Here is a 288,358-nt window from a genome sequence, read left to right as displayed (position 1 = left end):
TTATTGTCAAAATATGTATAAATTATCTAACCTTGAGATTGTCATAAGGGTGGTGGCTGGGAATGGACCCAAGTGCAAGACACAGACACTGAAGTACTAGCGACAGGACTAGGATACAGGGCAATGGCAAGGACATGGACAGGAAAACCAGGAAGCTGGAACAGGACTGAACAAGAGATCTGGGAGCCCGAGCCTGGACTCCGAGCCAGAGACTGGACAAGGACCCAGTACCTGGGTCTTGCCTCTGGCTCGGATCCCAGAACTGGGCAAGGACGAGGCTTGGCAGGCAGGCAGGACGAGGCTGGAGTCTTCAGGCTAGAAACTAGAGGCTAGAGACTTGGCTTGGCTTGGCAAGAGGCTTGAGACTGGAGACTTGAGGCGAGGCGAGGCTGGAGGCTGGAGACTTGAGGCGAGGCTGGAGGCTGGAGACTTGAGGTGAGGCTGGAGGCTGGAGGCTGGAGACTTGAGGTGAGGCTGGAGGCTGGAGACAAGACAAGGTGAGGCTGGAGACTTGAAGCAAGGCTGGAGGTTGGAGGCAGGAGACTTGAGGCGAGGCGAGAGTTACCAGCAAGACAAGGCAGGGCTTCAGGCGAGGAAACAGAAGGCAGGGGAAGGGATACAAGGAGTAAGGACAAGAACAATCCAGCAGCCACGCCCTGGTCTCTGGAGGTATTTATGCAGCCAGCCCCAATGAGCATCAGCTGCCTCAATGAGCTCAACAAGAACAGAAACAGGGTACATAGGAAAACCTGGAGCAAGGGTCGATGGACCGGACCGTGAACCAGAATATAGACTTCACAGACCGGACTATGACAGAGATTCGTCTGCTTATAGGCAGCCACGAAGCAAGAAACCCAAAAGAACCCAATTTTTAAAAAAAGAGGCCAACAACCAATGTGCATCAAAAGAGAAAAAAAAAGTACAATAAAGCAAGCAACAGCATTCCCAACCAGACCGAGTTCTTGTGCTGGAACAACAGCTGGAAGTAATGGTATATATTGGTACCAATGAAGTAGGTAGGCAAAGGGAAGAGGTCCTGAAGGGGAGAATATAGAGAGTTGGGTAGAAAGCTGAAAAGCAGTTTCTCCATGGTAGTAATTGGACCACACACCAGTGAGGGTAAGGACAGGATGATTTAGTAGATAAATGCATTGCTGAGGAATTGGTGTATGGAGTTGGATTTCAGATTTCTGCATCATTGGGATCTCTTCTGGGGAAAGTAAGACCTGCACAAAAAGGATGGGTTAAACTTGAACTCAAGAGGACTAATATCCTTGCAGACAAGTTTTCTAGAATTGTTGAGGAGGGTTTAAACTAATTTGGCCAGGGGTTGGGAACCAGAGTGATAGGGCTGAAGATGAGGCTTTTGGTGTACAAGTAGATGTAGTGTGTAGTGAGACTGAGAGGAAGCACAGGTAGATGATAGGGCAAAATTGCAGTCACTGGGGTGAGTTGGAGTATAACACGGGAGCAAAATCAAAAAGGGTGATGAATACAGGACTGAAGGTGTTATACTTGAATTAACGCTATATATGGAATAAGGTAAGATTGTCTTGCTGCATAGTTAGAGATTGGCAGGTAAGACGTTGTGGGTATCACTGAGTCGTGTCTGAAAGAAGGTCATTGTTGGGAGCTTAGCATCCAAGAATACACTTTGTATCAAAAGGATAAGCAGGTAGGCAGAGGGGTGTGGTGGCTCTGTATGTAAAAAATGAAAACAGGTGATATAGGATCGGAAGGTGTAGGATCCTTGTGGATACAGTTAACAAACTCTAAACAGACCCTGTTTAGGCTAAACAGACCCTGATGGAAGTTTTATACTGGCCTCCAAACAGTAGCCAGGATATGGGGTACAAATTACAATGGGAGATAGAAAAGGCATGCAAAAAGAGCAAGGTTATGATAATGATGGGGGATTTTAACATGCAGGTAGATTGGGAAAATGAGGTTGGTACTGGATCCCAAGAGAGAGAATTTCAGGAATGCCTATGAGATGGCTTTTTAGAGCAGCTCATGGTTGAGCGTACTAGGGAAAACTACGATTGGTTGTTCGGTAATGGAACAGATTTGATTACAGAGCTTAAGGTAAAGGAACCCTAAGGAGGCGGTGATCATAATATGATAGAATTCACCCTGCAGTTTGAGAGGAAGAAGCTAAAATCAGATATATCAGTATTACAGTGGAGTAAAGGGAATTATGACAGAGACATGAGTGAAGAGCTGGCCGAAGTTGATTGTAAGAGGACACTAGCAGGAATGACAGCAGAACAACAAAGGTTGGATTTTCTGTGAGCAATTTGGAAGGCGCAAGATAGATACATGCTAAAGAAGAAGAAATATTCTAAAAGGAGGTTGACACAACCACAGCTACCAAAAGAAGTCAAAGACAGCATAAAAGCAAAAGAGAGAGCATATACAGTAATATAACAAAAATTAGTGGGAAATTAGAAGTTTGGGAAGCTTTCAAAACCAATAGAAGGCAACTAAAAAGGACATAAGAAAAGAAAGGATGAAATATGCAGGTAAGCTAGCCAATAATATAAAAGAGGGCACAAAAAGTTTTTCAGTTGTATAATGCTAAAAGGGTAAAACAGAGGCGAGAGTGGATATTGGACCACTGGAAAATGATGCTAGAGAGGTAGCAAAATGGGAAACAGATGTGGATGAACTTAGTAAGTGTTTTGTGTCAGCCTTCACTGTGGAAGACACTAGAAATATGCCAGAAATTCGAAAGTGTCGGAGGTTAGAAGTGAGTGTAGTTTCTATTACTAAGGAGAAGGTGCTTGAGAAGCTGAAGAGTCTCAAGGTAGATAATCGGATGGACTACACCCCAGGGTTCTGAAAGAGGTAGCTGAAGAGATTGAAGAGACATTACTAATAATCTTTCAAGATCACTAGATTCTGAAATGGTTCCAGAGGGCTGGAAAATCACAAATGTCATTCCACTCTTTTAAGAAGGAAGGGAGGCAGAAGAAAGGAAATTATAGGCTGGTTAGCCTAACCTCAATGGTTGGAAAGATGTTGGAGTCTGTTATTAAGGATGAGGTTTCGGGGTACTTGGAGGCATATGATAAAAATAGGCCGATCAGTATGGTTTCCTTAAGGCTAACCTTGCCTGACAAATCTGTTGGAATTCTAGGAGGAAATAATAGGCAGGATAGACAGAGGGGAGTCAGTGGATGTTACTTACTTGGACTTTCAGAAGGCCTTTGACATAGTGCTGCACATGAGGTTGCTTAACAGGATCAAAGCCCATGGTATTACAGGAAAGACACTAGCATGGATAGATTGGCTGACTGGCAGGAAGCAAATAGCGAGAATAAAAGGGGCTTTTCTGGTCGGCTGCCTATGACTAGTGGTGTTTTTCAGGGTCGGCATTGGGACCACTTCTTTTTATGTTATATGTCAATGATCTTGATGACAGAATTGATGACTTTGTGGCCAACTTAGTGAAAGATATGAAGAAAGGTAGAGGAGCAGATAGTGTTGAGGAAGCAGGGAGTAGCAGAAGGACTTAGACAGATTAGGAGAATGCGCAAACAAGTGGCTAGTGTAGGGAAGTGTTTGATCGCGCACTTTGGGAGAAAGAATAAACATAGAATATTTTCAAAATGGGGAGAAAATTCAATAAATCTAAGGTACAAACTGACTTAGGAGTCCTTGTACAGATTTCCTAAAGCTTAACTTGTAGGTTCAATCAGTGGGGAAAAAAAAGGCAAATGCATTGTTAGTATTCATCTTGAGAGGTCTAGAATATAAGATCAAGGATGTAATGCTAAAACTTTATAAGGCATTGATCAGACTGCACATGAAGCACTGTGAGCAGATTTGGGCCTCTTATCTAAGAAAAGATGTGCTGGCTTTGCAGAAGGTTCATTAGAGGTTTATGAGTATGATTCTGGGAATGAAAGGGGTAACATGAGGAGCACTTGACTTTTGGCTTGTACTCATGTGTGTTCAGAAAAATGAAGAGAGATCTCATTGAAACTAATCGAATATTGAAAGGCCTAGATCGAGTGAATGTGGAGAAGATGTTTCCTGTGGTAGGGGAGTCTAGGACCCGAGGGCACAATCCATCTAGAACAGAGATGAAGAGAAATTCCTTTAGCCAGAGGATGGTGAAACTGGAATTCTTGTCACAGATGGCTGCCAAGGCCATATGTATGGGTATATCTGAAGCTGAGTTTGATAGGTTCTTGATTAGTCAGGGCATCAAAAATTACAGGGAGAAGACAGGAGAATAGGGTTCAGAGGGATAATAAGATCAGCCATGGTGGAATGGTGGAGCAGATTCGATGGGCCGAATGGCTTAATTCTGCTCCTACGTCTATGGACTAATTAATATATATTAATATATATTGAATGGTCATTTACATAATGGATGTTATCATTGCAATGAGCTCATATCTCAACAGCTTTCCCTAGCCTGGAGACATCCCCATAGGCACAAGCTACTGGCTACCAGAATGAGGAAACTATGCAGGAAAAACAAAGAGACAGCAGCTTACATCACTTCCAACAGAAGGCGATAAGGGACAACTAAGATCCATGTGGTCTGTCAACACAAAGAAGAGGTGCTGTCAGTTCCCAGCAAAGGCCCACTCACGCTGAGATGCAAGACTTTATTGCTAAATTTGTGCAAGGTTTTTTGCACGGCATCGTGCTACAGTAAGGAGGGTAGGTTCTCAGCACAGCAGCATTCTCAGTAACCCATTGAATATGACCCATATATAACTTCGTAAGTGGTCTAGTTCCCATTCTTTTAATCCAAGGTAACAACTTTTTAATTCATTCTTTAAGAACATAAAAGCATAAGAAATAGGAGCAGGAGTAGGCGATCTGGCCTGTTGAACCTACACTGCCACTAAATAAGATCATGGCTGATCTGGCCATGGGCTCATCTCCATCTACCTGCCTTTCCCCCATAACCCTAATTACTGTTGCCCGGTATCACTCACATCGACAGTGATGAAATGCTTTGAGAGGTTGGTCATGACTAGACTGAACTCCTGCCTCAGTAAGGACCTGGCCCTGTTGCAATTTGCCTATCGCCACAATAGGTCAATGGCAGATGCAATCAATGGCTCTCCACGTAGCTTTAGACCACGTGGACAACACAAACACTTATGTCGGGATGCTGTTCATCGACTCTAGCTCAGCAGTTAATACCATCATTCCCACAATCCTGATTGAGAAGTTGCAGAACCTGGGCCTCTGTACCTTCCTCTGCAATTGGATACTTGACTTCCTAACTGGAAGACCACAACCTGTGCGAATTGATGATAACATCTCCTCCTCGCTGACGATCAATACTGGTACACCTCAGGGATGTGTGCTTAGCCCACTGCTCTACTGTATATATACCCATGACTGTGTGGCTAGGCATAGCTCAAATACCATCTATGAACTTGCTGAGGATACAACCATCATTGGTAGAATCTCCAATGGAGATGAGAGAGCATACAGGACTGGGATATGCCAACTAATGGAGTGGTGCCGCAGCAACAACCTGGCACTCAATGTGTTACGTACCCCGTAACTGGGTTGCCAAACCAGCAGAAATGGATCACTCAGTTGGAGTCTGGACTACTAGAACTAAGAAAGTTTTATTAAAGAAACAAGCAACACAGTAGTCTAATCAAAAGGATAATAAATGCAACAGTTCAGCAATGATAAACACACATGTACACAGAATTAAGATAACAGGATCAATCAAGCTGTATCGTTGTCTAGGGGTAAATGACCAGTTTCAAAGTGACGCAAAGTTCAGTTCAATTGAATTCAGTTCAGTTCGCAGTAATCACTGCCGTGGGAGATGGACAGTGTGGGGGAAGGAGAGAGAGAGCAAAACGAATGAATATTCAAACGGCTTCCACACAGACCTTCGATATTCTTCGCAGTCAGCTTTCGGGCGAGCCCTTTGTGATGTCTTCTGAGGTCACTGACCGTGACCCCTCCATTTCCAGATACGATCGTTTCTCTGCGGTGAACCTAGCACCCAGGCAAGGGCGGACACACACCAGGTTCCCGCTGATCGTGCCTTTCCAACCTGTGCGTCTATGGCTTGGTCCCATGACCAGCCTTCCAAAACTTCCCACCGACTTATGGGAGGCGCACCGCTTCCAGGGTCTCGTTACCTCGGGGTGTCGTGTGTGTCCTGCCTTAGCGAACCTGTCCCTTTTTATCCCCCTGCTGGGGTATCGCCTGTCCATCACTTCAAACAGTTCGGGGTTCAAAGGGGGAGCCGATCTTGACAGCTCTCCTTCCGTTAAACACTCCTGTCCCTTCATTAACATCTCCAAATGCTGCTCCGTTGTTTTCCTTATCTCTCTTTCTCCTGAAGACAGGTGGCAGACCAACTGCTGATCCCACTGGTGCCAGCACAGGACAGCTAACATCTTAATCTATGTGTATTCTCGTCATAAATGTCAGTAAGACGAAAGAGCTGATTGTGGACCTCAGGAGGGGTAAGACCAAGGAACATATACCAATCCTCATATGGGGATCAGAAGTAAAGAGAGTGTGCAGTTTCAGGTTCCTCGGTCTCAAGATCTCTGAGGATCTAACCTGGTCTCAAGATATCGATGCAGTTATAAAGAAGGAAAGACAGTGGCTATACTTTATTAGGAGTTTGAAGAGATTTGGTATCTCAATAAATGCATTCTGACAAGCTGCATCACTGTCTGGTATGGGTAGGGGCTGGGGCTACTGCACAGGGCTGAAAGAAGCTGCAGAGGGTTGTAAATTTAATCAGCTCCATCCTGGGTACTAGCCCATAAAGTACCCAGGACATCTTCAAGGAGCGGTGTCTCAGAAGGCAGTGTCCATTATTAAGGACCTCCAGCACCCAGGGCATGCCCTTTTCTCACTGTTACCATCAGGTAGGAGATACAGAAGCCTGAAGGCACACACTCAGCGATTCAGAAACAGCTTCTTCCCCTCTGCCATCTGATTCCTAAATGGACATTGAACCTTTGGACACTACCTCACTTTTTTTTAATACATAGTATTTCTGTTTTTTGCGCAATTTTTATCTATTCAATATACGTATACTGTATAAAGTATATGGAATAAAATTTATTTATTTATTATTTTTTTTCTTCTATTTTATGTATTCCATTGAACTACTGCTGCTATGTTAACAAATTTCACATCACATACCAGTGATAATAATTCTGATTCTGATTCTGAATTCCCCTACCATGCAAAAATCTGTCCATCCTTGTCTTGAATATATTTACTGAGGTAGCCTCCACAGCTTCATTGGGCAGAGAATTCCACAGATTCACCACTCTCTGGGAAAAACAGTTCCTCCTCATCTCCATCCTAAATCTACTCCCATGAATTTTGAGGCTATGTCCCCTAGTTCTAGTCTCACCTACCAGTGAAAACAACTTTGCTGCCTCTATTTTATCTATTCCTTTCATAGTTTAATATGTTTCCATAAGATCTCCTCTCATTCTTCTGAATTCCAGCAAGTACAGTCCCAGACGACTTAATCTCTCCTCATAGTCTAACCCTTTCATCTCTAGAATCAACCTGGTTAACCTCCTTTGCACCGCCTCCAAAGCCAGTACTGTATATTCTTCCTCAAGTAAGGTGACCAGAACTGCACGCAGCACTCCAGGTGCGGCATCACCAGTTCCCTGTACAGTTGCGGCATAACCCCCCTGCTTTTAAATTCAATCCCTCTAGCAACGAAGGCCAATTTTCCATTTGCCTTCTTGATAGTCTGCTGCACCTGCAAATCAGCCTTTTGTGATTCATGAGCAAGCACTCACAAGTCCCTTTGCACAGCAGCATGCTGCAATCTTTTACCAGTTAAATAACAACCTTCTTTTTCATTTATCCTTCCAAAGTGGATGACCTTGCATTTACCAACATTGTGCTCCAAGGCCAGACCCTTGCCCACTCAATTAACCTCCCTACAGTATATGTCTCTGCAGACTTTCCATATCTTTTGCATAATTTGCTTTCCCACTCAATTTAGTATCATCAGCAGACTTGGATGCTCTACACTCGGCCCCTTCTTCCAGATTGTTAATGTATATCATGAACAGTTGTGGGCCCAGCACCGACCCCTGAGGCACACCGCTCACCACTGATTGCCAACCAGCGTAACAGCCATGTATTCCAACTCTCTGCTTTCTATTAGCTAACCACTCCTCTATCCATACTAATACATCACCCACAATTCTATACATCCTTATCTTATGGATTTTTTTTATGTGGCACCTTATCGAATGCCTTCTGGAATGCCGCCTTTATTTTCAGAGTTACTAACAACATCCTTCACCTACCCCTGAACTCTTAGGCTCTTATCCATTTTGCCTGTCAGTTATCCCTGAAAAAAGTAAATCCCAACTTCAATCAGCATGGAACCATATTACTGAAATAATCATTTGGTTTAATGCATTTACAGTATCTTTCTTCTGGCAAATAACTTGTTTACTTTATCAATAATGCTATGTTCATTCAAATAGACTGCCTTTGATTTTAACACTTCATCATTGTTGCTTGATTTGACTTTGTTCATTGGCAAACTATAGCCATAAATTCCCAGTCCCTATCTGTCAGACTGCTTATCATTATCAAACTTGGCTTCGAAGTGTATTTTCTGCCATAACAGAGAAAACAGTATAGATAATTTGCATCTTGAAAGCTGGCTGTAGACAATAATGTCGAAAGAGCAGATTATGATTTATTTATGCTGGTTTGGAGGCAACTTTTGACCAGTACATCAGGAACAATAACAGGAGCAAGATTAGGCTGCTTGACCCTGCAGGCCTTTTCTGATACTTAGTAAGGTCGTAGCTGGACTGTAATTCAGTCTATTCCTTCCATGTCATCTCCAGGTGTTAACCCATGCTACTGAGGTGAAGAAGAAAATCATTATTGTAAATGTGTGATGGTAATTGTTGGACTGTGTCTGAGGTGGAAGCCAATTAAAGAATCAGACCAGGGGAATCTTTTCTCAGGGCCATAATTAGGAAATTGTATATAGCAGTTCCAAATTTTACAGTACAATTGGGCCATAATTTGAATTTCTTTCTGTTACTATTTTTTAAAATTCTAGAATAGAATTTATTCTTAAAAATATATCTTTTGAGAATAGAATTTACTTTAAAAATGCATAGCTCTTTACATTTGTAGTGTCCTGCAGTCTATACATTCATGGTGTTAGTGGTTCTATATGTTCACATTGTCTGCACATCTGTAGACCATTGCTGTTCATGGGACCTCCTGGAATGATCATATATTGGAGGGACTTCTAACCCAGACTTGCCCCCTTTCGGTTGACCAGTGAAAATTGACTACACTGCTTTGTGTTCAGTTCAGGGATGATTGGGCTTCCCATTTACAAAGCACATCTCACTTACAGCCAAACCAACCCACAAACATGAAACTGCTGCAAGTATTTTGGAAATCAGTGCTGTCATATCCTTTGGCTAAGCTAGCTATCAATGTGGTCTCAATATGGTCAATGATTCTGCATGTTCCTGGCATTTGGAAACATTGAAAAGTATGCCAAATCAGTTTTTTAAAAAATGATTTAAATAAATTGAAAAGTTATCAATAAATGTATAAAAGAATTTGAAGTCAGTCAAGTGCTCTCTCATCATATCTAATTGGCTCAAGTTCTTTGAATGGATTATTCAGTATAAGTACTGGTGAACTGGTGTAACCTTGTTCTTCACTGCTGGACTCCAGGATGAGTCTAGTTGGGCAGTCACTGTTGACTGATTGGCCAGAGAGGCCACTGTTTCTGTACTTGCATATACATGCAGAAATCCTGGACAATGCACACACTCTGGGAATCTGTGCTTTAAATATAGCCAACCAATGAGCATAGTAATTTAAAATGAGGGGAAGATGGATGGTGTTTTTACAAATAGCAGGGTGGGATGAGGTGTAGTCCAGGTAGTTGTGAGAGTCCATGGGTTTGTAATAGACATCGGTGGATAAGCTGTCTCCAGAGAGAGACAGTAAGATGGAGAAAGGGAAGGGAGATGTTGGAAATGGTCCAGGTGAATCTGAGGACAGGGTAGAAGCTGGGTGGAAAATTAATGTGTTTTCAGTGAATGAGGTACCATCTGGTAGAACAGAACAGTTTACATAGGATAGTGGATACAGCCCAGTCTGTCACTGGAAAAGCCTACTCCACCTCAGAGCACATCTACACAGAGCACTGCCGCAAGAAAACAACATCCATCATCAAGGATCCCCACCATCCAGGTCATGCTCTCTTCTCACTGCTGCCATTGAGAAGGAGGTACAGGAACCTTGAACCCCACACCACCAGGTTCAGGATCAGTTACTACCCTTCAGCCATCAGGCTTCATTCACTTCAACACTGAACTGATTCCACAACCTCTGGGCTCAACTTCAAGGACTCTACAATTCAAGTTCTCAGCATTATTTATTCCTCTCCTTCTTATTTTTTGTACTTGCACAGTTTGTGTTCTTTTGCACAATGATTGTCAGTCTTTGCGTGTAGTTTTTCATTGATTCTGCTGTCTTGCTTTGTTCTGTGAATGCATGCAGGAAAGTTGAATCTCAGGGTAGTTATGGTGACATACACGTACTTTGATAACACATTTACTTTGGCCTTTGAACCTCTATCCTTGTGCTATGCAGCAAAACAGGGGAGGAGAGCTAATTCTCTTAATTATATGTGGAGTTACTTTCTTCCATCTTCCCACTGAATACTTAAGTAGTGGGAGAAAGGATTCTGAATTATTTATGAATCACTTCCTCCAAGACAAAGACAACTCTCTGGGATTATATTACTACAGAAAGTGCTGGAAATTAGCACTTGAGAAAAGAACTAGTAGGTAAGGGTATGCCCGTCGCCACTGCATTACAAGGGTTTAATTGGAAATGGCATTCCAACAACTGTTCATGAAACCTATTTAAATATTGTTCCATCTTGTCTATTCTGCAGAGGTCAGAACTACAGTCTAGTGTTATCAAGCAGCATTCCACATGAAAATGCACTTCATAACAAGGCTGTTCTGTACACAGTAAAAAACTACAAGATCAGAGTGCTAATTTCCTTATGCCAGATGGATTTGCACAATGTCTGTGACTAAGGTTATTGACTCATTGCTTTCTCAATGATACTGTGATGTCCTTGATCCCCGAACATAAGTGAAGATATTTCTGTTTTAATTTATATTAAGTGTCTTTTTTCGTCTTACAGGTGTAGCCAGAAAATGTTACTTGGAAAAGAATCACAATGAAATCACTGTTGTCACATAAACATAGTCGCCAGGGGAATGTAGCTGGTTGATCTGAAGTAGTCTATTCAACAAAATGAGACAGCAGGCATCATATGGAGATTCTTTTGGAGGTAGAGGCCTGCTCGTCCCAACATTATATGACATTTTATACTGTATGCTAAAGATCAAAGGACAATTCTATATTTACAAGTATGTACAATGCTTTCCTTTGAAAGACCTATAACTTTCACACCTTCTTCTTCACGTCCACACTACTAACACCCAAATAAATTTTAAATCAGCATTGTCTGGTCTTCCAATTAACTGTAGTTCATGACTCTAAGGAACCCATTGTCCAGAGTTGCATTTTAAATTTAATCTACAGTCCATATTCAGATTTGAAGATTGGTGGCTGAAGTTAGTTGCTGAAGTTAATGTTTTACTACACACCCTAAATCCCGAATATGCGCTAATAGTCACATTCTATGATTAGAGTGAATAAAGGACCAGAACATCATGGAAATGTAAAATCACAAAGCACAGAAGCAGACTCTTTGCCCCACCAGGTCTAAACCTGCCAGCAAGCAACTATTTACATTAATGACTAATCCTCTTTTTTTCAATTCCCCTAAGATTTCTCTGCGAGAGAATAAGGGCAAATTTAAGTGGCCAGTTAATGCCCTAACTTGCATGTCTTTGAGACTTGAGAGGAAACAGAAGGGCCCAGAGAAAATTCATTTAGTCACAAAAAGAACATGCAAACTCCACATCATCAGTACATGAGGCCAGGATCGAATTTGGGTCACTGGAACTAGGAATCACTTTTGTCTTTTAATAATTTATTTCATTGTAATAGAAAATGTCACTTGAATCACATTTCCATCTCTTCCATGCCTTTTAACTTTGACCATGTATTTGCACTATAAGTTAAACCAAAAGGTCACTATTAATTACTTGCCCTACTGTTAACTATTGAATTAAATAATTATAGTAAAAAAATGATCTGTGACATTTCTGGTAATATTACCCAACATTATCTAAGAAACCTTTTCAATTTTAATCAAATATAAAAAAAAAAGCAAAACTTCAAGATGTTACAAAGAGTGAATGAGAATACTTCCAACTTCAACAAAATCAGAAAATAATAAATTCTGGTCTTGCGTATCAAAAAATATTAATGAACAGCATAGAAATGTATATTTATTTAAGAGGATTGCTCTCATAAACCTTCCCAAATGCCATTGTGTACAATATAATCAAAGTTATTTACGTTATGAAATGTAATTCTTTTAAAATAATTTCCTTTATAATCTTATTGAAGCTATTAAATTCAAGTTACTGTGTTACATGTATTTAAATTTTCTAAATATAATCGGCACTTTCAAATTCCCAGACAAATCAATATTCCATTGTGTAAACCTACATTTGGAGCTATCGTTTAATGATTAATGCCATGGTAACTATTTGCCCAGACTGTATGTATTCTGTGCCTGCTATGGAAACACCAATGCCTTTGAACGGAAAATTCTACAAGAAGTAGTGGATCTGGCCCAGTCCATCAAGGGTAAAGCCCTCCCAACTGTTAAGCATGAAATGCTGTTGCAGGAAAACAGCACCCATCATCAGTGACCCCTATCACCCAGGACATGCTCTCTTCTCACTGCTGCAATCAATAAGGTGGTACAAGAGCCTTAGGATTTACACCACAAGGTTTAGGAAGTTACTACCCTTCAAACTTCAGACACTGGGAGGGGATAATTTCATTCAACTTTACTTCTTTGAAATGTTCCCACAACCAATGGCCTTACTTTCTTCCTTTTTAAATCTTTTTATTAAATAAGTATACAAAAGGTAAACCATATAAGCACTAATACACTGTTAGAAATTACAGGAGATATTAATACAGAAAAAAATTGATACAAACAGTGCAGTTTAAACATAAAATAATAAGGTAAATTAATAGTATACTAATTTTATATATATATATCAATAGAGAAAAGGAAAAAAAAACACCAAAAAAAACCCACCGTGCAACTAAACTAAAAGCAAAGCAAAACAATGGGCTAACTTGGAAACAGGTAGAGTTAAAAAACTTAAAATCACGTCCTCAAACCCGACCTCCATTAAAAACAGTTAAAAAAAGCAAGAAGGGAATATAAATATGAAACAAAAGAGAAAAAAAAATTACATTAAATGAAAATATTGAATAAAAGATCTCCAGGTCTGTTCAAATTTAAATGAGGAATCATAAAGATTGCTTCTAATTTTCTCCAAATTTAAGCATAATATCGTCTGGGAGAACCAAAAAAAGGTAGTTGGAGCATTAGGCTCTTTCCAATGTTGTAAGATACATCTTTTCGCCATTAAAGGAAGAAATGCAATCATTCTACGGGCTGAAGGGGAAAGATTACTGGAAATTTTAGGTAATCCAAAGATAGCAGTAATAGGATGAGGAGAGATATCTATATTCAATACCTTTCAGATAATATTAAAAATTTCTCTCCAAAAAGTTTCCAGAGTAGGACAAGACCAAAACATATGAGTTAAGGAAGCTATCTGCCCCGGACATCTATCACAAAAAGGATTAATATGAGAATAAAAACGAGCTAATTTATCTTTGGACATATGTGCTCTATGAACAACTTTAAATTGAATTAAGGAATGTTTAGCACAGATAGAGGAAGTATTGACTAATTGTAAAATCTGCCCCCGGTCATCCACGGAAATAATAGAACCCAATTCTTGTTCCCAATCTGACCTAATCTTATCAAATGGAGTTTTCCTAAGTTTCATAATAATATTATAAATAATAGTCATTGCACCTTTCTGACATGGATTAAAGTTAATTATAGTATCTAAAATATATGTAGGAGGAAGCATTGGAAAGGAAGAAAGTATAGTACTTAGGAAATTTCTAACTTGAAGATATCTAAAAATATGTATTCTTGGTAAATTATATTTATTAGATAATTGTTCAAAAGACATAAGGGAACCATCTAAAAATAAATCCAAAAACCGTGAAATACCCTTAGTCTTCCAAATTTGAAACGCACGATCCGTGAAACAGGGAGGAAAAAATATGTTACCTAAAATAGGATCGCTAGCCCAAATTGGTTAAGATCGAAAAATTTTCTGAATTGAAACCAGTTTGAGGCGTTTCAAATCAAAAGGGAGAGAGGAACCTAAAATAGAGCCAAGTGCATAGCCCTGAGCAGATTGTAATTCCAAAACTACCCATTTAGGGATGGATAGTGTATCTTGGTCAAGTAACCAAAATTTCATATGTCGAATATTAATTGCCCAGTAATAGAATCTAAAGTTAGGTAATGCTAAATCTCCATCTCTCTTAGCTTTCTGTAAATGTATTTTACCCAGTCTCGAGTTTTTATTTTGCCAAATAAATGAAGAAATTTTAGAGTCAACTTTATCAAAAAAAGGATTTTGGAACAAAAATCGGTAATGCCTGAAATATATATAAAAATTTTGGCAGAATAAACATCTTAACTGCATTAATACGACCAATCAAAGTTAAATATAATGGAAACCATTTAGATGAAAGTTGAGTAATATGATCAATTAAGGGTAAAAAATTAGTCTTAAATAAATCTTTTGTGTTTATAAGTAAATTTAATCCCAAGATATGAAAAATAATTATTAATCAATTTAAATGGAAAGTTATGATACAAGGGAAGTTGTTTATTAATCGGAAAAAGTTCACTCTTACTAAGATTTAATTTATAACCTGAAAAAAGACTGAATTGTGCTGATAAATCTAAAACAGCAGGGATAGATTTTTGAGGATTAGAAATAAATAAAAGTAAGTCATCAGCATAGAGTGATATTTTATGGGACTTTAAGCCCCGAGTTATCCCAATAATATTTGGAGATTCTCGAATGGCAATTGCAAGAGGTTCTAATGCAATATCAAATAATAAAGGACTAAGAGGACAACCTTGTCGAGTACCTTGAAAAAGAGGGATAATGGCCTTACTTTCAAGGATTCTTCATCTCATATTCTTGATATTTATTGCTTATTTATTTATGTTATTGCTTCTTCTCTTTGCATTTCCAATTTGTTGTCTTCTGCACTCTGGTTGAATAACTAGTTGGCTGGTCGTTCATTGATTCTGTTATAGTTGCTATTCTATAGATTTGTTGAGTATCCCCACAAGAAAGTGAACCTTAGGGTTGAAAATGGAGGCATATATGTACTTTGATAATAAAATTTATTTTGAACTTACTTTGAACTTGTGATTATTCTCTGAACCAATAAGAACAATAAAGGCATTGTAACATCATAAAGCATTCAACCTTGTAAAATCTAGTGTGTGTACTAATCATGATCTTGCTCTAAGCCTTTTAGGGCTCCTCTTTAAAATCATTAAACTCAAGGATTTGATGAACAATGCAGATCATGAAGCTCCATTTCCTTCACTGCTGGTTTCACAGATCTCAGTTGTTGGATTAAGGTTATGGGAATCAAAGTCAGTGCGGTTGTGTTAGAGGAGAAAACTGATGTAGTTTATTAATATAAAGCATTTTCCTCTGAGCCCTGTTAGAGAACAGTACTGTACAGAAGTCTTAGGCACATGTAAAAAAATTCTGTAAGGTGAAGGTACTTTCAAAATAATGAAATGTAATGTTTCTAAATATTAAAAAAATTACTATAAAGAGCAGGAAACAATGAACTAAACTAAATCAAATCAATAGTTAGTGTGACCAGACATTGCCTGCATTAATTTTCTTAGGTACTCTGTCATGCAGTTTTATTAAAAAAAAATCTGCTGGTAGGTTGTTCCAAGCATCTTGGAAAACTTGTCATAGATTCTCTCAGTGATGTTGAGAACAGGATTATGTGGAGGCCATATCATCTGAAACCATATAAAGAAATCTAGGTTGCCTAAGACTTTTGCACAGTATTGTGTTAGGTATCAGACTAAGTCAAAGACTTGTCCTAGACTGGTAATAGATGTTGTGACTGTCAACAAAAACCACCAGAGAGACACACTGCTGGTAATATAAAAGTATTTATTCAGTACACTTAAACCTACAGCATTTGAAGTCATTCTGGAGAGAAGCTCCCTGACCTAACATTACATCACATTTTTATATGCTAAAGAACAAGGGTAATAGCATTATAATTTATACAGTTATAATGCATTCATTATACTTCTTTTGAGTTGCATATAATTTTCAAATACCTAGATCTGAAAACCAACACACCCAAAATGAGTGCGAATCACCACTGTCTCTGAGTTGCATTCATGCATATTCAGACATTTCAGGTCAATGAGGTGTTTCCTGTTTGCAATCAACCCCAGTCTGCAGCTCTGGGAAGACCATTTTTCTGAGCTGCATTTTAATTTCAATCTACAATCCACATTCAGATATGAAGACTGGTTTTATTTGAAATTAATATAAGCTACTGTACATTCCAACCCCAGAATATGTCCTAACACTAGACTTTTGTTTCAGAACGACCCCTACCATCAACAGTCTATCAATACCGGGTCCAAATTTAGATGATTAATGCTCACATTTTTGATTGTTCATTGTACTGCCTAGAATACTGATAGGGCATATTCTGGAGTTGGTGTATATAGCAATATTAATTTCACCAGCAACCAATCTTCAGACATGGATGTGGATTGTAGATTGAATTTTAAATGCAGCCCTAAACTATATTTTTTCTGGAATTGTAGACTGGAGATGATTGCAAACCAGACAATGACGATTAACTTTCATTTTGGGTGCCTGGAGTGGTGCAAAGAAGGAGGTGTGTGAAAACTATATGTAATTCAAAGGAAGCATTGTAGATACATTGTAACTATAGAATTGTCCTGCTGTTACCTTTGACCTTTAGCATATAAAAATGTCACGTAATGTTGGGTCAGGAGGTCTCTTCCTCCAAGACTGTCTCAATATGATGCCTGCTATTGTTTTTGTTAAATAAAACACACATGTATCCACTAGCTTCAGTGGCTCTCTGGTGACTTTGTTCATGCTCCAAAATTTGGAGTCAAGTCTGGAATACACTCGTGACCCATCATGTGGCCAGTGATCTCAGCAGTCTAAGAGGGAGAGTATTTTCAGAATTAGCATTCACACTTAGTTCTGTTCAGGTCAGTAACCATGGGATCATGAAATATCATGAACACGATGAAGAGCTGAACTGGCCGAGGTACAAGTAGTGTGGTGTGTGTGCATATGTGTAAGAGACTAGACACTTTTATGTTAACTTGGTGAGATAGGCCTAGTAGTTGCAAAGGATGTATAGCAGCAGACTCATTTGTAAGTGTGTTTGTGTATCTTAAGAATAAGGCTGTAACCTTGGTGCAACAGTTTTTAAATGCAAAGGAATACAACAGGCATTATGAATTCAGACACATATAAGTGGCAGATTACAAAATACGTACTCTGTTGTTTTAAATACGTGGTTTAATTTTTATCCATCATTTATATTTTGCGTAGTGTGAGAATTAGTGTGGAGTTATTTAAGGGAGAGGTTACACCCAGATATATCTGTTGGGATGGAGCTGAATGTGGTTAGCCAACATCAGGTCGAGAAGCCTGGTGACCCGAGCCGCCCTTGACTTTGATTATGACCATCCATAAGCCCTTCACTCCTGGGGAGAAGCAGACCATTTTGTCAGAGTTGCCCTCACTTAAGGTCGCCTACAGGAAGGCAGAATTAGACTGTAAGAGCATAAGACATAGGAGCAAAATTAGGCCATTCAGCCCATTGAGTCTTTATGTAACTGAAAAACTTTAGGCAGCCTGCTTTATATTATTGGCTAGTTTACCCTTATATTTCATCTTTTCCCTTCTTAAAGCTTTTTCAGTCGCCTTTTGTTGGATTTTAAAAGCTTCCCAGTCTTCCATCTTCGCACTCACTTTTGCTACATTACATGCCCTTTCCTTGGCTTTTATGCAGTCCTTAACTTCCCCTGTCAGCCACGATTGCTGACCCCTGCCATTTGAGAACAACTTCTTCTGAGGGACATATCTACCCTGCACCTTGTGAACTATTCCCAAAAACTTCAGGTACCTCTCCTCCGCTGTCATCCCCACCAGTATCTTCCTCCAATCCACCTAGGCAAGCTCCTCTCTCATGCCTGTACAATTCCCTTTATTTCATTGCGATACTGATACATGTGATGTATGCTTCTCCCTCTCAAATTGCAGTATGAATTCAATCATATTATGATCACTGCCTCCTAGGGGTTCCTTTATATTAAGCTCCCTAATAATATTTGGGTTATTACACAACACCCAATCTAAAATAGCCTTTCCCTGAGTAGGCTCAAGCACAAGCTGCTCTAAAAAACCATCTTGTGGGCATTCAACAAATTCCCTCTCTTATGACCTGATTTTTCTTATTGCATATTGCAAATTGAAGTCCCCCATTACAATTGTGTCATTACCCTTATTACATGCCTTTTCCAGCTCCCTTTGCAAACTCAACCCCATATCTTGGCTATTATTTGGAGGCCTATATATGATTTGCATAATGTTCTTTTTTACCCTTGTGGTTTCTTAACTTCACCCACAAAGATTCAACATTCTCTGACCACAATGTCACCTCTTCCTAAAGATGTAATCTTATCTCTTACCTATAGAGCCACACCACTGCCTGTGCTTTCCTGCCAGCCCTTTTGATACAAAGTATATCCTTTGATGTTAACTCCCAACTATGGCCTTCTTTCAGCCAAGACTCAGTGAGGCAGCAACTGGGAGAGGTGAGAGTACTGGGGAACAATAAAGTCAGTGATTCAAAGAGCCTATGAGCAAGCCATGGAATATGCAGAATGAAAGCATTGAGCATATGAGGAGTATTCAGGGTTGGATAATCCGGAGAGGGATAACCCAGTCTTCCTGAAAATGCAGAAGCAAGGCATGAGCTCAGCCCACCAGGAAGTTTTAGATTTTGGATAGCAAAGGGATTAACCTAATCCACGATAGTGTCATGGACTGGTGTGACAGAACAGAGGAGGGGGAAGAGAAGTTGTAAAGTGGCTGTAGTGAATATAGCTGCTGTGGTATCACAGAGGACTTGCTTTGTGTGCCAGCAGCTGGGGCAGGTAGCAAGGAACTGCTGGAATAAATGTGGAAGGGTAAAGGAGATGATTTGTTACAGCTGTGGCTTCTTAGGCCATGGTTGGAGGCAGTGTCCTGAAAAGAGAGGAAAGTGTGAAAATCACTCACCAAAGCAGGCAGATTCCTCTTTCTGATTGGCCTGCTGACTGGATTGTAGAGCTGGTGAGGTCAGACAAGCAGCTGACGGCAGCCTCTATTGCCAGTGATGGTCATCTATGGATGTACACAAGAGTTTTATTAGGGGGCCAACAATATGAAATTACGCAGTTATCAGTGTTGATAACTGATCTACCCTCCCCCACGACTGGAGAGGCAATTTACATTACCACGACTGGAGAGGCAACTTACATCACCAGTGCAGGTGAAACAATGAGAGCAGAGACCAGTCAGCCCCAGGTACTTGAGATTGAGTGAGTGCAGCTTCCTGTAGATTTTTGGGTGTACCTAAACAATGAAGTTAATGTCCTGCGGATAGACACAGTGAGTAAAGCAGGTGCTATCATTGATTAGATTAGATTATGAGGACGCACAGTCCTCTTTTATCGTCATTTAGTAATGCATGCATTAAGAAATGATACAATTTATTCCTCCAGAATGATATCACAGAAACACAAGACAAACCAAGACTAAAAAAAACTGACAAAAACCACATGATTATAACATATAGTTACATCAGCGCAAAGCAATACAGTAATTTGATGAAGAACAGACCGTGAGCACGGTAAAAAGAAAGTATCAAAGTCTTTCAAAAGTCCCATCATTTCACGCAGATGGTTGAAGGGAGAAACTCTCCCTGCCATGAGCTTCCAGCGCCGCAAACTTGCCGATGCAGCATCCTGGAAGCACCCAACCACAGTCCGACTCTGAGTCCGTCCGAAAACTTCGAGCCTCCAACCAGCCCTCCCACACCGAGCACCATCTCTGCCGAGCGCTTTGACCCCAGCCCCGGGAATAGCAATAGGCAAAGCCGAGGATTTTGGGCCTTCCCCTCTGGAGATCCTCGATCGCACAGTAGCAGCGGCAGCCAAGCAGGCATTTCAGAAGTTTCTCCAGATGTTCCTCCGTGCTTCTCACATCTGTCTCCATCAAATCAGGATTGTGCACGGCCCCTATTTAACAAATACGATACCAATTCGGAGTGGCCGCGCACGCTGCGTCGCGCCGCCATCTTCTCCTCCCCTCTCAGGAAAAGGAGAAATAACATGGATAGGACTGGAATAGTGAACATGTATGACCCTCAGTGCAGCTAACATTGCTCACAGAGAGGCAACAGACCCATGCAGGGAGGAGAGACAGGGCGATGTTTGAGAATCATATCAGGAAGTCCCAAGGGTAGGGTCGAAGCACAGTCAGGAGTTGTTAGAGGTAGTGCAGCTGCCTGAGGAGGGAGCAATGATTAAAGAAAAGCTCACCATAAAGGGAACGAGTGGGCAGACATCAGTGCAAGCAGGGCAGTGGAAGAAAAAGGAGCAACTGAAATTAGAAGTGCACAGAAAGAAACTACAACTGCCATTTTAGTAAGATTAAATGGAGACATGAAGGACCACTGTAACTAGGGTAACACATTGAGGGATTGAGTAAAGGAGCAGTGACATATTGCAGATCAGAGAGATCCAGACAGAGAGAAAATAGTTCTCCCAGGGCCAGGTGACTAAGTCATGGTAAGGGAGCTGGTTGAAAAGGACAATTTTCACTCCCTGGTGGTTAGAACCACAGGTGGTATTCCAGGCGAATGACGCCGTGCATTGGCGTGTAGTCCCGGCGAGGCAGCCAGTGGAAACATTGGGCTCAGGTTAAACCGCATGATGCACCTTCTTGTTGCCCTCACAGACAGAGCAAGAGATCAAGTGTCATTGCAGAGATGCCAAGTGATGAACACCAGCCGGCTGCATCAGTTCTGATCACACCGGATGGGAGCAGACCCACAGCAAAAGCAAGGGCAGAAGAAACCGAGAGAGCATGACCGCAAGCTGTGAATAGCATGTTAAAGTTCAGCGGTAACTGTACTCTAATGAAGGCTGGTTGCTGAAGGTAAATGATTAGTTGTATAGATCAGAATGGAGACAAATATTGGGGAAAATGGGAAGGGATCTGAGATGTCAGGTTCTACAACTTCGATGGCAAGGCAGACCAAGAAAGAAAAGAAAATACATGCAGTGTCTGAAGGGAGTCACCCCAGCCTTTTTGGGGAATGACTACAAATGAGCTGGGCCCTTTCAGTGGTTGGGCCAGTGATCGACTGGACAGTCCGGAAAGGAGTGCCACCAGGGTGTGATCCTTGCTGTCATTCAAATAGAGACCATCCCAACCTCTCCTGCTTGTGGATGAAAGGTCTTTGTGCAATGTTTGGTCAATAAGATGTGATCTTCTGCATTAGCCAAAGAAAGGATGGTGAGTCAGAAACATTCCAGGTTATAAAACCTGGTGGAGAGAACCTCAGCCAAAAATTCTCAGCCTCTTCACCCATATCTGAGGCACATTGTGGATTCTGTCTATCGTGAGGTGACAATGGAAATTACCTTCCCTGAACAGCAGCTCCTAAATGTGCAGGGAGTAGCATCAACCAAAATGCAAGGCCTTTTTTGACTTTATAGAAGCTGTTGAATCTGTCAGCTGAGGCTGACTGTGAAGAATCCTTTTTAATTTCGGCTGTTCAAAGAAATTCTCCTCTGTTCTAAAGTCAAGTCAAAGTCAAAGTAAATTTATTATCAAAGTACATCATTGAAATTTATGATGAGATTCATTTTCTTGTAGGCATTCACAGGAAAATGAAGAAATACATTAGAATTTATGAAAACTGTACATAAACGAAATTTGGCAAACAACCATGTGCTAAAGAAGACAAATTGTGCAAATAAAATAATAAATAAATAAATAATACTGAGAATTTAAGTTGTAGAGTCCTTGAAAGTGAGTCTGTAGGTTGTGGACTCAGTTCAGAGTTGAGGTGAGTGAAGTTATCCACGCCTGTTCAGGGACCTGATGGTGGAAGGTACTTGTACCTGGAGGTGTGGGACCCACATGGCTCCTGTACTCCCTGCCCAATGGTTGCCGTGAGAAGAGAGAATAGCCTGGATGGTGATGATGGATGATGTTTTCCTGTGGCAGTACTCCTTATTGATGTGCTCAATGGTGGGGAGAGCTTTGTCTCTGATGGTCTAGGCCCTGTCCACCACTTTCTCAACATCAATTGCTCAAGATTCTGGTAATGCCCCCCACCCCCACTCCTTCACCATTTCTCATATCCCCTTTTCCCTCTCTCACCTTATCTCCTTGCCCGCCTATCGCCTCCCTCTGGTGCTCCTCCCCACCCACTTTTCTTTCTTCCATGGCCTTCTGTCTCTTTCACCAATCAACTTCCCAGCTCTTTACTTCATCCCTCCCCCTCTCAGTTTCTCTTTCCCCTCCCCCCACCTTTAAAATCTATTCCTCAGCTTTTTATCTCCAGTCTTGCCAAAGGGTTTCAGCCTGAAATGTCGACTGTACTGTTTTCCATAGATACTGCCTGGCATGCTGAGTTCCTCCAGTGTTTTGTGTGTGTTGCTGGGATTTCCAGCATCTGCAGATTTTCTCTTGTTTGTGATTTGATACCACCATTTTTTGTAGGCTTCTCCATCCTTGGGCATTGATATTATCATATCAGGCCAAGACACCAACCAGTCAGGATATTCTCCATTGTGCATCTACAGAAGTATGTCAAAGGTTTGGATGACATGCTGTGTCTGTGCAAATTTCTAAGAAAGTTGAGGTGCTGTCGTGCCTTCATTGTGGTGGCATTTGCATGCTACACAGATCCTCTGATATGATAATGCCAAGGAATTTAAAGTTGCTGACTCTGTCCATCTCCAATCCCCCAATGAGGTCTGCTCATGGACCTCCAGCTTCTTCCTCCTGTAGTTGATAATCAGCTCTTTCATTTTGCTGATGGTGAGTGAGAGGTTGTTGTTGTGGCACCACTCAACCAGATATTTAATCTCCCTCCCAACACGCTGGAGGAACTCAGCAGGACTGATTGTTTCCACGGATGCCGCCCGACCTGCAGAGTTCCTCCAGCATGTTGTGAGTATTCGATCTCCCTTCTATATGCTGATTCGTCACCGAGTTTGATTTGGCCAACAACAGTGGTGTCATCAGCAAACTTAAATAATGCATTAGAGCTGTGCTTAGCCGCGCAATCAATGGCATAAAGTGAGTAAAGCAAGGGGGCCTTGAGGGGCACCTGTGCTGATGGAGATTGTGGAGGAGATGGTGTTATCAGAAAATGTTCATTCAAATAACATCAGTGATAACTTTCCCAGTAATTTGAAGTCAAGCTCAGTTTAGTTTCTTCATTCTCGCATTATGTGGCAATACACAGACGTATTAGAATCTCACATATAAACAAAAGCTTAGCCAGTACATTTTCACTCCGAACTGAAATTCCTGAGGATTTTTTTTTCTCTCGGAAGTTTATTCCACCATTGGGCCAAATTCCCACATGGATTTTCAGTTGTATCTCATTTCCTCCAAGATTTTCCATTGAACCTCTAATTTCCTGCATTAATGTTCTGTAATCATATAATTTCCCAGAACATTGTCTAATGATTCATTTATAACTAGTTTAATTTCTTGCCCCAGTGATTCTTTCCCCTGCTGTCTCTGCGAAGTAATTTAATTGTCTCCCATTACCATTTGCTGTCTTTCAGACTCTGTGTTTTGTGAAAAAAACAAGACGAGCTTCACCATGTGTAAATTTCTTTAGAGAGTCCACTTGTTTAATTCTGACTCTGAAACCCTGAACCAGCTCCCGCAATTCAATTTTCTAAATGTCAGCCCCCTGGCCCACAGGAACGTGGTCTTAGTTGTGAAATAACAGGACCAGAGTTGGTTGAGTAAGTGCAGAAAATATGTAGAGTACAACAAAAGAGTACACTGAGGACAAAAGCAAGGAAGTGACGTGATCATCTATAAAACGCAGGCTCATCCATGAGTGAAGAACTACAAACAATTCTGGGCATTGTGTTTTAGAATGTGAAGGATAAAGAGAGGGCACAGAAAATATTTATGAGAATAGTTCCAAAGATGAGATACTTAAGGCTTGCATTCTCTGCTTCAAACATAGAAGACTGGGAAGAAATTCAAAAGTGTTCTAAAACATGATTGATGTAGACAAATACAGGGAAACGGGTCATTAATGAAAGGGTCAAGAAACACTGAGCACGGATTTAAATTGATTGGCTGAGAGAGAGCAAACAAAGAAGACATCACAAAATGTTTTCAAGCCTTGAGTAATTATGATCTGGAAGGCATTGCCTGAAACATTGGTGAAAATAAATTTAATTGTCACTTTTAAAATGGGATTTCGTGGAAAAAAAAGCCACAGTTATTTTGTGTGAGACTGTAAAGGTGATTAAAATTGAAGGGCTCTTACATAAAGCAGTATTTAGCTCAAATGTCCATTTCTCTATGTTGTAGTATTTCTTAGATTTTAAGAATTAACCACAATACTCTTGTGCTAGTTACTGCAGTACACTTGTAACAGAGGGACACTTGACATCACTTGCCCATTCTGAGGTTTGAGACTGGTTAGTTAGCTAGTTAGTTAGTTAGAGCTTTATTGTCATTGATGAGGACAATGAAATTACAGTGCTACTCCATTCAGTGCAAAACAGCACACTGACAATTCAATTACTAAAAACACAGTAACGCCTGAGCTATTTAGAATAGCATCGAAGTTACAACTGAATTAAAAACGAGCAACTCTAAAATTAAAAGAAATAGTGGCTGCCCCATTCAAGCGTTGCACTTGCCCATGTTATAAAATACAATGATTAAATATTAAGTAGCATCAAAAATTAAGGCTGAGATTTTTTAAAAAAGAACTTTGAATTCAAAGGAAGGTGCCTGCCCCATTTAAGCCCAAATATTGCACATGCCAATGTACTTCACTTCGAGATTGTCCATTGTGCCTATGGATTATGGATGGGTGGGGAGGGGCATTGTTTAGCTGCAAGACGGCCCTGGAGAGAAAGCTACTTTTCAGCCTGGATGTCCATGCAGAGACATCCCTGTAGCTCCTGCTGGATGGTAGGAGATTGAACAGGTGATTACTGAGGTGGGATGAGACCACCACAATGTTGCAAGCCTGCTGTAGACAGCGAGAGTTGGAGATGGTTTCTATATCTGGTAATTGTGTCCCAATGATGTTATGTGAAGTCCTGATCACTTCACAAATTTCTTTGTGGTCAATCTTGTTGCAGCTAGTGTACCATACTATCATGCACTAGGTCAGTATGCTCTCAATTGCACATCGATAAATGTTTACTAGCAGCTTTTGGGGCAGATTTGCTCTCTTTGAATTCCGAAGGTAGCATAGGAACTACTGAACCTTCCTACTATCACGGAGGTGTTGTTGGTCCAAGGGAGCTCCTCTGTCATGTACACTCCCTCAAACTTAAAGTTGGAGACCCTTTCCACTGCTCCAGAACTTCTGAGTAGTAGAGCTCGTCCATGTCTTCTTAATTTTCTAAAGTTGATAATCGTTTGATTTTTTTTGTTGTTGAGTGAAAGGTTATGATTATTGCACCATTTCCACAGTTTCTGCATCTTCTCTCTCTATGCTGTTTCGTTGTTATTTGTAATTAATCCAGTCACGGAGGTGTTGTCTGTAAATTTGCTGGTGGAATTGGCGGCATAGGCGGGGGGCGTTGGGGAGGGTCACAGTCATGGGTGAAGAGAGTGTAAAGGAGAGGACTCAGTACACATCCCTGCCATGCCCCGGTGTTCAGGGTCAGGGAGGTGGATGTGTACTTGCCTCGTCTGACTGCTTGGTTGCAATTGGTAAGACAGTCCAGAATCCAGTTGCAAATTGATGTACTGAGTCCCAGATTGTGCAGTTTAACGGTCAACTGATTGGGGGGTATGGTGTTGAAGGGAGCATTGTAGTTGATAAGCATTCTGGCGTAGGCGTCCTTATGCTCCAGGTGTTCCAGTATGATGTGGGGAGCAATGGAGATGACGTGCGTGGTCGATCTTATAGACAAACTGGTGCTGGTCCAGAAGAGCAGGGATGGCTTTCTTAAAATGGAAATAACTAGTCTGTCTAGGTACTTGGCAGCTACAGGGGTGAGTGCAACCAGTCTGTATTCATTGAGGCATGTTACTGCTGACTGCTTTGGGAGTGGTATGATGGTTGATGTTTTGAAGCATGAAGGGACCACAGTAACGGACAGAGAGATGTTTAGGTTTCAGTAAAAACCTCTGCCAGTTGGTTTCAGTATGATACCGGTAAATTCTCATAATATAATTTCTTCAACATTTTTCTTCCTTTTTGCCACTGATTTCCATTTTCAGGCCCATATTTACTCTTCTGTTTCCCAAATTATTTCCCAGATGCTTATATGTTGTCGTTCTGGTTAAAGTTTCATAGGTGAGCACCTCTCTAATAAATACCACAAGTAAACTGATGCAGCGAAGAAGGCATTCTTTATCTGTTTGTTTTTACCTGGGGTCACCTTGATCAACTGAGGTCCACACAGCAGCATTTCCAGATCAGGGTATTAAACTGCAAAGAAAGAAGACCGGTTGATTTTTCTTTTTATTTGAACGTTAATATTTAGTACAGATCTGGAATGTACTCTTGAGGGAATGTACTCTTTTTTTTGATTTGAACTTTAATATTTAGTACCGATCTGGAATGTGCTTTTGCCTCTTTCAGAGATTTGTAGCAGCTCTTTCACATCCTCCATTGGTTTGCTGCAGGATTCCATCCATATCTTACTTTACCAGAAATTTCTCATTTGATATTCTTGCTCAAAGTTCAAAGTGAACTTATTATCAGTAATGGGAGCAGCAAGCAGGGAGCATGACCGGGGTTGTGGGGGTCCCTGATGATGGAAGTTGCTTTACAAAGGCAATGCTTCCTGTAGATGTGCTCAGTCATGGGGAAGACTTTACCCATGATGGACCTGTGATGAGCCAAATCCAGTACTTTTTGTAGGATTTTCCATTCAAGGGCATTGGTGTTTCCATACCAGGCTGTGATGCAGCCAGTCAGTAAACTCTCTAACACACATCTATAGAAGTTTGTCAAAGTTTTAGATGTCATGCCGAATCTCAGAATCAGATTTAATATCACCAGAATTTGTCGTGAAGTATGTTAGCTTTACGGCAGCAGTACATTGAAATGCTTGATAAATATAGTGAAAAGCACAGAGTTACATCAAGTATATATGTGTGTTAGATAGTTAAGTTAAAGTAAGCAGTGCCCAATAACAGAAATAGAAAGGTAGTGAGGTGGTGTTCATGGGTTCAATGTCCATTTAGAAACTGGATGGCAGAGGGGAAGAAGCTGTTCCTGAATTGCTGAGTGTGTACCTTCAGGCTTCTGTAGCTCCTTCCCAGGGGTGACAGAGAGGAGAGGGCATGTCCTGGGTAGTGGGGGACCTTAATGATGGCCTCCACCTTCCTAAGGCACCGCACCTTGGAGATGTACAAGAAGGGACAGAGCTGACTATACTTCCTGAGGAGGCTCCGGTCATTCAACGTCTGCAGTGCTATGCTGCAGGTGTCCTATGACTCAGTGGTGGCCAGCATTGTATTCCACACTGCAGTCTGCTGGGGCAGCAGGGTGAGAGTAGCTAACGCTGAAGACCGATAAGTTCCTCAGGAAGGCTGGTTCTTTTCTGGGGGTGGAACTTGATTCCCTGGTGGTTGTGTCTGAGAGAAAGATGCTGCAGAAGCTACAAAGCATTAAGGACAATCCTCACACCCCCTCCCTGACATACTGGGCAAACAAAGGAGCAACTTTAGTAACCGACTGATTCCACGGAGGTGCAGCACTGAACGCCACAGGAGATCCTTTCTCCCTGTGACTATAGGACTCTGCAACTCCTCCTCCTTAAGTATATAAATATATGCTTGAGGATTGGTTTGTCTTCTCTCATCTTACCCTTCTTGAAGTGCACAGTTAGCTCTTTGGTCTTGCTGATGTTGAGTGTAAGCTTGTTGCTGCAATACCACTCCACTAACTGGTATATCTCACTCCTGTATGCCCTCTCGTCACCATCTGAAATTCTGCCCACAAGGGTCATACCATCAGCAAATTTATGGATGCTGCTTGAACTACGTCTATCCATACAGTCATGGATGTAGAGAGAGTAGAGCAGTGGGCAAAGCACACATCCTTGTGGAGTGCCAGAATTAACTGTCAGCGAGTTGGAGGTGTTAATTCCAATCCGTACAGATTGTGATCCCCAACAGATCACAGACTGTGAGGTATTGATCGTGTGGATAGTCAGAGGCTTTTTCCCAGGGCTGAAATGGCTAACGTGAGAGGACACAGTTTTAAGGTGCTTGGAAGTAGTTACAGAGGAGATGTCAGGGGTAAGTTTTTTATGCAGAGAGGTGAGTGCGTGGAATGGGCTGCCGGCGACGGTGGTGGAGGCGGATACGATAGGGTCTTTTAAGAGACTCCTGGATGGATACATGGAGCTTAGAAAAATAGAGGGCTATGGGTAACCCGAGGTAATATCTAAAGTAAGTACATGTTCGGCACAGCATTGTGGGCCAAAGGGCCTGTATTGTGCGGTAGGTTTTCTATGTTTCAATATTTCACATGCTTCTAAGGAAGTAGAGGCAATGCTGTGCTTTCTTCATAATTGCAATTACTTGCTGGGCCCAGAACAGGTCTTCCAAAATAATAACACCGAAGAATTTAAAGTTGCTGACCCTCTCTACCTCTGATCCTCCGATGAGGATTGGCTCATGGACCTCCAGTTTCTTCCAGCTGAAGTCGAAAATCAGCTCCTTGGTCTTGCTGACATTGAGTAAAATGTTGATGTTGGGACAACGGTCAGCCAGGTCTTCATCTCCCTCCTATATGCTGACATGTCACCACCTTTGACAGTGGTGTCATTAGCAAATGTGAAAATGGCAATGGAGCTGTGCTTAACCACACAATCATAAGTGTAAAACGAGTCGAGCAGGGGGCTAAGCACACAGCCTTGTGGTGCACCTGTGTTGATGGGGCTTGTGGAGAAGATGTTGCTGCCAATCCAAACTGATTAGGGTCTACAAGTGGGGAAATCAATGATCCAGTTGCACAAGGAGGCCATGGCTGAAGATTGGAGTGACATTTTGTTCTTTATAAGGTGTACAGTCCTTTATCTTAGCCTATCTCTCAAGAATAATTCATATTAGAAATATGACTGTCAGTTTTTTGATGGATTAGGGATTAAGGCAGTATCCATCAGTACACTCTTGTCAGTTATTGATTTGCCAAATAAAAGTGTCCTGATAGATTGCTACCCTATTTGAAGATCATAAGTGCAACAAAACATACCAATCTGAAATGGGCTGAACGTTCTTGCTCTGTACTGTTGGGAGACTGTGTGCAGAAGAACCATTTTGGCTTGTTCAGTTTTTATTACTTGTTTCCTAATAATCTTGTGTGAATATGATTGACAATAAATTAGATTTAAAGCTGTTTAGAAAGTATTGTGTCAGTTTAAAATTCCTCAACTGGCTCTAATCTTTGAACAAGGACAAATGGGTCTATTATTAACTTAAATTGCAGTTACTTGAAAATATACAAAGTTGCATTTACAATAATTTTGCAATTGCTTATCAGAGTTATGGGATCAAATGCCATCTGTTCAGTTTTTTTTTGTGAGTTTAAATCAGCAGGTTAGCTGTTATAAGCAGAGAAACTGTTAAAGTTTGAGAGGTGCTCTAGCCCGGGTGAGTAACTTCAAAGCCGAGCTTTTTGTAGACAGTACACTATGCAGGGCGAGGGGAATGAGGGTGAACCATCTTCTGAATGCCCACTGGAAGCTACTACTATAACAGTAGGTACTTTCACCTTTCCTGTTTATAAGTTTTTTGAATGGCTTCTGTTTGCCCTTTTACTCCTGAATCCTCTGTGCCATTTGCTCAGCGATTCTGTTCAGCTTCCCCCAGTATACCCTATTCAGCTTCCTCCAGTGTGTCTCATATCAGCCTTCCCTCCTTCAGCTTCCCATCTTCCTTAGTTCCGTAGACTCTGAGCCCTCCTGATCTCTAGCCTCTCCTTTCTCATCTAATCACAAGCCTTCCCACAATCTTCTCTTCTGGTATCAGTCCAACTAGACAGGGTAGACATCTATCAATCATTTGCCAATCTGTTAGGCTGCATGTTCCCGATTTCAGATGACCTACGAGCTTGATCAGTTTACTGGCCGTCAGTAGATTTGATTTAATGTTTTGGCTTCAACAGGAAAGGGAAAATTCAGATGTTTTCATCTCAATGCCTCCCTCTGTAACTGGGTGCTGGACATCTTAACAGAAGGGCAAGAGTCAGTCCATGTGTGCAGCAATGCCTCTATTCCCATTACACTGAGCGCTGGTGCTCCCCTGGGCCGTGTGCTCAGCCCGCTGATGTTCACACTGCTGCTGCATGACTGTCACAGGATTCAGCTCAAACCATATCACCAAGTTTGCAGCTGACACAGCAGTGGTTGGCCTCATCAACAACAATGATGAGCTGGAGTATAGAGAGGAAGTGGAGCAGCTGGTGGACTGGTGTGAGAAACACATCCGAAGTCTGAATGTGAGGAAGACCAAGGAAATGATTGTGGACTTCAGGCAGGTACAGATGAACCATCCTCCTCTGCAAATATATGGCTCCTCCACAGAAAGAGTTAAGTTCACCAAGTTCCTGGACGTTCACATCACAGATGACCTCACCTGGTCCCTTATTATCACCTCTCTGAATAAGAAGGTAGAAGGAGATGAGTTATACAGCTCTCGTTACATGCACGTGCAGTTCAACTCTTTGAGTGATTATGCAGAAAGTTTGAAATTAATAACTCATCTCCTTCCACCTTAGTCCACAAACTTATCAATCATCCCTGCTGTGGACCACTTTCTGGAGGTCCAAGACACCGACTTCTACAAAGAAGGGATCTGTATGCTTCACAACCACTGGACTAAGTGTGTAAATGTAGGAGGGGACTATGTTGAAAAATAAATGTGCCAGGTTTTCTAAAATTGACTCCTTCTACCCCAGGCCACGAACCTATCAATCATCTCTCGTAAGAACATAAGAAATAGGAGCAGGAGTAGGCCATCTGGCCCATTGAACATGCTCCACCATTCAATAAGATCATGGCTGATCTGACCATGGACTCATCTCCACCTACCTGCCTTTTCCCTATAACCCTTAATTCCCCTTCTATGCAAAAATCTATCCAATCTTGTTTTAAATATATTTACTGAGGTAGCCTCCACTGATTCATTGGGCAGAGAATTCCACAGATTCACCACTCTCTGGGAAAAGCAGTTCCTCCTCATCTCCATCCTAAATCTACTCCCCCAAATCTTGAGGCTATGTCCCCTAGTACTAGTCTCACCTACCATTGAAAACAACTTTCTTGCCTCTATCTTATCTATTCCTTTCATAGTTGTATATGTTTCTATAAGAGCTCCTCTCATTCTTCTGAATTCCAGCAAGTACAGTCCCAGGTGACTCAATCTGTCCCCATAGTCTAAGCCCCTCATCTATGGAATCAACCTGGTGAACCTCCTCTGCACCGCCTCCAAAGCCAGTATATCCTTCCTCAAGTAAGGTGACCAGAACTGCATGCAGTACTCTAGGTGCAGCCTCCCAGTACCCTGTATAGTTGCAGTATAACCTCCCTGCTCTTAAATTCAGTCCCTCTAGCAATGAAGGCCAACTTTCCATTTGCCTTCTTGATAGCCTGCTGCACCTGCAAACCAACCTTCTGTGATTCATGCACAAGCACTCCCAAGTCCCTCTGCATAGCAGCATGCTGAAATTTTTACTATTTAAATAATGATCTGCTCTTTTATTTTCCCTTCCAAAGTGAATGACCTTGCATTTACCAATATTGTACTCCATTTGCCAGACCTTTGCCCACTCACTTAACCTATCTAATCACTGCAGACTCTCTGTATCTTCTGTGCAATTTGCTTTTCCACTCAATTTAGTATTATCAGTATGTATATAGTTGAATGACAATAAACTTAACTACTGCTGAAAATTATCGGTGGATTAAGATCAGCTGAGTAAAGGAAATAGTTCATTTCTCTTGACAAGATTTCCGTCTCTCACCCATTGAGTTTGTAGCCTTTTCTGCCATTTGAATTTCACATGTTTGTCATAGCCTAGATATAAACTTGCCAGATTCACTAAGTTAATTACTAAAGACATACTAAATAGATATCAGTCTTTACTGACTCAGTTAGGTATACTGTAATTTTTTTTGGCTGTGAGAGTATACAACGAAACTGAGTATAAACATCTAAGATCCCACATGAAGGATGCCGTTTGAATGTGTTAATAATGCTAAAAACTTTTGAGACATAACCTGAGACATTGCCTTTGGAAAAGCAGGGGAGAGAAATGTAAATTAAAAGAAAAGGAACACACACAAAATGCTGGAGGAGCTCAGCAGGACAGGCAGCATTTATGGAAAAGAGTAAACAGTCGACAACTTAGGCCAAGACCCTTAAGTGTGATTTACGCTTGTGCGTCAACTCGACGCCATACCTACGGCGTCGTCACAAACCCTAATCAGAGCCTACGCGGATCCCTACGCTGTAGCCAGACGCGCACCTCTCCCAAAATGTAACTGCGCGTCTCAGCAACGCAGACCGCAACAACTGTGATTGGTCCACTTGGTAGTATCGCATTTCCTCCTACGCTGCAATAGCTTCCCATTGGCTGACTGGAGGGCAGGGAAGGAACTCTGGCTGCAATGCTTTCCATAAAGCTTTACAGACCTCCGAAATTATGGAGGACACATTTCGCTTTTACAAAAAAAGACGCTTGCTTCTTGTTTACCCTGAGAAAGACTGCCGTGACCATGAAGCCTCGCATGGGCAGGTGTGTGCACATGCGTGACATGTGTGAATTGCAGAGCGACGCAGACACACCAACGCACAGGTATAAATGCTCACAACGCGCGTAGGCCACTTGCATAGGTTACGGCGTCGAGTTGACACACGTATAAATCAGCCTTTAGTGTTGCTTGGATTTCCAGCATCTGCAGATTTTCTCTTTATAAAGTAAATCAGCTTTGATTTCAACTCTAAAACTATTTGTATCTGTGTGCTTTGAAGTTTTAATTAATTCTATTTTTAATATTTTGATATTACAGCGACTTGTCCCTTTGAGAGGAAACCCATGGTTTACTTGTTGTCATATACATAGATTGAAAGGAATCCACCCATTCATTAAAACATCCTAACTGGCTGCATCACTGCGTGGTATGGGAACTGTACTTCCCCCAATCACAGGACTCAGCAGAGAGTGATGCGGATAACCCAACGCATCTGTAGATATGAACTTCCCACTATTCAGGACATTTATAGATGCGTCAAAAGGGCTTGAAGGATCATTGGGGACCCACGTCACCCCAGCCACAAACTGTTCCACATGCTACCATCCAGGAAGCAGTACCACAAAATAAAAGCCAGGACCAACAGGCTCCAAGACAGCCTCTTCCACCAGGGCATCAGACTGATTCACACTGACACTTCTATGTTATATTGACTGTCCTGTTGTATGTACTATTAATTCAAATTACTATCAATTGCACATTGCACATTTAGATGGAGATGTAACATAAAGATGTTTTACTCCTCATGTATGTGAAGGATGTAAGGAATAAAGTCAATTCAATTCAATTAAAATCAGTTGTTAAAAAACGATTTTCAAATTGAAACACTTGCTGAACAACTAGGGAAAATGGGTCCGTTATTACTATTTTTACAGAGCTCAGTGTGGTGAAAGGCCTCTAATTTTAAGTGTTAATTAGTGGCACACATTTTCAGTGCATTGGATTACAGGGCAGCAGAGTAGCTGATAAATAATGTAAATCCTCATGCAAGCCTGATTTGTTGCCAGCCCAGGCTAATGGGATTGTGTCAATTAAATTAAAATACGTGACTAGTTATTGCACGGGGCAGTGACTCAAGATGCATTGGAGAATTGATTACTATGACTATTTCTAAGAGACCCATTCAAAACTGGTGCTCAAAGGCAAAATGGCAAAAGTCTGATATTGCAATGAGCCCTAACACACAGGGCAAAATGTGGTTATTATATAATGGAAGATCTTACAAGGGCAGATTTTACCCTGCCATTATAAGACTATTGAATAGTCTCTTCTCTGATAAGATGGACTCTTGATATCACAATCTACCACATAATGATCTTGCACCTTATTGTCCACCTGCATTGTACATCTCATTTTTAAGGTAACCTTCTTTTATTCTTTCTTACTTCTCCTCTGATGTTTGTATATCTGTTCACTTGTAATGCTACTGAAACCTTTGGGATCAATAATCTATCTATCTTTATTGCCGTTGCACTTTATTCTGCATTCTGCTATTTTTTGTTACCTTTGATGTGCTATGCAATGGTTTGATCTGTATGAAGAGCACGCAGTACGTGTAACAATAATAAGCCATCCAAGCAATGGCATTAGCCATCAGACACTCCTTTCTCTCTTTCAGTGTACTGAAATATTGAAAATGAATTGATTCCCAGCCTGCGATTTTGCATCATCTTCTCTTGCACGAGGACGAATACTACTAAGTACAGGCAGCATGTGTAGGGGAGGTGCTTGCCATAATCGAAGATACATGTATAAGAGTTAAAGTAGTGTTGTTTGTAGGGGTTCTTCCTCTCTTGCCCATCACGCCACCAGCGTTCAGGGCAGCAATGAAGGTCCTCCGTCTCTGGCAGCATTCACGGCTTCCTGCATAGTGTCAGCAGCTTCCTCTCAGCTTATCGTCAGTCACCCAAGTCCCAGGTGGAGACTCAGGAATACTGTCACACAGATGTAGAAGAATTCTTTGTTGCTGTTTCTGTAACAGTTTTGTTTGATCAGTCAGCACTGTCATCCGTGAGTTGAAGCCCTGGACCTGGAGGACCGGTGGGCCACTCTCAGTCTGGCCTCTATCCTTTCACCTGTTTGGCGTGGGTGACCCGACTAAGAGCCAAAGCATCAAGCCGATTCCAACCAACATTGCTCTCCAGTTCATTGAGGTATACAGTCCTCCAACCCCAACGACAAGATTGTGGTCCGCTTGGAAGTTTGTAGGGATAAACTGGGAGATATGCATGTTTTTTCCTGCATACTGCTTAATAGTTGTTTTGCAAATACACTGCATTGTGTTGAGTTGGAACCAAGTTGTTCATTTGGTGGGAAGATAGATTAACTTAATTTCAATGGCCTGTACCATTATTGTGATGTCATAAACATATTTCTTGCACTGTCTGGGTTTGAAGGTTTATCCTTAGACTTGCTCTGTGACCCATTCCCACAAGTGCTTTATTTTACTTTGAGAGCCTCTGTGAAAGAGGGTATATTTCTCTGTCTCTGCCTCATTCATTAACGCTTCAACAAGTACTGCCTCAGAGAAAAGCAGCCTTGTTCTCTTCCATGATGCGCTGTTCCTCGCTCAAATGAGTTGCATTCTATCAACTAATTCCCCTTTAAAAGAGTTCTGATAGCTGCAAAAGGTGTCAGCCATTCCTGAAGGTAAAGTGCACATATTAGTTCCAAGAGCTGGAAGAACCCTATTCACACGAGCTGATGACCACCATGATGTTAAGGTCAATCACTCGGATGATTGAACGACTGATTGTACTTTATATATTTCACTTATTTTTCTGCTATTCTCCCAAAATACAAATGCAAGAACTAATCACTCTGAAGCAGAACCTCATGCGTTAGATCTTTAATCTCTGAGAATGAATAATACAGTACAACATTGCAAATTTGTGAATATATTGTTGTTAATAGTTGCATGGTATAGGATTAGAACTCACTGTATGGTTCACAGTTTAATTCTCCTGCATAGCTGGTGCCTGTAGCTGCTTTCTTACAATGCATTTATTGTACACTGTCATTGGAATCTGAGAGCTACTGTAAGTCAAATGACATATAATGTATAGCTAGTTCTAATGCTACAAAAAGAGAAATAAATGCACAGGGAATCAAACGGTATGTTAAAAAAGAAATATGTTTTCTGTTTCCTTCTAAAACCTAACAGCACTTGCTGCATTTATTCAAGTAGACATGTAAAAAGGACTTGGGCAGAGTTGAAGATGTGGGTAAACAAAAAAAAAAGAATATTTCCATCCTGTCAGGCAACCGGCAACCAAGTATCAGTTGTGGAATTTCAAGGCTGCCCTGGTGAAATATTAGTATCAGAAAGAATTTGCCTTTATGCTGCGTCGTAACATTTACTTGCCACCAACCATTGCTGTACTTGTTTCCAGATAAATCCTAGCTTATATCCTGAAAAATCCCACAATCAGCAGATCAACAAATAATTGAATAATCTGTTCTTGAAGGAGTTGACTGAGGAAAGAGGTTATTTTCATGGAAATATTTATGTTAAAAGTGTCATACAAGAGAAAATTGTTACGCTGTAGAAAGAGGTAAAGTCCTGGTTGACATTAAATGTCAGCAGGATAATAAACTGTAAAAATATGCTGTGTATAAGAAAGGTTTTGCATTTGCCCTCTATCAACAATTTCCATAAGTCTAAGTAAGTTGCAATATGTGGAAAACTTTATGATATTTGAACTATGATATGATACGGCATTCTATAATATTTATTAATGATTCTATATATGTTGAAAATTATTTCCTTCCAGAAAAAGAGATATCCACTTAATTTTTTGAATAATATTTTAATACATCATTTTCACATGGGACTAAGTATTTGAAATTTTAGCCACACACATCAAAGTTGCTGGTGAACACAGCAGGCCAGGCAGCATCTCTAGGAAGAGGTACAGTCGATGTTTCGGACGAAGGGTCTCGGCCCGAAACGTCGACTGTACCTCTTCCTAGAGATGCTGCCTGGCCTGCTGCGTTCACCAGCAACTTTGATGTGTGTTGCTTGAATTTCCAGCATCTGCAGAATTCCTCGTGTTTGCGATTTGAAATTTTAATTGGCTTTTGGGGTAGTTTGTTTGCTATCTCTATATAGTTTTATAAATAATCCTACTTTCCAAAAATCTTGCAATTATAAGTACACTGCTTTGACCAATTTCACATATCTATACAATAAATTGAGCTTATTTTTAATAGTGACATTTAAAATTGTTTCATTGTCAAACAACATGAGATAATGGGGAAGTTTCATAATTAGCTGAATTGTTTGACGAAAGAACTTCTTACTTTATTTTGTACACCAACTCACTTGTAATAGAATTCACTGTCATTACTTTCTAGCCATTCTTCACATCAAAGGATTCTCTGTGATAAATCATGTGGCTTCACACAGAACATCCCTAAGGCTACAATTGGCTCACCATTGTACAGGCTATTTACTTATTCAGCACTAATGGCAATAAAACCTTGTTCTCGGAGATGAATGCTCATATTTATTCATCACGAGTAAATCCATAGACAAGTTCAATACTTGCACAGGGACCATTTATGGAGCAAGCAGAAACTCATGCTGGATAAAATCAATGCACGTGGTACCTGCGTGGTGAGTGAGTAAGTGATCAGAATGGAAACACCTAGAGATTATGCAATGCAGTGAAAATGTTTTATAAACTTGAATTGGCACTCCTAGCTCTCAATCCTTTGCAATTTAAGTAGAAGCTTCTCCATAGAACTATCCCACACAGAAAATTAACTTTTTTTTTTAGCCAATTAATGACCAAACAGAATTCAAAATATGTGACCAATCCTGTGCCCTGCCTTTGCTTGAGTTATGAATTCTTACCGAAATCAACAGCTCTTCAAATTATTGGTAGCTGATCACAGAAATCGAAAGCTACCAGATTTAATCACGTCTATATCGAGTAACTAATCTCATCGTGGGTGGCCACAGTTGAGAGAAGAAAATTGCATGGGTTCTTATTTATGGTTATGATCCAGACATCTGCTGGAATTTACTATGATTAAAGCCAGATATGGCTCTTCAGACAATGCTTGAAGTAACACCTGACTGTTAGAAGAAGAGAGAAACTGTCATACTCACCTCAATAATAAGCAAATGCTTCGAATAGCTGGTCAAGGATTACATCTGCAGCTTGCTACAACCCAAACTGGACCCTCAACAATTCACCTACCGACACAACCGATTGACAGATGATGCAATAACCACACACCGTCCTTACAAATCTGGAGAAGAAGGATGCTTATGTGAGGATGGTGTTCAGCATTCCATCCAAGCTCAGAGACCTCGGTCTTCACTCTGCCTTATGCAGCTGGATCATGGACTTCCTGTCAGATCGCTGGCAGGTGGTAAGAGTGGGCTCCGTCACCTCCACCCCTCTGACTTTCAACACAGGAGCCCCTCAGGGCTGTGTACTAAGTCCCCTCCTTTACTCTCTGTATACCCATGACTGTGTCGCCACCCACAACTCTAATCTGCTAATTAAATTTCCAGATGACACTGCATCGATTGGCCTAATCTCAAACAATAACGAGGTGGCCTACACAGTGGTGTCAAGAAAACAACCTCTCCCTTAATGTCGCAAAAACAAAGGAGCTGGTTGTGGATTACAGGAGGAATGGAGATGGGCTAAACCCTATTGACATCAATGGATCTGGAGTTGAGAGGGTAAACAGCTTAAGGTCTCGGCATCCACATCACCCAAGGATCTCACGTGATCTGTACACACCAGCTGTGTGGTGAAAAAGGCACAACAATGCCTCTTTCACTTCAGACAGTTGAGGAAGTTTGGAATGGTCCCCTAAATTCTAAGAACTTTCTACAGGGGCGCAATTGAGAGCATCTTGACTGGCTGCATCATTGCCTGGTATGGGAACTGTACTTCCCTCAATCACAGGACTCTGCAGAGAGTGGTGCGGACAGCCCAGCGCATCTGTAGTTGTGAACTTCCCATGATTCAGGACATTTACAAAGACACATGTGAAAAACGGGCCCAAAGGACCATTGGGAACCCGAGTCACCCCAGCCAGAATCTATTCCAGCTGCTACCTTCTGGGAAACGGTACCACAGCATAAAAGTCAGGACCATCAGGCTCCAGGACAGCTTCTTCCACCAGGCCATCAGACTGATTAACTCACACTGATTTGGGTGTATTTCTATGTTACATTAACTGTTCTACTTATTATAAGTTATTATAAATTACTATGATTGCACATTTAGCTGGAAACGTAACATAAAGATTTTTACTCTTCATGTATGTGAAGGATGTAAGAATTAAAGTCAATTCATTCTAATTCTAGTTCCTAACTTGTTGAAATGGTGAAATCATTTCATTTTCATTTCTGGCCATTTCTGACATCTCCAGGGCTGAATGCTTGAAACTGCAGTGAGCAAAACAGTTCTGAGTTGTCTTACCACTTATTTCTCAGCAATTATCTGTGACAAAAACGAATGCTTTTGACACTATTTAAAACAGTTCACTTTAAGCACAGCATAATGTTTAATGGCCACGCAAGTGCATGCGACTGACGCTAGTTAGAAACTTCAGCAAAAGTCTTCTGTCTCAATTAAGTGGTACAGTGTCCCAAATAAACAAAGGGAATCTTGGCTATTTGCTCGATTAGTTTTTGGTTTTAAGACTTGTCTCAAATATGCAGCGGGCCCAATTCTCTAGAATCGACTGTGTTTGTAACTCATCCAAACTCAAGCATTTAATAAAGAATTAATATTTCTCTTCTGCCAGATTTTAAGGAAATTATTTGAAAATTTTGCAGATTATGCATGGACTGCTGGACACAAGGAATGGAACACAAAATCAAACTATTATCCAAAACATTGCTTCTTTTGTTCTTAATTTGCTAGTATTGTATGTAAAACACCAAATCTTATTTGCCTGCACCATAACATTCTACAGATCGATAGAGATTTAAGATTTAAATATTCAGTAGTTAGCTTTATTTGTCACATACATATTGAAAAACACAGTGAGCTGTGTTGTTTGCGTCAATGACTAACACAGTCCAAGGATGTGCTGAGGGCAGACCGCAAGTGTTGCCATGCTTCCAGAGCCATGCTCACAACTTGTACAGTACCTGACTTCTACAGTAGGTCTTTGGAATGTGGGAGAAAATGGGAGCTCCCAGAGGAAACTCATGCAGTCGGGAGAAAGTACAGATCGTGGTGGAATTGAGCCTGGGTCACTGACACTATAATAATGTTATACTAACTACTATGGCACTGTGCCACAATTGGTCCCAGATTAATTTGGATGATGGAGGGCCACAGTTTGAGTCATTCCTAGTATTTATTCTACACAATCCAACTCCATCATCTGGGAGAAATAGCACTCAAGTCTCAGTTCCAAAAAAATTAGGTTGTGGGACTTTTGTGTGCAAATCGGCTGTCATGTAACAGCAGTGACTATCTCATTGGCTGTGAATCATTAGTAGCTGCTGTATAAATGTGGATTTATTCTCTGATGGGGTGAATCAATAACATGAAGCCATAAATTAACACTGTAACATGTAATAATTGATGGGATAGAAACATCTAGGAAGACAATCAGGCAGCTTAATAACAGTTGGCATTGAAGTGTGTAGGCTGAAATAAAAATAACGAGCTAATGTATGATTAAGTTGAAGAGGTCACCCAAAACTGAGCTTCTTAGTGACTAACAACAATAGATTCAAACTCCACAAGGAGTAATGAGATTTGATGATGATGATGACAGTAATAACAAAATCACAAGGTTGAACAGAAATACTTTCATATAAGAGGTGATTCAAACATGAACACAGTACCAAAGGTGGCTATTGAAGTCAAATCAATTGGAACCTTTAAGAGAAAATAGGCAAAGAATTTGAAGAGAAGTACTTAAAGGTTGCAGCAAATCAGAAAATTAATGTTTAAATGGAAAGATTTATAATGAGGAATTAAATAATTGGTTCTATATTGAAAATTCTATAATTTAATGAAATATACACCAAGCAATATTTTACATTTTCCTAGGGAATTGCAGGCTTTTTTTTTACAAAATAATTGTTGTTTGTTTTGAATTGCTCCATGCATTATGTTTACAAAATACAAAAATGATTTCTATTACCTCATTATATGGAATACTCAGAGGAAGACAGGAGAAAATCTCCTTTTCTTCTTAAGGTACAAATTGTGTAGCAGTATGACAGTGCAATTCAAAATTATTTTCTTCATCTATTCTTATTCTAAAATGTTAACGCACATATATATATACGTATACTAAAAATCAGAGCCACATAGATTTCCCTGTGACACCTGATATTGGAGTGCTAATGTCTACAGAAGAGCCAAAGGGGAAACATCAAATTGATCAGACATTTTCCCACAGACAAAGAAGGATCTCAATATCACCTAGTATCTGGTTACAAGGCTGACAAGAGCTCTGTAGGGATTAAAGAAAAGCTATCAATCCTGCCGAGGTGGTGGGAGCTGAATAGAATGTGTAAGGTAGAAAAACTACTTTGTACAAGAACAAAAAAAATGACTCTAGTTAGTATCAATTTACTAAAAGAGTACAATGAAAATTCAGGTATCCATCTTCACTGTCAACTTTTAGCTTGATGAATAAATTGGTCCCATGAAAATATTCCTTTTAAATTACACTTATTCAAATACATAGTAATTAGTAGTTATACAAATCCCTACATTACTATTTCCTTACTAATTTCATTTCCTCCTTGTCTGAAGCCTGGTACCTGGGAGAATTAGCAAGTCACTCAAGTGTAGGCGGAATCACAATTCCAAATCAATTCTCAATCTGCAATCTCATTCACAATTTCCTGCATGGATCAATGATAAGTGTCTTTCATCCAAAGAAATCAGTTGTAGCCTAACTAATTCAGCCCAGGAAATATAACTGGAGTATTTTGATTTGTACAACTTAGTGGAGTGATCACATCATGTGCTCCCCGCTAACCCAATAATGGAACTGTTTTCAGTCAATCTCATCGCTATGCTGTGCTGTGCTTTTACTTTTGCTGCCAGATTGTTAGAATGGTAAAAGATGTCAAATCAGATAATTTAAAAACGCAAACACGAGGAATTCTGCAGATGCTGGAAATTCAAGTCAACACACTTCAAAGTTGCTCAAATCAGATAATGTCAGATTCCTTTTTGGCTCAAGTTATTCCTTTGCATTCCTTCATTCCACATCTTGGCAATGAAACAATAATATTTATTTATTGAGATACTGCGCATAATAGGCCGTTCCACAGCAAATCCCCTGATTTAATCCAAGCCTAAACACGCGACAATTTACAATGACCAATTAATCTACCAACCGATATGTCTGTGGATTGTGGGAGGAAACTGGAGCACCTGGAGGAAACCCACGTGGTCATGGTGAGAATGTAGAAACTCCTTACAGGCAGTGGTGGATATTGAACCTGGGTCACTCGTACTGTACAGTGTTGTGCTAACTGTGCTAAGTAATCTTACTTATTATGCCAAGTTAAATTCTAGAAGTATACATTGATAAATATTTTCTGTTATCCAATGAAATAGTAAGGTAAATGTCATCCCAAAGTACTCTTCCTAGCTCATTAAAAAGAGGTGACATAGGGTCAGAAGGTATTGAATCACAGTGAGTAGAGCTAAGGAACTGCAAGGATAAAAAGGCCTTATATACAGACCCCCAAACAGTAGTAAGGATGTGGTCTACAAATTACAATAGTTATGGGAGAGTTCAATATGCAGGTAGATCAGGAAAATCAGGTTGGCGATGGATTCCAAGAGGGGGAGTTTCTAGAATGCCCATGAGATGGCTTTTTAGAGCAGCTCATGGTTGAGCCTACTAGAGGATCGGCTATTCGGGATTGGGTGTTATACAATGAACCAGAATTGATCAGAGAGCTTAATGTAGAAGAACACTTCGGGACATGTGATCATAATATGATCAGATTCACCCTGAAATTGGAGAAGGAGAAGCTAAAGTTAGATGTATCAGTATTACGGTGAATTAAAGGGAATTACAGCGGCATTAGAGAGGAGTTGGCCAGAATTGATTGGAAAAGAACACCAGCAGAAATGACTGGAATTTCTGGAAGCAATTCGGAAGGCACGGGATATATGCATCCCAAAGAGGAAGAAGTATTCTAAAGGCAAAATGACACAACCATGGCTAACAAGAGAGTCAAAGGCAACATAAAAGCCAAAGAGAGCGAAAATTAGTAGGAAATTAGATGATTAAGAAACTTTTATAAACCAACAGAAGGGAACTAAACAAGTCATTAAGAAGGTAAAGATTGAATACGTATATCAGCTAGCCCTTAATATTATAGAGGATACCAAAAGTTTCTTCAGGTACATGAAGTGTAAAAGAGAGGTGAGAGTGGAAATTGGACCACTAGAAAACAATCCAGGAGAGGTAGTAATGGGGGACAAGGAAATGGCAGAGGAACTGAATAAGTATTTTGTATCATTCTTAACCGTGGAAGACACTAGCAGTATGGTGGAAATTCCAGGCATCAGGAGTCATGAAGTGTGTGAAGTTACCATTACTAGAGAGAAGGTTCTCGGAAAGCTGTAAGGTCTGAAGGTAGATAAGTCTCCTGGACTAGATGGTGTACACCCCAGGGTTTGTAAAGAGGTGGCTGAAGAGATTGTGGAGGCATTAGTGATGCTCTTTTGAAGAATCACTAGATTCTGGAATAGTTCTGAAAGTCTGAAAAATTGCAAATGTCACACCACTTTTCTAGAAGGGAAAGAGGCAGAAGAAAGGAAACTATAGGTTAGTTAGTCTGATCTCAGTGGATGAGAAGATGTTGGAATCGATTATTAAAAATGAGGTCTCATGTTACTTGGAGGCAAGATAAAATAGGCCATGGTCAGCATGGTTTCCTCAAGGGAAAATTATTCCTGACAAATCTGTTGGAATTCTTTGAAGAAATAATAAGCAGGATAGACAAAGGAGAATCTGTTCATGTTGCATACTTGGATTTTCAGAAGGCCTTTGACAAGGTGCCACACTTGACGCTGCTTAACAAGCTACGAGCCCAGGGTACTACAGGTAAGATTCTAGTAAGGAAAAAGCAGTGGCTGAAAGGCAGGAGGCAAAGAGTGGGAATAAAGGGAGCCTTTCCTTGTTGGTGGCCGGTGACTATAAAGTACTGGTGAAGCCTTACTTGGAGTATTGTGAGCCGAGTTGGGCCCCTTATTTTAGAAAGGATGTGCTGAAACTGGAGAGTGTTCAAAGGAGGATCCCGAAAGTGATTCCAGGATTAAATGGCATGTCATATGAAGGGCATTTGATGGCTTTGGGCCTGTATTCACAATAATTCAGAAGAATGAGTGGTGACCTCATTGAAACCTATTGTATGCTGAAAGGCCTTGATAGAGTGGATGTGGAGAGGATGTTTCCTATGGTGGGAGAGTCTAGAGGACCCACATCAGAAAAGAGGAGCTAGAGAGTGGTGAATCTGTGGAATTCTTTGTCATAGGCAGCTGTGGAGGCCAAGTCTTTATGTATATTTAAGACAAAGGTTGATGGATTCTTGATTGGTCGGCCCATGAAGAAGTGGTCGGCCCACAATCTTGTGCCTATCGTGATGTGCTGAGCTATGCCCGGAACTCTCTGCAGATTCTTGCGATCACGTGTAGAGCAGTTGCATATCAAGCCATTATGCATCCAGAAAGGTTGCTTTCTATGGTGCATTGATAAAAAGTTGGTAAGGGGTGACAGGGCGTACAAAAGTTTCTCTAGTCTTTTGAGAAGGTAGAGGTGTTGGTGATCTTCTTTGGCTGTGGTGTCTACAGGGTCGGACAAGGACAGGCTATTGATGATGCTCACTCCTTAGAACCTGAAGCTCTCAACCCTCTCAACTTCAACACTGTCAATGTAGACAGGAGCGATGGCATTGTCCCCCACTCCTGAAGTCAATTGATCAGCATAGTGGGAAGACAAAATGGATGATTGGCATGCATGTGGTAAGCCAAATAGTCTTTACCGTATCCGATGACTCTATGACTTTATATAACTTTGTTGATTTATTGTCAAATTCTATCTTCTTTGAACTTTGAAATACCTCCTCAAGAGTTCTTTTGCTGCTTATCTATTGCCTTACCCTTAAATCTATTTTCCAGAACATTTTAGTCATTACAGTCCTCATACCATTGTAATGTCATTGTTAACACTTTAGATATTTTATCTATTCAAGGAATGTAGACTTCACAGGCTGAACCAACATTTAATTGTCCTTGAGAAGGATACCGGTGATCTACCTTTTTGAAGCTGTGTAGTCCTTGAAACCCAAGTTTTTGAACCTCAAACTGAATTTAAAATTCTCTAAATGTTCCTCTGTTGAGGATCCTGTGCTATGAAATCAATTAATTAATTTTATCCCATTTTGCACCATATCCAAAATAGCCTGCAAGCATAAATTCCTCAAATCATCAATTAGAAATACACTGTATGAATTCATCCCAAGCTATACTTGCTGGTTCGATCAGTCCAGTGTGTATGATGGTAAGTCTATGATTATTCTCGTACTTTTCTACAAACACCTATTATTTCTTGATTTGTTCACTGTCCTACAATATTGCTGTTGTTAAGGGTTCCATAAGCCTTTCAGCTGCTCTAAAAAAAGGTATTTCAGGTAGATATTTTGATCTGTTATTTCGTGGTTGCTGAAAGTATTCAATGCACAGAGCAAGACAGGTAACGAACCCCTTGCCTATGTTGTGTGGGAGGATAAACAGGATGCAGTGCTAGGTGGAAACATGATGAAACAACACCTAGTCGTTGTGTATTTAATATTTCAGTAATCTTGTGTGTATACAGTTTAAGCATTCTTGTTCATTTAAATAATCCATTATGGGTTTTATGTAAAAATACATGAATTGCATGTCATCACACTACCACATGACACATGCACACCTTGCTTAAAAGTAAACACGAAGTTAGACCTGCATTTCAGACTCTTGTGTCCATAAGACATAGGAGCAGAATTAGGCCATTCAGCCCATCGAGTCTGTTCTGCCATTCCATCATGGCTGATCCTGGATCCCACTCAACCCCATACACCTGCCTTCTCGCCATATCCTTTGATGCCCTGCCTGATCAGGAAACATCAACTTCCGCCTTAAATACATGTACTGACTTGGCCTCCACCACAATTTGTGGTAGAGCATTCCAGAGATTCGCTACACTATAGCTAAAAATTCCTCCTCTAAAAGGTCATCTCTCAATTTTGAGACTGTGCCCTCTCAGAAGGCTGTGTCTTCTTTGAATTAATTTAATGTTTTGAAGTTACAAAATATAACACCAGTGAATGAAGCTGCTGACAAAAATAGATATTCGTGGTCTACCTGTAGCAACCACAGATGTAGAGGGTTTGTTTCAGCAGACTGATATCATGAGCACTGCCATTTGATTGAAGAACGCCTGAGGACTAGAATCTTAAGCCTTCACCGCTGTCCTGTATTTAAATACTATAGTGAAACTTAAATAGCTGTAACTGTGCTCTTTGAGCTAAAAGGGATGTAACTTCCATCAGCCAGTCTGTGGTCACAGATACATTAAAAATGTCATTGATGGACTATTTCAGAGAGAAGAACTGTTGCCCCCTTATATCATGAGATCACAAGGACCATAGAGGAAGTATTCTGAAAATGTTCGCAAAGCCTCCTTGTAACATCCTCTCTGGCTCATAGGAATCACTGATCATTCAAAATGGAGTTGAAGCATCTGGGACAGTGCTGAGAACCTCATGTCTCTATGCATAGAAATCCAACAAAAGTCCTGAAGTGCGCCTCCTCCCAATCTATACAGGGAGCCCCATTCAGCTCCTCACACCACACAAATGATAGTTTGTGAATTAGCCGTTTCATTATTCCAGAAATGGATTGGAAGCTTATTAATCCACAATCCCCAGAAGAAGATTATTATGATGTTGTAATGCTTTGCTTCATTACACTTCATCCAAAGGTTATTTCTAAATTAAAAGTTAAACACAATGTGAAGAAAGTAAGACTTCTTTTACTATTTGACAATTTAATAACCACCTTAATATAGCGCAGGAAAGCTATTTTGGTGACTTTAAAATATGATGGGAAGTACTGTAAGCAACATGACACGTATAGAGAAACACAGATTCTGGGGGAGCTCAATAGGTCAGGCAGCATCAATAGAAAAAAAAGAAGAGTCGCTGTTTCAGGCCTTGACCCCTCATTAGGACTGCTCAACTCGAAATGTTGACTGTCCATTCCCCTCCCAAGATGCTGTCTGACTTGCGGAGTTCCTCCAGCATTTTATGTGCGTGTGTTGCTCAAGATTTTCAGCATCTTGTCTTTGTGAGAGGTATTATAAAGCCAATTTTCTTTCTACATGCACGGACAGTTTACCTGAAGGCAGGTTTGGGTGGGGCATAATTTCTCCCATGATGATGCAATTTCCTGCAAGAATGGATAGGATACAATTCTCTTGCCTTAGGTTATTAAATTTTACTGATCCAATATTAAATAAGCATGATCTAGTTACTAATTTTTTGTCCTATCCCAAGATTTGTTTATTTAATACTTGTTGAGCTTGTTTTCTCTCACCTCCTGATTGTGTTCATTTTCCTGAATATAGTTTGCTGGGGGCTAGCAGCCATTCCACCGAAGCTACAGTTTTAGTGTATATTTCAGCAGGTTTGTTTATCCAGGAATAGTCACTGCTATCCTTGATCATGCTTTCTTCAACTTCTGCACAACCCCTTCCAGGAGGGATCAGTAAATAATGAGTAGGAGCCAAAACTTTGCCTTTTTTCTTAACCCAGATTACTTTGATACTCAGCCCAATTTTATGCTTCTTTCACTCACTACATTGGGATCAACCATCCATTAGATTCCAAAGACTGCATGTAAGCAATGGACACTGTTTACAGCTCAGTTACTTTCTAGTAGTTTGTATTAATTTTGGAATTTTATATTTGTATTTCATCAAGTAGTGTAATAACAAGTAAGACTATGATATAAGGAATATGCAGAAACACAGGAGAAATAATTTACAATATATTTCTAGTCTCTACAGCCCTTCCTCTAGCAATACAGCTAAAATTTGTGGAAATTGTGCATCTTTTTGCTTGCATTTTTATACCATCCATAATTAAATCAACTTTTGATTACAATATTAAAGTGAGATGGATGTAAAAGGTGCTGTGGTAGAACAGCAAGAGAGTGGCTTGTTCCTTTGAGGTACAAATTGCTCTATGACTTGTACTGTATTCAAAACTGCCAAATCAGAACGTAATGGGATTTGCACATATTCAGTTAAATGGACTGGTTATCATTTCAGGATCATCAGAAACATTTGAACACCTAATTTGTTGATTATGAAAAGGCTCTTAACAAAATGTTTTATACCAGTATTTAACTCTCAGTTCTCCAATGGAAGGGGTGGAAAATTAAGCTGCTTTATTCATCATGGAATTGCTGAGTGCCACTTGCATCTTTATTTGGGATTATTTGCAATGATGATCTGGTAAAGCTAGAATGAAAATCAGTTTGGTCTCTGTTCACTCTGTTCATCTTGTTTGCATATTACCATTGTATTCTTAGTTAACCAACTGACCCAGTGATGAAATCATAATAAAAGTGAATGGCTGCAAGGATGAGAAATAAAAATTGCACAATTAGTTAGACTCAAGGTCTCAGGAACTGCTTCTTCCCCTCTGCCATCATCAGATCTCTGAATGACATTGAACGCATGAACACTACCTCACTGCTTTTTTTTTGCACTGCTTATTTGAATTTAATTTAACATATAAATATATATAATGTTTTATATAAATAATTTCTTATGTAATTGAGCCTATATATTTCATAGTTTTTATTATTATGTATTGCAATATACTGCTGCCGCATAACAACAAATTTCATGACATATGCCAGTGATATTAAACTGGATTCTGAAATAAATATATACTGTGTTTAAATAAATTAGCCTTTTCAAAATATCGAAATTTGTAAATAAGTATTAATAATAACCAGTACTTTTCATCTTCACCATTATCAAATATCTTAACACCTGGTTTTACTTTGACAAGTGTTCAATCAAATTACTTTAAAAGATCATAAATTTACAGGCGTCACCTATCCTAAGATTACGTAGTTGTAAAACAAAACAGTTTAATTTCATATGATACTTGCATGGTCAAAGTTACTTAGATCACATGACTTAGATCATGGTGATATTTGATCTGAACCTCCTAACCATGTCTGCATGCTTCTCTGCACTGAGTTGATGCCACATGATTGGCTGCCACATTGATGGAGCCTCAATAGAGTGGATGGAGAGAGCATGTTTCCGATGGTGGGAGAGTCTAAGACCAGAGAATACAGCCTCAGAGTAGAAGTGTGTCCTTTTAGGATGGAGATGAGGAGGAATTTCTTTAGCCAGAGGGTGGTAAATGAGTGGAATTCTTTGCCACAGGCAGCTGTAGAGGCCAAGTTTTTACGTATATTTAAGGCAGAGGTTGATGGATTCTTGATTGGTCAGGGCATGAAGGGATATGGGGAGAAAGCAGGAGGTTGGGGCTGAGAGAAAAATTGGATCAGCAATGATGAAATGGTGAAGCAGACTTGATTGGCCAAATGGCCTAATTCTGCTCCTATATTTTATGGTCTTAACAAGCAGGTGTATAGGTGTACCTAATTTAGTAGCCACTGAGTGTATGTGAGTAATTTGAGGCTGCCACTGAAGAAATTCAGACCAAATTCAATGCAAAATTGTTGAGTTCTTGTGTTAGAGCTAGAATACATCCATCATACTGCTTGCTACCAACTTAACATTTTGTACGTCTGAATTACTTTATTTTAAACTCTCATTCAGTTGATCACTAACACCAAAGTTATGCCCCTATAATAGTCTTGTGTTAACATATACCAAGGTTTGCGTGAGTTTCTCTCCATAAATTCCTCTAAATTTACTCAAAGGATACATGAAGCAACATCAGTGACTTCTCCCAGGACAACATTCCAGCATTGGGATCCTAATTATACTCAGCCAGCCCCAAAGGGCAAGCCATTTTGTTGACATGATCCAGTCTACCACAACAGATGCTCTCTTGGAAGCATTGTCACTGGAAGAGATTAATGAGGTGGAGATGGAATGGTTCAAAGCCTAAACATAAAAGATTCTGCAGATTCTGGAAATACAGGGTAACACATACAAAATTCTGGAGGAACCCACCAGGTCAGGCAGCATGTGTGGAAAGGAATAAACAGTCAATGTTTTGGGCCAAGCCCCTTCATCGGTCCTGATAAGGAAACAGACCATTAAGTTAGAAAGAGTGCGGAGGAGATTTATGTGGATATTGCCAGGACTTGAAGATCTGAGTTTTGGAAAGAAGTTGAACATCTTAGGACTTTTTCCAATGAAGTGTAAGAGAATGAAGGGTGATTTTATAGAGGGGCATGGGCATACCCAATCACACAGTCTTTCTCCAAGAATCGAGAACTAGAGTGCAAAAGTTTAAGGTAAGGGGGGAGAGATTTAAGAGGAACCAGAAAGGCAATTTTTTCCGCCCAGAGAGTGGTATGTATATGGAATGAGTTGCCAGAGGAAGTGATTCAGGTAGGCACATTTAAAAGATACCTGGATAGATGCATGAATAGGAAAGGTCTGGGATAGGGGCCACACAATGAGACCAGATTAGATGGGAATCTTGCTTGGCTGAAGGGCCCATTTTCATGCTGACTCTATTAGCAAACGGATGCCCTGCATAAATAAGACAAAGAAGCAGGATTAGGCCATTTGGCCTATTCAGTCTGCTCCGCCATTCCATCATGGCTGATTTATTATCCCATTCTCCTGCTTGACTCCCTGACTAATCGGGAACCTATCAACCTCCGCTTTAAATATACTCAATGATTTGGTCTCCACAGCCATCTGCGGCAATTAATTCCCAAATCCACTACACTCTGGCTAAAGGAATTCCTTCTCAACTCTGTTCTTAATGGATGTCCCTCTACTCTGAGGCTGTGCCCTCTGGTCCTATACTCAGCCACTACAGGAGACATGGGCTTATCTTGTTAAGCAGCCTCATGTGCAGCACCTTATCAAAAACCTTCTGAAAATCCAAATAAACAACATGCATTGACTCTCCTTTGTCTATCCTGCCTGTTATATCCTCAAAGAATTCTAACAGATTTGTCAGGCAAAAGTTCCTCTTAAGGAAACCATACTGACTTTGGCCTATTATATCATGTGCCTCCAAGTAATCTGAAACCTCATCCCTAATAATTGACTCCAACAACTTCCCAACCACTGAAGTCAGGCTAACTGGCTTACAGTTTCCTATCTTCTGACTTCCTCCCTTCCTAAAGAGTGGACAGACATTTTCAAATTTCCAGTCATCCAGAACCATTCTAGAATCTAATTATTCTTGAAAGATCATTACCGGTGCCTCCACAATCTCTTCAGCTACCTCTTTCAGAACCTTGGGATGTAGTCCTACTGACTCATTTACCTTCACAGCTTTCAGCTCCAAAGCACGTTCTCCTTAGTAATAGCTCTACCTCTACACTTACTTCTGGTGGATGAAGTACACTACCACAAGAAGTACCCACACCTAGCTCTATGTATGCAGCTTCACATAAACATTTTAGTGGCTCAGTTATTTCTTTGGTTCCCACCTGCCACCCAGCTCTCAGCCGTGGCTCCAGGTAACTGTCTGCATGCAACAGTGGCCACACCCCGCTACATCACTTTGGGAGGCAGGATAAACCAGCTGGGGGTTGCCGGAAACCTCCAACCACAGTGAGATAGGGACATGCCTACCCCTGGAGCCAGTTCTGACTGACTGGGTGGATGAGATCCACTACAAGGTCCAATGGCCAAGAAGCTGGTGTTGCAACTCTCCATGGAGAGCGAAGGGCACGACAAGGCACAGAAGGCGTCATGGCGATCCACTGCAACTGAGGAAGTCTCCGGTCATGCCAATTTTTTGACATTGGTCCAAGATGTTTAAGCTGAGAGATTGGAACTGCTCTAGTGCAATAGATTGTTCACTGCAAAACTCTGCCCACACAGGTTTTTCTCTGTGCAACTCTTTACCACATTCACACAATTGATGAGCTCCACAGACAAACGTCATCGTCGGAAACGACGGACAACTAACCTATTTCTTTAAGGACTTTTTTATTCCTTTAGAGATTGTGAATGGAATGGGACACATCCAGAAGTAGGACTGAAATTGTATAACTATGCACTTTTTGTCGAGTTCAGTAATGTTGTCAATGTTCCTCATGATTGCATTATCATGCACTATTTTTATTAACTGCTCTTCATCATCCTCCCTTTCACTTTGAAGTGAATGGACAAATTGCATATCATATTTCCATGATCAGCATTCTCTGATGCCTCACATTCACTCCTGCAAGCTTCAACACAAATTTAAGGTTCGTCCATTGTCATCGATGAAGACCTCGACACCATTAGTACTTTTTACAAGGTCAATTTACTAGCTCAATACTCAACCCGTAAGGAAAGCGTGCCCGGGAGTGGCCCGACTGGATTCGAACTCGGGAACCTTCGCTCCGGAGTCCGGCGCTGATGTCATTGTGCCACCAGCTGGCTGATGGTGTTGAGTCTAGCGCTTGATTTGGATTTAAGTGAGGGACAGTTGCACAGCATCAGCCTCACTCTCTCTTCTCAATTCCCATCTGGATCCAGTGGCAAGACAAGAGTCGAGACGGCTGGAGATGGGACTAGGAGCAGTGGATGACCAGGACGTCTTCTGTGTCTTGTCCTGCTCTACACGTTCCACAACACTTGCAGAGACTGCCTTCTTGACCGTTGGACCTTCCATTGGTCTCATTCGCTCAATCAGCCGGAGTCTGTCTTCACATGCTGGGATAGACAACTCCCTATCTCACCGAGGGTTTGAGACCCGTCGGCTACCCTCATCTGGTTTAGCTGGCTTGTTGAAGCCGTTGCCCGGAGTGTGGTCGCTGTCGCATGCAAACAGCTACGGGGAGCCACAGGTGAGAGCTGAGTGCCAGGTGGGGACCAGAGGTGGACTAACCGCCTTGAAAAGGACACGACAAGTTCCCCCGCCAGAGGTGCTACCCCTCCCTGACACCCCATACACTCCCCAACACAAATTTAGTAAGTAATTCAACTACAGGGTGGGAGATAATAAAACAAGTCCAATTTGCCATATACTTTGGATTAAGGGTTTAACATAATCCTAATCTAAAATTTCTAGATGTACCGTAGAGAGAATTCTAACTTGCTGCATCACCATCTGGTAATTGGGGTGGTTGGGGCGGGGGCTACTGCACAGGCTCAAAGTAAGCTGAGAAGAGTTGTAAACTTAATCAGCTCCAACATGGGCACTCGCCTCCTTAGTAACCAGGACATCTTCAAGGAGCGATGCCTCAAAAAGGTGGCATCCATCATTAAGGGCCCCCATCACGGTCATGCTTTATTCTCATTGTTACCATCAGGAAGGAGGTACAGAAGCCTGAAGGCACACACTCAACGATTCAGGAACAGTTTCTTCCCCTCTGCCATCAGATTTCTGAATGGACATTGAACCCATGAACACTACCTCACTATTTTTTAATTTTTATTTTGGCATACTTATTTAACTTAACTATTCAATATCTATATACTTACTATTGTTCACTTTATTTCTATTATTATGTATTGCATTGTACTGCTGCTGCAAAAACAACAAATTTCAAGACATATGCCTTGATATTAAACCAAACTCTGATTCTGATATATTTATGATTAAACTACCTATTTAATTTTCTATTTTTACTCCATCAGCTAGGATCCTAAATATAATATCAACCCCAGCTGGGAATATTTCGCAGAGACAGATAAATGAAACTGACCTTAGGAAACTTCCAACCAGCTTGCATTTCAATAGCATCCTTAATGTAGGAAAATGTTTCAAGATGTTTTTCAGAAACATAAATCAATAATGAGATAAAGAAAGATATATTAAATTGATTACTGCAATGCACATCAAAGTTGCTGGTGAACGCAACATTAGTCCTGATGAAGGGTCTCGGCCCGAAACGTCGACTGTACCTCTTCCTAGAGATGCTGCCTGGGCCTGCTGTGTTCACCAGCAATTTTGATGTGTGTTGCTTGAATTTCCAGCATCTGCAGATTTCCTTGTGTTTGCGTTTTTAAATTGATTACTGAAAGCTTAGTTGACAAGGGGAACTTTAAAGATGACCTTAATGGAGGAAAGAAAGTGAAGCAGTGAACAGATTTAGGGAAGAAGTGACCAAACCAGCTGAAAACATAACATTAATGGTTGGTCAAAGGCAGTGGAATTTATGTGAGAGGTTCAGAGCTGGGAGAGTTCAGGGTTCTTGGAGGCTTGCAAAGCTGAAAAAGGTAAAAGTAAAACGAAGGGTTCCGGCCCGAAATGTCGACCGATCTTTTCCACAGATGCTGCCCGACCTGCTGAGTTCCTACAGCTTGTTGTGAGTGTTGCTTTGACCCCAGCATCTGCAGATTATTTTATGCTTAAAAGTAAGCGACTTTGTGGAATGAAAAAAGACAGGTTTATGTGTCACAATCTCAAGACATTCCAACATTTTAAATAGGTGTGAAGTAGTACTTAAAGTGTTGATATCAGAGGATTTTGCAGTCAGTTTGCAAATAGTGTACAAAACAATGAGCCAGTGATCTGCATGGTTTGAAATTTATTAACATTTGTCTCAGAGATTGTACTAATGTTATGTAATTAAATATTCTTCAAACACTCAGTAGGTCAGTTATGTAAAGAGAAACATGAGAAAGTCTGCGGAGTCTGGAAATCCAAAGCAATGCAATCCACTCAGCAGGTCAGGCAGTATCCATGGAAAACAGTCAACGTGCTGTAACTCTTCTTCAGGACTGAGAAGGAAGGGGGAAGAAGCAAGAATAAAAAGGTGCGGGGGGGGAGGAGAAAGAGGCTAACTGGAAGGTGGTATGTGAACCGAGGTGGATGGACAAGGTCAAGGGCTAGAGAAGAAGGAATCTGATAGGAGAGGTGAGTGGACTATAGAAGAAAGGGAAGGAGGAGGGGACCCAGGGGGAAGTAACAGGCAGGTGAGAGGAAGTGAAAGGTCAGAGTGGGGCAATATCTATGTAAAGAGAAACATAGTTAATGTCAGAATAGTTCATTTACAGAGTCACTAACCTGAAGGCTTCTCTTTCCATACGTACTAGTTACTGGCTAAGTGTTTTAAACACCTTCTGTTTTCATTTCAGATTTCCAGAATTTGAAGTTTTTTATTATTTTCGGTGCTGCTCCATGTTCATTGAACAGAAATCATTCCCATTCTCCAGTACATTTTCGGTGATGGTCACTTGACCATGGGCACTTCAAAAGCATTGGATGGCTACCATAAATTACACTCTGTGCCCACTTTGTTAAGTACTCCTGTATTCCTTGTTGTTAATGTAACCGGGTGACCGTCTGATCTTATTCAGTATCGTTAAAAGTGTACTTAGGCATCCATCTGGGTAATGTTAGAATAGTTGCCTGTGCCTTTAAGGGAGACGATGATGTCATTATGCAAGCACGGGATAGTGGGGAGACCATTTTGCTTTCTGCTGAAGACGTGGTAAGGCGTTGGAATTGGGTTCCTCCCGAGGCTGGGCATGGTGAGGAAAGGTGAGCATTAATTGACAACATCCATGTGAATTTGCTTATGCTTGTTGGTGGATCGAGAATATCGGTAACTTGACATGTTTTACATGTGGATGCTTTAGAGTTCCACGGGTGACGAAATCAACGCTGGGTAGCGTGGCTTATACCAAGTTCCTCACCATCCAAGGAGGTCAGTCTTCCTGTAATTTAACTACCAGGTAATACCTTGTAAAAGTTGTGCCAAAGTGTACCTTTTGTCTAACTTTATTGTATCAGGACTGATTGTGCATGTAACCGCGTAACGTGAATGTTTAGTCTCTGTTCAGAAGTTCAACATGTGTGTACGTCTTAGATGAGATGTATTCACTTACCTTTTTCACTGTTATGTATAAGATGCAGGGTGGGTGGGATTCTAATGTTGTTTGTATTGTGTTCCTTCAGGATTGCCACTACCGTATTTGTACCGTATCGGTACCGTATTACTTCTGGTAATTTTTATACTGCATACGCAATTCTGTCCATACACAAGGGTGTGAATTGAAAGTTAAACTGAGATTGTAACGACAAGAACTGGTTGTAAGTTCATTGGTTTTGTTTCGCGACCCTCTTCTGGCAGTTAAACATCGAAAACCGATAAAGGAATTAAAACCCGAAAAAGTCTTTGTTGTCCTGAGTGCGTACTTTTCCCCAGGCTACATTAATACAAATATGTCTCAGCCAATCATCTGGCATGCAGACATGGTTCAAGGGGTTCAGTTGCTGTTCAGACCAAATATCAGAATGAGGAAAGAAATGCTGGTGCCAAATTGGTTGATTTATGTATTTCAGAAACTACTGATCTCCTAGGGTTTTCACACACAAGTCTCTAGAGTTTACAGGGAATAGTGTGAAAAAACAAAAAAACAGCATCCAGTGAGTGGCAGTTCTGTGGACAAAAATGCCTTGTTAATGAGAGAAGTCAGAGGAAAATGGCAGACTGGATAACGCCGACAGGAAGGTGACAGTAACTCAAATAACCACACATTACAACAGTGGTGTGCAGAAGAGCACCTCTGAACACACAACATATCAAACCTTGAAGCAGGTTGACAACAGCAGCGGTAGATGACCATGAACATATGCTCAATGGCCACTTTATTACGTACAGGAGGCATCCGATAAAGTGGCCATTGAGTGTATGTTTCCACGACAGGAGTGTGCAGAAATCATGTACTTAAAGCAGAATGAATGTACAACTTGCTTCCATTGTGGCAGAGTTTGCAAAGTTGAAGAAGTTGAACAAAAAGACAACTATATAGAAAGAGAAAAGACCGACTAATATAGCATCTATCTATCATGACATCAAAATATTTCAAGATTTGTTAACAGTAAAGAACCCAAGAAGAATCCATGGCGTGGAAGCAAGTCATTCTCAACCTGAAGAAGAAGCCTTCCTCTGTTTACACTGGAATGCCAATTTCCATTTTGGTCATCATCTTGTTGGGTACTGAATGTATAATCGTCTCAGTGTTACCAGAAGAACACAGTGAAGGAGGATGACTAATGAGAGTAACAGAATAAAAACAGAAAATGTCAAAAACACTCAGGGCAGATAGCAACATTGGAAAGAGAAACAGAATTAACGTTTCAGTTTGAAGACTCTTCTATTTTTATTCTGGATTTCCCAAATCTTAATATTTGTTTTACTTTCAGAGTGTTAGAAGATCTTATTACCACTGTCTTATGTGACTTGAAGTTCATTGTTTTATGTGAGCAGTACAGTGAAAAAAAAATAACATTACTATAACTTACTAAATAAATAAGATAGTGTAAAATGAAATGAATAATTAGGTAGTGTTCATGGGTTCATGAACTGTTCAAAATTCTGAAGACAGGGGAAGAATTTGTTCCTGTATGTGTCTTCAGGCTTCTGTACTTCCTCTCTGATAGTAGTAATGAGAAGAGAGGGCTTGTTCCCGATGGTGTGGGTCCTTAATAATGGACACTGTCTTCTTGATACACCATCAGTTGAAGGGTGCAATAGTTGGAGTTCAGAATTCAATTCGAAAGTCATCTGTAAGGAATTTACATGTCTTCCCAGTGAACATATGGGTTTGCTCTGAATGTTCTGGTTTCCTCCTACAGTGCAAAGACATCCCGGTTGGTAGGTTAATTGGTCGTTGTAAAAATGGACCCATGATTAGGCTAGGTTTAAATCAGTGGGTTGCTGGCAGCGTGGCTGAAAGAGCTGTTCCACTCTGAATCGCAAAACAAATAAACAGATGTCCTCTTTGGTGGGGAGGACTGTATCCATGACACAGGAGAGCGTAAGATCTGAGATAGGGACTGACTCCATTGAGAATAAAACAGCAGACATCCTCTTTAGGAGAGGGGATGGAAGGAGGGAAAATTGATAATGTTGAAGATAATCAGATTCAACAAACCTAGGTAAGGTGATTGCTTTACTGGTGAGTGAGTGAAGGGTCTGCCAGTGAACACAAATATTTGATAAACTCCAATAAGATGGCAGTGTATTTGGACACAGCAGCCTCTCCATGTCCAACTAAAGGTACTATTATCTTTTTAAAATGTCTTTTTTATGATCGCAAGACCCTGTTGGATATTAAGAATTTCAAGTACAGCAGATCTTCCCCACCAGCAGAGGAGCTGGACTTAGTGCTGACTGTGTTGCTGCCTGCTACAGAAAGGCATCGGAGTCAGAGTGTGAAACTAGCGCTGTATAGTCTAACAGCAAGCGATTGTCTTAGATGTTTTTCTTGTGAGCACAAGACCCTGTTGAACGTTGGTAATGAAGAATACTGCAGGTCCAGTTCATTGGTTAATCAGCGTGACCCATGGTGGGCAGATTGCATGGCCTTGGTTGCAGTGCAGACTAGGCCTCACGCTGCGGCATCACCTGTTGCAGCCACTCAGGAGAGGAGATGCCAGAGACAGTGTGGCGCGGGTGTCCATGCTGGGTTGAAGGCTGGCCCCTCCTATCAGTGCTGCCCTCTAGTGTCCTCTGTGGAGGAGAGGACAAGCTGGATTCTGTTTGTCTGGGGAATGCTGCGGCCTTGCTTTTGCCCTCAAAATCTATGCACCACCAACCTACAGGACATGACACTGAGGGACTTGGTCAGTATTATATTTTTTGTGTAACTGTATGTTTACTGCCAGTTATGTGTGCTATTGGTGCCTTGTGCTGTGTATGATTGTTGGTACTATGTTTTGCACCTTGGCCTAGGAGGAACACTGTTTTGTTTGGCTGTATTCATGTATGGCTTGAATGACAACTGAATTTGAATTATTTCGAAGAAGTTGCATTTTATCCAAAACTTGAGCAAGCAAGTTGAAAATACAGAGGTAGTGTAAGTGTTAAACGAGTTGATATTTTGGTTCGGCCCCTTTAAAAGAAGGGCACTTATTTCATATGTATTTTAATTTTATTGATGTCACCAGTGCCAATCTGTTTACCATGAATATGGATGAGGAAGAAGTGTGGCAACACATTTTGAAGATACCTTCCTCAATAACATCTCCAGGCTTGCCCTTTGCTCTGACCAACATTATCTTCTCCATGCACATCTGCTCATACCCCCTGTTTCTTTGCTACTGCATGCAGTTATTCTCCATCCCATACTGGAAGAAAAAATAAAATGTATTTGTAATTGTCCTCAAATATGTCTGGGAGGTCAAGTTACTGCTGTGTATCATGGATGCAAGGAAATCAACAGAGCTCACGAGTTAAGGTGAACTAAAGAGCGTAAATTTTAGGATTCGGTACTGATTGAGAGGAATAGGGCTGCAATCTTGATGATTCTTGGTTTCGACTGCTCAATTTTCCACTAACAGTACATCCGGCAGAATATTCCACTTTAAGATGAATTGAGTCTCCAATTGATATTTTTTCTTGTGCTGCATTCATGTTTTTAGACTAAAGTTCCTGACACTGATTTCCATCACTGTTTGTTTCAACAGTCAATGAGGCATGACTTGGAAGTAAGGAACAATCTACCACGTCACATGTGGTTACATCTATATCTCCTCCCTCAGCACCACTCAGAGCCCCAAACAATCAACCGGGTGATGCTGTGCTTCACTTATGAATGCATTGTTCTCAATTGTTTCATCTGGTGCTCCTGGTGCAGCCTATTTACATCAGTGAGACCCAACACAGACTGTGGGAATCACTTTGTCAGGCAATTTCATTCTGTCCACCTTTACTGCCAAGATCTCCCAGTCCCCAGACCTTTTACTTACTTGATAGGGTGGAGCTACGTTGGTGCTTAACACTGACCCCTTCGAGCTCATCTGCGGAAACAGCTTAATTTCTACCTTTACTGTCTCTCTTTTTTCTTTACAAGGTGGATAGGGCTCTGTTGGAGACTCTTCCCTCGAGCTGCACTTGGACTTCGGTTCTTTGTGATGGTGGGGCCCATTTCTGAGGTGGTGATCATGACCAGCCACTTTTTGGATGCGGCCTGGAAGACAAGCGCACCACTGGGGTTCCGAGGCTTCGCGGCCCTCTGGGCAAGCCGACTGACTCTATGCTGGTGCCACTGACTGAAGTGTCGCAGGAGAAAACAGAACATGGGGAACAGCGGATCGGCTGTCAGGGGCTCTGTACTTGGCAAATTTCTCTCTCTTTCTTGTTAGTGGGGTCGAGTTTGTTGCCCATTCTCAAGTCGGAGAACTCAGAAAAAAAAGGCGACATGGCAGACTTTATCAATGCAAATCAGCAAGTTGTTTTGTTACATTTCCCCTGTTGCTGTGAAAGGGTGATACCTCTCTGTCCCTTTATTGGGGAGAAAGAGAGCCTGTGTGGTATGTCGAATTATTGGGTGAACGATGAGTTTTTGTTGCACTGCAGATCATGGTCTTTTCTGGGGGCTTGGTGGGTGGAGAGTACTGATGCCTTTTTTTGCAGAAGTAAGTGGGGGAGGAAGAGGGTTGGCTGCTTTGCTGCTGCTAGTGGATGGGAAGGGGTAGTAGGGGGCTTTGGGGTTTTAATGTTTTTACTGTCACTCAACCTTTGGGACACTCTTCTGTTTTTGTAGATGTCTGTGAAGAACAAAGATTTCAGGTTGTATGTTATATGCATTTTTCTGATATTAAGTGGAACTATTACACATGTATAGAATTTTCACCTAAAGTTAGGTTCTTTTTTTTTGTTCATTTCCCTTTAATAATCTCTACCCATCTTTCTCTCCCTAATCTTACCTTAAAAGATGTGAAGAACATAATGATCTCAGATTTTAAACTAAAAGGACATGGTTTGATTGGTATCTTAATGAAATACTCAAAACTGTGGAAAGTCTAAAGAAGGGTTTGTTTTGTTCATCTAGAAAATAAAGCAATTTGTAAGAAAGTTTGGCCATGTCTTTCCCCATCATCTCCTTTTTAAGTTTCAACTAAAAAAAGTTCAATTATTTATGACATATTTGCAAATATTGTATATCTGATATGATACAGTTATCGACATGATTAGGAGTAGGGGGTGATTATTGAACGGTATAAGTTCCCAACGCTAACGCAAACATTTTCACAGAATACTTCACAATGACAAGGTAAATCACTTAAAATATCCATGGGCATGTTCTTCGTGATTGAAATATCTGCAGTCATTAGACGTCCATGTTTCGTTGAAATGGGACAAGTTTGAGCGACGCGTAGTACTGGAAAGAAGAAAGTCAAGTTGGATTGGGATGGGGTGGAGGGATTGGTGCTGTGGACTGGGGTCGGTTTAACTTTATTGAAGCGAGTGAGGCATCGATAGTGGCAGAGATGGGCGGGGCAAAGCGAGGCTTTATAATGTGATTTGCAACACAACGCGGCTACTCGGAATAAGAATCAGACAGGGAACTTAACGTTAGGAGCACTTTCACAGGGGTTAGAAGACTTTGCTGATATGGCGGCCGCAGAGCAGTGGCTTCTTATCTACCTGTCTTTGTTTTCCCTCAAGGAGTGGACTTCAGCTTTTAATTTGGATACGGAAAATGTCATCAAGAAAACCGGAGATCCCTCCAGCCTGTTTGGTTTTTCCCTTGCTTTGCACCGGCAGCTAAAACCGTTAGATAAAATAATGTAAGTATCTGTACAATTGAATTCGCTTGATTGGAGAAGATAGTTGGTACTTTCAGAATCTAGAGAGGAATGTAAGTGGAAAGTCTGCGCTTTGTGGTCTAAGCCGGGATACCCTCGCACACTTTAACTGAAGTTACTCCGTTCGAACAGGTTTATCGGATCTTAAGCTTGTGCTCAAGATTGAACTAAGTGCAGCGAGGAGTTTCCGCCGGCAGTCGCAGTACCTGTACACGGCCGGCGCTCGGTGCAGAGGTTGTCCTCGCCACTCCAGAGCGTCGCTCGTTAAACCCGTAGTGACGCTGCTCAGGGCCCGGGTGCCCGAAAACGGTCTTTGATTCACTTTGATTTATGTTGGGCTTGTAGTATTAACTGCGGGGCTTCTTGATATTAAAAAAATATTAGTAATGTGAACCTTGGGGATTTCTTTTATTGAAGAATGCAACAGGATGGCCCTGCATCGTTTAAAGAAAGCATACTGGTTGAAGGTGAAGCGATCATTGATACGCAGGGCAGCGCCGACTACCTCCCCCCACATACACCACCACTAAGTCACAAAATCTTCTAAAGTTGCACTGGAGCTGAGATGTGACCCCAAACAATTGTCTTCAGTGCAAGGGTCAGAAACTTTATCCTAACTGCTGTGTTTTAATTGCAGAAGCGTTAAAAGTTGCTCTCGGAGTAAAATGTTCCACTGAAGCCTTTAGCGTTGTCACTGGCCGGGTTTTTGTTGTAAACTTCATTTTTCTTTCTCGCTCTAAAATAGTTGGCACTCCTGATCCGCTGCGCTGCAGCGACAGTTTGATGATAGCAGCTTTCATGAGCAGGGATCGGCTCGGAGCATGCCGACTTGAATTAAATGGCGGGGTGGTGTCGGGGAGGAGTTGGCTGAGGTGAAGATGAGGGGCGGTGGCAGGGAGGAGCTGTGAGTTCCGACTCGCCCGCCCGGGCGGCGGAATCCCGTTGCTATGGCGCTGCGGAGAGTCGCGGGCCATGACGTCAGCCCACACCCACAGCAATTCCTTCAGTCGGTGCGGTGGCGGGCGGCGGCGCCGGTGCCTTCCTCTGAAAGCAAAAGCTGCTGAATGCGTTCCTTTTCCTTCGAATTAACGACCCTGCGACAAATCGCGGAGGTCTGAGAATCCCTTCAGCACTTACTCTGCATTAAACTCGATTTTTCTGTTTAATCCCTTGTATCCTCGATTTTTTAAAAGTTTCTGGATTATTTGGAAAATTGTGTCACATCTGTCGCAACCAGATTGTTTTGAAAGATTAGGTTCTGCCGGAGTCACTCAGCCCCTGATCTTACTTACAGCCAAGGTACAAACATTGAGAAAAAAAGCTGAACTCCAGAGGTGATTGGAGTGTAACTGCCCTTGACGTCAAAGCAGCCTTTGATTGAGTGGCTTCAAATAGCCCAAAAATCCTCAGTTTCTTGGGGGTCATACAACATAGGAAGATGGTTGTGGTGGTTGGACGTCAATCATTTCAGCTGCAGAGGTTCCTCCCGGTAGCGCCCCACACCCAAGATCTTCAATTATTGCATGAATGATTTTCCTCCAGTCATGCTGTCTGGAGGTACTAGGTTGTTTATTTATAATTGCAGAATGTTCAGCATCATTTGTGATTCCTTGGAAAAGGGGGTAGCCTAGATCGAAACGCAGCAAGACTTGGACTAGATCCCATCTGGGCTGATGATTGACAAAGTAACATTCAGACCACACAAATACCAGGCAATGACAACATCCAACCATTAACCTCGAATGTCCAATGGTATTTCCATTACTGAACTCCATCTACAGGTCCACATCAAGACTCCTTGGACAAGACCTTCCAAACTCTGACCTATCAATTAGAAGGTCAAGGGCATGGGAACACCACTACCTAGGAGTTGCTTTCCAAACCACGCAGCATCTATTGCCCTTTGTTCATCCTGGAGCTCCCTCACAGCATTGAGGGTACACCCACATCTCAAGGAATGCAACAGTTCAATATGATGGGCTCACCCTTCACTTTATCAAGGGCAACTAGGGAAGGGCAATTAAATGCTGGCTCTGCCTTTGAATCCAGTATTCCTTAAAATGAATATAGCTAATAAAAGGTGAAGTGCAATATACATGAGATCGTGCAGATGCTGTGGAAATCCAGGCACACAAAATGCTGGAGGAACTCTGCAGGCCAGGCAGCATCCATGGAAAAGAGTGCAGTCAATGTTTCGGGCCGAAACATTTTGGCAGGAAACAATCAGTTTAGAAAGGAACAAACAGTTAATATTTCAGGCTGAGACCTTTGGCCCAAAATGCTGAATGTTCCTCACCATGGGCGCTGCCCGACCTGAATTTCTTCAGCATTTTGTGTAGCGGAGCATAGTTGGTTCTGACGTGTTCGTGATAGAACAAGTTGGAACTGGTCCCTGCTCACTTTGAAGCAGGGACACCTCTTTTTCCCTTATTGGGGAGAGAGAGCCTCCTGTGGTATGTCAAATATCAGGTGAATGAGTAGTCTTTGGGGTACTGCAAGTTTGTGTCTTTATTGATGCTTTGCTGCATGCTTGAGTGCTTGGTGGGGGGATGATGCTTTTTTTGATAGTGGGGGGGTCGTTACCTTGCTGCTGCTTATGTGTGGGGGGGAAGCTGGGGGTGCTTTGGGGTTCTAACGTGTAACTGTCATTCATTCTTTGGGGGCACTCCTCTGTTTTTGTGGATGTTTGCAAAGAAAAAGAATTTCAGGATGTATATTGTATACATCTGTCTGACCTTATATGAACTTGTTATTGTCACATATACTAAAGTACACTGAAATGCTTGACTTGCATATTGCTTGATTTATTTTCATAAGATCCACAAGTTACAACAATGCAAAGGGTGCCTTTTTAAATGGAGAGTGTAGCCTAAGGTGATACTTAAATAAAGTTAGATGGCAAGAAGTAGATAAAGAGTTAGACCAGGTTTACTGCAGAAAGGTCTTGGTGAAAGGCACGGAAGTGAGTAATGAGGGGAAACTGTTGGAAGAGTTTTGCGGAGGGATCTGAACAAGTAAATCTCTGCAAACTAGTGCAGATTGAATACATTATAGGCCAAAGTGCGAAGACTGAAGGATGCAAGTTCAAAGATTTGCTACTTCAGTTCAGTGTTATGAGAACTGGAGTTTTAAGGTTTAAAATACACTTATTATCAAAGTACATTTATTATGTGTACCATATACAACGCTAAGATTTATCTTGCAGGCAGCCACCTCCTGCTGCTGCCTGCAAGGAGTTTGTACATTCTCACTGTGATTCCTCCAGGTGCTCTGGTTTCCTCCCACAGTCCAAAGATGTACCGATTGGTAGGTTAATTGGTCAATGTAAATTGTCCTGCGATTAGCGTAGGATTAAATCGGTGGATTGCCGGGCAGTGTGGCTCAAGGAGCCTGTTCTGCACCGCATCTCAATAAATAACCAAACAAACAAAGAATTCGCAAAAAAAACCCACACCACAATGACACCACAATCCAGTGTGTGAAGAAAGAAAGAACAAATCGTGCAAACAATATAAAAAGGTAAATAAATAAAACATCAAACATGAACCACAGTCTCCGAACCTAAGTTCACAGCCAGTTCAGCGCTGACAATAGTCCGGGAGCTCGATGGCTATAAGCCGCAAAGCCAGGTTCAACGCTGACAATAGTCCGGGAGCTCGATGGCTATAAGCCGCAAAGCCAGGTTCAACGCTGACAATAGTCCGGGAGCTCGATGGCTATAAGCCGCAAAGCCAGGTTCGGCGCTGACAATAGTCCAGGAGCTCGATGGCTATAAGCCGCAAAGCCAGGTTCGGCGCTGACAATAGTCCAGGAGCTCGATGGCTATAAGCCGCAAAGCCAGGTTCAGCGCTGAGTGTCGCATGGAATTGTGAGCTGAACACTAGTTTGTCCTTAGCCTTTGGCCTCCATGCCTTAATCCTTTTAATCTAACTCCGTTTAAATTGGTTTACCACTGGTTTTCTGCTGTTGGGCCCAGGCCCTGCTGTGTCAATCTGGCCCAAACTTTCAGTTTGGCCCCAAGTCCACTTTACCAATGGTTGCTGCGGTCATATCTGCATTCTTGAGATTCCGTACCACAAAAATCCCAGGTCACATGGATAGTTCAAAAGCAGTGCTCCCAAAGGGAAATTGCAGGTTGTCGATTGCAGTGATCATAGTGCAGAAAAAGTATATTTAGTAGTTTTGTTAGCTGCCTGTAAAACATGGCTGTGTCTGGCCCTTGCCTGCACCATCTTGGAAGCTCTTGGAGCTTGATGGGGGGATGGTGAGGGCAGGTCTAATGGGTTACATGGGTCACACAGCTAAGTGAATGGATACTGTCTATATTGGGTAGAGGTTAGGCAGCTGCAAGGAGAGTGTTGAGGCTATAGAGGCAGTTGACGAGAAGCACAGAAGCCTGCTCAACAGTGGGATAAAGTTGTCTTGGAAAATTTCAGTTTAGCAGCCATTAACTTTCTCTGGTTTTGTCAAAGTGAGCGATGGCAATATTAACTTGCTTGTAGGATCGAACATGACTAGAGATAGTGAAGGAGGAGACTGTCTGAGAGATACTATTATGTGAATGTGACTGTCAGATTGTTAGTTAACTAGTTAACTAGTTAACTAACGGTCCTTCCACAATGGGTTCAAGTTCCAAGATATTTGTGAGGAAGAACACATTTAATATTTAGGATGTACAGGTATGTTTCTGGAAACTCTTGACAAATTTTTTGAGACAGGGATTTTTTTAACAAGTTGGCTTTCAAAGAAAGAAATACATTGCTATTCATGAAAAATGAAATGGTGTAACTTTATAAGGGAGAAATTTAAATTCATTTTTATTTAAACCATAGACTTTTTTTTCCCCCTTCTCTGGTCCAGTCAAGGATTTTGATGATTTGAACCAGAAATAGTTGGGTGAAAATTGACTTTTGTGTGTGTCTCATGAGTAATAGAAATCATGATTGATTTAGAAACATAGAAACATAGAAAATAGGTGCAGGAGTAGGCCATTCGGCCCTTCGAGCCTGCACCGCCATTTATTATGATCATGGCTGATCATCCAACTCAGAACCCAGCCTTCCCTCCATACCCCCTGACCCCTGTAGCCACAAGGGCCATATCTAACTTCCTTTTAAACATAGCTAATGAACTGGCCTCAACAGTTTGCTGTGGCAGAGAATTCCACAGATTCACCACTCTCTGTGTGAAGAAGTTTTTCCTAATCTCAGTCCTAAAAGGCTTCCCCTCTATCCTCAAACTGTGACCCCTCGTTCTGGACCTCCCCAACATCGGGAACAATCTTCCCGCATCCAGCCTGTCCAATCCCTTTAGGATCTTATACGTTTCAATCAGATCCCCCCTCAATCTTCTAAATTCCAACGAGTACAAGCCCAGTTCATCCAGTCTTTCTTCATATGAAAGACCTGCCATCCCAGGAATCAATCTGGTGAACCTTCTTTGTACTCCCTCTATGGCAAAGATGTCTTTCCTCAGATTAGGGGACCAAAACTGCACACAATACTCCAGGTGTGGTCTCACCAAGGCCTTGTACAACTGCAGTAGTACCTCCCTGCTCCTGTTCTCGAATCCTCTCGCTATAAATGCCAGCATACCGTTCGCCTTTTTCACCGCCTGCTGTACCTGCATGCCCACTTTCAATGACCGGTGTATAATGACACCCAGGTCTCGTTGCACCTCCCCTTTTCCTAATCGGCCACCATTCAGATAATAATCTGTTTTCCTATTTTTGCCACCAAAGTGGATAACTTCACATTTATCCACATTAAATTGCATCTGCCATGAGTTTGCCCACTCACCCAACCTATCCAAGTCACCCTGCATCCTCTTGGCATCCTCCTCACTGCTAACACTGCCACCCAGCTTCGTGTCATCCGCAAACTTGGAGATGCTGCATTTAATTCCCTCATCCAAGTCATTAATATATATTGTAAACAACTGGGGTCCCAGCACTGAGCCTTGCGGTACCCCACTAGTCACCGCCTGCCATTCTGAAAAGGTCCCGTTTATTCCCACTCTTTGCTTCCTGTCTGCTAACCAATTCTCCACCCACACCAATACCTTACCCCCAATACCGTGTGCTTTAAGTTTGCACACTAATCTCCTGTGTGGGACCTTGTCAAAAGCCTTTTGAAAATCCAAATATACCACATCCACTGGTTCTCCCCTATCCACTCTACTAGTTACATCCTCAAAAAATTCTATGAGATTCGTCAGACATGATTTTCCTTTCACAAATCCATGCTGACTTTGTCCAATCATTTCACCGCTTTCCAAATGTGCTGTTATCACATCCTTGATAACTGACTCCAGCAGTTTCCCCACCACCGACGTTAGGCTAACCGGCCTATAATTCCCCGGTTTCTCTCTCCCTCCTTTTTTAAAAAGTGGGGTTACATTAGCCACCCTCCAATCCTCAGGAACTAGTCCAGAATCTAACGAGTTTTGAAAAATTATCACTAATGCATCCACTATTTCTTGGGCTACTTCCTTAAGCACTCTGGGATGCAGACCATCTGGCCCTGGGGATTTATCTGCCTTCAATCCCTTCAATTTACCTAACACCACTTCCCTACTAACATGTATTTCGCTCAGTTCCTCCATCTCACTGGACCCTCTGTCCCTTACTATTTCTGGAAGATTATTTATGTCCTCCTTAGTGAAGACAGAACCAAAGTAATTATTCAATTGGTCTGCCATGTCCTTGCTCCCCATAATCAATTCACCTGTTTCTGTTTGCAGGGGACCTACATTTGTCTTTATCAGTCTTTTCCTTTTTACATATCTATAAAAGCTTTTACAGTCCGTTTTTATGTTCTCTGCCAGTTTTCTCTCATAATCTTTTTTCCCCTTCCTAATTAAGCCCTTTGTCCTCCTCTGCTGAACTCTGAATTTCTCCCAGTCCTCAGGTGAGCCACTTTCTCTGGCTAATTTGTATGCTACTTCTTTGGAATTGATACTATCCCTAATTTCTCTTGTCAGCCACGGGTGCACTACCTTCCTTGATTTATTCTTTTGCCAAACTGGGATGAACAATTGTTGTAGTTCATCCATGCAACCTTTAAATGCCTGCCATTGCATATCCACCGTCAATCCTTTAAGTGTCATTTGCCAGTCTATCTTAGCTAATTCACGACTCATACCTTCAAAGTTACCCCTCTTTAAGTTCAGAACCTTTGTTTCTGAATTAACTACGTCACTCTCCATGTTAATGAAGAATTCCACCATATTATGGTCACTCTTACCCAAGGGGCCTCTCACGACAAGATCGCTAATTAACCCTTCCTCATTGCTCAAAACCCAGTCCAGAATAGCCTGCTCTCTAGTCGGTTCCTCGACATGTTGGTTCAAAAAACCATCCCGCATACATTCCAAGAAATCCTCTTCCTCAGCACCTTTACCAATTTGGTTCACCCAGTCTACATGTAGATTGAAGTCACCCATTATAACTGCTGTTCCTTTATTGCACACATTTCTAATTTCCTGTTTAATACCATCTCCGACCTCACTACTACTGTTAGGTGGCCTGTACACAACTCCCACCAGCGTCTTCTGCCCCTTAGTGTTACGCAGCTCTACCCATATCGATTCCACATCTTCCCGGCTTATGTCCTTCCTTTCTATTGCGTTAATCTCTTTTTTAACCAGCAACGCCACCCCACCTCCCCTTCCTTCATGTCTATCCCTCCTGAATATTGAATTTAGGATTGTTATTGGTAGTTGCAGACATCCCACCTCTCTTGGAAGTTCTGGGAGTCTCCTGCATATTGATAGCAGCTCCCTGATGCCCGCAAATTATATACAATATCCCGGAAATCGATTTTTTTTTTCGAGCGAGAGGAGAGAGGGAGAGAGAGAGTGACAGAGAGAGCATCCTGATTTGTGCTAAGTAGACCTATCAGTTTTCTGTGGGTCGGCTTTACAGTCGGCCTCTCTTTCTTTCATTGTTCAGTTCAGTGTCCTGCAGCACCATGGCAGTGTTCCAAAAAAAAATATAAAACGTACTTCACCCCTACACTAAAGTCCAAAGTAAAATCTGTGAGCACAGGGCAGTTGAGATTCAAAGAGTTCTGCCAGTTGATGAAGCTGCTTGTGGTGCTGCCAAATTCTAATTGTGTAGAAAGGGCATTCAGCATGGTGCGTCACATTAAGACAGAATTCAGAAATCAGCTGTCTCACAAAACACTTGTGAATCTGATGTCTTGCAAAATTAACAAATTCTTTGACACAGACTGCTATGAGGTTGAGACTTCTGCCAAAATGCTCAAATCTGCCAAGCAAGTCACATCACAGTACAAGGAAAGTTTGAAAAAGAAATGGAAAAGCTATTTGCATTGAGACTGCCAACAAAATACTCAACACAGTGTGTGTGTGTGTGTGTGTATATAAATAAAAGAAGTTTCAATATGTGATCAAATGAATTTTTGTCTTCTTTCATAATCAAATGTTCTGTATACATACACCCTTGGAGGTCGACGGGGGGGATATGGGGTTGCGGGAGATGGGGGTGGTGGTGCTACCTCCCTGAAATGAGTTTTTGCAGGGTGTAGTTGATTCTGGATGATTTGTAATTCTAGACTTGCAGAACCCCGAGTCTCCTGAGAGGCCTTGGGCAACTCTGATTGAGCCAGTCTTCTGGGCACAATTAAAACAAATTGAAAGGTCAATATTGTTTGTTCTTTTATATTGATGACTGAATTATAATGCAAGTTTCATGTTCAAGTTTATTGTCATTCAAGCATACACGGTACGTGCATCGCAAACAGCACATAAGATGATATTAACACAATAGTATTAACAGATAATAAAAATATTCTGTAGGTGAAAAAGTTGGCTGACCTATAGTTAAATATGCGACAGTATAATGCTACAGGCACTATCATAAATAATGTGTACTGGGTGGCAGCAGGCTGTTCAGAGGTCTCACAGCCTGGGGGAAGAAGCTGATAACAATCCTTGTTCTTGTGCTGCGGTGTCTTCTGCCTGATGATAGGAAGTCAATGAGATTGTGTCATTCTCTTGCTTTTTTCAGTCATCGTGCTCCTTTTACGTTCATCTGTGGAGACTCTCTGAACTAAATATTGACATTTACATGAAGTACACCAGCCCAAAAACACAGCTAATTTTGGACTTGCAAAATCGCAGTGTTGATGTTTGGTTTCACGTTCAAGGTAAAGCCAGCAGTGATGAGGTTGATGTTTACTTGTGGAATGAGAAACCTGTAGTCATATACAACTACAGCGCACAAAACAGGCCCTTCAGCCCATCTAGTCCATGCTGAACCATTTAAACCTACATCAACCTACACCTGGACCATACCCCTCCTATCCAAACTTCTCTTAAATGTTGAAAATGAAGTGACATCCACCACTTGTTCAGGCAGCTCGTTCCAGACTCTCACCACCCTCTGAGTGAAGAGTGCTGGGAGTGTTAATGTATCTGTAACATTATGAAACACCAGTCACAGATCTGGCCATTTCAGAATGATTAACGGTCAACAACCATGACAGGCTTCGTGTAAAGGCAATTTGAAAAAGACTTTTGTGATGGTGGCTGAGGGATTACCGTTGACGAGAACACCTGATTCAGAGGCAGGAATGCTTCTACTTAGCCCACAATAGAAGAGTCCTATCAAGCATCAATACTAAATGTGCCCTGAGAAAGATTGTAAAGTAGTATTTTATTGTTTGCAAGGATACCAACTAGGCACTTTTTTGAATTGCTGATTTAAAATCTTGTGATGAAGCCCTTGTCAATATCATTCCTTCGAAGTGCCTCCATAGACCTCTGTTGCCTCACCATATGCCATCAATCATTTGTCGGCCCAGTTAAGGGAATAGGAGGCTGTATGTTATAAAGGCGGTGAGGATATATTTATGCAGATTTATAAAGAAAGCTTTCAGTTTATACATACTGGATTCCAGTTAATTGGACCATCGGTTATTTGGGGCAGCCACTTACTCGGGTCAACTCCTAAAGAACAAAAGCTCATTGGGAAAATAGCTGGGATTTCCTTCATTTATTTGGGATGCTTCCATTTAATTGGGACAGGAGACTGTTGCTGAACAGTTTCTAACTAGTGTCAGTCGTGTGCACTTGTGTGGCTAATTAGACACTACACTGTGCTTGGAGTGAACAGTTTTTTAAATAGTGTGAGTTGCATACGCTTGTGTTATGTTGTACATTTGGGCCAACCAACGCCGAATTAAAAGGCGGTGAAAAGAGCACGGTAGCATAACCTGTATGATTTCCTTTGTCGATAACTACTAGGAACTAACACACAGTTTTATAGTACTGTAGTAATATTGGTAGTGTTCTAATTTGTTCTGTATTTCACTTAAAAACATAACTTGTTACTTGTTTTACGTAGTTTGTCTTTTTTTTTAAAAGTATTTCCATGAAAGTTTGGCAAACTTTTGGGTCAGTTAATTGGCCCAAAATGTACTTGTCCTGATATGTTCCAGATAACTGAAATCCACTGTAATTTTTGTTACCCGTAATATTTTAAGGTGCATGCTTGCCTATGCTAGTGCACGTTTGTGCATGTGTTTATGGCAGGAGATGGAAGACAGTCACTACTGCTCTGTTAATTGTTGCCCATCTAGGTCTCCTTCTGGCAGAAAGAGTTATAATTGATCTTTTGGTTTGTCCAGTGGCAGTATGTCTCCTCTGGAGATAAATCAACTTGAATTCAAAAATGTGACATGTATTCAATGAAAACTGGAAAAGTGAGTGTTTGTAGATCTTAGACAGTCAGAAAGGCCTTTTGTCCTGTTGATTTGTTTACGGCATCGATGAAATTTATTCAGCTGCGTGCCATCCTTGCTGGGTCAGTTAACTTTTTGACGCCATGGAAAAATGGTCATTTGAGTTGGATTCTGGAAGAGGGTTGTTCATGTTGCTGGTGCTTTTGGGAATGGAGGAGTGAAAATTCCTGTAAGTTCATTTCTAGCTCCTAGATATAGATCTTTGGTTGCTGGATTAAATTTCTGTCCTGTGTGCTATGTTACGTGTTCCCAAACCAGTTCCTGGTACCCGCACACCTTCAGTTAAAAAAGGACAAATGGTGAAAATCTTTGATATGCTAACAGACATATCACGTTGTTAGAATTGCGAAGTCTGTTCTGAGGTAGAGGATGCTGCTTGGATTCAGTGTTGTGTCTAAAAGAGAAATTTTAGTTTACTAATTCATTAGGTAACTGAAGAGTGAATGAAAAATTGAAGAATTGTATTTTCAATGGTGGCACTGGTTACATAAATTGAAAAATATCACTCCAAGTAATAAATATGGTGTAGTTGTGAGCTGAATTTAGAATTTGATATAATAAACATCTTCAGTGTTTTGTTAATAGTTCATTGTTTAAATATTTACTCAGCTAATATGGTGAAGGGGAAAGTGTTGTTAGGCAAGGCATGAGCAAAAGAGTACTTTTTGTTTCTTGATGCCACTATTAAGTAATTAGAACAACTATAAAATTGAATAAACACTGAGACAGGACAGTGGAATCACTATTTCTTAGATATGAAAACAAGATACTTAATTGCAACCCACACAAAATGCTGGAGGAACTCAGCAGGCCAGGCAGCATCTATGGAAATAAATAAACAGCTGATATTTCGGGCTGAAACACTACTTTGGGAGTGAGAGGGAAGGGGGAAGATGCTAGAATAAAAAGTTGGGAGGAGGGGAAAGAGGCTTGCTGGAAGGTGATGGGTGAAGCCAGATGTGTGGGTAAGGTCAAAGGCTGGAGAAGAAGGAATCTGATTGGAGAGGAGAGTGGACCATAGCAGAAAGGGAATAAGGAGGGGACCCGGGGGAAGTAATAAGCAGGTAGTAGAGTTTAAAAAGTCAGAATAGGGATTAGACTGGGCTGGAAAGTAACTTATAATGAAATGTATATACTGGCTTTAGTAGTTGCATAGCTGCCATCTTTGCTCTAATGTGTTTCCTATCAATTCCATTTGATAGGAAACAGATTATAGCAAATGTAGTATGACATTTATTGTAATAAAAATGTATAGATCCATTTTTTGTGTCCTTTCATGGACCTCACTTCCATAAATGCTCATGTAGGCAAGTAATCATAGAAGTTTGTGAACTATGAATAAATTGGATTCTGCTATTGCACGAACAAAATCCAACCCTCCCTCCCCCCTAGTGGAACTATTTGTAAGTGGTTCACAGAAGTGCTAGCAAACTTCTTATGGCTAACAGTCAAATTAAGGAAAGTGCATTTTTAACTATTTTAAAGGTGGAAAGAAAGGCAAAGTAATTCAAGGAGCAAATTCCAGAGCCTAAGTCCATGGCATTTGAAGGTACACTTGCCGATTACCAAGCAGTTTAAAATCTAGGATGACTGGGTTGATCAAGCAACCAGAACTGGGGGAATGTAAAAATCTTAGTGGCTGGGAGAGATTCAAGTGATGGAGAAGGGTGATGCCTTGAATGCATTTGAAAACAGTGATGATGAGGATTATAAGATGGAGTTGCTGTTTAACAAGGAGCGTTTGCACCAGACAAACGCATAGGTGATGAGTGAATGGAATTTTATCTGTGCTGGAACTTGGGCAACAGGGTTTTAAACCTCTAGTTCATACAAGATGGAGCATGAGACACCAAGGAGTGTTTATGGATGGTAACTCTAAAGGTAAAGGAGTGCACGAGGGATAATTATCCAGTCACATTCTTTGTTTTGATCTAAATCTACTCAAGTTTGTGTCCCTTTATATTGTAGTGCAGGTGAAGTTGTGATATTCTTTTTCACTTTTGTCTCTTTGTCAGTAACCCTAAATGTACTTACGCATATTTTCTGGTAGTTTTCCTCTTTGCTGATTTCGGAAGATTTAACTGTTCCTTTATTTATGCAAGGAGATTAGCTCACTAAGCAATTAGTTTCATAACTAGCCAATTGTACAATTGTCGTTTACCAAAGCCTAATTGAATGAATTGTTTGTTTTGAAATTTTGAAGCTCAATCTTGTACAGTGATCTTTTCAAGCTGTGGCCACTTTGACAAATATCCTGCAATATAAGAGTTCCATTAACTACTAAATAAACTCATTGCTTAGATGTAATTGTTTTAGAGTGATTTGTTTAAAACAGTTTGTGCAATAAAAATATTCTTTATTTAAACTGTTAGCAATGCAAATAAGCTTTTCAAGAATGATGGCATTGCCATTTTACAATTGACATATTTAGATTTACTTACTTGCACATAAACCCTCCTTAATCTCTACCCCTATAGAGCTCGATTTCCTGTAAAGCTCCACATGGAATTTCCCCACAGAAATCATTCTGAGCTTCTCTTGTCCTGCATGTTTGCTGATGTTCAGAGCTATGTGTTGTAAAAAATGCAATGAAGGTATAGTGCTAGATTGGGAAATATAGAAGCTTGCTCCTGTGTAAGGAGGAAAAGGTTAGCAAATGTTAATGTGGACCTTTTCCATTAACAATTATATTGGTAAATAAGGTGAGAAACTGAGCAGACACTTCGTTTGTCCTCGCAGATAAATATTGTACCTCCTGGAAATAGTACAGTTCAGTCGAGTGAAAGAAGGCTCAAGAGCAATTAGCATTAGTAACAAAATAGTTGGGTTGAGTTGTTGTCCGATCTTGGGAATTTTGTCACCATGCAAGGAGACATCGTCAGTGCGCTGTTGATTGTGGTGTGTCATCCCAATGCCTGGCCTTTATGTACTTTTTAATCAGCTGATTCAACGTCATTTTGGAAACTCAATTGTGGTGTGGGATAGAAGTGCAGTTTTCCCCAAGCAATTCTGTAAATAAACATGTAGACCTCGATTCTGTATGAGCTGATACAGGGAAAATTCCATATCACAATGCACAAAGTTCATCACACACCCATCAGCAACGAGGCTTCTTCCCCACATCACAATTGATTTTCTGAAATGACGTCAAATCAGCTAATTGAAAGGTCTATAAAGGCCAAGCATTCAAAGGACACACCATATTCAACGGTACACTGATAACGACTTCTCACATGGTGACAAAACACTTGCAAGTAGATTGCCAATTTCAGAGAACAACTCAATCCAGCCATCAACCACATGAAAGCACATCTGAATTGTCTCTCTCAAAATAGTATTGGAGAAATTAATATGACTAAAAACCAGTTAAACCATAGGGCTTCATGACCTACATCAGAGGATTTTGAATGCACTCGTCATTTTCTAAAATTCCATAGACTCTAGAACAGTTCCTAAAGATTGGAAGCTAACAGTCCCTGCTGTTTAAGGAAGAGTAGATAGACAAAGTGGTTATTGCAAACCAGTTAGCCCGACAGCATTAGTAGAGGAAATTCTGGAATATTAAGGAAATAGTAAGGAGTACTTAGAATAATAGTCAATATAATTTATCAAAGGGAAATCATATTTACAAATCTTAGTCTTGTCTATTAGAATAGGACCAGTGGATATGGATTATTTGCATATTCAAATAAGGAGTCAAACAAGTGATTTATAAAAATGAGAACACATGGAATTGAATTCTAATTAATGGGCAGTGAACAGAGAAGAGGAATGAATGAGTTGTTTTGGGATTTGGAGACTGTTTAGTGTTTTGCTGTGGAAGTTAGTGAGGTTGCTCCAGATGTTTGCCATATCAGAGATTCAGATAAGGAAACAACCTGTGGCTTATCCAAACTTGATACAGAAGTGTGCTCCAGTGAGGAGTTTGCAGAGACACTTTAAAGGGCTACAGATGGACAATGAGTAGGTGAGGAAGTAGCAAGTGGAACATAATGGAGAAAAAGGTGAGGATGTTCCAGCTTGGTAGAATGAAGGCAGGTAAGAGGTTAAAACATTATAGTTTTAGAATGGTCTTGGGTATATTTGTACATGAGTCACTAAAAGTTGAAGTGCAGTTACAGAAAGTACTTAGGAAGACATATAGGCCTTTGTTGCAGGATGATGACCTTACTTGAAATATGCAGAGTCCTAGTGATACCACATCTGGAATATTATTCCAGATCTTAACTCTTCATCCTGAGGAAAGATGTACTTACAATAATAGTGCAAGTAAGCTTCACAGACTGGTTCTCACAAACAAACTTGTCATACAAGGAGAGATTAAGCAGTCTGGGTCAAAATTTACAACATTTTGTTTGGGTTTGAGAAGGTAGATGAAGCTTGTTGCTTCTCCTGGCTGGAGTGTCTTGAACCAATAGTTACAGTCTCAGTTCTAAAAAAACAATGTTGGTCACTCAAATCAGAAGAAATTTCTTCACCTTAAGGGTACTGAATCTTGAAACTTTCTAATCTAAAGGGTTACGGATGCTCAGTTGCTGAATATATTTCAAGACTGGGATTGCTAAACCTTTGGATATTAAGGAACCTTGGGGTGGCCTGGTGATATTGCATTACACTCCATCACTGATCTAGGTTCAGTCCTGACCTCGGTAGAAGGCTTTCCCCTAACAGCTCTGGTTTCCTTCTGCATCCCAAATAATATGGGTTGTTAGTTTAATGGGCCACTGTGAATTGCCCCTTTTGTGCAGGTGGGTGGTAGAATCTGGTCGGAGGAGGGCCAGTGGAAATGGGAGATAGGATGGGATTGCTGTTGATGGCTTTTTTAAGATCAGGAACTCCCAACCTTTTTAGTGATCATGGCAGAGCTTTAATGAATTATTGATACTGGTCCTCCTTGTTTTAATGATCTGGAGAATAACTTGGCTAGATGTTATTCTGTGCCTTCTCTTTGTACATCTGAGGGTTCTGCTAATGGACTTGTTTTTCTAAAAACAGTAAAGACACTTTTTTTCATGTGAATCTTGTAAACTTTTCTGGGTCTCCATTTAATGACAATCGAGATCCTGAGGCTTTATTGTTCAGCAAGAGATCAACTTGGAATGCAGTACACAAACATTATGGAATTCTATTTCAACCCTTGTCACCCCAGTAACTGGCAGATTTTAAAGTAGAGCGAATTCTGGTTAATTGGGACATATCGGGAAGAGTACATTTTGGCCCAAATAAGTGGAAGTTTCATGGTATTACATTAGTTAAAAAGGTATATTTAAAAAAGACAACTAACATTTAATTGAGTAACAAATTGTATATTTAAATGAAATACAAAATGAACTAGAACTCTATCAATACTACCACAGTACTATGAAACTGAATTAGTTTGTAATTGTTATCGATGGAAAAATTTAACCACGTAGACTGGCGCGTTCTTTTGATCACTGTAAATGAACAACATCAGTGCAAACACCTGGTGTAGATAATGGACTGCCTTCATACAATGCTGTATTTTCCAAATACCTTCAGGATATCTTCAGATTCTTCATTGTTCCTAAATGTGCTGAAATAGTGAAATCATTTCATTTTCACTCCTGGCCATTTCTGGCATCTTCAAGCCTAAATGCTTGAACTATAGTGAGCAAAACAGTTCTGAATTGCATTACTGCTTGCTTCTAGCCAACTGTCAGTGACAAAAATCACTGCTTTTTGAACACAATCGCATGCAATTGACACCATTTAAAAACTGTTTGCACTAAGCACGGTATAGCGTTTTAACAGCCACGGTAAGTGCACACGTCTGACGCTAGTTGGAAACTATTTGGTAACAGTCTCCTGTCCCATTTAAGAAGCATCATGCCCCAAATAAAGGGAATCATAGCTATTTTCTCGATTAGGTTCTGTTCTTTAAGAGTTGACCCAAAAAAGCGGCTGCCCCATTAACCGATGGCTCAATTAACTTGAATCCACTGCACTTGAAGCTGCCTCAGTCAAGGGAAGGAGTGATGATTAAATAAATGGCAAATTATACTTCTTGTGAGAGAGCAGTGCAAGCACCCCTAGCAGACAAGCTCTGTGCAATAGAGCTGGGCAGGGAAAGCAAATGTTTGAATTCAGTAAATAAACTACTTAATATTTAAGGCAGTAAATTGTGTTTCTTTACTGATTTTTTACGACTGAGGACAAAATTCTTGCCCTTCATTTATTAAAAGCTGATAAAAATATTGTTTCTTTTCCACTTCCTTTTCAAACACAGCATTATTGTGAAAACAGCCAAATACTTTATTTGTTACAGTCATTATTAACTTGCATGGTTTTTAATATTTTTCATTTCTACAGTAACTTAAATTTCCATCTGTTGTATGAATTAAGTTCTTTAAATATCCAGATTTATTTTAGCTATAAGCCGAATCTTGCAAGAAACATCTACTCAGATATTACATTACCGAGCCCTGATCTTGAGTGTGGTTTATGCAGTAGGCTGAGAATTTGCTCTGTTGTGTTGCCAAAAGGTGCAGCAGAACAAAAGTTTAGGAATTCCTTGCAGCCTATTCTATACTTGTATACTTGAATTTGTAAAAACGCAGAAAACCACTGGATCCGTGCAAGCTCCTGGGGAGGAATTCCTATTAGTCCTATTTCCTGGGAGTCTGGAGCTGATTCTCTCTCACATGTCTGCCAACTCCGTTTTTGATTCTCTTAGTCATTTACTAAGAAACCCTTTTCTACCAGGTGTCTCTAGAGATGTGGCTTGTTAGCCCCTCGCTACAGCCACTGGACTCAGCTGTGAGAAAACCACCCTTCTCAAACTCTGAACGTCTAGGGTCATTATGCCTTGGGTCCCACCAAAACCGGGAAGTTGGGTTGTCTCAACCTCTTGAACCCTGATCTGTGCGAATAATGTGTAAATTCTGCCCCCACGCTGTTAGCTGTCAAAAAGAAATAACTGATCATCTACTGCTTGCAGTTATAAAGAAAGTATATTTACAAATTTCAGCTTTATGGAGTGGTTAGTAGGAAAAAGAAAAAAAAATAAGAGGCCCATTACAGTTAACCCAGTCCAAATGTGCACATAAAGTTGGAGCTCATCTTGAAGTTGTATTTAACTCTCACTGGACCCGAGATCTATGTGAAAGCACACCCCACCTTCCGAATGTCGCTTGAAGTCCATCTTGAACAAATGGGCTCCCCCGTGGGAGTATTGGGCCTTCCTCCTTGAAGCCATTCATCTGCACAAAGCACCTTGTGCAACAGGGATGGCATCCTCGGCCATCTTCCCTCCTCTCTTCCGGCTTCCGCAAAAAGACCTTAACCCACACCAGCGTTCGTCACTGAAACTTCTCCATACAGCATTCTCTAGAATCTTTTCCCAATTTCACCCATCCTGATTGGCTGACACAACACTGCTAAGTTGAACAACACCCCTTATCTTTAGCTCAAACCCAAACATGCTAAAATCAGAACAGACTGCTCTTACAGAACTACTAAAATGAAATACCTACAGTATAGCAGTAAAAATCTTAACCAGGGCATTACACCTGCACTAGATGGTGATATTAAATAGACAATTAACCTTAAATATGTGTTTGAGCTGTTCGATGGAAGTTTCTATCATACCTGTTTTAAATATGGAAATTGGCAGGTTTGGATTCGCCTTCAACCGAAGCAGAAAACTTAAGAACACTCAGCAAATTCAGCGGTGTGCTTGGAAGGAGAAAACAGAGTTAATCTGTTTGGCCAAAGATCTTTTGATGCCGTTTTATACAAATGTTGCTTTTTGGAAGTTTTCAACATTTTCCCTGTATGTTTCAGATTTGCAGCGTTTTCAGTTTCTTTGATGTTTGCTTTGGATTGGTCTATGTGAATTTAACCCCACACCTGCTACAAAATCCAGTAGCTCGCTCTAAGAAGCTAAACTTTCCCTGAAATATCCTGCACATTTGCAGTAATGCACCATTAAGCTGGATGCCAACCGCTGTAAAACAAGATACAGGCTGTGCGTATCTTCAAGATAGACTTTGGAATGAATAAAAGTAGTTTCAAAAGAGGCTTAAGTCTTCCTTGCCGATGATTAACTTTTTCTCATGAGATAGTGACACTTCCAAAGGTGACATTTTCACAAGTGTGTGCAAATATACCATTTGTGCCTCTCCACTTTGTGAGTGCCGTGACCATAGAAGGGAATTTCAGTCGTCCTATGAGAAGGGAAGCCATTATGGAGGACCTTAACCAGTTTTTATCTAATAATCCTACACAGACAGTTCAGGGACTGTGGGCTTTCTACTTTAATGTTGGTAAATGGAAAAATATTTTGCAATGTTAATGATCTGATTCTATATTACCATGTATCTTGGAGCTAATGATTCGAACTAAGGTACAATTTGAATGCTGGGTCACCTTGTGGACCTTATTTAATTGGCTACCTTTTAACATAAAAATTTCATGACTGGTTTGGTATGAACTATCCAATGAACCTTTATTAGTGTCAGGTGTTTTTTGTATTGGGATCTACAGAGTGTGTAACCGAGATTCACTTGGAAGCTGTCTGAAAATTCAGCTATAAGGAAAGACTTAAAAAATGTAAGCAAGATTGACCAGGGAGTGTGGGATTGATTAGGTCTGTGGGGTGAGGTTTTCATGTGGTCAGTGATAACATCCTTCAGAGAGGGAGTGGGCTAGAATCAGGTTGCTGGGAATGACAATTGGAGGATTAAAGCCATTGGCTAACTGGAGCATTGTGAGAGCAATCACTGGAACAAACACTGTACTAGAGCTCATTCTGAAAGGAAGATGCAGGCTTCTCTTTAACCCTTTAACTGATACTCTCGCAGGCTTCAAGCCTTTGATTAAGGCTCAGTTCACTGGCCGAAGCAAGTGCATGTTTTTAGATCACATGCATGTAGAGCATCGTGTAAGCACTATCATACGTGCATCACATACCTGTTCACATCACCAGATGTGTGCAGTGGCTCGATGCAAGTGTCAGGACCTGAAATGAGAAGTTGTGATGCAGCAAGTACAATTTTGGGTTTTGATGAATTCCATCCAGTAGGGCAGTAAAATGTTGTACCAGGCAATTAAATTTCTAGGTCTGTAATAACACAACCTGGATTATTGGTTTATAAAGTAGATAATGTGATTTTAGAACTGCTTGCTTGAGTACAGAGGAGAGGACAAATGAATTAATTGGACTAGCAGGGTCTTGAGTACTTGCTGCGATTTCTATGTATTTCTGTATTTTGCTTGTATTCTTTCACAGAAAGTGTAGGCTATTGCGCAACACTGGATACTGCAGGCAGTTTTTCCCTTCCTTTTCTAATCTAGACACTGAGGCTTCTGCATATTAGTTCAAAAACAATTAAACCAAGGAATTTAAAAAAGAATTGCAAACTGCTTACTGCAATAGTTTCTTTAATTCTGCCATTTATATTTATCATTGACTTTTGTACAGCTGCTAAACATATCTCTTTTGTAGCTACAAAGAGATAATGCCTTTAATAGTAATACTGGCACGCTATGGGTTCTGCGAGAGCTTGGAATAGTTACAGATGACTACTGTATCCAGAAGCTGGAGGCCAGTTATGGAAAAAACCCCCACAATACTGATGATGAGGTAGATACTGTAAAAGGGAAGCCTCTGAAGGAGCTGGTAAGTTTGAAGCCTAGAAATCCCTATAGCTAAATAAAGTGCAGCAGCAAATCCGATTGTGATGAGCGCTACTGCCTTAAAATAAGCTGAATAATTTTTGAGCCTAATTGAGGCTTGGTTTTAATAAAGGAGCACAAATTCTTACTTTGTCCTTGGAAATAGTACAATACAATGGATTTTTGCACATAGACACAATTGATGGTATTCATCGACCTGCAGAATTTCGCAGTCATTATTGAAAACAGCCCACTTGTTGTCTGTGATGGACATAGAGGTCTGAATTAATACAAAGAATTTATTATTGTTGGTTGGAAGTGGAAGTTAACAGGGTGATCTATAATCAAGCAAAAAAAATTGCAGTTTGCTGCCACTGCATTGCTACTGGGAATGAAAGTAACAAGAACGCTCAAGAAAGTAACACGTTTTTGACCTCCAGAAAGATCAATACAATTAGTTTCTGATGTCATGTTTGCTAAAGCTAGTTCATTCATACTATTCCTTCAGGCATCCTGGAACCAGTTGAAAAGGTCTCTGGACTTTGTACTTTTCTCATAGACCTAGCCATCAGAGCTTTTGCTCCTGACTCGGCAACCATCATGTTCTGAAGGGAAAGGCGTAAAAAAAGAAATTGCAGATGCTAGAAATCAGAAGTAAAAATAGGAAATTCTAGAAACACTCAATGGGTCAGGCAGCATCTTGGAAATATTTTAGTGTCAGAGGGTTTCTTTTTTAAATGGATGAATGACTGGCAGAAATGGTCAGTTCTGACACAGACGAAAGAAAGAGCAAGTTACTTAAAAGTTGAAGAATCTGATATTGAGTCCTGAAGGCTGCGATGTGCCAGAGGAAGTGTTCCTCGAGTTTATATTGGGCCTCATTATTGAAGTGCAGGTAGCCACAAACGGGCCTTTCATCCCTTAATGTTCAATTGTGTGATCGCTACAAGGATCAGATTCTGTAATCTGTTGGTATTTCGGGCAACAGTCGTAAAGAATTTGTGAGTCAGTTCTTTGGACACAGCACCAGTTCCACAATTGTTATTTCTCTACTTGTTCACTAAAATGATTCCAGTTATGGAGGAGTTGCCCTACTAGTAAAGGTTAAGTAGATTGATACTAAACACATTTGACATCGAGAACGATGGAAAATTGTATTGAAATACATACAAAATTCCTTAGGGAGCTGGATAGATGAAATTATGAAAGGATGATTCCTGTGATGGGACAATACAAAATCTTTGTACTGCCCTTGATGTGCTAGAGATTCTCCCCATCATCCAGCAGAAGCCTTCATTCTTTGTACACTGCACCTGCCCAGTGGACAGGAAATTGAAGAAAACTTGAATGAAAAAAATGGAAGACTTTCCATTTGGTTTGCAGGTGACATGAAGGTTGGTGGTGTTGTGGACAGTTTATAAAAGGTTGTCGTAGGTTCTAATGGGACATTGACAAGATGTAGAGCTGGACTGAGATGGTAAATGGTGTTCAATCCAGAATAATGACCATAAGACTATGAGATAAAGGAGCAGAATTAGGCCATTTGGCCCATTGAGTCTACTCCACCATTCAATCATGGCTGAACTATTAACTCTCTCAACCCCATTCTCCTTCTCCCTGTAACCTTTGACACCCTTACTAATCAAGAACCTATCAACCTCCGCTTTGTGCATACCCATGACTTGTCCTCCACTGTTGAATTGATTCACTTTGGAACATTGAACGTGAAGGCAGAATACAGAATTATTGGCAGGATTCTTAGCACTGTGAAGGAGCAGAGGGATCTTGGGGTCCATGCCGTCACAGTTGCCACACAAGTTGATAGGGAGGCTTAGCAGGTGTTTGGTGTGTTGCTCTTCATTATTCAGCAGATTTGAGTTGAAGAGCTATGAGGTAACTCCACTGTTGAGTATCATGTTGTTCTGGTCACCTCATGCTCATGGTAGAAAGGGTGGTGATGCATTAAGAGTGAGCACAGAGGAGATTTGTCAGGATACTGCCTGGATCAGAGAGCGTGTTTTATGAGGATAGGTTGAGCGAGCTTGCCTACTCCTCTTTGGAGTGAAGGAGGATGAGCGGTGACTTAATAGAGATGTACAAGATAAGAAGCACAGATAGAGTGGACAGCCAAAATTTTTTTTCTCAGGGCTGAAATGGCTAATACGAGGGGTGGGGGGCACAATTTTAAGGAGTTGGGGGGATGTCAGAGGTAGGTTTATTTGGTTTTTTTTTAACCCAGATTGGTGAATTAAACTCTGCCTTCAGCAGTCAGCTAAGACAGGTTCCCTGGTTTGCAGAGAGACAGTGAGAGATTGATAACATTGTACATTGTACCCTCGGTTGAGTAGGGGGAGGAGGGCACACCGATAAGGACAGGAATGAACATCCATCTGTAATTAAGTCAGGGCCAAGCAAAGGGAATAACTGATAAGGACTGGACAGCACATCAATCTGTAATTAAGCCTTGATCTAGCAGATTCTCTTATCTGTAATTAAGTTTCGCACCAACAGACTTGGTGAGTGTACCAGTTCAAATAACATCTTGCAGCAGTAATGTATGGGGCTTGCTATGTATAAATATACGGCTGTAACCAGAGAGAGTGGGCCCACTTGTCGGATGGTGGCAGTATTTGCGTGCCTTCCCTCTGACAACTGGGTCTCAAGCTCCTGCAGGAGGGTGCGCAATAAACTGTGGTAACTGTAAGAAGCTGGTCTCCCGAGTTTTATTCAGATTCGACTTTTAACATGGGGATTGAGGGTTATGCATGAAGATTGAAGGTGAGTTATTTTGCTAAATGGTAGCATTCCGTCTCTCACGACAATTCCAACAGATGTCACAGGTGACAGAGTGTCATTCAGGAGGGAAGCTGATCTTTCAAGCCACAAATCCACACTGAATATCAAGCATCTATTGTACTCTCGTAAATGTACAATTCTGCAGATGCTAGAAATCCAAGGCGCAACACACAATACTGGAGGATCTCAGCAGGTCAGGCAGCATTCGTGGAAATGAACAAAACAGTTGATGTTTCAACTTCTGACCCACCTGGCTTCACCTATCGCTTTCTAGCTATCCTCCTTCCCCTTCCTCACCTTTTTATTCAGGGGTCTTCCCCTTCCTTTCTAGTTCTGAAGAAGGGGCTCGGCCAGAAATGTCGACTCTTCATTTCCATGGATTGCTGCCTGACCTGCTGAATTCCTCCAGCTTTTTTGTGTCTGTTGTACATTGATCCCATTTTATTCTTCCCACACTCCAAGTAGCTTTTCCCAAATTACACCATTTATTCACACTATATTAATTTATTTTGGCCAGTTAACCCACCAATCTGCATGTCTTTGGAATGTGAGTGAAAATCAAAGCATCAAAGGAAACCCTTTGATAGGGAGAATGTACAAAGTCCTCACAGGCAGTACTCATGGTGAGGATTGAACTCAGGCCACTAGTGCTGTGAGGAATCAGCTCTACTGGCAGCCTGTGACTGCCTGAAATGACTGACATGACCGTAGTTGTTGCTTTCCTATCTGCTGTCAGTGACTGGTGGAAAGTGAAATTTCACATCTTTACTATAGATTGTGTTGACTGTATTTGCTTAGAGATGCTGGGGGAGAGGGAGACATGGTTAATTTATGGGCACGTTTTCTTCAAGTGCTGTCTGCCTCATTTGTTTTTTAATTACATTTGAAAGAATGCCCACTAAGGCTGCCACACTTCTAAGAAGCCTTTCTCATAGTACTTGACCATAATGATCACAATTTCCTTCTGGCTCCTCATGCTCGCAACCATTATGGTGTTCTGTCATCAGAATGATTGTTTTTTTTAAAAAAAACACTCCAAGTTGGATTGATTCAAAACTAGTCATAAAAAGTTTTCATTAGCAGTTGTCTCAGCTGATCTTAGTTTTGGACACCTGAAGCAAGTAAAATCCAGTAAATTTAGACTTGCTCATCGAAATCTGTCATAAATTGTTTATCGTACCCAGGCCTGCCTGGGCACTTGACTGCATCTCGAAGAGCAGAATGCCCCTTGAGCATCTATAGAGTTGAATAAACTCTTCTCGGGCTTCCAGCAGGGTACAGGTATTGATTATAACCAGTGTTTTGATGACAAACTCTGCCATCGTCAGGGATGGTTATAATTGATACCTGTACCCGGCTGGAAGCCCAAGAAAAGTTTATTCATCACATACACTTGGAAAACACTAGATCCTTTTTCATCTATAAAGTTATTTGGGAGAGTTGAATTTTGGACTGGATATCAGCAAAGGCTGCCTTTATGCCATTTGCTTTTTTGGTTTTATGCAGAATAAATTGATAATTATGATTATGAAGACACGTAGTCCTCTTTTATTGTCATTTAGTAATGCATGCATTAAGAAATGATACATTATTTCCTCCGGTGTGATATCACAAAATACGGGACAAACCAAGACTGAAAAAACTGACAAAACCACATAATTATAACATATAGTTACAACAGTGAACAATACCATAACTTGATGAAGAAGTCCGTGAGCACAGTAAAGTTCAAAGTTTCTCAAATGTCCCACATCTCACGCAGACGGGAGAAGGAAGAAAAACTCTCCCTGCCATGCCGACCACAATCCAACTCTGAGTCATCCGAAAACTTTGAGCTCTGATCAGCTCTCCGACACCAACGATTGAGCGCCATCTCTGCCCGAACAATTCGAGCTCCTTCTCGGTCACCAAAAACAGGCAAGGCCGGGGATTTTGAGGCCTACCCTCCGAAAGATTCACAACCACACAGTCACAACAGCAGCGAACGGGCGTTTCAGAAATTTCTCCAGATGTTCCTCTATGCTTTCACGTCCATTCTCCATCAAATCAGAATTGTCCACAGCCCCTATTTAACAGATACGATATCATTTTCACCGGAGAGCTGCACACGCATGGCATGCTGCCATCTTCTCCTCCAGCCGTAACTGTATGGATGTTCAGAGCCTACAGTCGTGTTCACTTGATTCCTTCTTGTGTGGCATCATTTGCGAAGGTGATAAGTATTCTTGGAAAGTTTCAGAAGTATGAATGAGAATCCTGGAACTGTATGGTGATTCTTTTAAGCATGTGCTTGTTTCTTTAATTCTAAAAACTATTTGGGACTCTTTAAAACTGCAGTATGAGGGAGGGGGAAATTGCATTTGAAGCGGAAATTTCAGATGGCGACAGTGAGCCTTTATCTGTTCTGCTATTGTTGTGAAGTTCCGCAGCCCTTGCATTTTAGCCGCTGAAAGGATCTTTGTACTTTACTTCTCAGAAGTTTTCAAGCTTCTCATAAATCTTTTGTCTTTTGTTCAAGTTCATGGCTGCTGATATCATTTATGTCATGCACAGGCATCTAATAATGGCCTGTAGCTACTGCTGTTTGACACCATGCTTCATGAAATGAAAGCTGGTATCTGTTCTTTATAACAAAAAGAGGGAAGACAGACAACTGTGGAGTAAGCAGTTCCTTGCTTTGAGAATGCACCCAACTCTGCTAAAGTAGAAAATTGATTGAAACAGTATTCAATATGTACCTTCCGAATGTTGAATAAAGCAGTTTAGAAAAAAAGCATGAAGTCAGCTTTGTATTCTTCTGACTGTAGTGTTTAATTCTTAATTAATATAATGCCTTAAAATTTACAGTGATTAATAAATGCCATACTGGATTCATTTGCTGGTGCTTAGCAACATTTTTGTGGTTTTGTTTCCCATTGAATGTTTTTTTTCTGAGGTTTTGGCCAAGATGCTGACATTCATCACAAAAATTTATTTTTTTTTGGAAAACCATTGAATCCTCTTGCAGGGTATTTGAATTTTACAATATATACAGGTTAAGGCTTTGGAATAAGTACTCTTTTCAAATGTCTTATCCAGTATACGATGATTGGGCTCTTTGGAAAGAACGAGATATTTGTAGAAATCAGCCAAGAACAAGAAAGTACCAGGATTTGTCCTGTAATGAAGGCTGATCTCATTTGCTCGGTGATACAGCGGTTAGTACTGCTGCCTCAGCTCCAGCGATTCAGGTTCAGCCCTGACCTTGGGTATTTTCTGTGCAGGGGTGGCACATTCTGTATGTGACGACGTGATTTTCCTCCGGGTGCTCCAGTTTACCCCACATTTCGATGGCGAGCTGGGAAGGTGAATTGGCTAATGTCAATTCTCCCTTACCACAGTTTAATGGCAAACAGATTTTAAAAAAACAAGGCTGAGCTGATGGCCATATGGGAGAGAGAGTAAGTTGCAGATATGAAGAAGGAGATGGGACAAATGGGATTGTTCTGGAGCTAGTATCGATTGAATGGTCTCCTGTGCGGTGATTGTATAAATAGCTGGAACACTTGTTTAGGCCAGCTCAGTGCCATTGTGCAAGTGAATGTTCTACACCCTGACCCCTGCAGCAAAGATCTCTACCTTGGTCTGCCCAACATGGTAAGAATTTACTTTGTGCCGTGGTATTATCTCACATCTAATGTTTTGATACCATTTCGAACAGGTTACTGGTTGGTGCTCCAAAAGCAAAAGGATTTCCAGAGCAGAAAGCTAATGTAGCAGGAGGATTATACAAATGCCCTATTACAGTTCAAGAGCATGACTGTCGACGAGTCATTTTTGACAACAATGGTAAGTGTTCTGTTACTTGAAGGTCAGAATAACAAACAATATAAAAGTTTTACTGAGAAGGATTAACAAAATATAATACTGCACTTACTGCTAATGATTTTTTATGCTATTAGAGCTGGAAATATATTTTGGAATTTATCCTCTAGTTGCAGCAGACATAATATGTAAATTTATGTTGAAAGCTCCCAAATCTTGGAAAAGTTTACAGTGATTTGCAAACCGTTTAAGCCCAAATGATGGTTGCCAGGGGCTGATTTTTGCAGTCAGACTCATTGGCCATTTACATCACTTAGAGGGTTTATAAAATAGTACAGTGGAGGAACAAGTGCTTTGGCTTATGATGTCTGTAACAATCACGATGCCATCTTAGGCGTCACATCTGCCTGCAAGTGGTGTGTATTCATAAATTCTCTGCCTGTTGTGCCTGGATGGATTACTCCGAGATGTCGCTCTTGTATCTGCTTCCACCACCTCTCCTGACGGCAACTTTTTTTTAAAACATAGTGCCTGGAAATCGCTAAGTTAACTTACCCCTCTCACGTTTTCTATGACCTCTAATATTTGAACATTCCATTGCTGGGGGAGGGGAAGAGAGAAAGCCTGACTATCTACCCTGTCTATGTGTCTCATAACTTGCAGTTGACAGGTGGTACAACGTTATCAAAAGTTACAGGGGACATTGTTCAGCTGGGTAGGTGCACTGGGGATGGCAGATTTTATTCCGATCTGCAGGATCTTGGGGATGGTGGTGGGTGGGAGAGAAGAAGATAAGAAATGAGAGGGACACATGAAGGGACAGGGGAGGGGTTACTGGAAGTTAGAGAAATCTATGTTAATGCCATCGGCTTGGAGACCACTCAGATGGATTGAGATGTTGCTCCTCCAACCTGCATACAGCCTCATTGTGGCAGTAGAGGAGGTCATAGGTCATGGACAGACATGTTGATATGGGTTGAGTTGAAGTGGGTCGCTGCCAGGAGATCCCCACTTCCTTCCCTTTATTCCATTGTCCTCTCCTATCAGATTCCTTCTTCAGCTCTTTACCTCTTCCATCTATCATCTCCCAGCTTCTCACATCATTCCCTTCCCCCTCCACCACCTCACCTTGTCTCACCTATCACCTATTACCTGTCAGCCTGTACTGTTCTCCCACCCCCACCTTCTTATTCTGCCTTTTGCCTCTTTCCTTTCCAAGTGAAGGTCTTGGCCTGAAACATAGTACCATAAGATACAGGAGCAGAATTAAACCATTTGGCTGATTGAGTCTTCTCTGCTGTCGCAAGGGTTGGTACAGAAATATTTTTCCTGCCAAATGCAATAGGCATATACAAAAGTTCATCTCTGTGCGACAGAAGAACACACATCTTGGTACAATAATCTCTGCTTTATTATTTCCTATGTTATTATTGCACATTGGTAAATTGTGTATATTATTCTGTACTTGTTATTAGTTAATATTATTATTGTTATTACTAAGCATGTTTTTAAATGTTGCTTTAACAAAATAATTTCCCAATCCGGATCAATAAAGAACGTGTCCGTGTGTGTGTCCTCGTCCGTGTCCGTGTCCTTAAAGTATTGTGTGCACTTTTGGGCTCCTTATTTTAGAAAGGGTATACTGACTTTGGAGAGAAGATTCACAAGAATGATTCCAGGAATGAAAGGGTTACCATATAAGGAACGTCTGGCAGCTCTTGGGCTGTATTCCCTGGAGTTCAGAAGAATGAGAAGGGATCTCATAGAAACATTCCAAATGTTAAAAGGCCTGAACAGATTAGATATGGCAAAGTTAGTTCCCATGGTAGGGGAATCTTGGACAAGAGGGCACGACTTCAGGATTGAAGGATGTTTATTTAGAACAGAGTTGTGGAGAAATTACCTTAGTCAGAGGGTGGTAAATCTGTGGAATTCGTTGCCATGAGCTGCTGTGGAGGCCAAGTCACTGGGTGTATTTAAGGCAGAGATAGATAGCTTGATTAGGCAAGGCATGAAAGGGTATGGGGTGAAGGCAGGGGAGTAGGGATGACTGGAAGAATTGGATCAGCCCATGATTGAATGGTGGAGCAGACTCGATGGGCCGAATGGCCTACTTCTACTCCTATATCTTATGACGTTATGATCTAAAACTGCTCACAGTACACCAACTGTGGTCTGACCAATGCCTAGTAAAGTCCCAGCATCACATCTTTGCTCTTGTATGACGAGTTAATCTTCAGGGAATTACTGACTGTTTATTTCCCTCCATGCATGCCAGTTTTGAATCCAGTCTGCCAAGTCTCCATGTGTCTAAATGTGTTTCAGTGTTTTTGGGACCTTAACTTGTTCCATTGATCCGCAAAAACCAATGTTGATCTGTTGATGTCAACTTGTGACAAATACAAGCTTTTAACAGATGGCTGGTGTGCAAAATGTGGTTGACTTTAAAAAAAGGAAATCTGGTCAGTAGAATGGAAGGCCATGGAATAAAGAGAATTGCAGCTACAATGATAGAAAATAGATTAAGCAACAGGAAATGTGGTACTAGTGGAAATCGCTTCTTTGGATGAAGTGGTGGTGGTGGTGGCGGGGGGGTGGGGGGAGAGACAAGGGCAAAGAGCATGGGATTCACCAGGAGTTAGTACTAGGGTCAAAGCTTTTCTGAATATATCAGTGATTTGGATGGGTGTTTGGGGCGTAGTTTCCAAATTTTCTGTTGTCTCAAAAGCCAGAGGACTACAGAAGGGACAGTAATAAACTGCTGAAATGAAGGGACTGACAGTAGATGACTATTAATGTTTAAAAAATGTGAAATACTGTAATTGGTAGGAAAAATAAGAGGCAAAATAAGAGATCCACAGGTATTTGTAGATAATTTGTTGAAAATAGCAGAGCTGTTTGGTTACTGCTGGACAGCACAATATTAGAATGAGCAGGCACTGCGGAGATTACATAATGCTTGTATTCCTTTCAATGGGGATTTCTGATGTGGAAGATGACCCTTAAAAGCTTCAGTCAGCACAATTTTATGGAGACACAAGAGACTGCAGATACTAGAGAGGCCTTCTTTGCTTTCCCACTCTTGTCTCTCCTATCTATGCCATCTGCCAATCATCCATCCTTGCATGGATCCACTGCTGACGAGCTCTTGCCCCACCTCTTTGCCTTGACGCATGATGTCAGCTATCTCCCCTCTACACTCTGTCCAGATAACGGGTCTTGACCTGATGGCATGAGTGAAGTTGCCCTGTCTGACCTGCTGAGTTCCTCCAGCAGCATGTTCTTTGGCTCAATTAAAGGTTCATCTATCAAGCTGAAATGTCTTCATCTTCCATCGCAAGATCCTGCCTATATTTGGTATTTATGAATCCTGCCTTTGTGGCATTTATTTTAAATCTGAAGTGATTGTGTTAGTATTTTGATTTTTCCATTATTTTGTATTATTATCTGGCTTTGTTCTGAAACAAAAAACAATAATTTTCAGCCATTCTTGGCAATCTCTTAGTGAGAGTATAATGCTTAGATAATACAGTACATGTAATCCCTTTGAAATAATTTTCTATAGCAACCAAGGACTGCTGAGACGGTCATTAATTGTGCCGTAGTCTGCAACTAAACTACTGATTTTTTTTTAACTAGAGAAAAGCAGTCAACATGTGTTGAAAAATTTACTCGCGGAATAAAATAGGAATGAAGAAGAATGGAAATAGGACTTTAAAAAAAAATATATTTTTGTAAGCATGGATACGCTTGATCGAGAGATCATAGGTTTAGAGTGAGAGGGAGAGATTTAACAGGGACTTGTGGGGTAGCTTTTTCACACAAAGCATGGCCAATGTATGGAATGGGTTGCCAGAGCAACTGGTTGAAGCAGGTGCATGAACAACATTTAAGGTTTATGGATAAGTTCAAAGTAAATGTTATTATCAAAGTACATCTATGTTACCGTATACAACCCTGAGATTCATTTTCTTACAGGCAATAAATAATAAATATTATTTTCAATAAATCCAATAACCATAATAGAATCAATGAAAGACTACACTCAACAGAGCAGACAACCTGTGTGCAAAAGACAGCAGGCTGTGCAAATACAAAAAGGGGGAAAAAAAGCAATAAATATCAAGAACATGAGGTGAAGAGTCCTTGAAAGTGAGTTCATTGGTTATGGGGACGGTTCAGTGATGTTATCCCCTCTGGTTCAAGAGCTTGATGGTTGAAACTGTTCCTGAACCTGGTGGTGGGGGTCTTGAGGCTCCTATACCATCTTCCTGATGGCAGCAGTGATACGAAAGCACGACCTGGCTGGTGGGGATTCTTAGTGATGGATGCTCCTTTCTTGTCATAGCACTCCATGTAGATGTGCTAAATGATTGGGGGGGGGGCTTTACCCACAATGGACTGAGCCATATCCACTACTTTTAAGTTTTTACTTGGAATGGTTCCGAGGGATATGGGCTAAACATGGGCAAATGGGACTGCTTTGGATAGATATGTTGTTTGGCACGGACCATTTGGGTCAAAAGACTTGTTTTCATGCTGTATGACTGTGGAGATTAATATATTTAGGAAATAAGCAAATAAAGAATATAAAATTAATTTCCATTTCTAACAAGGGAAGTTCGAACCTGAAAAGAGTGAACTTGAAGTTGGAGTACAAGGTTCACAGCAGGATTCTGTGTAGAACTAAATGAAGTTTTGTTTCCATGAATCATTGTATTGCTTTGCAATCCATCAGCAGAGGTTTCAGAGGATGCCCTGGGTCCAGTATGTAAGTGGCAGTACAAAAAAGGCATAGCAGTGCCTTTACTTTCTTAAAAGTTTGCAAAGATTTGGCATGTCATATAAAACTTTGATAAACTTCTACAGATGCATGATGGAGAGTATACTGACTGGCTACATCATGGCCTGATATGAAAACACCAATGCCCTTAAACAAAAAAATCCTACAAAAAGTAGTAGATATAGCACAGTCTATCACAGATATCATTAAGCACATCTGCATGGAGTGCTGTCATGCCCCCCCCCCCCACATCCTCTAGGCATGCTCGCTCCTCACTGCCACCATTAGCAATTAGGCATAGGAACCTCAAGACCTAGATCACCAAGCTCAGGAACAATTATCTTCCCTCAACCATCAGGCTCTTGAACCAGAGGGGATAACTTCACTCAACTGGACAGGTTACACCTGAGCCCGAAGGGGACCAATATCCTGGCAGGAAGGTTTAATAGAGCTGTTAGGGAGGGTTTAAACTAATTTGGCAGGGGGATGGGAACCAGAATGACAGAGTGGAGGAAGGGGAAAACAGAAATAAATCTAAGATAGTGAGCAGTAAAGATGTCAGGAAAGACAGGCAGGTGATGGGGCAAATTTGTAGCCATTGGGATGAGTTGCAGTGCAATCAAAGCGAAAATTACCAAATACTGGCCTTAAGGTGTTATATTTAAATGCACGCAGCATAGGGAATAAAGTGGATGATCTTGTTGTACAGCTACAGGTTGGCAGGTATGATATTGTGGCCATCACTGAGACGTGGCTAAAGGATGCATAACTCTGGGAGCTGAACGTCCAAGGATACACGGTGTATCGGAAGGATAGGAAGGTAGGCAGAGGGGGAGGCGTGGCTTTATTGGTAAGAAATGATATCAAATCATTAGAAAGAGGTGACATAGAATCGGAAGGTGCAGAATCTTTATGGGTTGAGCTAAGAAATCGCAGGGGTAAAAGGACCCTGATGGCAGTTATATACGGGCCTCCAAACAGCTGCAGGGATGTGGACTACAAATTACAACAGGAAATAGAAAAGGCTTGTCAGAAGGGCAGTGTTATGATAATTGTGGGGGATTTTAACATGCAAGTGGATTGGGAAAATCAGGTTGGCACTGGATCTCAAGAGAGGGAATTTGTAGAATGTCTGCGAGATGGCTTTTTAGAACAGCTTGTTGTTGAGCCCACTAGGGGATCGGCTGTACTGGATTGGGTATTGTGTAATGAACCGGAGGTGATTAGAGAGATTGAGGTGAAGGAACCCTTAGGAGACAGTGATCATAACATGATTGAGTTAATTGTGAAATTTGAAAAAGAGAAGCCGAAATCTGATGTGTCGGTATTTCAGTGGAGTAAAGGAAATTACAGTGGCATGAGAGAGGAACGGGCCAAAGTTGACTGGAAATGGACACTGGCGGGAAAGGCGGCAGAGCAGCAGTGGCTGGAGTTTATGCGAGAAGTGAGGAAGGTGCAAGACAAGTATATTCCAAAAAAGAAGAAATTTTCGAATGGAAAAAGGATGCAACTGTGGCTGACAAGAGAAGTCAAAGCTAAAGTTAAAGCAAAAGAGAGGGCATACAAGGAAGCAAAAATTAGTGGGACGACAGAGGATTAGGAAGTTTTTAAAAGCTTACAGAAGGAAACTCAGAAGGTCATTAAGAGGGAAAAGATGAACTATGAAAGGAAGCTAGCAAATAATATCAAAGAGGATACTAAAAGCTTTTTCAAGTATATAAAGAGTAAAAGACAGGTGAGAGCAGATATAGGACCGATAGAAAATGATGCTGGAGAAATTGTAATGGGAGATAAGGAGATGGCAGAGGAACTGAATGAGTATTTTGCATCAGTCTTCACTGAGGAAGACATCAGCAGTATACCGGACACTCAAGGGTGTCAGGGAAGAGAAGTGTGCGCAGTCACAATTACGACGGAGAAAGTACTCAGAAAGTTAATAGTCTAAAGATAAATCTCCCGGACCAGATGGAATGCACCCTCTTGTTCTGAAGGAAGTAGCTGTGGAGATTGCGGAGGCATTAGCAATGATCTTTCAAAAGTCGATAGATTCTGGCATGGTTCCGGAGGACTGGAAGATTGCAAATGTCACTCTGCTATTTAATAAGGGGACAAGGAAGCAAAAAGGAAATTATAGACCTGTTTGCTTGACATCCGTGGTTGGGAAGTTGTTGGAGTCTATTATCAAGGATGAGGTTACAGAGTACCTGGAGGCAATTGACAAGATAGGCAGAACTCAGCATGGTTCCCTTAAAGGAAAATTCTGCCTGACAAACCTATTACAAATTTTTTGAGGAAATTACAAGTAGGCTAGACAAGGGAGATGCAGTGGATGTTGTATATTTGGATTTTCAGAAGGCCTTTGACAAGGTGCCACACATGAGGCTACTTAACAAGATAAGAGCCCCTGGAATTACGGAAAGTTACATACGTGGATAGGGCATTGGCTGATTGGCAGGAAACAGAGAGTGGGAATAAAGGGATCCTATTCTGGTTGGCTGCCGGTTACCAGTGGTGTTCCATGGGGGTCCGTGCTGGGGCCGCTTCTTTTTACGTTGTACATCAATGATTTGTATTATGGATAGATTTCTTTGTGGTTAAGTTTGCTGATGATACGAAGATAGGTGGAGGGGCCGGTAGTGCTGAGGAAACAGAGTCTGCAGAGAGACTTGGACAGATTGGAAAAATGGGCAAAGAAGTAGCAAATGAAATACAATGTTGGAAAGTGTACGGTTATGCACTTTGGTAGAACAAAGAAAACGGGCAGACTATTATTTAAATGGGGAGAGAATTCGAAGTTCTGAGATGCAACGGGACTTGTGAGTCCTTGTACAGGATACCCTTAAGGTTAACCTCCAGGTTGAGTCGGTAGCGAAGAAGGCGAATGCAATGTTGGCATTCATGTCTAGAGGAATAGAGTATAGGAGCAGGGATGTGATGTTGAGGCTCTATAAGGCGCTGGTGAGACCTCACTTGGAGTACTGTGTGCAGTTTTGGGCTCCTTATTTAAGAAAGGATGTGCTGACATTGGAGAGGGTACAGAGAAGATTCACTAGAATGATTCCGGGAATGAGAGGGTTAACATATGAGGAACGTTTGTCTGCTCTTGGACTGTATCCCTTGGAGTTTAGAAGAATGAGGGGGGACCTCATAGCAACATTTCGAATGTTGAAAGGCATGGACAGAGTGGATGTGGCAAAGTTGTTTCCCATGATGGAGGAGTCAAGTACGAGAGGGCATGACTTAATGATTGAAGGGCGCCCATTCAGGACATAGAACCATAGAAACTACAGCACTGAAACAGGCCCTTTGGCCCTTCTTGGCTGTGCCGAACCATTTTCTGCCTAGTCCCACTGACCTGCACACGGACCATATCCCTCCATACACCTCCCATCCATGTATCTGTCCAATTTATTCTTAAATGTTAAAAAAGAACCCGCATTTACCACCTCGTCTGGCAGCTCATTCCATACTCCCACCACTCTCTGTGTGAAGAAGCCCCCCCTAATGTTCCCTTTAAACTTTTCCCCCCTCACCCTTAACCCATGTCCTCTGGTTTTTTTCTCCCCTTGCCTCAGTGGAAAAAGCCTGCTTGCGTTCACTCTATCTATACCCATCATAATTTTATATACCTCTATCAAATCTCCCCTCATTCTTCTACGTTCCAGGGAATAAAGTCCTAACCTATTCAACCTTTCTCTGTAACTGAGTTTCTCAAGTCCTGGCAACATCCTTGTAAACCTTCTCTGCACTCTTTCAACCTTATTTATATCCTTCCTGTAATTTGGTGACCAAAACTGAACACAATACTCCAGATTCGGCCTCACCAATGCCTTATACAACCTCATCATAACGTTCCAGCTCTTATACTCAATACTTTGATTAATAAAGGCCAATGTACCAAAAGCTCTCTTTCGACCCTATCTACCTGTGACGACACTTTTAGGGAATTTCGTATCTGTATTCCCAGATCCCTCTGTTCCACTGCACTCCTCAGTGCCTTACCATTAACCCTGTATGTTCTACGTTGGTTTGTCCTTCCAACGTGCAATACCTCACATTTGTCAGTATTAAACTCTATCTGCCATTTTTCAGCCCATTTTTCCAGCTGGTCCAAGTCCCTCTGCAGGCTCTGAAAACCTTCCTCACTGTCTACTACACCTCCAATCTTCGTATCATCAGCAAACTTGCTGATCCAATTTACCACATTATCATCCAGATCATTGATATAGATGACAAATAACAATGGACCCAGCACTGATCCCTGTGGCACACCACTAGTCACAGGCCTCCACTCAGAGAAGCAATTCTCTACCACCACTCTCTGGCTTCTTCCTTCAAGCCAATGTCTAATCCAATTTACCACCTCTCCATGTATACCTAGCGACTGAATTTTCCTAACTAACCTCCCATGCGGGACCTTGTCAAAGGCCTTACTGAAGTCCATGTAGACAATATCCACTGCCTTCCCTTCATCCACTTTCCTGGTAACCTCCTCGAAAAACTCCAACAGATTGGTCAAACATGACCTACCACGCACAAAGCCATGTTGACTCTCCCTAATAAGCCCCTGTCTATCCAAATGCTTGTAGATTCTGTCTCTTAGTACTCCCTCTAATAACTTATCTACTACTGACGTTAAACTCACCGACCTATAGTTTCCTGGATTACTTTTCGATCCTTTTTTAAACAACGGAACAACATGAGCCACTCTCCAATCCTCCGGCACTTCACCCGTAGACAGCGACATTTTAAATATTTCTGCCAGGACCCCCGCAGTTTCAACACTAGTCTCCTTCAAGGTCCGAGGGAACACTCTGTCAGGTCCCGGGGATTTATCCACTTTAATTTTCCTCAAGACAGCAAGCACCTCCTCCTTTTCAATCTGTACAGTTTCCATGGTCTCACTACTTGATTCCCTCAATTCCATAGATTTCATGCCAGCTTCCTTGGTAAATACAGATGCAAAAAACCTATTTAAGACCTCCCCCATTTCCTTTGGTTCCGCACAAAGCCGACCACTCTGATCTTCAAGAGGACCAATTTTATCCCTTACAATCCTTTTGCTCTTAATATACTTGTAAAAGCTCTTTGGATTATCCTTCACTTTGACTGCCAAGGCAACCTCATGTCTTCTTTTAGCCCTCCTGATTTCTTTCTTAAGTATTTTCTTGCACTTCTTATACTCCTCAAGCACCTGATTTACCCCCTGTTTCCTATACATTTCATACAACTCCCTCTTCTTCTTTATCAGAGTTGCAATATCCCTTGAGAACCAAGGTTCCTTATTCCTATTCAATTTGCCTTTAATCCTGACAGGAACATACAAACTCTGCACTCTCAAAATTTCCCCTTTGAAGGCTTCCCACCTACCAATCACATCTTTGCCAGAGAACAACCTGTCCCAATCCACGCTTTTTAGATCCTTTCTCATTTCTTCAAATTTGGCCTTCTTCCAGTTTAGAACCTCAACCCTAGGACCAGATCTATCCTTGTCCATGATCAAATTGAAACTAATGGTGTTATGATCACTGGAACCAAAGTGCTCCCATACACAGACTTCTGTCACTTGCCCTAATTCGTTTCCTAACAGGAGATCCAATATTGCATCCCCTCTAGTTGGTCCCTCTATATATTGATTTAGAAAACTTTCCTGAACACATTTTACAAACTCTAAACCATCTAGACCCCTAACAGTATGGGTGTCCCAATCAATGTATGGAAAATTAAAATCCCCTACCACCACAACTTTGTTTCCTGCAGTTGCCTGCTATCTCTCTGCAGATTTGCTCTTCCAAGTCTCGTTGACTATTGGGTGGTCTGTAATACAATCCCACTAATGTGGCCATATCTTTCCTGTTTCTCAGCTCCACCCATAAGGACTCAGTAGACAAGCCCTCTAATCTGTCCTGCCTGAGCACTGCTGTAATATTTTCCCTAACAAGCAATGCTACTCCTCCACCTTTCATTCCTCTGCCTCTATCACATCTGAAACATCGGAACCCTGGAATATTAAGCTGCCAGTCCTGCCCCTCAGAGATGCAAAGAAATTTTTTTAGCCAGAGGGTGGTGAACCTATGGAATTTGTTGCCACGGGCGGCAGTGGAGGCCAAGTCATTGGGTGTATTTTTTTTTAATATAATTTTTATTGAGTCTTCAAAGTGATTACATAGAAAAATAATGTCTACCCTTCCCCCCGATATATACCCCTACCTGAAAAAAAAAGTAAAAAAAGAAAAAGAAAGAAGAACTGCCTGGATATTGGAAGGTTTCCACACGCTCCATGGGATTCAAAATAAATTTAGTATACTTATTTATTACTTTCCCCAAGGGACCAACATCTTTATCATCAGAGCAACTAAATATGCCATCCTATCTTTTGTAAATAAGGGTGCCAAATATTCAAAAATGTATCATATTTATCTTCTAAATTATAAGTAATTTTTTCGAGTGGAATACAAGCGGACATTCCATTGTTCCAACAATTCATACTTAAAAACGAATCCGATTTCCAAGTAACTGCTATAGCCTTCTTAGCTACTGCCAATGCAATTTTTATAAATTCTTTCTGATATTTATTCAGTTTAAGTTTAGGTTTTATCCCTTCAATATCACCTAATAGAAATAATACAGGGTTATGTGGAAGTTCAGTTCCAGTAATTTGTTCCAATAAGACTCTTAAATTTATCCAAAAAGGTTGAATGTTAGAACAAGACCAAGTAGAATGTAAGAAAGTACTAATTTCTTGATTACACCAAAAGCATTGATCAGATAAGTTTGAATTTAATCTATTTATTTTTTGCAGTGTAATATATAATTGGTGTAAACAATTATATTGTACTTATCTAAGTCGAACGCTTATTGTATTTGTCATACTGTCAAGACACAGTCTTGACCAATTTGTTTCATCAATATTAATATTCAGATCCATTTCCCATTTTTGTTTTGACTTGTGGATTCCTTGTTTAATTGTTTTTGAATCAAATTAAACATACAAGAAACAATTTTTTAAATTTTTCCTTTTTGAATTAAAATTTCAATTTCATTAGGTTTTGGCAAAAACATTGTTTGACCCAGTTTGCCTTTTAAGTAAGCCCTTAATTGAAGGTAACAAAAGAAAGTGTTATTTGATATTTTATATTTATTCTTTAGTTGCTCAAATGACATCAATATACCTCATTCATAACAGTCTCCTATAGACTTAATCCCTTTTTGGTACCAATTATATAAAAGTTGATTATCCATTGTAAAAGGAATAAGTCTGTTTTGGAACAAAAATAAATAAATAAATAAATAAAAATAAAAGGTTTCTTTATTTCATTATCAACATTTATCTTATTCCATAGATCAATTCATTATCAAAATTTATCTTATTCTGTAGATCAATCAAATGTTTTAATATGGGAGATTCTTTCTTTTCCCGTATCCATTTAGATTCCCATTTATATATAAAATCTTCGGGTGTATTTTCTCCTATCTTAGCTAATTCTATTCTAATCCATGTCGGTTTTCGTTCATCAAAGAAAGATGCAATAAATCTAAATTGATTTGCTTTATAATAATTCTTAAAGTTTGGAAGTTGTAACCCTCCGAACTCAAATTTCCATGTCAATTTTTCCAATGATATTCTTGACATCTTACCTTTCCAAAGAAATTTTCTCACACATTTATTTAACTCTTGAAAAAATTGGGTGTATTTAAGGCAGAGATGGATAGGTATCTGAGTAGCCAGGGCATCAAAGGTTATGGTGAGAAGGCGGGGGAGTGGGACTAAATGGGAGAATGGATCAGCTCATAATAAAATGGCGGAGTAGACTCGATGGGCTGAATGGCCAACTTCTGCTCCTTTGCCTTATGGTCTTATGGTCAACTTCAGTCACTCTACACCTATACATTAACTTTCAAGGACTCAACACCTCGTGTTCTAGATATTTATTACTTATTTATTATTATTTTGCTTTTTTTCTGTGTATTTGTACAGTTTGTTGACTTTTGCAGGTGGGAATCCCTGTTAGGGTAGTATATGGTGACATATATGTACTTTAAACACGGAAAATTCTTTTATTCCTCATCTGCTGTCATTAGCTATTGTGTACAATGGAGCGGCGATACAATAAAGCCTGTTGTTCTTCAGTTGTAATACTTCAGTGCAGTACCCCAGATAAGACTGTGCCAAATTCTCTGGCACAATGTGCTTGCGGTCAGATTCATTGGGTCCTCGCCTAGGCTGGACTTTGGGTGTCTCACCTGTTCCAAAAATAGCCATTGTAGGTGGAGCTTTCCACTTTGAGAAGATCCTAAGTACTGGATGTTGTTCTGTTCAACCTGATAACCTTGAGGTGATATGCCAGGACAGAGCAGAGAAATTCCACCGTTGTCTGGGCTATATAGACATTGTTAATGAATTCTCAGAAGGGAAGAGGATATTTATTTAAAAGGCTCTCGTGAGGTAACTGGTGGAGGCAGGTTGCGGGATGACCTTTGTCTGGCAGGTGCTGAGTGTAACACCCATTCTCTCGTGCTCCAGTGAATGAATTGTCAAATTAAGTTTGGTCTCACAATTTGTGGAGTTGCAGGTTTCATCAGTGCTTTGCAGTTCAGTGGCCGAGGTCAGAATGCCCTTGGTTCTGGTATGGAAATCACATAAGCTGTACTTGATCTGATTTATCCTATTCCACTACGGTAGGTCACTGTTGGAGATGACATGCAGCATGGTGGTGAGGAAAATTGAAGGATGGCGATGTAGCCTTGCTTGATAATTGTATGCACCGAGATTAGCCTGTGGGTTAACTCCCCAGCATGTATATTGTTACGCCAGATGGAGATGCGTTTCTGTCAGTCACCATGTTTGAAAAGGATGCTCAACAATCCCTCTTTGACTAAGTCAAAGGCTTTTGTGAGGCTTTAAGAAAAAGCCAGATAATCTGGTTGATGCTCCTTTCTGCATTGTCAGTGGAGTTGTTGCATCATGAAGATTCTGTCCACCGTGCATCTTGAACAGGGGATCCCAACCTTTTTTATGCCATGGACCAATACCGTTAAGCAAGATGTCTGTAGACCTCAAGTTGGGGTCCCATGATCTAGAAGGATATAATTCTCCCTACAATTTGGGAAGCATTTATTTTGTATTGGGCACGTGGCCAAGTGGTTAAGGCGTTTGTCTAGTTACCTCAAGGTCGCTAGTTCGAGCCTCAGCTGTGGCAGCGTGCTTGTGCCCTTGAGCAAGGCACTTAATCACATTGCTCTAGTCTGTGCGAGGAGTGGCGCCTCACACAGACGTCTAATTTGCGCCTTGTAAGGCATGAAAATGCCCGACGCAGGCCTCTCGACGTTCCCTCCCTAATTTAGTTCCTCCCAACTCCCCCGCCCAGTGAGAGCGAACCAGGATGATTGTTAGCAAATGGATGGTGATTCCTCTGTAGTTACCACAAATGGACCCGGCCCCTTTCTTGAATATGATCACAACTACATAGAAGATGAGGACATGCGTAAGACATGTAAGTGAATTTATGACTGAAAGTCCTGACCACCAAGAATTAGAATTTTGGCAGCACTACTGACAGCTCCAGTGGATTGGGAACATGAAGATGTGATGCATATAGGAACAGACTACTGTATATCAATAGGATACAAGATGAAGATCTTTTAAAGGTACCAGCTGGGATTTAAAAAAAAAATGAAACTACAAAGGTAATAATATCTGAATTACTACCGGAGTCACATACAGATCAATGGTCAATATGATCAGAGAGCTAAAAGTATTGTTTAATCATGGCGTGGAATAAAGTGGGTTCCTATTCATTGGATGCCAGCATAATTTCTGGAGAAAGAAGCAGGTTCCATTGGGACCAATTTCTTTGTTATAGAGCAAAATCAATAACAAGAATTGTAGATGGCCCTGTAAGGCGATGGATCTCAAGGTTGTATAATGTGTAAGTACTTTGAACTTCGAAGTGACTAACAATTTGAGGGGTGCTGGTGATGGCAAAGTGGGAGAAGGATTTCAGTGGAAACTTGGTGAATTAAGGTGAAAGGTTCAGGCAGTAATGCCAGATAGCAGAATGGATAATGGGTCTGTCAGGAAGGAATAGAACATAGAAATATGCGAGCATACCTCCAATTAAGAGTCAAAGTTAGGAAAAATGGTACAAAGAGAAAATTTGACGTTTCATTATTTGAGTGCAGTATTTATGGCAAGCAGATGGATTGAGGGCACATGAAGAAACAATGCCTAGTATATTGTTTCCATTTGTGGATGTGACAATATTAACAGTATTCTAATATTCCAGGATATTTAACATCTAGAATAAATAGGTAAATTTATACTGAGGCGGGGAAGCCCTGATGACAAAAGATAAGACGATGCCAGTACAAAAGAGGATTTTAGCTTGGAATCAATAATTGGTATTCGTTTGAATGGAACTAGCAAGGAGTCAAAAATATTGAGATGGAAGTTTGTGAGTAGCTCCCAAACTAGAAATTCTGTTCTGTACTGGCGATGTACAGTACAGAATAAATCTGGAAATTGGAGGCCGTACAACAAAGGTTCTATGTGGGTCTTTAATATATGTAGTGTGCGCTTTTTCCTTCCTCTTTCCAGCTATCTTGGAGTCCGTGACTGAATTGTAGAATTAAACTTGACTCCCAAAGGGCATATTCAAATGGATGAAGGAAGAATGCTTAATTTTACTTGTTATTATTTTCACCCTCTTCACAGTTGACATAACGCAGGAAAGCAAAGAGGATCAGTGGATGGGTGTGTCTGTGGAAAGCCAGGGTCCAGGAGGAAAAGTTATGGTAAGTTTGAACACTTCACGCATGTTCTTTGCTTTGTACCTTCCCCTGAATTGGGGACCCCAACCAATTCTGTCATTGACTTTACTGCGCTTCTTTCACAGTAGCATATTGTATTTATTGCTGAAAGGCAGCTCATCTACACTGGGGAGACTAAGCATAATGAGTTTGAACTACCTTTTGGAACATGACGCAAGTTTCTCAACCTCAACTTTGACTTTGCTGTCCTTGACCGGCCAACTGTTCCAATGGCATTCAAATGAGCTTGAAGAATAGCAGCTGATGACCAAATACACTATTTCCTTCTGAGCGAAACAATTCCAGAGTCTAACCATTGCTCTGTTTTATTTCAGCCAGCTGGCGATACTAATTTTGTCCCTACTACTTACACTTCTATTAAACCTGTTTTTTTGTTTCTTGTCCCATTTTAAAACCCCAGTTATTCTATTTTTCTATGAAAGACGTATGAAAGTTTTCCTTCTGCTATTGTACCTACAGTAAAGTGACAAAGAAATTATTCATATACTCCTTTGTGACCAATGTTTTGTACCTGATGCTGCTGTTCTCCAGCAGGGAAATTGGCTAGGAGAGGCAAAAGAAAGGTAATTATAGGAACAGATAGGTAGGTTTTATTCATTGTTATTAATTGGGAGTGGAGAATGTATGGGGGGGGGTGGAATGTCTGAGTATAACAAAATAATCTCTGAAGTAGGGCATAGCCAAAAATGTTCAGAACTGCTGACTTGCAGGACATGGATTTTTCTGGGCAAAGTCCATCCCTAATTGTCCTTGTGAAGAGTTCAGTGAAATGTTGTTTGCAACCAGAGCTGTCCATCTGGTGTATCAGCTCCCAATATGGTGTTTGAGAGTTCTAGTACTTGGAGCTAGCAATAATGAAGTGTGTGCAGCATCTGGTGATGTCTGTGTATGCCTTCTGCCTTCACACAGCAGGCTCTGGGCTTGGCAGGTACTGCTGCAGGAGTCCGGACAGGATGCTGAGGGACTGCGTAGTCTAGTTAACAGGGATTCTAACAGACTTCTTCAATATCTCCCTGGAATAATCCACTGTACCCGCAGACCCCAGGCAGCCACTATTATCCCATTCAGATAATCTGCCTGAGTGGTGCTGACCTCAACAATTATGAAGTGCTTTGAGTGGCTGGTTATGGACTGCATTGCTTCCTATCTTCCTGCTATATTGGAGCCTTTCCGGTTCACTTGACACTGAGATCTGTCCACTGACGATGCCATAGACTTTGCCCCCCCACTCCATCCTGTCCCAGCTAGAAAATGGTGCCTCATATGCCAGGATGCAGCTTATCGGCTTCAGCTCAGTGTTTAACATGCTCCCCTCAGGGCTGCATGCTCAGCTCACTGCTGTTCACGCTACTGATGCATGACTGTACTGCTAGATACAGTTCAAACCAAATTACCAAGTTCACTGCTGACACAACTGTGGTTGGCCTAATCAACAATGATGCCAAGATGGTGTACAGAGAATAGGTAAACCAGCCTGTAGAATGATGTGAGCAAAACAACTTGAGCTTCAACGCGGTCAAGATTGAAGAGATGATCGTGGACTTTAGGAAGGTGCAGGCTGACCACTCGTCATTGCACAGAAACAGCTCTTCCTGGGAGTGCACATAATGGATTATCTCACCTGGTCTCTCAAAACCAGACCTTTACTTAACAAACCACAGCAGAGCAACACACATAAAAGTTGCTGGTGAACGCAGCAGGCCAGGCAGCATCTCTAGGAAGAGGTGCAGTCGATGTTTCAGGCCGAGACCCTTTGTCAGGACTAACCACAGCAGAGTCTCACTTCCTGCGGAGATTGAGGTGAGCGCGTCTCCTCCCCACATCTCCCACCCCCCCATTCTAACCAATTTTTACAGAAGCACCATTGAAAGTGTCCTGACCAGATGCATCACTGTCTGGTATGGGAATAGCAAGGCATCTGACTGCGAAGCCCTACAAAACTCTACGAGCATGGCTGAGAAGATCATAGGAGTCTCTCTTCCACCCATCTGAGATATTTGTCAGGAGCACTACGTATGTAGGGCCTTTAGATTTGTCATGGATCTGTCCCACGATCTTTTTGACCCCCTACCATCAGGCAGGAGGTACTGTAGCGTTAGGCCAAGGACTGTTAGGGTGGGACTACTGAACTCACTGGCTGTGAGACTATTGAACTCCCACCACCACCCCGGGATCAATAAAGTATGACTATGACTATGAACTTCAACTAGAAGTTGCTGTCGTGGATTTTGTAGAGGGCGCACACGTCAACGAGAGTGCACCGGAGTAAAGGGAATGAGTGTTTAGGGTGGTGGATGGAATGTCCTGGGTTGTGTCAAGGTTGTGTGTTGAAGGAGCTCCACGACCAAGGAAATAGAAAGAAGACAGTTTCACTCCTATGTTGTACCCTGAAGGTGGTAGAAATGATTTGAAGTGTCATAAGGCAAGCCTTTTGCTACAGCCAACTCAGCAACTGACCTACTCTTGTCACAGTATTTATAGGGCTGGTCCAGTTAAATTTCTGGCTAATATTAACCAACAAGGCATTGATGATGGGGAGCTTGGTCTTTGTAAAGCCATTGAAGAATAAGGGGAGGCGGTTAGGCTGTAACTGGAGATGGAAATTGTATGGTGTGAATATTATTTTTAATTTATTAGAACATGCCTGTATGCTGTCTAGATGTGCCTGCATGCATAGACTGCATTTCCTGAGGAGTGTTGCGTAATCATCAACGTCAAATTAATTACTAGTCTAAGATGGAAAGGCGCTCATTGATGAAGCAGGTGAAGGTGGTTGCAATGCTTATCCCTGTAGAATAGGTTCCTGTTTAATGGTGGGTGTGTAGGCCAATTTATGGAACATTATTATTCCTATTCCTAACTCTTCATCTCAATATGTAAAGTGTTTCATTATTTCAGGTTTGCGCGCATCGATACGAGCTAAGGCAACACGTGAATAAGCCAGAGGAGTCTCGTGCTGTGACCGGACAGTGCTATATTTTGAGCCAGGATCTAGAAAAAGAAGTTGATACAAATGTGAGACTTTGTGCTGGGCGGCCACAAAGTCATGAAAAGTTTGGTATGTGTCAACAAGGCGTAGCTAGTGCTTTCACCAAGGGTGCTAATTATTCTGTGTATGGAGCTCCTGGTGCCTACAACTGGAAAGGTAATGTACCTTAGAACAAGACATTCTCATAATCGTTTTCTTGTAATATGTTATATCTGTAAGATAAGCATATCAAGTTGGCAGAAGTGTTTCACCTTATAAAAATTGCAGTGTACATGAAAAATCTGCGGTTAACACCTATAGCAGTATATTATTGTATGTAAAGCTAGATGCATTAATTTACTCAATCTCTTGAGTTTGTGGCCATATACAGGTTTACATATTAAACTTTTTCAGGTTAATTCTCAGTCATCAGACCAAATTTTCCTACTGTGTGAACATGCTGATTCTGCCCAGTCACAGTAGTTATTGAAGTGCTATTTTCAGATCCCACATAATAGTCAAACATTTTCTTAAGCATTCTTTTACTTTTCTCCCCAATTGGAAGTTAACGGCTTAAATTGTTCAAATCATAAACAAAGGTTTTTGAAATGTGATCTTAAATGTAAACATGTTCTGATTTTATGCTCACAGCAGGTTGGGGCATACCTACTATGATGTAACTTAAACCTGAACTTTTGGGGTTGCTTATGCAGATTATTACCTATTTTGTTTTTTCAGGAATTGTGCATGTAGAATCCAGAGATACTGAGGAACCGAGTCTTGATATTGCGGACAGTAATTTTGATGATGGACCGTATGAAGTTGGTGATGAAAATAGGAGAGATGAAAAACTGGTTCCTGTTCCTGCAAACAGCTATTTAGGTATGCACAATATAATTGTGTAAAGGAATAAATGTTTTAAAAATAAAAAAAAATTAAGAGGAATTTTGGCGGGCAAAAGTTTGTGGTAATTGGACACCTCATTCAAATTTGACAAAGTAAATTTGGCTTGAATGGTTTGTTTTTTTGTGCATCTGTAGTTCATTATATTCAAGGTTATTGTCATAGGCATTCATAGAAATTCTGCAGATGCTGGAAATCCCAAAGCAATGCACACAAAATGCTGAAGGACTCAGCAGGTCAGGCAGCATCTATGGAAATGAATAAACAGTTGACGTTTTGGATCGAGACCCTTCTTCTGAACTGGAAAGGAAGAGGGAGATGCCAGAATAAAAAGGTGGGAGAGGGGAAAGAGGATAACTAGAAGGTGATGGGTGAAGCCAGGTAGGCAGAAAAGGGTAAAAGGCTGGAGAAGAAGGAATCTGATGGGAGAGGTGATTGGACCATATGGGAAAGGGAAGGGGGGGGGCAGGGAGGGGATAGGCAGGTGAAAAGTGTTAAGAGGCCAGAGTGGGGAAACAGAGAAGAGGGGAAGGAGAGGGAATTTTTATTTAAAACTGGGGAAAGAGAAATTAATATTCATGTCATCAGGCGGAGGGTATCAAGATGGAATATAGGGTATTGCTCCTCCACCCTGAGGGTGGCTTCATCCTGACACTAATAAAAGGCCATGGATCAACATGTCGGAATGGGAATTGGAATTAAGATGTTTGGTGGATATAGCGGAGGTGCTCAACGAGGCGGTCCCCCGATTTACAATGGGGAAGGAAACCCAGGTGGCGGGAAGATGGGGTGAGTGCAGATGTTTGGGTAAAGGAGGAGATGTGGGTGAGAGTAACATCAATGGTGGAGGAAGAGGAACCCCAGGTGGCAGGATGATGGGATGAGCACGATATGAATCCCGAGGGGTTTCCCTTCTTCCACCAATGATGCTGTCCTCACCCGTATCTCCTCCTTTTTCTGAACATCCACGTTCACCCCCTCTTCCCACCACCTGAGCAGTGATAGAGTTCCTCTTGTCTGTGCCTACCACCCCATGAGCCTCCGCATCCAACATATCATTTTCTGCAGTTTTCACGATCGGTCTGGTATGCATGCATCTCCGGACGCCATATATGGCAAGGAGCAAAATCAGGGGTGAAAAATTGACTGAGTAGCTGTTCAATCACTCTAGCTAAAAAGCCATCTCTCCTCTCACCATTCTTCCAGATATTTCTGCTTGTTGACTAAAGATGGACATCAGAGGAAAGAGCAATTTTCCTCTGAAAGAAAACTTACAACTATAGCACCAATAATCCCACAAAATATTCCTTTTATTTGGAAAGATGTGTAATGCACTGTATTTTTCTAAGCCACTGTCATGCATTTTTATTGGTGGTCTGTCTTTTTTTTTTAAGTACTGAAACCACAAGAAGGAAATATCTGCTGATAAAGTGTTTGCCAGAACTGAAAGACTGATTGTGCTCTTTATGATGGCTTTTCATCCATTCTAATTAAACAATGCAGCATTATAAATATAGAAAATGTTAACTCATGTAGTTCTCTAAATAAAGACTACAGTAACTGTATTCCACACACGGGGTTTTGTCCTATGCGGCCATGCTCTGAGATTGCTGGGGGACCTGCTGAAGTACAGGGGACCCCCAGACCCTGGAGTGAAGTTGAGTTCTCATCCCTGTTCACGGGGGGTGTTCCTGTTTCTCTAATTGGAGAGAGTTGTAGAACTACTTGGGGTGTGTTCCGTATCACACATTCCAGAAAAGTTCAGTGTTGTTCAGTTCCGGGGTGCCCCCCAGTGAGTGTGGACTAAAAGAAAAAAATGTCAAAAAATAGGTTTTGTTCCCTGGAGCCTTTTGTCCCTGCTGGCTAAGATGACAGATCTGCTGCTGATTTTATTGCTTTGGTAATGAAAGATTTAGGGCCTTTGTAAAGGTCAAATTTGGACGCATGCCAGGTTTCAGCTGGCATGAATTCCACCGGGGCTTACCAAAGACATAATGAGCAGAATTTTCCCAGGGAAGATTTGGAACTGACCCAGTCATAGTCCTTCAACACTGGAATAAATGGAAAATATGCACCACAGTGATGTTCCTCCTCCTCTCCCCCCCTTAATAAACTCCATTTGTAAACAACACTCGGTAGAGTTATGATCCAGGGGCAGATTTTCTTTCACTTTCACCAGCCCATCAGCCTTGAGAAATTTTAGAATCCTTGTATGTCATTATGTGCATAATTAACTTCACCTACTCTTGAATGAGGTCTCCATTGGTCTTCGACCAGGGGTGCCACATCCTGGCTGTCTAGGTACACAAGCCTAGGCAGTACAAAATGGAGAGCAAGCTGTTGTTATGTAGCAAGCTCCCCATCTCCATGAACCCAAAAGAATAGCAGGGACTGATACAGTTTCTTTCCCCTTGATGAGCTGCCAACCGTGGCTGATGAGCCCTGTCTGCCTGGTGACTGATTTTAAGGTGCCAGTGACCCACCTTTGAACCTTCACCTGTCAGTAGAAACATTTCTGCTCGCCTTAGTGGCTAAGCCACACATGAAGGCCAGGAGTTGGACTTGGTTATCAGAGGCTATTTGAGGTGCATGCCCTTGAAAGCATTTAACAGGTAGTGGGAGCTTGTCCCCATTACCACCCCCGGCTGTAACAACCTGAAGGAACCTACTGTTACAAAATACAATTCCTCACTGTGAGGAATTGCACAGGTGCACGAGGCATTGACTCGCACGTTTATGTCATCAGAACTTCTGATGGCAACACCTTGTCGCTAAACGCAAACAACTCAGTAGGAGCCTTGATTTATTACTCCAAAGTTCAACTGATGTGCTAATAGTCCTCAAAACATAACAGGAATCGTGTTGATTTAATAGGTTGGACATGTACCACAATTACATCATCTTTGTGATGCCTTTCCCTGTTGGATTGTGCATAAGTTTAATAAAATATTTAGAAAGTGTGCTTTGATTCTGCTGTTCTATGTTAGGCTTCTCCCTGGACTCGGGCAAGGGAATCACTTCACAGGACACATTAACCATTGTATCGGGGGCACCAAGAGCCAACCACACTGGAGCTGTTCTTTTTCTAAAGATGGAGAAACCAACGCGAAATCTAAAGACTGAATACATCCTGGATGGAGAAGGGCTGGCTTCGTCTTTTGGATACGATGTTGCGGTGGTAGACCTTAACAGAGACAGGTTAGTCCGTGGGGCCGGGTGCAAGTGATAACTCCATTGTTCTGCAGGATGTGTGCTGACAGGGTTGGATGTTGCAGAACCTTTTTATTTTGTGGATTATAAGAACATTATGATTTCTGCATAAAGAGCAGAATCGTTGGTGGGGAGGCTCACAGTACAGCTTCAGGTTTCCTTTTACTGTGGTGCTGAAGCTGATGTGGCTTGCCTTGTTTTCACAACTAGCCCAGCAGGTGTTAGTTTCACAGTCAGCTCTTAAAAGGGCAACCTGGAAAATGCGGCTCAGTTGTCAGTGTGGAGTTTGCACATTCTCCTTGTGACTGCATGGGATTCTTTTGGATGCCCCAGTTTCTTCTCACTTTCCCAAAATAAATACTGCAAGTTGGAAAGTTAATTGGTCATTGTAAAATGCCCTTGGTGTGTAGGTGAATGATGGCCTCTGGGAAGTGTTGATTCGAATTTGGAGAAAACAAAATGAGTTTGGTTAGGATGACTTGTGTTGGTATTTCTTGCCATGAATTCACCACACAGCAAAGTAATATTGAACCTCTTTTTCTTTAAAGTGTTAGAAACTCCTTCATCCAACAGTTTAGGAAGTATTCTGGAGTTGTATGAATATAGAAGATGTTAATTCAAGCAAGAACCAGTCTTCAGTTCTAATTGTAAATTGCAAGCAGTAAATTGAAGTTAAAAATACAAGGCTGAGCCACTGACTAAGAGATATGGTTTGCAAAATGGTGACCATGAGACATTTCCACGTGCATCAACCAAACGTTAAGACAATGGGGTTGTGTTATTGGCCTGCATCAATGCAGGGAACTATATAGGATTAAGTAATTTGTACTGTTGTAAATTACTTAAGGGAAGTCTCCCAGCCAAGGTATTTTAACATTAGGAAGTCTCTCTCACAATTCAAACAAATCACTTGCCAACCCAAAGTATTGAAGCAAACAATGTCATTGTAACTCTTGAAATTTTATTTAATCACCTACTGTTACCATTGATCTTAATTCTAGAAAAATGTGATGTACTTTGAGTTTGTAATAATTTACCGAGAGTGTCTCCAGAATGATTCTGCTTGTTGTGATGAATAAAGACTTCTAATCACTAGCTTCAGTGTCTCTCTGGTGACTTCAGTCACAGTCACAACAGTAGCATCGCCATTGTCGCTCTGCACCACTACTGTGAGCAAGTACTGCAGAGAAACACTCCTACCATTCTGTAACTATCTATAACCTGTTAGTTCCCAAAAGCTGAAATTATATTTCAAAGTAAAGTTTTAAAACCCAAGTATTCTGTAAAGAAAGTGTGATTGTCAAATTTTGCTTGATAATCCTTCTTTGAAATAGCTTCTAGATATTTTATAAGTGTTGCAAATGCTCTAAAGAAACAATTTGTTATTGTCAGTCATTTATTTAGCTGTGGTTGTTATGACAACTAAGCTCAGTTGTGTCCTCATCTGGTGATCTCGTACAAAAGTTTGTTTAACAGGATACTGACCCAAACAACAGATCTTGATTGATCTCATTTTCCCTTTTCTGGTTTTCTTCATAACAGAGACTAAAACAAGGTTGGTGGTAGACGGAAATGTAGATGTCTTCTGAAAATTAATTTCCATTGGTTTACTGGTGGGGGTCAATAAGACATCAAATGCTGGAGCCAGAACGATAATTGGATAAGGATCCAGGCTTGTTAGAATGTCACAAAGTATTATGTATCCTGCTAATCTCTCATGCTTAAAAGAAAGTAATAAAACTGGCTGACTTTTCTCCAGCCATGACGCCATGTCTACAACTCTCTTCGGTGCCTTCAGATCCTTCCTGTAATCTGATGACCAGAGCCATACACGGCATATGCACTATAGGGTAAATAGTCTTGTGCAGTTCTCATGTAATCTCCCAGGTCCTGTACTCTGAACTTCAACTATGTACCTTCTCAAACACTTTCAAGGTGGAATACTTAATTGCCACAATAAACCAATTGCAGTCTCTGCAACTTACAGACTTTATTTGCTTAGCAAATTGTAGTACTGGCATTCATTGCCTTTGAAAGCAAATGGATATTCACTAACAAATTCTTATGAGAATACAGTACAGAGTTACCAATTAACACAATCACAGACATTTTAATATTAAAAACTTAAGCATGGCGCCATCTACTGACACATCAGTGAGAGCAGATAAATGTTCATTCTTTAGAATAATTTTTGCTACAGATGGGGGTAAAAAAGATGGCATTTATATATAAGACATAAGCAAAATACTCCAGTTAATAAAATACTTATGAAAATGTAGGCACTATTGTATGATAGGGTGTGAGACTGCATTAGATGCATTTTGAGGTGGACTTTTTCAACTCAGTCACAGGCAATCTAAACGCAGGCGGGTGGGACCACTGGGCCTCATGGTCAACATGGATGAGTTGGGCCGAAGGGCCTATTCCCATTTCTGTAACTATGGCTACGGTTATTTGTAATGTCATATTAGTTGATTACGATACCTAGCAGCTTAGGAAATTGCCACTTTTGTATATCAACAATAAGAGAAAGACCACTCAGATTCCTAGGACACATCATGCGGAAAGATGAACTGGAAAAACTCATACTCCCTGGAAAGATTGAGGGGAGCAAACCTAGTGGAAGACCTCGGCTTATGTACATCAAAAGCATAGCCAGGTGGCTACATGTCAAGGAAATGGAAGTCATCCAAAAAACAAAGGATAGATCTATATGGAAAACCATGGTCACCAAAGTCCGCATCGGATATGGTACCTAGACAGACAGATATATCTTTCTTTTTAAATCTTTTTATTGAATAAGTATACAAAAAGGTAAGCCATATAAACACTAATACACTGTTAGAATGTAATAAAATTACAGAAGATATTAATGCAAAAAAATACTACAAACAATGTAATTTAAACATAACATACCAAGATAACCTAATAGTATACTAATTTTATATATATATATATATATATATCAATAGAGAAAAGGAAAACCCCCCCCCCAAAAAAAACCCCACCGTGCAACTAACTAAAAGCAATGCAAAGCAATGGGCTAACTAGAAACCAAACAGAGTTAAACTTAAAATCACGTCCTCAATCCCGACCTCCATTAAAAACAGTAAAAAAAAAACAAGAAGGGTATATATTACATTAAATGAAAATATTGAATAAAAGATCTCCAAGTCTGTTCAAATTTAAATGAGGAGTCATAAAGATTGCTTCTAATTTTCTCCAGATTCAAGCATAATATCGTCTGAGAAAACCAAAAAAAGGTAGTTGGAGCATTAAGCTCTTTCCAATGTTGTAAGATACATCTTTTCGCCATTAAAGTAAGAAATACAATCATTCTATGGGCTGAAGGGGAAAGATTACTGGAAATTTTAGGTAGTCCAAAGATAGCAGTAATAGGGTGAGGGGAGATATCTATATTCAATACCTTGGAGATAATATTAAAAATGTCTCTCCAAGAAGTTTCCAAAGTAGGGCAAGACCAAAACACATGAGTTAAAGAGGCTATCTGCCCCGGACATCTATCACAAAAAGGATTAATATGAGAATAAAAGCGCGCTAACTTATCTTTGGACATATGTGCTCTATGAACAACTTTAAATTGAATTAGGGAATGTTTAGCACAGATAGAGGAAGTATTGACTAATTGTAAAATCTGCCTCCAGTCATCTACGGAAATGGTAAACCCCAATTCCTGTTCCCAATCTACCCTAATCTTATCAAATGGAGCTTTCCTAAGTTTCATAATAATATTATAAATCATAGCCGATGCACCTTTCTGACATGGATTAAGGTTGATTATAGTATCTAAAATGTATGTAGGAGGAAGCATTGGAAAGGAAGAAAGTATAGTACTTAGGAAATTTCTAACTTGTAGATATCTAAAAAAATGTATTCTTGATAAATTATATTTATTAGATAATTGTTCAAAAGACATAAGGGAACCATCTAAAAATAAATCCAAAAACCGTGAAATACCCTTAGTCTTCCAAATTTGAAAAGCACGATCCGTAAAGGAGGGAGGAAAAAATATGTTACCTAAAATAGGAATCGCTAACCCAAATTGATTAAGATCAAAAAATTTTCTGAATTGAAACCAAATACGTAAGGTATATTTAACTATCGGGTTAGACACCTGTTTAAGGCGTTTCAAATCAAAAGGAAGAGAGAAACCTAAAATAGAACCAAGTGTAAAACCCTGTACAGATTGTAATTCCAATGCTACCCATTTAGGAATGGATAGTATATTCTGGTCAAGTAACCAGAATTTCATATGTCAAATATTAATTGCCCAATAATAAAATCTAAAGTTAGGTAATGCTAAGCCTCCATCTCTCTTAGCTTTCTATAAATGTATCTTACCCAGTCTCGGGTTTTTATTCTGCCAAATAAATGAAGAAATTTTAGAGTCAACTTTGTCAAAAAAAGATTTTGGAACAAAGATTGGTAATGCCTGAAATATATATTAAAATTTTGGCAAAAAAAACATCTTAACTGCATTAATACGACCAATCAAAGTTAAATATAAAGGAAACCATTTAGATGAAAGTTGAATAATATGGTCTATTAATGGTAAAAGTTAGTCTTAAATAAATCTTTGTATTTACAAGTAATTTTAGTCCCAAGATATGAAAAATAATTATTAATCAATTTAAATGGAAATTTATAATATAAGGGAAGTTGTTTATTAATCGGAAAGAGTTCACTCTTACTAAGATTTAATTTATAACCTGAAAAAAGACCAAATTGTGCTAATAGCTCTAAAACAGCCAGGATGGATTTCTGAGGATTGGAAATATATAAAAGTAAATCATCAGCATAAAGTGATAATTTATGGGACTTTAAGCCCCGAGTTATCCCAGTAATATTTGGAGATTCTCGAATGGCAATTGCAAGAGGTTCTAATGCAATATCAAATAATAAGGGACTAAGAGGACAACCTTGTCGATACCTCGAAAAAGAGGGAAAAAAGGTGAACTTAAAGAGTTAGTACGGACCAAGGCCACAGGAGAATGATATAACAGTTTAATCCAGGATATAAATTTCGAGCTAAAATTAAACATTTCAAGCACCTTAAATAAATAAGGCCATTCTACTCTATCAAAAGCTTTCTCAGCATCTAAAGAGATAACACACTCAGGAACATTTTGTGATGGAGTATAAACAATATTTAACAGTGTGCGAATATTATAAAAAGAGTAACGACCTTTAATAAAACCCGTTTGGTCTTCCGAAATAATAAAAGGAAGTACTTTTTCTAATCTATTTGCTAATAACTTAGAAAAAACTTTAGAATCAACATTTAATAAAGATATTGGTCTATAAGATGCACATTGAGCAGGATCTTTATCCTTCTTTAATATTAGAGAAATTGATGCTCTATTGAAAGATTCAGGAAGTTTACCAAGTTTCAATGAAGCCTCAAAAACCCTACAGAGCCAAGGGATTAATGAAGGAGCAAAACATATATAAAATTCTACGGTAAACCCATCAGGGCCAGGAGCTTTCCCCAAATTCATAGAGAGAATAACATTCTTAATCTCATCCATGGTAATGGGAGTATCTAACATAGAAGACATATCCTGTGAAATCTCAGGGAAGTCTATATTATCTAAAAAATCATTCATATATTTAGAATCTCCAGGAGACTCTAAATGAAGGAAGAGTAAAAATCACAGCAAGTTTGATTAATCCCCACATGATCAAGTATCAGTCGATCATTTTGGTTATAAATCTGATTAATTTGAGATTTAGCATAATTAGACTTCAATTGATTAGCCAACAGTTTGCCAATTTTGTCACTGTGTACATAAAATTCACTTCTTGTTTTCTTTAATTGGTTTACAATCGAGGATGAGAGTAATAAACTGTTCCATTTGAAGTTCAGTTCTTTGTTTATATAACTCCTCAGAAGGAGCTATAACATATTTCTTATCAATTTCCTTAATCTTGTCCACAATTACCAACTCCTCCTGCTTCAGCTTCTTCCTCAAAGCAGCAGAATACGAGATAATCTGACCACGAATATAAGCTTTAAAAGTGTCCCAAAGAATGTTGACAGAAATATCCTCTGTATAGTTAATTGTAAAAAAAAAAGATCAATCTGTTCATTCATAAACTTAACAAAGTCCGAGTCCTGAAGCAACAGCGAATTAAAACGCCATTGTCTATTATTTTGTATATTGGCCAGAATTTTAATAGAAAGCTTAAGTGGAGCATGATCCGAAATGGTTATAGAGTCATAATCACATTTAATCACTGAGGAAATAAGATGAGAATCAATAAAGAAATAATCAATTCTTGAATAGGAATGATGAACATGTGAAAAAAAAGAAAAATCTTTTTCCTGAGGATGCAAAAAACGCCAAATGTCCGTCGACCCAGAATCAGAAAGAAATGAATTAATCAAAGTTGCAGATTTATTAGGTAAGGTCCGTAAAGGAGCCGAACAGTCCAAAGCTGGAGACAAACAGGTATTAAGATCTCCGCCCCAGATCAATGAAAACTCATTCAAATTCGGAAACTGATTAAACAATGATTTATAAAATTCTGGACAGTCCATATTAGGAGCATAAACATTAACCAAAACTACTTTTTTATTAAATAGTAAACCACTAACCAATAGAAATCTACCATTCGGATCAGAGATAATATCATGTTGTATAAAAGTAACTGAGGAGTCTATAAAAATAGAGACGCCTCGAATCTTAGCATTGGAGTTCGAGTGAAACTGTTGTTCCTTCCAGAATTTAAAAATACGTAGTCTGTCCCCCCTCCGCACATGGGTCTCTTGTAAAAATAAAATTTGTGCTTTAAGTCTCCGGAACACTTTAAAAACTTTTTTCCTTTTAATAGGATGATTAAGACCATTAGTATTCCAGGAGACAAAATTAATAATAGACTCCATAAACCCTAACGTCAACCCGCAACAAGGAGGATTGACGATAGGCTCGACCCACGAACCCGGAAAGGGAACAGAACATACAAGAGATACCGGGAAGAAGAACGCAACCAATACTTCAATAATATATATAGCCCAAGAAGAAAAAAACTAAAACGTGAAGCCCATCCCACCACCCTCCACCCCATGATCCCACGGCTAAATCTAACGCAGACCAGCCCGAAAGAAGCAAGCACTAAAACTAACCCCATGACTTCCGGTATACGCTCCCTAAAAAAAAAGTGTAAATATAAAAAAGATCAGCTGATTATAAAACAGTAAAAGAATAAAAAAAAGATAACTCAATTAAAATAAACACATAACAGAATAAAAGCCAGAAAATATTAAAAAAACCGCAATAAACCCCAGACCCACGAGTAAACAAAACAACAAAAAATAGAGATTATTAACATAAACTAGTTATAAAAACCTACAAAACAAAATAAATTTAAAAAAAACTACAAAATTTAAGACCACCAAGGAAATACGTAAAATGACGATAAGGAAGTAACCACCCAGAATCCCCTGGGAAAAAGAAAGAAATGACGCAGTTAAAAAGAAAGTTTAGCAACCATATTAAGTAATGAAAAATAAACTTTTCTGCCCAAATAGGGCAAAAAAGAACTAAGACCAACAAATTCACAGCCTCCGATCAACGGAGATAGTTAAAATATTACGATTAAGATGTTGAAGATGAAAATTGATCCAGATAACTCTGGGCATCCGATGGAGATTCAAAAAAACGGAGGGCTCCATCCAACGTACGAATTTTTAAACGTGCTGGGTAAAGCAGCGCTGGTTTTAAATCCATCTTGTAGAGTTCCGACATCACAGATCTGTAACGAACCCGTTGATCCCGGATTGGTTTACTGAAATCCTCCACAAATCGGAACTTAAGATCCAGAAAATCAATGAAACCTTTAGATCGAACGAAACAAAACAGTTTCTCCTTATCTTGAAAGTAATGAAAACGTAAAATGACATGTCTAGGTTTATCTGACCTAGACGAGTATGATGGAACTCTATGGACACGATCCAATAACGGTGGTTGGTCAGGAAATACAGTAGGAAATGCATCTTTTAAAAGTTGAGAAAAATACTTCATAGGGTTACCGGATTCAACAGCTTCACGCACCCCAATCATTCGAAGATTCTGCCGTCGCATTCTAGATTCTAAGTCAGAGTTTTTAAAGGTCAGAAAGACGAGTTTCTTCTTCATTACATTAATTGTTTCTTCGATTTTCTCCATCTTGAGCTCACTTTGTTGCGTGGATTTTTGAAGATCAGATATAGCCAACCGATGTTCCGTAATAGATATTTGTATCTTCTCAATTGAATCGGCAATTTTCTGGAGACTAGTTGAAATTTCCTCCCGAATTAGCTCCGATATAGCTTTCAAAGTCACCAGTGGTTCAGCCGGAGGGAAATCAGTACCTTTCGGTTTAACCGGAGGTTTGCCATCCTTCCCATTTTTTTCCATTCTTAGACATAGCAGACCTTAAACGCATCCAATTATCGGAGAGCCCAATTTATTTCAAAGTATTGTAAAAGTTGATGCCTTAATGATTAATTAAAATATAGCTGATCATAAGAAAAAAGCTCAGAGGTAATGGAGCGAGTCAAGAACGCGACTTCACTCCATGAGCGCTACCGGAAGTCTCCCCGACAGACAGATATATCTGGTGGACATTTTATTTAATAGCCAAGTGGAAAGGGTCACCTGTCCTCCCCAGAGCCTGGTGGGGCCATGAAAACATTTTTAAGGATAAATTGAATACTGATTTGATAGAATGAATGAAAAGGCCGACATTACATTGAGTGGCTCATAATGGATGAAGCTACTAGTAGGCCAGATAGTCAGTTTCATAGTGTAATTCTATAAGCATTTCTATCATAAAATAAGCTGTGTTAGTAATTAAGTTCATCTCAGGAATGTATGCCTGAAATTAAGTCTTCCTGACCTCATTGATGACACTTAATTTTCTGAATAAATTTTCTTTCCCCTTGAGGGATCCTTCCAACATATTTAAATCACAACCGCTAGAAAGTAAACTAATACAACAATAGTATAGAATGTGTAACAGTTGGTCTATGCAGCTGAAAGAGCCGAAGAGCTACAGATGTGTGCATTGTTATTATGGTGGATGGCATGTGGAGAAATTTTCCAGAAACAATCTCACTTTGTTTCAGCACTGAAATGAGAATGATTTTCTCCCCAGGTGGTTGGATCTTGTTGTTGGAGCACCGCAGTTCTTTGATAGAGAAGCAGAAATTGGTGGTGCTGTATATGTTTACATCAATGATAAAGGGAATTGGAATAACGCCAATCGTATTCGATTGAATGGTACTAAAGATTCCATGTTCGGATTGGCTGTTGAGAATATAGGCGACATTAACCAGGATGGGTATCCAGGTAAGATCACAACTATAATCCATAAGTAATAGCTTGTATTTAATTGAATTTTTATGTTTTTACATGGATATAGACAAATATAGTTGCCCTAGAAGTGACTTGCATCATATATTCAATTGTTCCATTTAATTGTAGAGAATGTATACAGGCTGAATTTCTTGTTCTTCACAGACATCCACAAAAACAGAAAACCCCAAAGAACGTGTGGCAGTAAAATGTTAGAGCCCCTAAGCTTCCTTGTTTGTCAATCAGAAACGAGAGAAAATCTGCAGATGCTAGAATCCAAGCAAAACACACAAATTGCTGCAGGAACTCATCAGGCCAGGTAGCATCTATGAAGAGTACTGTCGACATTTTGGGCTGAGAGCCTTCGGCAGGACCCTTCAGTACTGATAAAGGGTCTCGGCCCAAAACGTTGACTGTACTCTTTTCCGTAGGTGCTGCTTGGCTTGCTGAGGTCATCTAGCATTTTGTGTGCTGCTCCTTTGTACTTGTTACATTTAAGAATGTGAATATAAAGCTGTGTTAAAGAAACTAACAATCTTAATAGAAATTTTGTATATAAACAAAATGCGAGTATTTATTTAATTATTTCAAAGTGGATGCGCAGTAAGTGTTCAGACAATTTGCTATTGGAAAGATATTTCCTTGATTAAAATTGCTTTGTTTTCCTTTGACCCAAATTATTTGAAGGGTTTAAAAATATTTTGCTGTAATATGGGAAATTGTTGGTGTTTTAAAACTTATTTTTAGTAAACCATTTCTGTGACGATCTTGCCTTTCTTGAAAACATGGCCTTTGAATTGGTAGTTTTATCCTCAATCTAACCTTGTAGTACTCACGGTTCCTAAGGTTGTTTTAGGACTCTTTTATCAATTGATGGATCTTAGAGAATGAAAATGAAATATTTTATTGTTTCATGTTTGGATGTTTTTATTAAATTTACAGGTTATGATTAGACTACAATTTTAGGAAATATATTTGATTAAGGGATGCGAATGGATTTTTGTCTTCACTGTCTAGGTGGTGTTGAAGTTGTATAGAGAACCTGAGCAGTTTTTATTGTCTTGTATTTCCCAAGTACAGTTGAAGCATACTGTCAAAACAATGCCCATTTGTTGAAGCTGACTGTCTACCTTAGTTCTTTTAGATAATGTTTTCAAATCAGTACTGCTTCAATTGCAAATAAATCACACAATCATATCCCATTCTGCCTTAAAGCAGGAGTCGATGTTCTTGGGTTTAAGTTCCTGCCACATATATCCACAATAAAAATGTGATCCCAGTCTATGTTCCACTAGACCTGCTAGGCCACTTGGTTCATAGGAAGTCAAAGAAACTTGCATTTGACGTGTTTCAAAAAGGAATAAAAATCTTTGCAAATGTGTTTAAAACTTTAAAGATTAAATTGCATACATAGATGCCAAAGATTTGCCTTGATCCAGTGACGTATGAGTTGGGGTTAGTAAGTTGTGAATATGTTATTTTGGTGATGCAAGCGTAGCAAGTCTTGCATGCTGCCCTTGGCAACCTTTGGAGTTGAGTTTTTCCAAATGTCTGAATTTTCCCACGAGCACACCCAAAATGAATTTTAATTACTGTGGTCTCGAAGTCGTATTCATGCAAAGGGGTATTGATTGTATTCATGCATATGCAGACATCTCGGTCAACTGGATGTTTCTTCTTCTAACCTGCGTTTCCCACCAGAACTGCATTTTAAATTTAATCTACAATCAATATTCAGATCTGAAGATTGGTCGTTGAAGGTTAATATTTGCTGTATTGCATCTCCAAAATACGTCCTAACAGTAGATAGACCCAAAACTTTTTGTTTACTTTTCATATAACTTTGAAGTCACGGATTTCAGTAAAACCAGAACCCAACATTGAATCAATATAAACTATGTCATGATGTTATCCACTAGATGGCATAGACAACTTTTATTTTTGTAAAGTTGAATATTCTTTAATTCTTTGTGAAGACCTTTTGGCTGTTATAGATCTGTTCAGAAAATAGATGCTAACCAGTTCTATTGGTCCACCTTCAGATATTGCTGTTGGAGTGCCATATGATGGTAACGGCAAAGTTTACATATACCATGGGTCTGTTACTGGAATAAATACAAAACCGGCCCAGGTAAGAGATTTTACCAAATGTTTACAATTGTAAAGGTTTCTGATCTGAAAATTAAATTCTATTGCTGGTTAGAAATACAATTATCTTAATCTAAAGTTAAAAGTAAATTTATTATTGAAGAACACATGTCACCATATACAACCCTGAGATTCATTTTCTGCAAACAGTCTCAGTAAATGCATGAAACACAATAGAATCAGTGAAACACCACACCCAACAGGATGGTTAACAACCAATGTGCAAAAACAAAACTCTGCAAATACAAAAAGAAAGGGGAAAAAGTACTAATACTGAAATAAGTATCAAGAAAATGAGATGAAGAATCCTTGAAGAGTCCAAAGGTTGAGGGAACAGTTTAGTGATGGGGCAAATAAAGTTAAATCCTCTGGTTCAAGAGCCTGGTGGATGAACAGCAATAACTGTTCCTGAACCTGTTAGTGTGGGTTCTGAGGCTCCTGAATGAACTTCCTGATGGCAACAACGAGAAGACAGCTTGGCCAGGAATGTTGGGGTCCTTGATGATGGATGCTGCTTTCCTGCAACAGTGCTCCATGCTGGGGAGGGCTTTACGCACGATGGACTGGGCCATATCCGCTACTTTTTGTAGGCTTTTCCATACAAAGGCATTGGTGTTTCCATACCAGGTCATGATGTAACTAGTCACTATACTCTCCACCACACTCCTGTAGGGGTTTTAGTTGACATGCCAAATCTTTGCAAACTTCTAAGGAAGTCGAGGTGCTGCCATCCTTTCTTCATAATGCCACCTGAGTGTTGAACCCAGGTCAGATCCTCTGGAATGATTACACAGGGGAATTTAAAGTTGCTGACTCGCCACCTCTGATTCCCCCGATGAGGACTGGCTCATGGACCTTCGGTTTCCTCCTCCTGAAGTCAATAATCAGCTCTTTGGTCTTGCTGACATTGAGTGAGAGGTGGTTGTTGTGGCTCCACTCAGCCAGATGTTCAATCTCCTCCTATGTGCTGATCCATCACCACCTCTGATTCAGCCAACAGCAGTGGTGTTGTTGGCAAACTTAAATATGGCATTGGAGCTGTGCTTAGCCTTACAGTCATTAGTATAAAGTGAGTAGAGCATGGGGCTAAGCTCAGCCTTGTGGTGCACCTGTGCTGAGGGAGATAGTGGAGGAAATGTTGTGGCTAATCTGTGTGTCCGACAGAGTGAGCAGCAGCACTGGGGCTCCACAGGGGACTGTCTTGTCTCCCTTTCTCTTCACCATTTACACCTCGGACTTCAACTACTGCACAGAGTCTTGTCATCTTCAGAAGTTTTTGGATGACTCTGCCATAGTTGGATGCATCAGCAAGGGAGATGAGGCTGAGTACAGGGCTACGGTAGGAAACTTTGTCACATGGTGTAAGCAGAATTATCTGCAGCTTAATGTGAAGAAGACTAAGGAGCTGGTGGTAGACCTGAGGAGAGCTAAGGTACCGGTGACCCCTGTTTCCATCCAGGGGGTCAGTGTGGACATGGTGGAGGATTACAAATACCTGGGGATACGAGTTGACAATAAACTGGACTGGTCAAAGAACACTGAGGCTGTCTACAAGAAGGGTCAGAGCCGTCTCTATTTCCTGAGGAGACTGAGGTCCTTCAACATCTGCCTGACAATGCTGAGGATGTTCTACGAGTCTGTGGTGGCCAGTGCGATCATGTTTGCTGTTGTGTGCTGGGGCAGGAGGCTGAGGATGGCAGACACCAACAGAATCAACAAACTCATTCGTAAGGCCAGTGATGTTGTGGGGATGGAACTGGACTCTCTGACGGTGGTGTCTGAAAAGAGGATGCTGTCTAAGCTGCATGCCATCTTGGTCAATGTCTCCCATCCACTACATAATGTACTGGGTGGGTACAGGAGTACATTCAGCCAGAGACTCATTCCTCCAAGATGCAGCACAGAGCATCATAGGAAGTCATTCCTGCCTGTGGCCATCAAACTTTACAACTCCTCCCTTGGAGGGTCAGACATCCTGAGCCAATAGGCTGGTCCTGGACTTATTTTATAATTTACTGGCATAATTTACATATTACTATTCAACTATTTATGGTTCTATTACTATTTATTATTTATGGAGCAACTGTAACGAAAACCAATTTCCCCCGGGATCAATAAAGTATGACTATGAATTGAATGGGGTCTGCAAGTGAGGTTGCACAAGGAGGTATTGAGGCCAACGTCTTGAAGCTTATTGATTAGTTGTGAGGGGATGATGGTATTGATTGCAGGGCTGAAGTCATTGAAGAGCACTACTATCCAGATGTTCCAGGGTTGAGTGAAGAGCCAATGAAATTACATCTGCTGTGGGCCTACTGTTATGGTAGGCAAATTGGAGTGGTTCCAAGTCACTTCTTAGGCAGGACTTGATGTGTTTCATCACCAACCTCTCAATGCACTTCATCACAGTAGATTGAAGTGCTACTGGATGATAGTCACTGAGGCAGGTTATCATGTTCTTCTTGGGCACCAGTATAATTGAAGCTTGGTATCTCAGTTTGCTGAAATGAGAGGTTAAAGATGTCGATAAATACTCCAGCCAGTTGATGAACACAGGTCTTTAATACCCAGGCAGGTACCCATTCAGGGCCAGATGCTTTCCAAAGGCTCACCCTCCTGAAGGATGTTGTCGTGTCAGCCTCAGACTGAAGTCACAGGGCCATTGGGGGCTGTGGGAGATCATGAAGGTGCTCTATGTTTTGATGGTCAAAGCGAACATAAAAGACATTGAGCTGATCTGGGAGTGAATGTGTGCTGTCACCTATGCCACTTGGTTTCACTTTGTAGAAGGTGAGAACATTCAAGCCCTGCCACAGTTGTTCAGCTTCCTTCAGCCATTTAAGTTTGGTCCAGAATTGCCATTCCGTACATGAGATGGCTTTCCAGAGATCACATCAGGACCTCTTGTATTTAACTTGGTCACCAGACCTGAATGCCACTGATCTGGCCCTCAGCAGATTGCAGATCTCATGGTTCATCTCGGGCTTCTGGTTGGAGAAGACAATGATTTTATGGAGACACACTCGTCTAAGACCGTACAATAAAATTGTAATTGCACAACAAAATTATGATGCTTGTAATTTTACTCTGTTGATTTTTAAATTCAGTTGTTAATCCTTTCAAGTGCTATTTACAGTGAAGTGATATAGCTGCAACCAAGCAATTTGGCTGCATTAACTGCTGTTTAAATCATGTAACCAAAGTAAAATGTTGGCCTAGCATTTACTGTGAATTGCAATTATAACTATCTTTGCTTTTGACTGCAGATGAATAATGAGAGGTGTAATTGTTGTCTGCTTTTATTTGACTATGACTGCACTGGTGGACCTGCTTCAAATTTATTTCAGACTCTGGTACTGTTCTGCTTGGTAGCAGCCATTTCTAATAAGCCAATTGCCGCTGCTGGTGACCTAGCACGGGTTGTTATCCCTGTATGATGCACCCTCCAATCTCTCCAGTAGTGATGTTCCACAAAGTTGAAGAACTGTATTCAAATCTTTATTTGCAACTAGCAAAGTGAACAATCTTGAAGTGATGCAATTAAACGGTCAACAAAAGATATGACACCCGGCAGTCAGCAGAACTAAACTAAACCGGCTAGAACAAAGTACGAATACGCAACTCGTTCCCTTCACTTTTACCGCCACCCCCCCACCCCATGTGACTAGTTACGGCAGTAAACTGGCAACACAGAATACAATACAGATAGAAAACAGATGCATGGCTCCCACACTGCAATGATGGATTGTGGTTGGTTGCTGTATTTCAGTGGTCTCCAACCTCCGGGCCGCGGACCGATACATTGCCGCGAAGAATGCAGCGGTGCAGCGGTAGCCGGAACACACCCAGCACAAAAAAGCCGAAATAAACAAGCTAATTAATTAGGTGCCGCTCGGCACGTAAATGTCGGCCCAGATCAGAGGCGACACATTAAGGATGTATTTTGCATACTCGCAAAGTTAAGCGAATAATATGGTTATATTTTGAGCATTTTAGTGGAGAATTTGAAGAGATAGCATTTTATTGTAAACCATGGATCTCCCATTATAAGCTTGGCTTATAATGTCTGTTTCCAGGAATAACTAGTCACATGGAATTAAAATAAGGCCTAGAAATATGACAGGATTCATGATATTATTACTGAATTACATTCTCATTAGAGTTTGACAAGTTTGCTGGCAGTGTTAAGTTTAAAAACCACTTTACAGAGCCACATTTTATTTTATTTTAGTATTTTATTGACATACAGCATGGAATAGGCCCTTCCAGGCCTTCAAGCTGTGCCACCCAGCGACTGATTTCCTCCCCTCCCCCCTGCACCCAAATTTAATCCTAGCCTAATCACAGGACAATTTACAATAGCCAATTAATCTATTGACTGGTTTGGCTTTGGACTGTGGGAGGAAACCGGAGCACCTGGAAGAAACCCATGCAGTCACAGGGAGAATGTTACAGGCAGCGGCAGGAATTGAACCCAAGTCGCTGATACTGTTAAATGTTGTTCTAACCACTGTGCTACCGTGATGCCCACACAAGAAACTCTAGTTGATTTCTTTTCATATATATATATTGACTTTGTAGCTAAAAAAGCAAAATACTTGTATTAGAAATCCTCCTTGGTGTCAAGTTAACTTCTGTGTTTACACAGCACAGAAATGGGTCTTTTGGCTCATCATGTCTATAGCAACCATTAATCAACCATCTAAACTAATCTCATTTGCAGCACTTGGTTCATAACCTTCTCTGTCTTCGTGATTCAATGATCATTGAAATACCTCTGAAATGTTGTAAGAATCCCTGCCTACAGCACCCTCTCATATTGTGCATTCCAGATTTCTATGACCTGTCTGGGTGAGAAAATTCTTCCTCAGATCTCCTCTAAACTTACCACTTGCTATAAGCCTGGGGCCTCTTGTGTTTAAGAGGGAGTTAGATATGGCTCTTGTGGCTACAGGGGTCAGGGGGTATGGAGGGAAGGCTGGGGCAGGGTTCTGAGTTGGATGATCAGCCATGATCATAATAAATGGCGGTGCAGGCTCGAAGGGCCGAATGGCCTACTCCTGCACCTATTTTCTATGTTATATACATTTACAACAGGGAAATACTTGCTGCCATCCGTACTTCTGCTAATTTTGTGCACCTCTGTCAGGCCTCTCTCATCCTTTTCTTGACCAAGAAGAACAAAGCCAACCTATCCAATCTCCCCAAACTGGAATTCTCCGGCCCAGGCAACATCTGAGTGAATCTTCTCTGCAGCCTCTTCAAGGCAATCAATATGTTTCTGCAATGTGGCAACCAGAAATGTACACGGTTCTTCAGAAGTGACCTAACTGCAGTATCTCTGCATTCATCTTCTATTCCCTGTCTAATGAAGAAAACTATCATGTATGTCATCTTTACCAACTTATCTACCTGCATCATGGATCCTTGGATTTATACACCACTACATTTTTACCCTCAGTGTTCCCAAGAGCCCCACCATGCATTGTGTATGACCCACTCTGTTTAGTCTTCATGTGCATCACCTCGCGTTTATCAGGATTAAATTCCATCTGCTATTGCTTTGTCCATTTTAACAACTGGTCAATATCACCCTGCAGTCTACAACTGTCCTCCTCACTGTTTTTAGCACCTTTGGATGTAGTGTCATGTAATTCATTAGAGGAAGTCTTGCATTTTAAAAAAAAGTACCTTTCATGGCCCTAGGACATTTCAAAGAGCTTTTTTACAATGAAGTATATTTTAAAATAGAGTTAATTTTGAAATTTACGTAACAGAAATCTAGCTCGTAGCACTTTTTTTTTGGAGCTTAGCTATCACAGGTCTAGATGCATGCTTTAACTGCTTAAACTAATAGTAAAATGTAATTATTTCAAATTCTCTAGATCCTTGAGGTGAAAGATTCTTCTGTCAGTCACTTTGGCTACTCTCTTGCGGGCAACATGGATCTAGATGGGAACGGCTATCCTGACATGGCTGTTGGATCACTTAGTGATGCGGTCTTTATGTACAGGTGAGCCCTTCAGCAATATTTTTTAAGGATTCCACAACACTTTCAACTTTGAGAACCAAGGAAGAGAAAGCAACTTAGTTTTAAGATGAAAACAGTGTTGTGGAGAGTTGGATGAGACAGCCGGAATGTTGTTGGTGGGTGAGGCCGGAGTAGCCATAGAGATAAGCTGTGAAGAGATCTGGTTGAAAGGCTAATAAGGACACAAGGGAGCATAAAAACGGTGAAAGAAAGGCAAATAGAGTAGAAGGCGAAACTAAACCAAAAATTTACAGGCTGAGAAATGCAGAGCTGTTGGAAATGCCCAGACTTTGAGGGCAGGCCATGCTGAAGGGGAGCTTCTGGAATGTACTATACTACCTCTTCCCCTGGGGTCTGTGGTGTCCATGAATTGGGATGTCTCCCTCTTCCAGCATTGCTGTCTTTGCAGTGAATGCTCCCAAGTAAGGGAGGGACTTGAAGTCATCGCCTCGTCGTTAAGAAATGGCCGTGTGAATTTGGTCATCACTTTCATTTTCTGCACAGGACTCCTGCAAGTAATGGTTTAATATTTCTTGAGGAGGAAGACTTGGTTCTTTGTATCTCATGTTAGTCTGCAACTCCCCTGCACAAAAATCACTAACTACACTGATGTAGCCCCCTGCTCCGTGCCTTTGACATGTTTTCATGGACTAGTGCAGGGTCTCCCAACCTGGGGACTGGGGCCCATGGACCCCTTGCTGAATGGCATTGGTCCATGGTATAACAAAGGTTGGGAACCCCTGGACTAATGAAGTTTAAGCCAGCTTGTTGTTACTGAGCTATTTATTTTGTTCTTCCTCAGGGCTCGGCCTGTTATAACAATTGAGAAAGAAGTTGTTACTGATCCCAAGGATATTGATATTAATAAAAAGAATTGCCAGAATAACGAGAGAATTTGGTAAGTAACTTAAAGCAACAGCAAGCACCTACATTAATGTAAGGTTTCCAACTCTGTTAATCACAGTTGTCAAATGTTTTGTTGTAGTATAAAATCTAACTGAGCAGCAGGATTTTTTGGGTGGGGAGAGTTGGTGGAAGTTGGTGGACAAGGGAGGGGTCATAGCACACAGTGAATGGAATGGTATATCTCAGGAGCAAACACTTCAACCCATGATGAAGGAAATCTCTGGGAGATACCAGATCAGTACAGCACAGAAATAGGCCCTTTGGTTTGCTGTGTTGTAATAAACTATTTATAGTAGTTAAATACATAACTAGGCTCTTCAGCCTAGACAATATCCATATCCCTTCATTCTTTGCGTATCACTGTGCCTATCTAAGAGCATCTTAACCTCCACCACCACCCCTAGCCATACATTCCAGGTACTACTGCCACTCTCTGCTGTAAACTTGCCCCTCACATCTTCCTTGAATTTATCCCCATTCACCTTAAGCCCATTGCCCTCCACAATTAGACATTTTGACCCTAGGACAATTATACCGACTTTCCACTCTATTGATGCCTCTAATAATCATATAAACCTCAATCACATGTCTCCTGAGCCTTTACTGCTTCAGAGAAAAGAACCAAAGTTCGACTGATTTCTCATAGCATTGCCCTGTAAGCTAGGCAATATTCTGGTAAACCTCTTCTGTACTCTCTCCAAAGCCTCCACATCCTTCCTATTAAGTAGTGAGCAGAGTATTCCAGGTGTGACCTAAGTAGTTTTATAAAGCTGCAACAAAACTTCCCGACTTTTGAATTCAATGCCTTGACTAATCAAGGCCAGCATACCATCTGCATTCTTTCTCACCCTAACAATTTATGTAGCCACTTAGATTTGGAGCCTGAGATCCCTCTGTACATTCACACCATTAAGGGTCCTGCCGTTAGCTATATACCGTTCCTTTACATTTGATCTCCCAAACCTCAGATGGCCAGATTAAATTCCACCTGCCATTTTTTTAGATCTATATCTGCATCTGTTGCATCCTTTGACAATGTTCTATGCTAGCCTTTCTCAACCTTTTTGCTCTGGAGGAACCCTTGAAATAATTTTCACGTCTCAGGGAACCCTCTGCGTTTATTTTTTAAAAAATTGTTCTGTTCTCAACTTGCGGTATGTTAGTGTGATCTGTAAGTTGTAGATAAAATAATCCAAAAATAATTGTGAATGATCTTTTGAGTAGAGAATGAATTTTTAGCCAATCTTACTTGGAAGAAAAAAAAGTAGTTAAGCTTAGCCCGCCTTTCTTGAAATTAATATCTTTCATAGATTTAAAAAAACTCAGAAGGCCAAAATGCATTTACGTCACAGGTTTTAAAAAGTAAACTGTGTAATGCCATTGGCGGTTCATATGTGGTGATACCTGGGTGGTGGCAGGGAGTTCCGTAGTCTCATGGCCTGGGGAAATAAACTTTTTCCCATCCTAATATTCTTTGTTCTAATGCTGTGGTATCTCCTGCCTGATGGTAGGGGGTCAAAGAGTTTGTTGGACAGATGGGAGGGATCATTGACAATGCTAAGGGTCCTGCATACGCAGCGTTCCTGGTAAGTATCTTGGATAGGTGGAAGAGAGACTGCAGTGATCCTCTCTGGGGGTCTTGCGGTCAGATGCCTTGCGATTGCCGTACCAGATGGTGATACAGCTGGTCAGGGCATTACTATTGTTGCTTTTGTAAATATTGGCTAGAAAGAGGTGGGAGGAGCCTCAGTCACCTCGACCTTCTCAAAAAATGGAGATTGTTCTGTGCTTTCTTGACTAAAGGGGTAGTGTTGAAGGGAAGAGGAAAGGGCAGGCAGAGCAGGGTTCCCCTGTGGCCATTCCCCTCAACAACAAGTATACCGCATTGAATACTGTTGAGGGGATGACTTACCTGGGACTAGCCGCAGTAGCCGGATCTCTGGCACTGAGTCTGGCTCTGCAGTGCAGAAGGGAGGGGGAGAAAGAGGAGAGCAGTAGTGATAGGGGACTCGATAGTTAGAGGTGTAGATAGAAGGTTCTGTGGTCGTTTCAGAGAATCCAGGATGGTTTGTTGCCTCCCAGGTGCCAGGGTCAAGGATGTCTCTGATCGATTGCATGACATTCTGAAGTGGGAGGGTGACCAGCCAGATGTCGTGGTGCACATCGGTACCAATGACATAGCAAGGAAGAGTGAAGAGGTCCTGGACAGTGAGTATAGAGAGCTTGGTAGGAAGTTGAAAAGCAGGACCTCAAGGGTGGTAATCTCAGGATTGCTACCTGTGCTAGGTGCCAGTGAGAGTAGGAATAGGATGCTCTGGAGGAGGAACAAGTGGCTGAGGAACTGGTGTAGGGGGCAGGGTTTCAGATTTCAGGATCATTGGGACTTCTTCTGGGGCAGGTGGGACCTGTACAAGAGAGACGGGTTACACTTGAACCACAGGGGGACCAATATCCTTTCAGGGAGGTTTGTTAGTGCTATTGGGGAGGCTTTAAACTAGATTTGCAGGGGGATGGGAACCAGAGTGCCAGAGCTGACAGTGTGGCTGGGGTGAAAATAAATGATGTTGAAAGTTTAAGCAAATCCACTGATAGAAAGGTTGTGAGTGGTGGTAAAAATCTTCTGAGGTGTATATATTTCAATGCTAGGAGTATTGCAGGGAAGGCGGATGAGTTGAGTGCGTGGATTGACACGTGGAATTATGATGTTGTAGCAATTAGTGAAACTAGGCTACAGGAGGGGCAGGACTGGCAGCTTAATATTTCAGGGTTTCGATGTTTCAGATGTGATCGAGGCAGAGGAATGAAAGGTGGGGGAGTAGCATTGCTTGTTAGGGAAAATATTATAGCAGTGCTCAGGCAGGACAGATTAGGGGGCTTGTCTACTGAGTCCTTATGGGTGGAGCTGAGAAACAGGAAAGGTATGGCCACATTAGTGGGATTGTATTACAGACCACCCAATAGTCAACGAGACTTGGAAGAGCAAATCTGCAGAGAGATAGCAGGCAACTGCAGGAAACATAAAGTTGTGGTGGTAGGGGATTTTAATTTTCCATACATTGATTGGGAATCCCATACTGTTAGGGGTCTAGATGGTTTAGAGTTTGTAAAATGTGTTCAGGAAAGTTTTCTAAATCAATATATAGAGGGACCAACTAGAGGGGATGCAATATTGGATCTCCTGTTGGGTAACGAATTAGGGCAAGTGACGGAAGTCTGTGTAGGGGAGCACTTTGGTTCCAGTGATCATAACACCATTAGTTTCAATTTGATCATGGACAAGGATAGATCTGGTCCTAGGGTTGAGGTTCTGAACTGGAAGGCGGCCAAATTTGAAGAAATGAGAAAGGATCTAAAAAGCGTGGATTGGGACAGGTTGTTCTCTGGCAAAGATGTGATTGGTAGGTGGGAAGCCTTCAAAGGGGAAATTTTGAGAGTGCAGAGTTTGTATGTTCCTGTCAGGATTAAAGGCAAATTGAATAGGAATAAGGAACCTTGGTTCTCAAGGGATATTGCAACTCTGATAAAGAAGAAGAGGGAGTTGTATGAAATGTATAGGAAACAGGGGGTAAATCAGGTGCTTGAGGAGTATAAGAAGTGCAAGAAAATACTTAAGAAAGAAATTAGGAGGGCTAAAAGAAGACATGAGGTTGCCTTGGCAGTCAAAGTGAAGGATAATCCAAAGAGCTTTTACAAGTATATTAAGAGCAAAAGGATTGTAAGGGATAAAATTGGTCCTCTTGAAGATCAGAGTGTTCGGCTTTGTGCGGAACCAAAGGAAATGGGGGAGATCTTAAATAGGTTTTTTGCGTCTGTATTTACTAAGGAAGCTGGCATGAAATCTATGGAATTGAGGGAATCAAGTAGTGAGACCATGGAAACTGTACAGATTGAAAAGGAGGAGGTGCTTGCTGTCTTGAGGAAAATTAAAGTGGATAAATCCCTGGGACCTGACAGAGTGTTCCCTCGGACCTTGAAGGACACTAGTGTTGAAATTGCGGGGACCCTGGCAGAAATATTTAAAATGTCGCTGTCTACGGGTGAAGTGCCGGAGGATTGGAGAGTGGCTCATGTTGTTCCGTTGTTTAAAAAAGGATCGAAAAGTAATCCAGGAAATTATAGGCCGGTGAGTTTAACGTCAGTAGTAGGTAAGTTATTGGAGGGAGTACTAAGAGACAGAATCTACAAGCATTTGGATAGACAGGGGCTTATTAGGGAGAGTCAACATGGCTTTGTGCGTGGTAGGTCATGTTTGACCAATCTGTTGGAGTTTTTCGAGGAAGTTACCAGGAAAGTGGATGAAGGGAAGGCAGTGGATATTGTCTACATGGACTTCAGTAAGGCCTTTGACAAGGTCCCACATGGGAGGTTATTTAGGAAAATTCAGTCACTAGGTATACATGGAGAGGTGGTAAATTGGATTAGACATTGGCTCGATGGAAGAAGCCAGAGAGTGGTGGTAGAGAATTTCTTCTCTGAGTGGAGGCCTGTGACTAGTGGTGTGCCACAGGGATCAGTGCTGGGTCCATTGTTATTTGTCATCTATATCAATGATCTGGATGATAATGTGGTAAATTGGATCAGCAAGTTTGCTGATGATACAAAGATTGGAGGTGTAGTAGACAGTGAGGAAGGTTTTCAGAGCCTGCAGAGGGACTTGGACCAGCTGGAAAAATGGGCTGAAAAATGGCAGATGGAGTTTAATACTGACAAGTGTGAGGTATTGCACGTTGGAAGGATAAACCAAGGTAGAACATACAGGGTTAATGGTAAGGCACTGAGGAGTGCAGTGGAACAGATGGATCTGGGAATACAAATACAAAATTCCCTAAAAGTGTCGTCACAGGTAGATAGGGTCGTAAAGACAGCTTTTGGTACATTGGCCTTTATTAATCGAAGTATTGAGTATAAGAGCTGGAATGTTATGATGAGGTTGTATAAGGCATTGGTGAGGCCGAATCTGGAGTATTGTGTTCAGTTTTGGTCACCAAATTACAGGAAGGATATAAATAAGGTTGAAAGAGTGCAGAGAAGGTTTACAAGGATGTTGCTGGGACTTGAGAAACTCAGTTACAGAGAAAGGTTGAATAGGTTAGGACTTTATTCCCTGGAGCATAGAAGAATGAGGGGAGATTTGATAGAGGTATATAAAATTATGATGGGTATAGATGGAGTGAATGCAAGCAGGCTTTTTCCACTGAGGCAAGGGGAGAAAAAAAACAGAGGACATGGGTTAAGGGTGAGGGGGGGAAAGTTTAAAGGGAACATTGGGGAGGGGGCTTCTTCACACAGAGAGTGGTGGGAGTATGGAATGAGCTGCCAGATGAGGTGGTAAATGTGGGTTCTTTTTTAACATTTAAGAATAAATTGGACAGATACATGGATGGGAGGTGTATGGAGGGATATGGTCCGTGTGCAGGTCAGTGGGACTAGGCAGAAAATGGTTCGGCACAGCCAAGAAGGGCCAAAGGGCCTGTTTCTGTGCTGTAGTTTCTATGGTTTCTATGGTTCTGTGGACCAGGTGAGTTCATCCATTATGTGCACTCCCAGAAACTTGATGCTCCTAACTCTCTCCACAGAGAAGCCGTTTATGTGCAGTGAGGAGTGATCAGCTTGCCCCTTCCTAAAGGCCACAATAATCTCTTTAGTGTTATCCATGTTGAGACTCAAGTTGCTGTGCTGGCACAATCCTGCCAGCCCCTCTCCCTCCTCTCCGTCCTGTGTTCTGTCAGTCGATCTTTAAGCACCCTCCGCATGTCAGATGTGAACTTGCCAGTTCCTGATTAATTCTCCCACATTCCAGCCTAACACATTTATAATTTGCCCTGCCTCCATTTAATACTCTCCCACAAGGTCCCTATTTATCTTTATTCTTAGCTAACTTAAAACTCAAGGAGTTATGATCACTGTGTCATAAATGTTGTCCCACCAAAAGGTCAGCCACCTGGCCAAGCTCAATTCCCAGCACCAGATCTAGAATAGCCCTACCTTTATATGGACTACCTCTAAACTGATTTAAGAAACCTTCTTGGATGCATCAAGTTCTGTCCTGTCTAAACCTTTTGCACTAAGGCAGTCCTAGTCTATATTGGGCAAGCTAAATCATCCATGACACCAGCCTTGGTTTTACACTGGAGATAAATTACCACACAACTGTTATGGATGGATTCATAGTTGATAAATTAGTAGAATTGAGCATCTTAATCAGTAAAGCACTTCTTTCATCTATGTATTATATTTGTAAGATTTAGTGAGATATAGTCTTTGACCACTGATTATTTTCTAGCTCATTGTCATTAACTTCTTTCTAGCAGGAAATAATTGATGTGTGTTTTGTTTCTTGGTGTTTCCTTTACAGTGTGAACGTAAAGATATGCTTTAAGTACAAAGCTTTCTTCAAAGATTTCAATCCAACGATAAGTAAGTGAAAGAAAAAAAAAATTCCCACGTCTATTTTGCACATTTTATCAGATGGGTTTTTAAAATGATTAATTCCCTGCTTAGAATTGGACTACCAGCTTGAAGCTGATAGTGAAAGAAAGAAGCTGGGTCTGAAATCAAGAGTCTCCTTTGAAGATCAAGAGCCTGAGCAGAGTGATCAGTTTTCGGGCAGCGTTGAATTAAAAGGACAAAGTGACGAGAAGTGTGTCTCTTCTACCCTTAAGTTTCAGGTGAGAGTTTTTCAAAAGTAAACATTTAGTTAGCCTGGTGTTGATGAATGAAACTGGACTCATTAAAATAATGTTAGGATGTCAGAATCATTAGAACTTCTGGGAAGATGGCAGCATGCACAGATGCAGCAGCTTTTACAGCCAAAGGTATCACTGGCTTTTTTTAAACGTTTCTTGATGCCCAGCCAGACCCTGCTGGACATCAAAAACTTGAAGTAATGCAGGCCTGCTACATCAGTGAGTTGCTCTTTGGTGGAGAAGCTGAAGGAGCTGGACTTGGTGTGGACTGTGCTGTCAGAGAGTCGGTGTGCAGTCTTTTAACAGCGAGTGGTCATCTTGGTTGCTTTTCTTGTGATCACAAAACCCTGTTGGACACTGTTAATGTGGAATGCTGCAAGTCTGATCCACTGAGGCGGTGTGGCATGGCAAACGTATTGGAATCAGCGCTCCTCCATTTTTTCACTCGTTAGAAGACAAGATGTATTTTGTTCAACTGTAGACTACTGCAGCATTCACGGACTCGGGGACTTGGATGATTTTTTTTGAGTGACTGTATTTTACAGCTGTCTTGTATGTGCTATGTGCACCTTGTGCTGCAAGTGACTATTGCTACTGTTTTTGCACCTTGGCCCCAGGATAACACTGTTTCATTTGGCTGTATTCATATATGGTTGAGTGACAATTAAATTTGAACTTGATACTTATTGTCACTGACATGTTGTGGGAATTAGTTATTTTGTGGCAGCAGTACAATGCAAGATGTAAAACTTCACTATTAAGTTTCAATTTTTAAGAAGTGCAAAGCAGTGAACCGTGTTGCATCGATTGCGGGAATGTGGCAAGTGCACATGTGGCCGATGTATCGCATGGCGAATTGTTCGGGCCTCCTACGTATGGAGGGCTCTCTCTTCTCATACACTTTCAAATACATATGTTTTCCTCTTGGTGGGCTCAGCTCCTAGCTCCCTGTAAGTTGCCCAGCATGTACCATTACTAAGAGAGCTCAGTAAGAATATTTAATCACACAATGCAGTTGTTGTTCTTGCTCCTCACATACTTAACAAAGAGGGACAGTGAGGCATGAGCTTGTGGACCTTTCAGAAATCTGATGGCAGAGGGGAAGAAGCTGTTCCGAAAACATTGAGTGAGGGTCTTCATGCTCCCGATGGTAGTAATGAGAAGAGGGCATGTCCTGGATGGTGAGAGTCCTCAATGATGGATGGGTGCCTTCCTGAGGCGCTGCCTTGTGAAGATGTCACTAATGGTGGGAGGCTTGTACCTGTGATGGACCCTACAACCTCCTGCAGCCTCTTTCAATCCTGTGCATTGGAGCCTCCATACCAGGTAGTGGTGCAACCAATCAGAATACTCTCTGCCGTACGTTGGTAGAAATTTGCTACCCTTTGATGACATACCAAGTCTCAATAGACTCCTACTGAACATAGGGAGGATGCATGGTTGTCTTGAACCAGTTGGGCTATAACACATTCACAGCAGGTTTTTCAGCTGATTTTTAACTGATAAACACAAACTCGACACCATGTTACACACTGATCAAATTGACTACCATTCTATTTATGTTTATTGATTTCAGCTAGCAAAGAGTTAAATTTTCTTGGTGTTAACTTGTTCATGAACGTATCTCTGTCAAATGAAACTGGTTAGTGGAGATTGTAGCCGTAAATAAGGAATGGTTTGGCAAAGCAAATGGAAATATTGACAGTTGTCCAACAGAGGGCATTCTTAACTTCAGAAGCTCTCAATAAAAGCTGCTTAGCTTTTATTGAGAAGTCAGAGGGGAATGTACTCAACCACAGCAAATCAAATAAGTAAAGCATCCCGAAGCACTTTAGAGGAAATCTGCAGTGCAAAAACAGAAAGCAAGCTATCAAAATATTGGAGTACATGACCAAAAACTTGGCTAATGTAGGTTCCCATGTAGGTTGGATTGCAATATACTCTAGTAGTCAGGTTTGGAGATTACAAAGATATAAATACAAGTATGAACTGTCGTAAAGTTGAAGCTGTCTGAGAGGTATAATATTGTGGAGGTAGAAATAGCCAAGTTTTAGTGCTGGTAAGAATATATGAGCAAACGGATTGTAGTCCAGTGTATGTCGAAACTCTAACTTGGGAATAAAGTAATGATGCACCAGTGAAGCCTTGTTTGACAAGAATGTGTGTTTAGTAGCAGCAGATGTCTTTTTTCTGTGGAGGCATGGTAGTACTATAGCCTTGAAAGAGTGCATCTTTACAGGCTATTCATTGCTTGGCATGCTTGTCAAGTGACCTGCATTAAAAATACTTTGTCTCCTGCCAGTTTCACTCACTTGTCAGCACTGTACACCAGTGAACCTTAGGATAATTCCTTTAATGTATTTACTGGGGCACAAGTATTTTGTGCTGCTGAAGTTCACCTATAGAATCTACACTTAAGCATTAGTAGGTACATTCCAATAGAAAATAAGTTAAATTGTGCGCCATATAGTAGTTATAGTAGCTATGTTATAATATTTTAAAATGTAATGCTTAAGCATTTTTGGGTAAATTGGCTCAGTATTCTATATTGGAAGTTGTTTCCACATTGACAAGTTATCACTGCATGCAAAATTATAGTTAGTTTATTACTTTCGTCCTCTATTACAAATCAATTAATGAAAACGAAGCGAATTTTATATACATAGTGACAAAGTTGGTAAACTGTTGGCTAATCAGTTGAAGACTATCTCTACTAAATTGCAAATTAATCAGGTTTATAATCAAAAAGATCAACTGACATTTGATCAAGCTGAGATTAATCAATCCTTTTTTGACTTTTATTCCTCTTTATATCAATCAGAGTCTCCACAACACTCTAAACATATGTGTGACTTTTTTGATAACCTAGGCTTCCCTAAGATTTCACAGGATATATGTTCTATGTTAGACACTTCCTTCACCACTGACGAGATTAAGAATGTTATTTTTTCTATGAACCCGGGGAAAGCTCCTGGTCCTGATGGGTTTACCATGGAATTTTATAAATTTTTTGCATCCTCATTAATCCCTTGGCTATTCAGGGTTCTGGAGGCCTCATTAAAACTTGGTAAACTACCTGAATCCTTTTATAGAGCATCGATCTCTTTAATATTAAAGAAGGATAAAGACCCCGCTCAATGTGCATCTTGTAGACCAATATCCTTGTTAAATGTTGACTCTAAAATTTTTTCTAAATTATTAGCAAACAGACTAGAAAAAGCACTTCCTTATATTATCACGGAAGACCAAACGGGTTTTATTAAAAATCGTTATTCTTTTTGTAATATTCGTACACTGTTAAACGTTGCCTACACCCTGCCACAAAATGATCCTGAATGCAGCATTTCCCTAGACGCTGAAAAAGCCTTTGACAAGGTCGAATGGCCTTACTTATTTAAGGTGCTTGAAAAGTTTAACTTCAGCCCAAAATTTATATCCTGGATCAAATTGTTATATCATTCTCCTATGGCCTCAGTTCGTACTAACACTTTAAATTCACGTTTTTTTCCTCTTTTTCGAGGTACCAGACAAGGTTGTCCTCTTAGTCCTTTATTATTTGATACAGCATTAGAACCTGTTGCAATTGCTATTCAAGAATCTCCTAACATTATTGGTATAACTCGTGGTTTAAAGTCTCATAAAGTATCACTTTAAGCTGATGACTTACTTTTATATATTTCTAATCCTCAAAAATCTATTCCTGCAGCTTTAGATTTATTAGCACAATTTAGTCTTTTTTCAAGTCTTAAGTTAAATCTCAATAAGAGTGAACTTTTCCCGATTAATAAGCAAGTTCCCTCATATCAGAACCTGCTGTTTAAATCGGTTAATAATCATTTTTCATATCTTGGGATTAAAATTACTTGTAAACATAAGGATTTATTTAAGACTAATTTCCTACCTTTAATTGACCACATTACACAACTTTCATCTAAATGGTCTCCACTTTATCTAACTTTGATTGGTCGTATTAATGTTGTTAAGATGTTTATTTTGCCAAAATTTTTATATATATTTCAGGCATTACCGATTTTTGTTCCAAAATCCTTTTTTGACAAAGTTGACTCTAAAATTTCTTCATTTATTTGGCAAAATAAAAACCCGAGACTGGGTAGAATACATCTACAGAAAACTAAGAGAGATGGAGGTTTGGCATTACCTAATTTTAGATTTTATTATTGGGCAATTAATATTCGACACAAAATTTTGGTTACTTGACCAAGATACACTATCCATTCCTAAATGGGTAGTATTGGAATTACAATCTGCTCAAGGTTATGCACTTGGCTCCATTTTAGGTTCTTCTCTTCCTTTTGATTTGAAACGCTGTAAACTGGTTTGTAACCCGATAGTTAAACATACCTTGCGCATCTGGTTTCAATTCCGAAAATTTTTCAATCTTAATCAATTTGGGCTAGCGATTCCTATTTTATGCAACATATTCTTTCCCCCTTCTTCTACGGACCGTGCCTTTCAAATTTGGAAGACTAATGGTATATCACGGTTTTTGGATTTATTTTTAGATGGCTCCTTTATGTCTTTTGAACAATTATCTAACAAATATAACTTACCAAGAATAGTTTTTTAGATATCTCCAAGTTAGAAATTTCCTAAGTACCATACTTTCTTCCTTTCCAGCGTTACCCCCTACATATATTTTAGACACTATAATTAACCTTAACCCATGTCAGAAAGGTGTAACGGCTATTATTTATAATACTATCATGAAACTTAGGATAGCTCCATTCGATAAGATTAGGTCCGATTGGGAAAAGGAATTGGGCTTTACTATTTTGGTGGACGACTGGGTGCATATTTTACAACTAGTCAATACTTCCTCTAACTGTTCCAAACATTCCCTAATTTCAATTTAAAGTTGTTCATAGAGCACGTATGTCTAAAGATAAATTAGCTCGTTTTTATTCTCATATTAGAGACTTCCGGTAGCGCTCATGGAGTGAAGTCGCGTTCTTGACTCGCTCCATTACCTCTGAGTTTTTTCTCTCTATGGTCAGCTATACTTTAATTAACTATTAAGGCATCAATTTTTACAATACTTTGAATTAAACTGAATTCTCTGACAATTGGATGATACTGAGATCGGCTATGTCTAAGAACGGGAAAGACGGCAAGGATGGTAAACCTCCGGTTAAACCGAAAGCTATGGATCTCCCTCCGACTGAATCACCGGTGACTTTGAAAGCGATATCGGAGTTAATTCAGAGGGAAATTTCAACCTCTGTTAGGGAGATGATTCGTACAGAAATTATGGGCTTTGTTAAAGACCTGATTCATACGGAAATCTCAACTAAGTTCCAGAAAATTGCCGATTTAATTGATAAGATGCAAACATGTATTGCGGAACATCAGTCGGCTATATCTGATCTTCAAAAATCCGCGCAACAAAGTGAGCTTAAGATGGGGAAAGTCGAAGAAACAATTAATGTAATGAAGAAGAAACTTGACTTTTTGACTTTTAAAAACTCTGACTTGGAATCTAGAATGCGACGGCAGAATTTACGAATGATTGGCGTCAGGGAAGCCGTGGAAGCTAACAACCCTATGAAATATTTCTCCCAACTTTTAAAAGATGCATTCCCTACTGTATTTCCTGACCAACCACCGCTACTGGATCGTGTTCACAGAATCCCATCATACTCGTCTAGGTCAGATAGACCGAGGCATGTTATCTTACGTTTTCATTACTTTCAAGACAAGGAGAGACTGTTTCGATTCGTTCGATCTAAAGGTTTCATTGATTTTTCGGATCTTAAGTTCCGATTCGTGGAAGATTTCAGTAAACCAATCTGGGACCAACGGGTCCGTTACAGATCCGTGATGTCGGAATTCTATAAGATGGATTTAAGACCAGCGCTGCTGTACCCTGCACGTCTAAGGATTCGCATGTTAGATGGAGCCCTTCGTTTTTTTGATTCTCCATCGGATGCCCAGAGTTATCTGGATCAACTTTCATCTTCAACATCTTAATTGCCTTTTTTTTAATTTTCTCCGTTGATCGGAGGCTGTGAATTGGTTGGTTTTAACTTTTCTGTGCCCTATTTGGGCAGAAAAGTTTACTTTCGATTTCTTAATATGGCTGCTAAACTTTCTTTTTAACTGCGTCATTTCTTTCTTTTCCCAGGGGATTCTGAGTGGTTACTTCCCTTTTGTCATCTTACGTATTTCCTGTGCGGCCTTAAATTTTGTAGTTTTTTTTAAATTTTATTCTGTTTTGCTTTTTATAATCATTTTATGTTAATAATCCTATTTTTTTTTGTTGCTGTGTCTATTCATGAGTTTGAGGTTTATTGTGGTTTTTTTTTAATATATACTTTCCGGCCTTTGTTCTGTTCTGTATGTATTTTAATTGAGCTAACTTTTTTTTACTTATTTTTTTACTGTTTTACAATTAGCTGACCCTTTTCATATTTATACCTTTTTTTTAGGGAGCGTATACCGGAAGTCATGGGGGTAGTTTTAGTGCTTGCTTCTTTCTGGCGGGTCTGCTTTAGATTTCGCCTTGGGGTCTTGGGGTGGGGGGTGGTGGGAGGGGCTTCACGTTTTAGTTTGTTTCTCTTTGGGCTATATACATTATTGAAGTATTGGTTGCGTCCTTTTCCCCGGTATCTTTTGTATGTTCTGTTTCCTCTCCGGGTTTGTGGGTCGCGCCTATTGTCAATCCTCCTTGTTATGGGTTGACTTTAGGATTTATGGAGTCTATTATTAATTTTGTCTCCTGGAATACTAATGGTCTTAATCATCCTATTAAAAGGAAAAAGTTTTTAAAGTGTTCCGGAGACTTAAAGCACAAATTTTATTTTTACAAGAGACCCATGTACGGAGGGGGGACAGACTACGTTTTTTCAAATTCTGGAAGGGACAACAATTTCATTCGAACTCCAATGCTAAGATTCGAGGCGTCTCTATTTTTATAGACTCCTCAGTTACTTTTATACAACAGGATATTATCTCTGATCCGAATGGTAGATTTTTACTGGTTAGTGGTTTACTATTTAATAAAAAAGTAGTTTTGGTTAATGTTTATGCTCCTAATATGGATTGTCCGGAATTTTATAAATCATTGTTTGATCAGTTTCCGAATTTGAACGAGTTTTCATTGATTTGGGGCGGAGATCTTAATACCTGTTTATCTCCAGCTTTGGACCGTTCGGCTCCTTTACGGACTTTACCTAATAAATCTGCAAATTTGATTAATTTTTTCCTTTCTGATTCTGGGTCGACGGACATTTGGCGTTTTCTGCATCCTCAGGAAAAAGATTTTTCCTTCTTTTCACATGTTCATCATTCCTATTCAAGAATTGATTATTTTTTCATTGATTCTCGTCTCATTCCTTCAGTGATTAAATGTGATTATGATTCTATAACCATTTCGGATCATGCTCCACTTAAGCTTTCTATTAAAATTATGGCCAATATACCAAACAATAGACAATGGCGTTTTAATTCGCTGTTGCTTCAGGACTCGGACTTTGTTAATTTTATGAATGAACAGATTGAGCTTTTTTTTACAATTAACCATACAGAAGATATTTCGGTTAACACTCTTTGGGACACTTTTAAAGCCTATATTCGGGGTCAGATTATTTCGTATTCCGTTGCTTTGAGGAAGAAACAGAAGCAGGAGGAGATGGCAATTGTGGACAAGATTAAAGAAATTGATAAGAAATATGTTATGGCTCCTTCTGAGGAGCTATACAAACAAAGAACTGAACTTCAAATGGAACACAGTTTACTACTCTCGTCCTCGATTGTAAACCAATTAAAGAAAACAAGAAGTGATTTTTATGTTCACAGTGATAAAATTGGCAAGCTGCTGGCTAATCAATTGAAATCTAATTATGTTAAATCTCAAATCAATCAGATTTATAACCAAAATGATCGATTGATATTGGATCATGTGGGGATTAATCAAACCTTTTGTGATTTTTATTCTTCTTTATATCAATCAGAGTCTCCTCGAGATTCTAAATATATGAATGATTTTTTAGATAAGTTAGACTTCCCTCAGATTTCACAGGATATGTCTTCTTTATTAGATACTTCCATTACAATGGATGAGATTAAGAATGTTATTTTTTCTATGAATCTGGGGAAAGCTCCTGGCCCTGATGGGTTTACCGTTGAATTTTATAAATGTTTTGCTTCTTTATTGATTCCTTGGCTCTATAAGGTTTTTGAGGCTTCTTTGAAACTTGGTAAACTTCCGGAATCTTTTAATAGAGCATCAATTTCTTTAATACTAAAGAAGGATAAAGACCCTGCTCAATGTGCATCTTATAGACCAATATCTTTATTAAATGTTGATTCTAAAGTTTTTTCTAAGTTATTAGCAAATAGACTAGAAAAAGTACTTCCTTCTATTATTTCGGAAGACCAAACGGGTTTTATTAAAGGTCGTTACTCTTTTTATAATATTCGTACATTGTTAAATATCGTTTATACTCCCTCACAAAATGTTCCTGAGTGTGTTATTTCTTTAGATGCCGAGAAAGCTTTTGATAGAGTAGAATGGCCTTATTTATTTAAGGTGCTTGAAATGTTTAATTTTAGCTTGAAATTTATAACCTGGATTAAACTGTTATATCACTCCCCTGTAGCCTCGGTTCGTACTAACTCCTTAAACTCACCTTTTTTTCCTCTCTTTCGTGGTACTCGACAAGGCTGTCCTCTTAGTCCCCTATTATTTGATATTGCATTAGAACCTCTTGCAATTGCTATTCGAGAATCTTCAAATATTACTGGGATAACTCGGGGATTAAAGTCCCATAAATTATCACTCTATGCTGATGATTTACTTTTATATATTTCTAATCCTGAGAGATCCATTCCTGCTGTTTTAGAGTTATTAGCACAATTTGGTCTTTTCTCAGGTTATAAATTAAATCTTAGTAAGAGTGAACTTTTTCCGATTAATAAACATCTTCCCTTATATTATAAATTTCCATTTAAATTGATTAATAATTACTTTTCATATCTTGGGATTAAAATTACTTGTAAACATAAAGATTTATTTAAGACTAACTTTTTACCATTAATAGACCATATTACTCAACTTTCATCTAAATGGTTTCCCTTATATTTAACTTTGATTGGTCGTATTAATGTAGTTAAGATGTTTTTTTTGCCAAAATTTTTATATGTGTTTCAGGCATTACCAATTTTCGTTCCTAAATCTTTTTTTGATAAAGTTGACTCTAAAATTTCTTCATTTATTTGGCAGAATAAGAATCCGAGACTGGGTAAAATACATTTACAGAAAGCTAAGAGAGATGGAGGTTTAGCATTACCTAACTTTAGATTTTATTATTGGGCTATTAATATTCGACATATGAAATTTTGGTTACTTGACCGGGACATACTATCTATTCCTAAATGGGTAGCATTGGAATTACAATCTGTTCAGGGTTATACACTTGGTTCTATTTTAGGTTCCTCTCTTCCTTTTGATTCGAAACGCCTTAAGCAGGTCTCTAACCCGATAGTTAAATATGCTTTGCGCATTTGGTTTCAATTCAGAAAATTTTTTGATCTTAATCAATTCGGGTTAGCGATTCCTATTTTAGGCAACATATTTTTTCCTCCCTCTTTTACGGATCGCGCTTTTCAAACTTGGAAGACTAAGGGTATTTTACGGTTTTTGGATTTATTTTTAGATGGTTCCCTTATGTCTTTTGAACAATTATCTAATAAATATAACTTATCAAGAATACATTTTTTTAGATATTTACAAGTTAGAAATTTCCTAAGTACTATACTTTCTTCCTTTCCAATGCTTCCTGCTATATATATTTTAGATTCGATAATTAACCTTAATCCATGTCAGAAAGGTGCATCGGCTATGATTTATAATATTATTATGAAACTTAGGAAAGCTCCATTTGATAAGATTAGGGTAGATTGGGAACAGGAATTGGGGCTTACCATTCCTGTGGATGATTGGGGGCAGATTTTACAATTAGTTAATACTTCCTCTATTTGTGCTAAACATTCCCTAATTCAATTTAAAGTGGTTCATAGAGCACATATGTCCAAAGATAAGTTAGCGCGTTTTTACTCGCATATTAATCCTTTCTGTGATAGATGTTCGGGGCAGATAGCCTCTTTAACTCATATGTTTTGGTCTTGCCCTACTTTGGAAACTTTTTGGAGAGATATTTTCAATATTATTTCTAAGGTATTAAATATAGATATCTCTCCTCACCCTATTACTGCTATCTTTGGACTACCTAAAATTTCTAGTAATCTTTCCCCTTCAGCCCGTAGAATGATTGCATTTCTTACTTTAATGGCGAAAAGATGTATTTTACAACATTGGAAAGAGCTTAATGCTCCAACTACCTTTTTTTGGTTTTCTCAGACGATTTTATGTTTGAATCTGGAGAAAATTAGAAGTAACCTTTATGATTCTTCATTTAAATTTGAACAGATTTGGGGACCTTTTATTCGATATTTTCATTTAATGTAATATTTACCCTTCTTGTTTTTTTTTCACTGTTTTAATGGAGGTCGGGATTGAGGACGTGATTTTAAGTTTAACTCTGTTTGGTTTCAAGTTAGCCCATTGCTTTGCTTTGCTTTTAGGTAGTTGCACGGTGGGTTTTTTTTTGGGGGGTTTTTTTTTCTTTTTTTTTCCATTGATATATATAAAATCTAGTATACTATTATGTTATCTTGGTTTCTTATGCTTAAATTACATTGTTTGTAGTATCTTCTTTTTGGTATTGTTATCTTTTGGAATTTTATTGTACTTTAACATTGTATTAATGTTTATATGGCTTACCTTTTTTGTATACTTACTCAATAAAAAGATTTATTCTCATATTAACCCTCTTTGTGATTGATGTCATGGGGAGATAGCTTCCTTAACTCATATGTTTTGGTCCTGTCCTACTCTGGAAACTTTTTGGAAAGAAATTTTTAATATTATCTCAAAGGTATTGAATACAGATATTTCTCCCCATCCTATTACTGCTTTCTTTGGATTACCTAAAACTTCCAGTAATCTTTCCCCTTCAGCCCATAGAGTGATTGCATTTCTTTCTTTAATGGCGGAAAGATGTATTTTACAACATTGGAAGGAGATTAATGCCCCAACTATGTTTTTTTGGTTTTCTCAAACGATACTATGTTTAAAATTGGAAAAAATCAGAAGTAATCTTTATGATACTTCAGTTAAATTTGGATAGACCTGGAGATCTTTTATTCAACATTTTCATTTAATGTAACTTTTTTTTTCTCTTTGACCATATTTACATTCCCTTCTTGGTTTTTAACTGTTATTAATGGAGGTCGGGTTTGAGGACGTGATTGTTTAAGTTGTTTAAGTCTACTGGGTACCTAGTTAGCCCATTGCTTTGCTTTGCTTTTTAGGTTAGTTGCACGGTGGGTTTTTTTTTGGGTTTTTCTTCTCCTCATTGATATATATGGAAAATTAGTATACTACTATATTACCTCATTATTTTATAACTAAACTGCACTGTTTGTACTGTTTTTTAAATGTATTAATATCTCTTGTAAATTTATATCGCAACAGTGTATTAGTTTCTATATGTCTTAGCTTTTGTGTACTAATTCAATAAAAAGATTTAGAAAGAAAAAATTATAGTTTATTCTGGGATATCTGTATTGATAGAAAGATGGCAAAAATGATATTTGTTCAAGTGGAGATTGTGTTTTGTATTTTCAGAGCAGTATCAAAGATAAGCTGCGTCCTCTTCCCATATCAGTTGGGGTGGTGATCAATCAGTCTCGGCGCAAGAAAAGGCAGAAACCTAGTTTAATGAATTTGCCTCCTGTCCTTGATCAGAGTGAACCTTTTGTTACAAAGGTTAGTGGTCTGATTTACAGGTAATCTTGTCTTTGTAAAATAAACGTAGGTTTGCTATTTCCTATTTTTACTGTTTTGTGAACTCAAACATCAATATGATTTTAATTTTCTTAAATATTCAACTTTCAACATGGGAGGAGGAAGTAAAACAAGTTGTATACTTTGGAAAACTCATCAAAAACTTAAGGTTTATTGGAATTTTCTCAACTCAGCTTTTTTCTTCTAAGTGAGGTAAAACACCAGCCATGATCTTATTGAATGGTGGAGGAGGTGACTAAGTTGCCTAACCTTATTTCTGCTTTTCATTTTCTTATGTGTACGGAAATAAAATCTGTGCATGTTTGTAAGGTAGGTATTGTACATTTTTTTCTGTATTGCAGCTACTCTTGCGTGATATTTTGTTTTAGCTTCAAAGTATGTGTTTGAACTTAAGCTTTCTAATTAATTGCTCATGAGGTAGAAGACTCTGGTTGCTCACCAGCTAATTTCAGTAGGTGTTGTTGCATTGAAATATTGCTGGATTACACAGCATGGCTTTTCTTGTTTGTAATTTTAATATAGGTCCAGTTTATGAAGCTAGGTTGTGGAGCTGACAACATTTGCCAGAGTAATCTTCAACTAAAGTATCGGTTTGGTTCCGGGATTCAAAACCAACAGGACAAATTTGTTCCTTTACCCATGTAAGTTTATTTTAAATTTGACGTTTGTTTTCATTTAGGCACTTCAGTTGTATTTGTTGCATTCGGTGGATGAGATGCACAACTTGAGTAAGAGTTCCTATACCTTGTGCACCCGTGGGAATAGTTTGAAGTACGGAAGTGGAATTTGTTTATTATTGTGATATGTACTGAGGTACATTGAAAAATTTGTCTTGCATACTATTTGTGCTAGTTAAATCATTACACAGTGGATTGAGGCAGTTACAAGGTAAAAGAATAATGTAATCTATAATGAAGTGCACCAGCTACGGAGGAAGAGCAGTACAGGTAGCCAGTGCTGCAAAATTATAATGAAGTAGATTGTGAGACTGAGAGCCCACTTTATCATACTAGGGAATCTTTCAATAGCTTTATACCAGCAGGTTAGAAGCTGTGTTGAAGCCTAGTGACATGTATTGTCAGGCTTTTGTACTTCCTGCCTGATTGAGGAGGGGAGAAGAAAGAATGTCCAGGGTGGGTGGGGTCTTTGATTATGTTGGCAGCTTTACTGAGGGCAGTGAGATGTGTAGACAGAGTCCATGGAGGGGAGGCTGGTTCCCATCTCTGCAGTTTCTTGCCGTCACGGGCAGAACAATTGCCATACCAAGCTGTGATGCATCTGGATGTGGTCCATCCGTTGTATCAATTAACAAAATTTAAGTTTTTAGTTAGGAAAAGAGTTTGTAATAGATGTAAAAAGATTAAATATTTCTCATGAGCAACCCACAAAACATTTCCTTTAACGGAGCATGGAGAAATAATTTTGGCATGTTCGTTGATGTGAACTGTGAATTAAATTGTTTTTTTCCCCCTCTGTTGTTGTGTTTCTGTAGGGAGAATAATTTACCAGTATTTAAACTAAGTGACCAGAAGGATATAGTGCTGGAAATAACTGTCTCTAACAAGCCATCAGATCCAAAAGACCCGGACAAAGATGGGGATGATGCGCATGAGTCTCAGTTGATTGCAACATTTCCAGATACGTTGACTTACTCTGCGTATCGAGTCATGTCAACTCAAAATCCAGTGAGTGTGGCATCTTTCTCCCATTTTATGGTTTTACATGCCTTGGCCCCAAGTTGTGCCTTTGGTTGAAATACGAATGTATGGAAGCTGGCATCTTTGGCTGGTATGAGAGTGTACATAATCTTCCTAAAGAATTTAACTTTCATCATATGTGCCTACTTTGTCCTTTCTCAATATCTATTTATTATTTATTGATACAGTGCGGAGTAGGCCCTTCTGGGCCTTCAAGCTGTACTGCACGGCAGTCCCCCAATTTAATCCCAGCCTAATCCTGGGACAATTTACATTGACCAATTAACCTACAAACCAGTACCTCTTTGGACTGTGGGAGGAAACCAGAGCACCCAGAGGAAACCTAGGCCGGCACGGGGAGAATGTACAAACTTCTTACAGGCGGAGGCAAGAATTGAACTGGGATCACCTGTGTTGTAAAGCATTGCGCTAACCACTACGCTACCGTGCCACCCTCTTACAAGATTCATTTCTGAGCAGGGTAAAAATTTGACTGATTTATTTCAATGTCTTATCCTCAATTGTCCCCACGTCCATTATACACATCTGTTTCAAATGAAACCAACCAGCACATTGCATAGCAGGAATGAGCCAAGCATGCGACCAGAGTGGTATATTTATCGGCCAAAATCCACTGTTTTTGTTGTCATTGTCTTTTTATTGATGGGTTACTTTAACAGAGACTTGTATTTTACCTTTTCTATTACATCTGATTTTTAAATTAGGACAAAGTGTCGTGCACAGCCAATCAGAATGGGTCTCAAGCACACTGTGAATTGGGAAACCCTTTGAAGAGAGGATCAGAGGTATGCTTTTTCACTTTTCTTTTTTATTACACGTATTTAAGTTATTTCTGCTTTTCAATATAAAATGCAAGAATTGACCATTCATAATCTGCACGTGATGTTGATTTGTGCTTAACATAAATCTAATGCAATGCAATTTTGATTTCCAGGTGACTTTCTACTTGAAGATGAGTACTGCTGGAATTACCCTGAACACCAGAAACCTGAGCATCAATTTACAGCTTGAAACGTAAATCAAACTGAAAAATTGCAGTTGTCAATAGTGCAGTAGATCAAGTTTGTAATCCTAAAGATCTATCGATGTGTCAACACACACTTTCATATTTAGAAGTTTACATTTTATCTGTAAGATGATCTCTTAACAAATTCGTAAAATAGCGTGCAAAGTATCACAAATGGAGTTCTTGTTACTTCGAGTACATTTAACTTAAATGAACCAATATTTAATTTCCTGCCCTGCTTATCACTGATGTCTGTGATTGTGCAGTTGATAACTGGCTAGCTGTCCAATCTGGGAAATGCAACATTTCTCAACAGTAGTTTCAAAAATAAAAGCTGTATCCAATTTATTTAAGTTTACATCTGTTAAGTTGAAATGGAACTTTTGAGCATTCTTCTTTGCTAGGCCACACCTCCTGTTTTCCTTGATCAGTTATGCGAGCAGGATATCTACATATATTTTTGGATCAATTTGATAGCTTATGATGGAACTTTTGGTTTCTGTTTACAGGACCAGTGAACAGGTTAATCGGGCATATGTTGCTACTGCTCAAGTAGTGATCGAACTGCTTTTGTCTGTAGTTGGGTAAGTAGAAGTTCTTTTGTTCTGTCCTTTTTTTTTGATGCAGATATATTTTGAGTATTCCATGGGTGTGTGCTGTATAGAGGAAGCTATTATAATAATAAAAACTAACTTGCATCTCCGTGTTTGAAAAGTGTTGCAAAACCATCCCAGGTGTACTTCGGAGGTTCAGAAGTAGGTGAAAGTGGTATCAAGACTGAGGAGGATGTTGGAAGCTTGATTCAGTATGAGTTCAGGGTAAGTGTGGTTTTGTAAAGAAAAATTTAGTTTCCTGTTTTAAAGCAATCCAAATAACTTGCAATCTATTGTTTTAAAAATTTGTCTGGTTTAACAGAACATGCTGAGATTCACAGCAGCTACTTAAACGAACAATGGTAGCCATTATTTTATCTACTCTGCAAACATTTTCTCCTCACAGATTATCAATTTGGGAAGATCGCTTAAAACTCTGGATGATGCTTGGCTGCAAATCATGTGGCCAAAGGAGATCGCGAATGAAAAGTGGCTACTCTATTTGACGAAAATGAGCTCAGAAGGCATCAATCATGGAGCCTGTCAGCCTCAAGAAGAAATTGACAAACTGCGTTTAAAGGTAGTTAGTCACTGACAATTTTCTCAAAGCTAAGGTTGACTTGACTATTTCTAGGCCTTATGTAGAAATAACTGATTCGCTTTCTTGCCAAAATGAGCTTTCATAGAAACGTAGAAAACCTACAGCACAATACAGGCCCTTCGACACACAAAGCTGAGACGAACATGTCCTTGCCTTACAAAATAACCTAGGGTTACCCATAGCCCACTATTTTTCTAAGCTCCATATACCTATCCGGTAGTCTCTTATCATATCCGCCTCCACCACTGTGACCGACAGCCCATTCCACGTACTCACCACTCTGCGTTTTTTTAAAAAAAAACTTACCCCTGACATCTCCTCTACCTGCTTCCAAGCACCTTAAAACTATGCCCTCTCGTGCTAGCCATTTCAGCCCTGGGGAAAAAGCCTCTTGACTATCCACACAATAAATACCTCTCATCATCTTGTACACCTCTATCAGGTCATCTCTCATCCTCCATCGCTTCAAGGAGAAAAGGCCGAGTTCACTCAACCTATTCTCATAAGGCATGCTCCCCAATCCAGGCAACATCCTTATAAATCTCCTCTGCACCCTTTCTATGGTTTCCACATCCTTCCTGTAGTGAGACGACCAGAACGGAGCACAGTACTCCAAGCGGGGTCTGACCAGGGTCCTATAGAGCTGCAACATTACCTCTTAGCTCTTAAACTCAATCCCACGATTGCTGAAGGCCAATGCACCATATGCCGCGTTAACCACAGAGTCAGTCTGCACAGCAACTTTGAGCGTCCTGTGGACTCAGACCCCAAGATCCCTCTGATCCTCCACACTGCCAAGAGTCTTACCATTAATACTATATTCTACCATCATATCTGACCTACCAAAATGAACCACCTCACACTTATCTGGGTTGAACTCCATCTGCCACTTCTCAGCCCAGTTTTGTATCCTATCAATGTCCCGCTGTAACCTCTGACAGCCCTCCACACGATTCGCAACACCCCCAACCTTTGTATCATCAGCAAATTTACTAACCCATCCCTCCACTTCCTCATCCAGGTCATTTATAAAAATCACGAAGAGTAGGGGTCCCGGAACAGATCCTTGAGGCACACCGCTGGTCTCCGACCTCCATACAGAGTATGACCCGTCTACAACCACTCTTTGCCTTCTGTGGGCAATCCAGTTCTGGATCCACAAAGCAATGTCCCCTTGGATCCCATGCCTCCTTACTTTCTCAATAAGCCTTTCACTGAGATTTATTAAACACATACAGCCTCAAAAATATCTTCTGTTATTTTTAAAGAATATAATTTATGTAATGTATAATTAAAATAATCTATTTAATTTTCCATCATTTAATAATGATTTTGCTATTATCAACATGATTTTTCTTTAAAAGGACAAACGTTTTAACAGTGATGGGAATCTTGAAAATTAAGTTTTATCTTATGGCATGAAATGTATTTCAATCCCAGAAGATACTGGCAATGTTAAATAGTCTCATACTTTCAAACCCAAAACGTCTAGAAATCTAAAAATCACTAAGAAGAGTCAGGACCCTAAGATGTATGATTTTTTTCCCTCTTCTCAGTCTGGTCTCTTGTAGCAACCCAAATATTGTTTAAAGTTAGTTAACTTGTCAGGTTAGAAATCAAATCTCTACCTTCTAGATCTCTTGAGCTCAAAGGATGGTTTTATAGACATTCTTTAACCTAATTATAGACTTAACTAGACAACGGGGTGATCTGTTGGGGCACCCTTTGAGAGAAGGGTAGTGCAGTCTGATGTGACCAGAATGAACATTAAATTTTTCTGAATGCTATTGGTATCGCTTTGCTTTGGAAACTGAAGTAGTAAACCTCAGTTTATTAAAGAAGAACGACACATAGCAAAGCAAATATATCTTCTCCTCATTTAACGAAGGACACTTTTGATGGCATCATTTCTGGCTTATCTGCCATCCAGGACATCAAATGTCCTCTTTCTTTAAGGATCATGGTTTCCCTTCTGCCGTCATCAATGATGCCCTCATGTGCATCTCCTCCATTTCCCGCACTTCGGCCCTCACCCCATCCTCCTGTCACCACAACGGGGACAGAGTTCCCCTTGTACTCACCTACCACCCGACCAGCCTCTGGATCCAGTACGTTATCCTCCTCAACTTCAACCATCTTCAACAGGACCCCACCACTAAGCACATCTTTTCCTCTCCACCTCTCTCTGCTTTCCGCAGGAATCGGTCCTTCCGCGACTCCCTGGTCCACACATCCCTCCCCACGAATCTTCCACCCGGCACTTACCCCTGTAAGTGCAAGTGCTATACCTGTCCCTACACCTCCTCGCTTGCCACCATTCGGGGCCCCAAACAGTCCTTCCAAGTGAGGCAACACTTCACTTGTGAGTCTGTTGGGGTCATCTATTGCATCCGGCGCTCCCGGTGCGGCCTCCTCTACATCGGTGAAACCCCGCACAGGTTGGGGGACCGCTTCGTCGAGCACCTCCGCTCCGTCCACCACAACAGACAGGATCTCCCGGTTGCAACCCACTTCAACTGCACTTCACGTTCCCATTCAGGTATGTCCATACAAGGCCTTCTCTACTGCCAGGATGAGGCTAAACTCAGGTTGGAGGAGCAACACCTCATATACCGTTCGGGTAGTCTCCAGCCCCTGGGCATGAACATTGAATTCTCCAACTTCCGGTAATTCCCTCTCCCTCCCTTGCCCCATCCCTGTTTCACTCTGCCCCCTCCCTGAGCTGCCTATCACCTCCCTCATGGTTCCGCCTCCTTCTACTACCCATTGTGTTTTCCCCTAATCCTTCTTCACCTTTCCTGTCTATCACCTCCCTGCTTCCCCTTCCCCACCCTTTTATCTTTCCCCTTACTGGTTTTTCACCTGGAACCTACCAGCCTTCTCCTTCCCACCCTCCCCCCACTTACTTTATAGGGCCTCTGCCCCTTCCCTCTTCAGTCCTGACTAAGGGTTCCGGCCCGAAACATTGACTGATCATTTCCACGGATGCTGCCCGACCTGCTGAGTTCCTCCAGCATGTTGTGAGCGTTGCTCTGCCACCCTTGTGCCTCTCGTTGTCATCCTGGAGACGTGCAGCCCTTTCATCCCCCTTCTCTTCATCTCTTCTGCTGTTTGTTGTTTGTCTCTGATCCTGGAGACGTGCATGCCTCTCCTCCTCTGTCTCCTCTTCTCTCATCTTTTTTTCTCCTGACTCTTTGATCCTGGAGTCATGCGGCTCTGGCCTCATCCGATTCTTGTTCTCTCCCTCTCCTTGCCACTTCCCGACGACGTTTGGCATCATCCCCTGACCATAATGTCCCCCTTCCCTTTCCACGTGGCATATTAGGCTGACCACTTTTATTTACCCTAATGCTGGATAGAAGATACGAAGCAGTAACACCAAAGGATGCTGATTATTTTTTAAATTATTAATTTTTTATTGCAACACCAACAAGCTACACGTTTCCCCCGCCATCCGAAGGTAGAGCGTTCCTATGAAATGGTTTGTAAGCCAGAATTTTGTAAAGCGAAGAAGCAATTGCCATTTATTTATATGGGACAAATTTGTAAGCGTTCACAGACCCAAAAATAACCTACCAAATCATGCCAAATAACACATAAAACCTAAAATAACAGTAACATATAGTAAAAGCATGAATGATATAATAAATACACAGCCTATATAACTTAGAAATACTTCTCTACAACGATTGCCTGCACTGTTCTCTGTAGCGAAAATCTCACGCAAGCGCTCTAGGCAGAAACACGGCGCAAACGCTCTCCAGTAACGTTTAAGCTATGAAGCTGCCAAATCATACCAAATAACACGTAAAAATACACAGCCGATATAAAGTAGAAATAATGTATGTATAGTGTAATATCACTTACGGGAATCGGGAAGATAGCGACGAGCACACTGATGATGGTGTGTTAGGCTGAGTCGTCAGAGTTTGGGTGGTGCAGTGGTCCCCAACCTCTGGGCAGCGAACTGATACCGATCCGCGAAGAATGCAGTGGTCCAGCGGTGGTTGGGACGCACGCAGCGCATCTTTAAGAAAAAAGCCAAAATAAGCAAGCTAATTAATTAGGTACCGCCTGGCACGTAATTGTCAGCCCAGATCAGAGGCGGCGCAATCGGCAATTGCCTCTGATCTGGGCTGACATTTACATGCCGGGTAGCGCCTAATTAGTTAGCTTGTTTATTTCGGCTTTTTTCTTAAAGATGTGCTGCGTGCGTCCCAACCACCGCTGGACCACTGCATGTGTTGGATGTCTCCCGGCTACCACGGCATTCTCCGTAAATCGATATCTGTCTGTGGCCGGGGGGGTTGGGACCACTGGGGTGGTGGGACACGGGGGTGTCATCTCATTGTCGATCAGGGTGGGCAGGTCATCTTCTTCTATGTCTGCCTGCCTCGATGTCGAAGGTCGAGGTTCGTCGTCTGCTGTGGCTGATGCGAAAGGCTTGAAAAACGACAGTATGCTTGACTGCTTAGCCTCGCGCATTTTTCTATCATACAGTTCTTTGTAAGCACTCAAACCATCTTGCAAATATGCCCTAAACCAACGTACCCTTTCAAAATTAAAGTTGTACTTTATCATTGCAGCGAAAATCTCACGCAGTTGCTTCACGTTCAGTTCCTGGACGACCTCACTTTTGCTACTGCATTCGGTTTTGATTGTTATCCTTTCCTCTTCCAATTGCATCAGCTCTTCATCTATCTGTTCTTGGTTATGGGATGCCAAAACCTCTTCAACAACATCTTCATCAACTTGCACAAGCCAAACTCACTTCGTCCTTACTTCGTTCACCACGATCAAAACACTTAATTATGTCTAGTTTTGCACAAAGTGTAACACCCTTACGAGCTCTTTTAGGCTTTTCTGATACCTTAGAACTCATCTTGCAAATGGCTGCTCACAGGCACATGTTTAAGCATTGCTGGTGAGAATGCCGTTCTGAATCTGAGGGAGTGCGGCTGCTCGGGGTGCGCGGCGCGCTGCTTTTTCCATGCGCTGCCTTTTTTTGTAACAGTGAAAACACCTTCCGTTAGCAAAAACAGGTAACTAATGTAGGTCTTTTGTAATAGCAAGGTTTCGTAAAGCGAACGTTCGAAAAGCGGGGGACACCTGTACATTCAATACAACCAATTGCCAATTACATTTGACTGTTTAACCTAGCCACCCCCAACCTTCATTATCATCCCCCCTTGACCCCTCTCTCCCCCATCCCTCTCCCCTCCACCAACCAACTGAATAGTAGTACATACACAAAGCATTCCTATTTTAACAAAAGATCTTTTAAGTTAGATATTAAATTTGTCCACATTAAGATTGTGCTTGGTCGTGCATCATCTGCTCTTGCTGATGAAAGTTCCAGGTGAGAAATGTCCAAAAAGCTCCGAAGCCAGTGAGTATTTGAAATATCACGGGGAGGTTTCCAACGCTGGACTACAATCTTCTTAGCTGCAGTCAGGTCTGCCAGCCAGATTTTGCCTGTTTTTTCCATAAGGGAAAGGTGGGAGCCATCATTTAGAAGATGTACAGTGGGGTCCATTGGTAATTGTACCACCGTTAGTTCTGTAAGAGTACTGATAACCTTACCCCACAAATCAAAAACCCCTGGACATTCCCATTCAACTTGTTTAAAAGAGCCAATGGTTCCGTGGGGGCAACATGAGCAATATGGGTCAGGAACCAGTCCCATTTGATGTCTAATTCTCGGTGTTAAATATGCTCTATGACAAAATTTCAAGTGTATATACTGATGATTTGGGTTTTTTGAAGCACCGGTAGCATTATCCCAAATCGCATCCCAGTCCCAATTCAGATATGTCCCTATCCCAGGCTTTCATTCCTGATGTGGGCATATATTTCTGGGAGTTTAATTTATCATAGATATATGACACTATCTGTCCTGGAGCACTCTGTATCCAACTTAAAATGGGGTGGTCCTTTAAATCTGACCCCCAGGGAACCCCATAGGCTTTACAAGCTGATCTTACTCTAAAGTAGAAGAAAAGAGAGTGTTTATGAATATTATATCGAGATGCCAGTTCTTGAAAGCGAAGGATAGTACTTGCCCCACTAATATCTTGAAGAGTAGCAATACCTTTATCCTCCCAAGTTCTGTTAGTGAATAGTTTCCCCCCAGATAGAAGATGATTATTGTTCCATAATGGAGATGATTTGCACCATACGCTTTTAAATTTTAGGAATTTTTCTGCTGCTCTAAACACTTGTAGCATCTGGGTTAAAATTGGACCGTAATACAAATCAGATTTTTTGGTATACATACCTGTAAGGAGAAAGTCCTTCAACCTTATTGGTGCTATTAGTTCTTGTTCTATATTTTTCCATGATGAAACTTTACCCTCCTCCATCCAAGTATAAAGTAAAGACTTTTTAATACAAGTGCCCAGTGATACAATTTAAAATTTGGACATGCCAATCCCCCATCCGACTTTTTGAATTGTAGAGCTGACCATTTTATATTGGGTCGTTTACCGTTCCAAACATAGCATCGTAGTAAGGAGTCCAGTTTTTGCCAACATCCTGCTGGAGGTGCAAGTGGGATCATTAAGCTGATAAAATTAATGTGGGGTAAGATGTTTATTTTAATGACCAATATACAGGCTGGGACTGATGTTGGCAGTTGTCTCCATCTATTAATATCTTCTATTTTTTTCAAAATTAAGGAGTAATTTGTTTTAGCCACAGACGATAGGGAAGTATTAACTTTAATACCCAAGTAGAGGACCTCATTTGTAACCTTAATCTGGGGAGGGAGAGACACCTTACTTTTATCTGTATTAATCAGCATCAGTGCTGATTTTGACAAATTAACCTTGTATCCTGAAAGAAATCCAAATTGCTCCAGTGTTTTTAAAACATAGGGGAGAGTTTGTTGAACATTTGCCATATAAACTAGCGTGACACCTACGTAAAGTGATATTGAATGTGATGTTTTACCTATTGTAATATGGGAGATCTTAGGAGAGTTTCTAATTAAATTTGCAAACTGTTCAATAGATACAGTAAAAATTAAAGGAGACAAAGAGTCCCCTTGTCGTGTGCTCCGTCCTATGTCAAATAACTCTGAGAAACCTCCTCCCACTTATATCTGAGCTGAAGGATTACAATATAGTGTTTGAATCTATTGATAAATTAATCACCAAACTTCAATTCTTTTTGAACTCTCCAAAGATATGACCATTCAAGGCAATCGAACGTTTTTTCAGCATCTAGAAATAGCAGGCCACAGGCAGGCGGGATTATATGTGTTGCACTCAGTATGTGTAAGAGTTGGCGAATATTATCAGATGCGGGACGTCCCCTGATAAAGCCCGTTTGATCTGGGCTAATTATTTTCCCAACTACTGTCTCAAGTCTACTGGCTAAGACTTTGGAAAATATCTTGAGGTTGGTACTTATCAAGGAGATTGTACGGTAATTGGCACACTCCAAGGTGTCCTTACTGGGCTTAGGTATAATTGTGATCAGGGCTGTGTTTAGATCTCTATGGAAAGCACCATTTCCAATAGCATAATTTAATGTTTCTAACCATACTGGTCCAAGAATATCCAAAAGTGCTAGGTAAAGTTCCACAGGTATGCCATCTTTACCTGGCGTAAGGCCCTTATTTGTAGCTTTGACTGCTTTAAGTAGCTCATCCAGTGTAATAGGAGAGTCTAGAGTTTTGATGTCCTCTAATGACAACTAAAAAAAATCTGTGAAGTCATTCTCAGAAGGAACTGAACCACTTGTATACAGTTCTTTAAAGTAATTCTTGAATGTCTCGTTTATTTCCTCTGTTGAAGATACTACTCCACGTTTAGCACATCTAATCACTGGTATAGACCGTTTAGCTTCCTGCTGTTTGAGCGTTAGAGCTAAAAGATGGCTCGGTCTGCTGCCTTCTGCGTAATACTTAAGTTTGGTTATATGGATCATATCTTCTGCCCTGCTTCTTAGTAATCATTTAATTCTGCTTGTTTTGTTTTGAGCTTGTTTTCTTTTGTAATGGTGTTATCTCCCTTTCAGATCATTCTCCAAAACTTTACATTCTTCTTCTAGGGTGGAAATCTTTTGAAGCTGGCTTTTATGTAGGTGAGAACTGAACCATATGGTGTTATTTCATAAGGAACCCTTGATGGAGGCCCTGTCACATCCGAGACACTATTTTTATTTACATTTATAAATTCTGTCAGTTTTATTCTCAGTTGTGATAGAACTTCGTTGATTTTTAGAAGGGTGGAGTTAAATCTCCACCTAGTGGCCTTATTTTTAATTTTGCCATAATTAAAAGTAGATATGACTGGGTTGTGATCAGATAGATGTCTGGGCAAAAATTCTACTGAGTGTACTAAAGGCAGCAGACCAAAGGATATAAGAATGTAATCTATCCGAGAGAAGGTTTTATGTCTTGTAGAGAAGAAGGTATAGTCTTTAGCAGATGGATTATGCACCCTCCACGCATCAGTTAAATTTAAATCCATTAGGAAAAGGATAAGTGCTTTGGAAGCAGATTCTTGAAAGCTTGATATAGTTGAGGAAGATTTATTGAGGTTAATGTTTACCAAAGCATTCATGTCTGAACCAACATATAGTTGGTAGTCACTTAACTTCAGTAATTGTAAGGTAATTGAGGGAAAAAATTCAACCTCGAATATAGTCGGGGCATATAGGCTAATGAATGCAACTTTTTTTTATCCTGAATGGATGTGCAGCAAAAGCTAGACGTCCTTTATTGTCAGCGCCAGTCCTTTCAATTGAAACATTAATATTATGTCTCGTTACTATCATAACTCCTTTCATACAAGTACCATCAGCTGATGCCACAACGGGTTTATAAAAGCAGTTTTGAACCCTGGGAATGTCATTAGGTTTAAGATGTGTTTCCTGTAACAGCACAACATCTATTTTCTTTCTGCGTAAGAAATCTAAAACCTTTGAACGCTTGTGGGGAGAGTTTATTCCCCTAAGATTGAATGATACAATAGTAAGATTTTCTAATCTATCTGTATTGCTCATCTTCCCCGGATCTGTTGTTGTAAGTTGGTGGTGGAGCCCTGAGTTACCCACTTCCCACCCCCCTCTTCCCATCACCCCTCCCATTCAACCCTTTGCTTTGTAACATCGGTGAGTGTCACTTAGCAATGTCAGACACTGAACATTAACCACCCCCCTCTAGCAACAATAAATTAGAAAGGCAAAGCAGTTCTCATAGACAATCAGATCAAAGAGACAAGAAAAAAGAACCCTGGACAAACCTGTTAACCTATGTAATTAAAACGGTTTCCGTCTCAAATATAGTATAACACATAATCAAGACCCCAACAGCTCTCTTGCAAGAAACAGTCGCTTAGCGATGGCGCCAGTGACGTCTTATCTGGTGCCCAGGAACGTAAACATGTCTACTGGAGACTTAACATTCTAAAGTTATTCAGAACAAACTGCTGTTTTTCAGCTTCATTCTTGAAGTATTACATTTGGGTATATTGAATATCACCTTAAAACTCTGACCTGCAATAGTCAGAAAAAAATTGGCCTCTTAATTAACTAAATACAAAAGTGCAACGAACGACTTTCCAATAAAAGAATAACCAGAAAACTTCACACCTTGGACATTAACCGTTAACTTGCCCGTGCCTGTTAGGTTGCGCATACAGGCTGGTCCGAGCTCTTAATGCAGTTCTATCTCCTCCCGAGGAGCGTGTGGACTTTGCCCAGGGTCTTCTTTCATATCTCCCAGCATTGATGATTTCAGAGCTTCTTTCGCTTCCTCTGCCGAGTTAAACGACATCTTCATGCCCTTGATATTCACTCTCAAAATCGCCGGGTATATGAAATTCCCTTCTGTCGAAGCTTAGCACAGATCTCCTTGTATCCCTGCCGTTCCTGCATCATGCCGGGGCTGTAGTCGGCGACGAACTGCAGCTGGGTGCCATCAGGGAGAGTAGGTTTGGCTTTTCTTGTGCCCTCCAGGATAGCCTGCTGGTCGGTGTACCATAGAAGCCTAAAAACCATGGTCCGCAGTCTTGAGGTGTTGGAAAAGATCCTATATGCTCTATTGATCTCCAACGGAGTGCTGTGGGAATTCTTGAGCGCTGGAATCCAATTAGGCAGTATCTCCAGGAGGTAACCTCTTGGATCGTCGCCCTCAGTGCCTATCGGTAAGTTGACCAGCCGCACATTGTTTCTCCTGGATCTGTCCTCCAAGTCATTTAACTTCTTCCATATCTTAGACACCTCCGCAAGACAGGAGTTAGTAATGTTCTCATTCTTGCTTAAGCAAACCTGAATGTTGTCTATTTTATTGAGGACTACAAAATTTTTTAGCGTGAATGTCCGCTTGCTCCTTTAACGACCGGAGAATGTTTCCATTCTCTGCCATATGCTTCTGTATGGGGTCGAGTGCCTTTTCCAGCAACTCCTTTAGCATGTGGGCTACCGTTTCTTGCAGCGATTCCATCTCTGTTGCCGTTGTTTGCTTAATTAGCATAGCTATTTCCTTGGATGAATTGCTAGCTTGGTGTCGTCTGCTGGTATCTTGTTTCCTGGTTGAATTTGGATCTTTTTTTTTGAAGTCATGTTGTTAGTTAGATCTTTCTCCAACTCAACCTTGTATTAAGGCCATCTATGAGCCCTAAAGAACATGAAAAAGGAGGGTTATATTTCAGCGCTCAGTGCTGTGCTGCCATCTTGCCTCGTGGCTCACCGGAAGCCCCTGATTATTGTTGATGATGTGGTTGGCGCTCTCCTAAATGGACGTGATATAGCCACCGCTGTCTTTTGACTGCAGCAAAGGGTTTTATGGGTGTCTTGAAGTATGTCACTACAATAAGATTTAATTATCTCTTATTCATGGGTGGCAGTTAGATCTGTCCCAATCCTGCACATGCTGATGGTGATGAGCAGAATGTGACCCCTCGAAATAGAGCTGCCCTGCCCTTTTGCTCCAGTAGGTGTCGCTGCTGAGACTGGTCGTGCGCATGCGTCAGGCTGTCGCGTCCCGATTTCCATGTTGGCTGATCAGGTCTCGGGTTAAAAGGGAGCCTGTTTATTTTGGCGAATGAGCAATTTTATATGAATATATAACCCTGAACTTTGCCTGCATTCTATAAGTTAGCGCATTTTAACTGGATTTAGGCAAATAAAGTGCCACTGTAATGCAGCGTTTGCGCTAATTGGAGGTCAGCATGAGAGTTTTAGTAGTATATAAGTTTATGGAGCATTTTGTGATCTGCACAGCATACTCACAGTTAATTTGTTGTAGGGAATTCGGAGTCAAACAAGAAAGAGAAGGGAACTCAAGAGCAATAAAAATAATCCAGTATTGCCGTCTTTATTTTCTTCTCAAAGAAAGTACAGAACCCTGGTGAGTACAAGTGTTACTTTAAGAACTTATTTTTGAATATTTTATTTCTGCTTCAAAAGTGACCTTTTGCAATTATATTCCTCAGGAATGTGGCGACAGTCAGAGTGCAAAATGTGTTAATATAAAGTGTCCCCTCAAAGGCCTCGATAGCAATGCATTTCTGGTCTTGCATTCACGAATATGGAACACTACTTTCCTGGAGGTAAATATAAAAGTAGATCTATGATCAGTGTGTACTAACCTTTTATAAAAACACTATTTTACAATTCTTATGTATGCATCTAACTCTGTTTTGCAGGAATTTTCCAAACTGAACTATCTTGACATCATTGTTAAAGCAATGATAACTGTTGAATCAAAGGCCAAAAACATTGTGGTTAAGAATTCAGAAACTAAGGTAATCTACTCATTGTAGTAATTAAGAATAAATTGAGTATAAAACTATAACATAAGTTGTTCATGAATAACTTTTGAAAAGAATATTTTCTCCAGTTAATTTTGAATGCAATTTTATGTCATTAGATAAAATTACTGTTTACACATAATAACTGAATAATTCCTAAGAACTGAGGCTGAAGAGTGAAGATTTAGGGTAAATTGCCAAATTTATTGAGGTACATTGAAGGCTGAGCAGTGGTTAATAAACAATGATTTAATGTAGGTGGTTGAACAGTCTAGATTTTTAAGGATTAAAGAGCAGCTTAAAAAACAGCCAGAGACAGAGGACCTTTTCACTTGTATATTGGATATCTTCAAGGCTATCTTACATATTGGGATTACATATCTTCAAGGTGCAATGCCTCAGATAGTCAGCGTCCTTCTGATGACCCTCACCATCCAGGATATGCCTTGTTCTCGTTCTTACCATTAGGCAGGAGGTGCAGAAGCCAGCGGGCACACACTCAGTGATTCAGGAACAGCTTCTTCCCCTTTGCCATCTGATTCCTAAATGGACATTGAACCCATGAACACCACCTCATTAATTTTATAAATTTCTATTTCTGTTTTTGCACTACCTATTTTAAAGTAATTGTTTAATATACATATATACTTGCTGTAATTTGTTTTTTTTCCTATATTTTCAAACTTTCTTAATAATTAGACTTTTATGGATGTTGTTGAAGAGAATCTCCTGAGTCTGTACTGTTTTATTGAACAGTACAAGAATGGAATGGATCTTAATAAATATTCTTTAAACTTGGTCTAAACAAATGGCCTCTATTAAATAATAGAGAACAGAAAATAATGGCAAGAAGGCTTTAAGAGTTAATCCCCTCTGAGGCTTCACCTGATACAGGATTTTAACAAGTGTTTACTCATAGACACCAGAAAGAATATAATTTGCAAAAAAAAATTCAAGTTGAAGACTTAAATGTTGAAGTTGTTGTTATTTCTTTGCAGCTACTCTTGTTGGAAGATTGTTTCAATAGACATATCACATAGTTGTTTAAGACTACCCTGCCACACTATTATGTCTCCTGGTCCCATCAGCCTGCACCCAGACCATAGCACTCCAGAACCCTCCCATCCATGTGCCTATCCAAATTTCTCAAGTATTGAAATCTACCACATATCCACTACTGCCGCTGGCAGCTTATTTCATACTCTCACCACCCTCTGAATGAAGAAGTTGTCCCTCATGTCCCTCTTAGACATTTCACCTTTCACCCTTAATCCATGACCTCCAGTTCTAGTCTCACTCAACTTCAGAGGAAAAGGCCTACTTGCATTCAATCTATCTATATCCCTCATAATTTTGTATACCTCTTTCAAGTCTCCCCTTATTATCTGAACTCCAGGGAATAAAGTCCTAACTTTTTCAAACTTTCTTTATAACTCAGGTCTTCAAGTCCTGCCAACATCCTTGTAAATTTTCTCGGTACTCTTTTGTTGATCCTGTAGTCCCGTGACCAGAATTACACACAATACTCCCAAGTTATGCCTCACCAACATCTTGTACAACTTCAACATAACATCCCATCTCCTGTACTCAGTATTTTGATATGTGAAAGCCAATTTGCCAAAAGTTCTCTTTATAACCCTGTCTACCTATGACGCCACTTTCAAGGAATTATGGATCTGTATTCCCAGATCCGCACTCCTTGGTGCTCTACCATTCACCGTGCAAGTCTTACTCTGGTTTGCCCTTCCAAAGTGCAACACTTCACACTTGTCTGCGTTAAATGCCATCTGCCACTTTTCAGCATGTTTTACCAGCTGGGCTGGTAGCCAGGCTCACTGGCCTATAATTTCCAGGCTTGTTCTTGGATCCTTTCTTGAACACTGGAAGAACACTGGCAATCCTCCAATCTTCCAACACCTCACCCATGGATAAGTATATTTTAAATCTCTTGGGCTAGGGTCCCTGCAATTTCTGCAGTAGCCTCCCACAAGGTCTGACGGAACACATTGTCAGGCCCCGTAGACTTATCCACCCTAATGTGCCTCAAGACAGCAAACACCACTTCCTCTGTAATCTGTTTAGGGTCCATGACTTCACTGCTACCTTGCCTCACTTCTATAGACTCTACACTTGTGTGCAGGAAATGACATTAAACAATCTTGTATTTTGAAGCATTATCTTGCATTTCTTGTACTTGAGTATCTCTTTTGCTCCTTGCTGCCTATACCTACTATGCATCTCCTTCCTCTTAACCATGGCCTTCAAAATCTCTAAAGTTCCCTAAACCTGCTATTCTTGCCTTTTATTCTGACAGGAACATACAAACTCTGTACTCTCAAAATTTCACTTTTGAAGGCCTCCCACTTACCAAGCACGCCTTTGTCAGCAGACAACCCGTCCCAGTCCACACTTGCCGGATACTTTTTGATACCATCATAATTGGCCTTTATCCAATTTAAGAATTTCAACCCAAGGACCAGACCTATCCATGAAAGAATTTACCTGTTTCTTAATGACTGATCCTCACAGACCACAATTTTGTCAATGTTCTTGAACAGGCATCTTTCAATTGGTTGACCCTGCATGAAACAGGAGAATTTTTAATGGTGTTTAACTTTTTAAAAATATTCTTTAGGTACGGGTTACAGTGTTTCCTGAAAAAACAGTGAGCCATTACTTCGGAGTTCCTTGGTGGATCATTTTTGTTGCCATCCTGGTTGGAATTTTGTTGCTGGCACTTTTAATATTTTTATTATGGAAGGTGAGTGCACCCAGCTTTTTATTCCCATAGACCCAAAACCCAGTTACTGCAACTGGGTCAATCTGTCTGGAATCTTTGTGATGTACTTTGGCATTTATCTTAGTTGGACATGGTTTGCTTTTTAATAGCCAGTGACTGTTATTTAACCCGCAAATGGGAATTGATTTTGGCCTAGGATATGCCCATGCTAGCCCATAATTCTAACCCAAGAAGAAAATGGCACCTGCCTTACTTATTTGCATCAAGGAGAATTTGCTGGAAGTGCTGTTCCAAATTCAATGGTGAAAACTCATGCTGGACCTTCAACTTAAACTCTGTCATGCAGCGAAAGGATTAGGGGAATGAGTTATGAAATGGCTGAATGAAACAGTGGCACACAGCTTAACGCTGATTTACACTTGTGCGTACCAGCTTATGCTGTAGCCTACACAAGTGGGCTACACCGTTGTGAGCACTTATACTTATGTTTTGGTGTGTCTGCGTCTCTCTGCAATTCACCACCAAAACGCTAGTTGGCGGTGGGGTTTCTGTGCCACTGTGTTGAGTTTCTTTGTTGTTGAAACTCAACACGAAGAAACTCAAACTTCAAACAATGGCGACTGAAACTGAAGGAGGGTGAATTTTCTGTGCTTGTCCGGCTACTGAGAGACATGGACGAGGAAATGCATTTCAAATATTTTTGGATGTCGGCAGGTAGATTTGACGATTTGGTGCATCGTCTCCAACCATTTATCTCGCATCAGCGTACGCACAGTATACTCAGAGATTGGCAGTCACCATTCGAGTTTTAGCTTCAGGTGGAAGTCAACAGGCTGTAGCAGCTAGCTGCAAACTGGAGTCAAGCACAGGGTCCTCCATAATTTCGGAGGTCTGTAAAGCTTTATGGAAAGCATTGCAGCCAGAGTTCCTTCCCTGCCATTCAGTCGCCCAATAGGAAGCTATTGCAGCGTAGGAGGAAATGCGATGCTACCAAGCGGACCAATCACAGTTGTTGTGGTCTGCATCGCCGGGAGAGGTGCGTGTTAGGTTACGGCATTGGGTTCAGCGTAGGGTACGCGGCTACGCCGTACATTTGACGCACAAGTATAAATCAGCCTTTAGCCGTGTCCCCTGACTAGTAGCTGTCAAAAGCAGACTGTCTTTGATATTTAGAAATATTCTAAAATCAGCAGTCATTGAGATTTTTGACAATTAATTTTTAAAATTAAAAGAGCTAAAACAACATTCAAATCAACTTGAAAGGATCTGAAGATAACTGGTACTTGCCTTGACCCTTCATATCCATGAGGTTTGGCTCATAGTCATCAATCCTGCATTCTGCTACCTTTCGGAGGTTTAGACCATCCCAAAAGATGGTGCCCAGCCAGATTCTTTCACTTAATATCACCCTGAGAGTAAAGGATTCAGTAGAAGTATAGCACAGCTACAACATTCAGCTGCAGTGTTGATAATGTGCTCTGGAACTTGCCATACCCCCATTCAATTGTTCCAGTGCAGAATAGTAATGAGAGAGAGAGAGAAATTTATCGAAGAGTGGTCCTAACTTAAAAGCAAAATAACAGAATTACTGATGTTCACTGATTCCATAATGCTTAATTCTGTCTGAGGTTCCTCAAACTGCCATCTGGTTCTCCTCCAGCCATACAAAGCACTGATTAGGAAATGCACTGCTACTCCTTCGTTACAAGTGAATCGAATCCAAATGCGTTCCACCCAGCAGCTTTGGAATACCTTCTGAGAGTAGATGTGGATGTGTTTGCCTGCATCCGAAGTAAACTCAGGTTCAGTTCCACTGCTGTTTGTGAGGAGTTTGCATGCTCCTTCCATGACCATATGGGTTCCCTCCAGTGATCCAGTTTCCTCCCACATTCCCAAGACGTATGGGCTATTAGGTTGCTTGGTCACGTGTGTAATTGGGCAGCGTGGGCTTGTTTGGCTAGTTACTGTACTGTACCTCAAAATTCCTCACACATCTGACGGTGGCCGTCTCCAACAGGAAGGCCAGTTGTACTTGAATGCCGTAATGTTAGCACACCTGGTCAGTACTGTGTTGGAGAAGGAGAAGTCATCATTGACCAGGAATTTAACTGTATTTGCCATGTAAATACAATAGTTTTTACAAGATGGCAATAATTGAGCTGACTTTTTACAAAAAATGCTTCTTGCCCCTCAGACAAATAAAGAGTATGATGGAATGCTTTGCATTTGCCTTGATAATTGGAACTCGAATACTCAAAGTTCAACAACACCTCAGAGAAAAAAGCCCACTTGATTGTTTCTGATGGTGATTGTACCAATCAGTCTTTCACCACCAGCACGATGTAGCTGCTGGACATAGTATCTTTAAGAAGCATATTAATGACTTGCTGAGAATTTTTTTTCCCTAGCACTTTCCAAACCAGGGTCCTGAGAACCTTGGGTAGCACAGATTTTTTTTTGCATCAATATACAAGTTTTTTTTGCTTTCATCACATGGCATCCAGTCTTGAAAATATGGTGTCACTTTGTCGTCGTTGGGTCAAAATTGCAAAGTTCTCTGTCTTCAGCATGGGTTTCCAAGATTTGAGAAAGAGGCTTACAATTTCTTTCAAGGAAATTTTTGACAGGCCAGCAGCATCCTCAGCATGATTTCTATTTTCTCAATACGTGTATTGATTCAACATCTCACTTTAAAACTGTTTGCCCTCATTAAAGTCATTCCACTGACTTGGACTGTATTGTTTGAACGTTGCAAGTGGTCACTTAACTACTTTGATTTGAGAAATGTGAATGTTGTGCTTGCTTCGAACCTGGTACTGAATGTCACTCTGTGAAAGTAGTAGCTTTACCATTGGATCGTGACTGAATTCTACTCTGCATCAAAGTAAATTAATTATTATAAGATTTCAGCTAACATATGGGTTTAAAGAATGTCATGAATAATTAGAGTCTGCCTATTATGAACTTGTGATTATAGAATTGCCAGTGCATACTTCGTCTCTTCTTTAGTTTTAAACAATGTATTTTAAAAATGTATTCTGTTTTGAATTGAAATTTTCTGTGACATTGCACAGATTTCCAGTAAATGTTCAACTTCTAACAACAGTGTGTACTGAAAAGTGGCTTTAAGAAAAAAAAAACTTGATTATTAAACAATTATATCTTGTAGTTTGGTTTCTTCGGCAAAAGCAAAGATTCCCAATATGATGCCAGGTATCACAAGGCTGAGATCAATGTTCAGCCATCTGACAAAGAAAGACTGACTACTGATGCGTAATGTTGACTTGCTTCAGTCACTGGTTTGGTAAATAGTCCATTGGTCTGATTCTTAGCTTGGAGCAGCATGGTATATGAAGCTTGGTATCACTTTCATCTTTCTATTCCTCCAAAGGGACAGTCTCACAGATTGACAGCATTAACACCAAAACAAAACCTACTGGGGCGTGGATACTATAAAAATAAATTGTTCTGTTGTTAAATGAACATGGGGAAACAATTTTGAATACCCAACTCTAAACTGTACAATTGGAACATAGAATAGTACAGCACAGTACAGGCCCTTCGGCCCACAATGTTGTGCTGACCCTCAAATCCTGCCTCCCACATAACTCCCCACCTTAAATTCCTCCATATACCTGTCTGGTAGTCTCTTAAACTTCACTAGTGTATCTCCCTCCACCACTGACTCAGGCAGTGCATTCCACACACCAACTCTTAGTAAAAAAAAAACCTTCCTCTAATGCCACCCTTGAACTTCCCACCTCTTACCTTAAAGCCATGTCCTCTTGTGTTGAGCAGTGGTGCCCTGGGGAAGAGGCGCTGGCTGTCCACTCTATCTATTTTTCTTAATAACTTGTACACCTCTATCATGTCTCCTCTCATCCTCCTCCTCCTGGTTTTAATGAATAATTACTAATATTCTGCTCCTATGTCTTATGGTCTTAATAGTACCTGAATTTAAAATGCCATTCTTCACAAAGAAGAATGATCAAATACAAATGGTTTATAACCATTTGAAGATAATGGCATAATATTTTGGAACTTTTTAATGCTTATGCAACTTCACTGTAACTTCCTTTGCATGGATCTTGTTTGGGATATGGCGCTTGCCCTTTAAGTTACACTGTTCTTCCACAGGTTCCAGCTGTCAGAATTAATTTTAAAAGTACTTTTTTTCCTGAAATAGTCAATTTGTTGCCTTCTAAATTGTACGTCTTTTCTGAACAACTGTTCCAAGCCTTTGAGTTATCACATATCTATTTATTTAATGATATTAGTAAGATATTTGTGGTTTTCATCTTTTCTTACAAAATCCAGTTTACCAGAGTCAGTACTGGAGGGGGAGAAAACATTTCCATTTTGGAAAAATTAACTTCTGTTACTAATATCTATTGGCATTCATCCCTTAAATATTGTCCTACTACATAAAATTTAATTTGGGAAGAATTTAAGGTACTTTATACAATTTTATAATTGAATACATTCCCATCTGTGTATATGAGAAATTTTGATTATAAAACCTAATCTGTTGAGCTGTTCCTGACCAATTAGCTGACTCAACTGCAGTAAAATTCTTTTCACTTTTCTAAAGAAGGTTATAATGTTTTTATTCTTTAGAAAATAGTAGAGCTTGAGGATTCTCTTTGCTTTGGGTTTTGCAGGGCTGTGGGTTAATGAGAGGTTTGGCATTATTGCTGCAACATTAATTGCTGGTGTGATTAACTATCTTGGTATTATTCAGCAGGATTGCATGTACCAGAGCTTTTCCTAGGGATACAGTATTATAAACAATCTTTTAATTCTATTTTGCACATTTACAGTGTGGATTTTTTAAACGTTCCCATTATGAAGACAATGTTCCAAGGTACCACGCAGTTCGAATCCGGAAAGAAGAACGACAACCCTTTGAGGATGAAAAATTAAGCAAGAAACAAGACAAGAAACAATGGATGACAACCTGGCAGGAAAATGAGAGTTACTCCTAAGACTATTTTTCCCCAAGAGTGCTTGAAACAAATTCAGTTTAGAACTCCAAAGCAACTCATCCATTTTGGTACTTCTTAACGGTGCACTGCTTTTTCTGCAACCGAGGATGGTTGTTGGTAATGCAGAAGTCTTTTGGCTCTGCATATGTAGCTCAGTGTACCTTGCTCCTTTACATCCAGAATACCTTTTGGTGTATATGGCTTTTAGACTGTGCTTCAAGTTTGGTGCTGAAGATGTGCCTGACACAGCAAGTGCACAGCAGTATGGGATTGAATTAGTGTCTGCTTCAGAAGATGGGTGTGAAAACAGACTTCCAATTAATTTCAATAACATTTTGGCTTTAGCCTTTATTAAAATCTGTAGCAGACTATAAATTTTTAACTGATATGGCCAGGACCAAATAAGCAGAGATATAGCCCAGTGCATGGAAAAAAAATTGTATAGTTTTATAAATAGTTATATATTATAGAATGTCCTGGTATTTATTTTGTCATAAAATTGTCTCTTTCATAATTAGTAGACCACAGATTTCTCTTCAAGGAGGGAAAGTGTTTTAAATGTAGAAATGAACTACATATAGCTCTGTTCAATATTTTTTAATCCAGGTATAGACTTGAATTAAATGGGCATAACATCTTGAAGAGCTGACTATTTGCTTATATTTAGCTTTATTCAGAATAACATTATTTGCCACATATTACTGAAAAAGGGAGGCAAATATTTAATGTACTTAAGGAGCATGTTGTATAGCATTTGTCCCAAAAATCCCAATTTGTTACTTTTTATTACAAGGGGATAAATGCCCCTGGACTTTAATAGTTAAGACTGCTGTAATAACTTATTTGTGTGCATTGCAAAGGAAAGTACATATGTGGAGTTTGCCATCTGTAACAGAACAAATTACAAATAATATTAAAGTATTTTATGGCTGAGAACAGGAAGATGGTGACAAATAGTATCTATTACACTGGAGGAAGGAAATGGGGTGACAGCCAGCTAAAGGTACTAACCCAGATAGTATAAGAATAGATTCCCCCACCCCCCCAATTACTAAGGCTTATTGGGAAGACGGTATCTATGGCCATGTTAGAGACTTTGCAATACCCACTGAATGTGGAAGGATTTGTCTTTCAGTCAAAGGCTAACTTTTTTACTTGTACTTTGGGTATGGCTTGTAGGCTGCTTGTTTGATTTTGTGGATGTGTTATCCCAGGTTATCATCTATGCTGTCCATTTCAGTATTGTGATATCTGTAAATTCAGTATTATACTCTTTAATTGATGCATGAATATTTACATACTATCTGAAGGATAGAATGTAAATTACCTTGGTTCTGACCTGTGGATTCATGTTTGAATCTTTCTTGAAAATCAGCAGTGTGTTTCAGTGAATAAATCTGATGGGGAAGAGTTCCAGCTTTGAACTACTTTTCTTCAACCTTAGTATTTTGTGTAGAGGTTCAGCATTTACTTTTACATTTCTTCCTTTTACTGATAAGTTTTACCATTTTTAACAAACAGGTAACCATTTGGCAGTTATTTTCTATAATGCATTTTGGATTTTCCAGTACCCTTCATCAACATTCTTTTGTAATAATGATACTTATTCTGTAATTTTTTTTAGTTTCTAAATTCACATGATATTGGATTCATTATTATTGTCTTTTGTCTCATTTTGCATAATCTAGCAATTTCTCCAACCAAATATTTACACCAAATTTTTTATATTAGCAGCAGAATCAAGGGAAGTATTAGTTTTTTAAATTAAAAAAATTGTTTCTTTTGTGAGGTTATTTTTTTTTAATGGTTGCTTGATTTGTAGCAGGATAAATGAGGCCCCATTTTGTTATTTATCAGATGAGCACATGCAGGTATTTCAAAACTTCGAAGATTTTAAAAAAAAAGTTGATTATCGATTTCTGTTTTCTCTTGAAGCAAACATATTGATAACAGCAAGAAGAAAATGCACATTTGTTCCTTAACATTTCATGACTATTTTTGCAACCTAAATCATAATTTGAGGTTTCTCCACTTGGGATTTAACATTGTAAGCCAAATTATTTTTCAATTTCCACTGTTTCACTTCCTCTTCACTGAAGTGTAGTTTCACTATTGCCAGTCAACTTCCATCAAGTTTTTGGGCATTCTTCATTTGCTCTAACACGACAACCTCTGTAAAGAAGTGAGGGAAGCAACTGCTGGGAAGGGAGGATGGCATTATGGTTAAACCTGTTCCCACGTGGGGTTGACAACAATGTTTTCCACCATTGGTCAGGGAAAATGAATGTGAACTAGAATAATTTTCCCTTTCCGTATCCTGGGAAAACGAAGTCAATTAAGAATGATGTGCACTGACCAAAACTGGCCAACATTCCTTCAGTTTTTTTTTTAAACAGCTGTGTGGGCCCACCATTGCTGGAAGCCGGAAATTTTTACACAGCCTGAAAATGGCGGAGCACTTTAAATGACTTTTTTTGCAATATGCATACTATGAATATTTAGAATGAAAATTGAAAAATCCCATCTTTTGATTTTATATTAATTGAAGGTATGATGAAATGCAGTACAACAAAGAATCTTTTACATTTCGTAAATTTTTAAAAACTTAAATGGTATTGGTGCTCAGCTTATTAACAATGAGACTTCCATTCTGTGTTTATTGCTACACTTTGTAACAGTGTTTTTACCTGAAACACTGACAATGTAAATATGTTGAAACTTTCAAATACTTCAAAGTAAAGGTTTTGGTACAAAATTTGTCGATAATAATTAGCACAGTATATTTGTTAAATGCCCTGTAATTAATTAAGATTTCAAAGTCATCAGCATAATTTCAAAATTTTATCAATATTATATTAAAGAATATTTCAGCTGAGCCACAACAAAGGCTGTGTGTGCAGGAGCATTTCAGTTATGTGCTACCGCACACTGGCGCAACTTAGAGGGAACAGTGTTGGACAAGTAGCTGTAGGATTCAACGCACTATGAAGCGTCTTTTAAAAAAGATTTTTTAAAAAGCCTTTAGAATATTTTAAAAGGCCACTCTTGCAAGTTTCAGAAGACACTGATATGGGTAATCAGTTGCATTAATGAAAATAATTTGATAATTCTTTCAATATGATAGTAAATTGAATTTTTGAATGTTTCACTTCTGCTGCAAGGGGTGCTAGCCTACGATTTCAAGTTCAAAATTTCTTCTATATGTTGCATTGTTTCAGGGCAGTTTGATTATTAAACTTCACAAACTAAGCTTATTAAAATTACTACAGCCTTACTGCTTACAACTGCAGATTAATATGGCACTGCATTTGTGAATGTGCTTATTGAGAATGTTATCTTTTTGATCATGGATGAGCACAAAATTCAACTTTGGCTATTTGAGCAAACTTCCAAAAAGACCACTTGTCTCTTTTTTTTAAACCATTTGAAATAAAGTTTGTTGAATGCAGTTTCTGTACATCGATTTCTTAAAATCACAAATTAGATGATACAGTAAGGGAGAAATGTGGTTTGGCTTTCAGATAGCACCTTTCAACATCTCAGGATCTTCCACTGCACTTGACAATAGAGTACTTAAAAGTACATCCTCCTGTAAGAAAATGCTGCATCCGATAGTGCAACAGCTGAGGGATGACTGACTGAAGACAGAGCCAAGTATTTTAAGGGATTTGAAAGAGTAGACAGTAGAGGCAAATTGCCAGACAGCATCTCTAGGAAGAGGTACAGTGGACATTTTGGGCTGACACCCTTTGTCAGGACTAACTGAAAGAAGAGCTAGTAGGAGATTTGAAAGTGGGAGGGGGAGATCCGAAAAGATAGGAGAAGACAGGAGGGGGAGGGATGGAGCCAAGAGCTGGACAGTTGATTGGCAAAAGGGATATGAGAGGATCATGGGACAGGAGGCCCAGGGAGAAGGAAAAGGGGGAGGGGGGGGAAGAAACCCAGAGGATGGGCAAGGGGTCTAGTCAGAGAGAGAAAAGGGAGAGTGAGAGAAAGAATGTGTGTATATAAATAACGGTTGGGGTACGAGGGGAGGATGGGGCATTAAAACAGAAGTTAGAGAAGTCAATGTTCATGCCATCAGGTTGGAGGCTACCCAGACAGAATATAAGGTGTTGTTCCTCCAACCTGAGTGTGGCTTCATCTTTACAGCAGAGGAGGCTGTGGATAGACATGTCAGAATGGGAATGGGATGTGGAATTAAAATACGTGGCCACTGGGAGATCCTGCTTTCTCTGGTGGACAGAGCATAGGTGTTCAGCGAAATGGTCTCCCAGTCTGTGTCGGGTCTCGCCAATATATAGAAGGCTGCATCGGGAGCACCGGACGCAGTATATCACCCCAGCCGACTCACAGGTGAAATGTTGCTTCACCTGGAAGGACTGTCTGGGGCCCTGAATGGTGGTGAGGGTGGAAGTGTAAGGGCATGTGTAGCACTTGTTCCACTTACAAGGATAAGTGCTGGGAGGGAGATCGGTGAGGAGGGATGGGTGGACGAATGGACAAGGGTGTTGCGTAGGGAGCGATCCCTGCTGAAAGCAGAGACACGGGGGGGGGGAGCGGGGGAGGGAAAGATGTGCTTAGTGGTGGGATACCCTTGGAGGTGGCAGAAGTTACGGAGAATTCTATGTTGGACCCGGAGGCTGGTGAGGTGGTAGGTGAGGATAAGGGGAACCCTATTCCTAGTGGGATGGTGGGAGGATGGAGTGAGAGCTGATGTGCGTGAAATGGGGGAGATGCGTTTGAGAGCAGAGTTGATGGTGGAGGAAGGGAAGCCCTTTTCTTTAAAAAAGGAGGACATCTCCTTCATCCTGGAATGAAAAGCCTCATCCTGAGAGCAGATGTGGTGGAGACAGAGGAATTGCGCGAAGGGGATGGCATTTTTGCAAGAGACAGAGTGAGAAGAGGAATAGTCCAGATAGAGTCAGTAGGCTTATAGTAGACATCAGTAGATAAGCTGTCTCCAGAGGTTCCACCCCTCCCCCTCCTGTCTTCTATCATTTTTGATAAGATTTGATAAGTGATCTTGAAGTAAAGGAGCCATTCGGAGGTAGTGACCATAATATGATAAGTTTTTATCTGCAAGTTGAGAGGGATAAGGGCAGATCAGAAGTGTCAGTATTGCTGTTGAACAAAGGAGACTATGGAGTCATGGGGGAAGAGCTGGCCAAAGTTGACTGGTCGGATATCCTAGCAGAAAAGACAGTGGAACAGCAGTGGCAGGTATTCTTGGGAATAATGCACAAGGTGCAAAATCAGTTCATCCCCCGGAGAAGGAAGGATTCAAAGGGGGAAAAGTGGCCACGGTGGTTGACAAAGGAAGTCAGAGATAGCATAGCATTTAAAAAAGTATAACAGAGCTAAGGTGAGTGGGAAGACGGATGATTGGGAAATTTTTAAGGAGCAACAGAATTTAACTAAAAAGGCTATACGGGGAGAAAAAATGAGGTATGAACACAAGCTAGCTAGGAATATAAAGGAGGATAGCAAAAGGTTTTTTAAGTATGTGAGGAGAAGGAAGATAGTTAAGAACAATGTTGGGCCATTGAAGAATGACTTGGGAGAAATTGTTATGGGAAACAGAGAAATGGCAGACGAATTTAATAAGTACATTGGATCTGTCTTCACTAGGGAAGACACAAGCAATCTCCCAGATGTATGGATGGGCCAAGGACATAGGGTAACAGAGGAACTGAAACAGATTGACATTAGGAAGGAAACGGTGATGAGTAGACTGATGGGACTGAAGGTTAACAAATCCCCAGGTCCAGATGGTCTGCATCCTAGGGTACTAAAGGAGGTGGCTTTGGAAATTGCAGATGCATTGGTGATCATTTTCCAAAGTTCCTTAGATTCAGGATCAGTTCCTGAGGATTGGCTAATGTTATCCCACTTTTTAAGAAAGGAGGGAGGGAGAAAATAGAGAACTATCACCCTGTTAGCCTAACATCAGTAGTGGGGAAGATGCTAGAGTCCATTATTAAAGATGAAATAGTGGCATATCTTGATAGCAGTGATAGGATCGGGCTGAGCCAGCATGGATTTACCAAGGGCAAATCACGCTTGACTAATCTATTGGAGTTTTTCGAGGATGTAACCAGGAAGATAGACGTGGGAGATCCAGTGGATGTGGTGTACCTTGACTTTCAGAAGGCATTTGATAAAGGTACCACATAGGAGATTGGTGGGTAAAATCAGAGCTCATGGCATTGGGGGGAGGATATTGACATGGATAGAAAACTGGTTGGTAGATAGAAAGCAAAGGGTAGCAGTGAATGGGTGTTTCTCGGAATGGCAGGTGGTGACTAGTAGGGTGCCACAGGGCTCGGTATTGGGACCACAGCTGTTTATGATTTACGTCAATGATTTAGAGGAAGGCATTGTGAATAACATCAGCAAGTTTGCTGATGATAATAAGCTGGGGGTGGCAGTGTGACATGTGATGAGGATGTTAGGAGAATTCAAGGTGACTTGGATAGGCTGGGTGAGTGGGCAGAAACGGCAGATGGCACTTAATGTGAATAAGTGTGAGGTTATTCACTTTGGGAGCAAGAACAGGAAAGCAGATTATTATCTGAATGGCGTGGAGTTAGGTAAGGGAGAAAAACAAAGAGATTTAGGAGTACTTGTTCATCAGTCTCTGAAGGTGAATGAGCAAGTGCAGCAGGCAGTGAAGAAGGCTAATGGAATGTTGGCCTTTATTTCAAAGGGAATTGAGTACAAAAGCAAGGAAATACTTTTGCATTTGTACAGGGCCCTTCTGAGACCACACCTGGAGTATCGTGTGCAGTTTTAGTCTCCAGGGTTAAGGAAGGATATCCTGGCTGTGGAGGAGGTGCAGCGTAGGTTCACTAGATAATTCCTGGGATGTCCGGACTGTCTTACGCAGAGAGGTTAGAGAGACTGGGCTTGTACACGCTGGAATTAAGGAGATTGAGGGGGGATCTGATTGAGACATATAAGATTATAAAGGGATTGGACAAGATAGAAGCAGGAAATATGTTCCAGATGCTGGGAGAGTCCAGTACAAGAGGACATGGTTTAAGAATAAGGGGTAGGTCATTTAGGACAGAGTTGAGGAGGAACTTCTTCTCCCACAGAGTTGTGGAACACGCTGCCTCAGAAGGCAGTGGACGCCAATTCTCTGGATGCTTTCAAGAAGGAGCTAGATAGGTATCTTATGGATAGGGGAATCAAGGGTTATGCGGACAAGGCAGGAACCGGGTATTGATAGTAGATGATCAGCCATGATCTCAGAATGGCGGTGCAGGCTCGAAGGGCCAAATGGTCTACTTCTGCATCTATTGTCTATTTTGGATCTCCCCCTCGCCCTCCCACTTTCAAATCTCTTACTAACACTTCTTTCAGTTGGTCCTGATGAAGGGTCTCAGCCCAAAACGTCAACTGTACCTCTTCCTAGAGATGCTGCTTGGCCTGCTGCATTCACCAGCTGCTTTTATGTGTGTTGCTTGAAATTCCAGCACCTGCAGATTTCCTCGTGTTTGCGAGGCAAAATTCCATCAGCTTTAGCAATTTAAAATTATTTGGAATGCACTTATACACTTATAGTACCACAGCTACAGACTACAGACTGGATCATGCAAATAGGAGTAGGCTGGATAGTTGGAAAGCCAGTGACATTCACCAGCATGGTTTTATTCCACAAATTCTAATGACTGAATATACCGTAAAAATCACAACAAAGTGTCTAGAGAAGAAGAGGTTACTGATTTTTAAAAAAGGATACTGCAACGTGCAGCTCTTGAATGATGTAAATACATTCACTATGACTAATGTAGGAATTTATCTAAATTCTGTTTATTTTAAACATTCCCCTTTTAAATCATAGTCATTAATACCTTGATGGCATGTTGCATCCCAGGTACCAGTGTCCACAGCATTTTGGAGAGGGAGGGAGGGCAAGCAGCCAGATGTCCTGGTACGTATTGGTACCAATGACATGGGAAGGAAAAGCAAAGAGCTCCTAAAGAGAGAAGTTAGAGAGCCAACCAGAAGGCTGAGAAACAGGACCTCCAGGATCATAATCTTTGGATTGCTACCTGTGCCACGTGCCATTGAGGGTAGAGACAGGATGATTTGGCAGATAAATGCGTGGCTGAGAAGCTGGTGCAGGGGGCAGGGCTTCTGGTTCTTGGATCATTAGGATGTCTTCTGGGGGAGGTATGACCTGTACAAAAGAGATTGGTTGCACCTGAACCCAAGGTGGACAAATAATCTCGCTGGCAGGTTTGTTAGAGCTGTTGGTGAGGGTTTAAACTAATTTGGCAAGGGGGTGGGAATCGGAGCGAAGGCATTTGGGACAGGTCGGATGGTAAAGTAAAGATAATATGCAGTCAGATGGTCAGGAAGGGCAGGCAGCGGGGTGAGTATCAGTGCATTAGGGATGCAGAATCTAAAAGATTAGCAAATAGAGCACTCATCTCAATGCACAGAGTATAAGGGATAAGGTGGATGATCTTGTTGCACTTTTACAGATTGTTGGGTATGATGTTGCAGCCATCACTGAATCGTGGCTGAAGAATGTTGTAGTAGGGAGCTGAATGTCCAAGGTTACACATTGTATTGGAGAGAGAGGAAGGTAGGCAGAGGGAGTGGTGTGGCCCTGCTGGCAAAGCATAGCAACAAATCATTCGAAAGATGTGACATAGGAGTGGAAGATGTTGAATCCTTTGGGTTGAGTTAAGAAACTGCAAGGGTCAAGGGGCCCTGATGGCAGTTATATACAGGCCTCCAAACAGTAGCTGGGATGGGGTCTATAGATTACAAATGGGAAATAGAAAAGGTGTGTTAAAAGGGCAATGTTATGATAGTCATACAGATCGACTGGGGAAAATCAGATTGATAATGGATCTCAAGAGAGTGAGTTTGTTAAATGCCTATGAGATGGTTACTAGGTGATCAGCTGTACTAGATTGGGTGTTATGTAATGAAACGGTGGCAATTAGGGAGCCACTGTTCGGATGCAGTTGTCACAATATGATTGAGTTCTACCTGAAATCTGATAGGGAGAAAGTAAAATCTGACACAGCAGTATTTCAGTGGAGTAGTGGTATGAGAGAGGAGTTGTCCAAAGTAAATTGGAAGGAAATGTTGGTAGCAATGACAGCAGAGCAGCAATGGCGTGAGTTTCTAGGAAAAAAATGAGGAAGGTGCAGGATAGATGTACCGTATTCCAAAAGCAAAGAAATACTCACATGGTAAAATAGTACAATGTGGCTGAAAAGGGAAGTCAAAGCTAACGGAAAAGCCAAAGAGAGGGCATACAACAAAGCAAAAAAATTAGCAGGAAGATGGAGGATTGGGAAGCTTTTAAAAACGCACAGAAAGCAACTAAAATAATCATTGGGAGGGAAAAGATGATATATGAAAGCAAGCTAGCAAACAATATCAAAGTGGATACAAATATTTTTTTTCAAGTAGTTAAAAATAAAGAAATGAGAGTGGACATTGGACCACTAGAAAAGGAGGCATGAGAAATAACCGGGGACAGGGAGATGGCAGATAAACTAAATGAGTATTTTGCATCAGCGTTCACTGTGGAGGACACTAGCAGTGTGCCAGAATTCAGAGAGAAAGAACACAAAAGGAAAGTTCAGGCTGTAAAATGCAGAGCTTTAAAGATAGCAGGAATAGCCCCACTTTCAATTAAATTCCATCATCAGACATCCATTGCCTTGCCTTTTGGCATTCCAAAGGGATTATTCCTTTCACTCTTCCATCTCAACCAACTACTTCCCTTCACTTCACATTTTCTCATGAAAATAGAGTGAATACAATACAAGCTGTTTTACCTCTTCCTAACAAACCAGATCTCAACAGTTGTTCTAGGCAAAAAAGTGAGTCCCTTGCATTTCTTCCAGTTTAATGTTCTGCTGTAAGTATCTGCAGTACTGGCCAAATTTTCTCCCTCCCCCAGCACAGCCTGATGTGCTGGAAATTTTCCATTCTGCAGATTTTTTACTTTGATTTGTTTTCTTTCTAACTGGCCCAACTAACCTATGAAGCAGATAACTTCAGGAATAGCATATCCCCATGGCAACTCTGGTTTCAGCACATCAGATATTCTCCTTGACCCCTACCCTTTCTGTATCTTCCCTCACTCTCCAAATCTGACAAAGGGTCTTTGACCTGAAATGTTAACTATTTTGCTTTGCGTAGATGCTGCTTACTCTTAACAATTTACTGCCTTTGTAACACCTTAAGATCCCTGAAGTGGAAGGACACTTTGCGTTGACCTATGTGTTCCTGTCTATATTCAATGGTTTGCTTATCATTTAAGTAGAAGGGTATTGGTGTTTCCATACAAGGCCATGAAGCAACCGGTCAATACACTCTATACGTCTATAGAAGTTTCTCAAAGCTTTAGGTGACATGCTGAATCTTCATAACTTCTAAGAAAGTAGGGGCACCATGGTGCTTTCTTCATTTTGGCACTTATGTGCTGGACCCAGGACACATCCTCTGAAATAATTAACACAGAGGAATTTAAAGTTGCTGATCCTCTCCACTTCTGATCCCCAATTAGGACTGGCTCATGGACCTCTGGTTTCCTCTTCCTAAAGTCAATAATCATCCTCCTGGTCTTGCTGACATTGAGTGAGAGGTTCCTGCTGTTGCACCATTCAACTAGATTTTTCAATCTCCCACCTATATGCTGATTTGTCACATTTGATTTAGCCAACTACAGTGCTGTTATCAGTTAACTTACATGTGACATTGGAGCTGTACTTAGCCTCACTGTAAAGTGAGTAGAGCAGGGGGCTAAGCACACAGCCTTGTGGTGCACCTCTGCTGATGGAAATTGCGAAGGAGATGTTGACAATCTGAACTGAATGGGGTCTGCAAGTAAGGACATCGAGGATCCAGGTTCACAAGGAAGTATTGAATGCCGAGCTGTAGTCAATGAAGAGCATCCTGATGTATGCATCTTTGCTCTCCTGATATTCCAGGATTGAGTGAAAAGCGAATTAAATGTCACCTGCTGTTGATCTGTTGTGACTGTACGCAAATTTAGAGCAGATCCAAGTTAGTTTGCAGGCAGGAGTTGATGTTTCATCAACAACCTCTCAAAGACTTCATCACAGTGGATTTAAGTACTACCGAACAATGGTCATCGAGGCAGTTTCCCAGTGTCTTATTAGACATCGGTATAATTGAAGCTGGCTTGAAGCAGGTGGGTACCTCAGACTGCTGAAGTGAAAGGTTAAAGGTATTGGTGAACACACGATCGGTACTGGTCTTTAGCACTCCGCCAGTTACCCTGTCTGAACCAGATGCTTTCTGCAGATTCACCCTTCTAAAGGATGTCATCTCCAACAGTGAAATCAAGAAATATAGGTGACTCACTCTCAGATGAACTCAATGCCTTTTATGTTCCTTTTGACCATCGGAAATTGTGGGAGTTTCTGAAGGTGCCTCCAAGTTGTGATGGTCAAAGCAAGCATAAAAGGCATTGAGCTCATCTGGGAGTGAGTCACCGATGTCTCTTGGTTTCACTGTCATAGATTCAAGCCCTGCCACAGCTGTTGAAAGTTCTTCAGTTATTCATGTTTGGTCTGGAATTGCCAGTTTGCATGTGAGATGCTCTTTCTGGAGACTGTACCTGACCTCGTTGCCAGACCTGAATGCCACTGATCTGCCCCTCAGCAGATTGCACCCAGGGCTTCTGGTTGGGGAAAGACTCTGAATGATTTTGTGGGGACACACTCAACTACTGTTTTTATAATGTCCGTGACAACCGTGGTGTATTTGTTCAGATCCTGATGAGTTTCTTGAACACAGCCCAGTCTAATGACTCAAAGCAATCCCAAGCTGCTCGTCAGCCTCTCACAATCATTTCTTTGTTCTCCTCATCTCTGGAGTCTTGCTTTTTAGCCTTTGCCTGTATGCAGGTAGGAGGACAGCTAAGTGATTAGATTTCCTGAAATACAGTCTGGGCATAGAACAGCAGGCATTCCTAATCGTACTGTAACAATGAACATGTGATGGGACCCCTAGTGCTGCATGAGATATGTTCAAAGGTCAAATTTAATGTCAGAGAAATGTATAAAATCTACTGTGCATCCTGATATGCTTTTTCTTTGCAAACATCCACGAAAACAGAGAAGTGCCCCAAAGAGTGAACGATAGTTAAACGTGAGAACCCAAAGACCACCCTCCCCAGCTCTCCCCTTCTGTGCATAAGTGGTAGCAAGCAACAATCCCACCTTCCCCCCTCCACCAGCAAAAAAAAATGCGCGTCGGTACCATCACCAAGCCCAAGTGTGTGCTAAGCAATAGCAAAGACACAGACCAAAGTTACCCCAAAGGCTTCACATTTCATCCGACATTCGACAACCCACAGGTTCTCTCTCTCCCTGGTAAGGGAGAGGGAGGTATCCCCTATTTTCACAGCGAGTGGGAGACATAACAACAACCTGCTGGTTTACGATGTTAAAAGTCTGTTTCGTTGCTTTTTTCAAGCTTTGTGTCTGAAGATCACAAAGACCTTGGGTCTTCGGGCCCACAGCAAAAGATTTTCTGGCCTCCTCGACGACGCACGAGCTTCCTGCCGTGACACCGACCCTCGATCCGCCTGTCTCCAGAGCCCCGAGAACTTAGGCTTCCGAACATGAGCGAGACTCTCAGGCCAAACCCTTGGCATGTCAAATAACAGCCAGTCGTGGAACCCCGAGAACGGGTCCTATTCCCACAAAGAACTGAAGCCTGCGTGTAACTCCGGGTCAGGGTCTTCAAAAGAACCCTGAAAGGGAAAAATAAAAATATTAAATGGTGATGATAATTCAGCAGAGATTTCTTCAAACAGCCTGAGTGAGGTCCCTGATGATGATTTGAAATGTGTCGAGGTAGGCTGTTCCTTATTTGTTAATCACCCCATTTAATACAGCGAGTGCTTTATTAACATCTGCCTTTGGCGTATGTAAATTGCGATTGGGATCATGGAGGAGGATTCTCTTGGCAAGTAGAACAGTCAGCACCTGATCATCAGATGTTCCAGCTCGGAGTAAACAAGTCCACTCTGTCCAGGCACCACGAGTTTATCATGAAACACAGGCGCTCATCATTTGCCTTCTCCGAATCAGCAGTCAGGTCCATCTGGAGTACTGAGAATCCCTTGGGGTCTTACTAACGTACTTGGTTTGTCTGGAGTGAGCCATGTCCCCATGAAACACAGAACATAGCAACCCATTTTCCCGCCAGTACAGCAATCTTGCCCTTAGGTCTTCAATCTTTTTCTCCAGCGACTGTGTATTTACAGCAAAATGCTAGGTAGAGGGAGTTTCATTCCTCAGCATCTCAGTCTCCCTCTCCTCCCACTCTTTCAGCCATGTTGTACATACATGCTTGAGTGTTAAATCAGCCAAGCCCTTTTGAAGATCGTGACATCGCAGGTTCATGAAGATGGTTCAAAAAGTATGTTCCTTAAAGGGAAATTACAGGCTGCAGATTGCAGTGAGAGCAATTCAGACAAAGTATACTTAGAAGTTTTGCAAGCAGCCCGCAACACATTGCTGTGGTTCACCAGTGCCATCTTGTCCTCGTTCAGTGCTGAGTTCTGCTACAATTTGTGTTGAGTTTGTCCATTCTCTTGTGACTGCTTAGACTTCTCCCAGGCACCCTTGCGATGTCACAATCTTCTAAAGGACTTGGTTTTTGAGACGTGGGAGGAAATGTTCCAGCAGGTTAATCGGCCACAGTAAATTGAGCCTACTGTATTAAGAGTAGTAGGATCTACAGGAAGTTGATGAAAATTTGAGAAAAAGAGGACTAGTGTAACTGGGGAATAAAGTGTGTGTGTGTGTGTGTGTGTGTGTGTGTGTGTGTGTGCATGTGCGTGTTGGGGCAGGAATTTACTTCTCAGGTCAAGACCCTGTATCAGGACCAAGAGGGAAAGTAGCCACCAGAGAGAAGGAAAGGGATGAGAGACAGGCCAGTAAGTGATTGGTGAAACAAGGAGGGATGAAGGATGACGGGTAGATGAAGCAAAGTGGGGGAGGGGAGAAGGGTGTGGAGTTGAGGGAGAGACAGTTAGGTCGAACTATAAATGGGTGCTTCATGATCTGTGTGAAATCAGTGGGCTGAAGAACCTGTTTCCTTGCTCCATCTCTACTTTATAAATAAATAACGGTTACTCCTGTGCATCCCTCCCTTCCTTCCCCATCCCAAGTTTAAATCATACCATTCATTCCCAGGGTCTCACTTAGCCATCAGAATAATGCTGGTGTGGAGACTATGCAAGCCACCTTGGATTTTCTGATCATGCCATCCAATTTTCAGCAATGAAAAATTCAAAGAATACTCAGGTCAGATGGCAGGAGGACAGAATAAGTCTGGAACCATTAATTATGTTTCCCTGTCTTTGCATGCCACTTGCTAGTTCCAGTATATGCAATTTATTTTCAATTAGAAAAGATAAACTATCTTAATGGCATAGGATTCTGGCTGATTTCCTCTGATTTGGTGATTCTTGTGAGGCAGCAAAGTGACTCTATATGTAAGTTATGTTTGAGGTTGCGAACAGCTTTGTGTGAGGATTGAAAAAGTTGCATCAGCACAATTTTCAACCGCCTAGACTGGAAAGGTTAGATTGATTGTCTCTCATTGGCAATCTCCAGCCTAAATGGTCTCATCGTACTGACCAGCAAAAATTCAGAAACTGCAAAGTAATATTCAATTTAAAAACAATGTTTCTAAACAAATCAAATTTAGTGCCAGAATTATTTGCAATTTTGTGCAAAAAGTCACCATGTAAGAGCAAAATTTGACAGAACTCCATAAGGAAATAGAAGAGGTAGGCAGTGGGGCATCAAGACTGCCTACTATTCAATATGATCATGGCTGATCTGCCCCAGATCTACTCTTCCATGTCAATTCCCCAGATCCCTCAATTCCCTAATCTTTCAAAAATCTATCCACTTTTTCGTCAAATATCCCCAGAGATCGAAACTCCACAACCCTCCCAATTCCCGATTCTTCTAAACTTTAAAGAATATAGACCTAATTCTTCAGCTGTTGTGAAAGATCAGCTCTCTCATCTGAGTAACTAGCCCAGAGAAACTTTTTTTGAACTTCCTCTAATCATATACAAAGTAACTATAGCAAATCACAGCCACTGGATGGCAGTATATACCACTACAATTTTTATACATCAATTGCAGCATCTGCATAACAAAATTCTTTGTTGTCAGGAAGTTAATGTTGTTTGAAAAAGGAATGACTATAAAACAGTGCAATAAGTTACAAACAGCAACAATCCATTAGTTCAGAAAAGAAGCTGAATGAAATTTATAAGTTCTTTTTATTTCAAATTGTATTTTATTTCAAAAGGTTTTACAGCAAGATCATGTAAATCTATCAACCACTCTTTTACAAATGCTAATCCATTCCTCTTCCTAGCTATGGTTCAAGATTGAACCAGGATATTTAATTACTTTGGTGTATTTGATCCCAAGTAAGGCATCTGGCTCATATTCACTAAATCATGACTTAGGCTACCTATCCCTAACCTCGGTAACTAGCCATAATTTTCCATATTTCTTGTTCTCCTTTGATCCAATTATTTCAATGCCTTTTAAGCCCATTTTTAACTTTCATATTCCATAAATATATTCTTGAGCCCTCAGCTTAGTTTTCCTGCTTTCCTTAAGCTTGTCTTGATTTCAAAATTCTCACCCTCCAAGGTCTTGTCCTCCTGCATTCTTCATTCCCTCCCCAGCTCCGCCCCACTGTTGCTGGTAGGCAAATCAAGACACTGATGCTATTATATCTCAACATAAAGGGGTAGGAGTGAAACCACACGTATTCCAAAAACTGTAAACAAAATCTAAACAAAACCCAGAGAGGAGACACAAGGGACTGCAGATGCTAGAATCTAAAGCTAAGTACAAATTGCTAGAGGAATTCAGTAGCCTGGACAACATCTGATGTAGGACAGGAATTGCTGATTTTGAGGCTTTACGTCAGAATTGGGGCAGAGAGGGCAGAAAGCCAGTATAAAAAGGTGGAGTGTGTCAAGGACCAAAAGGAAATTGGTGCACTGAAGATGATAGGCAAGAGCAAGGTTTGGGAGGGTTCGGAAAGAGAGGCGTTTGAGTGACAGATAGAAGCAAACAAAGAATTGAGCAAATATGGACAGGCAGAGGTGTGGAGGGTGAAGGGAAAGACCAGTGCTAGAAAGTGATAGATGGAAACACAAGGCTGAGAGTGCTGGAAACATCAGATGATAATGGGAACCATTAGGGGAGAAGGAAAGATCAGATAAACGCAGACTGGGGAGTGTAAAAGGCGTGGGTAGTGGGTGGATGGAGAGGGAGAGGAATGAAAATGGGTGTATGGGGGTCAGTATTGGAAAGGAGACAAAAATAGTAAAATCTGGTGAATCAGGAGGAGGAAGATACAAAGGAACACAGGAGGTAAGGGTTACTGGAAACTGGACCTGGATAGAATAAATAACTAAAGGGATACCACTGAAAAATGATAAACTGAATATTTTCCAGTTTTTATCAGTAGAATTAATCTTATAGCTTGGGGGAAACACATATACATTCAAAGCATTAGGGTATAGAAGGCAACTATTAGATGACTATCAAGGAATGAACAGTCCTCAAGGAAATACATCCTACTGATGTTATTTAAATAATTACTTATCTTTATTCTGTGGTTACATGAATGGAAAAGAGCCAATTTTCCCTTTCTTTTTATCACTAAAATTATCCTTTAGAGATGACAGGAACAAGTATTAACATTGAGGAATACAAACACAAGTTTGCAGAATAGAAAACCAGTAAATACAGTTGTAATTACAACTGAAAGTTGATTCCTGGTTGTAGGTCTTGGCAGTGAGATGCACTGAAAAAGAGTGCATACTACGTAACAAGAAGTTAGACTAGATTTTTAATGATTAGTAATACAATGGCTCTGTTTTCAGTTTTCACTTCAGAAAATGCAAGCAAGTGAAAATCTAGAGAAAGTATTTCACAGAGGAATTTTAATGACCTTCAAAGTACTGTGTCTATTTGTATAGTTTCTTCATAAAGTAACACGTCAAAGTATTTTTTCCTAATTTTATTCAAAATATAAAATTGGAAAAAATATATTACATAACACATTCTCTACTTAAATCATTAAAAATAATTCCTAATCAAAGGTAAGGGAATCCAATATATTGGCTCTGAATATCAAATTATTACTTGTACTAAATGGATAGGAAAGAACGGAAAACACGATGAGATGTCAGGATCAGAAATAAGATGGACACCATTGAGATATCAGAAGTCTGAAAACTGACCAGAATGGCAGCAGATGGATGCAAGCCAATAATCATTGTTATGTTTTACCCTTATATCCGCTGTAATTTATCTTTCGACAGACAGTGGAAAGGAAATGAAGGTAATGTAATCCATGCTGTATTTCTAAAATCCTGATGTTCAGCCCAAAGAAATAAAGAAACAAAAACTCTTGTTACATGGGCAAATATGAAATTTCAGGGTAACACAAGATGGGAAGATTTTCATCTTTTGGATGACAAAAGATCAGTAAGGTATAGAAACTGAAATCAGAGAACCACTGAAATAACATAGCTACACACACAATTAAAAACTTGTGAGAAAGATAATAGTTAACTTTCGAAAAACTCAAAGGATATCAACAGTGTCAAAGCATGGTCTACGTGAATTCTATATTAGATCAATGGGATATTCTTGTAATCATTCCTGATCATCATTTATAATTTGAATAAAAAATGATCACCAATGAGCTCAATAGAGAAGATTAAAGGACACAAGACAAAACAGTGGCATCCCTTCTGTGCAATGGTTTTATAAAGTACAGAATTATAAAGTTATAACTATATAGTTTGCACTGTAAATAGAGAAAGCTATTGCTGTTTTTACGCCTTTGAGGAAATGCATATTAAACAATATGCACAGGCATAACATTTAAGTGTTCCATCTTTGTACCTTATTCTCTACAACTCTGTAGATAATTGACTGAGTAGTGTCATTTCCCTTGCAATGTAGTTTGGATCATTTTAGGAAATTCAAGATACTTACAACAACCTTTAACAAGTATTTGATTAAATTTTAATAGTGTGCTTAAGTTTTAATAAAATATTAATTTCATCTATTATTAAGGCCATAGCTAATTAAGACTGCATAGAATTATAAACCTACAAAAATGTATGAACATTATATACAGAAAATTACCTACTCCATGAAACATACCAGAAAATGTACCATAAATTTCTCTAATATAAATTGTTAAACTAACATACATTTGAGTTACTCTACATATGTGAATCAACAAGTCTGTGATGCATTCAACACACTGCAACATTGAAATAGGACAACTATCTACAATATTTGTTCTCAATTGCACTTAGTCCTATTTAACACATTGTTTCTACAGATGTGGCATGTGTACCAGTTTTTTTCTGTTGATCTTTCTCTTTTTTTTGATTCTTCTCTCTTTGTTTCTCTATTTTCTCATGTGTTTTCTTAATTTCCTTAAGCCTTTTCTTAATGGTGGCACGATCATTTTGACTGGTAACGCCTAAAGCCTGCAAAGTTAAAATATAACAAAATACATGTATTCTGATTTGACCATTCTCTACTGCACAACCTAAGCATAACATTAAAAACCGAATGCCCTAAAGTTTCATTAATGACTCCAGTAAATGGAAAATTTTCAGATTATGTGAGTCCATGAGGCTCAAAGATGAGGTGCATCTTGTTGAACTTTGATAAAATAGCTTAGGAGGTTGAGGACTGAAGATCAGAATGGGAGTGAGAAGAAGAATTAACATGATAGCCAGCAGGAAGCTTAGTGTCATGTTTGTAGATGGAATAGAGGAGTTCAATGAAGCAGTGACCCACTCTGTGTTTGGTATACCCAAGGTGGAGACCACCATATTACGAACAGCAAATGTAATATATTAAATTGAAATTATTATAAATAAATCACTGCTTCAGGCAAAAAGTGTTTTTGTTCTGGTATTGTGTGAGATAATAGTACAGAGCATGTGTTACAAGTCATACAGCACAGGAACAGGACAGTTAGCCCACCACAAACACGCCATCCAAACCATGCTAGTCCCATTTTGCAACACTTCATCTGCACCCTTCAATGCCCAGGCAATTCTAAATACTCATCTAGACATCTTTTAAATGTTTCAGTTACTCACTATTGCATGGGAAAATGCTGTGTAAAGGAAAGCAGGTTTTGTAGTTACCATATTCACATCACATGTCCGTGAGGTATGCTCTGCCCCAATTCTAGAACCTTTTGTAAAATGGCACTCTATGTAACACTGTACAACTAGTGTCAATATCAGAACATTTTATATCAGCCCAATTCTAGTGATGTCCTTGATGATTTTCCAGCATAAATATCTGAAGAGCTCAGTCTTGCTCTCTTTTGAGAGACTGGAAGCACTGAGCTTTTTAAACTCATTGCTCTATACAATCCTACATCATGCTTACTCAAATGTAATAATTGGCCACTGCAACAAGTCATACATACCTTAAGTCTACTGCTATCTAGTTGCATTAATTGTTCGCCATCAACGTTTTTAGAAAAAAATTCTGCTGTGTATTGCTCTAAATTAATTTCCTTCAGCCAGTGACAGACTTGTTGGGTTGTCCACTCAGGAACAGTCTGAATTTCACATCGACTTTTCCCAGTTGAATCGAGAACCTGCTTGGAAAGGCAAAAGAGAAAAATATCACTGGTGTTGCATATACATAAGAAACAGTGCCTGTAAGAGGTTTTGTCACTAAACAAAGTTTGGGAAGTTTAGCAATTAAGTGGGGAATGGAAAACATTTCATTCATTATCAGCTGCCAGGTTCAGATCCACAGCAATTCCCTTCTCACATCTTCATGGAGACATCTGGGGAAAACCCACATATTCCACAGGGAAGACGTACAAGGGACTCCTTAGTCCTTTAAAAAAATAGCTACAAATTACTACATTTCAGTAAGTGATTTCATTAAGACCTACAGTGGCATGCAAAAGTTTGGGCACCCTGGTCAAAATTTCTGTTACTGTCAATAGCTAAGCAAGTAAAAGGTGACCTGATTTCCAAAAGGCATAAAGTTAAAGATGACACATTTCTTTAATATTTTAAACAAGATTACTTTTTTATTTCCATATTTTAGTTTCAAAATAACAAAAAAGGAAAAGGGCCCGAAGCAAAAGTTTGGGCACCCTACATGGTCAGTACTCAGTAACACCCCCTTTGGCAAGTATCACAGCTTGTGAACACTTTCAGTAGCCAGCTAAGAGTCTTTCAATTCTTGTTTGGGGGATTTTCGCCCATTCTTCCTTGCAAAAGGCTTCTAGTTAACCATATGACCATATTCTGTGAGATTCTTGGGCCATCTTGCATGCACTGCTCTTTTAAGGTCGACCCACAGATTTTCGATGATGTTTAGGTCAGGGGACTGTGAGGGCCATGGCAAAACCTTCAGCTTGTGCTTCTTGAGGTAGTCCATTGTGGATTTTGAGGTGTGTTTAGGATCATTATCCTGTTGTAGAAACCATCCTCTTTTCATCTTCAGCTTTTTTTTTTACAGATGGTGTGATATTTGCTTCCAGAATTTGCTGGTATTTAATTGAATTCATTCTTCCCTCTACCAGTGAAATGTTCCCCGTGCCACTGGCTGCCTCACAAGCCCAAAGCATGATCGATCCACCCCGTGCTTAACAGTTGGAGAGGTGTTCTTTTCATGAAATTCTGCACCCTTTTTTCTCCAAATATACCTTTGCTCATTGCAGCCAAAAAGTTCTATTTTAACTTCGTCAGTCCACAGGACTTGTTTCCAAAATGCATCAGGCTTGTTTAGATGTTCCTTTGCAAACTTCTGACGCTGAATTTTGTGGTGAGGACGCAGGAAAGGTTTTCTTCTGATGAGTCTTCCATGAAGGTCATATTTGTGCAGGTGTCGCTGCACAGTTGAACAGTTCACCACCACTCCAGAGTCTGCTAAACCTTCCTGAAGGTCTTTTGCAGTCAAACGGGGGTTTTGATTTGCCTTCCTAGCAATCCTACGAGCAGTTGTCTTGGAAAGTTTTCTTGGTCTTCCAGACCTCAACTTGACCTCCACTGTTCCCATTAACTGCCATTGCTTAATTACATTACGAACTGAGGAAACAGTTGCCTGAAAATGCTTTGCTATCTTCTTATAGCCTTCTCCTGCTTTGTGGGTACCATTTATTTTAATTTTCAGGGTGCTAGGCAGCTGCTTAGAGGAGCTGATGGCTGCTGATTGTTGGGACAAGGTTTCAGGAGTCAGGGTATTTATAAAGCTTTGAAATTTGCATCACCTGGCCTTTCCTAACGATGACTGTGAACAAACCATAGCCTTAACAAGCTAATTAAGGTCTGAGAACTTGGTAAAAGTTATCTGAGAGCTCAAATCTCTTGGGGTGCCCAAACATCTGCATGGTGCTCCTTTCCTTTTTTTCCTTCTGAAATTGTACAAAACAAAAATAATACACTAATCTTGCTTAAAATGTTGAAAGGAATGTTTCATCTTTAACTTCATGCCTTTTGGAGATCAGTTCATGTTCTACTCACTTAACTATTCACAGTAACAGAAATTTTGACCAGGGTGCCCGAACTTTTGCATACCACTGTATGTCGATGACTGTGTACCTTTGAGAACATACTGAACGTACCCAAACCAGAAACTGTGGGTGAACTGGGATATTTGCAGTCTTCTGAGGCTAGATCCAGAACCCTACAAGAAGGCCAGGTACAATGTCTGGAAGGTAATTGTTAGAGCGAAAAGGTAATTCTGTGTGAGGTTAGAGATACTAATAGCATAGCAGTTGTGGCAGACTTTGCATGCCATTACCTACAAGGCAAAACCTAACAGTAAAAATGGCTGTGATGCTTTACGCTCTGATGAGTTCAAAGCCTTTTACGCACACTTTTAAAGGGAAAATAACACTACACCTATGCGAACAGCACCTTCTCACCCTATGATCTCAGTCTTGGAGTCTTACATCAGTTCATCCTTCAAGAAGGTATCGGGCCCCGATGGTGTACCTGGCATGGTAGTGAAACCTGTGAAACATGGCAGGGGAAAGACAGAGGCTGGCCTCATCTGCCCATCGCCACCTTATCTGGTTCTATTACCTCATCATTGCTGCATTCTACTATGCCAGGAAGTGGGTCCAAGGAGGTTGGCACAAAATCCTGTTTTTTCCTGGTGTGGTATTGTGCTGTGCCAGTACCATGGTGTGAATTACTCTGCTACGCAATGTGGAGAAGCTGGCTGGGAGGGCTGGTGTTACAGATGGTAAAGTTATCTCTCTATCTTTCTCGGGTTAAAGCTGTCAAGCTTTGGGAATAATTCCTAATGTTCTGACATTCGGAAGAATTCAAAAAATAAAGATAATATTTAAAAATTTACATCTGTTAAAGATTCTTGAAAATAACTTACTTATTCCTGCATTCTTTCTATAGACTCTATTGAAATGAGTTGACTTGTAGAACTTGAGTGTGGTCTAAGCTGCTTGAAAACTCATGAACAGATTCCCTGATGCAACCGTTGGTGAATTTTAAGAAGTTCATAACCTGCAAACAAATGCACGCAGAACCCAGCAGTGGAGTACGCTTACAGATTTGCTCTGCATTTGAATAAACAGATGCTTGTACACCAAATTTACTTAATTTTATATACAAACAGGGAGTGTTGGAAATAGTTTCAAGTAGCTCCAACAAAATTCCACCACCAGACATACGTTCATTGGCCACTTTATTTAGGTACACCAGCTCATTAATACAATATTCACTGGCCACTTTATTAGGTACAACTGCTCATTAATGCAAATATCTAATCAGCCAATCATGTGGCAGCAACTCAATGCATAAAAACATGCAGATATGTTCAAGAGGTTTAGTTGTTGTTCATACCAAACATCAGAATGGGGAAGAAGTGTGATCTTTGACCATGCTGGTGCCAGACCAGGTGGTTTGAGTATCTCAGAAACTGCAGATCTCCTGGGATTTTTAAGCAATAAGTGGGAACCTCCAACTGCAGTCATGAGAGGCTGAAGCTGTCCTTGAGCATTCCAATCAATTGGTGCGCATTAGAGAATGGTGCAAAAAAAAAAATCCAGTGAGCGACAGTTCTACAGGCGAGAAAGCCTTGTTGATGAGAGAGATCAGAGGGGAATGACCAGGCTGGTTCAAGATGACAAGAAGGCACAGTAACTGAAATAACTATGCATTACAATAGTGGTGTGCAGAAGAACATTTCTAAATGCACAACAAAGTAAAGATCAAGTAGAGCACAGAAAACAACATACTGTGCAAACGCAAATATAAATAAACAGCAATAAATAACGTGAGCACAAAATAACAAGATAAACAGCCTTTAAAGTGATAACATTGGTTGTGGGAACATCTTAATAGATGAGTGTAGTTATCCCCTTTTCTTCTAGAACCTGATGGTTGAGGGATAGTAACAGTTCTTGAACCTGGTGGTATGAGTCCTGAGGCTCTTGTGCCTTCTACCTGATGGCTGCAGTGAGGAAACAGCATGGCCTGGATGGTGAGGACCTTTGATGATGGATGCTGCTTTCCTACTATAATGTTTCATGTAGATAGGTTCAATGATTGGGAGGGCTTTATCCATAATTTACTGGGCTAGATCTACTACCTTTTGTAGGATTTTCTGTTCAAAGATATTGGCATTCCCATACCATGCCGTGATGCAGCCAGTCAATACACTCCCCACTACACATCTATAAAAGATCGTCAAAATTTTTGATGACATGCCAAATTTCCACAGACTCCTAAAGAAGCAGAGGCGCTGTTGTGCTTTTTTTGCAATTACATTCATTTATATGATGCATCTAAAACATATCTTGTGAGATAGTAACACCCAAGAATTTTAAGTTATTGACCCTCTTCACCTTTGATACTCCGATGAGATCTGGCTTATGGACCTCTGGTTTCCCTCTCCTGGAATCTACTACCAGTTTCTTGGTCTTGCTGACATTGAGTGAGAGGTTGTTGTTATGTCACCAATCAGCCAAATTTTCAATCTCTCTCCTTTTCGCTGATTCATCACCACCTTTGATATGACCCACAACAGTAGTGTTATCAGCAAACTTGAATATGGCATTGTAGCTGTGTTTCGCCATAGTCATAGGTGTAAAGCAAGTAGAGCAGGGGGCTAGGCATACAGCCCTATGGTGCACCTGTGTTGATGAAGATCATGGAGGAGATGTTGTTGGCAATCTGAATTGACTGGGGTCTGCAAGTGAGGAAATCCAGAATCCAAATGCACAAGGAGGCATCAAGGCCCAGGTTTTAGAGTTTACTGACTGGTTTTGAGGGGATGATGGTATTAAATGCTCAGCTGTAATCAACAAAGAGCACCCTGATGCATGCATCTTTACTCAACAAGTCAAACCTTGAAGTGGATGGACTATAGCAGCAGAAGACCATGAACATACACTCAGTGAGCACTTTATTAGCTACCTCCATCCTTCCATACTAACCCCTCCCCTTCTTAGAGCACTTTCATTCCACTATAGGAGACTCAACACTGTTCTTCACTTCTGTTTTCCTTTCCTAGGGACTCCAGTCTTCCCAGGCGAAGCAGCAACTGATTTCCAGTTCTTCCAATCTAGTCTACTACATAGGGTTCACAATATGCTCTCCTATACTGAGAAACTAAACTCAGATTAGATAACCATTTTGCAATACCCTCCTCAGGTATCCAGGCCTTTGGGATAAAGAGGCCCTGAAACGTTGTACCATTTAATTAGATCAGTCCTGATCTACACCTAGCAGGTGGATTCTGAGACAACTGATGGGAACCTGGGGAGAATAAAGAATGGGATTAATGTAGGATTAGTGTAAATGCTTGTTTGGCATTTGATGTGGTAGGCCGAAGGATCTGCTTCTGTGCTGTGTACTTATGAGTCTTTCCATCTATATGCTCATCTGCGTGGATAAACCATAGTACATCAGCTAGATCTACTGTTTGATTGATTTACATGCAACAGTTAAGCAGAGAGAACCTGGCTTTGAAGTAGTTAAATGTGGACTTCTGTGGACAAATGAAGAAATGCATTCCATCAATTTCACAACTACATTTCAAAAAATTCAATAATAATCAGCCTGATTAATGCAATAATGCTTCATTTTCAGTATGATCAAGTCCTATATGTTAACTAAGTAAATAGCAGAGTAGATTATAGAGAAGAAACTGCACATTTGTTACTAGCTTGTGACCACAGAATCATTTCAGAAAAATCAGTAAATTACTCCCAAGCTCACACCAAATCTTTTTCGATGAATGGTGTACTTGAACAACAGCAAGCAGAAAGCTAACATCTTGTACTTGTCGCAAACAACAGGAATTCTGCAGATGCTGGAAATTCAAGCAACACACATCAAAGTTGCTGGTGAACGCAGCAGGCCAGGCAGCATCTCTAGGAAGAGGTGCAGTTGACGTTTCAGGCCGAGACCCTGACGAAGGGTCAGGACGAAGGGTCTCACCAGCAACTTTGATGTGTGTATCTTGTACTTGTCACTTGTTAAAGCTCAAGGGTTTCATAAAGGAAGTTTTATATCATTCGCAATGTTATCCACAGATATTTGTGTTTTTTTAAAACCTTTTAAGCCTCCAGACTCTGGTTATTTTTCCTTCATTTCATGGCACCATACATTTCTAGACCCTACTGCCAAACTCATCTCAATTCGAGAATCTATTATTGTTTTGCATTCTACTGCTATCATCTATCATTTATCTCCTTACAGTTTAATGCTGGCATTTGACCTCCAGACATCTCTCCAATTTTATCACAATTCTTGAGTATTGGCCTCTCATTTTAGACTACTTCATATTTCCCTATCCTCTGTGCTCCAGGTCTATTTTACTCAATGCCAATGGCAGCTTTAATTTGTAGTTACTCTTAAGGATTGTACATCACTGTACAATGTGGGAGAACATTCAGCATCCAATCATTTAGAACAGCTGGCGGCAGGAAACAGAAATGTCACAAATGAAGTTGGACGGAGGACAGTGAGGCACTGTGGATAATGGGACTGCCCAGTATAGTGGGTGAGAGTTCAGTCACCCCTAATTTAGGATAATTGCTAGTCTAGGAAAGCAAATGAGTGAAACAATGAGCAGTCCAATTAAATTGTCATCAATTCTTCTTCCCCCAGGGAATCTTGCAAAAAGTGCTAGAAACCACTAAACAAAGTTGGGACTTTGAGAATGTGACTTTAGGTATGAAATGCCCATGGGACATTAAACAGAATTAAATTGCCTATGATATGCATGCAAGTAGAACTCACAAGAAACAGTAATCATTTGTTTTTTTTAATTTTTGAATCTTCCTGCTAGATTCAATACTGGGTTGAATGAGAATGATACCATTGGGGAAACAGCCCAGGGTTTGTTTTTATTTAAAGTTAAATGCAGTGAGATTCATGCATCAAAGAACTGACCACTGCCATTGCATTCTGGTTTATGGCAATGGATCATTGCTTAATTTACTTAACCTTAGTTTATTATATATACATTCTAGTTGATAAACCCCCATTTAATAAAGTAGTAATTAAGGATATTTAGCAACTAGCACATGAATATTCAGGACATCTTATTTGTAAGAGTTAATTTAATTATTTTTCACCTTTTAAGTGTCAAAATCACAAAAAGAAATTTACCCTTGTGATTTTTTAAAAAAATAAACTTAATCTTAGAAAACTGTTGCTCACTTCTTATGCTGAGAATCACTACTACAGTAGTTTGGTGAAGCAGTCAAGCACAAACCAACAACTGATATTCTCGGTCACCACAGTAAACAGTAATTACGGAAAACTATAATCCTTTTCAGAGCGTTAAATTCCTTCCATTGCTAAGTACAGCAGTAAAACCAACTGTAACGGCACCAGGACTAACAGTTTTTAAATTATTCAGCTGCTAACCTATATTCGCAGACTCTCTGAAGATGACTATTTTCACGGCAAGAAAGGGACAAATACCAATTTTCTTTTCCAACTTACCATATTTCTAGGCTTTCCTTTATCCTGTTCACAAGAAGTGTCATGCGAACTTGAAGGTGATGGAATGCTGTTGTCAGAAGTTGCAGCTTCTTTACGACTATCCCCAAACCAAGAAAAAGGCATGCAAGTTGGTATAGACGAAATTGAATCTGCAGCTGAAAGGTTACCACCTGACCTTTCAAGCAATTCTTTTGATCCCCTGACAAACAAAAACAATGGTTAATAATCATCATATTCAAGATCCAAATAACAGGATGAGAAAAACAAGCAGCTCCCATCAAAACTATGAACACATATTATATAGTTACAATTTTTACATAAATTTAAACATCAACTGTGTCATGGTCTCATATCTGAAAGATTAGCAAGCTTAATTTGTAGCAAGATACAGTACCTGTTATCAAGTGAAGTGCTTTGGTCTTCCTTATCTAATTTCTTGCCTTTTCCACCAGATTTTCTTAATCCACTTTTTATTCAAGTCAAAGAGAGATGAGGAAGAAAAGGAGGAAAAAAATTATATGAACAGAAAATTTTGCAAATATTCTCCACTACTGCTGACCAACAGATATTACTTAAAACAATTAAAATTGACTTCTGAAATATCATTTACTTTTAAAAAAATTAACTTGACTATTAGTTTCTAGTACTTGAAATTATATTCAATTAAAATATGCTTTTACTTTACCATTTGTTTAGTTTAGATCACAGGAGAAAACAAGATTAACTGTATATACTGCTGAGAAGAAAAACAGTCAGATTTAGTGTAACACCCAAAATACTGGAGGAATTCAGCAGATTTAATTTTCTGTCACAGATGGGCATACAATGCTGATTCCCAATTCCAATTCAAATTCACTAAATACTCTTCTCAATCACTGTTGAACAAGTTGTTACTAAGCCTCAACTTTGGTGGTGTAATGGCATCAGCACCACACTTCGAGGCGTCTGTTCCCAGGTTTGAATCTGGTAGGCTCCTTGCACACTTTCCATCTGTGCCGGGTTGAGCATCGAGCTAGCAACCCAGCCTTATAAAAAACTTATAAAAAACAAGTACTAAGGAAACGGCCAAAAACACCACCTGATGCGCCACAAGGTGTGTAAAGGAACAACAACGAGCAGTTTCTCAGGACCGAGGTTAATTTACTTCCAGTGCAGTTTGTGCATTTTGATATGAGGCAAATTTAGGAACTGCAAATTCTTATGTAGATGAGGCAGGCAGTTGCCTACAGAATGGTGAGGATGGTAACTGGAGAGATGGTCTGTTGTGCTCTTGATGCATGGACTCAGGATTGTCAATATTATCCCATATAATTTGAATGGTCATGAGCCACAAATTCCAGACAGCCAGTGTGAATTTTGCCATTTCATCAGAGGCTTTAAGCGCATCCTTGAATCTCTTTCTTGGTTACCAAACAATCTTTCCATGGCAGAACTCTAAACAGAGTGTCTGCTATTGGGCCTGGTGTCAGGCACGCGAGTAAATCTACCGATCCATTGTAACTGAGTGTAACTCCACACGAATCCTGGGACAGGACCTGGGAAAGTACTGACTTTGGTTCACTTATCCTTCCAATCGATTTGGAGGATTTTGCAGAGGTAACGTTGCTGAATTCCATTTAGTGAAGTAAAATGTACACTGACAACTTGACAATTCAGGCAAGGGCCCTGAATCCAAGGCTGTTGAATTTAAAACTGATTAGAGTATTAGGTAGTATAATACTATATGCCTTGCTAGTAAACAGTCAGTTCTACTTGCACAAGAGAAAAAAAAAAGTGTGGGCCACCTGTCCCTTTGAGCCTGCCCGACAATTCATTATGATGCTGGTTGATATGCTGCAGACCTCCTCTCTTCTTCCGCAACAGTTCCTCATAGATGCCAATTCAGAAATTAACCTACTTGCTCTTTACGTACCACTAATCATCCGGTCGGCTTATCCTTACTGGACAGAGAATCACTACCTTTGCAAGAGAAGTTCCCTTGCATCTCAATTTTAAATGACTACCCTATCATCTTGTTACTATGTTCCCTCATTTGAGATTTTCCCATTAGGGGAACATTTTAACATCATGTCCCTTGACGATTTCACATGTTTCAATAAGTTCACCCTTAATTTTCCTAAGCAGAAAAAAAAACAGATCCAATTCCTATACCTGTTTGCCACTACATGATAGAAATTGAACTTGGCCATACTTTGGATAGGAAATTTAAACTCAGGATGAAGCAGATCAATGTTAATCACTTTCAGACCATGCTTGAAATGTGATATGGGTTTGGCAAAACTCTGATAATCCAACACTCTCAGGCATTCAGTTGTGCAAGGCTAGAAGATTTCTAGATGCTTGGATATTTCTCAGACCCTAACACACTTTTACTAAAACGCTACATGAATTTCCTAATACATGTAAATGTATATGGCGAATAAAGTTGATCCTTGATTCTTATTAAGAGATGTTTCACATTAGTATAGTAAATTTTCAAGTAAAATAAATGAGTTTAATGCAAGCATAAGTAAAAGCACCCAGTGATCTTAAAAGGAGCATGGGAAATGGAGTCCAGTGGACTTCAAAAGTAGTACAGGAAATGATGCCCAAGTGTGTTTATTGGGCGAGTGAGAACGAAGACCATGGTGAACCATGGAGCACAGGAAACAGAACTAAATGCTGATCCATTGCAATTTCCGTGGATTATTCAAGTTTTATTGTAGTATTAGTGGATACTTAATTCAATAGCCACAATGGAAAAATGAGAAATATTTTCAAGGCAATGAAAAACATACCCAAAATCGGCAAATCTTCTCTTGGATTTTCCTGATAAATTTTCACTTCCATTGACTGGTTCGTCTTCACTTTTCTTGCCTCCTGCCAATATGAAATAATTATATTTTGCCGATTTATAACTTTGCTTTTAAGAAGTTATCAATAAATCCAGTGCATATGACACAAAGGAAAACCTAAGCACAATTTGAAAAGATGCCCCAAACCACCTTCTGATTTAAAACTTACATACAGTAGAACAATATATGAACATACATTGATAACAAAATAATAAATCAGTCATCATAAAATGGTGGAGCAGACTCGATGGGCTGAATGCCTAATTCTGCCCCTAGCTTTAGGGTTTAACACTGAATTCAACATCACAGATTAAATAGGTTTTCAAAGTTCAAAGTAAATTTCATTGACAAAGTAGATATATGTCACCATATACAACCCTGAGGTTCATTTTCCTGCGGGCATACTCAACAAATCTATCGAATAGTAACTACAACAGGAACAACGAAAGACAAAAACAAAACAGTGCAAACACACCAGCCAGTTGGTCAGCACAGAGCTTTAATATTTAGGAAGGATTGAAAATCAAGTGATGTACAAATGAATAATTATTTAATTCTCTTGAATGTGATATATCCTGGCAAATAATCTATCTGAGCCAATTGCAGAGCAAAATCTTGACCAAGTACCCTTTCTTTGTGTGGGCGAATCTAGATGATTGCCAAATGGCAAATAAGGACTGTGGGACATCGCAACTAAAACCACTTCCATTACCATATGCACACTCTAATAACACTGAATGGACAAGAAAATCAGAAAGATGGTCCCATTGTGATAACACAAAAATAGTGAGGTCATCTCTGACACCTTAGGGATCTGATATTTCAAGAACTGCAACTGTGAGAATGACCTGCACTTCACACTTGAGGTATAAACCAAATATTTACAAAGCCATGCCTGAATTGTCTTGAAGTCCTTTTGAAGTACACTAAATGCTATATGGAAAACAAAGCAGCCAATGTATGGGGGTGTTTACATATAAAAGTAATGACAAGGTGACATGTTTTATTGATGATGGCTGAGGAATAGATATTAGCCAAAATCAAAATTTGGAAAACAGAGCTGTTCTTCTTTAAAAGTGGTTCTTGGCTTGACAACACATTTAAAAAACATAACTATCTCATTAGAATACATGGGTACCTTGCTTTGTAGTCATGACTCCTGCCCAGGAACAAGAATGCAAATGGCATCAACACTAAAAGGGGTCTTTATAGTAGAGACAGTGCTCTATGCTGGAAACCTTAAACAAACTTTTGCCCTTGCTGGTGCTATCCTCAGTCCACAGCTTAGTGTGGAAAAGTTCCTTGTGAGAATTGTGCTGAGCTGCTCCACGGTGAAAAGTCCAGACATTCAACTCTGAAATGCAGGCTCAGTGGTGCATTCAGAGCAGTAGGCAAATGTAGATCATTGCTGGGGACTGGTGACACTAACTTTACAATCACTGACCACTCAAATTTGCAGTCTCTCTCATTGCTCTCTTTTAGCCATGTTGGAAATGCCACCTCTGCAGTTTTCCAGTGCATCAAGCTCAATTTAAGATGCGCACATGTATAATTATTTAGCGTACAATAAATTTAGAATTCAAAATCAAGAAATTCTAGCAGCTGGAAATCTGAAATAATAACCAAAATACTGGATAAAGCAAGATATTAGGCAACATAAAACCATAAGACAGGAACAGAATTAGGCCATTCGGCACATCAAATCTACTCTGACATTCAATTGTGGCTGATTTGTTTGCTCTCAACCCCAATCTCCTGACTTTTCCCTGTATTCAAAAATCTCCCATTTAAATGTACCTAATGACTTGCTTCCACAGCTGTCAGGGGCAATGAATTCCATAGACTCTCCACTGACTCTCATAACTACCTCAACTTAAGGATCGCGGTTTCCCTTCTGTCGTCATCAATGATGCCCTCACCCACATCTCCTCCACTTCCTGCACATCGGCCCTCACCCCATCCTCCTATCACCACAAGAGGGACAGAATTCCTCTTGTCCTCACCTACCACCCCAACAGCCTCTGGATCCAGCATATTATCCTCTACAACTTCCGCCACCTTCAATAGGACCCCACCACTAAGCACATCTTTCCCTCTCTACCCCTCTCCACTTTCCGCGGGGATCGTTCCCTCTACGACTCCCTGGTCCACACGTCCATCCCCACGGTTCTCCCAGCCAGCACTTATCCCTGTAAGATTAAGTGCTACACCTGTCCCTACACCTCCTCTCTTGCCACCATTCAGGGCTCCAAAGAGTCCTTCCAGGTGAGGCAACACTTGTGAGTCTGTTGGGGTCATCTATTGCATCCAGTGCAGCCTCCTCTACTTCGGTGAAACCCAATGCAGATTGGGGGACCACTTCGTCGAGCACCTCTGCTCCGTCCGCCACAACAGACAGGATCTCCTGGTTGCCACCCACTTCAACTCTGCTTCACATTCCCATTCGGATATGTCCATACATGGCCTCCTCTACTGTCAGGATGAGGCTAAACACAGGTTGGAGCAGCAACACCTCATATACCGTCTGGGTAGTCTCCAGGCCCTTGGTATGAACACTGAATTCTCCAACTTCCAGTAATTCCCTCACCCTCCCTTCCCCTATCCCAGTTTCACTCTACCCCCTCCCACAGCTGCCTACTACCTCCGTCATGGTTCCGCCTCCTTCTACTACTCATTGTGCTTTCCCCTATTCCTTCTTCACCTTTCCTGCCTATCCCCTCCCCCACCCCTTTATCTTTCCTCTTACTGGTTTTTCACATGGAACCTACCAGCCTTCTCCTTCCCACCCTCTCTCCACCTTCTTTATAGGGCCTCTGTCCCTTCCCTCTTCAGTCCCGATGAAGGGTTCCGGCCCAAAACGTTGACTGATCGTTTCCACGGATGCTGCTCGACCTGCTGAGTTCCTCCAGCATGTTGTGAGTGTTGCTTTGACCCCAGCATCTGCAGAGTATTTTGTTTCCATAGATTTACCACCTGCTGGCTAAAGAAAATCCTCCTCATCTCTGTTCTAAATGGACATCCTTCTATTCGGATGCTGTGTTCTCTGGTTCTAGACTCTCCCACTATCTAAAACATTCTCTCCACATCCACTCTATCTAGTTCTTTCAATATTCGGTAGGTTTCAATGAGATCCTCCTCAGTCTTCTAAACTCCAGTAAGTACAGGCCCAAAGCTATCAAACTTTTCAGACTTGGGAGCATTCTTATAAACCTCCTCCAGACCCTCTTTAACGCCAGCACATTCTTTCTTAAGTATGGAGTCAAAAACGGCTCACAATACTCCAAATGTGATCCCACCAATGCCTTATAAAGCCTCAGCATTACATCCTTGTTTTTATATTCTAGACCTCCCCAATTGAACTGAATCAAATTTCCCTTCCTTATTACAGACTTAACTCACAAGTGAACCTTTAGAGAATCCTGCACTATGACTTCCAAGTCCCTTTGCACCCTTGATTTCTGAATTTACTCCCATTTAGGAAATAGTCTAAGCCTTTATTCCTTTTGCCAAAGTTCATGACCATACACTTCCCTACACTGTATTCTACCTGCCACTTCTTTGCCCATTCTTCTAATCTGTTCAAGTCCTTCTGCAGACATCCTGCTTCCTCAACACCATCTGTCCTTCCAAGCATCTTTGAGTCATCTGCAAATTTGGCCACAAAACCATCAATTCTGCAATTCAGATAATTAATATAGAAGGTGAAAAGAAGCAGACCCAATAACGACCCTTGCAGAACACCACTAGTCATCAACACATCCAATCTTACTTTCTCCCTCTCAAACTGCAGCGTGAATTCTATTATATTATGAACACTTGCCTCTGAAGGGTTCCTTTATCTTTAGCTCCCTCAGCAAATCTGATTCTTTGCACAACACCACATTCAGATTTGCCATTTCTCTAAATATACATGAAGAGAAAAACAGGGTTAATATTTCAGGCCAATGACCTTTTATCAGACCTTCCTGTTTAAAGATCACGTACCTGAAGCATTAACTCCATTGAATGCAATTTCAAACACCTCCTGTTTTTACTATTCACTCAGAGTTACTGAAGACACTCATAGACCCGTTAATAAAGCTTTGATATGAATAATTCAGATATATAGTAATTAAACTACGTTTACCATCGTTCTCTTTCCTTTTTCCTTTTATTTCTCTTTTCCTTATCTTTGTAAGAAATGATGAAGGAGAACTTGATGGTGCTGATACTTTGGTAAGAGACTGCTTTGAGCTAGTGCTACTCTCGGTTGTCTTATGAACTGGCGAGGAACATGGTGATGCCGAAGGACTTTGATCATGCAAACTGATTGTGCTTGCCACATCAGACTTTTCTTCTACCCCCTCATCTTTCGTAGATGTCTCAGGCAAAGGAACAGATGCATTTTCAATAGCTTGTACTGAACTCAAGCTACTTTGAAAGCATGATGCTTCCGCTTGCAGAAATTCTTCATTATTCTCTTCCTCCTCATTATTCTGAAAATTGAGGAGAAAGAATGTCAAATTGTTAACATGGGCAGCGTATACATAACATTTGGTAAATCAATCAAATATGGAAGAAAGTTATGTCTCTCTGCATAAGCTGGCTTATTCAAGTAAGAAAAAAAAACAGACATAGCATATTGACAAGTTTTTATTTTGTATTCGTCTATGCAAGTAATTAATAAAAACATTGAAAAATAAAAGACAAGTTTCATGTATTTGACCATGAAAATAATTTAAAAGATGGCTTTCAAATCAGTTTCTCTTTATAACTGTTTCTTTATAAAACAGAGATCAAGCACATTTTTAAAATATGGGGCCCAAAAATTAACGGTTGCTTCTATCCAAGACTATAAATGAGCTTTGATTGAGGCACGCAGGAGGTGAATAGGAAATATTAATATAATGTTTGTAACTTCTAGCTCTGAAAGTTTCAATTTAATAAATGGATCCTCTGTTAACATTAATAACCTCAAAGCGCCTTTAAATTGGGCACATGATAGAATCTTCAGTGATAAGATGTTGACCTACAGCAATCAAAGTGTAAAATTTTACCTGCTTTCACTGGCTTCACTAGTAAGTAATAAGATACCAATATCTTTATTAAGTTGAGAATATCAACATTCAAAATAAACTTCATAAACAAAATGTTTGTGAAATAGCATTGAGAGAAATTATTGATCAGTACTAATATACTTGGTCACATCTAACAATCACTTAATGATGAAAGGAAACACTTCATACTGTAAAGCTTATATTAGAGTTTTAACACAATTTTGTATGTTGGATAGTATTAGAAATGACGAACATGTGATCCAAAATATGATTCATTGAAGCTTCACAAATCCATTATCAAGAAGAGCTGATGGACAGCTGAATACAAAATGAAAAGCTTTTATGTTTTTTTGATTACACATGAAATTCACATAGTAAAAGTTTCAAGACTGTAGGAGCACTGGTGTAATAGGAATAACATGAAAGTTCTGTGTGGACAGTGTATAAATTTTTTTTGAAAATGTCACAGAAAAATTTTAACAGTTCTGCACAAAGTTAACAATGATAGATGTGTCATTGAGATTCCATATAAATCTCAAAAGTATGACATTACAAAAGTGCTTGAGAAAATTTCATGGAAACTCCCAATGAGCCAGATTTTCTTATGCCTTGTTACATAAGCTTGCTTGTCCAATTGTTCTCTTGCCCAGAAAGCTGCTGGAAGTGCAGGAAGAACTACATGATTGTTGGAACCATAGTGATCAAGAGGAAAAAGTGCATCACCTTAACCAAGGAAAAGGTGGATAAATTCTGGGTTTCAAAACTTAGAGGTTCAATACGATGTGCACACAAATAAATTAATCCCCAGTGTACAAAATAATAACACAAATTTTCAGCAATTCACTACTTAGATATTTTAGCTTTTAAAGACCGTTATTTTTAATAACCGAATAAGTTTTCATATATAGAAATTTCCTAATAATAAGTTCCAAATATTTTTCAGAAAGTTTAGGATACACCATTTTTCTTAGCATTTTATCCAAGGCAATTTTTAAGCAATCACTTACTGTAATTAGAAGCCATATTAGAGAAAATATATTTGAACCAGTTGTTTGTTATACTTCAATATGTTTTTCATATTGTTTGAGAATTTTGAGCTAATAACCCCACTGCGATTTTTTGTTTATTTCTATCAGCTGAAGGTCATATAAAATGCAGCAACACGAGAACTCGGTCTCGTCATTTCCTTGCTCCAGAACTAGCATGAGCGAACTCAGCCCATTTACACACAAATAACACCTGTTCCTCTTGACACAATTAACTGCAGTTTTCATAAGATTTTTATATAGCCTTGATTAAATATTTTGTTGTTATAAAAAGATAACATAGATAGTATGTTCTGATTAAATATTGATGAAATAGTAATTCTTTTTCCACCTCCAAAGGCTCTTCCCAGCTCACTCACTACCCTGAGCATTTTCTGTTTTTATTCAAGTTAGAAGCTTAGGTAGCTTGTGTGGAAATACACGGTTAGGATAAAGGAAGTTGATCACAACAGAGGAATGTGGAAAGTGATACACCACAGCAAGAACCTCAATTTGGGATTTTCTTTTGTTCTTTGTGTATATATGATTCTGATTTGAATACAAAATCTTAAAAAACTGATGGCACAGATTTACACAGCTTGGCCAGGCCAGCACTGACATGCTGGAAGAAGCATTGTTTGTGGTGTAGTTTTGCTAAATCGTTGAAGAATAAATGAATATAAGTATGCAATGGGAGAGTTACTGAAGGATTAATATTTATGGTGAAGAAGATGAAATAAGAATGCAGACAATTGAAGACATACAAGTAATGAAATTTGGGAAGAAACCATAAAAGTGTCAAGGCTTGTGCTAATTAGTCAGTTTTGGATACTCCTTTACAAACTGGACATTAAAATCTATGTTATGGCTCAACAGCGTCATATTAGGAAGGAAGAAAGCAGAGTCCTGAATCTATACTTAAGACTATGTCTAATCCCACATAGCAGAGTACACTGATAAGTATTATCTACTTGAAAATTAGTGAGAAAATTCTTGACACAAAACCATACTGGGCCATGATATACTTTGCCAAGGGTTTTGCAAAAGCAGAAGCCATTGCATTTTCTAAAGCAAAACTATATAACTCCTCAATTGTATGACGGGGTTCTAATCCTGAGAACTGTTTGTAAACTAGTTTGAAAACAGAAACAACTGTGATGGGAAAGTGAATAGGACTCAGAAAAGTGGCTTAGAAAATTAATCAAACGATAAAATTATATTGCCTTTACCTGTATTATTTCATTCTCATCACCAGCTCCAAGATATTCCTTTAGTTTTAATCTAGAAGGAGGCTGCCTTTTAACTTTCAAGGCAAGTTGTGCTCTTGCTTTGTGTGAACTTGTATCTAATCGCTTGGTTTTTGGAACAGCCTCGTCAAATTCTGAAATGTTAAAATAGAGAAAAGTATAAATTTTGAATTCAGTCAAGTACCTATTCTTTTGATAGGACATAGAAGGAAGCTTTTGTCATCAGACATAAATATAATCAATTTTAGAAGTCCCTCACAATTGCTATTGTTACTATAATTCATAATATTTCTGTCAAACTCATTTAAAATGTCTCTGTATACCAACTTACCACAAATCTTTGAAGTGCTGCTATATTCACACTCCTCAGGTTTTGGAGCTATAAAAATAGAGGAAATGTATTTTAATGAAGACATTTATAAAAATTCTACTGTTCAGTTAGGAATATCTTATTGCTGGAGATCATTGTCCATTTGTCCAAAGTGTTAGATCTGCAAAGATGCCAATACGAATTTGAAGTCAAAAGTTTAAAAAAATGCTCTCTTCCTTTTACTGAAAAAAATACAACATTTTGAGAAAAATAAATTTATTTATCTTTCTACACATTCTTTCACCATCGGAGATGGTCCAAAAACAAACTCTGTAAAAGAACAAAGAAGAAAAGAAACAGAAATCTTAGGCACCCATACTTATTACAAAAGGAATTTTTATAACTTGGATTATCCACTTCCTTTTTCCACTACCACAGTAAATTGGTCTCAACTGTTGAAATGCAATAGTTCCACCAAATGAATTCTACAGCAAGACAGAAGGAAAAAAAATCACATTTTTTCTCGAGCAACTTTTGTGACATTTCAATGTGCTTCACAACTAATAACATATGCTTGAAATATACTATTAATGGTAATGTAGAAAATAGAGTAAGGTCCTACAAATAGCAATATGATAAAGACCTTTGAATGAAGATGAGTGAAAGATGAATATTACTCAGGGGATCAGTGACAATTTCACCATTTTATTTGAAATAACTCTGGTAATTTTTAAAAATATTCTGAGAAGAAAGGCATTAATTTTAAACTTCACTTGAAAGGCAATACTGTGTCAGTCCAGACTTCTGTTCTCCAGTCTATGGAGAGGGACTTGAACCCAGAACCACCTGACTAAGATAAAAGAATATTTACAACAATGCCAAACACAAGGATATTGTTGCCTTGCACAAGTATCCTCACATAGGTTGTGTCAGCAAGTAGCCAAACTGAAGCAACAGCAATGATCTTTGCATTGTGATGGAAAATCTTTAGTTAGAATACAGCACCTACTTAATCACATTCACCAGTCAGTGGTGCTTAACTTTTGCCTTGTAAAAATTTTCACTTTGCCAATTAGTGAAATAATTGCAGCTTTAGTCATGAATGCAAAGTGTTTTTATTTGTATTCTACCACAGGTATCTGACTTTGCTGTGTAGGCCATCATTTAATACTCAGTCCTATCTGGGCAATTATATAGAACAGTACAGCACACGAGCAGACCTTTGGCCCATGATGTCTATGCCAAATTAAACCAACCCTATCTGCTTGCCCATGATCTGTATTCTTCATTTCCTGCCTGTCTTATGCCCCCTAAATGCCTCTTAACTGCTACTATCATATCTGCTTCTATCTCCTCCCTCTGCAATGTGTTTCAGGCTACTAACACTGTGTAAAAAAATTGTCTCCAACATTCCTTTAAACATGCCTTTAAACTTTCTCCCTCTCATTTTAAAGCTATTGCCCTCTGGTATTTTACTTTTCCATCTTAGAAGACTGACTATCTACCCTACCTCTATCTCTCATAACTTTATATACTTCTATCAGGCTCCCCCTCACCTTCCAAAGCCAAGTGTGCCCCTTACAGCTAATACTCTCTAAACTCAGGCAATATCCTGATGCATCCTCTCCAAAGCCTCCATATCCTTCCTTCATAACTGCACACAATGGTCCACACTTTTCATACAGATTAATAAGATTTTCCTACCTTCACTCAACCCCCCAACCAATGAAGACAAGTATGCTGTACACCTTCTCTTCCATTCCATCCACTGCTGCTTTCTGGGAGCTATGGACTTGTACCTCAGGACTCCTTTATACATCAATACTCCATTTACTGTAACTTTCTACTTACTTGTGACCTCCCAAAGAGTAACACCTCTCATTTGTCTGGAATAAACTCCATCTGCTATTTCTCTGCCCATATTTCCAACTGACTGATACGCTGCAGTATCATTAGATAGCCTTCCACACTTTTCACAAATCCACCAATTTTCATGTCACCTACAAAGTTACTAATTAGCCTACCTTCATCTTCTATTCGAATCATTTATATACTTCACAGACAGTATAGGTCTCAGTACTGATCTCTGCAAAACAGACCTGGTCACAGATCAAGTGGGACGCAGTAAGACATTGGATTGCCTGTACCTTTATCTTTTGGATCAAAGTTTCAAGGTGCATTTATTATCTAAGAATATATAAATTATACAACCTTAAGATTTGCAGTTGCAAAGCAAGGAACCTTAAAGAACCCAATTAAAAAATTAAGCCCCAACGCGCCCCCCCCAGAGAAAGAGAAAAAAACCCAATCATATAGACAATAGAAGTGAGCAACAACAACAGCATTCCGAACCAAATTGAGTCATAAGATCCAAGTCCCCAGAGCAGCTCGGAGTCGTCCCAAACCCTCAGTATTCAGTTCATCATACTAGTGGGGCAAATTGCCGTAAAGTTTGCAGACAAAGCACAGCAGTCGGGAGCTGTCCAAAAGCCTTAGCATCACGGAGGGAGGAGGCCCCAGACTATCAGGGCCAGCATTTAAGTTTCCAAAACTCATATTAGGATCTGGGCCCCACTGCCAGCGAATCTGGGCCTAGGTTTCGCTGCTGAAGGAGCCGTTCTCAACCTCTCCAAATCGGCTCGGTGCCCAGAATGATCCAACCTCACCTGACTCCCTGCCTTTCCCGTCTTTCTGGGCTGGCAAGTTTGTCCGAACCGCAGATTGCACCTCGCATTAGGACTCAGGCCTCACTGCAGCAAATCACTCTGGGCCTTGAACAAGCCATCCATCAATTTGCTTTGGATCTGGATTTTGCTGCCAAAGAAGCCATTCTTGACCTCTCCAATTTGGCTTGGCATTTAGAGCAATCCATCCTCGTACCCAGCTTAGGTGGACAGTAATCCGAACTCCTCTGTCCCATCTGCTCCTCTCTGAATTGTCCACTCCAACCAGCACCCCAACTCTAAGCGCGTTGATTTTACAGTGCACCACCTGGGCACATCCTGCGAATTCACTTTGCCTTTGCTTGCTTCTTCATTGCTTCCAGTGATAGTTCACAATAATTTACTTTAAAAATGTTATTAATAATGGTTTCAATCAAATTTGTTTGCTTTCGAACTACTGGTAAGCTGTTGCAAGTCTTTGGTAGTGCTACCTTAAACCAGGAGATCAGCCTACAATGAGGGAACCTTGTGAAATATTTTACACGTAGATAACATTCAATCACCTTCGTCACTTTCTAAAAAAGCTCATACAGATTCATAAAATATTATCTCCCCTACACAAAGCTATGTTACTATCTTTAATACCATGCTTTTCCAGATGTGGGTAAATCCTATCTTAAAGAATCTTGTCCAATAATTGCCCCACCACTGCTATAAAACTCACCAGCCTATAATTTGCTGGATTACTCCTATTACCATTCTTAAACAATGGAACAATATTGGCTATTGTTCAGCCCTCAGGGGCCTGCTTGTGGCTAAAGAAATACAAAGACCATGATCAAAGTGCCAGCAATCTCTTCTCATGTCTCCCTCAATAACCTGAAATAGATCCTATCAGCTTCAAGAGACCCAACACAATCTCCTTTTGGATATCAACATGCCCTAGAATATTAACATACCCCTCTTTAACCTCGCTGTGCATCCTTCTCTTTGATGAATACTTGGAGTGCCTTGAAAAAGTATTCAGCCCTCACAACTAGTTTCACATTTTACTGTCCCATTTTCTAAATTTAAAATATATTAAGTATTATTTTTGAGCTAATTTATAAAACATCGTGCATCATGTCAAATCAAAAGAAAAATCCCAAAACCTGTCAACAATTTACTCAAAGTTAAAAACTAAAAATTATGATGTTGAAAAAGTATTCATCCACTTTGTAATTACTATGCTAACTTTCCTCAGGTGAAATAATTACCTTACCAACTCATACAATTTGCTGATGTAGAAAATTGGAGGATCACCTGTTTTCAATGAATTCATAAGAATAAATACTCCCTCTCTCTGAAGGTATGGTAGATTTTCAACAGACCAAACCAAAATGAAGACAAAAGATCATTCAAGTGCGTGGAATAGGCTGCTGGCAGTGGCGGTGGTTAACAACAGGGTCTTTTAAGAGACTCCTAGATGGCCACATGGAACTTAGAAAAATAGAGGGCTATGGGTAAAGCCTAAGATAGGGACATGTTTGGCACAGCTTTGTGGGTCGAAGGGCATGTATTGTGCTGTATGTTTTCTATGTTTCTCAGACAAGTTAGGGAAATTATAATAGAGAAACACAAATCTGGCGAAGAGTACAGGACCATCTCAAAGGCACTGAACTTCCGTACCTTGGAGCTCGATGCAGTCCACTGTGAAAAAATGGAGACAATACCACAGCAGCACTGCCTAGGTCAGGTCACCCCTATAAACGTAGTTGTTGAAGAAAACTGGCATTTGTAAGAGAGGTGATTGTGAAGCCAACGGTCACTCTGGGTGAGCTGCAGAAGTCAGTGGCTGCAAATGAAGATGAAGTTCATGGCTCCACAATCTCTACGACATTGCACAAAAAGGGTATTTATGGAAGAGTGGCAAGGAAGAAGCCCCGGCTGAAAAAAAGACATATCCTTACCTATAAAAGCTTGTGGTTGGATGAGACTAAAATGGAACTTTTTGGCCCCAACACTAAGCAGTACGTAAGGTGTAAATCTAATAATGCAGATTAGCCAGGTAACATCGCCCTTACCGTAAAGTATGGTGGAAGTAGCATCATGCTCTGGGAATGCTCTTCAGCAGCAGGGACTGGAAATCTAGTCAGGATTGATGGGAAGATGAATGTTGCTGAATACAGAAAGATCTTGGATAAAAATCTGCTTGCCTCAACCAGAAAGCATAAACTAGGGAGAAAGTCAGCACCTAAGTGCAATTATGAAGAAAGCACGGCAGCACTTCTACTTCCCTAGGAGTTTGTGAAGATACTGCACGATAGCCAAAACTTTGACAAACTTCTATAGATGTATATCAAGTAGCTGAATCACAGCCTGGTATGGAAACTCCAACGCCCTTGAATGTCCATCACCATTGAGTACCACTACACAAAACACTGTCACAAGAAATGAGCACCCATCATCAGGGTCTCCCACCTCCCAGGACATGTTCTCTTCTCTCTGCTGCAATCAGGAAGGTGGTACAGGAGTCTCAGGACTCACACCATCAGGTTCAATGATAGTTATTACCCCTCCCCCCCAGCCATTAGGCTCTTGAACCAAAGGGAATAACTTCACTCGCCTACAACATATGGACTCGCGTTCAAGGACTCTTCATCTCATGTTCTCAACATTTATCACTTATTTATTAATTATTATTTCTTTCTTTTCACATTTGCACAGTTTGTTGTCTTCTGCACACTGGTTGGATGCCCAAGTTGATGAATCTTTCACTGATTTTATTACGGTTATTGGATTTTTCGAGTATGCCCACAGGAAAATGAATCTCAGGGTTGTATATGGTGACAGATATGTACTTTGACAATAAATTTACTTTGAACTTTGAAGTTTGTCTTTCAACAAGACTCAAAGCACTCTGTCAAAGCAACCACGGAGGGGCTTCAAATGAAGAAAACAGTCAAAGTCCTGACCTTAACTTGATCGAACACCTGGACTGCTGTTCATTGCTGCTCCCCAACTAACCTGGCACAGCTTGAGCAATTTTTCAAGGAGGAGTGGGCAAACCTTGCTCCACCACGTTGTACAAAGCTAAAAGAGACTTATCAAAAAAGACTACTAGCTGTAAAAGCTACGAGAGGTGGTTCAACTAAGTACTGAGCAAAGGGGGATGAATAAGTTTGAACTGCTGACGTTTTAGTTTTCATGCTTTACAATTTCCCCTGCTTTCTGGGTTCTACCATGAAAAAAGTAGCATGTGACTCACAAATAAATATTCTCAGTAAAATTGATCAAAATCAGTTGTAATTCCCAGGTAGTAATACTTACTCATGTGAACAAAGGGCCGGGAGCTGAATACCTTTACAAAGCACTGTATGTGGTGCACATGAACGACCTTGCCCAATTCCTTTTGTCCCTGTATGGTCCTACCCCTTCCCTAACTACCCTCTTATTTGCCACCATTTCAAAAAGTGACAAATTTTGTGACAGAACAAGATAATTTAAGTTGGGACATAAGAGACAATCAGCATCAATCACAAAGAATGACCAAGTAGGACAGTTTTAAAGATCTACCAAAGAAGTGGCATTAGCAAGTTGGATTGGTCTCTCTGCGCTCTTTAAGTCTATACTTCTCCAGCAAGAAATTGAGTTCTCTAAGAAAAAGATGTCGAGACCAGGAGGAGGAGAGAACAAACTGCAGTAGCATCCATTTTAAACACATTTTTTTCCATCACCAACACCTCGTTTCAAGAGGGGATAAACACAAGACCTCTTGGCAAGATTGTTAATCCAAGCATAAGCATCTGAGGAAGATATAGCAAGTACATCTGGATCAGCCATTCCATAAGTGTCACTGATCACTACCCCATTCAGTTTCATTTCCATCATTTGACCCCCAGAACAGCAGCTGCAAGTAAACAGTGAAGTTCTCAAAGAGACAAAATAGTTTGTTCTTTGACACTGCTGCACAAACAAGCTATTGAATCTGAACAACAGAAGGCTTGAAATGCCCACACCATCAGGAATGTCAAATGCCAACCATAATTATCATCTCGCTGTAAACAGATTCTTGGCTTCTCCACTGTAAGAACAAGGATAATGTTATTAAAATGATCAAAAAGAATCAGGAATTGATCAACAGAAAAATCAAGGCATTTATGAATTGGAACCTCCAACATGCCAAGTCATGAGAAGTTTCTAATTCCCTAATATTGACTGGCACCTCTTTGGTGCAAAAGGTTCAGACTGGGCGGATATTGTTGGGTGTGTCCATGAAGGATTTCTGACACGATATGTAGACAGGCCTTGAGAAGAGGCTATACTAGATCTGGTACTAGACTAGCTACAGTAGCATAGCAGTTTACAGTACCAGCAAAAGGGTTCAATTCTCGTCGCTGCCTGTTAAGGAGTTTGTACGTTTTCCCTATGACCTTGTGGGCTTTCTCTGGGTGTTCTAGTTTCCTCCCACAGTCCAAAGACATATTGGTTGGTAGGTTTATTGGTCATTATAAATTATCCTTTGATAAGGCTAGAATTAAATCAGAGGATTGCTCGAATGTGCGACTCGAAGGGCTGGAAGAACCTACTCCACGCTGTATCTCAATAAATAAAGACTGAACCCTATCAGGTGACAGATCTCTAGGTGTGTGAGAATTTTGGAGATAGAGACCACAACTCTCTGACCTGCACCATTGCCTTGGATATGGATAGGAGCAGATGGTATGGGAAAGTATTTAATTGAGGGAGGAGGAATTATGATGCTGATTGGCAGGAACTTGGGAGTGTAAATTAGATGTACTCAGGGACATGCACAACAGAAAAGTGGAGGCTCTTTAGGGAGCACATGCATGGGATTTTGGATAGGTTTGTCCCATTGAGGCAGGAAAAGGACAGTAGGGTGAAGGAACCATAGTTCAGGAGAGTGCAGAACATCTAGTCAAGAAGGCTACTCAAGGCTTAGGAAGCAAGGATCAGCTAGAGCTCTAGAGAGTTGCAAGGTAGTCAGGAAGAATTTAAGAATGGATTTAGCAGAGAAGAAAACATGAGAAGGCCTTGATGTGTAGGTTTAAGGAAAACCCCACAATGTTTTACACATTTGAGTGTTGGGTAGGGACAGAAGAGGAAACAAGTGTCTGGAGCCGAAGGAGTTAGGGGAGATCCCTAATGAATACTTTACTTCAGTATTCACCAGTCAGAGGAACCTTGACCAAATGTTAGGAGAGCATGGCTATTGACAGGTGTGACTGATGTTGGTGTCTTCTGGTCAAGCAAATTTCACGACACATGCTGGTGATAATAAACCTGATTCTGATTCTGAAGTAGGTGTCCGGGTATATTGCAGTATCTGCTATTATTATGTGGGAGGTAGGATGAGAATTGGGCCAACATTTTCTATGGTGGGGGAGTCCGGAGAGAAGAGAAAGGCATTTTTTTAGAACGGAGATGAGAAGGAATTTCTTTAGCCTGCGAGTAGTGAATCTGTGGAATTCTTTGCCACAGGCGGCTTTGGAGGCCAAGTCATTGTGTATATTTAAGGCAGAGGTTGATAGATTCTTGATGAGCCAGGACATGAAGGGTTACGGGGAGAAGGCTCGAGACTGAGGCTGAAAGGGAAATGGATCAGCCATGATGAAATGGCGGAGTAGCCATTTTTGCTCGTTGGGCAAAATAGTCTGATTATGTTAGAACACGTTGATGTTAAGAAAGATGATGTGCTGGAGCGTTTGAAAATCATTAGGATTTTGTGTTTAATTATAATTAACTTAGATCACTTTGTAGAGATCTGTTTTCACTTTGACATGAGTCTTTTTCTGTTGATCAGTGTCAAAAAAGCCAAATAAAATCCACTGTCATTCAATGTTGTAAAATAATAAAACATGGAAATTTCTAAGAGGAGGGGAGGAGAATACTTTTTATACACACTGTATACTATATGAAATGTCACAAAATCTATTTTGGAAGAAAATGAAAAATCAAATTATTATTTAAGTTGGAAGAGACTGCAAAATATTGATGAACAATATCATAGCCAATGTGACCTAGTGTTTAGACAAAGAAGAGCCTTAAAACATCAAACTAAGTAAATCTTTCCTTTTGTTGGAGTTCTTTACAAACATTCCACATTACTTTTGGGGATAATGATTGCACAAAATAAGGGTCTATGCGCACACCAAGGCATCTTTCAACCCAAGTTCACACACATCAATGAACTACATTTTCAAACTTTATAGTTTGTAGAGTGCAGCAAATTAAGGCCTTGTGATATCTTTTCATGAACTGAACTTGCACCATAAAAAAATCAAGGTGAATTTCTCCAATATAGCATAAAATTTGTCACATATAAAGTTTCATTTATACAATTTAATCACAATGTGCTACTCAGAAATCAGGACAACATCAAAAAGGTACTTTTAACTTTTCATGTTTTTGACTTACTTAGGTTTATCACATCATTTTCTTCAGTGCAAATTTCTTCAAGTTGTTCTCGATTTTCGAACACTGGTTTTACTTTGTCCAGTTCATTGCAGCCGAGCAAGGTAGATGTCTGTTGAGTAGAATGCAGTTCATTTTCTAGCTCTTGAATCTGAAGGATACAAAAGCGAATTTAGCATTTCCTTCCATAAACTAAAGTGCTTTGTTCACAAAGAGTAACTATTTTAATTGTACTCTAACCTTCTCATGCAAATCCTTCAGCTCTTTTGCATGTTCTTTTTCTTGATCTTCCAGAATTTTCCTGTGATCCTCTTCTTTTCTAATAAATTCAATCTCTCTAAAAGAGAAAGAAAATTGAGGTTTTGTAGAAAATTCATATAAATATTGCAAAGAAATACAATAGTTTTAGTTACTCCAAGCACAAAATAATCACTGAACTGGCAGGAGTAAAGAAAATTTAATTGAAAACCCACAATATCTAACTTACATTCCACATTATTAATCAATAGCCAAATACTTTATGGCTCAATGATCGTGTTCCTCAAAGGATTTTAATTATGATCCTTGTACATGTGCCTAACCAATTACTTCATCCAAACCTTTAAAACATGTTAATCATATATTTTTCCACCAGCTCTGTGATTTGGTTTAGTAAACTGTCAAAGCCTTTTCAGTCTCCAATTAAAAAGTTCCCATAGACATTGACATTGCTTGATGGGGCTGTGCTGGATGCAAGGCTGTGGAAGCCAGAAATTCAGTGTAGTCAGCTATCTAATCAGCAAACTATGGAAAGGTATTGAATTCAATATGTCCTGGAGTGAAGCATGAGGTCATATGCTTGTGTGTTAACATGCAGCACATTTCCAACTTTGTGCTTCACTGCAGAGATGTAGATGTCTGGAATGTACTGATCTGCATATTGCTGTTACCAGCAGTACAACGTAGAACTGGTAGTTAGCGATCAGCATGTTTGCTCAATCAGAACTTATATCAAATTAGAGAATGGAATTACCAGAGGTTAAAGAGGTGTGCGTGGTGGTGGTGGTGGTGGGGGCGGGGGGGGGGGGAGAGGAGAGAGGAGTGTTGGAGGTAGTTGCAAAGAAAGATTGAAATACAATGCAATAAACCTGGCATAAAAGTTCCACAATTAGTTTATTAGTAAAGTTTACAAGCTTTGCTACTTCATTGTTCGAGTGAATGAAAAGCTTACTTCTGTTGATATTCCTTTATCAGTTTCTTGGCCTTGTTATATTTCTTCTCTAATGCATCATATTGAGACTGGGTCTCTTTCAATTGCTCGTTCAGTGATTTGCAAAGGTTTTGTGCCTCTAACCAATATTTTTCCACCTTTTCATATTTCTCCTTGTTCTCTTCAACACTTTGCTGAAGCTTTTTCTTTGCATTTTCCCACTCAGTCTTCTCTGCTTCAGCGATTTTCAGCTAGTGGAAATGAAGGACAATCTCAGCAAATGGAAATGAAGCACACTAGAACAATCTACACAAGCACATAATTTTTTCATTCCTAACTAACTAATTGAAAAATCCACACAACTCAGATCTTTGCTGTACTGTGTGCATAAAATTAATTTGGGAGTAGATATACAAGTTAGAAAAATTTTGAATCCTATGTCACTTTTTTTTTATCTCTGAAGAACTTGAACAATCAATAATGATAGCATTTTCTTCCATGAGTATCTGTCTCCTCCAGGTAATTTTGATTTTATTTTAAGCTGAGCTGAGTATTTCCACATGTGACCAGGATAATGCTAGTATCCTTTCAACAATGGACTCAGATAATAGGCTTTCATGAAATTGTATCTCTACTTCACATATGCAGGCTACTAACAACTAATGTTTTTCATATTGTTTGCACATTTTTGGGTCTCACTTTCTCTCATTCTTCAAATGCAGTACTGCTTGTTTTGTAGTGATGGTGGAAATGTCATTCCCTCACCTTCCCCCGATTAATGACCTACAATCATCCGAAGCATGTTCACACACCATTTAGACTAAAAGCCCCACTAGTACTTTTGTCAAACAAAGTAAGTACCAATATTTAAAAATAAAAAATCTAGTGTGCATAATTTAAAGAAACACAACTAAATTTAAGGCAAAATTATGGCTAGATTATGGTTTCATTTAAAAATTTTCCAGTTCCTAGTTGTGTTTTCCAACCCTCCAAATAATCATTTCCTTCTCTCTCTGCGTTCCCTCCAATCCTGCAAGTCTGGATCTTTGTACTCCATTAATTTTACCTCTGTACCTCCCCCTGCAACTGGATCCTCTATTTCCTCATTGGCATACCGGATATGGATAAGATCTCATCCTGACTGACAATCAAGGCAAGAACTTTGCCTAATGCTCTACTTTCTACGCTCATAACTGCGTGGCTAAGTACAGTTCAAACTCCATAAATTCATAGATGACAAGACTGTTGTCAGTAAAATCTCGATGGCAATGAGGAGGAGTGCAAGAGTAAGACAGATCAGTTGGTTAAGTGGTGTAACAACAACCTCATACTCATTATCAATAATACTAAGAAATTGCTAGTGGACTTCAGTAAGGAGGATTTGAAAGAATATGGACCAGTCCTCATTGAGGGATCAGTGGGGAAAAGAGTGAGCAGCTTTATGTTCCTCGCTATCAGCATCTCTGAGGGTCTGTCCTGGGCCGACCAAACTGATGCAATCATGAAGGAGGCACGCCAGCAGCTATATTTCATTAAGAGTTTGAGGAAATTTGATATGTTACCAAAGACACTTGCAAATTTCTATAAATGTATTCTGACTGGCTGCATCACGGCTTGGTATGGAGGCCTTTATAATCTTTCCCAATCATTTACAATTCCCCTCAACACTCATTCCCATTGTGACTTTTCCATTTCCTATCTCACTTACCATACTACCTCATCCCCAGATCTATCATTTCTCCTAACCTTTACTAGTGCCCAGTTACAATTTTCCTCACTCAACATATCACCATTATCTCCCCTCAAGAACCTGTGGCCAGAGCCCAGAGTCTTAATCATCCTCAGTCATCTTGATACTCAAATCTGTTTCCACAAAAAGCCTTTGTTGTTAAAATTCAATATTCTTTCTTTAACATTCAATTAAAATAAGAGAATGCTTGTCCCCTTCTTTTGACTTTCAGATTCACTCAGAAGCACATGGTCTAAGTGACTGTCATGACCTTTCCTAAATGAACAAGAAGCTGGCTAACATTTATATTTGCAATGAAAGCTGAAGTCAAAGATATGCTTCCTTCCCTTTTCCCAGTGCTTACTCTCATTTTCAAAAATTTAAGCAGATTTACCAAAAACTACAAAGTGTACAGCATTGCCAACATTACTTTTTTTTCCCTCACCCACCATTGAGCTATATCAGCTTTGTTTGTTAATACAAATATACAGAGTGGATGATTTTTTTTCTGTAAAGTTGCTGAAAATTTGTCCCTCTAGTTTAATTTCAGGTCATTTTGAAATATTTAATCAGAGCCTCGAGTAGGTAAGAGGAAGATACTGTACTTTTCCATTCATTAACTGGCAAAAAATACATCTTAAGAAATTAAATATGATGTCCATGTTTAGATCACAAAATTCAACTTCAGCTCTCAACTGTGGGGAAACACAAAATCCAATTATATAGCTTTACAAGGGAGGCAGAAATCGTGAGATAAAAACGTTAATCAGATCTCTAAAAGCACAAAGACAATATACATATCTAATCATGCCAATTTTTGAAAAACACATTAAACAGATATACGGACTTGTCAAAACAAAACACAAAATACTTGCTGTATTTTACTTTATGCACATTTACTATGATTTATGAACCTATTCTAATGCATTATGTTGATGATGCAGCTGTGAGTAAATTTTTCATTACACCTGTAAATACATGTGACAATAAACTCAACTTTGACTTTGAATTATTTGTAGCAGCAGCAGCATGCTGAGGGAAAACCGATGTATCAGTTTAACTGTGAACATACAAAATTTATTATACACAAAATAAAACAAGGTTACCTCTTTTAGCTTAAGAGCAAGTTGGGAATCCAAATCACCTCGTAAACACAGATTATCATTTGCAGATAAATTAGAAACGTCAGCTAGTCCCATAGCTACAGCTTCATCTTCAGGAAATTCTTCAGACTTGGAAAAAGTAAATTAAACTGATGTGTTGCACAGAAGGTTCAGAAAATACCTTTTCATGTTCATAATCAGATCATATTCCACACTAAGGATTCTTGTCCTTTGTCCCAACACACCTTAAACATCCATCATAAAGTAAACTATTTTTAAATTAATTTTTAAAATACATTTCTATAGTGAAACCTCAAAGAACCCAGCAACAAAATGGAAATTTTTACAGTGCAAAACAAACAAATCCAATATATAGTTCATAACAGTAAGAAAAAAGAGCACCCAAAAGAGAATTATGTAAAATTAATAAAGTAAACTAGTATTTAAGTTTTTTAAAAAATAACTTTTACTGATAATATTATATTCACCTGAACATGCTGAAGATCAAGCATTGGTTTGGGTGCACAAAACTTCCAGCTTTAACTTCATATTGATAATTCATATCCATAATATCCCAAGATGAAGACTTGTCATCCACAGCTCCAGCAATCTGCGGAGCCCCACTTCCCTGGTGATTGCAATTTTCCCCGATCTTCTCCCTCCCTTCCAATTCCCAATTTTCAGCTATTGTTGTATATTTACTTTACTCACTTTACACCGCACGCTGTCGGAGCAGTGCTGCCAGGATAATCAAGGACACGACCTACCCAGCCAACACACTTCTCGTCCCTCTTCCCTCCGGGAGAAGGCTCAGGAGCTTGAAGACTCATACGGCCAGATTTGGGAACAGCTTCTTTCCAACTGTGATAAGACTGCTGAACGGATCCTGACCCGGATCTGGGCCGTACCCTCCAAATATCCGGACCTGCCTCTCGGTTTTTTTTGCACTACCTTACTTTCCCTTTTCTATTTATGATTTATAATTTAAATTTTTAATATTTACTATCGATTTGTACTCAAGGGAGCACGAATATCGCTGTGATGATTGTACGCTCTAGTATTAATTGTCTGGCGACAATAAAGTATAAAGTATATATATCTGTATTCCCTTATAATAAAGACTGAAAGAATGTACTTACTTAATTTATCTGCCGTTATTTTCCAGACTCACTTTCTTTAGGCCCAACACATACTGTTAATTTGATTTTTTATGAAGTATCTACTGACATTCTAGTTATCTATATTCATTATTTTGGGTTAGCTTTACTCTACTCCAATTCTTTCCTTTCTTATTGATCCTTTAGATATTCATTACTGTTATTTACATTCTGTTCAATCTTTTGACCTGCCACATGTCATTGTGTAATTTCATGTTTTTCTTTACAAAAAAAGTTAAAATGGGATACATTATATTTTATTAACCACAAATAGTGTACATTTTTGAAATCTCTTCCTTGTTGAAATCTGTGAGTATTCTGAAAGATTCTCGAATGCCTTCCACTACATTTCAGTTACCTAATTTGACAGTTTACTTTAATTAGCTCTGCATTCATGACCTCATAATTGCCCTTTTTAAATTTAAAATGAACCTTGGACTCCTTTTTGCTCTGTGTCAAAATAAATACAATTATTTATAAGGGATATTTTCACAGTTAGGTCATTAATGAATCCAGTCTTGTTGCACAATTCCAGAATAGTCTGCTCTTTGCTTGGCTCCAGAACATGCTGTTCTGAGAAACTACCTTTAAAATGCTATGAACTCCTACCCAAGGCTTCCTCTGCTTACTTGCCTGACTCTTTGCAGATTAAAATGCCCTTTCCATATACCTTTCTGTTGAGTTCCATTTTATTTCTCTACAATAATGAGGCTATGGTTAAGAGGCCTATATATCATTCACACAAATGTTTTCTTGCCTTTATCTCTTAACTAAGTTCATTATCACATGCTTATCGCCAAAGTGGTAATTCCTCTTACCTGGTCAATATCGCTTCCACTATACCGATTACAGTGCTGCTCAAGAAATGCCTCCTGGCATCTTTCTTGTTCTAACGTTTCACTGATAAGCCGAGCAACCTCACTCTGCTGTCCAGGTTTCTCTCGTCCAATAAGAAATCTATGGAAATTTTTTTTACACATTTCTGCTTTTATTTTTCATTTACACAAACAGTACTTCATATGTTTGATTTTCTTTCAAGTCACATTCATAAATGCACTCTTCAACAAGAAGCAAATTGCTTCAGTAGCTGGAAACCAGAACTAAGACAGAAGATTTCTAGAAATGTTCTTCAGTTCAGGCAGCATCTGTGGCATCAGAGTTAACACCTTAGGTCAACATCCTTCCATTAAAACCGAAATGCTCCTCTCCACAGATGCCAACCGTTCTGCTAAGCATTTCCAATATTTTCCGCAAACAAAAACATAGAAAACCTACAGCACAATATAGGCCCTTCAGCCCACAAAGCTGTGCCAAACATGTCCTTACCTTAGAAATTACCTAGGGTTACCCATAGCCCTCTATTTTTCTAAGCTCCATGTACCTGTCCAGGAGTCTTTTAAAAGACCCTAATGTATCTGCCTCCACCACTGTCGCCAGCAGCCCATTACACGAACTCACCACTCTCTGAGTAAAAAACTTAACACAGACATCTCCTGTGTATTTGCTTCCAGGCACCTTAAAACTGTGCTCTCTTGTGCTAGCCATTTCAGCCCTGAGAAAAAGCCTCCGACTATCCACATGATCAATGCCTCTCATCATCTTTACACCTGTATCAGGTCACCTCTCATCCTCTGTTGCTCCAAGCAGAAAAGGCCAAGTTCACTCAATCTATTCTCATCAGGCATGCTCCCCAATTCAGGCAACACCCTTGTAAATCTCCTCTGCACCCTTTCTATGGTTTCCACATCCTTCCTGTAGTGAGGCGACCAGAACTGAGCACAGTACTCCAAGTGGGGTCTAACCAGGGTCATATATAGCTGCAACATTACCTCTTGACTCCTAAACTCAATCCCATGATTGATGAAGGCCAATGCATCATATGCCTTCTTAACCACAGAGTCAACCTGCGCAGCAGCTTTGAGTGTCCTATGGACTCAGACCCCAAGATCTCTATGATCCTCCACAGTGCCAAGTCTTACCATTAATACTGTATTCTACCATCATATTTGACCTACCAAAATGTACCACCTCACACTTATCTGGGTTGAATATATTTAAATATACTACTCCTTAGGGGTACAGCACAACGATATGCATTACTACACCACAACTGTCTCATTTTATGATGTGGGCAACTGGCAAGACCAGCATTTCTTGCCCGCCTCTGACTGGAAACATTGCAATTCAGTGTAAAGATACTCCTATAGAGCTTTGAAGGATGGAGGTTTAGGACAACTAGATACAACAATGATGGGGAAAAGGCCTTGTGTTTCCAAATGCCTAAGAGAACAACTTGCAGGTGGTATTTATGCCTTGTGCCAACTGCCCTTGTGCTTTCAGGTGACAGAGGTTGTATGTTTTGAGCATTCCTTTTTGCACTACTTCAGAAGCATTTTAATCTCTGCACCATTCTGCTGTTCTGCACTTGTTACTGTATTTTATAAGTCGGTCTATTATTGTCACATGGAACGAGGCAGTGAATACTTTGCTTTCTGTATCTTCCACATAGATCATTTCATTACAACAGTGCATTGTAGTACAAGAGAAAACAATAACATTGCAGAATAAAGTCTTACAGTTAGAGAGAAAGTGCAGTACAAGTAGACAAAAAGGTGAAGACCGTAGAGGCAGCCTTTGAAGTCATAAGCCCATCTTATCATACCAGGGGACTGCCAATAGTCTTATAACAGTAGTACATTTTTCAAGCTTTGTATCTTCAGCTCGATGGAAGTGGGAGAGGGGGAGAAGAGAGAATGTTGAGGGTCGGAGGGGTTTTTAATTAAGTTGGCTGCTTTACTGAGGCGGCAAGAAATGAACAGAGTCTATGGAGAGGAGGCTGATTTCCATGATGTGCTGAACTGGTCCACAATTCTTTGTAGTTTCTTGCTGTCTTATGTGGAGCAACTGCCATACCAAATCGTGATGCATCCGGATAGGATACTTTCTACAGTGCAATGATAAAAATTGGTGAGAGTCAAAGGGGACATGCCAAATTTATTTAGCCTCCCAAGAAAGTAGAGGTGTTATTGCACTTTCTTGGCCATGGCATCTTTGTGGTTGGGCCAGGAGAGTGCTATTGGTGAAGGTCACACCTTGGAACCTGAAGCTCTCAATTCCCTTGACCTCAGCACCACTGATGTAAACAGGTGCACAGACACTGCTCCCCTTCCTTAAGTCAATGATCAGCTCTTCTGTTCTGCTGACATTGAGGGAAAGATTGTTGTCATGGCACAATACCACTAGGCTCGCCTTCCTATACTCTGACTTATTGTTATTTAACTTTCAGCTCACTACCTGGTATCACCTGCGAGCTTGTAAATGGAGTTAAGAGCTGAATCTGCCAATGTAGTCTTGAGTGTTTAGGGAATAAAATAGGGGCCTAAGGACTTCATCTTATGGGGCAGTAGTGTTGAGGATAATCGTGGTGGAGACATTGTTGGTTATTCTTACTGATTGCAGTTTTACCACAAATACTGTTTAATCTGTGAATTTCAAGTAAACAATGAATTTCAGTGCATCCTGGCATATATGACAATAAATTAATCTGAATCTGCACTGCAAGACTGGCCATTCGCTGTAGTACATACTCTAGATGGTATACACTGTAGCCATACTGTGACAATGCTGATAGGGGTGAAGGTTGAAAGCTGTGGAATAAGTGCTAATTAAGTGTGTTCAGTTTTTTAACTACAGCTGGTTCTATCAAGTGGAGAATGTTCTATCATTCTATTCTGTCCAATGATCTCTCCATACGCTTTCCTTTCATGATAATAACTGCAGAGGGCAATATCAGTAGAACTACCAAAAGGTCATGAATTTGAAACCTTAAATCTGTTTTTCTCTGCCAGATCATGCCTGAGCCATTAAGTATTTCCAGCAATTTGTTTTTTCAGATTACCAGTATTTACAGTTTTTGTTTTTATTTGACCTATGCTTTACTCCCTTGTTTCACCAAGTCCGTTTAGTTTCAGATTTTATTACAACATTGATCCACACATAAATGAATGAGCCAAATTCAAAAATCTCATATCAAGAGGCACTGGATAAAAAGGAAAGCCATCACAATTAGGGACCACGACTCCAGTGTCTGAAGTAACTGCTAGGATGAAGGCAACACACATAACACACATCAAAGTTGCTGGTGAACGCAGCAGGCCAGGCAGCATCTCTAGGAAGAGGATGAAGGCAAATGTTGTCTTTGCATGATAACAATTCAGTACTAGGATATCAGTGAAATCATTTCTTACAGCTACTCATTTACTTATCAGTGTATCTATTTGCAATTTCACTGATAGTGAATTTAGGCATGGAAAAATTGATACATGTACCATGCAGGTCACACAAGTGCTCAACAATGACCAGTTCTGACTACCTTTCTACAACAGTCAATAACACTATCATTATCAAATTCCTCAAAATATCTGGAGGTCACCAGGAAGATTTATCTGGATCAGCAGCATACATAAATCTGTAGATAGAATAGCTGCACGTCTTGCTGGACAATTTAAGAAAGCAGTTATGAGCTAGTTTTGGTCTGACGTTATATGAGCGAAATGAGTTTGGAAAAGGAAATCTGACTCCCTTAAGGGCACTATTAAACTAGAAAATCCAGTTACAGTTTGGTTATCATCACTGATACTAGCTTATTGTTCCAGACTAAAGTATTGAATATGAACTCAGTTGATATCAGCAATAGTCCAGGTCCTACAACTGCAGGAACATAATCATTGTGCTACCTCCTCTTACAGTGTAAGAAGCAAAATTAGTCCAGTTAATATTGAAACATGATCAGTGCTCGTGGTATGAAAATACTCATGGTATTCATACTCTAATTTTAACAAACTGATGCAAATTAAATATTTAAATAAAAAGACTGAAGCAAGCCCATCAACTCATCTGTATGACTTGATTTATTACAACTACTTACCTGACCAAGCCTTTGGTGTTCTTTAGAACAGTGGCTGCAAACATTTGTGTAACCCCAACCAAACTGACACCATCCACTTCAACTATCTGATCATTTACCTGGATTCTACAATAAAACGAAGAACACAAGTACAACTCTGTGATTCAATATGTTTTATCTTGTGAAGTTCAAGCAGAAAAATACAGTAACAAGGCAAATTATTATTTGATTCATTAAAATGAGACTGATTTTCTCAGATAATTAAGCTAATAAAAGGTCTTTTATTTTCTAAGTCATTCTAAAATTTTAGACACACAGATTACAATACTGCTTTAAAATAGATCATGCTTAAATCAGAGTCACAAGAAAACCAACAAATATATTTGTCATTAAAATGCCTGTTAATGTCAGAATACCAGAAATGACAAGAACAGCTTTCAATTAACGTGCAACTACTGAAAATAAAGAATTATAAATGAAAACTTTCTTTAATTTTAATTTGTTGATATTAGAAAAATTCTGGTTTGAAGTCAATAGTAAGCCAAATGATCTAAAATTTCAGACAAAATGGTGACAGTTCCAATGGGAAATCTGCCTACTGAGCAAACAATGCAGGTTAGACCTCCTGAGATACAGTGACTCCGTACTTTCTGATGGAGGGGAATACTGCACAGAAGATAGCCAACTTACAGGTAATTATATTTTCCTGATTAAGCCATGTTAATTTAGATCTGTTTGTTTTAGGTGTCTTCTATCACTTTAAGATATTATAATTTTTAAAATAAACTTTAATTTGAAAATATTTTGTAAGCAAATCATTCATTTTTAACAGTTCTTGAACATCTCCAATCTCACAATTGTTAACAAACCACTTGTGCGAGGTTATTAAGCACTCAGAGCCTTCGTGATCAGGCTAGCTTCTTTGTGGACACGTATACTGGTGCACCTGCTCGAAGTAACCACAGATTTAGCAAGTGGGTGACCAGAGAGCAATAAACAGCTTTGAAGATATTTTAGATTGATGATTTTCATTACCATAGATGTTAGAGTAGTAGTGGCACGTGGCCAAGTGGTTAAGGCATTCAACTAGCGACCTGAAGGTCGTGAGTTCGAGCCCGAGCCGAGACAGTGTATTGTGTCCTTGAGCAAGGCACTTAACCACACAGTGCTCTGCGATGACACTGGTGCCAAGCTATATCAGCCCTTGCTCTTCCCTTGGACAACATCGGTGTCATGGAGAGGGGAGACTTGCAGCATGGGCAACTGCCGGTCTTCCATACAACCTTGCCCAGGCCTGCGCCCTGCAGAGTGAAGACTTTCCAGGCGCAGATCCATGGTCTCACAAGACTAATGGATGCCTTTATGCCTTTTATGTTATACAAAATATGTTACACTATACAAGCTTTGTAGCTTTATTTCAGAACATCCCACTACTGCCTAGAAGGAGTTTGTATGTTCTCCCTGTGACTGCATGGGTTTTCTCTGGCTGCTCTGGCTTTCTCCCACAATCCAAAGATGTATCAGTTAGTAGGTTAATTGGTCATTATAAATTGCACTGTGATTCGGCTAGGGTTAAATCAGGGGTTGCTGGGAAGCATGGCTCGAAGGGCTGGAAGGACCTATTCCTAGCTGGATTTCAATACATTTTTTAAAAATTTGCAATTTTAAGATCAAAATGTTATGGAAATACAGTGGTACAGCGTAAATTAATTAAAAAAATAAACATTTCCATATAAATGGTGAACTCGTGCTTCTATTGCAAGCACAGTATATTTCATTCTTAATTTCTCAAAAATAGCTAGAACACAAAAGACTGTAATTAGATCAATCTAAATGTCAATACACCAAAATGTAAAGAAGATAAATTAATTGGTTAATGTCATACCGTTTGTCTTTATATGCTGCTCCACCCTCAGTGATAGTCTTCACAAAAATTCCCAATTTTTCAAGTCCTTGATCTGCACCAACACCCATTCCAATAATGCTAATTCCAAGTCCACCTTCACCTAAATTTTAAATGCATTTTTTACACAAAATTAATTTGTTGTTAAGCAATGACTATGCTCATTTATCACTCATTGTAGTGAAATATACCCATTTTCTTCAAAATGGTGTGCAATGAAATGGTTAAATTGAAATGTCAGGCAGTATCTTGGGCATGGGGAGTCAGCAATCTAGTCTGTGACCATGTTAAAGGAAGTAGTATCAAGGAATATTCTGAAAATGAGGAGAAACGTAGGGAAGTTAAAGATTTAGAAAATCAATTCTAGAATGAAGCACTTTGATAGCTAAAAGTTATGCCACTAAAATGCAGCTGTTGGAAAGAACTGAAATATCTTTCCGAAGTGTGTCAGATTACAGTTTCATTTTTTGATGCACACTAAATATATCTGATGTTTTCGAAACAAACTGATAGTTGAGGAAGATGGTACTTCAAATCTCACCTTTCTCAATTTCAACTGGAAAAACATCCATTTTTTCCACCCTCTTCTCCAATTCGTATTCTGCTGACGCTGCCACTGGGTCAACTTCCTCATTTCGTCTATCATAGTCATCATTTGAATAGGTACTGTAAACCTGCAAAAAAAAAATGGTTCAATTACAAATCTTCCAACAGTACTTTATTTTCAAATCAACTAATTTCATTTTGGTTCATTCAAAAAGGGTAAATTCAATCTCTGAACAAAAACCTATCTGCCTAGTAAATTACTTGATGATATTTCACAATTTTTAAGTCCACATCCCACTATCAAAAAGACTATTTCACTCCTTTCAGTTGCTGCCCAAATTCTGTGGGTATTGTCTAATGCATTACCTTATACAAAGGTGACTGCACAGCATAAGTAATTAAATGTTAGCAGCCCTTTCTCAGATTTCAATTTCAGTGAACCACTTATTTAATCTAATCAGCAATCACCACTGAGCTAGTTACCATAGAGAAATCTTGGGCTGGAGAGAGCTGTGCAGCTGAAGAAAAATAATAGTTTCCATCTTATCTAATAGAAGGCGGCAAGAGAAACCACAGGATTTGGTTGTCTGTCAACTCATAAAGCAGCTGCTGCCAGTCCCTGTTAGTAGGTGATTTTTAGAAAAATAACTAAACAATCCAAGATAAAATATAATATGATACAAGTATTATACTGTATATCAATAACAGTATGCTTTAAAGATGTTTACTAACATCTTTAAGATGTTTAGAATAAAATGCTTAGCATATTTTATTCTGCTCTCACTGTTTTATATGGATAAAGGACTGGGAGAGCAGTGACCAAATTTGCATAAAATCCAGAAATAGGAGGAACAGTAATTAGTTATGATGACTATTCATAGTGCTTCCCACATCAAGATTGTCTGGAGATCTGGACAATACTTCCCCTGACCCCCTCATCCAAAACAAATTTCAAATCAATACCAATAAAAATGGTAAAATAAGGAAAAGTGGCAAACTGTATTACTATTAGCACATACAAAGCTCCACTTGCATGGCTAAAGGCCAGGTACTGTGGAAGAGCAGAAGGATTCGGTAGTTCAGTCACCACAAGTTCAGATGTTAGGAATGAAAAGATCTGGAAAAATAAGACTAAACACGTATACCATTACTTATATCACACGAAATTAATCCACCATTCTGGGGAAGAGTACAAGCGGCGTGACAAAGATACAAAATGTGTAAACATTACAGGTTATGTGACAAAATGGTAATTTGCATGAATATTGTGATTATTTAGCTTTTATATAAAATATAAATGAAAAATGTCATCTTTCAGGTTCAAAAATGTATATTCTCACAAGATCATTCCTTGAGGGATTTCAATCCAAATTAAATAAAAACCTGGCTACACAGGTAGATGGAGTGGTGAAGACGGTTATTTCCCTCAATGGATGCTGTCTGACCTGCTGAGCTCCTCCAGCACTCAGTGTGTGTTGGTGAAGATGACGTTGATGGAATGTTTACCTTCATGAGTCAGAACGTTGGGTATGGGAGCAAGGACTATCTTACAAGTGGCTGGTGAGACCATACTTGGGAGTTTGTGTGCAGTTCTGGTCGTCCTGCCACAAGAAGGACCCTGCACATAGTAAAGGTTCATAAGAATGTTCCAGTTATGCAGGCTTGATTGGCCCTGGATCATTGAGTTTGAATGTTGACCTTGTAGAGGTATATAAAATCATGATGGGCGTAGATAAGGTGGATGGTCAAAGTCTTTTTCTCAGGGTAGGGTTATTTAAAACAGGAAGGCACAAATTTAAAGTGAGAGGGGAAATATTCAAAAGGTACTAGAGGAGCATTTTTTCCACACAGAGAGTGGTAGGTACATGGAATGAGATGTCAGAGAAAGCTGTAGAGACAGGTACAATTACAAATGCTTAAAACACATTAAGCTACATGGATGGAAAAGGGCTACAGAAAAAGCAAGCAAGACTAGTTCAGACAGATGCCTTGGTCAGGATAAACAGTTGGACGAAGGGCCTGCTTCAATGCTGTACAACACTATGGCTCTAATTGAGCTTTTGAATTTTCAGTTGAGTTGTGCAAAATTCTTCTCAGGAAATACATTTTCAGACCTATTTTCATAACAGTTCATTTTGTGGGATGTGAAAATTACATAGAAAACATACAGCACAATACAGGCCCTTCGGCCCACAAAGCTGTGCCAAACATGTCCCTACCTTAGAACTACCTAGACTTTACCCATAGCCCTCTATTTTTCTGAGCCCTATGTAGCCATCCAAGAGTCTCTTAAAAGACCCTATCGTTTCTACCTCCACCACTGCCGCCGGCAGCCTATTCCACGCATTCACCACTCTCTGCATAAAAAAAACAACTTACCCCTGGCATCTCCTCTGTATCTACTTCCAAGCACCCTCTCGTGCTAGCCGTTTCAGCCCTGGGGAAAAGCCTCTGACTATCCACACGATCGATGCCTCTCATAATTGCTAGCATTTACTGCACACTCCCAAAGTGGTGTCAACCAACTTTTTGAACTGATATAGAGCCGCTGAATGGAGAGACCCAGGATTTAGATTTGATGACAATAAAGTGATATATATCCAAGTCAGGTTGTTGTGTTATTTGGAGGAGTCTGAAGACGGCAGTGGACGGTTGCTTTTTCAGACAGGAGGCTTGTATCCATTGTTGTTTGCATTCTATATTCACAAATTGGTTGAGGATATACAAACACCACTTCCAGAAAAGTTGGGATATTTTCCAAAATGCAATAAAAACAAAAATCTGTGATATGTTAATTCACGTGAACCTTTATTTAACTGACAAAAGTACAAAGAAAAGATTTTCAATAGTTTTACTGAACAACTTAATTGTATTTTGTAAACATACGGAAATTTAGAATTTGATGACTGCAACACACTGAACAAAAGTTGGGACAGAGGCATGTTTACCATTGTGTTACATCACCTTTCCTTTTAATAACACTTTTTAATCGTTTTGGAACGGAGGATACTAAATGTAGTAGATTTGCAATTGGAAATTTTGTCCATTCTTGCTTGATATAAGACTTCAGCTGCTCAACGGTCCGTGGTCTCTGTTGTCTGATTCTCCTCTTCATGATGCGCCATACATTTTCAATAGGAGATAGATCTGGACTGGCAGCAGGCCAGTCAAGCACATGCACTCTGTGTCTACAAAGCCACGCTGTTGTAGCCCGTGCAGAATGTGGTCTGGCATTGTCCTGCTGAAATAAGCATGGACGTCCCGGGAAGAGACGTCGCCTTGATGGCAACATATGTCTCTCTAAAATCCTAATATATGCCTCAGAGTCAATGGTACCTTCACGTACATGCAACTCACCCATGCCGTGGGCACTGATGCACCCCCATACCATCACAGATGCTGGCTTTTGCACCTTTCGCTGATAACAATCTACATGGTCATTTTCATCTTTGGCACAGAGAACTCGACGCCTGTTTCTTCCGAAAACTAGCTGAAATGTGGACTCATCTGACCACAGCACACGGTTCCACAGTCTTTCGGTCCATCTGAGATGAGCTCAGGCCCAGAGAACTTGCCGGCGTTTCTGCATAGAGTTGATGTATGGCTTCCTCCTTGCGTAATACAGTTTCAAGTTGCATTTCTGGATGCAGTGACGGACTGTGTTGAGTGACAATGGTTTTCCGAAGTACTCCCAAGCCCAGGTGGCCATAATTGTCACAGTAGCATGACGGTTTCTTAGGCAGTACCGCCTGACGGCTCGAAGATCACGCGCGTTCAACAGTGGTTTCCGACCTTGCCCTTTACGCACTGAGATGTCTCTGAATTCTCTGAATCTTTTCACAATATTATGTACTGTAGATGTTGAAAGACCTAAATTCTCTGCAATCTTGTGTTGAGAAATGTTCGTTCTGAACTGACTAACAGTTCTCTCACGAATTTTGGCACAAAGGGGTGAGCCACGACCCATCCTTGCTTGCAAAGACTGAGCCTTTGATGGACGCTACTTTTATACCCAGTCATGATACCTCACCTGCTACCAATTAGCCTGCTTAATGTGGAGTCTTCCAAACCAGTGTTACTTGAATATTCTGTGCACTTTTCAATCTTATTTTAACTCTGTCCCAACTTTTGTTGAGTGTGTTGCAGCCATCAAATTCTAAATTTGTGTATATTTACAAAATACAAGTAAGTTGTTCAGTAAAACTATTGAAAATCTTTTCTTTGTACTTTTGTCAGTTAAATAAAGGTTCACGTGAATTAACATATCACAGATTTTTGTTTTTATTGCATTTTGGAAAATATCCCAACTTTTCTGGAAATGGGGTTTGTAGTTGCCATGGTTAATAAGTTTGTATGGAGGTCAGTGAAGAGGGTTAACTAAGATTACAACAAGATCTACATCAACTGAGGAGGTGGGCCAAAGAATAGTAGGTGGAATTTGCACTATACAAGCAGCATGCTGCAAAGTGTGCTACCAGTATATGTGTGTCTTAGGTGTTTAGATATGTTCAGGTTTTTATTTCAGGACATCAATTAGGATCCCTTACTTCATATTTTCCCTCAATGGCTTTCTGGAAGATCCTTAAGATATTAAATAAAATGCAAATTCCTACATTTTGTGAAAATAAACTTGATTAAATGATTGTTTCTGTGCATGCAAGCAATTCAGTCAAATAATGGAAAGCTTTTAGTCATCGTCAAAGAAAAGGATGACTAGTGCAACAATAACTACATATTCAATAAAAGTCAAAGTATAAAAATAAAATATTTAAAGACAAACATTTAAATGATTAATGCCACTGATCAGAAGTCCAAAGTAAATTTATTATCAAAGTACATATATGTCACCATATATAACCCTACGATTCATTTTCTTGTGGGTATGCTCAATAAATCCATTATAGAATAATAACAATAGAATCAATGAAAGACTGCAGCAACTGGGTGTTCAACCAGTGAGCAAAAGACAGCAAACTGTACAAATACAAAAAGAAGGAAGAAATAATAATAATAACAAATAAGCAATAAACATCAAGAACATGAGATGAAGAGCTCTTAAAAGTGAGTCCATAGGTTGTGGTAAGATCTCAGTGATGGAGCAAGTGAAGTTATCCTCTTTGCTTCAAGAGCCTGAAGTTTGAGACGTATTAACTGTTCCTGAACCTGGTGGTGTGAGTCCTGAGGCTCCTGTACCTTCCTCCTGATGGCAGCGGTGAGAAGACAGCATGACCTGGGTGGTGGGGGTCCCTGATGATAGATGCTACTTTTCTGTGACAACGCTCCACAGAGATGTGCTCAATGGGGGTGAGGGCTTTACCCACGATGAATTAGGCCATATTTATTACTTTTTGTAGGAATTTCTGTTCTAGGGCTTTGATGCTTTCATACCAGGCTGTGATGCAGCCAGTCAATATACTCTCCACCACACAGCTATAGAAGTTTGTCAGAGTTTTTGATGCAATGCCGAATCTTTGTAACTCCTAAGGAAGTAGAGGCGCTGCTGTGCTTTCTTTATAATTGCACTTGTGTGCTGGGTCCAGGACAGGTCCTTTAAAATTATAACACTGAGGAATTTAAAGTTGTTGATCCTCTTCATCTCTGAGCTTCCGACAAAGATTGACTCTTGGACCTCTGGTTTCCTCCTCCTGTAGATAATAATCAGCTCCTTGGTCTTGCTGCCATTGAGTAAGAGGCTGTTGTTGTGGCACCACTCAGCCAGATTTTCAATCTTCCTCCTAAGTGCTGATTCCTCACCACGTTTGATTCAGCCTATGACAACGGTATCATCAGCAAACTTGAATATGGCATTGGAGTTGTGCGAAGCCACATAAATTGATCACATAATTTTATAATGACTAACAATGATAAAAGATGAATGGCTAGTTTGACAAAATTGTGGAAATAAAATTCTGTGATATTAAAAACAGAAAATACTGGAGACTCATTTTTCCCTCCACAGATGCTGCCTGCTCTGCTGAGTACTTCATGTGCTTATTAAAGGCACAAATAATTATCTAAGTAAACAAAGTGAAACAACTGCTTGTGCTTTTGTATTTTGGCAATGGATCCAAAAGATAAATTAATGCAATGTTCCAGATCTCACAGTAAAAATAACAGAGACACCATTAATGCTCACCATCACAAGTTACTTAAATGGAAACTTCTAGTGTCCATGCAACTAAGTGCAGAGATCAGGAGATGTCCTGCTTTCCCCAAAATTGCATTATACCAGTAGGGTGCAAAGAGAGAAAAAAAAGCCTCAGGATTAGACATTCTACTGTATATTGCAAAGCTTTAATGTAATATATGGTTTTAAATAAGCATACATTTTGGGGTACATGTAGTATACTCTAAGACAATTGGAGTGTGGTCCACTACCTAAATGATGCACCAAGGCTACAGGTGAAGCAGCACGTATTAGGGTCTAATTTTGATTGAGAGTATAAACTGGGGAAGATCGATTATTCGTAACAAAACAAATTGCGAGAGGGATTTTATAAAAGGCATTTAAATTCATGAGGATTGAAAAAGTTAACTGGAGGGTTAAGAACTACAGGTGATCAACAAAAGAAAAAACTGCATATTGTTAAGTTAGGATCTGTAATTGACTATCAGGTGGCAGTATTCAAAGGAGACCTGACTAAGTATTAGAAGAATACTCTCTGAAGCAGCAAATTTCAATGATTGGTAGTTCTCTGAGGATGAAAATCCTCCTCATCTCAGTCTTAAATAACTGATTCTTTTTTTTCTGAGAATAGTGAATATATAATTATAAAATAAAATTGAGATTTTTTTACTTTAGGGATATAAGAGAGTTGGAGATGCTCTTTGTCTTCCATTTTATTGGGTTGTGCTAAACTTTCAATTCCAATAGATCTTGACCCATAAATGTTAAAGATGTCAATTGACATAATTTGCTTTGTCAACATTTTCCATTTTTGCTTCAAGTTCCCTGTCCCTCCTTTTAACCTGAATAACTTTTAAAACAATAAAATAAACCAACCACACCTGAAAACAGAACTTTCAGAATATTGATGATACCACACTGGCAGATCTTCTGGCTTATTGGATATTTGTCCAATAAATCACAAACCCACTTTCACTTCACTTTAAAAACTATAGTACTATACTATAATACAATACATTTTTCGGTGAACCAAGCAAGCTTCTAACGAGGCCAGAAAGAAGGCCTTGGTGAATTGGTAGGTATGGGAAACACCACTCAGTAAGCCAAATATTCGAGACTTTTGATACTGGTTTGCTTATCTTGCCAGGGGTTCCCAAACTTTTTTATGCCATGGAGCCTTACCATTAACTGAGAGGTTTGTGGATTCCAGGCTGGGAACCCCTGTGCTAGAAGATTTGATGGATTTTGCTGAGATGGCATTTTAGTTTCAGTAAGGTGCCTACAACAGATAGCTGGAGATATTAAGTACTGAACCAATCCTCCATCGTATCTTGGTAAATGAGTCCATTTGACTTGGAGCTCAGCATGCAGTCACAAGTGCTGTCGTTTACTGTAACTGCAGACAACTTGGCTCTGGTTTGGAAACAACATGGGTTGGCTGAATATTTTTCCCACTGATCCTGGGGTTTAGTCCTACAGTGGTAGAAATCATGCTGGAGGTTAGTATTGCACTGCAGTGATAAAGATCGAAAAGTGTCAAGACAGTAATGCAGCCTCTTTTGACAACTCTGCACTGAGATTAGATCAGTTGAAGAATCATTGATTAGGGTCGTAGCTTGTATGCCATCAAGAAGCAAACATATGATGGAGGTGAATTTTTTTGGGCATCCAAACACGGAGGATGTTAACAGTCCCCCAAGATTAACGGCATCAGTGACTGTAGTCAGCCCATGTAATGTGTAATGTCATGTTGAGTAAACTTTACTTATCAGCACATGGTAAATAATGCTTCAACTCCATCCAGGAGTTACAGTATACCAGATGGATTTATTGCGTACATTATACTGAAAATTACTTTAATAGCCTATACCATACAAAGGCATGCTTGGGGGTATTAGGAGGTGGTGTGACCTAGATACAAAGTCCTTTCAACTTTCTTAAATAGTTACCACGGAAACTTAATTTGAACAATGCTCTTTTGTATCCAAAATGCAGTAGGTGTAACTATCATTCATAATGGAGAACGAAGTCTCATTCAGGCTGAAGTTGAAAGATTTCTTACAATTGTACACCAAAAGGAGGAAAAAAATTGAAATAAATGACTACAGCACAAAATAATGTTCTGTAAAAGAAGTCATGAAGTGGGAAACTTCTAGATACATAAATCGCTTAGCTTAGATCACTTACTCAATTTTACATTTGTTTTAACCATGCATCGAAACAGATACTTAATGAAGTTACACCATAGTTTAAAAAAAACTTCTAATTGACAGAAAATACTTTTCAAGTAATCAGTTGTACCTTTACTAATTTCTGTGCACTTTGTCCATGTCACTGCCTATACCCATCTTCTTCTTCTTCGGTTGTCCATCAAAACCCAATGACGACGTCCACTCCTTTAACGGTGAGATCTTTGATGACTATACAGTCCTATCCTGGACCTACAAGCTCTACTGCAGGTGGGACATGTATACGTGGTAGTGGTGGCAACCATGGCTGCATTTCTCCTGGCTTTCTTCTGCTGTCTTCTGGTTGTTCTTTCCATCTCCAGAATACCGATCTACTGCACCACAGACCATTGCCTTCCATACCTCTTTCATCCATGTGCCTCTCCAAACTTATCTTAAATGTTACATTCACCACTACGGCTGGCAACTCACTCCATATTCACACAACACTCTGAGTGATGTCGTTCAACATCAGATTCCCCTTAAATATTTCACCTTACAACCCACACCTATGATCTCTAGTTCTGGTCTCACCCATCATCAGAGTGAAAAGTCTGCACATATTGATCCAATCTAAACCCATCATAATTTTATATCCTCTCTAAGCTCTCCTCTCATTCTCCTGCACTTCCAGAAATAAAATCCTAACCTATTCAACCTGTTATTCCTGTAACTCAGATCCTCAAGTCCTGGCAAAATCATGTAAATTTTCTCTACACTCTTTAATATCTTTCCTGTCGGTAGGTGACCAGAACTATATACATTACTCCGAATTTAGCTTCACCGATGTCTCATACAACTTCAGCATAACATCCTAATTTCTGTACTCAATGCCCTGCTTTATATAGGACAACATAACAAAAGATTTAAAAAGATTATTTTTATTTGTCACAGGCATATAGAAACAAAGCATACAGTGAAATGTATCATTTTGCATCAGCAACCGACACAGTCCGAGATTCTGCTGGTGGCAGCCTGCAAGTGCCACCACGCTTCCACCTCCATCATAGTGTGCCCACAACTCACTAACCCTAATTGTATCTTTTGAATGTGGCGGGAAACCGGAGCACTCAAAGAAAACCCATGCGGGTCACGAGGAAAATGTACAAACTGCTCAGAGATAGCAATGTGAATCACTGGCACAGTAAAATGACTGCACTAATCGCTATATTACTGTGCTGTTCTTTACGACCCTATCTACCTGTGGTGCCACATTCAAGGAATTATTGATCTGTAGTCCCAGATCCCTGTGCTCTGGATTTTGCAGCATTCTGATGATACAAGATGCAAATTCCTCGCACAAATAACTAGAGAGGTTTAAGTAACATACAACAAACACAAATACACATACACCAAAAACTCAAATCACTAGCAAGACCTTCACCCCCCCCCCCATGTTGTTTCCTCAGAGTAACGTTAAGCCACCTGGTAGGTCTTAAACAACACAAAATCAGGAAAATTAAAAAAAAAATCACCTCTCAGTTAAGATTTTTTAAGAATATAACTCATCTCAAATCAGAGGAAAATACAAGGTGGCAACTCTATCAACCTACCAGAAAGACCAAAAACATTAGTTCATATAGTGTTTAAAAGCACCCTAATGTTCAAAATGTTTCAAAAGACAGACAAGAAATAGTAACCCGAAGCCTAGACAAAGAAGGGTTTTAAAGGAAGTGGAAAAATAAGGAGCAAATGTCAGTGTGGGACAACAGTGGCTGAAAGCACGACCACAGTAATGCCCTCTATTAAATGTTTGAATATTAAGTTGAATGCAATTGCTTTATATAAAGGAATAAATTCTCAGTACAAGTGAACAATTGGGTAAGCCTCTCAAAATCTTTCAAAGTCATTATAAAAATAAAACGGCAAATTATTCTTTCCATGGCATATATTTATTCTTCAACCATCAGGCTCTTGAACAAGAGGGGATAACTTCATTCAACTTCACCTGCACCATCACTGAACTACTCCCATAACCTATAGATTCATTTTCAAGGACTCTTCATCTCATGTTTTTGATATTTATTACTTATTTAATTATTTTTTTTTCAGCTCAAGCTGGTAAAACCTGTCACAAAGGCATAGCCAAGTACATTCAATTGCTAGGAGCTGCTGTTTAATACCACGGCTTTCTGAAGGTTCACATAAATATTGCTGTGTAAGCCTAATTGTTTAATGCTATTGTGTGGTGACTTTGGGCTGATACCAGTTGTTGATACTACTATTGGAACAATGAATATCCTGCTCATGTTCCATAGTCTTTCTATTTCCTTGTTTAATTCAGCATATTTCTGGTGTTTTTCACTTAGTGATTTATATATATTGTGTGTGTTTGGAATGGCTTTATCTGTTAAGTAAGTTTTTCTTGCTTGTTTATCCTGTAATATTATATCTGGAGAGTTATGGAAAAAGAGAAAACAAGTTAACATTATGAATGGGGGGGGTGATGGAGAAGACAAGGGAAATGGGTCTATCAGGTGAGGGCAGGGCCACCCTTTTCCATAGATAAGCTATTGAAGTTATCTAGTTGACAGGTTAATGAGGGAAGTTAGAGAGAATACAAACAAAAGTGTATGAAAACTGTAAATTGAAGTAGTTATAGAGAGAATGCAAAGGAACATGAAAGCTGCAAAATGCAGAGATGTAGGAAATAACCAACATATCAGGCCACGTTAGTGGAAAAGGAAAATAAATCGTAATTCCAGACAGAAAACAGAATTAGTCACTTCTGATACAAAATAGGGAAAGTAAGTTACCTGAAGTTACTGAATTCGATATTCAGTGTCAAAGGCTGCAATGTGGCCAGATAGAAGATAAAATGCCATTCTTCAAGCTTGCATTGGGTCTCATTATCACAGCACAAGAAGCCATGGATACACAGGTCAGAATGAATGTGGAATGGAAAATTAAAGTGGCTTAAAGACTGAATGCAGATACTCTGCAATCACGCAATCTGTGTTTGAATTCTCCATTGTGGAGGGGACCCCATCACGAGCATTGAATTCTGAACACTATTTTGGAAGTGCAAGGAAATCACTGCCTGTTAGCATCTGTGGAAAAACAGTTATTGTTTCAAATTGAAGACCCTTTATCAGAAATAAAAAATAGACAAAGGGATGATTTAATAATTTTTATAACTACGTAGATAAGATGCATGGTGGAAAATTACAACTTAGTGTATTTTAGTCTCAATTTGCTGCCTGATTCATTTTTAAAAAGTGCTCATAATCAACAAAATTTATTAAGGCAGAAAAAAAACTTGCCACTGAGAAATATTTTAATAATTGGAGCTCAAAAACAGATTTGTATACACCAAGGTTCACCTCTTCCTCCATCGCAATTTCTATTTTTCAAATTCAATGCAAGCAAGGAAATATTCAGCAGTCAGGTCACATTTATGGAAAGAGAAATAAAGTTAACATTTCAGATTTAAGGTCCTTTATCAGAATGTCAACATACTCATGAAGGATTTCAACCTGAAACACTAATTGCCTCTCTTCTCATAGATGCGTTATACCTGCTGTATATTTTCAGCACTTTCTATTTTTATTTTAAACTCCAGCATTAGCAGTATTGTTTTAATATTTAGATAAGTAAAGGCCTATCTGAATTGTGGCACTGCAGATATTGCGTTTTCTGCAACATCAGGCACTTAGGGCAATGGGTCAGATTACCAAATCCACTTTCACTTTTGACGTTACTGGACCCCAACCTCACTACAACCAACAACCAACTAGGTTCCATTGAGGCAGGGAAAGGATGGTACAGAAAAAGAACCTCGGTGTACAAAGGATGTAGAAAATCTAGGTAAGAAGAAAAGCTCTAGAAAGGTTCAAGAAACTAGGTTCTGTTAGAGCTCTAGGAAATTACAAGGTTGCCAGGAATGAGTTTAAGATTAAAATTAGGAGAGCTAGAAGGGGCCATGAGAAGGCCTTGGCGAGCAGGATTAAGTAAAACCCCAAGGCATTCTACAAGAATGTGAAGAGCAAGATGATGACCCGTGTGAGAATAGAACCAATCAGATGCCATAATGGAAACGTGGGGGGGGGGGGAGGTAGCGGAGGTACTTAATGAATATTTTGCTTCAGTATTCACCAGGGAAAAGTACCTTGGCAATTGTGGGGATGACTTACAGCGGGCTGAAATGCTTGTGCATATAGACATTAGGAAAGAGGACGTGCTGGAGCTTTTGAAAAGCATTAAGTTAGACAAGTTGCCAGGTCCAGAGGAGATATACACCAGGCTATTGTGGGAAGCGAGGGAGGAAATTGCTGAGCCTCTGGTAATGATCTTTGCATCATCAATAGGGACAGAAAAAGTACCAGAGAATTGGAGAGTTGCAAATATTGTTCCCTTGTTCAAGCAAGGATATAGAGATAACCCAGGAAATTATAGACCAGTGAGTCTTACTTCAATAGTGAGCAAGTTGTTGGAGAAGATCCTGAGAGGCAGAATTTATGAGCATTTGGAGAGACAAAATCTGATTAGGGATAGTCAGCGTGGCTTTGTCAAGGGCAAGTCATGCCTTACAAGCCTGATTCAATTCTTTGAGGAGGTAACAAATCACATTGATGAAGGTAAAGCAGTGGATGTAGCATATATGGATTTCAGTAAGGCATTAGATTAGGTTCCCCAGGCAAGGCTCATTCAGAAAGTAAGGCGGCATGGGATCCAAGAAGACCTTGCTTTGTGGATCCAGAACTGGTTTGCCCACAGAAGGCAAAGGGTGGCTGTAGATGGTTTGTATTCTGCATGAAGGTTGGTGACCTGTGGTGTTGCACAGGGATCTGTTCTGGGATCCCTCCTCTTTGTGATTTTTATAATTGAGCTGGATAAGGAAGTAGAAGGGTAGTTTAGTAAGTTTGCTGATGACACAGAAGTTGGGGGTGTTGTGGATAGTCTGGAGGGTTACAGTGTGAGATTAGAGGTTAAATCAATAGGATGCAGAACTGGACTGAGAAGTGGCAGCTGAAGTTCAACCCAGATAGGTGTTAAGCGATTCATTTCGGTAGATCAAGCTTGAAGATAGAATATAATATTAACGGTAAGTCACTTGGCAATGTGGAGGATCAGTGAGATTTTGAGGTCCACATCCATAGGACACTCAAAGCTGCTGCGCAGGTTGACAGTATTGTTAAGGCGGCATTTGGTGTGTTGGCCTTCACCAACCATGGGATTGAGTTCAAGAGCCGTGCAGTAATGTTACAGCTATATATGACCTTAATTATACCCCCAATTGGAGTAACGTGTTCAGTGCTGGTCACCTCACTACAGGAAGGATGTGGATACTACAGAGAGAGTGCAGAGGAGATCTACAAGGATGTTGCCTGGATTGGACAGGGTGCCTTATGAGAATAAGTTGAGTGAACTTGGCCTTTTCTCCTTGGAGCAATGGAAGAGGAGAGGTGACCTGATAGAGGTGTATAAGGTGACAAGGGGCATTGATTGTGTGGATAGCCAGAGGCTTTTTCACAAGGCTGAAATGGCTAACATGAGGGGGTATATATAGTTTTAAGGTGCTTGGAAGTAGGTACGGGGTGGGGGGGGGGGATGTCAGAGGTAAGTTTTTCACACACAGAGCGGTGGAATGCATTGCCAGTGACGTTGGCAGAGACGGATACAATAGGGTCTTTTAAGAGACCGTTAGATAGGTACATGGAGCTTAGAAAAATAGAGGGCTATGCACTAGGGAAATTCTAAGCATTTTCAGGAGTAAGTTAAATGGTTGACACAACATTGTAGGCCGACAGGCCTGTAATGTGCCGTAGATTTCTATGTTCTATGTTCTAATAACTCGGATCCCTCTCTCTCAGCCAGTGCTTGGGCTTGGCATCTGTTCACCCAATCCCTGATCCATCTGTTTCTGCACCAGACACCACAAACCAAACCTGGAATGGAGCAAAGAACCACAATGTACCAAGCAATGTAAATAGAGGGAAAAGAAATGATAGCTACCAAGGTTAAACAGTATCTATAATTTAATGATGCAATATAAATGTTTTTAATGAAGTGTTTCAGCACTTCCCCTCATCTACTTCCATGAAATGAGCACATCTAGTGACTGCTGGAAATTAATGCCATATATTGAAGTAAATATTCTTTGTTTTGCAACATCCTTTGCTCAAAATTACCAATATTTTTGGAAGCGTGGCCCACAATGTGGACAAGTGCTTTATGATGGTATTGAGTTTGCCGACGGTGAAGTTCTAAACTTAAGCAAAGACCCTAAGCCCTTTTGGATATAAATAGCAATGAGTACCCTCACTAAAGGGAGATTATACTGTAACTACCCAATCTTCAAAGACAAGTTCACTTCCTTGTTTATTCTCCATGGTGAGTTTAGCTGCTAATACCCACTAATTGAGTTGTGAGCCCCAAGGAGAAGATACTTCCAGCGAACAAAATAGTTTAAAACAGTTCATTATTTTTAATGATACACATTTAAATCCAAACAGTTTTCTTAAAACACATTTAAAACTGAGGATTTTCTATCTTTAAAAAAACATAACCGAATTACAAACCATTTCTAAAACACAAAGGATTTCCTAAACACAAGTACACTAAACCAAAAAGACATACCAATAAGCAGATGAACCAGTCATCTGTTGCTGAAATCAAAGCTAGAAGAATGGACTCTAGTTCACCCTGTGTTTATTCCATGTCTTTTGATGTTCCTTACCCAATTGCTAATAAACCTTAACTGCTGTCTACATTTATACCTTTTTTTTGCCAATTGGGTAACTTCAGACATATGTGATATTCTTTCAGATACCCTTTTTACACAAATGAAATGATCGAAAAGATTTGTGGAGAGACATTTCCCAGATACCCATAACTAATGCTGTGAAGCTCATTCTTTGAGTACATAAAGCTTCCTACTTATTAATAAGCTAAGTGATATCTCCATCTGGTCAGCAAGTTTCCTTGGACTTGAAACTTGAAGCCTCTTGAGCAACAATAAGCCAGGCGCACTGACTGAACCGTGCTTTCTAGAGACGATACACCTGTTTACAAAACTGCCCTTCTAAGTTCAACTGGATTACTGCTTTCCATTTACATTTAGAACTGAAGACTGGCTCCCATTTATGACCAGAAGCTAATTAGTTGGAAGTCTAATTTACAAATATTGATATTTACAAGTGGCAGCTGCTGTGTTTAAAAAGCCAAGCTTGGCAAAAAGAAGAGATCTACTGGCACAGCAAGTGAATATCCATCACAATGTAACTTTTCCTTAATATACATACAGGTCCACAATCCCTTATTCGAAATCCTTGGGGCCAGTTGTATTTTGGAATTCAGAATTTTTCGGATTTCAGACCCCCACCCCCGATACCAAAAAACACGTATGCTCAAGTCCCTTATTTAACCTGTCTCAATGCGATGAACTTTAGGACCCAGCGTCGCACCAAACCTACGCACATCCTCCAGTATACTTTATATCATTTCTAGATTACTTGTAATACCTAATACAATGTAAGTGCTATGTAACAATTGTTATACTGTATTGTTTAGGGAATAATGACAAGAAGAAATTTTATTTCCAAAAAAAAATTCAATAAAACATAAAAATATACAGCTTCAAATGAACCGAATCAAACACATGGTAAATGACTTATTGGAATAAATGTAGAACATCACTGTCACTATAAAACTTCAGTAACTTGTCTTTCTGCTTATTTAAATCATATACAGTGGTAGTTCCGACACTACTTTCTTCAGTAAGACATCGCACAGACACACCACGATCAAGCTTCTGCAATAACTCTACTTCCTGCGTTATTGATAGAGAAGATTCCTTCTCTTTTTCTCATTGTTACCCATAGGGGTATCTGCAGCTCTTTTTGACATTTTCACAGTGAAATTAAACACAAAGTCAACAGTGAACACAAAATATCAGCGATCAGCAAATGCATGTGTAACCAGTACGAGCGCTGAGCCACAACTGACGTCTGGCAGCCTCTGCTAGTGCTGCCACGTCACACCTGAGTGACGTCAGCTGTTGGCAGAAAAAACTTCGGTTTTCGGAGCTTTTTGGATTTCAGAATTTTGGATAAAGGAATGTGTACCTGTACTAAATTTTCCCCATTGCCTTTTCCTCTATATCTTCTCAAACACAACCAAGCAAAAAAATTGCTGGGACTCCAACTCTGGGACTAACTAAATTCCAGTGTTATATCCTGGGAAAGTGCATACATATGTACGTTGTAGATTTTGCTCTGACACTAGCGTCAATGACTGTGCAAAAATAGGAAGTTCAGGTTCAAGCTATAGGGAGAAATTCACCATATGAAGATATTAAAGTCAATTCCACAGACAGATTTCACAGAATTGTTCCAAATTATTTTAAGTAATGCAGAATTAAATAATAAATAACTTTGTGTTGAGAATAGTTATTTCAGTTACTGACAGTAAAGATGAGTTTTCTTCTTCCAGAAATGCATTGTACATTATTTAAATTGGCTCACTAACAAAGCAAAACACATTTATTAAACACAAGAAGGCCAGCATTTTTAAGTCCCAATGGGATCACGATGCTCCAATGTAATTTTATAAGTACAGTGAATCTCCAATAATCTTTTGTCCAACTATTTGGAAATGCTGATGGTTTGGCATCAGGCTCATTTGCTGCTCTTCCTTTCAACTCACCAGGACACTGATTCTCTCACACAGTGGGTTCACCAGAAAACTTATTGTAGTACAGTTTAACATCTAGAAAAAAGGGAATTAAAACGTGTTTGCCTCTTAAAAGGAGTAATACCCAATGATCTATAAAACCAGCTTGCTGAGAAACTTTGATGACTCGCAACCAAAGTCAAGAGCATGTCAGAGTTTTACTGTATAACCTGCTATATTACTCTGCACAGAATTGTCTGAGAGGACAAAAAAATTGTGTACTTAAGATTACAATCCTCAATCCAACCATTTCCCATACTCAATAGAATGCACCTTTATTTTGCACTATAAACCTTAAGTGTACTGTCCAGACATTTAATGTGCATTCTGCAGTTCTGGATTTCCCAGGAAAGAGAAATCTGGAAGTGGGCCTTAGAAAACGAGTCCTGATCCAAGAGGAATGACAGTGTCATGTTAGGATAGCTACACTGAGGATTGAAAGCTATTGGTACAGCAGGGATGGATGCAAAAGAGATGACATTGCTAATTTTGATTAAAGACTCATTACTGAAAAATGGAGGAGGATATTCTAGGGAACCATAAGAAATTTGGAACCATGGTAGTGTAGTGGTTAGTGTGATGTTACAACAGCTCAGGATGTCAGAGTATGGCATTCAATTCCGGTGTGCTCTGTAAGCAAATCTGTACATTTGCCCCATGTGCACGCGAAGTTTCCACCTACAGTCCCAAGATGTACTGGTTAGTAAATTAATTGATTAGTAGGTTAAATTGTCCCATGATTAGGTTAGTGTTAAATCATGGGCTGCTCGAAGGGCCAAAGGGCCTATTCTGTGCTGTATCTCTAAACAAATAAACGAGATCATCCAGCCCATCAAAACTGCTCCACAATTCCATCATGGCTGATTTATTATCCCCCTCAATTCCATTGCTCTGCCTTCTCCGCATAACCCTTGACGCCGTTATTAATCCAAAACCTATCAACCTCTTCTTTAAATATACCCAGTGGTCTGTGGTAATTAATTTAACAGATTCACCACCTTGGCTAAACAAATTCCTCCTTATATCTGTTCTAAAGGGAGGTCATTGTATTCTGAAGCTGTGCCTCTGGTCCTAGATCTTTCTACTATAAAAACATCCTCTTCACACCCACTCTATCTAGGCTTTTCATTGGTCGGTTTCAATGAGATCTCCCCTCATTCTTCTAAGCTCCAGTGAGTACAGGCCTAGAGCTACCAAATGTTCCCTATGAATGCCTGATAAATAGTGAAAGTCTATTAAAAAATGGTAACTTAGGAGGTGTAACCGAGTGAACATGGCAGACCAAAGTAGCACGTAAAACCACATATGGGTTTACTCTGAATTTAGGATTGAAATCACCCTTGTAAGTGTCAACCTCTATTATATTTTATTGTACTGTTTTTAATATTTAAGTTTGGGCTTATATTCGCTTTGACAGTTTATAGTAGTTTCTTAAAAATTTCTGCTTCTAGACACAGACTGGCTATGACAGAATCAATTGTCTGTCAGGGATCACAACCTTTCAGTGAGAAGTGAACATTGTCTTAATGGCAGCATGGACTTTACCAAACTATTTAAAACCTTTTGCTAATGTGTGGAATACAGCACCGGGAAGAATATGGTCATTTTCCTTGGTTAAAAAAAATGAAAGGGTCGACGATTTTCTAAATGGAGAGAAAGTACAAAAAAAATTGGGAGCCCCTAATGGTTAATTTGCAGGTTGAGTCTGTGGTGAGGAAGGCAAATGTGATGCTAGAATTCATTTCAAGAGGACTAGAATATACAAGCAAGGATGTAATGTTGAGACTTTATAAAGCAGTGGTGAGGCCTCACAGAGTATTGAGAACAGTTTTGGGATGCTTATCTTAGAAAGGATATGCAAAAACTGGAGAGGGTTAACAAAAATGATTCCAAGATTGAATGGCTTGTCACATGAAGAGCGTTTGATGGCTCTGGGCCTGTATTAACTGGAATTCCAAGAACGAGGGGTTACCTCATTGAAACCTATGAAATGGAGAAAGGCCTCGATAGAGTGGGTGTGGAGAGGATGTATCCTATGGTGGGAATATCCAAGACCAGAGGACACAGCCTCAGAATAGAGGAGCATCCTTTTAGAATGGTGATAAGAAGGAATTTTTTTTAGCTAGAGAGTGGCGAATCTGTGGAATTACTTGCCACAGGCAGCTGTGGAGACCAAGTCTTTATGTACGGTATACTTAAGGCAGAGGTTGATAAGATTCTTGATTGGTCAGGGCATGGAGGGATACGGGAAGAAAGCAGGAGATTGGGGCAGAGAGGAAAATTGGATTAGCCAGGATGAAATGGTGGAGCAGACTCGATGGGCCAAATGGCCTACCGTTCCTATATCTTATTATCTAATATTTGTGAAGTGTACAGCTTGACAAAATATTGCTATTATTATCTTTTGTTAAGCCCAAGATAGATTGAACAGTTCTGGTGAAAGGCATCAATTTGAGAACTTAAATCTGTTGTTCTTTCCACTGATGCTGCCTGACTTGTTGAATAGTTCCAGAATTTTCTGTTTTTATTTTTTGTTATGATTTAACACCATTGAATTGACGTGAGCTCATATCTCTAAAACAAAGACGCAAAATTGGCAATTTAATACCATCTTATTACTATCTGTTGATTTCATTTTAAGCATGTTCTTAAACATGTTTGCATTTCAAAGTAAACGGACAATGAGAAATGATCAAATTTCTCCAATTTTGAGTACCAGGTTTTTTATGTATTCAGTTTCATCTGATCCTCAAAGACTTAACATTGAATTCTCATAAACTTTATCACTTTAAAAGAGTGAATTAAATTCCTCTCTTTGCCAAACAGCACACGAACAATTACTATGGTTTTCATACTCTCTACATCCACTCCATCTAGGTCTTTCAATATTTGATAGGTTTCAATGAGATCACCCCTCATTCTTCTAAACTCCAGAGCCATCAATCATTCTTCATACAATTAACTCTTTAATTCCTGGGAACTTCCTCTGGACCCTCTCCAATGCCAGCACATTCTTTCTGAGGTAAGGGCCCAAAACCGCTCATGATATTCCAAGTGCAGTCCAACCAGTGTCTTATAAAGCCTCAGCATTACTTCCTTGCTTTTATATTCTAGTCTTCTTGAAATGAATGCTAACCTTGCATTTGCCTTCCTTAACACCTACTCAACCTGCAAGTTAGCCCTTATGGAATCCTGCACTGGGACTCTCAATCCTGCACCTCTGATTTTTGAATTTGCTCCCCATTTAGAAAATAGTCTATGCCTTCATTCTTTCCACCAAAGTGCATGACCACACACTTCCCTGCTGTTTTCCATTTGCCACTTCTTTGTCCATTCTCCCAATTTGTCCAAGTCCTTCTGCAGACTCCCTGCTTCCTAAACACTACATGTCCTTCCACCCAGCTTCATATCAAAGATTCAAAGGTTCATTTATTATCGAAGTATGTATGCAAGGCACAACTTTGAGATTCTTCTTCTCCAGATAGCCACGAAACCAAGAAGAACGGCAACATGATTATTAACCCCCAAAACTGCTCCCCTGCACGAAATGCAACAAGAACAACAGCCCTCAAATACCCCTCTCCCAGCACAAAAAACAATCAAAAATGCAATAACAAGAACACCAACCCCAAACTTGGCTGCAAACCCTTCAATTCCATCATCCAAATCACTGACATATAACATGAAAAGAAGTGGTCCCAATACCCTGCAGAACACCCCTAGTCTCCTGCACTCAACCAGAAAAGGCCCTCTTTATTCCTAGTCTTTACTTCCTGTCAGTCAGCAAATCTTCTATCCATGCCAGTATCCCTCCTGTAATACCATTGGCTCTTATCTTGTTTAGCAGCCTGATGTTCAGCACTTTGTCAAAGGCTTTCTGAAAATCCAAGTAAACAACATCCACTGATTCTTCTTTGCCTATCCTGCTTTTTATTTCCTCGAAGAATTCCAACAGGCACTTCAAATGAGACCATGATGGGAATCCAAAGAGGGCAATCAATTTGCCAGAGGTCTGCCTTGGCCTCCTAATAATCAGGAGGCAGAGGAGGGACGTACAGATAAATCATAGTGAGATGCATGAATAATAGCATTGCAGTAGAAGGGGATTTGGAGATTTCAAATTCCATTATATTAACTGGAATTGTTTGTGTGTATAAACCATAGAAAGTGGAGGATGGAATTTTGAAATGTGTTCAAGAGAACATAAGCCCCTAGCTACTGTATGTATCCCTACTAAAGAAGGAATAACAGTATAAGTAATCTCTGGGAAGATAGCACAAATATTTAAAATACCAGTGGAGAACATTTTGTTGATAGTGACTATAGCTGGGTCAGCTTTAGGGTAATTCTGGATTGGGATAAAGATGGCTGTGTTGTGAAAAAGACATTTTTCACATCATAATACAAGACTTGGCAAAAGTAGACTGGGCAGCAAATATTTACAGTTTAGTCTATACTTGGTGAGTGGGAAAATGGGAGTTCTGGGCAATGTGTTCTCACAAGAATGAAACATTGAACGGCAAATCCAATGATGAGAAGGCATAAGGGGCTGGATTAATAAGAAACCACAAGTTAAGTATACAGAACTGGAATCAGGGGAAGCTCTTTAGAAGAATGCAAAGTAAAGTAGTAGTATAAAGGAGGGAAAAGAGGGGAGATAAAATAGCATTTGCATTCAAAATTCAGGAAAAATCCCCAGGGATTTTAGGGCCAGTTAGGTGCAAACATGGCAACCCCTGCATGGAGCAAAGGGTAGTCTGTAAACTCAGTCGGGTGGAGGACCTACAACTCAATTCAATTCACAAAGGAGAAGGACAATAAAGCTGAAGAATTCAGGAAGGGGGCTGGTGAAATTCTGGAATATAATATGATTAAAAAGTTATTGGATCTTTTAGTGGGCTTAAAGTTGGATAACTCAGGAAGGTTTGATGACTCCCAGGCTGACTTAGGAAGCAAGGGAGAAGAATGCTGAGACGTGAGAATTTTTCACATTTTTACTGGCTACAGATGTGGTACCAGCCGACTGGAGGGCAGCAAATATTTACTAAATGGCTGATCTCCGTGCCCTTCTTTATTCTACAAAGGAAGCAGTGACAAGCCAATCAAATACAAGTTAGTGAGTCTGCTATCAGTGGTAGGGAAGTTATTGAAAAAAAAATTTCAGGGATGGAATAAATCTCAATTTGGAAAGGCAGGGGTTAACCAAACATAACTGTCATAGTTTTGTTATTGGAAAATCTTGCCAGAACAATGTGCTTTAAGTTTTTGGTAAGGCAGTATGGCTGGAAGCTTTGCCCAAGAATTGGTGTTGGATGACAGTCTGACTATAGAATCAGAATCAGGTTTATTACCACAGACAAATGCTGTGAAATTTTGTTGTTTTGCAGCAGTATTACAGTGCAAAACCAAAAAATTTTACTACGAGGGGCGATTGATAAGTTCATGACGTAAGGTAGAAGGAGTCAATTTTAGAAAACCTAGCACATTTATTTTTCCTACATTTACACACACAGTCCAGCAGTCGTGGAGCATACAGATCCCTTCTTTATAGGAGGCGGCGTCTTGGACCGCCAGAAAGTGGTCCACAGCAGGGGTGATTGACTTGTGGCCTAAAGTAGAAGGAGATGAGGAGAAACTTCAAACTTTCTGCATTTTCACTCAAACAGTTGAACTGCATGTGCATGTAACGAGAGCTGTATAACTCATCTCCTTCTACCTTAGGCCACGAACTTATCATTCACCCCTGCTGCGGACCACCTGGAGGTCCAAGACACTCTCATTACATGCACGTGCAGTTCAACTCTCTGAGTGATAATGCAGAAAGTTTGAAGTTTCTCCTCATCTCCTTCTACCTTAGGCCATGAACTTATTAATCACCTCTGCTGTGGACCACTTCTACAAAGAAGGGATCCGTATGCTCCACGACTGCTGGACTAAGTGTGTATATGAAGGAGGGAGCTGAGTTGAAAAATAAATGTGCTACTTTCTAAAATTGATTCCTTCTACCTTAAACCACGAACTAATCAATCACCTCTCCTATAAGTTAATAAACAGTGCCTGTGATGGAACTGGCCCAGTCCACAGCACCCTGCAGCCTCTTGTGATCCTGTGAAACATAGGCTCCATAACAGGCCATGACACAACTAGTCAGAATGCTCTGCACCATGCATCGGTAGAAATTTACAAGAGTCTATTGTGGCAAACCAAATCTGCTCAAAATCTGAATGATAACAGATGAAATTTAATCATGACATGTAATGTTCTTGCAAGAACTATTCATGTAGGTAGTAAGAACATTTACTATTCAAAATAAAATGCATAGATTTAAGGCAAAGAGCGAGAAATTTAGAGGAAATCTGAGGAAAAACTTTATCATCAGAGGGTGACTGGAATGTGGAATACATTGCCTAAGTAGATTGCTGACACAGGTACACTCATAATTTTAGATAAGTACTTGAATCACCAGAACTTAAAGGCTATAAACTGAGTAGCAGGGAAGTTACTGGGAAGTGGGAAGTATATGTACTTGATAGCTGGCAAGTACATGGTGGTCCGAAGGGCCCATTTCTGGGCTGCATAACTCTATGGCTTTATACAATACTATACGGCTCATCTCGGTGGACCACAGGAAAAGGCTGGTATGGAGAAAACTGAAGTACAATCTAAATAAATAAATGATAATGTATTCAGCAACAAGGACAGCATTGCTTCTATCTTATTTGCTTTGTGACTAGGATAGAAATTACACAATTGTTATTGTCTGGATTTTGCAGAAATTATGATAACTTGTCTCCCTTTACTGTTCACCAGTATTGCACTCTGAAATTGAGTTCATCTCAATAATGCAGCATAACTTCACAAGCTACAATCTGAATGTGACTTTAAGCTATTTATATAACTCACCAGAAATCTCGCATTTGGTTATACAAGGTCCAACGAAGTTTTCAAAGCATTAGACCACAGTTACTAAACTATCTAGCTTTTAAAAATGTATGCATGTCTTTCAATATACAGTGGAGAGCATTCTGACTGGCTGCATCACAGGCCGGTATGGAATCTCTGTTGCACAGTATCCAAAGCGGCTGCAGAAATTTGTAGACTCAGCCAGTTCCATCAAGGGCACAATTCCTCCTACCATCGAGGACATCTTCAAGAAGCAGTGCCTCAAGGCGGCCTCATTAAAGACTCTCACCATCTGGAGATGCCCTATTCATTTTACTATCATCAGGAGGAGAAATAGGAGCTTGAATACCCACACTCCACTTTTGAAGAATAGCTTCTTCCCCTCTGCCATATAATTTCTAAGCCCATGAACATTACCTCATCATTCATCTTTTGCACATTTTATCTATTTCGTAACTTACAGTGATTTTAATGCCTTGCACTGTATTGCTGCCTCAGAACAAAAATGTCAGTACACGTCAGTGGTAATTTCTGATTCTGAGATTGCACGTCTCAACACAATTCATTTTGAGCTCCAAGAGACAGAAAAATACGTAAAGATAATGTTGAAATAGATAAAACAAGGCACAATATGCCATGTTCTTCACTAAGGTTCGGCACTGGTATCAAGACATTTAATAAAGCTCTGGAAAACTCACTGAAGACCACTTACATATTCCAAAATGCTCATTCTACTCAAACCATATAAGTATATAAGAAAATGTTATATTGACTCAATTCTTCCACAGGTAGCACAACTCTAGGAGGGTAGTTTGTGGTGCAGAAATGCACAACATTGACTCCTTTCTATGCAAGCTGTGCATTCTTTGTCGCATTGCCTACTGTATTTCTGAGTACTACGCATGTGTAGATTCAGCATGTCATCTAAAGCTTTGACAAACATCTATAGATGTACAGTAAAGTGTATCCTGACTGATGGCATCACAGTCTGGGAAGGAAACACCAATGCCCAAGAACAGAAAAGTCTACAGGAAGTGGTAGATACAGCCCAGTCCATCAAAGCCAAAACCATTCAGCACATTTACAAAGAGCGTTGCCATTAAAAAGCACCATCCATCATCAGTGGCGGCACCATCCAGGCCATGCACTCTTCTCATTGCTACAATTGGGAAGGAGGTACAGCAGCCAAGGGTCCCACTCTACGGTTGGGTGTGTCTGGTATGTTCTCAAAGGCACACACTCATCCACATGGGTCCTGATGAACAGTGATGTATTTATTCAGATTTGAAAATGAGTCCCTGAATACTGTCCAGTCCACCAACTCAAAGCAGTGCTGTGAGTGTCCTCCATCTCCCTGTCCATACTTTCTTGGTCCTCAGCACTGGTACTGCACTCTTTAGTCTCTGCCTATACTCAGGGAGTAGAAGTACAGCTAGGTGATCGTACTTTGCAAAGTGCAGGTGTAGGATGGCCCAGGAATCATTCTTTTTGGTGGTCTAACAGTGGTCAAGTGTGCTGGCTCCTCTGACTCCACAGATGATATGTTGGTGGTACTTATTTGGAGACTTCTTCAAGCTGGCCTGGTTGAAATCCCCCACAATAATACAGAAAGCAGCAGGGTGCACTCTTTCATAATTGCTGATCACCATACCCATCTCCTCCAGTGCCCATCTGACACTGGCCCACCGCTATCAGGATGACGGCAGAAAACTCCCTTGCCTACATTTGACTGCTAGATGCAATACCCAAAAAGGTATTCAACTTTTTAAAAGGAACATTTTCCTACAAAGGGTTAAATCCCAACCTATTCATTTGCATAACTAAACTTCTTTTATGATGGCTGCCTCCTCTCCCCCTTGAGAGTGCTCAGCAAACTGCATCTATGAAAATGTTTGATGTTAAATTAATGCTACCTGTTGACAGTTTTGCTTACAAAATCTTTGTCATTTGCCAATTATAGGAAGGTATTTTCAGCTAGCTGCATAAAAATGTCAGAATCTTGTTACAGAAAAGTTTAAATAAAAAAACATTTTTCAAACAATATGACACTGGGCTCTAAAAAGTGGCACCTCCTTGTAATATTGCTATTTAAATACCATAAAATTATATAACATAATTAACATATAACAGTAGCCCATTATTAATACAAAATTAAACACTTGACTCCACAGAAATTTTGTACATCATTTTAGCTGTGGACTATCCAATCTTGCTGTAAGCAAGACCATTATTATGCACTAGAAGAATAGTTATATTTTAAAAACAGAAATTAAAATAATAGTTTTGATCAAAATATATGCTGCCAAATGTCATTTTAGATACATTACCATATTAATAAAAAGATTTTTCTGACGTCACAAAAATTTCAGTGAAATATGCAGCTGAATATTTCAAAATCACATTTATAGACTGCACTAACCATCTTCCCATCAATAAAGACAGTAGGGATTTTGATTTAGAAGCCATATCCAGTTCTTGTGGTTGGAAAGATTTTGAAGATACTGAATCACAAGCTAAATGACCAGAACTTGATCAATTAAGCTTTTTTTTTAAACCAGATGCTCAGTAGCAACAATCCTTTACAGTTTTCCTGTAGAGAATGCTTGACATAGAAAATAGTTTTAAAAAGTCTGCCTCACATGATATTTTACATGGAAAGTCATGAGAAAGTACTATTTTAGTGTGAAGCAGAATGACTGTTACAATATTGAAAATTAATGTAAAATATCTACATTTCAATCCATGTTTTAAAGTCATGCATTTTCACTTACTTTACATAATATTTCTATTGAGAAAGCTTTTTTCCAGCAAATCTTAAGAAACTGAGTGGTGATAAACAGTAATTAATCAGTTTCCGTAACAGAATTGTGTAGAGATCCAAAAGCAAAATGAGTTACTATGAGGTCATCAATCACAATGTAAATGTGTAGCCAGACTTACTGTTTACTGCAATCTGTTTTTATGTTTAAAATGAAGTATCTTCAAATCAGATAATTTTCAAGATACCTGAAAATACCATGTTAACTTCTTATTTTCTTGTGAATTAGAAAACTCATTCAGAAGATATATCCAGTGTTTGGGATTATAAAAAGGAATAGATCTTTTAAGGGTTTTAGGATCTCTTTAAAATATTAAGTGACATGAAATTCCAAAATCCTACCTTGATTGGTGCTGTGGAGAAATAAACCCTTCTCTGTAACTTTGGCTCTTCTTCTTCAGAAAGTCCAGATATTTCCTCATAGTCATCATCAAGGATATAGTCAACCTCTTCATCATCACACTTGCTTTTGCTTTCTTCTTGGAAAGACCCCTCAGTATCTTTATCATCCACAAATGCAGCATTCTCAATCCCACAAATCTCTGATCCCAAGAACACCTTTCCACTAATTCTGTCTTCCTCTTCAGTATTCTCTGTATCCTCATCTTCCTCTTCTCCAACACTATCATTTGATTTACTTGTTATGTCATCAAATGTCAGCTCTTCATCTTCCTTGCTTTTAGAAACTTCACATTTCTGCCCCATCTCTTGGCTAACACTCTGAAGTTGCCTCATCTCCCTCTCAACAAAAACATTATCCAATTCAATTTCACTCTCTGAAGATTCATTCTGAACTTCCACCAACTCAGCTCGAACTATTCCCATCTTGCTTGGACGTAGATTTGAAACATGATTGTCCAATTCATTGTTGAGTGAAGTACTGGTTGCAACAGTACTTTTATGAAATGTATATGCCTCAGAGATATTGCAAGAATCTTCACCAGACCCGTCTGCATTTTGCGCCTTGAAACGGGTCTTACAATCGTCAATTATTGCCTCTTTCGGATCTGGGCTTTTCTTGGTGGATATACTCACTGAAATCGAAGACGACCATTTCACATCATCTCCTGCGGGGGGCGCGCCTTTACTAGTAAATGAAGTGCTGGGTGACTTTTGTTGCCCTCCAGTAATCCGATATTCAGTTGCACCGCAGTTTGTTTTGTTGTCTTTGTTTGCTTCATCGCTGTCGCTATCCGCGAGAAAGCTTTCCAATCGTCGCGAAATTGGCCCGGCGTTTAGTGACGAACGAGGCTGATTATGTTTTATATCGCCAGCGGCTTTCAGATTCTCTCTCGAACTGCTGCTGGACAGAGCTGGGGTATTTAAATCACTCTTAACTTTCCTGACTCCGCTTTCTGAAGACGATGAGCTGCTCCTTTTACCTTCTGAAGAATAATTACCCGTTGAACCTCTGTGCTCGCTTTTTTGAGAGGTTTTATCAAACACTTTTTCCCCAATTTGACGCTCGAAAAGTTTTCTCGTTTCGGTGAATTTTTCAGCCATACTCGTTTTATCCAAATCTCCATCTTCACTGTGCTTTCTGTCAGAATTAGGTATTTTATGACATGACTTATGGACGCTACTACAGACAGCTCCACTTGCTTGTTTTGGCGGAGAAAGTGGACGCAAATCAGCCTTGCCGGTTTCATTCATTTCAGTCGCGTCATCTGCTGTGTTACCCATTTGTAACAACATATTTTTTATTTTGTGCACACGATTACCGAAATGTCTTCCCCGCAAATCGTCTCTATGTTCAGTTTCTCGATTTGATCTTTGGACACCCATTTTAGAATTATTGTCCTGATGGCTTCCATCAAAAGTACACCTCAGAGCCTGAAAGTCCGCCTTGTACGCATTCCTGTGGGGCGATGCGCTCCTGAACGTCCTTTCTCCCTTACCTTCAGCTTTCATCATATTAGATCAGTTCGACCATTAAGAGACGAAGGCAACTGTTAGCCAAGTCTGGGTGGCCGCCCCGGGAGGTGACCGACGGCTCCTTCGCCACAGGACAAAATGTGAAAGGCCACTTCTGGGCTGAACCCTCGGCGGTTACTTGGGCGGGTCGAAACTCTCCATCTGCAGAAAGGAAAATGAGCCGAGAAGAGTCACAATGATCGAGCGGCAACTTTTAGGGCGTTGTTAAAAGTGTGTTGGCGCGGGCAGAGTCGGCGCGACACGGCGGCCTGGACACACTCGCACTCCCAGACTAAGCGGCGGCCGTTGGCCCGGCCCGGCCTGGCCCGGCTCTCCCGCGCCAACCGCATGGGTGCGCTCGGCCGCAGCCGGGATACCACCCACTCCGGGGAGTCCGCCCCCGGGCTCCGACTTCGCTCAAAACTCCCGTCAGGAAACCGTCTCCTCCGTCTTTCTCCCGCCCACTTTCACAGAGAGAGAGAGAGAGAGAGAAAAGGGGAGGGGGAAGGGAAGGTGAGGAGTAAGTCCGCCCTCCCCGACCCCCGGAGCACGACCCCCAAGCCTTCGGTACCGGTAGGGAGTCGGTCTGCACTTTCCGTGCCGTCCCCTTCCTTGCCGCTTCCTAACCGCGGGCCCTCGCTATGAGCGCGTCCTCCTCCCAACTTGCGGGGCGGGAGCGCGCACTCCCGCGGCCGTGTCCGTGTCCGTGAGCCCAGCCCTGCGCTCGCCGCTCGCTCGGCTTTCGCCGCTGCACTTTGCTCGGGCGACAAAGGTGTTGAACGACGTACAACACACACTCACACACGAACCTGCACAGGCAGACGTGGCCGGACCGTTTCGACGCGCTCATGTCTTCTTGGATAATTTGTCGATATCTCGGTAGGACTTGACCCGAGGGACAGAATGAATGAAAGAGCTTTCAGATCAACACTTAAAAAGATCTTTCCGCTACTTCTCTTAGGACAGTTTCGATTCTAATACTTTTTAACCTAGTTAGGCGAAACTAACTGTGGCAAATCAATAAATTTGGCACGGTGCTTCTTTTAAAAGAGAGTAGTGAGGAATTCTTTTTCAAATTTTGTTTGTAAAGTGGCCCCTCATTTTTTCTCTCATCGAATTTGTGTAATATGTAGGAGCCAGAGACGCAAGTTTGCCGCCAATGTGGCAAGGGAGCAATGAACTCTTCTGGGTGGGTATCCGACAGTTTGGGTAGAAACTGCGGTGACAAAAACTAGTATGATGAAAACGATGCCTTGAGAGATTTAATAACAACGTCATTAAAACAAAAATAGAGAAAAATTCAGTGTATTTGGTTTTACCAATCTTATTTTTAAATGTAATTAAATAGGCAGTGATGACGAGTCACAGCACCATCATTTTGAAAAAAATGTTAGCTTTCTGGTCATGCTAAATTAACATGCTGACGAACCACGGTACCTATTTTGGCTTTAGCATGTTAACTGGTATAAAGTCTCAGTCTTGTAACAGGATTATTCTTGATAACGTGAAATTTAATCAGCGCAGCTTGTGTATATATTTTAAAATTTCCTTGAGGGATGAGTGAGCAATTTGTTTTTTGTGCCACCTCCCCTAGGTATTAATGACCCAATTATAAAGGGCAGGTTATTTTTAAAGGCAGAACATGCTGGACGTTTTTACGATGTCAAATAGCTTCTGTGTCGAGAGCATGGTAGGATGAACCGTTCTTCAAAATGAAGATAGTCGTCCCTGATTTAAATAATCAAGTTATGCCTTCAGTGTAACCCAAATCAACAAGAAATGCAAAATAATTTTGAAATTGCAAGTAATATTTGCAATTCTATTGCTAATTTATTTTGAATAAGAGAACAAACATAGGTCGTTCAGCCTCAAGCCTGCACTGTCATTTATTAGTGATCTTGGCTGATCTACCTCATACCATTATTTTGCTCTGTTCCCAAATCTGTTGATTCATTTACGTTTGTAATACCTAGAAATTTATCATTTTTGTTTTGAATGTAATGTGAATTTGGGACATATGGTTATAAAGGTTTGCTAGCCGTTGAGTGAAAAAAAATCCTACTTACCTCAGTAACAATGACCTGACCCTTATTTTATAATGGCACCTACCTAGTTTTAGTCTCCTTATCCAAGGGAGCATTTCTTCTGCCTCTACCTTGTTGAGTCCTGCAAGAATTTTCTGTTTCAATTTGGTTATCTGTCATGCTTCTAAACACTGGAAAACTGAGTACAAGCCTCCTGAATTGTGTGACAGACCCCTCTGAATATCAAGACAGATCATTGCACTTCCTCTTTAGTAATTATGTTTCTTTCGGAAGGACACCAAAATTGTACACACTAGAGATGGTCTTACGAAGGCTCTGCAAATGCAGTAAAACATACTTACTCTTGTGTGCATTCTCCTTGCAATAACGGTAGCATACTATCAATATTCCTAATTGCCAGTTCTATCTCATGCAGCTTCCCTTGTACATCAATATTTCCCAAACTCTTTCCATTTAAAAATTACTCAACATTTCTGGTTTTTTTTACAATGAAGTGGAGACTTTGCAGTTTTCCAAATTGTCTTCCAGCTGCCATGCTGATGTCACACAATTAGCTTGTTCATCTCCCCATGAAGACTTTGTACTCTTATCACTATTCAGATTTCCACATTTCTGAGCTTACCAAACATATGAAATTGCTAGAATTGATCCCAGCCACAAACACTAAACATTTTTTTAAAAAGCTGCAGCTGTTGGGTATTTGCAATAAATGCAGAAAAAGCTAGAAATGTTAAACATGTTGGGCAGCATCTGTGGAAAGAGAAACATGGTTGAACATCCTTCATCAGAATGAAGCTACAACCATTGTCCCCCTTTCATTAAATCTATTAGATACATCTCCAAAGGAATACAATAGATTAACCAAGTCTGGTTTTACTTTCATAAACCCATGATGACTCTGCTCAATCATATTATTATTTTACAAGTATCTTGATGGACATCTTTTGTAGTAGATTCCCAACATTTTCCCAAGAACCAATGCCAGGCTAACAGAGTGGCAGTCCCCTGTGCTATCCAATCTACAGAGTCACTGGGACATCAGCAAAGATTAAAACCATCACAATTGTCTGTGTGCTGTTTGGCAGAGAAGAATGTAATTCAGCCTATTGGAATGATTCAATGTACGTTTATTATCAGAGCATGTATACAGAATACAACTCTGAGATTTGTACTCCCACAGGCAGCCAGAAACAAAAAAAGCATAAAACTCCAAACAAATGAAAAAAGAACAAATTGTGCATATGGCAAAAGCAGGCAAACAACACATAAAATATCAAACATCAGACGAGGAGTAATGCACCTTAAAGCTGTTTGCCAATTGCCATAAAACCTCAGAAGAAGAAGAAGAAGAAGAAGAAGAAGAGTCCAAGAGTATTCAGTTCAGTGCGGCTAGCTCACTGCAAACTGCAGAGCCAGTCAAACCACTAAATTAAAGTGTATGGGAGTTCAATGTTGGGCATTCGAGGGTCAGATGAAACTGAATACACAGAAAACCTGGTACTCAAAATTGGAGAAACATGATAATTTCTCATTGTCCTTTTATATCCTGGAACATACCAACTTTCCAGTGGAGGAGATGCCAGTCTTGAAATGTATAAAGGTGGATAAACTTTGGATGTTACAGGAAGCAAATGGGAATTGATTTATATTTAGAGATTTACAGCATGGCAACAGTTCCTTTCAGCCCAATGAGCCTGCCACCCATTTACACCCATCTGACCAATTAACCTACTGATATCGTTAACCTCAGTCTTTGAAATGCAGGAGAAAACCAGAAGGCCTGGAGGTAACCCACATGGTCACGGAGAAAGTACAAACTCTACTGGCAATGGTGGGAGTTGAACCCAGGTCTGGCGCTGTGATAACATTATGCTAACTGCTACCTTACTGTGCCACTGGGGCTTTAAATGTCTTGAGGATACTCAATATATGGACAGGAAAGGAATGGAGGGTTATGGGCTGAGTGCAGGTCGGTGGGACGAGGTAAGAGTAAGTATTCGGCACAGACTAGAAGGGCCGAGATGGCCTGTTTCTGTGCTGTAATTGTTATATGGTTATATTGAAATGCAAATATGTTAAGAACATGCTTAAAATGAAATCAACAGATAGTAATAAGATAGTAATAAATTGCCACTCTTGTATCTCTGTTTTAGATCATAACAAAATCAAAATGTTGTTAAATCATAACAAAAATTAAAAACTGAAAATTCTGGAACTACTCTGCAAGTCAGGCAGCATCTGTGGAGACTAGAACAAATTTAATAGTTCAAGTTGATATGCCTTTCACCAGAACTGTTCAATCGCTCTTGGGCTTAACAGAAGATTTTATAATGGCAATATTTTGTCAAGCTGTGCACTTCACAAATATTAGCAAACAATTTATAACAGTTTGGTAATACTGAATATTCAAACTTATATAGTTCGGAGTGGATCACTTCTCACTGAAAGAGTATGATCCCTGACAGACAATTGATTCTATCATAGCCAGTATATGTCTAGAGGCAGACATAAAAACAATACTGTCAAGGTGAATATAAGCACAAACTTAGATGTAGAAACAATAAGATTAAATATATTGGTGGTTGACAGTTACGGCAAAAGCAGGCAAACAACACATAGAATACAGAATAAATCCACATGTAGTTTTACATGCTATGTTCACCTCCTAAGTCACTATACTTTAACTTATTCCGAGGTCTTGTTTTCACTTGCTAGGCCACCACTCATGAGATTTTAGAAGTGTGAGATGGTGACCTCATTGAAACCTACCAAGTATTGAAAGGCTTAGATAGAGTAGATGTGGAGAGGATGTTTCCAAATTGGGATAGTCTAGGATCAGAGTGTACAGCCTCAGAAAATAAGGAGGAGGTAAGGACGATAAAGAGGTAAGGAAGAACTTCTTTAGTCAGAGTGCGGTGAATCTGTGGAATCCATTGCCGCAGATGGCTGTGGAGGCCAAGTCACTGAGAATATTTAAAGTGGAGGTTGATAGGCACTTGATTATTAAGAACACCAAAGATTATGGGGAGTAGTCAGGAGAAGGGGGTTGAGAGGGAAAATAAATCAGTCATGATCGAATAGCAGAGCAAGCTCCATAGGCAGAATGGCCTAATTCTGTTCCTATGTTTTATAGTCTTAAAATTGCCCATGAGAAACTAGTGGTGAGCTGCCTTCTTGAACATGTGCAGTTCTTCTGGTGAAAGTAACTCCAAAGTGCTTTAAGAACGGGTGTTCCAGTATTTAGATTCAATAATAACAAAGCATTGGCAATATCTTTTTAAGCCAGAATTGTGTGTGGAGTGGAGAGGAAGCTGTAAGTGACTGTGTTCTCAGGCACCTGCCGTCTCTGTGTAATTCTGTAGATGCCATACCCTGCAGCCAGGATGTTGTCAAGCACTTTAGTGAACATCCTCATTTTGGCCTTTATGGTGGAAAGAAGATCATGGATAAAAGCAGTTGAAGGTGCTTAGACTTAGGCTACGGCCCTGAGAAACTCCAGCAGTGACTGGTGCTGAGGTGATTGATCTCTGATAACTATTTCCATCTTTTGTCGCGCAATGTATGATTCCAAGTGCTTTCCCTTTGATGTCCGTTCTCCACTTTTACCAGGGTGCCTTGATGTGAATAGCAATCACTCTCGCCTCACCTCTGGATTTCAGCTGTTTGGTCTATATTTGAACCAAGGGTATGATGACTTCATGTCGTGGTGAAACTCAAGCTGGGAGTCAGTGAGTAGGTTATTGGTGAGTAAGTGCCATTGACAGAGAGTTATAGAGTTGTACAGCACAGAGGAACAGGCCTTTTGCTCCAACTTGACCATGCTGATGGTGAGGACGATCCTAATCCTTTAGGCTAAATCCTCCTAATTCATTCCTGTGCAAGCATATGTTCAAATGCCTTTAAAATGTTGTAATTGTATCTGCCTGTAAATTTCCTGTGGCAGCTCATTCCCTATAACCATCATCCTCTGGGTGAAAAATGTACCCTCCGATTTCCTTCCCCTCTCACCTTGAATCTTTGCTCCCTAATTTTGAACTCACCCACTCTAGCAAAAAGGCTCTTGACTGTTCACCCTATGTATGCTTCTCATAAATTCACAATAAGATCAGTCTCCTGTTTGCTGTAAGAATAAACACAGCCTATCGAATGTCTCCTTATTAGTGAAGTCCTGCATTCTGGGCAACATCCTGATGAATCTCTTCTGCACTTTTTCTAGTGCTATCACATCCTATCTGTAGTCTAGGAACCAGATGACAGTTCCTATCACTTTGATTGAGATTAGACGGGGAGATTAGCTTGATTGATTAAGACACACCTGGACAATTTTCCGTATGACTATTAGATGTCAACTGTGCCAGGACAGCTCGACATGAGGCAAACCTAGTTCTGGAACACGTGTCCGGTACCATAGCTAAAATATTGTCTGCTCCAGAGCCTTTGCTCCATACAGTGTTTCCAGTCATTACTTGATAACTGCAGGCCCTTCGGTCCACAATGTTGTGCTGACCATGTAACCTACTCCAGAAACTGCCTAGAATTACCTTACCACATAGCCCTCTGTTTTTCTAAACTCCATGTACCTATCTATGAGTCTCTTAAAAGACCCTATTGTATCCGCCTGTACCATTGTCACTGGCAGTGCATTCCACACACCCACCACTCTCTGTGTAAAAAACCGACAAGCCTTCTGTACCTACTTCCTTGCACCTTAAAACTGTGCCCCCTCATGTTAGCTATTTCAGCCCTGGGAAAAAGCCTCTGACTATTCACATGATCAATGCCCCTCATCATCTTATACACCTCTGTCAGATCACCTCTCATGCTCCATCATTCAAAGCAGAAAAGGCCAAGTTCATTCAGGCTATTCTTATAAGGCACACTCTCCAATTCAGGCAACATCCTTGTAAATCTCCTCTGCACTCTTTCCAGGTGACTAGAACTGAACACAGTACTCCAAGTGGGGGCTGACCAAGGTCTTATTTAACTGTAACAATACCCCATGGCTCTCGAACTCAATCCCACAGTTGATGAAGGCCAACACACCGTACGCCCTCTTAACAACACTCAACCTGGGCATCAGCTTTGAGTATCCTATGGACATGGACATGGACCCCAAGATCTCTCTGATCCTCCACACTGCCAAGACTCTTACCATTAATATTATATTCTATCTTCATATTTGATCTACCAAAATGAACCACTTCACACTTACCTGTGTTGAAGTCCATCTACTAATTCTTAGCCCAGTTCTGCATCCTATTGCTGTCCCGCTGTAACCTCTGACAACCCTCCAGACTACCCACAATACCCCCAACCTTTGTGTCATCAGCAACTCATTAACCCACCCTTCTACTTCTTCATCCAGGTCATTTATTAAAATCACAAAGAGGAGGGATCCCAGAACAGACCCCTGTGGAACAGCACTGGTCACCAACCTCCATGCAGAATACGAACCATCTACAGCCATCTTTGCCTTCCATGGGCAAGCCAATTCTGGATCCACAAAACAAGATCTTCTTGGATCCCATGCCTCCTTACTTTCTGAATGAGCCTTGCTTGGGGAACCTTATCAAGTGCCTTATTGAAATCCATATACACTACATCCACTGCTCTACCTTCATCAATGTGTTTTATTACATCCTCGAAGAATTCAATCAGGCCCGTAAGGTATAACCTGCCTTTGACAAAGCCATGCAGACTATCCCTAATCAGATTATTTGAGGTGGTAGAGACCATAAGAAGAGGCTGAAATGGATTAACTGTTGCACAGCGCGCTGAGTTTGGTTGTAAATGCTTCAACGTGTTCCTTAGCATTTACATGTTGGACCCACCATTGTCGAAGATGGGCATGTCTTTGGAGCCCATTCCTCCCATTAGTTGTTTTATTGTCACCCAGGAGTAAGGAACTGGAAATGGTAGAAATGCAGAGCTTAGGTCTGACCTGCTGGTTGTGAGATCGTTTAGCCATCCCAATTGCATGTTTTCGTAACTTCACAAGGAAGGCACATCACTTTTAGAGTTCTAGCAAAGGGTTCTGGACAGAAAATATTTCATCTTCCACCAATGCTGCCTGACTTGCTAAGTGCTTCCAACATTTTTTATTCCTTTTTGTAGCTATGCTTAGTGCAGCTCCTGGCACATCCTTTAGCACTCCTCTTTAAAGCAGGCTGGATTCTCTGGTTTCATAATAATGGTAGAGTGGTGAGATGCTGGACCACAGAATTGTACATTTTTGGTGCAACTGATGGTCGACAGCTCCTCTTAAATGTCCAGAGAACCAGCCAAACACTGAACATTCGCAAGTCAAAGATGATCTACCAATTTGCCCCTGCTGTACAACACTGTACTGTGACAATAAAGGTTCATGGCATGACTGTAGAAAAGAGGACCAATTCTATATTTAAGGAGGCATATCCTGGCAAAAATAAATATTGTTGATGAAATTCTCCATTGTTTTCAATGCATTAGTACAGCCAACAAGGAAAAGAATGTTTGAAGAAGGAGACTTTATGTCTGGCATTCAATTTGTGGTCTAACAGGTTGCAGACTGGTTCCCTGTCTTCCTCCTGAGACTTGGATTACCTACAGCAGAATTTATAGCTATGAAATTGTCAACTAAACAAACTCTTAAATTTTGATAAATTGTAAAGTATAAAAATTGCTTTTATATAAGGTTTACTATACCTTTTATAGTTTTCGAGCACATTATTTTAATAAAATGGCACTGCATAGCAAGATCAAGGAATAGCAATGCTATGAATAAGAAGTAATCTATTTTGAGTTGTCCTAGAAATGAATCTAAGGGGTTCTCATTGGATTAGTGTAAACTGGAAATGGTGAAACAGAATGCCAAAATACTTCAACTTAATTATCTCAAATGAAGGAAGGAACATCCACCAATGAACCACATTGATGTGTGAACTTATATATTGTAAGCCTGGACTTTTTGATTTTGCCAGTTGTACATAGCTAATGAAAATGGGTGAAGAATGGAAATCAAACAATCGAGATTTGTGAAGAAAGAGAAGCAAAAGGTTAAAAGGGCAAATAATTATCAATGATAAAATATTAGTAATGCATCATACACCACATGTGATACAGCTAATGGTACAATTTTCACAAAAATTGCAATATTTTCTTTATTGATCTATGCTTCTACAATGAATAATGCATGCATTATATCTAAAATGATCTACTAATTACAGTACACATGGTTTATGAGACATATGGAGGTAAATATTAGTCCCCAAGGATCCCAGATGGTACAGATTGCTCAATTTCATCTTGCCACTGTTTGTTGTGAGAAAGAGAGAAAGAGATAAAGAGAGAGGGAGTGTGTGTGTGTGTGTGAACATTGAGGAATGTTACAGCCATCCAGTCTTACTTTCAAATTCTAAGAATATAAATAACTTAATTTCCTTATGTCTCACAGCCCTACTATTAGCCACGTAACAGACAAAGCCGACTAAACTGTGTTTAATTGCTCAAATGTCCATTGACCTGGTCTAAACATTTAACAGATATCTCCTTTATCCAATTCATTCTATTTCTACCTTCTCTGCAAATTTTTAAAATCTCTGTTTCACAGATATGATGAGGGATCTTTGGTCTGAAATATTAAACTCCTGAAGAAGGGTCTCAGCCTGAAATGCCTACTATTTATACACTTTCATAGATGCTGCCTGATTTGCTGAGTTCCTCCAGCATTTTCTGATGTGCTAAGTGTTTACAGTTTTTTTTATTTCAGATCTCCAGCATATGCAGTTTTTTTGATATTCATTTTTTTAACCTCCACTTTTCAGGTGTAGCATTTCAGTTGTAAATACTAGGTCACAGTCTTTTTTTCAGAAGTACTTTTCTCTCCACAACTGTGTAAATAATTTGAAACAATTTTTATGCACCTAGATTCAGTTTCCATTAAGCAACTTTGAATTGGAAACTAGAATCTTTTTGCATTGCTTAAAATGATTTCTTTACTCAGAAGATTCAAATTATCCAATAAATGAAATAAATTATTAATGAAATACAAAAAACACTGCATTGCACAATTTCAAATGTAATGAACATAATTCAAGTTAAGGGAAAAGATTGTTTATAAGAATGATTGCCTTTCTTGGCATTTATTCAGTTGTGAAGTGGAAATGTGGAGGTTGATTAACCTGCACATTATAGCCTGCAAGTGTTGAGTGGGAGTTGTGAGGCCACCGCTGGACAGTTGTACTGCTCTGTGAATTTGCTTGATAATTTATTTGGCACTTATCTGGCTAACATAACACCACTAATGAGGAATATAAAATACATAAAATAAACTTGACATTTGTCCCTCCTCTTTTGGTGTGAAGGTATTAAAGAACATGCATAAACATCTGAATGTTTCAAAGTTGTTTGGAGTCAGTGGTGTGTTTTAGAAGTTTAGATGCTGAAGCAATGTGGAGACACTTACTGAGTACTCGGTAGCATAGTGGCTAGCACAACGCGTTACGATACCAGAAATCCGGGTTCAATTCCCGCCGCTGCCTGTAAGGAGTCTGTACGTTCTCCCTGTGACCGTGTGGGTTTCCTCCGGGTGCTCTGGTTTTCTTCCCTCAGTCCAAAGACGTACCGGTGGGCAGGTGAATTGGTCACTGTAAATTGTCCCGTGATTAGGCTAGGATTAAATCGGGGATTGCTGGGCGCATGGCTCAAGGGGCCGGAAAGGCTTGTTCCGCGCTGTGTCTCAATAAATAAATAAAACTATGTAACAAAACTCACGGTAATATGATAACATCCATATAAACTATTTAAGTGAGGATGGTTCGGTCTTAGCTATGTAGGATACAGTGAATACTCACCTTTTCTTATTTAATGCAGTCACTTCTTCAGTATTTCAATGCAATGAACCTGAACTACCTTCCTGTGTGGGACTTGAATCACAAATTTCAAACTCAAAAATGAGAGCACTGCTACGAAACTGCAGCTTATAAATAATGTAGATAATAACTAATAATAATATTATCTGTTTTAGTTTCACTGACCTTTTTCATCTTTTATTAACTATATCTGATATAGTTTGGAATGACCTCAAGGAGATATGAATTTTTTTTCTACTCAAAATGGTTTGAGAATGAAGAACACAGCATTTCAATAGTATTTGTTTGTCATTGGAACCACCCAATGTGCAGATTCCTGCTTAAAATGATAGTGTCAAATGACACCTTGTTGACCTACTTTCTAAGACTTGCTTTCAAAGTTAAAGTTATGGTTCCTTTTTTAGAATGAAATTACCTATAAGTTTGCTCCTAAATATAACACTGACATCTCCAATGATTTCAAAAGAATTGAAAAGGAATTGAACTAGAAAGCCCAGGGGATTACAGAAAGCTCTTCAGCTCTTTATGGAAGATTTTATGCACCATTATGAAAGATTTTGGTATTTTTATCTTCAAAACAATACTCGTTTTCTTATGAAACAGAAAAAAATGGAACATGCACATTTTATGCAGAACTATGTATGGCTAACGATAAGAACTTAGTTGCACTGTATTATGTGAGGTGGGACTCATTACATAAGCATACTACTCATGTTTTTCATAGTATGAATTTGTCAGGACTGGATACAAATGGCTGATCTTATTGGCTGAAAACGTCTAAAGCAAGTAGTGTGATATCAGTCATAGCAGGTTTAGCCCCACCCAAAAAACTCATGATAATCTATGGTAGATGACAAAGCAAATCTGTCATTTTTTTGCAAATTTTCTTGTGATATTCAGTAATATTAAAGAATAACTAAAGAAGATTTTTAAAATTCTTTATTTTCATAGTATTAAATGATACTTCAAAACTCTTAATTAACTACAAACATTAAAGTAAGCACAAATAATTAATTTGAGTAACTTAATGTATCTTTTTTTTTGCAGTTAAGTAATTGAAATTTAGATCAAATGCAGGATTTGAGAAAAGATCCCAGTATCAGTATCAAAGAATTGCAGCAGGCTGCTGCTTGTTCATTGAATGGCATGTGAAGTCCAACATGGAAACCATTGGTGGAGCTTAGCCGGTAAGTTTGAGACCGAAGTATTCTTTCTACTGACCCAAATCTGCCATATTTCAAATAATCCAGTACCTGGAGTAGCAGATTTCATGGACAATTGGGCTTTAGTCCAATCAATACACAAACCTTTTCATTCACTTTTGTTAACATCAATACAGTATTATAATATTTTTTTTCGCTGCTTCTAATGTTCTTCGAAGGAGCAGGAAACTGAGTCCCAGTAAGTTTAAATAGAGCAGGAAGTAGAACTGGTGAGTTTCAGCTTGTGAAAACACTGTACTTTTGGACGAGCCATACACTGAACTATTGAGATTTCTGAACCATCAGATTACAGATTAGTGGAGTTTTACTCTGCATGGTAAATGTGTGGAATTACTGGCAAAATCCAGGCAATTTGTAGTTACTGGGTGGTCGTATGGCTCTTAAGTGTGGCCGTGGTTTAGTGGAGGACTGTCACCTCTGTCCTAGAAGTTTATAGGTGCAGATTCCACTTGAGAGATGTCCCAGGTAGTCTGGGCCAATACAAAGTATGATACTGAGGGAGTGATGATTCTTGGATGCCAGGTCCCCCTGTCAGTTCTTACATGGATATTAATGATCAAGTAGCTCTATTTTGAAAAAGAGCAAGAGGGTTATTCTCGTTAATCCGGCTGATCAGTTTATGGCTCAATTAGTAAGTCTCAAACAGATTATCTGGTTAATATCACATCGTGATTTGTTGGAACTTGCTGTATGCAAAGTGGCTGCCATCCTTCCTACATTACAGAACTGACAATGTTCCGAAAGTATTTTGTTGGCTGTAAAATATATTGGGTAATTCTTTTTGTTTCAGTCTACATTATCTGAAAAAACAAGCAGCATTTAATATAGCAAATAGAATGTATGTTATTCATTTACAATTATTTGCTAACTCTTTATGGAACACTGTGTTGTGTTATAAATATTCTCCTTCATTTGATGAAATATTTGAGAGGATTGTTTTATTCTTTGGATGATATAAGCGTTGGTAGTATTTCCGTACGATGGACTGAAATATACAAGATTGTGATTGTTTGGAAGATTTACAAAAGAGTCACTCTGAGTCACTCTGTTAAGTGAATGCTTCTGATTTTATTCTGTGAAATTCATCACATGGGATTCCGGACACATAATTTTGATGGGGAAAACATTTCCGAAGTATAATTGTTGGACAGGTAGCAGCTTCATAATCATGATAGCTCATTTCGTTTGAACAATGTTGAATATGCCAAATTATGCATATAACTTATTTAACATTTAAAGATAGGGACTATGTAACAGTTTTCATTCCTCCAAAGAATTTTGGACATAAAGATGCTCTGTATGCATTTTAGCATTGATTATATCTAAACCACCTCCAAGAGGACCACAACCTTGTTGTAGGGTTTGGAGGCTTGTATGCCTCAATGACCCAGACAGCTATGTTGGCTGGAGTCAGGGTATTGTGGTTTGACTCTCGGTAGGGTCACCCATGTCAAACAGGTCAAAAGGTAGAGGCCAGATTAAGAGTGGTCCACCAGTCCGTCGGGCTCAGGGGATCAGCTCAGGACTAAAAACCCTGAGCTGGTTAAAAAAAAATGGTTACGGATGTGGAAACAGTAATGAAGAATCCTGTATCTGTGCGTGACAATATTCCTGAGTCTCCACCCAGGAGATGCATGACTGACAGAAGTGAAAACCAAGAGGAATCTACTAGCACAATGAAGGAAACCCTGAACACTGCCAAAGTACCCCTGAAAAGGTGGAGGCAATGCAAGAGACCAAAGACAACTTGGTGCCATGCTGTAGAGGCCGAAATGAGGACCCTGAACCACACCTGGGACACAATAGAGAAGATGGTGAAGGACAGACAGAGATGGAGGACCTTCATTGCTGCCCTAAGTGCCAGCAGAGTAACAAGTGATAACTATATCTAAACCAGTGAGATAGAATTCATGAATGTTGCATGTTATTTAGTTGTGCTGGTAAGGTTCACTGCCATATTTCAGGATTGTTTAATAATTATTAGGAATTATTCTTGACAAAGGTTACCCTTAAACAACATTTTTTCATAATACTGGTCAGAGGTGGAACATACATACAACTTACGTCAAATAGTGTAAAATATAACAAACTGAATCACTTTACTAAGTAGACATTTTACTAAAAAGAGTCGAGAGAATGTAAGTTGCAGTTACTTCATTCCTCAAGAGCAAGGACATTGTGGGCCCCCAGCAGAGATATTCATATCATCAATAGCCATGGGAGAGGTGCTGGAAAGCTGGAAAGTGGCCAGTTTTTTTCCCTCTATTTAAGAAAGACCTCAAGGGAAAATCTAGGAACTACAGACTGGTGAGTCTAAAGTTAGTGGGCATGTTACTGGAGGAGATGCTGAGGGACAGGATCCTTAGACACTTGCAAAAGCAAGGACTGATTAGAGATAATCAGCATGACTTTGTATGTGTGAAACCATATGTCGTGAATTAAATTGGGCTTTTGAAGTTGTAACGGAGAAGATGGATGAGAGAAATGCAGTCGACATTGTCAGCATTGACTTTAGCAAGGCAAAGACAAAGTACCCCGTAGTAGGCTGCTCCAGAAGGTGAGATAATGCGGGATCAAGGGCGTTAGCCAATGGATACAAAATTGGCTTAATGGAAGGAGACAGGAGGTGGTGGTAGCAGTTTTTTCAGATTGGTGGCCACATGGATTGGTGTTGTTTGTTGAGATTTTGATCAACTGAATCAGTGGGACAGAGAATGGCAAAGAAAGTTTGATTCAGATAAAAGCGAGGTGTTGTATTTTTGGTAAGAGAAGCCAGGGCAGGACTTGCACAATAATTGGTAGGACTGTGAGGAATGTTTTAGATCAGAAGGACCTAGGGTTGCCGTTACATAGTCCTTTGAAAGTGGCAACACAGGTAGGATGGTGAAGAAGCTGTCTGGCACATTTGCCTTCATTGGCCAGAATATTGGGTACACAAGTTGGGATGTCATGTTACAGATGCACAAGCCGTTGGTAAGGCTACGTTAGGAATACGATATACAGTTCTGGTCATTTTGCAACAGAAAGGATGTCATTCAACTGGAAAGAGTACAAAAAAGATTCATGAGGATGTTACCTGGACAGGAAGGTTTGAATTTTAAGGAGAGGTTGGATAAACATGAACATTTTTCCCTGGAGCACAGGAAGCTCAGGGATGACGGTATAGATGTTCATAAAATCATGAGGAGTATAGATAAGGTGAATAGCCATGGTCTTTTCCCCAGATTAAGGGAACCGAAAATGAGAGGGAAAAGATTTATAAGGGACCTGAAAGACAATATTTTTACACAGAGCATGGTGGGTATATGGAACAAGCTGCCAGAGGAAGTGGCAGAGGCAGTACAACTACAACATATAAAAGACGTTTGGTCAGATGCATGGACAGGAAAGGTTCAGAGGGTCACGGGCCAGTAATAGGCAAATGGGACTAGCTCAGTAAGGGAATGATTGGCATGGACAAGTTGGGCCAAAGGGCCTGTTTCCTGTGCTGTAATAACTTTATGACTATGTCTCCAGGTAATTTCTCCTGAAAAGTGCAGTGTGGTGAAGGATAGTTACATTATGTATGTATAATGTGCATAAAATCAAGCAGGGACAGGGACATGGCATTGTGGGCACAAAGCTTAATGGAGAAGAGAATTAGCAAGCTGGCTACAGCATTGTCACAATGTACATACAGTCTGCTTCAAATGCTTTCTTTTTTAAAAAAAGAATACTGAAATGATAGTAAGTGATATTGTATTTTCGCACAGTAATTGGATAGCACCTCCCAATCACTGAACTTAAAAATCTTTGGCTATTTTTTATAGTTATGGGCTATTTTTTATAGTTATGAATCATGACAGAAATGGGACAGAATCTCAGGGACATAGAGCCTTAGATTTTAAAATAAGAAGCTGTGCAGCCAGCCAATTTGTTAAAGTCAAAGCTCCAAAGCATTGAGGCTTAGAGGATACTGTGATAAAGATCGCTGCAGAGATTTGCTGGGAATTAATTTTTTTAGTGTGGGCAGAGACATCCACTGATTCTGGTAACTACCTTGCTTTGTGTTATTACAGAAAATAATACTGCAGTCTTTTGAAGTAATTGACTGTTGCCGGCTATGTTCACTCACCATGAAAGGAAGCAGCTTAAGAGTATATGTCAAGCTTGTCTAACCATCTGCTTGTTTGGAGAAGATATTCAGTCCTGGTCTGGACGAGATATTATGGTAACACTCCAGGCTTTTAATTCTTATTTTTCCTGCGGGTTTTGAGCATTGTGAGCTGCCCTTAGTAAGTGAGATTGCCAGAACAGTTATGTGAGATGACTATTGTTGATGACCCCATAAAGATAACAACAGCAACCAAATTTGTAAGATTTTAAAAGTTTAAACTTAAGTTGTTGCATCAAAGGTTTGTAGCTGTGAAACAACTAAAAATTTTTAAATCTTCCTTTGTCACACAGGTCTAATTTACACTCAATAGACTCTTGTAATAAAATAAAGTTCACAAGCACACTATTCATAAGCACACCTGCAGGCACCAAGTGCTTTCAAAGAACTAAACTATTTTGCAGTGTGTGTAGTTTCCCTATTTTTACTCACTGCAAGGAGTAACAGTTGTTTATTTTGTATGAGACAGAAATGGCACAGGTTATTTAAACCCCCATGGAGTTTCTGATTACTATACATCTGTGAAAGTGAAATTGCATAACTTTTTTGTTAGGTCGAGCAGAATATAGAAATTAAATGGAACAAAAGGATGAAACCATGATTAAAATCCCTTCTACCTTAAGAAGTTCTTCTCTGCAAATTAAATAGTTTAATATTTTTTAAGTAAAAACAAATACTGTAACTTGAGAAAACATAACAGACACAGATAATCAAAAGAATGTTTGTCTTATTGTAGTCCCGATGAAGCCTCTTGGCCCAAAAGGTCAACTGTTATTCACCTCCATAGATGCTGCCTGACATGCTGAGTTCCTCCAGCATTTTGTATGTATTGCTCAAAATTTCCACATCTGCAGAATCTCTTGGGTTTACCTTATTCTTACCTTTTCCCTCGCTGCTGTCAAATCTCCATTGACCTCACATCTACCACAAGTTCCAAGAAGAGATTCCCCATTGTAAATGCTGTGAAACACATTCCTCTTTCACCATTGGACTCCATGTCGCTTTCAACAGCAAAATGAAACCTAAAGATCACCATTCAGCCCAGCCAGCAAGCTCTTGATTTCTGTGGGTAAATGCTGATAGTTCGACATGGAACCGCCATTAAACCCCAATAAAATCTGGGTTTATAGTCCACAGAGATTAAGCAGGGCAGACTTGGTCAGAACAGAGAAAACTAAATCTGTAATAGAATTAACATGATAGCTCTAGAACGATATAAAAAGTATTGCAGGAAGTAACTGTTTTACTTACAGAGGCGGAACATGATGTCAGAAATGTTAACATGGATTTTATTGCTTTGTTATGGTTGCCATTTATGCATTGATAATTTTTTTGCTGGTGAATAACTTATGACAACTTCTATAAATTTTTGATACGTATTTCTTTGCTGTTCATTTTTTCTTGATATGAACTCACACATCGAGATAGCAACAAATAATTCCTTTGGACAGATGGATGAAACAGCAGATTTGTATTAAGGGCTTACAGGCAAATACATTTTTAAACAGATATGTGAAGACACACTGTTCAGCAGTCTCTTAGATGAAGTTACCTAGTCGTCTGACATAATTCCAGGCACTATGAACCATCGATCTCTTTGTACTATATGGCCAGCAGAAATTGGCTTTATCATAGGAGCCACTGTCAGGGCTACATGACAATGGAATTATTGGAATTTAGAATTATTATGCTTATAGTTAGTTTGATGTTTCGTTAAAAAAATTATTTTGTTGCATACAGTGAGTTGCACAGGGATTTGCGGATTTGCTACGGCTGCTCAGTCATCTTGAGGATACTTAGATTGCTTTTTCTGATGGTTGTTGACTCATTGATAACTTTTGATGGTGAAAGAACATTTTCATAAAGATGATTTTCTTTGTAGATTCTGGTTTCTGATTGTCTTTTTGATTGTTTTTTTCCTCTAAAGGATATTTTCATTGAGCTACAGAGACATAGAGTTGTACAGCATAGAAGTGGTCCCTTTTACCTACCATGTTCAACCTGACCCATCAGGTCTGGTACACTATTCCCACTTCCTTACATTAATTCCATATCCCTTTATGCTTTTCTCATTCAAATACCCAATCAGAAGCACCTTAAATGTTGTTTCTATTCCTGCCTCTGGCACTATGTTCCAGATACCATCTGCTCCTTATGAAAAATGTACTCCTCAGATCCCTTTTAAACCTCCTCCCTTCCACCTTCAGTCTGTGTCCTCTGGTTTTAGACAGCATTTATCATTAGGAGGAGATGCTGGCCATCTATCCTATCTCCTAATTTTCTATAACTCTATCATATCACATCTCAACCTCCTTCGCTCCAGGAAAAATAGACCGAACATATCCAATTGCTCTATAACGTAAGCTCTCCAATCCAGGCAATATCTCCACTAATCTTTTCTGTACTCCCTCTAACTTAATTACATCCTTCCTGTAGTGCGGTGACCAGAACTGCATACAGTGTGCCAAGTGTGCATTGCCAATGTCTTGTGCAGCTTTAACATGATGTCCCGTTCTTAAACTCACTGCCTCAGTCGATGGAGGCAAGTATGCAATTTGTCTTCCTCACCATGCTACCTACAGGGAAGTCTGTACTGTTTCTCCTTGGTCTTTTTGTCCTATAACACCTCAAAGGTTCTGTCTCTCACTCTGTACTTCCTGCCCTGGTATAACTTCCATCCATCCATCACTTTGTACTCGTCTGATTTGCCGTTTCCTTTCCCACTTTCACAGTTGATTAGGCCCTGTTGTAATCCTAGACAAAATTCCTCACTACCACCAATATTGATGATTTTTGTAAATTGACTAATCATTCTCATTCTAATCTTCTAATGAAGACCCCATCACTAATCCATGCGACTTTCCATAGTGGTCCACTGGTCACCTTCTACCACTCTGAAAAACAGCACTCCACCACCACCCTCCACCTCCTGCCACCATGCCTATTTGCTATCTCATCATGTGTTCGAACCCTCTAGACCAGCCTACCAGGGAAAACTTTGTAAAAAGGCCAAGCTAAAATTCACATAAACAACGTTTACCACCTGTTCCTATCAATCCTCTTCAAGGACTCAATCAAATTTGTGAGCTATGATTTCCCATACAAAGCCTTGCTGAATTTCCCAAATCATTCTTTGCCTTTCCGATTGCAAATAAATTCTGTTATTCAGGATCCTTTCCTATAACTTGTTCATCTCAAACGTAAGGCTCATTAGCTTATAGTTCTCTGGTTTATCCCCACTCCCCTTCTTAAATAATGGTACAATATTAGCTCTCCACCAGTCTTCCATGTGGATAATCTTACCTTTGCCAAGGTCCCAGCAATCTTCTCCCTTGCTTTCTGTAACAACTAAGTACACCTGGTAGGCCCCAGGGATTTATTCACCTTTATGCATTTCAAGACTCACAATACCTCCTCCTTCATGATATTGAAATTCTCTAGAATATGATTGTTGTTTTCTCTGAACTCACTAGCTTTCATATCCTTCTCAACAGTAACTGCAGAAGTGAAGTACTCAGTTAAGACCTTGTTCATTTCCCATGGGTCGACTCATAGATTATCACACTAATTCGTAAGGAGACCTGTCTCCCTAGCTACCTTTTTGCCCCTGTTATATACTTATGGAATCTTTATGTATTCTCCTTTGTCTTCTTTGCAAGTGATATCTCATGGCCCCCTTTTGAACTCCTATTTTCTTTTGTGTACCCCTACATTCTTCATACTCTTCACTTGAATCCGGCTGCCCATACTTCACATATGCCTCTTTTTTCCTGACCGGACCCTCACTACATCTAATTAGCCAGTGTTCTCAAATCTTGCTCCCTTTGCTCTTCACTCCAACAAGAACACGCTGGTCCTGAACTCTTCCACTTGCCTGATGTTCCTTTACTTGCAGACAGCTTCTCCCAATGTCTTCGAAGTTAGCCTTGCCCCTATTTAGGACTTTGATAGCTGGATTTACAAATGTACAAACATGGTGTATGTTAATTTTCAATCTTCACTTATGATAGATTTACCTGGGAAAAAAAGTCTCTAATGTACAACAAAGGTCCTAGAGATACCAATAGTAAGAGGAAGATACTATAAAATTCAGGTGAATAGGCAAGGTCTCCTGCAGTGGACACCATAAAGTACACACACAAAATGCTAGAGGAACTCAGCAGGCCAGGCAGCATGTATGGAAAAGAGTATTGTTGACTTGGATTTCCAGCATCTGCAGATTTTCTCTTGTTTGTGATTGAACACCATAAAGTACATCTAGAAATGGTGATTCCATTGATAACTCTTGTATGAAGACAAATAAAGAGTAGGAGCAGTGCAGAAGGAAAGCAAGTTTGGAACACAAAGTTTTTGAATTATCAACTGCTGTGTAATTACTACTGCATGTTCCAGTGAAAGCATTAGGTTTGTTATATAGGAGTAGTTTACATGTTGTGACAAGCCCTCACTGACGTACTGAAATGTATTAAAAACTATTTTGAATCTAATTCATCTAAACAAATGCACATGGAATTGGCTTTAATACATAACAGAACAGAAAACAATGTCAGACATTTTGAACATAAAACAGCACACCACCAGATGATCATGAGGCAGAATTTCTTTGCTGTATTGTTAAACAGAGAGAATAAGTCTTGGTCATTAGTATTGGAACATGCAAAATTTTATAACCATTATTTAATGTATCTGGGACTTTCACTTAAATGTGTGTGTGTGCATGTAAGAGAAAGAGAGATCCTCCCTTTGTATTTCCCTTACACTGTCCATTTGATAATTACTTAGCATCCAAATACAAAGAAGGGAAACATTAATCTTAGTAACTCAGAAATTCATGGACAAATAGATGTTAATGCTGGGTAAGTATGGAAGAAGAGCCAAGATGAGATTTGCAAAAGCACGTAATGAGGCACAACTATTTCAACTTAATTATGTTTAATCAAACACAGCATTAACTGCCGGTAAGATGGCAGTGCGCTTGAATGCAGCTGCCTCTCTGGGTCTAAACAAAGGTGAAATTGCTCATCCTTTATGTCAGCACAAGACACTGGTAGATACTAGTACAGCTGTTCTACCCCACCAGCAAGTTGCTGGATAGTGGTGGAGCTGGACTTGTGCCCCGTGTTGCAGCCTGCTTCAGCCACCCAGGGATGAAGGCGTCAGAGGCTGTGTGTGATCCCACAAATGTGGAATGATTGGCTTGGACATTTTTCTTGTGATCAGAAGACCCTGTTGGACCATTGGTAATGTAGAATACTGTGAGTCCAAATCACTAGTTAATTGGAAAGACTGATGGCGGGGGAGCTGCGTGGACCAGGCCTTCATGCCTCGGTGTCGCCTATTGTGGCTGTCAGGGAAGGAGATGCCGGAGCTGGTTGTGTGCAGCTGGATTCTGTACTGGGTTGAGTGCTGCCCTCTAGTGTTTGCTCCCAGGAAGACAAGCTGGATTGCATTTTTCTGTCACTGTACTTGCCTGAAATGAGGAACTGTATGGGCTATTCTTGCAGAAACATGGCTCTAGGACACCATCCATGCACCATCAATCTACAGGCCTTAATGCTTAGGTACTTGGGCTATATTGTTATTATTTTAAAAAAACATTGTAACTGTATGCTTTTCTACTTTCATAATTTTATGTGCTGTATACTGTATGTGACTGTGGGTACTTACTTTACACTTTGGCCCCAGAGAAGCATTGTATTCATGTGTATAGTTGAATAACAGCTAAACTTCAACTTAACTATGCCGCAACTGCTATTTCTCTAAGGAGAGAAGCAAATATATATACAGCTAAAAAATATTTGGTCCATAATTCCATGGGCTAAAATTCTGGCAGATATAACTGGTGCCCTTGAATGCTGACTTTTACCAACTTGGATATATCTTTGAATTTATCATCACCTTAAACATTTACTTTGTTGGGGGACCAATCTTAACTCCCATTTGGTTTGCAAATGCCATTGGAAAGTTTAAATAGAAGACCTTCTCTTGAAAGAAATCAACATGCTAAGATAATGGGCATGAAGGGATATGGGGAGAAAGCAGGAGACTGGGGTTGAGAGGAAAAATGGATCAGTCATGATGAAATAGCAAAGCAGACCTGATGGGCCAAATGGCCAAGTGCAACTGCTATGCCTTATGGTCTTATAAGGGAGAAGAAAGATTGGCAGCAGATATGGTCTTTCATATGGGAATTGTAAAAAGGGACACACTTTTTCTTTATTTGGTAGACTGACACTGGGCATTATTCAGGTTCTAAATGTTGGAAAATTGAGCTGGAATTGGTTTATTACTGTCACATGCACTGAGGTACAGTGAAAAGGGTGTCTTACATTAAACCTTAAGATATAGGAGCAGAATTAAGCCATTTGGCCCATCGAGACTGCACTGCCATTTTATCACGGCAGATCCATTTTCCTCAGCCCCAATCTCCTACCTCCTCCCTTATCCCTTCATTCCCTGACTAATCATCAATTGTATCCCTTTGTATCCTGACTAAGAATCTGTCAATTTCCACCTTGGCCTCCACAGCTGCCTATGGCAACGAATTCCACAGATTTGCCACTTTCTGACTAAAGAAGTTCCTCCTCATCGCTGTTCTAAATGGATGTCCCTCTATTCTGAGGCTGTGTCCTCTGGTCTTAAACTCTCCTGCCCTAGAAAAAATCTTCTCCACGTCCACTCTTTTGAGGCCTTTCAACATTCTGTAGGTTTCAGTGAGATCCCCCATCATTCTTCTGAATTCCAGTGAGTACAAGAGCCATCAAACGCTCCTCACATGATAAGCCTTTCAACCCCAGAATCATTTTCATGAACCTCCTTTGAACTCTCTCCAAATTCAGCACATTATTTCTTAGATAAGGAGCCCAACACTGCTCACATTACATTCTGGCGTTTATATTCTAGTCCTCTTGAAATGTGTGGTAACATCGCATTTGCCTTCCTCACCACAAAGATCATTACTAATCCACAATCTCTTCATCCTGTAAATTAACCTTTAGGGAATCCTGCATGAGGACTCCCAAGTCCCTTTGCACCTCATATTTTTAAATTTTCTCTCCATTTACAAAATAGTTTATTGCTTTTATTTCCTCTACGAATGTGCGAGGCAATACACTTCCCAACACTGTATTCCACCTTCCACTTCTTTGCTCATTCTCCTAATCTGTTTAAGTGCTTCTGTCACCCCTCTGCTTCCTCAAAAATATCCGCTCCGCCATCCATACTTGCATTGTCTGCAAACATGGCCACAAAGCCATCAATTCCTTCATCCAAATCATTGGCATATAATGTAAAAAGTACCAGTCCAATAGAGATCCCTGTGGAGCACCATTAGTCACCGGTAGCCAACCAGAAAAAACTCCCTTTGTTCCCACTCTTTGCCTCTCGCTAATCAGCTAATGCCTTATCCATCTTTGTTTCTTTCCTGTAATAAATACCATGGGCTCTTTACTTGTTAAGCAGTCTCATGTGTAGCTCCTTGTCAAAGGACTTCTGAAAATTCAACATCCAAAGATCTCCTTTGTCTATCCTGCTTGCTATTTCTTCAAAGAATTCTAATGTCAGGCAGGTTTTCTCTTAAGGAAACCATGCTGACTACTTTATCATGTGCCTCCAAATACCCTGAGACCTCATCCTTAATAATCGACTCCAACATCCTACAAACTACTGACGTCACACTAACTGGTCTATAATTTCCTTTCTTCTGCCTCTACCACTTCTTGAAGAATGGAGTGACATTTGCAATTTTTCAGTTCTCCAGAATCATGCCAGCATCAATTGATTCTTGAAAGATCATTACTAATGCCTCCACAATCTCTTCAGCCACCTCTTTCAGAACCCTCAGGTGCAGACCATATGGCCCAGGTTCAGACCTTTCACTTTCCCAAACACCTTCTCCCTAGTAATGGCAACTTCACGCACTTCTGCACTCCTGACATTCTGGAACTTCTGTCGTACTGCTAGTATCTTCTACAGTGAAGACTGATGTAAAATACTTATTCAGTGCAACCACCATTAATCCAGCATCATTTTCCAGCAGACCGATATCTCCATTCTTGCATTTCTTTTACACTTGCTATATTTGAAGAAACTTTTTGTATCCTCTTTAATACTGTTCATACAGATCAAATCATACACCCTGCTTTGAACTAGTACAAAGTAAACTAGAACAGACTGTAGAATAAAGACAAACAGCTACAGAGAAAATGCACTGAGGTAGTCAGTAAGGTGCAAGATAGATTGTGAGGTCAACGGTCTATTGTACTAAGGAACCATTCGATATTCATCTAACAGTGAGGTAGAAGTTCTTCTTGAGCTTGGTGGCATCTGCTTTCATGCTTCTGTATCTTCTTCCCAGTGGGAGAGGAAAGAAGAGGGAATGTCTAGGGTGTGTGGGGTCTTTTATTATCCTGGCTGCTTCGTCGAGGCAGCAAGAAGTACGGACAGAGTCCGTGGAAGTGAGGCTTGTTTCTGCGATGCTGAGTTGTGTCCACAATTCTGCGGTTTCTTGTAGTCATAGGCAGAGCAGTTGCCAAACATGATACATCTGGATAGGATGCGTTCTATGGATAAAAGTTGATGAAGGTCGATGGGGTCATGCCAGATCTCGTGAGTCTCCTGAGGTGGTAGAGGCGCTGGTGGACTTTCTTGGCTGTGGTAATTCAGGATAGACTGTCAGTGATGTTCATTCAAAAGTTCAAAGGTCAAGTAAATATATTATCAAGGTACACATATATCACCATATACAGCCCTGAGATATTTTCTTCTGGGCATACTCAATAAATCCATAATAGGACAATAACCGTAAAAAAAATCATTGAAAGACTGCATCAATTTGGACGTTCGACCTGTGTGAAAAAGACAACAAACTGTGTAAATATGAAAAGAAAGAAAAATAATAATAATAAATAAATAAATAAATAAGCAATACATATTGTGAGCATGAGATGAAGGGTCCTTGAAAGTGAGGCCATAGGTTGTGGGAACATTTCAGTGATGGGCAAGTGAAGTTATCCCCTTTAGTTCAAGAGTCTGATGGTTTAGGGGTAATAACTGTCCCTGAACACTCCGAGGAATTTGAAGTTCTCAATTTTTTCAACCTCAGCACCGTTGATGTAGATAGGTACATATGCACCATCCCTCTTCCTGAGGTCAATGACCAGCTGGTTTCTTTTACAAACACTTATCGGGAGGGTTGTCACAACACTATGTTACTAAGCTCTCTGTTTTCTTCCTGTACTCTGAGTCATCATTATTTGAGCTGTGGCCCAGTACAGTGGTATCATCTGAAAACATGAAGATGGAGTTAGAAAAGAACTTGGCCACCAAGTCATGAGTGTACAGAGAATAATAGAGGGCTGAGGACACTACCTTGTGGAGCAGCAGTATTCAGAATAATTGTTTCGGAGGTGTTGTTGCCTATCCTTACTGTCTGTGGTCTATTGGTCAGGATGTTAAGGATCCAGTTGCAGAGAGAGGCATTGACTCCCAGGTCTTGGAGTTGGGAGATGAATTTGCTGAGAATTACAGTATTGAAGGCGGACCTGGAGTCAGTAAACAATAGCACAGGAGCAGTTACTGTCCAGATGCTCCAGACATGCCTGTCTGGTCAGGGAGATGTCACCCACTGTAGATCTGTTCAGCAGTAAGTGGATTGCAATGAGTTGAGGTTGTTTGTGACCCTGGAGTAGACGTGTGCCATGGCAAACCTTTTGAAGCACTTCATGAAGGTAGGTGTCAATGGCACTGGGCAGTAATCATTAAAGCACGTTGCCTTGTTTTTCTTAGGTACCCTGATCATAGTAGTCTTCTTAAAGCAGGTGGAAAACTCCGGTTGAAGCAGGAGGTTGAACATGTCTGCGAACACCCTCACCATCTGCTTCCGCACGGAATATGATGTGACAAATAACGAACCTAAAGGCTGCTGACCCTGAAGAACAATAAGATAATATGGTTGTAAAGTGGACAATTTCTGATTTCATGGTGACCAGAAATAATTACCTTCATAACAGACACTTGGATTCACACATTCCGTTCTACTGTTTGAAAAGCCCCAGGAAGTGCAATCAATCAATCAAACTATTTACATGTCTGGATGAACATGTAGTGGATGAGCAGAAGCGTTCAACAGTCTGCTCTGAAATGAAGATCTGAGTATTTTAAAATCCTGATCTCTTTGAATCCACCTGAATATTTCCCAGGTATTGCGGACTCAAAGGGAATGGGAAATGTCTGAATAAATGCTCTCACATCCCAAGTGTTACCTGCCAATATTAGTTCAGGGATGAAAACAGCTCCAACTTCCTCTCTAAGTCACATAATCTGATTCGAAAACATATCACATATTCTTCATTCTTATTTCAAGGTTCTTCATCATCATCATTCAGGTGCCTTGCTGTTTGGCGTGGGCGATCATGTCTCTCCATCCATCACGGTCCCTGACCCTCCGAATTGTAGTTGTTGCCTCCCCTGTTTCTAACCATGATGTTATTTCATCTATCATTTTCATTCTCTGTCTGCCTCTGCTTCTTTTACCTTCCAGCTTTCCAGTTGTAACTAAATGTTCTAATGTCTCTGTTTGAATTTTTACTTTTTTAAGTAAAGTACGCTTTATTTTCATTTTCTGTAGAACTTCTTCATTGGTTATCCTGTCCGTATTTGATATGCATAGCAACCTTCTGAGGAACCACATCTCTGCTGCATTGATTCTTTTTTTTCAAGGTTCTTAACTTCATTATTAAGGAGTGCAGCTTTTTGGTATGATATCTACCACCTTTTCAAAGGAAACTGGGATAGCTGCTGAATGCTGGCCAGTCTGAGTGTAGTTTCTGGTGTATAAATGATCAAGATCAGGTTTAATATCACCAGCATATGTTGTGAAATTTTTTGTCTTTGTGACAGCAGTACAGTGCAATACATAATAATGGGAAAAATGTGAATTACAGTAAATGTATACAGTATATTATAGATAAATTAAAAATGTGCAAAAACAGAATAAAACTGAGGTAGTGTTCAGGGGTTCCATGTCCATTCAGAAACGGGATGGCAGAGGGTAAGAAGCTGTTCCTGAATCATTCAGTGTGTGCCTTCAGACTCCTGTACCTCCTTCCCGATGGTGGCAATAAGAACAGGCCACGTCTTGGGTGATGGGGGTATTTAATGATGGATGCCACCTTTTTGAGGCATCACTCCTTGAAGATGTCCTGGATACTATGGAGGCTAGTTTCCATCATGGAGATGAATGTCCACAACTCTCTGCAGCTTATTTTGATACTATTAATTTCAGATACTGAGATAGCGCTTCCAGACCTGTGTCCAAATTGCTGCTGTACAGCCTCAAAGAAATAATGTTGTTTTGATTTCAATGAAAGTCTTCTATTCATGTTCGCAAATGCTGAAATATCACAGAATTAATGTGCTTAATATATATGTTAAAATTATGAAGTCTAATTATGAATAAATCATTTTGTGAATACTGTTAAAAATTGATGTTAATATTGCGACCTATGACCGTGAATTTAAATCTAGAGCAGTGATTGGTTTTATCAACATTAAACAATTTTGCTCTCCATAGAAACAAATTTCTTTTTTAATGTGTCAACATAAAATGACAGTGGTGCTAACCTTATAAAGTGATTAAACATACTGATGTATTATGAAATTATCTATTGATACAGCTTTGCTAAATGTATCCTTTTTACTTTTCCACATAAGTGTGACCTATATTGTACAGTGTTGAGAATTTTATTTTGAAGTAGACCTCCCTTTCTGTAATAAATCACACTGAAATGATGCCGCTTTCCTCTTGCTGCTCAATTCTCCAGCTGAAGACAGAAAGGAGATCCTGCACAGTAACCTAATTTCACTACCCATGGTTTATACTGCTAATAATAAACTGAACACTTGATGGATACTTTTATAAAGTGCCTACTCTTTTTGTGATTTGATTTTTTTATACTCAGAATCTGAGTCTACTTGTGCAATCTTACATTAGAGCATTTGCTGTCTCTCTGTAGATCGTAATGCGTCATTTGCTGCAATTTACATTTCATTTGTGATGTAGAAGCACAGGCAGTATGCAATTAATATTGATAATAAGTATTCAAAGATGTTAAAATATAACTAAAATTTTGTCACCCATAAACGAGCATATTAAGTTGCCCGAGCAACACACACAAAATGCTGGTGGAACACAGCAGGCCGGGCAGCATCTATAGGAAGAAGTACAGTCAATGTTTCGGGCCGAGACCTTTTGTTA

The 288,358-nt window shown here is 40.0% G+C and overlaps 2 protein-coding genes and 1 long non-coding RNA gene across 6 annotated transcripts; 2 read left to right on the top strand and 1 right to left on the bottom strand.

The window, feature by feature from the left end:
- The first annotated feature begins 61,651 nt into the window (after window positions 1–61,651).
- LOC134348583 (integrin alpha-6-like) lies at window positions 61,652–175,699 on the top strand. 2 transcript variants are annotated; one of them, XM_063052178.1, is made up of 26 exons: window positions 61,652–61,913; window positions 88,830–88,957; window positions 104,431–104,510; window positions 107,445–107,691; window positions 108,253–108,396; window positions 111,405–111,615; window positions 120,787–120,980; window positions 123,029–123,117; window positions 129,020–129,147; window positions 129,968–130,063; window positions 136,427–136,488; window positions 136,573–136,739; window positions 148,465–148,605; window positions 149,167–149,285; window positions 150,137–150,329; window positions 151,067–151,147; window positions 151,297–151,376; window positions 151,878–151,952; window positions 152,084–152,186; window positions 152,368–152,541; window positions 163,820–163,921; window positions 164,007–164,123; window positions 164,220–164,318; window positions 166,960–167,085; window positions 170,234–170,368; window positions 171,885–172,022. In XM_063052178.1, exons 1-25 carry the CDS (start codon window positions 61,738–61,740, stop codon window positions 170,339–170,341), a joined length of 3,240 nt encoding a protein of 1,079 aa, XP_062908248.1. In that variant the 5' UTR covers window positions 61,652–61,737; the 3' UTR covers window positions 170,342–170,368; window positions 171,885–172,022. The 2 variants fall into 2 exon arrangements, with proteins under 2 accessions (XP_062908248.1, XP_062908247.1); XM_063052177.1 differs by lacking the exon at window positions 170,234–170,368 and having other exon boundaries at window positions 171,885–175,699.
- Window positions 175,700–187,341: 11,642 nt separating this feature from the next.
- LOC134348581 (neurabin-1-like) lies at window positions 187,342–260,536 on the bottom strand. Of its 3 annotated transcripts, XM_063052175.1 has the most exons (18): window positions 260,404–260,536; window positions 258,261–259,994; window positions 231,165–231,297; window positions 230,606–230,726; window positions 228,742–228,846; window positions 224,633–224,771; window positions 222,661–222,786; window positions 219,847–220,076; window positions 218,877–218,973; window positions 218,640–218,787; window positions 209,581–209,628; window positions 209,232–209,383; window positions 206,068–206,416; window positions 201,885–201,966; window positions 199,502–199,573; window positions 199,108–199,306; window positions 191,589–191,765; window positions 187,342–190,626 (listed from the first exon to the last, which is right to left on the bottom strand). In XM_063052175.1, the coding sequence occupies exons 2-18, from the start codon at window positions 259,830–259,832 to the stop codon at window positions 190,456–190,458; spliced, it is 3,921 nt and encodes a 1,306-aa protein (XP_062908245.1). In that variant the 5' UTR covers window positions 259,833–259,994; window positions 260,404–260,536; the 3' UTR covers window positions 187,342–190,455. The 3 variants fall into 3 exon arrangements, with proteins under 3 accessions (XP_062908245.1, XP_062908244.1, XP_062908246.1); XM_063052174.1 differs by having other exon boundaries at window positions 258,261–260,450; XM_063052176.1 differs by having other exon boundaries at window positions 191,589–191,762; window positions 258,261–260,450.
- A 60-nt stretch (window positions 260,537–260,596) lies between these two features.
- LOC134348582 (uncharacterized) lies at window positions 260,597–288,002 on the top strand. The gene is made up of 4 exons (XR_010018455.1): window positions 260,597–260,711; window positions 271,774–271,913; window positions 276,008–276,159; window positions 285,889–288,002. It is a non-coding gene; the product is annotated as an uncharacterized LOC134348582 (long non-coding RNA).
- Window positions 288,003–288,358: the final 356 nt, after the last annotated feature.

Source organism: Mobula hypostoma, chromosome 6 (assembly GCF_963921235.1).
Source record: "Mobula hypostoma chromosome 6, sMobHyp1.1, whole genome shotgun sequence".
In the NCBI taxonomy this organism is placed as follows: domain Eukaryota; kingdom Metazoa; phylum Chordata; class Chondrichthyes; order Myliobatiformes; family Myliobatidae; genus Mobula; species Mobula hypostoma.
The sequence above is the reverse complement of the archived record's forward strand: the minus strand, read 5'-3'. Positions and strand labels throughout refer to the sequence as shown.

Coding starts and splice junctions, on each gene's coding strand:
- LOC134348583 (XM_063052177.1), top strand. CDS start 61,738: ATGGCGGCCGCAGAGCAGTGGCTTCTTATCTACCTGTCTTTGTTTTCC. Junction 150,330..151,066: donor TCATGTCAACTCAAAATCCA/GTGAGTGTGGCA, acceptor TTTTTAAATTAG/GACAAAGTGTCGTGCACAGC. Junction 151,377..151,877: donor ATCAATTTACAGCTTGAAAC/GTAAATCAAACT, acceptor TTCTGTTTACAG/GACCAGTGAACAGGTTAATC.
- LOC134348581 (XM_063052175.1), bottom strand. CDS start 259,832: ATGATGAAAGCTGAAGGTAAGGGAGAAAGGACGTTCAGGAGCGCATCG. Junction 201,967..206,067: donor AAAAAGGAAAGAGAACGATG/GTAAACGTAGTT, acceptor TCATATTGGCAG/GAGGCAAGAAAAGTGAAGAC. Junction 199,307..199,501: donor AGCACTTCACTTGATAACAG/GTACTGTATCTT, acceptor TTTGTTTGTCAG/GGGATCAAAAGAATTGCTTG.